Source organism: Paramormyrops kingsleyae, chromosome 1 (genome assembly GCF_048594095.1).
Source record: "Paramormyrops kingsleyae isolate MSU_618 chromosome 1, PKINGS_0.4, whole genome shotgun sequence".
In the NCBI taxonomy this organism is placed as follows: Eukaryota; Metazoa; Chordata; class Actinopteri; order Osteoglossiformes; family Mormyridae; genus Paramormyrops; species Paramormyrops kingsleyae.
Genome location: NC_132797.1, coordinates 20,828,650 through 21,092,195, shown reverse-complemented (window position 1 = coordinate 21,092,195; position 263,546 = coordinate 20,828,650). Strand labels below are relative to the sequence as shown.

General features: G+C 40.8%; 6 protein-coding genes across 11 annotated transcripts in view; 4 read left to right on the top strand and 2 right to left on the bottom strand.

Annotated features, from left to right (window-relative positions):
* Window positions 1–32,815: 32,815 nt before the first annotated feature.
* On the top strand, window positions 32,816–45,660 carry LOC111841556 (uncharacterized). Of its 2 annotated transcripts, none has more exons than XM_023807387.2 (13): window positions 32,816–33,182; window positions 35,907–36,095; window positions 36,803–36,975; window positions 37,815–37,900; window positions 39,468–39,674; window positions 40,000–40,298; window positions 40,892–41,039; window positions 41,125–41,690; window positions 43,197–43,288; window positions 43,430–43,601; window positions 43,729–43,879; window positions 44,509–44,612; window positions 45,394–45,660. In XM_023807387.2, exons 1-13 carry the CDS (start codon window positions 33,068–33,070, stop codon window positions 45,408–45,410), a joined length of 2,319 nt encoding a protein of 772 aa, XP_023663155.2. In that variant the 5' UTR covers window positions 32,816–33,067; the 3' UTR covers window positions 45,411–45,660. The 2 variants fall into 2 exon arrangements, with proteins under 2 accessions (XP_023663155.2, XP_023663154.2); XM_023807386.2 differs by having other exon boundaries at window positions 43,729–43,890.
* Window positions 45,661–52,356: 6,696 nt separating this feature from the next.
* LOC111841593 (V-type proton ATPase 116 kDa subunit a 1) lies at window positions 52,357–107,544 on the bottom strand. Its single transcript, XM_072711721.1, has 21 exons — window positions 107,455–107,544; window positions 106,959–107,038; window positions 81,590–81,686; window positions 80,788–80,866; window positions 79,407–79,504; window positions 77,604–77,732; window positions 76,208–76,323; window positions 75,445–75,571; window positions 70,781–70,863; window positions 70,396–70,489; window positions 69,713–69,925; window positions 68,128–68,278; window positions 67,719–67,852; window positions 66,104–66,264; window positions 65,122–65,215; window positions 63,052–63,170; window positions 60,699–60,909; window positions 59,915–60,022; window positions 57,508–57,625; window positions 54,268–54,439; window positions 52,357–53,001 (listed from the first exon to the last, which is right to left on the bottom strand). Exons 2-21 carry the CDS (start codon window positions 106,988–106,990, stop codon window positions 52,917–52,919), a joined length of 2,421 nt encoding a protein of 806 aa, XP_072567822.1. The 5' UTR covers window positions 106,991–107,038; window positions 107,455–107,544; the 3' UTR covers window positions 52,357–52,916.
* tmeff1b (transmembrane protein with EGF-like and two follistatin-like domains 1b) lies at window positions 84,150–123,936 on the top strand. Its single transcript, XM_023807454.2, has 9 exons — window positions 84,150–84,744; window positions 102,354–102,454; window positions 103,030–103,159; window positions 106,888–106,914; window positions 108,480–108,576; window positions 111,289–111,437; window positions 116,181–116,298; window positions 122,439–122,600; window positions 123,074–123,936. The coding sequence occupies exons 1-9, from the start codon at window positions 84,606–84,608 to the stop codon at window positions 123,156–123,158; spliced, it is 1,008 nt and encodes a 335-aa protein (XP_023663222.1). The 5' UTR covers window positions 84,150–84,605; the 3' UTR covers window positions 123,159–123,936.
* Window positions 123,937–127,097: 3,161 nt separating this feature from the next.
* Window positions 127,098–135,891, top strand: cavin4b (caveolae associated protein 4b). The gene is made up of 2 exons (XM_023807453.2): window positions 127,098–127,766; window positions 133,632–135,891. The coding sequence occupies exons 1-2, from the start codon at window positions 127,359–127,361 to the stop codon at window positions 134,259–134,261; spliced, it is 1,038 nt and encodes a 345-aa protein (XP_023663221.1). The 5' UTR covers window positions 127,098–127,358; the 3' UTR covers window positions 134,262–135,891.
* Window positions 135,892–136,193: 302 nt separating this feature from the next.
* On the bottom strand, window positions 136,194–247,402 carry dnah5l (dynein, axonemal, heavy chain 5 like). Its single transcript, XM_072711707.1, has 77 exons — window positions 247,297–247,402; window positions 246,789–247,005; window positions 246,059–246,162; window positions 245,016–245,204; window positions 244,637–244,711; window positions 244,371–244,457; window positions 243,799–243,870; window positions 243,605–243,706; window positions 242,441–242,627; window positions 242,197–242,362; window positions 241,526–241,619; window positions 241,338–241,436; window positions 240,786–240,967; window positions 240,376–240,495; window positions 239,092–239,293; window positions 238,909–239,004; window positions 237,790–237,963; window positions 237,273–237,362; window positions 236,898–237,053; window positions 236,376–236,506; window positions 235,724–235,875; window positions 234,799–235,003; window positions 234,183–234,270; window positions 233,950–234,073; window positions 233,391–233,560; window positions 232,277–232,369; window positions 231,765–231,968; window positions 231,307–231,387; window positions 229,865–230,269; window positions 228,702–228,820; window positions 227,915–228,051; window positions 226,814–226,976; window positions 226,522–226,633; window positions 226,207–226,335; window positions 224,723–224,922; window positions 223,373–223,526; window positions 222,747–223,013; window positions 222,109–222,237; window positions 221,374–221,589; window positions 220,599–220,745; window positions 220,295–220,467; window positions 216,984–217,162; window positions 214,051–214,238; window positions 211,918–212,112; window positions 208,134–208,268; window positions 204,566–204,755; window positions 203,475–203,692; window positions 199,990–200,301; window positions 198,360–198,449; window positions 195,901–196,140; window positions 194,896–195,063; window positions 194,578–194,784; window positions 191,895–192,224; window positions 190,886–191,092; window positions 190,258–190,500; window positions 187,686–187,840; window positions 186,011–186,675; window positions 185,034–185,314; window positions 182,244–182,459; window positions 172,877–173,044; window positions 171,366–171,584; window positions 169,310–169,486; window positions 168,738–168,932; window positions 168,127–168,282; window positions 165,788–165,970; window positions 163,068–163,238; window positions 161,275–161,653; window positions 156,869–157,140; window positions 151,342–151,506; window positions 150,346–150,613; window positions 147,300–147,421; window positions 146,803–147,150; window positions 144,727–144,915; window positions 144,238–144,370; window positions 142,551–142,759; window positions 138,848–139,069; window positions 136,194–136,885 (listed from the first exon to the last, which is right to left on the bottom strand). The coding sequence occupies exons 2-77, from the start codon at window positions 247,003–247,005 to the stop codon at window positions 136,664–136,666; spliced, it is 14,028 nt and encodes a 4,675-aa protein (XP_072567808.1). The 5' UTR covers window positions 247,297–247,402; the 3' UTR covers window positions 136,194–136,663.
* Window positions 247,403–261,557: 14,155 nt separating this feature from the next.
* LOC111841549 (transmembrane protein 71-like) overlaps window positions 261,558–263,546 on the top strand; it is a 25,024-nt gene continuing 23,035 nt past the window's right edge. For all 5 annotated transcript variants that reach the window (XR_011990265.1, XM_023807372.2, XM_072711694.1 and 2 more), the window contains exon 1: window positions 261,558–261,678. The gene's annotated coding sequence lies outside the window, so the exon portion shown is untranslated. The remainder of the gene's footprint in view (window positions 261,679–263,546) is intronic.

Sequence of the window (263,546 nt, the reverse complement as noted above, 5' to 3'; positions counted from 1 at the left end):
GGCTTTCACTTATGCCTCGTTGACTCCTTGACAACATGTATGTTTGTATGTTTGTAATGTGTGATCTGCCTCAGTTGTACATCACATTGGACAAAGCTGTCTGCTAAATGTAGAAATGTGAATGTAATAAAATAATTATATTGTAATATTATTTACATTGGTAATTAAAGATGTATACTGTAATGGAATGGCATTCCATCCAGGCAGCACGGGGAACAAGGCTGGGGTACATCCTGTAGATACTCTGTGGATACCAGTCCATCTCAAGTCTGGAAGTGTGAGGCTTGACTCTGAAAAGAATTCACTGGCACAACAAAGACATCCAGCAAGAGAAGTAGCCCCTGGATTATAGCCCACTTAAGTGATATACAGCACAGTGAGTCACAAGTCACAACTGTATTTGAGATCTTTAACGTATTTAAGAGAATATGAATACAGTGTTTGGGAATGTTTATAAAACAGTGACACAGTCAAATGAATGCAGAAAAGATGGCTAGGTGAGCACTTGTGTTCTACAGTATGAGGAACTATTTCAAGTCACAGCAGAGATAAATTAGCACTCTTCCCCTTAGTGTAATATGCTTACAATAAAACTATCGGGCAAAGAAAAACAACATTAGCACATAGATGCTGTATTCATCCCTGTGTGGAAATGGTGTTTGCACAGATCCTGTCTTGCTAGCCTGGTGGTCACAAAGAGAGGTGACATCACTCTGCCAACCACAGGATACATTCCCACAATCTTTGGATCATAGGCACTGAGTGCTAACCCAGAGAGCCACATACAACCACAATAGTGAAAGAGATTCTTTTACATAAATCTAAAATATATTTCATCAGGTTCACTCTGAGTCAGCTCACTAAGACTTACGGTTTAAAATAATGAATCTATTGTGCATGCTGTTAAAGCAGCTTGATGCCCAGAGCCAATATAGCTTAAAATATTAAGGCAATTAAACACTATATTTTTAAGCTGAAGTATATTCTTCATTACCAATAATGAATTCAATTCTTCTATCAGTGTCATTGAAATAACTTTGCCTGACAACTGTAGTCAGTGTTATAAATATCATGTTACATATTACCTTTTCCTACCTTTAAGACAGATCAGATCACTAAACTTCTGTTTTCTCGTCCCGTGAAGGGAAATGACAGATAGTTCTGGGACACAACTGTTGTCTTCAGTGCTTTTCAGTATAATATCAATCTTTTTTTCAGTTTGGTGTGTGAGTTACGTGCTGTATTTTGACAGGAGCCATTATGTTTGCCGGTGAGAAAACCAAAATACTTAGGAATCGCTTTGCAACGTTCTCTCACAGAACAGCTTGAACCAAACGCAGAACAAGGCAGACATGAGTGAAAGTAACACTTCAATAAATTAGTGAGCGTGGATTGCTACAAGTAGAAACAGGATTTAAACTGGCATCTCTGGAGATGTGTGGCAACAGTACCACCCTTTTATCAGTCCATCTGTCTGAAAGGTTGTGGGTTTAAATCCTGCAGGTAGCCAAGTAAGCATAATAATGTTATTTTCGGGCCCTTGAGCAAGTCCCTTAACCCCTACTGCTCCAGGGCCCGACTGACCTGCTCTCTGATCCTCACATTGCTTTAGACAAAGTGTCTGGGAGGTAAATAAATATGAAGATATTTAACAATGAGATGATGTAATTAAGATAACATAATATGTTTTTGCTGCCGGACATTTCACCTTTACTATCTCAGTGCTAAGCCATTGTTTCCAGCCAAAATGGCTTCTGATATTTACAGTTGGGTATTTTAATTGAAGAAATTCAAGTTGAGCGTCCTACCCACAGACCTTAAAGTTCAATTCTTCCCAAGACATGAGACGGCAACCTCCTAACTTGGAGCTGACATGCTTACCCAAGATGCCAAATACTGCCTTCGCCAGCTGACAGCTACTTTGGACGAACAAGCAAGCTGAGGTGTTTTGGTAGTGCTACTAATACTGCTTTATGAGGCTGCCGGGGTGAGCGGGGCTGGCACTCTCACACACAAAAAGACACAGACACTCTGAGTCTTGCTGCTTTTTTAATCATACAGTATCTGCATGTCCTTTCTTGTGAGAGGCAAGACCGGCTTCTTCAGTAACTCAGCGAGTGTTTTAGCCGTGATGGTAATGATGTCTTCATTTCAGGAGCCGGTGCCGCCGCTTGCTCTATTTTCGCCTTTTCTGAGTCGCAAATGCGGTTTACTATTCCTGCACTAAATCCTGTCTACAGTAGGGTGACTATACTTTACTTTGCAAAAAAAAAAAAGAGGACAGCAGAGGTATGTTGCAAAGAGAGGCGTCAAAGAAACGCAAATATGCGCACAGAAAGTATTCTGACTGCAGAAAGCAAATGTCACAATGAAATAAAATGAAATACGAGACATTTCAGGCACTATTTAGGACCTAAAAAAGGGGACGAGTCTGGGAAAAAGAGGACCCAAGTCTACAACATTTGTTAGGTGAGAGTGTGAACCAGTAAATAGTAGCAATTACATTTTATTTATTAGATGTTTTTATGTACAGTATATCTTTTGAGGGAGCAAGGTCAGCTCAAGGGCCTAACGGTGAAATCACTGTCAACTTCCGTTCACTGGCACAGCGTCCTAACCAGCTGGGAAACTGTATTCCACATTAAAAAATATACGTCTTTATTCCCAATCAGATTAATCTCTTATTTCTAATTAAAAATGTAACAATGTATTTACCTTCATACGTCAAAAAGTCACAAAATGAGAACAGCTTCATTATGACCGCACTGCATTAACTTACGCTGTGGATCAAGGTATGGCCTGCTTTGTACAGCGGTCACTGTGCATGTGTGTAAAAATGCGTTTCTGCATTTTCAAGTCTGTGTGTGTGTGTGTGTGTCTGTGTGTACATGTGTGTGTGCATGTGGACAGATGCCAGCACAGCAAACCTGCAGAAAAGGCAGAGGGAGGCCAGGAAAAAAAGAGAAAAAAAATAACAGCAAAACTGCTGACAGAACAGAAAGAAGAGTGTAATATAGGACGACAGCAGCGGGGAGCCTCAGCTTTCTCCGCCTTTCATCCACCTTCTCTGCCCGCCTTCCTGGTCTGATGCACAGCTACTGTAGCTGTTACATAGAAAGAGGAAAGCAACAGAAGTTTCTGCAGTCAGGCCCTGACCAACCCACTAAAAGCAGGTCCCAGAAGACTGGACGAAAGAGTATAAACTGGCATAAAATCTTTTTTCTTACTCTTTTTGCCAGCCTATGCCTTGTCTACCTTGTCATTCTTTCTTTCAAAAAACTAGACTGAAATTATCCATTGAAATGCAACAATCCCATAATTAATGGTAGAAACCAGCCATCAAAATTAAAGTGAGCTCCTCACTCATTAGGTCAGGGGTACCCCAATCGGCATAGATCAAAAACCATTTAACACCGCTTTGCTATTTTTGTATCTTCATTTGGTATCAAAATAAATCATTCTTATTAAACCTAACTTCGAAGAATTTTCAATTTTTACCTGCTGGTACATATACTGTACCAACATTTTCAGCCTATTCATTGACAACTGTTTTGCTGTAAGTCTGGCTAGACAATAATACATTTGCCCTTTAATTGAAATGTAATGCCATAAATCCAATTTTACAAACATACAATATCAAAAAACTTAACCTGAACCAGAAGAGTTAATACTCACTTAAATACTCCTGAACGTTTTATTGAAATGTGTGTGACTTCTAACAGGTGCAGGAGTTGTGATTAAACATAGGAACCACCGCATCTGGCACTAACAATCACATCATGTTCAAACGACTTTCTACTACTTGGTCGAGTAGTAACTGACCCTGTCTACAGGCTGTACATATTCAGTTGCAGCCACATAATTCACTAAGAGTTTGCATTAGCTTGCATTGCAACTGAGTATATGTACATGTAATGTTGTGCTTTTCTTCATGGACTTTGCAATATCTGTGGACTATGACATGTGCTGGTGCAGCAAAAGTAATTATATTTCCCTGTGTCATAGCATTCAATTCAATTCAATTCAATTTTATTTACACTCACCTAAAGGATTATTAGGAACACCATACTAATACGGTGTTTGACCCCCTTTCGCCTTCAGAACTGCCTTAATTCTACATGGCATTGATTCAACAAGGTGCTGAAAGCATTCTTTAGAAATGTTGGCCCATATTGATAGGATAGCATCTTGCAGTTGATGGAGATTTGTGGGATGCACATCCAGGGCACGAAGCTCCCGTTCCACCACATCCCAAAGATGCTCTATTGGGTTGAGATCTGGTGACTGTGGGGGCCATTTTAGTACAGTGAACTCATTGTCATGTTCAAGAAACCAATTTGAAATGATTCGAGCTTTGTGACATGGTGCATTATCCTGCTGGAAGTAGGTGTACATGGTGCATGGTGGTCATAAAGGGATGAACATGGTCAGAAACAATGCTCAGGTAGGCCGTGGCATTTAAACGATGCCCAATTGGCACTAAGGGGCCTAAAGTGTGCCAAGAAAACATCCCCCACACCATTACACCACCAGCCTGCACAGTGGTAACAAGGCATGATGGATCCATGTTCTCATTCTGTTTACGCCAAATTCTGACTCTACCATTTGAATGTCTCAACAGAAATCGAGACTCATCAGACCAGGCAACATTTTTCCAGTCTTCAACTCTCCAATTTTGGTGAGCTCGTGCAAATTGTAGCCTCTTTTTCCTATTTGTAGTGGAGATGAGTGGTACCCGGTGGGGTCTTCTGCTGTTGTAGCCCATCCGCCTCAAGGTTATGCGTGTTGTGGCTTCACAAATGCTTTGCTGCATACCTCGGTTGTAACGAGTGGTTATTTCAGTCAAAGTTGCTCTTCTATCAGCTTGAATCAGTCGGCCCATTCTCCTCTGACCTCTAGCATCAACAAGGCATTTTCGCCCACAGGACTGCCGCATACTGGATGTTTTTCCCTTTGCACACCATTCTTTGTAAACCCTAGAAATGGTTGTGCGTGAAAATCCCAGTAACTGAGCAGATTGTGAAATACTCAGACCGGCCCGTCTGGCACCAACAACCATGCCACGCTCAAAATTGCTTAAATCACCTTTCTTTCCCATTCTGACATTCAGTTTGGAGTTCAGGAGATTGTCTTGACCAGGACCACACCCCTAAATGCACTGAAGCAACTGCCATGTGATTGGTTGATTAGATAATTGCATTAATGAGAAATTGAACAGGTGTTCCTAATAATCCTTTAGGTGAGTGTATATAGCGCATTATCACAACATTACATTGTCTCTATGCGCTTTACATTTCTGCCTCGTAAGGACCCCCCATTGAGTAAGCCAAAGGCAACGGTGGCAAGGAAAAACTCCCCAACTTTTCTGGAACAGCTCCCACAGTCCTTTAACCTAACCTCTGAAGTATCATGCGTAAATGAACTTGAACAGGTAACCGTGAACATGGTAGAATCATTTCGTACCATTCTTGATCATGTAGCACCACTCAAGAAAATAAAACATAGAGATAAGAAACCTGCCCCCTGGTACTCTAACCGTACACGTGAACTTAAACAAGCTTCACGAAAGCTAGAACGCAAATGGCGGTCAACAAAATTAGAAGTTTTTAGATTTGCCTGGAAAGAGAGCCTGTCTAAGTATAGACATGCACTAATGACTGCTAGGTCTATGTATCTCTCTAACCTAATAGAAAATAACAAAACCAATCCTAAATTCCTATTTGAATCTGTATCTAGGTTAACAAAGAATCGTTCAATGTTAAACTCACAAGTCCCAGAAGCTCTTGGTAGATATGCCTTTATTGCGTTTTTTTAATAATAAAATAACCACGATTAGACATACCATCACGAGCACGCCCACGGTTGCACACAACCACCAATCCTCTGCTAGCGCTAGTGTTATTAGTACTAATGATAACACCTTTGAATGTTTCACTCCTGTAGTGCAGACAGAACTCCTTCAGTTAATTTCCTCTTGCAAACCCACTACTAGCCTTGTTGACCCAATACCCACCAATCTACTTAAGGAAATTGCACCACTGATTAGCACTACATTGTTAAATTTGTTAAACTCATCTCTTAGTCTTGGATATGTTCCTAAATCTTTTAAAATGGCTGTTATTAGACCTATCTTAAAGAAACCAAATCTTGAACCTAGTGACTTAGGAAACTATAGACCCATCTCAAATCTTCCCTTCATTTCTAAAATTCTACAGAAAGTTGTTGCTCACCAGCTGTCTTCCTTTCTCCAAGATAATAATGCTAACGAGCTATATCAGTCTGGTTTCAGACCCAATCATAGCACAGAAACGGCCTTAGTCAAAGTGATAAATGACTTGCTTATGGCTTCCGACCGTGGCTGTATATAGCTATTATTCTTACTGGATCTAACTGCAGCATTCGATACTGTAGACCATAATATTCTTTTGGACCGGTTGGAAACATTGATTGGCATTAAAGGGACATCACTACTGTGGTTTCGTTCGTATTTAACTGATCGTTACCAGTTTGTCCATGTAAACAATGAGTCATCCATAGCCACTAAAGTAAGATATGGTGTCCCGCAGGGATCAGTGTTGGGCCCACTACTGTTCAATCTATATATGCTACCGCTTGGTAACATAATTAGAAATTACAGTGTTAATTTTCATTGTTATGCTGATGATACACTATTATATCTATCTGTCAAACCTAGTGACGCATCCCAGCTCTCTTCATTTCACACCCTTTGAACAATTATGAGCTTAAACCAAGACTGACAGTGAAGATTCACACGCCCTTGCAGGGCAAAATGGGCCAGCAATAATTACAAAACTCAGGTAACACATTCCTGTTTTGCCCATGTTTAATTAACACTAGCTCGACTATCCAGGCACTCACAGATGACTCAATTACAGCAGTCTGAAACAAAGATAGGCCAGGTCAGGTTGGGGAGCATGCAGTGCTACAAAGCTGGTTTGGGAGCATGCAGTGCTACAAAGCCTCACTGCACCCACCTTCAGGGCCGTGCACAGACCTTTTAAGGGGCATGTGCTGAAACTGAAAAAAGGGCACCCCCCCAACCCCTCCACGAACCCCTTCACCACCAAAAAAATAACACACAATAATATTCTTATATTATATTTAATTAGTATTGATAACTAGCTATATAATATGATGAAATGTTAACAAATTACATCATGTAATTTACATGCATCAGCACATTCAGCAGATAGCCATAAAATCAAAATAGAAATTTCTTATAATATATTTTACCTGGCTGACAAGGATCACTCGGTTGCTTTGTGTCAAACTCAAATGCAGTTACACCGCGGGTTTTTGACCAGCGAATGTGTGCAATTTGTCCATCATTAAAACGACGACATCGCATTACGTCAACATCACACCGGTGTGGTGATGCATTATATGAACCTTTATAGACATACTAGTGTTTATTTCATAAAGACAACGTTGCACTTATTCAAACAACAAGATATTTTACCGTTACGAGACGAAGACGTTCATCTGCTTCTGCTCTATGACTCTGTCTCTGATGCGCTGAAACGTAAGTTCGCGGCGCTCAGGGGGCAGAGTTGTGAAGTTTGACTGACAGTTTGAGCGGTTCTAAGAGATGCGCTTTTTAATGCCTTTAATTGGTTAAATATTTGTTAAAAAGACAAACAGACGTAAAGGGTTACCAATAGCATTGATTTATTTAAAAAAAAAAAACTCCCCAAAAAAAAGGGCACTTCCGAGTGTAATTACAAAAAGGGCATGTGCTCTGCACAGGTTGAGCCCTACCTGTGCACATGCCTGCCCACCTTACAACCAGCCCCCAAGCCAACATGCAGACCAGTATCATATATCTGCCATAGCCAGGTGTTACTTGGTCCAGCCGCTCGGGTCCTGCAAGCCGGATTACCCTCAAGGAAGTGCGCTTTATGGCCATAGTGCCGGAACTGATGCTCCCTCACAATGCAGGTAGTGCGCCTCCTTCAGGACTCCTCTAGCAATCGCTTGTTCGACACGAAATCAAAGCAGTGGTACCCAAGGGTTCTCCGAAGAAACAGTACCAAAGGAGTCCAAGTCTTTGTCTCAGGTCACTGGATAGTGTCCATGTCTCACAGCCATTCAGCAAGACAGTGAGCACCATAACTCTAAAGATGCGGACCTTCGCCCTCTTTCAAAGATATTGGGAGCACCAAACACCCCTGTCCAGCCACATCATGACCCCCCCACGCTCTCCCAATCTGTCTACTGACTTCAAAGGAAGAGTCATCAGAAACATGAATGTCACTGCCAAGGTAAGTGACCTTCCGGTGAGGTCGGCATTATCTCCACAGAGAGGCACACTTCTTATCACTGTGCCTAAGAGGTCTGGATCTTGGTTTTGATCCAGGACACCCACAATCCCTGACATTCAGACTGCTTGCTCAGACTCTCATGAGCCACAATCCACTGGGAAAAATGCAGAGGTTCTGCCTTTACTCTGCACTGCACTCACAGTACCAGTGTACAGGTCAATTATGACATCCAGCAATTTCAAGGAGATCCCTCAAAGTCTCAGGATGTCTACCAGGGCAGGTCTATCAATTGAGTCAAACCATTTATGAAAATCAACAAAGGTTGCAAAGAAACCCTGCCGAGATTCACGTGGTCGATGTGGTCAATGAGAACCTTCACTGCCAGGATGCGGTCAACGGTAGATTTCTTCGGTGTAAAACTAGACTGCTGGAGCAAGTGATTACGGATCCTGTTGAGGGTAACCCTAACAAAGACCGTATCCAGCATTGAAAGCAGTGTTATCCTCCTGTCACTATCCAGGTGATCACCCTTCCCTTTTCAGACAACAAGTCCCATTTGCCTGTCTCCTAAACGAAACCAAAGATTGCTTGCAACACCAGGACGCCAGCCTTACCACCAGCCTGGAGAAGTCACCCCAGATACCACAGATCACTGTGGCCTTCCCTACCCTCAGCTGGTTCACCAGGTATGCAATCACAGTGAGACTGGGTGGTTCACAGCTAAACAGAGGATCAGCCTCAAGAACACCAGTGAACACCAGAGATCACCAATATCCTAGCTGGAGGATCAGCTTTAAACATTTTTTCAAAATAGCCAGCTGAGCGGGTCCCAACTGCCACTAGACCAGTGTGTCACCCAACCATCCTTCTCAGTTCCCAGGACAGACTTGAGTTGCCATCAAGCTGTGCTGCAATGACTCTTGATAATACCCAGGGAGCCCTGTGTGATGAAGCTCCTCCTTCAGGAAACACTGACAACATCAACACAACCTTCAGTAACCTACAGGGTGTTGTCATGGAAGGTCACCCACATTTCATTAGGATCAGCAGTTGCATCAAAGTTTGAAAGTTCCTCACACAAACTGCATGAAACCTCTTTAGAAACAGCCTGATCTTTGAGTCTGACAAAGTCCAGCCTCATTCTCCTAGCAGGTCAAAGCGTACTGGACCTAAGTTGAATCTTCAGAGTGGCAACAACAAATCTGTGGTTACAAACTGGCCACTTCTGAAGATGCTGCTCTTCTCTAGGAGCCTCCAGCATCTGCCCAGAAGAATGTGATTGATCTCCTTCCCCATACTACTAGTATTGGAGTACCAAGTCTAACAATGCACAGACTCTGACCTTTGGCAAAGTGAAGGAACATGGAACCACTTTCACCTCAATCACCTGTGGGGACTGACACCATCCTATAGCCAGCCCTGTCAGTCCCAGTCGTCACATTGAAGTCACCAATGACCAGAGGAGTGTCACCTTGTGGGCACCCATCAACCACTGAGCGAAGTTGCAAATAAAATGTCTTGCACGGTCAGTGCATACACTGAGATAACAGACAAGACATGGAAAGTGTGTCATAATATGAGTCTCATAATGCTTTCATTGAAAAGAGTGACATTGGACACCATTGGGAGGAGCTGTTCAGCCACAACAAAAACTGTTACCTGAATATTGCAGCCACCAGAGCAACCAGACCAATAATAGGTTTACCCACTTACAGAGATCCGCCAGCAGGGGGAGATGGTCATCATACCAGAGGGACAAGACTTTCCATGTGCCTACCCGGATGGGTCGCATCAAATTATGACCCAAGTGCTGCTGTGCAGAGGACGACACCACGGCTCCATACCAGTTTGGATCCCCAACAGGCCTGAACCCCATTGGTTCCCCAATGGTTTTGACTCCTCCGGGGACGGGATTCCCAAGGGCTTTCCCCCATCTGCTTTGTGATGCATGTGTCCTTCCTGGGGACGGCTCCAGCAGGGCTACATCCACAGAGGGCAGCAAAGAGTCCTGTCCACCAAGCTAGGTGAGGTTTTTACGATGGGTCGAGTGTCAATCCCACCACCAACCCCAACATTTTCGTTGCAAGTTGGAGGGCTGCTTGCTGGTCCGGATGCAGTTTAATGTCATACCCAGGACACAAACAAAGCCTGCTTGGAGAATCTCTAACTCTGTATTGTTTCAGATCTAACTGTATTTGACTCTCCCTGCCGGCCCCTGGAGGATGGGCTCCCCCTTTGAGTCTGGTCCCTCCCAAGGTTTCTTCCTTCTGGGGAGTTTTTCCTTGCCACTGTCGCCTATGGCTTACTCACTGGGGGCTTTGGGTGGGGATGCTGTAAAGCGCTTTGGGACAATGTAATGTTGTGATAATGCGCTATACAAAAATAAATTTGTTGTTGTTGTTGTATAACTGGATAACTCTGCATAATCAATGTAATCTCTATAAAAACAATGTAGGCTACTGGTTCTACAATATTTTGGAACATAAAAATTGTTGCCTTCTGTGTTTGTTTATCTTTTCCAAAAGGACCCAAATTGCACTTGCCTGCCTGGTTAAAGGGGGCCAGGTTGGTTTATTGTGGGGAATGGACTTTCTATTTTATTTTTTTAATTATTTGTATCATGTTTCTTATGTAATGTAATGGACTAATGTGGATTGGTAAATTGTTTAATCAGAATCAATTTATGGTCATGTAACTAACACTCATGCAGTGCTTCTGTGGTATGTGCTGACTTAGGTCAGCGGGAGGATTAGATACTATCAAGGTTTATAATTTCTGGTTTGAAAGTGATCTGGGTGAAAGTGTGGTCTGAAGAAGAAAGTTTTTTATATGGTTTTCTTACTATAGTCTTCATATTAGTTTGTGCTTATGGAATTTTTCTTTTTCATTCTTTGAATTTCCCCACTACTTTGCACTGTATGTGTTAATTCAGCCTATCGTCATTTTTAAATACTGTTGTCTACCTCTGGTGACTCACACACCCCCTCTCTCCGCCACCCACATATCCCACACTTAGATATGGCAGTGTGACATCTGGGATGTTTGTTAAATTAATTAGGTGAAACAAATTTTCCTTTAATTGTAAAATATGGAAAACCATTTGTATACCTCTCTACTTATCCTTAGCATTAATTTGCAATTTAATCAGTTAAACACCAATTTACTAAGAAGAATATAGGCCACGGTGTTGGTAATGTGGACATGGATCGTTACATTTATTGATTTCTCCTGAGTCTGTTTTGCCAGGGACCTGTTGTTTACCTATGACTCAGAATTCAAAGTAAAAAGGAGCAAATGCTTTTGAAACCTGTTCGCAGGTAAAGCAAAATTTGGACTTTATTTTTCTGAAAATAATGTGATTCAGTGGGGAGGGAAATGGACACCACTGGGGGTCCCAGGGTGTTCTGGCCCACCTCCTCAAAAATGAAAAGCACGATTACTACAGTTTGCTGAAGCATATGCGGAGAGGTTCAGTCTGAGGACGTCTCAAGATTGGTGAGGCATCTGGCTCTGCGGCTGTCCAGGGGGCGCCGTGTTTTCCGTCTGTTACAAGCCGCTCCCGCTGATTGACTTGATGGCAGATGCTGGACATTGGCGGTGGGGGGAGGTGGTTGGATGGGGCCAGGAAACGGTGCCAAAGGACCGGACTGAGTTTAGACGGCGTGTTTGTTTCACTGTCATGCTTGGGTGCAGCAAATCTGGTAGCTTTGGGAGCTCGGCTCTCGCCAGAGCGAAAGACACTAGCCCTCAGCTCAGATTTAAGGAGGGAAAAGTGAGCAGGTATCTTCTACGTTGGCTTGGAAGTTTTTCCCTAGTGTGGGGTCCTACTAGAGTGTTCTCCTGCATCCGGTGAACTGTGAAATGTCCAGCGTACTGGGTCTGCGGTGTCTGTTGCAGTTTGCCAGTGCGCTCAGACCGTGAAACAAAGAAAGCTTCATAAGCGAGAAGCGACTGGCTGGAGGCTTCAGGCTGAAGGCCAATGGTGTGATGCGATGATGATGTCCGATAATGTATTCTCATTTTAGCCTAGTCTGAGTCCTATCTGCTTAAGGTATGTTCCCCTTTCTTGATTTTAAAGCATATGAGTTCATAACTTTTTATGTTTATGTTTCAGGGTGTTGCTTCATGTCAAAGATGGATTAATATAACTACCAAAGAACAAATCAACAGATCAGACAAAGCTTCTAAGTTCTATGTTCTATGTATTAAAATCAAGGCCAACTTTCTGCACACAGTAAACTGTATTTGCTAGGTGAGACACAAAGAGGTACAGGCCCTGGTCAGCCCATTCAGATCTCTGCCCTATGCATGAAGCCAAGGGGCTTTACATCAGCTTTGTATAACAACATTAGCAGGATTACAAATGAGTGAAGGTCACTGAGCTCAGTGTTTACAGTTTTATACAGTGCTGACTCCGTCATTCTAAAGACCGTGTCTCTACATTAGAAACAGTGTTGGAAGCCTCAGGCATCATTAATATTAAAAGCTACTTTCCCTGCTGTGAAATGGTGCCCAGTTGGTTTGAATGTGTGGTCTTGTTTATTTGTATTAGTGCTACTATTAAAGTAGCCCCAAGAGTCTGTGTTAACTAAGCATTTCTGGGACTTATCTAAGGACTAAGTCAGGAAACATTATTACATAGCGTGCATAGTGTATCAATGATTAATGTAATAGATTTTTTTCCCCTCATGTTACATGGGGAAAAGCTGTACTGTTACTGATAAATTATACCACTTTATGATAATGATGATTATAATAATCATGCTTATATGTGCATCTTGGAAAGAGCAATTTAGATATGATCGTCAAATAACAGAATCTCATTTTATTTCCTTTTTTAATAGCTAGTATGTTCTTTCTTATTCCATTAACGCTTTACTTTATTCAAGTAACCTAAAAATCATAGCGCTATAATAGCGTAATTGGTGAATTCATTTCAGATCGAGGATGAGTCCTAAAGACCTCCAGATGGAGAGCTGATTCCCACTGTGCCTTGCACAGATACACATCTGCTGGACAAATGTCCATGTTCAGGGCAGACAGAGCCCATTAGGTCACTACCAAAGAATTAACTTGATCATTTTTGGAAAAACACAAAACACACTCATTAGTCGATAGCTTCCGTTGTCCCAGAATAGTCAACAGGCATATATGCTATTGTAGCTGTTCGAAAAGATAGGCCTAGGAATCATACTAATGAATAAATCCTATAATTTCTAAAAATAATTTATTCATTTCTTTTTTGCTTAAAAATTTGTAGGAAGCAGGAACGTAAAAAACAATAGCCACTGTAAGAGCAGCTCTACAAAGAAAAAAGAAAAAAACTTGTGAGCACAACTAGCAGTAACAAAATTTCAAATTAGCTGCAATCAGGGGAATTATCTTGAGGCAAGGAGTCATAATGACTTTAATTTGGTGAAGCAAAACAACAAAACAGCAGATGATACATATGCAATTGAATGCAATTGAAGACAAAAAAACCACATAAGTATCCCCTTGACGAGACGGCAGAATTACTTTCATTCATCTGTGGGGGTGGAGGTACCTAAAATGGGAAAATTGGTTTTATGGACCACAAGGCTGGTTCCAGTTTTCCAGGTGAACCAAAGATATCAAGTTACAGACCCAGGGTGCGACATGTTGGCCGAGAGACCCTGGATAGTGCTAGTCAACTGACTCTCCTTCCCCTTGTTTTATATGTTTCCATTTTTACATTATATTTTTATAAATTGTTTAGTTGATTAACTTTATTTCTCAGTTATCTGGATCTCCCATGCAACCCTGCATAGGACAAACAGTATAGAAGAAGAATTAATGAGCAAATTACCTGTCATAATGTAACATAAACATGGTATTGATTAAATTACCATGCCTAATGGTTGTTTACTTAAAAATGATAAAAAAAATTTTTTTGCATTTTTTGAGACTGCCTGAACATGAAGTTATTTCAGCAGCTAAAGTAATAGTGTAAGTTATGAAGTGCAGATGTAAAATTACGGCTGCTTCTCATCCACAGAGACGGAGAAGCCCCTCAGGCGTGAGTGAGAGGCGGATGGTGTAAATCTTACCTGCTTTCACGGAGAATTTTCCTTTCAGTGGGATAATGGGCCAAAGCGCTGCAGTAAAGCTACTCTGTGATGGGTCTGAGAGAAGATAACGGCTGTTTCAGTCCAGCTTACGACTTCAGTTTGGTGTGAGAATCCATAGCGGAGCTTCAGTGCTGCTGTCCGGCTTGCCGTAGCTTAAGCAACTATTTAAGAGGGACATGCAAAAATTGCATCATACCAGTATGCAAACCTAGAACGGGTTTATTAAAAATGTACTTATAAGTACAGAGTGATGTAGGACTAAATTTGATATTTTTAGGTTTATTTGCATGAATTTAAACTATTTTTCTTTGAACAAAGGAAACTAACGAAGATATAAAAATATTTTGAGGGAATATCTAGAACTGGATTTCATATGAACACGTCAAAAGAAGTATATAATGCTCATGTATAACATATGAACTCATGTAGTTTAATTTGCAGTTCTTTCCACATCACCTTAGGGAGGTCGGGTGACTGAGTGGTTAGCTCTGTTCTCCCACACCTTTATGGCTGTGGGTTCCATAATTTCCCCCTGTAATTTTGAAGTATTCTTCCTGTGTTCACGTGGGCTTTCTCCTTCTGCGTTCCTGAAGTCAGGTGAATTGGCGCCTCTAAAATGCCCCTAGGGTGTCCCCTGTGATGGGCTGCAATCCTGAGTGTTGCTTTGCTGCTTTGGGTTGGTGCCAAACTCATCACACATAAGTGGCTACTGGGGACACTTTAATGCATGGATTTACCTGGGAGCCTCTGCTGACAAGGGGCCTCAAATAAGCATGTTTAATAAAAAATTGTAAACTATACCATTGTAAGGCAAGGTGAGGCAAGTTTATTTACAGAACAGCTTTCATATGCTGCAATCATTCAAAGTTGCTTGACCTGTAAGAAAAATACAAAACACAAAGAAAATCAAATTCAGATTAAAAGTATATAAGAGAATAGACATTCAAAGCATGATTAAAACATGAGTAAATCAATAGATTTAAAAGAGAAAAATATTAAATGTGGAAATAAAAAGTTAGACTATGGGGGGGTTGTCTCTGACAGCTGAAATAGTCCAGGGGGCTCTGAGCATGTTGAGATGGATGTCATGCAGAAAAAACTTCATTCTTCCGATTTCAGACAGGAAGCTATAGGAAGGCAGGTTTTGTTCACACCCTGGGAATGTGCTGTAAGGTGTCATTAATAAGAATGGCATGTTTAAGAGAAGCATCAAGCAAACACTGGCCCTCGAGTGTCTATGCCATCTATTACATATGACCTGCAGATGGTTTGGGTCTGGATTTTCATTGTGATAATATGAGAATGGTAGGGCAGGGCTGCATTGCATCTTGGGACAGAGAGTCGGTTTGATTGTCATTGCATGTTCTCATTAATTTGTTCCAAATGTGGACTTTTATTCAGACAGTAACCCCAGACCACACATTATTATTGTTGGACTAGAAACATCTGGTTTGAAAGGTTGGGTTTGTCTTTCAGTTTCTTACTTGCCCCTGACCTGCTTATGTCCACCAGTGGTCCTTGGTCAAAATAGCACAGAGCTAAAACACGCAAACCTGTTTTTCTCAATTTAATAATGTTCCTATACTTCCAATGGGAAATCCAGAGAGGCTATGAGAAACCAAGCAGAAATCTTGAAAAACATGGATTAACGTATGAGAAACAGATAACGTGCACAGTGCTAAGTACTTTAAGGCAAAGAAAAATCATTGATTTCACAACAAACAGTTGAAAACATTTTCAAGGCTGACTGATCTACACAAATTGGCTGTTCTGCTCCAAAGATGAAGCATGCACACCTTGAGGATTATGTTAGACCTGACGATATATTCATGAGTCTGAGAACAACGCATTAAAATCCTTTGCTCCACAAAAATGAAATCCTTGAGAGTGCCTTTCTGTATGCTTTTTATGACTCTGGCACTTTCTAATTTTGCATGCTTAAGGTGTGGATGGGGATCAAATTATTAAGCATCTCCACAAACCATTTCAAATTCTGACTCCCTGTATTGAGGATTAAGCTCTACCTCAGCAAAACCGTTTGGCTCCCAGGATCAATTGATTTAAGCAAGTACAAGCCTTACGTTTACTGCCACATTGAATATATAAACATCATCACCCATGATACTTGCACCAGTGAGTCCAAACATCCCAAAGGTCCAATGTGGTTTAGGGAGCAATTTTATTTGTTATACACATTTTTGTAGCATAATTATTCCAAATATTTGTCCAGAAGATATGCTACAGCCTGTTCATTTAAAATTTCATAAACCTTGACACACTAATGTTAATTAATTGATGATTAAACATCTCAGATATTCTGATGATATACATCATTGCCTAGTGAAATAAAGGCTAGGAAACTATAATGTTCTTGTACGGGTTCTCTGTCCATCATGATTCACTTGAGTTATTCTTCCATTTTATATGACTTTGGATCATTCTGAGACCTTCACTGGGTCACTGATTCTATAGTACTTAACACCGATTACTAAATGTTGGAATATCCATGCAATATCCACCTTGAAGTAGCAGAGAGATTTTTTTTTGGATAAAATTGCTTCCTTTTTATTAAAATGTAGGTTAAATTTTATCACAGCTGAATGTTTCAATAGAGCCCCCTACAGAAATCCTGGAGTAAGAAAGCACTGCATAAAACACTGCAGTAAACACTGGATTTAGAAATACCACTCTTTACGTGGATTACAGCCATGACAGTGGCACAGGAAAGTTTAATTGGACCTTGGCTCCATGACAGTTGCAGTGCCAAAAACAGAACAAATGGCAGGATAGTAGGTGGCCAGTGACTGAGCCTTGATGTACACCCAAGTGAATTTGAAACAGTAGGTCCCTATGAAAGGTTTTCAAGAAGGCATACTTAAGGAGACAAAGGCTTCACTTAAGAACAGAGAAACTCCTACTTTGTATATCCTAATGTTTAGTGCCAAAATTACGCTGATAAAAATCACATGTAGGATTATAACGAATGGGATGTGTGTGTGTGTGTGTGTGTGTGTGTGTGTGTATGTGTGGGGGGGAGGGGGGATCAGTAGGTGAGAGAAAATAAGGCTCAGTGTGAGTAGTGCAGAGGCCATTAATACAAGAAAATAAGTGGTTTTGAGAATGAGATTGAGACATTTTAGGGGCCCATTTGCTAAACAGTCAAATTATGTTGTTTAGAAGTATTAGTAAGCTGCTGTTGGATGGATGGATGGATGTCATTTTTGGAGAAGGATGTAAGGCCTGGTGGATAGTTATGGCTGAGCTGAGCTATGCTGCCTCATAAAGCCAAAACACAATAACTATGCCAATACTGCAACTGAGGAAAAGGGTGTGCCTTGCTTTTATTGTGGATTTTGTATTTACTGTCATTTTCACGCTCTGTTATTCTGATATTCTGAGATATTACGTTACAATTTAAAAGAGAGCTCAAACGATCCAGTTCCAGTCTTAGCAGTGTTTTACTGTACGGCAGTGTGGGTGGAAGCAGATGTGTTTCATTTACTCAATTTTCTTCCTTTTGAGTTATTGGAACAAGATCGAAGCTAATGTGACGTCTTAATCAATTTACAATTAGTACAATCCTGCCATCTAGTGTTGAAAATTTGAAACTGTAATTCGATCCATTACAGGGCACACACAAGCACAATTAAACACTGTGGGCAATTTAGAGATGGCAGGTAAGCTAACTGCAAACTCAACACAGAAACGCAGAGGAGGCAGGATACAGATGGGCGTGGGGTAACAGTGATGGCCGCTAAGCCACCGTGACACCCCATGTTATGTGTACAAGACAGATTCAAAAATGCTTTTTTAAAGATTTTATTTGGCTTTAGCATCTGAAATAATAATAATAATAAGATGAAGAAGAAGAAGAAGAAGAAGAGTTACAGGATGGCATGGTGGTGCAGTGGTTAGCACTGTTGCCTCCCACCTCTGGGACCAGCGTTTGCGTCTTCACTGGGATTCCGTGTGTGGAGTTTGCATGTTCTCCCCCGTGTCGTCGTGGGGTTTCCTCCAAGGACTCCAGTTTCCCCTCACAGTTGCCCATAGGTGTACATGTTTGAGTGAGTGGTGTGTAAGTGTGCCCTACAATGGGTTGGTGCCCCACCCTGGGCTGTTGTCTGCCTTGTGCCCATAGGCTCTGGATCTCCCATGCCCTTGAATAGGGCAAGCAGTTTCAGAAAATGGAATAATAATAATAATAAACAATGTGCTTCAAAAGGTTGGGTACCTTCCAACACTACCTCCTAGCTAGGATTAGCATATAATTAATATTAAGCATAAAAAGCTATATTATTGACAATAACAACAATGATATTGCAGTAATAATCATCTTCATATTTTGAGTGGTGAAGGAATTTCAGTAATATTCTTTAAGAGAATTGAAATTCAGCCACTTTTATTAAACTCGGGAACAGAACACAGATTTGCAGACCAGTAGAGGGCACGGTGCTAGACAACTGAAGGTGTAAATCTGCCTGGAGTCCTGAAATCCCAAGGAGAAATATTACATATTTCTTTGCTGAGATATTGAGGCAGCTGCCAATGAATGGGCTTGCTTGAGCTCTGTTTGTGTTGTCTGAACGTGTTCACTGTGTTTACCTACTGTGGTGACTACCCATAAAACCCCTGCTGTCTCATCTCATCACTGATTAACCCTGTCATTTCAGACCTGTTGCAATATACTTTAAGGTGGTTTTAAAATGTATGTTTGTTTTAACTGTCAAAAGTTTTTTTTCCTGTTTATCTTAAATTGTACTGAAATTGCAATTGTCTTATACCAATTTAAATTTTGTTTGCTAGTGTTAGTTTTTTGTTTGGCTGTATTACATTCCCAGTAACTCACAAGTAAAGTTTTCTTCAGCATGTCATAATAGATTTCTGTTTGTACTGTAATAAAGTGTATGTTGCTTATATATAAATGTATGATGCTTATATATATATATATATATCTCCCAAACAGAGAAGCTATGCAGTCAGGGATCATGTGACCACTGTTATTTACAAGCAGCAACTGTTTGAGGTAATTTCGGAATTCAGGGAAACAGAGGTACACAAAGCACTTATGTTGCATTTTCACAACCATGTCATCACTCACTTTCAAATAGTATGAATCTTGGCATTAAGTAGCAAACTAACATTCATCTAAAACCAAAGAGGTTTAACCAAAAGGGCAAGTAGTTTCTTTTTGCATGTAAAATGTATGGAAATCAACATCCTAGAATAAGAAAATAACAGTTGTAAGAGAAGAGAAGTCTATTCCAAATGGAGGAAGGCGTGGCAGTTACTGTTTTGTTCCACTTAACACTCGTCTCCACTGATTTGTGTAAAATTCACAGGCTTCTGCTTGGGAAGCCAGGATTGGTGCCTGTGTGACTGATGAATTTTTTTCTTCATATCATTGAACTATAACAAAAAGAAGTCACACTTTGCTTCAGTACAATTTTATTAAATATCTTCCTATCATTGGCAGTTTTTTCCAGAATAAAAGACATATACATAAATCCCTGGTCTGCAGTTAAATCCCTACTTCATGCAATTAGATTCATTCAGTTAAATCCCTACTTCATTCAAGGTGAGGTAGACTTGCGAATGCAGGGTTCCTGGAGCAGTTGGATTTGTCTTGGGTCTGTTCATCAAGAAGTTGAGGCCATGCAACATTTCATTACAGTAGTTTGCTAGGATTTGCCTTGTGGTTTAAATATAATAATTGGAACATAATTCATAAAATCCAGATTTTTTTATTTCACAAATTAATCAAATACAGTAGCATTCTTCAATAATAGGTTTTATATTGGTGTAAACCTATACAACAAAAATGAATACTAAGCCATCAGATGTAGATGCCTGTGATGTAATATTATTTAACTTTGTTCACTGATAGGGATGGATGAACAGTTATAGGGATATGTGATAGTCCACTGGTGATCCACTGCTCAACAGTAGGGGGCGATAAGCACTACGTAAGGCAGGGGTGGCCAATTTTATCCGCAAAGGGCCGGTGTGTATGCAGGGTTTTGGGATAACCTGTAGGTCAGCTGTTCAAACCCAGGTGTGAGGACTCTTCAGCCAATCAGTCCTCTAATTAGTAATCTAATTAGGGAGTTGCAGCGAAAACCTGCACACACACCGGCCCTTTGCGGATAAGATTGGCCACCCCTGATGTAAGGCAAAAGTAACTTTGGTTTCCTTACAGCTGGCAACAAGAAGTGGCAACAGAATGTGGCTGGCGGCCATTAATTGCCCCAGACAGGGAGTGAAACTGTCTTCCCCTAAGCTGGAGAGGAGACAAAAGGGTTAGCAAATTGCTTATGAACTCCCTAATGGCAAAAGTAGATGAGCCTGAGGATGACAACAGCCTGTGTGTGTGTGTGTGTGTGTGTGTGGGGGGGGGGTGGTTCTTGCTTCCTGTTGGCGCCATGTCTGCCTGTTTGCGGAAAGAGGTGCTTCCCCTTAAGTGCAGAGCAAATTTCCAAAACTCACTCAGTCCATTTGTTGTTGCTTTTGCTTTCTCCACAACCTGAAGTCAGGCTTTTTCATCTTACGTTACAGTATCAGGAGCCAAAACTCACTCAGTCCTCAGGTAATCCAACAAAGAGCTTTCGTTAAGTTTCCAGAAGTCTTCAGGAATTTTCCCAACAACATTTCCTTGGATGGACATAGTTTGGAAATTTGCTTTTCAGTTGGTGACCCCAGTCCCTTAGTTACCACAATCTATACTGTATGTTCTCCAAATAAATCTAGCCCCGTGTGAAGCATTTGCCCGCACGTCCTGTGCCTCATTGCCACAAAAGCGGGACCTAGAGAATGACCACAGAACTGAATCAGAACATCTATGACTCTGAGCCTGAAAACAAGAATTTATGGTTGGGTTGCCATTTGGAAATTGCTGCTATCCTAGGCCAGTGTCAGCTATGATACATGCTGAGGGATCTGTAATGATATGGGCATTTCTCATGGGAGACATTAGGGATGATGATTGTTCTGCATGGCTGTATAGCATCCAACGAATATGAGGCTATTTTGCAGGACCAAGAGCACCCCAAGGAGTAGTATTCCAAAATAACGTTCTCATGTCGTATACAAACCGGTGAATAAATTCAAAAGTGGTTTCATGAACATCAGAATGAAGTCAAATGACTTCCACGGCCTCCCCAGTGAGCAGATCTAAATAAACTTTATTGTAGTTTCTATTGTGTTCATGTGGAGCTTGTTCTTCTTGAAGAATGGGGCAATATCCCACTATCCACAGGTTCCATAAAGGACTGAAGGTGTTCTGAGGGCAGTGGGTGGCCCTAATCTTTATTGGATAGTTAAAAAAAAAAAGACAGATACCACAAAGCATGTTTTTCCAATTAATTGAAGGAAAACACTTTAGACAAAACTTTAGGAAGTCACCTGTCCAACTGCATTATAAAGAACTGATTTCACCTTTTCATGTAGAAAGCACCATCAACACACGAAACTCTAGCCACTACAGTCAAACATAAAGAGACGGCAGCATGCAGCCTATGTTTTCTTATTTTTGTACAGACCTTACATACATTGTACAGATGCTGTTTAGTACAGTATCATGTACTACGTTGTACAACACACTAAAAACAACACAAACACACACACATATACAGTGTGTATATATATATATATATATATATATATATATATATATATATATATATATATATATATATAGCCATTATTTCAACAACCATATGGTGTCAAAAGACTCTGTCTGTGATAATAAAACCGCATAGTCATTATACAGCTTATATTTCATGCACAATTTGTGGCCTATCTGAGGAGGGACTCCTATAGATTTGGCACACGATATAACATACAGTATCTGCAGGGTGATACATTAATGACCTCTCTCAAATCTTGTCTTAATGGTTCTCGCATCTGCGTCATCTAAAATATCTGCCTTGTAGGGATAAAGACTCAACAAACGGCTGGATAACATATCTGTGACCCAGGAATCCACTGTGTCCTGCTGCTTCACTGGACGAATACCCATAACTCTCTCTCCATGCCTGTGCCTGCACCTGAACAAATACAGGGACTTGGCATGTATCACGTAATAAAACATTTTACCGTAGAGCTACAGAACGTGATGCCGCTTCAGAGGCAATGGAGTGGCTATGATTTGAAAGGCTTACTGAAGAGGAATAGATCTGATAGAGAGAAAAAGGTAGAGTGACATTTTGACTGACAACGCATCTGTCTCCAAAATGAAAAATGATGACCAGTGTATCACTAAATCAGTACTGAGCAGAGATTGTTTGTTCCATTCCTGCATGCTTCACTGAATGTTGATTCAAACAAACAAACAAGCAAACGTTTTCATCGTAAAAATTATTTCTTAAATAATTTATAAAACATGCCTTTAATGTGGTTTTGATATATAGTCACATTATGCCATCACTGTACCTCCAGCCAGCAGTTTTATTGGCCATAATTAAACAGGACCTCCTAGATACTCCTATATACATGCCCCCAAAAACACAGGCAACTTTATTACGTGGTTGCTTCATACCAAATATAGAAACAAGTATGATGTAACAGCCCTCCTACACCTAAACTTTCAACTTTGCTCCTTCCTTCCAGTGTTACTCTGCCCCCTGGTGGGCCCATGACTCTTAACGGCTCTCAGGAAACAAACGCAGTCATATGGAAAAAAAACAACCTCTCACATGCATAAGCCCGTCTAATGTAGGTCTGAAAGGCTCCTACGTGTCCTCCTTTCCTTTTCGTGCAGCCCTGGTAAAGAGTCACCCCCTACCCAGAGAAGGAACCAAAGAAAATCTAGGGCAATTCAGCTAAACACAGTCTTCAACCCCCAACAAACCACCCCCCTCCCAAAAAAAAAAGAATAGAAAAAAGATGTCACAGCTTGGTTCAAATTCCTGCACCTGTGTACTTACGTATTCTTTAAAGATAAATGCAGAAAAACAACAAGTAAAAATATAACATTTTCCCTGGAACCACAATAATCAAAAATTGATATAATAATAAAATAATAAATTAAAAAATAATAATTTTCTTTAGTGTGTTGATCTTTAATGAAATGAATATAGTTTAGGAACCACATACAATCAAGTAATAACATTACAGCATTTCAAAGTCCAGTTCCTATACTGCATACCCCCTCATACAAAATATCAAAAACAACAATTTTTCACTCAAAGTGATGCAGTGTTTCTATGGAAGAGGATTAGGGCCACCATGAAAATATTATTTGAATTCTGACTTTAATCTCAGAATTCTGAATTTAGAAAAATGTCAGAATTCTGAGATTAAAGTCAGAATTCAAATAATATGTTCATGGTGGCCCTAATCCTCTTCCGTAGTGTTGCCCTTGCTTTACTCTATGATTTTTTATTTTGCCTTTGTTTTTTCTTTCCCTTAAATTCTTCTGACTGAATTTGGAGAAACACTCAGGCCTTTATCTTCAATCCACTCCTGACCATTAGGCTACATGTTCCTGTCAGTGTCACATGGGATGTCCTCCCCCCAGGAAATACCTCCTTCTATGGATCATCCATCCATGGACTGCTAGGCAACCAGCATGCAACACCTTCAATACAGACATTCGGGTTGAAGGAGAATAGGCATGGAGGAACTGCACCATCACCATCATATGTAGACAAGGTGGCACTCATGGACAGTGACAACAGCGGTGGACAGTGACATGTCAAGTATTGTTATATGGACATCAGTATTGGCAATAGCTGCACACGTGGCGATGATGGGGTCCCTTTAACCTGGCACTGTAACAGTGACCCTCTGACCAGTGATGCTTCCCATATGTCTCTTTGCTTCAGGCTAGTGGTATTCAAACATTTTTTGACAGGCCCCCCCTAGGGCTGATATATTTGTCCTTATCCCCCCCACACACACACACACACACTTAGTGACCCCAAACAAACTTTACCTCACAGCTCAATGGGAAGGATGTACCTGTTTCGCTGTACATGGCTTATGAAAGTCAAGGGAATTTTTTTACTCCAAATCTCTCTCTTTTTTGTATTTTTGGTTCCGATTTTTAAATAGGTCTGCCCCCCCCCCATTAAATCCCTGACACAGTCCCCTGTTTTTTCCCCTCACCTGCACACCCCCATAAATCCTTCACACACAGTTTGGATTCCTCTGCTTTAGGGAGATAGAAACTTCATCCACATAAAAATCCTTCACCTTCCAAGATCCATAACTCCATAAAGAACAAAGATACTCATGAAGAAAATTATAGGTTGGATGAATGTGTCATATAGCAAGACTAGTAATTACAGTGATACAGAATAATTCTTACCTGCACACAGAGGATTGCCTCTATTTTAACCTCAGGAACTTGAGTGAGCTGCTGATGATTGCAAAACTGCCTCCCCCTCCCCAGTAGGCAAAACTGACCCTAAGCCATGCCTCCCTGTTTGACCACATGCCCCTTGAAAAGCCTGTGTTTGGGGGGGGGGGTGCCAGTCGGCTGTCTGACCCATAATAATTTTGCGTTGGTTCCCAAGCTACTTCTACAAAGAAAAGAGCCCGGGGGGGTGGGGATGGGCAGCCCAGTGACCGTGGGGGGGGGGGCAGCCTTGGCCACAAAAAAGGCTGTTCATCAACGGCGGTGACAGTGTGGATGGCGGCGGCGATGGTGGCAGAGGCAGTGACATTTTAAGGGGACCCCCACGTCACCCCAAAAACACATTTTTATCTTTTCTTTCCCCCACAATTCAAACATTGTTTGTAACTGTGTTTAAGGCCTCAATGGATTGTGACCAGTGACTGTCAGGGTCAGCCCCTGTTGTTTTGTAGTTGGTTGTTTTGTTCCTTGTGCCCCTGCTTGTGCCTTTACCTGTTTAATTCCCTAGTATTGGTTTCTGTTTCCCTGTGTCCTTGGTTAGTCCTTCGTTTCCCTGTGTTGTTCCTTTGAGTTATTAGTTTCACCTGTGCCCTGTTTTCCTGGTCTCTGTTAATTAGTCTCACCTGTCCTGTGTTAGTCTTATTACCCAGTTTGGTTTCTGTATTTAAGTCCCTGCTTCTGTCCTGTTCCCTAGTGGTTCATTGTAGTTGATTGTGTTTGATTTGTATTGAGAAGTTTGTGTGTCGTGTGTATTTTGCTCACCTGCCCAGTTTTTGTTATTTAGTTTTTATTTATCCCCTTTAGTTTTTGACCCCTCGTGGTCCTTTTGGTTTTGTTGTGTTTGTAGTGTTTTCTGTTTTATTTAATAAACCCCAGTGGGTCGTCCACCCTTTTTGTGCACTATGCCACGTTCTCGCACCCGAGCTGCCCGGAACCATGACAAGTGAGGGCATTTTTAAATGGCTCCTGATCTACAATTATTGCTGCCTCTGACATTGCCACAACCGTATCTACAATGACAGCCTCCAGTTCAGCGTCAAAGAGTTTTCACTGCAAAGTCTGCTTTACTTACAGTATTGTACTGTACCTGTCAGCAAATGTATACTTTGTCTAAACAGCAACTACTCTAAATGCATGTTTTTGTAATGACTTTCTATGGTTTCTCTGCAAAATAAAGCAGCTATTCAGAATTAATCGACAATTTTTTACAATATTGTCGTTTGTTATTGTGATTTTGAAGAATGTGGACAATAGATGCCTATGTGTGATGTCTTGGATAGGATTGGATCCTTTACTTGGCTTTGGTCATGGACAGCTTACGATTGATTAAAACGGTCTACTGTTGCCCAAATGTCATTAGGAAGTTCAGTTCTCTTTCAATGTCCTCCCAGGTCCTCTAGTCAGGGTGCCTCTGCCACAGCCTCTTTGTAACTCTCTCACTCTCATACCATAGAGAGATACTTGTCTTTGACGACCTCGATCAATGCTTATTGATAACTATTGAGGTCTGTTATGGATGGATGAGAACTGGTTACTGAGTTAGTTTTTGCATATGTGGTCTCATTCAGACACTGATGGTATCTGTATTTATGAGCATCATTTTTATATGAACCGCCTCCATGCATTTTCAGTGTGTTTTAAACAGTTATCCAATGAGCTTTTAATAGTTTTGAGAAAATTTATGAAATTATTTGTAATGAGTAAAAAACAATGATAAAATGCTAATACATTTAGAAGTGGAGACGATGTTTAAGTGGTTCCTAGTTTCACATATGTTGTAGCAATCGGGATGTAATTCAATCGCAAGAAAACGGTTTTCTCTGGAAATATTTGCAATAGCATTAATAGTGTGCAATGATACTACATACCATGTAAAAAACACAAGCTCAGCAACAAACAGGAACTTGTGAGTTAGCTGAAATGACAACCACTATGGTACCATTTAAAAGAAAGTTGTGCTTCATCAAAATCTAAATCACAGTGGGAAATATTGGAGTATTTTCAAATTATTACAGTCTTAAAACCAGGGGTGGGTTGGATGTTTTTGAGGCTCCAATGAAAAAGTGACTTTGGGGCTCTCCACACATCCGTAACCCCCCCCCCCCCAGTGTAACGGCAGTTTATGGCCAAGTGGGGGCCAAACCTCGGGGGGGCAGAGAAATGCATGGCAGGGGTCGTGGCAAACATCAACGCTGCTTAAATCAAGATATACAGGCCGAGCGTGCAATGGCAGTGTCGTGACAAATCAGCAAATGATAGGAAGTGCTGATAACTGCAATGGAAAAAAGGTCACGAGTAGGGTTCCAGCAGTAGAATGTCTCAATCAACTTAAACTCACACTTAACTTCAGGTTGGAAAATATTGAGCAGTGAAGCAGTGTTTTGCACTGTTAACAATCTGCAGCAGCAACATCGTTTCACCTAGAGTAAGAATGACTCCAGACACAGGTGCCAGACGATCGTTTCATTTAAATCCTTATCTCACAGCCACAGGATGCCCACATCACCCTGCAGGATGTCCCAGCTGCCTCGTGGATTGGTCTCAGTAGCAAAGTGAGAGTAGCCAGCTGTAGCTGTTTTTCACACATTCGCTTGTCACCCACTCCTGACAGACTGTGACGTTTGTCAGTCATAGCAAACACTGAACTCTTTCTGTTCCTGCTGGCAAAGTACATACTGTAAGCAGCCCATTGTTGGTACAGGAGTCTCTTACAAGGTTCAGACTAAGAGGCTTGAGAAAGGAACCATGTCAGATACCTTGCAAATTACGACTGTAAGGATCAACAGGAGATGCTATGGAGGCTGAATGGACATATGCCAATATCATCATTAGAACTATTTTCATTGTACAGCTTAAATGAAGCTAAGATTAAGCTGTGCCTAACTGATATAATCCCTTTGACTGATTAATTTAGGAGCTAAAAGCTTTTTGATATAGTTCTGCCATCTTCCAACTACTTATCCAGTACAGGTTGCTGATCACAGGACACACACACACACACACACACACACACACACACGTCGGGTAAACATATCTTTATGGGGACCGCTCATTCATTTCTATGGGAAAAATGCTAACGCTAACTATGACAACCTTAACCGCTACCCAGCCCTAACCATAACCACAAGTAACCAAGCAAAAAAATTTAATTGACCAGGTTCCTGGTCCCCATAAAGGAAAAAAAAAATGGGCATTTTCACATTGTGGGGACATCTGGTCCCTACAAGGAAGGTATACCTGGACCACAACCAACACACACACACATACACACACAGTGCTGGAAATTCATAGATGCCAGTTTATCTACCAACAGGATTCTGACTATGGGAGGAAACCTACATAACGTAGGAAGAACTTAAAAGTACGCTCACACAGAAGGGGGACTGGTCTCGAACCTGCGTAGGGTCTGACCCGAAGGAGTGAGGCTTCCCAGTGAGGCACAGTGCCAGCCTTTGATTAATTCAGAATCTGTTTTCTATTAGCATCATCTTGCTAGTTTGTATAGCTAGAAAAACAGATACATAATTGATTTCTTAATAACTGTTACATTTACATATACTGTATATTGTTCTATTGTCAACAGAAACTATTGTCATTTTGTCAAACACGACTTAATACCTAGTCTTAGCCATCCCAAAAAATCCAGAGTGTTGTAATCTGTGCCAGTCTTCCTCAAAAGCTCACTAACAACTCTTTAAATTGTGCATTGAACGTCATAGTCTTTATACACTCACTGACCACTTTATTAGGTACACCTTTCTACTACCAGGATGTACCCCATTTTGCCTTCAGAACTGCCTTAATTCTTTATGGAATACATTCAAATAGGTGTTTGAAACATCTTTAGTTCATGAGGACATGATAGCATCACACAGTTACTGCGTGATCTGAAATTCCCATTCCACCACATCCCATAGGTGCTCTATTAGATTGAGTGACTGTGGGGGCCATTTCAATACAGTGAACTCATTGTCTTGTTGAAGAAACCAGTCTGAGATGATATGAGCTTTATGACATGGTGCGTTATCCTGCTGGAAGTAGCCATTAGAAGCTGGGTACACTGTGGTCATACAGGGATGGACATGGTCAGCAGCAACACTCAGGTACACTGTGGTCATAAAGGGATGGAGATGGTCAGCAGCAACACTCAGGTACACTGTGGTCATAAAGGGATGGATATGGTCAGCAGCAACACTCAGGTAGGCTGTGGAATTTAAACGATGCTCATTTGGTACTAAGGGGCCCAAAGTGTGCCAAGAAAACATCCCCCACACCATTACATCACCACCATCAGCCTGAATTGTTGATACAAGGCAGGATGGATCCATGCTTTCATGTTATTTGAGCCAAGTTCTGACCCAACCATCTGAATGTCACAGCAGATATCGAGACTCCATTCTTGTTTGACCTCTGCCATCGACAGGCCATTTTCACCCAGAGAACCACTCCTCGCTGGATGTTTTTTTCTTTTTCGGCCCATTCTCTGTAAACCCAAGGGATTATTGTGCATGAGAATCCCAGTAGATCAGCAGTTTCGGAAACACTCATACCAGCCCGTCTAGCACCGAGGTGGGGGAAGGTGGCGCTTAAAGCCTGTTTCAGTATGTGGGTATGTGCCTGAATTCATTTACTCCCTTTCCTGAAACTTCTGCTGTAAAAAGTCCATTAACGAAAGAAATTCCTGTGCACATCCTTCCCCAGGTCCACCTGTGTCTCTCTGCCTAAGTGCTTGACAGTAACACACCACTGGCACCGGGATCTGTGTCTAAGAATAGGTGCAAACCATTGATAAGATCCCAGCGGGGGTGTCCACCCGGAATGACAAGTAAATGTGTTTTGGGTCCGACATATACATAAAATAAGCATTTTGCCTCCACTATTTAGAAATGAATAAAACAAGTAGGATTGTCGATTTTTTCAGATATTTTTTTGGAACACAATACAGCAGATTATACTTTTAATAGAAATAAAAAAACATTATGCATATTAAAACAGATCTTCACTGTCTGGTCTTTGCATCTGCTACGTTTCTTCAGTATTTTTTCCCACTTGACACTATTACAATGGTGAAGAAGCCCTTGATTCACGTTAAATCCTTTTAATAATATACAATGATTTATGATGTACTGCACAATAACCTCTATTGCCTATATGGCGCTGAACCTTTGCCGGTACTTATGACATAATAACAATATAATATAATATAATATAATATAATTCACTGCTCAAAAAAATTTAAGGAACGCTTTGAAAACACATCAGATCTCAATGGGGGGAAAATCATGCTGTCTATCTATCCTGATATGGACTGGGTAATGTGTTAGGAACGAAAGGATGCCACATCGTTTGATGGAAATGAAAATGATAAACCTACAGAGGGCTGAATTCGAAGACACCCCAAAAATCAAAGTGAAAAAATGATGTGGCAGGCTCGTCCATTTTGCCGAAATTTCATTGCAGCAACTCAAAATCATACTCAGTAGTTTGTATGGCCCCCACGTGCTTGTATGCATGCCTGACCACGTCGGGGCTGCTCCTAATGAGAAGCCGGATGGTGTCCTGGGGGATCTCCTCCCAGATGTGGACCAGGGCATCACTGAGCTCCTGGACAGTCTGAGGTGCAACCTGGTGGCGTCGGATGGACTGAAACATAATGTCCTAGAGGTGTTCCATTGGATTTAGATCAGGCGAGTGTGGAGGCCAGTCAAGGGTATCAATTCCTTCATGTTCCAGGAACTGCCTGCATACTCTCACCACATGAGGCCGGACATCGTCATGCACCAGGAGGAACCCAGGACCCACTGCACCAGCATAGGGTCTGACAGTGGGTCCAAGGATTTCATCCTGATACCTAATGGCAGTCAAGGTGTCGTTGTCTAGCCTGTAGAGGTCTGTGTCCCTCCATGGATATGCCACCCCAGACCATCACTGACCCACCACCAAAATGGTCTTGCTGAACAATGTCACAGGCAGCATAATGTTCTCTGCAGCTTCTCCAGACCCTTTCACTTCTGTCACATGTGCTCAGGGTGAACCTGCTCTCATCTGTGAAAAGCACAGGGCTCCAGTGGTGGACCTGCCAATTCTGGTATTCTATGGCAAATGCCCATCGAGCTCCACGGTCCTGGGCAGTGAACACAGGGCCCACTAGAGGACGTCGGGCCCTCAGACCACCCTCATGAAGTCTGTTTCTGAGTGTTTGCTCAGAGACATGCATACCAGTGGCCTGCTGGAGGTCATTCTGTAGGGCTCTGGCAGTGCTCTTCCTGTTCCTCCTTGCACAAAGAAGCAGATACTGATCCTACTTATGGGTTACGGACCTTCTACGGCCCTGTCCATCTCTCCTAGAGTAACTGCCTGTCTCCTGGAATGTCCTCCATGGCCTTGAGACTGGGCTGGGAGACACAGTAAACCTTCTGGCAATGGCACATATTGATGCACCATCCTGGAGGAATTGGACTACCTGTGCAACCTCTGTAGGGTCCAGGTATCACCTCATATTACCAGTAGTGACACTGACTGTAGCCAAATGCAAAATTAGTGGAAAAAACTGTCAGAAAAGATGAGGAGAGAAAAATGTCAGTGGCCTCCACCTGTTAAACCACTCTTGGTTTGGGGGTCGTCTCATTGTTGCCCCTCTAGTGCACCTGTTGTTAACTTCTTTAACACCAAAGCAGCTGAAACCAATTAACAACCCCCATTGCTATTTAATGGACTAGATCAATATCCCAGAAGTTAAATTGACTCGATGCTATACTCTGATTAAAAAGTGTTCCTTTAATTTTTTTTGAGCAGTGTATAATAATAGCACCTTTCCTTGATATTTGGGGTAGTATTACAGACCATAGAAACTATGGGTGTCTATTTTTACCATGGTATTTCACCAGTACATAAAAGACCCCATCACTCTTGTAGAAAGGAGGGATGTCACAGCACTATAGCTTAGTGCTCCTAAGGCTGAGGCTGGGAATTTTGAGTCCTGCCTCTCAACTGTGAGTGTAGAGTTTACATTTTCTTGCTATTTTGCAAGGACACTTCCAAGACTGAAACGTAAACCACTCTTGCAAACCTAACTGAAGGGAATCCAAATAAGCAGGTTGTGGAGCTCAACTCAACCTGCTAACCCATTCAGCCAACTCTGCTAAAGGTCTATCGAGGTGATGAGTCCTGTCTGATTCAGTTGGGTTTGGTTTCAATGCACAAGATCATGATGCTAGAAATCACTTAACCCGGTGGTGTATCTCTAACCTGTGCTGGCTTACAGTTAATATTGATGTGCAACTCAACGTGATAAGATGGAGGAAACTGCTAAATGTGCCCTTCATGAACCATAAGGTGTAAAGTCTAGGAGTTTGTATAGAAATACATTGGACCCTTCTGCAGCATGACATTCCCCATCGCAGTTTCGATAATTCGCAGAGTCGGCAAAGGAAATTAATTGCGAATGTTTTGGGAGTTCTCTGAAAGCCACAGACAACACGTGAAGGCCAACAGATGACACAATAAAAATTTGTAACTAATTAATATTTAAAATATATGTACAATGCTGGTCTGGAAGACCCCAGGTGTGTTTACGACAGCCTCTCACGCCATACCTTGCAGTAATCTCACAGTGATCTTTGTATCTTGTGTTTCTCATATCTTTTTGTGGCATTTTAGTACCCTAAACTGTACTAAAACCTAAAACACGTCACTCACCAAGGGGCCAAACAAAATTTCAAGTGTTGTGTATGGCACTGATGGACGAACATGATCGTCGGCATCAGATTGGTTTCACACGTCAAGTGCTTTAATATGTGCCTGAATTTGTTGCGTATCTGTTATTGCGAAATGTCATAGGCCTTTTAAAATCGGTCTTAAATTATCAGTTGTTTAAAAATTTCAGGGAAAAAAATCCATGTGAGTGATGTTCATATTGACACGCGGTGATAATAAAATCAAAGGGTATTATTGTAGTTTTGGAGTATTTCCAGTAAAGGGGGTGATATGACCTTTCGACTTGTACTGTAACGTGAGTGTGACATCCGCTGGCGCTTCTGTTCTTGAGTTTCCACATCCTGCTACAAGGCTACTGGCTGTTATCAATCTGAGCATCTCACGCAGTTCAGCAGCCCAGACAGCCGTACAATTAGAAACCCCCTCCCACAACGAGGCGACTCAAACAGAGAACGGCGGAGGAAGTGAGACTTCGGTGCCTGTATTGCATCTGCTGAGTGTGGCATGTATGCACGCGCCTGTGAGTGAGTGCCGTACAGCTTTAACAGTCCTGGAGGTGAGAGCTGCCTACTTCCTCCTAAAAAGCGTCAAGTGAGGAGGTGAGGGACGCAGTCAGCTTGCGCCACATGCAGAGCAGAGAAGCAGCGGGACGAGTACGTACACCGACATCGGCGTCCCACTGTCTGGACACCTTCGGGACCATGAAGCTGAGCAGCACCATGAAACCCAGGACACTCGGGGGTGAGTCAGGAGACACAGGACCGGATTGCTTAAGAGTCCATGCAGTCATGTGACATGTAGGGATACCGCCTGCATTCACCAATGTGCCGTCTGCGTCTATGGGTTTCACAAGACGATTTTAATGATGATGATGATGAATATGATGATGATGAGGAGCAGCATATTAATGCATTACTTCTAAAAATAGTAGCATAAATTGCTAAAGGATTTCTGTTGAGCAAAAATTAAACAACATGAATATTATTTAAATCAAATATGTTCCTTTTGTTTCATCACTTGGGAAACTTTTAACAGTATATTCGTAAATTTATTTTAGTTAGATAATCCCTTTATTTGACTTTATACGCCAAAATATGAGTAACTGTTCATTAAAATTGTTTCATAAATGTATTCATTTTAAAGGGCAGAATAATTACATTTTCAAACATCTATTAATAATGTTCATCACCATTACAATTATGAAACCGAAGTTTTAGCGGTGTGCTCAAGAGGTCAGGGTGGCAAGGAGCTGATCCACACGTTGGGATTTGTATCAGCAGCATTAAAGGGAAGTTTTGCCCAGTGTCAATGTGCACTTGCCTTTAAAAGAAAAAAGGGAGCTGCGTATTTCCCTCACTGCTTATTTGAACTCCGTAATGACCTGCAGGTTTCTCTGCCTTGCGGTGAGAAGCGAAGGAAGCTCTGTGTGGTGCAGATTAGCAAGTAAGATGGTACTGATGCTATCAAAGGGCTCCTCATAGACTGACATGTAAGGAAACCACAAGCTTACAGCAACGGCGAATGAAAGACATGAACAAAAGTGTCATGAGCGTGACTGCAGACACGGCTTTCGTGATTGGCTATGGAAAATCATGCCGTTTGACGTTGGCTAAGAAAGAAGTGTTATTTCTGGGGCAATGTCAGGTGAAATATATTATACGTGCAAAAGAAAATTCCAAGGAAAATGCTTAGAGCCATTTATCTGACTAGTGTATATTTATTTAGAAGAAAAACACACAATTTAGCATTAGAATATACAGTATGCAAATGAACAGAAACATTAAAATAATTATTCTTCTGTTCTTCAAAAAAATGACTTGTATATTGCGAGTTGGCTGGGTGAACACCGCTTCAGTTCCCAAACCTCTCCCCAGACCCACCTCGCCCATTCCGTGAATCCATACAATTTCACCACCAGCTTGCTTAATTAATTAATCTATTAAATGAGTTAACTTGAAGCATTGATTAGCCAACGGGTGTGTTAATGGTTGAGTCAACAGATACATATTTTGTATTGATATTGCTGTTACTGCAAACAATGGGTGACTCTAAAAGAGGTTTTCAAATGGCTAACAAACATTATATCATAGTTTTACATCACGGCTTTTAAATCATGACTTTTGTACACGTCAGTATGTCGTCTAGTATTAATTTGAACATTTTACAGAGATCTGTCTAAGGATTAAATAATAATTTCGCACTACTTCACGCTTACATTAGCGGTCCAGCCTGAGAGCTTCACGTAGGGATGTGATAGCTGTAGTAGGTCTGTCTGGCCCATTTTTTTCCTGAGTGTAGCTTACTATTGGCTATAGTGGAAACTCAACCACTTAGCACTAAATGTAATTTAAAATGGCCCACCACAAGTGTAACAATCAGTTTCTGAGGCTAAGGCAGTACATTATTATTGATATCATGAAAAAAAGTGCTAGCCAGCTTTACTTCTGTTTTTGGTAAGACTCTTTGAGGTAAGTGAGCAGAATATGTGGAACAGCGACAGTTCAGGGTTTCGCAGAAGCGGGTAGAATGTCTGGAGGTGTTGTGGGAAGCTACGCTCATTCTGATTCTGACCTGTTTTAGATGTTGTTTCGTTGGGTGGTGCTTCGCCGACGCTAATATTAGCTTAACGATGCCTGCAAGCATAGTGAAATGGCATGAAATGACATGGTGCATGATGGAACACAAAAAATTAACACCTCATAACAATATTCAATTAAAAATATTAATCCATAGTTATGTCTGCAAGGATATCGGAATTAATTGGAGAGATGTACAAAATGCAGAAGAATGAGAGGCACACAGTGTATCAGTATCTTTACAGTCATGCTTTAGAAATGTATTTTCCCAGTTAATAATTTACAAAATATTACCCATAATAATCAGTGGTGGGGAAAAGCATGTTGGTGCAGTGGTTAGCACTGTTGCCTCCCACCTCTGGAACCAGCTTTCGGGTCTCCGCCAGTTTGTCCCGTGTCATCGTGGAGTTTCCTCTGGGTTCTCCAGTTTCCTCTCACAGTTTGAAAACATACTGAGGTTAACTGGAGTTCCCAGATTGCCCATAGGTGTGAGTGGTGTGTGATTAGTGCCCTGTGATGGATTGGTGTCCCATCCTCGGTTAATTCCTGCCTTGTGCCCATCACCCCCCCGACCCTGAATATGATTGTAGAGAATAGAAGGCTGGATCGATAATTAATATTATGTACTCAGTAGTAACAACTGAATATTCGGAAAGTGCTGTTAATCACTGTAGTATGTGGGCATTAATACTACAACTGAGTACATAACATGATTCATAAATATTCAGGTTCAGGCAAGGATGTAGATTTGTTTTCAGCATTGCTTGCACCAAGTCAGCCCCAAACACCCCCCCCCCCTATGCACGGTATTTCCACCGTATCAGTGGGCAGATGCCATCCATACCCAAATCTAGGAATAAAAAATAAAACCTGAGCCATTTGCTTGCAGAGGTAAGGCAGGAGACACTGGACTTCACTGTGAAGAGCACGGCAACTGTAGGCCACGTCAACCAACGCACCCCAAGGAACATCACATATTGCTGCAGACCACTGGCTTCCCAAAGCTCTGCATCTGCAGACGCTTCCGAAATCCCCGGGGGTCACACAGATGTCGTCAAACTGGCAGGGAATCCCCAAGGTACAGAAATGGGAACATCCTCAACTCACTAACTGTGGCACATTTTCTTATGTTATTTATTCTGTTCTGCTGTCTTTTTAAGCATTATTATGTATAATTATTACATTATTATATGTGATTCTCACAGTGCTACCTCATTTCATTGTGCATGCATACAATGACAATAAGGTTGACTTTAACTTTCCTCCATGAATGTTGACACCTAGCATGATACTGTCAGTCTAAGATTTAGAGGCATTATTTGAAAGCGAGTCACAAATTTTAGCAAACGTATCTCCTGAAAAGAAGCATTTCCTTTTTTAAAGGAGGTTGCTTAATACAAAGTTTCAGTTATGCAATCAATATATAATATGAAATCTGACAATTATGCTGGCCTCATATCCGGACCAGAAGGCTAATGACATTTAAAGATATCAAATCTTCAGTAAAACTTGTTTTTGTACTCTAGAAGGAAAATTAACTTATAAATATATGTGCATCTTTCTCAAGGTGTCTGGATTATTGAGAATCTTCATTTTCAAGCTGTAAATTAGGCAAAACAAGCAAACAAACACATGTTTTTCCACTGATTCCCAGATAACAATGTGTATGTGCCACAATTTTGTAATCTCATTGTAACACCAACTGGACAAACAGTTAGTAATTGTGCTTGTAAGGAGAGACATAGCCATATTTGTAATGCTTCTCCTATGCTGTTGGTGGCTCAGATGTGTCCAGAGGTGTGGGTGACATCTGGACCAAATCAGCACGGCAGAGGAGCCCAGGTTTGGTCCTTAGGAAAAACCTTCCTGCAGCCCAGAAACCAGGTGAATCTGCACCAAAGGTCTACATTCCTCAGTCATCTCAGACTCCAGACTCTTGGAATGGAGAGACCACTCAGGTTAGACCCCCTAAGCAAAAAAAAAAAAATGTTTTTCTGTATCTTAAGGTAGTTCTTAGACATGATGAAATATTTAGGAGCCAAGGTGACTTTTTGGCAGTGCTTAATGCTTAATTTTATCTGAGTCTGTAATAAAATGAGTTATGGGTTAAATGTAATTGCAAAATATCTTAAGTTGTATACAGGTAGGTATATTGTGACCCAATTACTTACTATGTATTCTTTCATTATAATAATTTGAAATCATGCTAGCTCATAGTCACCACCTAGTGGTCGAGAATATTCATAATAACAATCAAAATGCTTGCATAAAAAAACAAGATATGGCAGAGAAATGAATTTTCCCCACCTGTATGATGTGAAGCTATCAGTGGGACTTTTTCAATAGGCCAAGTGAGACCGATTCATTTTTCGTTATAATGAATGTGAAATCACAGTTCAAAAAATGTTGAAAATCTGTGTTGACTTGAATGGATTTGAAAGCACTGCCATGGTGTTAAAGTCCACTGTTTATGAATAACTGCACATGTCATGTTGATTTGTACAATAACTTTGGCAAAGGCCAATTTTTGGTAATGAATTATGGTTATGGTTATTTTTCTGACAAAAAAAACCAAATATATATGTGCAAGAGTTCTGCCTTGGTATAAAAACATTTTTATATGTAAGTAATAGACCAGGAAACTTTAAAATTACATCTCCTAAAATATGTTATCTTCTCATACTAATATTCTCTGAAAAGTCGGAGACTGAGAGTCATCTCAATCATGTATTTTCGTGTAAAAAGACAAAGAAAAAAATTGAATGTACTTTCGCTGGCTTCTTATTTATATTAACAGGAAATCTTACAAAATCCCAGGAAATATATAATGAAGCAAGGAAATGCAGAATATCAGGTCTCAGGCCACTATATCACTCCAGTCCGGTGAGTTTTCAGGTCAGATCAAACCAATACACATGCGATTTCCATCCATATTACTGTCATCTTTGTAGCATGAATATAATTTTTAGCCAATTAAACTAGCCATACTGTGCATATCCGGTCTCTGTTTGGGTATCTTAAAGCAAAATTATACCTATAATGGACCCCATATGACCAAATTAAACACTGAATTCAAATTTTCTTTCACATCATACACTCTCAAGTGAGAAACTATGTCTTCAGAAAAATTAATTACTCATGATGGTTATATGGCTTCTATGAAATATAAAGAACTTTCGTTTTATACTGTATTTGTTATTATGTGTGAATGGTTGCTGTGCTACTCCGTATTGCCCTGTGGAGATAAATAAAGTGATTTGAATTGAAGTGAACTGAATTGAATTTCTCATACGGTCATATTTTAACATACCCTATATGGACAAAAGCATTGGGACACGTGGCCATTACTCCCACAGAAATATTATTAACTTTTAGGGACCCCTGAACTGTGATTTGGGGGTTAAGGGTCATTTTGAGGTTATGGGTCATTCGAGGTGGAGCACCATTCTGGGGGCTTCAGGGTGGCCTTCAGCTAAATGAAGCGAGGATCTTTAGACTGCATGCTCTGCAGAAGTGTATTTCTCTACAATGCCTATATCATGTTTAGCAAGTCCAGTCTTAAGGCTATACTGGAGGTAATACAACATTCAGCAATCCAATTGGCTGAAGGTTTTCATTACCCTTTAATTTTGCACTCATGGTGTGTTTGTTACAAGGCAGAACAATAAAACCAGGCAGCAATGGGGCTAAGGTCACACTGCAAGTATGAGTGAGTGTGTGTTGATTATGTTTATAACACATTGTGGGGATCAAATGTTTCCCACAATGTAATAAAAATCTGTTATTTTTACATTCTGAGGACCATTTTTTTATATTTATAGACTGTTGAAAATAAGTTTTGTCCACCTTTGATGAAAACAAAGTTATTATAGAAAGCTAAATTTATAACATAATAAATAATGCATTAATATGTTTCATACCAAATAATATACAGTACAGGCCAAAAGTTTGAACACACCTTCTCATTCAATGTGTTGTCTTTATTTTCATGACCATTTACATTGGTAGATTCTCACTGAAGGCATCAAAACTATGAATGAACACATGTGGAGTTATGTACCAAAAAAGATGAAATAACTGAAAACATGTTTTATATTCTAGTTTCTTCAAAATAGCCACCCTTTGCTCTGATTACTGCTTTACTTTGCTAAACACCTCTGGGAACTCCTTCAAGACTGTTGGAAAACCATTTCAGGTGACTACCTCTTGAAGCTCATCGAGAGAATGCCAAGAGTGTGCAAAGCAGTAATCAGAGCAAAGGGTGGCTATTAATTACAAAATCATGAAAATAAAGAAAACACATTGAATGAGAAGGTGTGTCCAAACTTTTGGCCTGTACTGTATAAACTCATGTACAGTAAAAGTAGCATATTAGCCAAAGCAGAGCTATAAGAAGATTGTGTAATGCTGATGCTAAGAATGTAATGTAGAACTGTTTGTGCTGCTTCAGTAAACAGAGAGCGGCGCCTGAAATGGAGTCCCCACAATGTCACGTCGCAGATCGGTCCCCCATGGAATTCTACCCGTATGCCTACAGAGATAGCCTGCAGCTGTCCCGCCCCTTCTCAAACGTCCCCAACCCACCTGTGGCCGTCCCATACCCATATCTGTACCCGCACTTTCTGCCTTACCTCCAGCTACAGCCCTTCTTACAAAGGTAAATGTATTGTGTCTATCAATAGAATCACAGGGTCTGAATTAAATTGCATTTCAATCCAGATCCAGGATCCTGGAATCCGCCTGTTGAATACTCCTGCCCTAGACTGTCTGCATCAAACAAGCCAGCCTTATGAGTACATTGCTGGCTGACATCTCAGAAGCTGAGGTCTACGTCACTGAGACAGAGACCTAAACTTGTTTCCTGTTTACACTTTATATTTTGTCATTTTAAAAACATTGCCAGGACTTTTTTCTGATTTTTTATTTAAAGAAGGTTGTATTCTTTATGTTTATAACCTTAAGAGTTACCTGTCCTCAAACAGATGGATGAAAGAAGAATCACTAAGTCCCGTTCTCAGAGGGAGAAAGTATGAGAGCATTTCTCATTCTAATTTGGAAAGAGACGTGTGCTGCGTCAAACCTCAGCCCCGGAAGAGGAACGGTCTAACAGAGTTCAGAAATGAGAAAGGGGGGGCAAATCTGGAGAGTAAACTGCATGGCGTTTGCCAGAAGCCCCATGTGAATGAGGAGAGCAGTGCTGGTCCCCCTCACCCATCAAGGCACAACCTCCACGAAGAACAGGAAATGGACCACAGGCCCTGGTTTGCCAATTCAATGCAAGGCATGGAGTCTTACAGTGAAATATCTTTAAATTAAATATGAAAATGTTTACTTGAGAGCACATAATCTTTGATTGCTTAGGAAATACAGGCATTGCTGTTGCTTAAGAATCTATTGACTCTTTTCATCTGTGAAATCTTAATCTCATTTAATATTATTAACATTCCTTTCTGAAATGGAGAGCAATCTGAGCTGCTTTCCCATTTTTGTACATATAGATGTGTTTTACCACATATAGCTGGGTATATTTTGAGGAGGGGGGGCTTGAGTGGTTAAGTGGGCTAAGCCTCTGTGCCTGTGATTGGGTTAAATCCCCGGCCACAGCAGAACAGTCACATGTCCGTGGGCCCTTGAGCAAGGCCCTTAACTCCCAGTTCCCAGGGTTCCACACGTCGGCTCCCCTCATGCTGTGACTCCCATGCTACGGAGAGCAAGACGGGGCAGGGAGGGAGACGATTTCCAGTGCACCTGTGCAAATGGCAAATGAAGGATTTATCATATATTGCCAGAGTTTTACAGGACAGTGTCTGTTCCAGAGAAAGAAAATCTTTCACCAATTTTTGCCACCTCTTTTTTCTCTGTGTGTTTTAAAAGGAGACCCAGGGCAGCCACCTGCTCACCCCTGGGCTACGGAGATCAGTAGTTTTTCTAATACGATAAGACAGCAGCATCCAATACGGAGTCACATTTTGCCAAGGAAAAAGCGAAGTGCAGGCTTTCCAAATGACCACAGTGGCAGCAGGTATGTATGTCTTTTCTGAGGTATAGAATAACTTATGATCTGTTTCCTGGTTTGCCATAATTTTGAATATATTCAACTTTATTAGCTCACAAAAGAAGACAAGAAAACATTTTTCATTACAAAATGAAGCAGTTGTATTAGAGAAAGAAGGAGAGAAAATCAGGTGGAAAAGAACAGAGCCACATTGCTTGGATTACAGTCAGAAAGGGAAAAATGAGATTCAGTGCGATAGAAAAAAAGCAGCGTCTTCCAAAATTCACGAGTCTCCCCAAATGCCTACATCTACACCGGAAAACGATGGGTCAGCTGCAACACCAAACCACTGGCGGCCCCCTCTAAAGCGAGAACGACCACCAACAAGATCCCTGCCCAATGAGCTGCTCCATGCTGGTCATTTTGATATAGTTGATCCTGAAACATCTCCTCCGACAGAAATATGCAGCAATAAAGAGGTACAAAGAGCTCAAAAGTATGTTCTGCAGCCTGAAGCACCTGGATGTGCCACTAGGGGAATAGGAGGTACAAGCCGTCACTGTCATGGTCCAGATTCTAAAGGAAGCTTGGTAACACCTCAAGATTCCAAGCATGGTGGAATAAGACATGCTGAAGAATGTAATCAGACAAAAACTTGGGTTCCACAAAGAAATAGGGGTAAGCATAGCCCTTCTGCTATTTGAAGGGGCGTCTATACTTCCAGGGGTCAAATCTTACCCTGCGCTGCCTGTGTTGTGTGGGGTTCCTTTGGGTGCTCTGGCTTACTTTTGGAATCCAGAGAAATGGGCAAATTGGCAGTTATCCTCTGACTTGTCTTACAGACGCAATGGAATAGTGATACTTTACACATCCCTGTCGAGAACCTGGGCATATCTAAGCTTGCTCTCCATGAGACACAGGCATACACCGAAAAGTAAAAACATTATGAGCACCCCAACATGAAGCGAATAAAGTTAACTAGCTTGTAAAAGAGGTGTGGGTGAAGCTCTGAGATATATTAGACGTTATGCTAACTTTCGATACTTGTAGTGGACAAGTTGAGTGCAGGAGAAATAGACAGGGATAAAGATCTGAGCGATTTTGACTAAGGTCACATCATTAAGGTTAGATCCTGTCTGGTACAAACCAAGGGCAGGGTTACTGTGGCACAAATGGCAGATAATTTTAATGATGGCCGCAGGAGTACTGTGGCCATCGAGTCTTGCTGCGTATCGGTGTGTAGCCAGAGGCCAGTCAGAGTGCATATGTGCATATGTTCAAAAGTGTCTACAGTGGTCATGCAAGCATCAGAACTGGACCTTTGAGTGACAGAAGAAAGTTGCCTAGTTTGGTGAATCCTGCTGTATCATGTGAATGGCCAGGTGAGAAGCCTCGGTGGAATGCATTGCAGAAGCTTGAGCAGCGGTTACACACTCTAATATGCAGCAGGGCTCAATGGCCTGTGTGTCATCCCAAAACCGGCATTCAAATTACCTTCCATTTATACCACAGTAGCCCTTCTGTTTGGTCATACCACACAGGACAGCCTTTGCTCTCGTTTCGCATCAACAAGTCTTGGCCGCCCAACACCCTGTTGGTAGGTTGGAGTTGTTTCCTTTTCTGACCACTCAGCAGATACTCACTGTGAGCGCCCGACAATCCGTGCTGTGTCTGAGATTCTCTGAGCCAGTTGTCTGGCCATATTGATTTGGCCCTTGTTAGAGTCACTCTGCTCTTTATCGCTGCCCATTTCTTCTGCAATCAATATGTCGACTACGAGCACCACAGGTCAGCTTACCATCTAACATATCCCAGACCGTGACATGTACCATTTTTAGGAGATAGTCAACATTATTCATTTCATGTGGGGGTGGTCATAATATTTTGACTTATTGGTCTGTATACAGGTGTGAACAAGTTTGGGGGGGTCACAGCACAGAGTCAGCCAGCATCCAGCACCCATGAAGCAGTTGGGATTAAGGCCCTTGCTCAGGGGGGCAGCAGTAACCTTACTCTGCCAACCACAGGATTTGAGTCCATAACCTTCAAACCACAATCAGTCCTAACCCCAGAGCCCCACATACCACCAATAATTTGCTTGTTTTTTTTAAATAATTCTGCTTCGGATAAGCCACATGACCTTATGCTGGATAAGCTTTTAGAAGTTGCATACTTTTCTCCCAGGTCTGTGTGAGCAATCTTCAGCTCCAAACCTATCTAAGGAAATTAACCCAAGAAGAGAAAGACTTATTATAAAACCATGGGCCCCTGCTTTGGTAAGACATTGTTAAAGGCAATTGTGAATGATATGGATTAATTATGGAATACCAGTAAGCATTTTCGAATTCGACACAGAAACGTTATGACATGGCAGAGTATTACTGATTTATTTTTTGGCTCTGATTTTACAAAACTAGGTCAATAGACAGAAATCAGATATTATAAATCTCTCTCACTGGAAGGACGGAGAATTACCAGGGGAAATTTCTGGGTCTCAAACTCAAAACAAAAGCATATGGCAGGATATCCATAAAAAGGACAGAATTTCTACCCTCTTCGATATCAGCCAAATCTGTTCTGAGAAAGAAGGTAAAAATACTCTACTTTGTCCTCTTATATGGAATTAAGGGTAAAACCTTTGAAAATGAATTCTATACCCAGGATCATCAGATGAGATTTTAAGAATGTTCAGAATATATTTTCAATTCTCTCATAGACAGTGGTGAAATCTCTGGTTCAAGCTCTCAGGCAGTAAGTGATCCCAGCTTTCATGGTGAGGATGGACCTAAATACCTGACCTTGGATCGTGGAGCTATATTCCGGCCAAAATGGCATGGTATTGAGGCTGTTCTGGAGACCTACATAAAGTACGTGGAAGGTAACTTAACACACTGATCTCATATTTTCGTATTTATATAAAATAATAGACATCGGAAAATCATATCGAAAATCATTGACGAAATGTCTTCGTTTTCCTGCAATGGAATATTACAATATTATTTTCTCAACATTGCAATGTATTTAAAGTACCTCAGCAAAAATATCGAATAACAGATACTGTAAGAATTTGGTAGCTATAGAGGCAACATAATTCAATTCAGGCATAATTATAAAGACATATTGTGTTACCTTTGATAATCAGTGACGACTACATTTTTTGGACATCCTTATATAGTGAATGTATGTATGCTTTATATAACCTGTGATCCCTTAAAAGCTACATAAATATAAGGATAATGACTGATGACATTAACTACATATGATGAACAGCATGTTTATATTTTTCATAACTGAGAATATGAGCTGATTCACATTCCTCACTAGAGCTGTCAGCTACAAGGTCCTGTTCTGTATCCAGTACTTATTCTTAATGATTTAATTTTGGCTCATAACAGTATACCGAAGGTTTTATATGTTTCATGTATATTTTATATGTTTGATATATCATAATTGTGCAGCAATGATGTGAGAAATGATGTTTTCTATATTTTAAAAGAAAAGAAAATAGAAGAAATGGCTCTTCAGGAACAACTCAAACAATCAAAAGCAATAAACAAGCAATTGAATCAGACAGTACGACGTTTGAGAATTCAGCTGCAGGTGACAATTCGCTTAATTCTGTTGGTCGATATCCAAAAACATGAATGGGCCTCGATGACATGATTGGCTGATTTTTATCTTAGTTGATTCAGCATATGTTTTAGACGTAAATTAAAATAAAGTGTAAATATTATTTGTTGATGTGTAATAGTTTGTCATTTAAGCAGTTTCCACTGATTACATTTATGAAAACATTTTAACTGTAAGAGTCTGAATGTAACTTTTTTTCATAATATATTTTTTCATAAATAGTTCTCTATTACTCTGGGTTCATAAAAGAGTAAAACAATGGGTAACACTAATGAGGGGACACAAATACTTAGAAATAACTTAGCTACTACTAAAGTACAAATCATGAACAGATCATGAACAAATATAGTCACGATGAAAGATGTGTCGATTCATGAATGATGAATAAACACAAGATCAGTTATGTTATTCATTACTTGTTTGTTCAGTAATTCCTTCAGTGTTTCCTTCAGTAGCTCTTAATGGTTTACGTAACATAGTATTTGGTTGAGGTAAAAGATGTGACAATTCATTAATGATGAATAAACATGAGATCAATTGGTAACTAACATTTAGTTTGTGGTTAATTAATAAATAAGTAATAGTATAATACTACATTATTTGTGTCCCCTCAAGTAGTGTTACTAAAATGCATTGTCAGTTAGCTCTAATAAGCAAAAGGAAGGTGTGTGCAGCTGAAGCTTTCTGATAGAATGGAGAATGAGGCAAAGCCTTGCCAACATCACCTAACAAAGACTTCTGTGTTTTATAGGAACTGGAAGCAAGTAAAGCGCAACTGGTGAGAGATCAAATGCTCCAAGAAGCTGCTCTCAGCTGTCTGCAGAAGTGCCTCGTCTTTGTGGTCTAGCTGCCAGAAATCATTGGAGGGGGGAGGAGATGCAGCCCAGATGGGAGAGTTTCTCCATTTCACTGCATTTACACGAGAAAATTAAGCTTCATAGTATAAGATTATTATCAATTGTAAAAGGAGCTGTTTTTTTTTTTAAATGTTTATGACATTAAATTCACAGTTAATGAATGACTTTTATTGGTTTGTAACAAAGTGGTCTATAAAATGCCATCTTTAAAAACAGTTACAAGTTAGAGGTGTCAGTGGTATGCTTGTACAGTATGTGCTATGGCTTTATACATGCACCAGTACTGGCTGATAGTAGCTTAAGACCCCCGGTGTTGGCTGGTGTGTTCAAGTCTGATTGTTTGATGAAAAATACAAGAACTGGATGAGAAGCATATAAACTATTGATCATGCCTGTCCTGCCAGTCAATAACGGTGGTGCAGCCATCAGATGGGAGATTGTAGTGAAACAGGCTGTACAGAATAAATAATGCATGTTTATCAAGGCAGACCATGTTATATATGACATCTGATGAATCGTCAAGGTAACTCTGATTGTAATACACTTATGAGGAAGTACGTCTGCAAAAATGAAAACTATGAGAGAAAAAAATGCTCTTGGTGCAGAGCATTAACCAAAAAGGAGCCTAGATTTTGGTTTTAGGTTAAATTAACATTTAGGTTAAATTGACGTTAAATTATGGCAACCTAAATAAATACATAAATGTGTCTGAAATTAATGTAATGCAACAGGGTAGAATGTTTTTTTTCTAGTCAAAAGGTAACCTGGGACTAAATTACTGAAATGTAAATTATGGGTCCTTTATCACGATTAGGTTGCCATGACTTTAACTAAATCTAACTTGCTATTTTTACTGTAACAATTCAGGTTAAGTACACCTTGCCTAAGGCTAGGCAAAGACTCCCCAAAGACTTGAACCAGCAACCTTTTGGTTTTAAATCTATGTTCTCAGCTGCTGTAAAGGGTTAGTTGTTGTTAAATTGTCCTTAACACCAGGCTTGGGTGCCCCCTCCACAAAAGTCCCACACATGACCCCAGAGCTGTTCATACAAACCAGCTTTTGCTTTCTGTTTATGCCTAAAGCATTACATTTGAGTTGTTGGTCAGTAAATCCTCTATACAAAACAGGAAAATAATTACGTCTATTATACTATTATGCCAAACAACAGCAAATTCAAACACAGATGGATCAAATCTGGATGGATCAAGATTATTTCCTCTTTTTTGTTGATGGATGTGGAAATAGAATCAAATAGAATATCTGTATCGTTATTGTGCATCCACAACAAAACTGCGCTTCCCAGAAAGCCATAAAATAGAATAAAATAAAAACAAATGAAAATAAAATAGGAAATATTACATACATATATAATATAGACCTACATTAATACGATATTAAAAAGGTGTATTAAGAATTAGTGATGCACTAAAAACACTCATTGAAAGACCCTAAAAAATAAAATTTACCATCCCAGCCAGATTTAATTTTTACATTGTACATTTATCCTGTTCCCTGGGTTTCTCTCAAATTACTTTAAACGTATAAATTATGCATACAACCTTTGGCCTCACCCAACCTTGTCTTCCATATTTCCATGTACTTGAGTATTTCAGTGCCAAGTGTAAAGTGTGTGTGTGTGTGGGGGGGGGGGGGATTCAACACCCAATCAAAAAAGATCATAGAGGTCTCTCAGAAATGGATGGTTTGCTCCTTCCAGGTAAAGAGCCGGGGTGCCTTGATTAAGTGCCTTGGGAAGTGATGAGGTAAGAGGGAATGTGAGTTTGACAGGATGGTCGGATTGGTTTCAAGTTTCAAATTGAACTGTCACATGCATTGGGAGGCGTACAGTGAAATTCTGATGCTAAAGTTGCAGGGGAAGGGACAGGTTCATGGGGACATTGGACAGACAGCAGTGCAATGCAGGACAAGACAGGGCAAGACAAACAGTCCAATATAAGAATGAGCAAACAATAAATAAATATGCCCAACAATGAAAAAGAAGCAAATATACAAGAATGTAGTAAAACTAATACTGGTAAAATGCAGAAGTGGTGATGTAACAGTGTGTGATACAGTGCATTGGGGGTATAGATGCAGGCCACCTGTTGTTAAGCAACCTGACTGATGTGGCACATAGTGATGCACCTGTAGCTGTAGTTTTGTGGCCAGATGTAGCCGTCAGAAACGGCTCATAGTTTACTGAAGATTCATATCTGCACTTATAGTCCTCAGCTGGGGTGACTGAAGAGCAAATTTCCAAAATTCACTCAGTCCATTTGTTGTTGCCAATGACCTAGTCAGGCTTCCTCATCATATGGGAACCTAAACCCGCTCAGTCCTCATACAACTTTTGTTACATTCCCAAAACACAGAGATTTTCTCAAAAACATATCCTGTGGGCTGAGTGTGAGCCGGTATCCACAGGGTTGCTGGGTTCAGTCACACTATCGGACAGGGTGAGGGGTTTGAGGCTCCGGGGCAACCTCGAAATGGAGATTCTGCCCCTTAAAATGAAGATGAGTTAGCTCTCAAGGCACATCCCTCTGAGCGGATGCCGAGGAACATTCTGGAAGGATTACATTTCCCTGCTGGCCTGGAAATCTTTGGTATTGCTTTCTAGAATCATCCTAACATTCCTGTTGCCTGAGTGCTATCAGCTCAGTGTTTGAACAAGCAAAGCCTCCTGTACAACAATGAGAGGCTCCCGAAAATTACATTATACCAGCATCAAATGACCGATGTAACTTCATTTAAGCGTGATTATTTGTAATTTCCAGCTCAGCTCTCAGTGTGATACTTAAAAAGTAATCACACTGCATTGTGTCTTAGAAGTAGGTTACATTATTGAAATCAATCCATTAACAATAATGCAATAATCCTTTGACCTGCTTACCATTAGTCTCACTCAGGATGAGAAATGCTGTCATCCAAAGGCATAATATCTTCCAGCTAAACTACCTCCACAGGTCAATGTGAAAAAGGCAAAGTTAATTTGTGTTTCAATCAAGTGAACTGAGATAACCTCTGTGCGATTTGTTTTTATACCCCTGTCTGTTACATTTGGAGGTTATTCGTCCTGGAGACTGACCGAAACACCCTCCTCTGCCAGCACTGAGTTGTCTTTGAGCATCCAATGTGACATGTCAAGCATAGTCACTCTTCACTTCCTCTTGGGCACATTCCACTTTAGAGTGCGTATAAATGATTCTCTTTTCCTCATTTGCTTCTGTTTATTCTGTCCTGAATCAATCACAGATGAAACAATATTATTCTACTTCTGATGAAATTTGCACTTGATTCTCAGAATGAGATGGTCTCTCTTTTATTCTCCAGTGCTCGCCCGTGGTCAGTGTTGATGAGTTAATGACCACTCGTGTCTGTTAGTGTGCTGTGTGCAGCCTTGCTTCACTGATTATTTCTTTTACAATGTTGGGAGGTCTGTGTGTACTGTTTCACTGGCTCTTCAAAGGCAGCTCTGAAGTATAATAAGAATGTCATGTTTGTCTTTGTAGGTTATTTCACGTATGACTATGTTCATGCCGAGGACCATAAATGTTTTTTTTTGTGTCTGCTATTTGACTGTCTGCAAACATCTATATTATTTTCAGTGTTCTGCTGAGGATGCAGTTAACCAGGAACTCCATTATACCATTTAAAATGTAGTTACCCCACACTCATGCTCAGGTAATGTTGTAGACTTGACTTTAATTTTCTATAGAATCACAATGCTGAAGCAGTTTTAAACATTCTAGTACCTAAACATCAAGCTGGTAATGCCCTACATGGGACACCTTTAAAAAGCAGGACATAGACTGTTAAATAACTCTGACTGAAAACCTCAGGTGTTCTCTCCCTTGTAATTTTATCCCTTCATCTCTTTGGATAGTAAGCTGAAGGCACCACCTTAATCCTGCCCATTTTACCTTGTACCACTTGCAGTATATGTTTTTAGAGAATCAGGACCCTAACAGCGTACTGACCATCTGCATGTCCGCTAATGTCTCCTTCCACTTTCTGCTGTGAGAGTATACAATATGTCACTCCTAATTGCTCTGGCAGTGGCTGGATTTTGGATGTTTACTCCAATTTTCACAAGCCATATCGAGAAAGATATGCTTTGTGAGTGTGTTTGCTGTGTTGAATGCTGAACTTCGGCAGTTAGGATCACAGACCATTGAAGCCATCTGGATCATATTCCAGAACCATTCATCCAATGCAGGGTTACAGCAATATAATTTATACCGGGTCACTAAAGTGGTTTGTTTTTTTACCTCGAAGTTCAATTGCCTGGGTAAAAAAATTTTAAAATAATCCATGTTGGTCAGTGCACTTGATGCGCAGATTCTGTTTTGAAAAATTTCATCCTCCAAATCAAACCAATGCCATTAAGATGAATTGGTGATTAAAATTACCCTTTGTGTGATAATGTGTTTGCATGGGTATCCTGCAATAGAAAAAAATCTTTGTATTGTAAAGTAGACAATGCATGTCTAATCCAAATTTGAAAACAAGTAGGCTACCTAAAAAGTGCAAGCGAATAAGTGGATGCATTCTGGAAATTACAGAATCCCACTTACTACAAAACAATAACCGATAAATGGTCTGAAAAAAGGCATACAAGTGTATTCACACTGCTAATAGCTAGGCTACTGCTGAATGGTTGAATTTTTTGCATATCAGTAGAAAACTGCTGTATAAGTCTTTACAAGAACAAAAGAACAGATATATCCATGTTTTTTTTTTGATAGAGCACATTCAAGATGGAAAGTGAGAACAATAACCAAAATAAATCATTTTGAGTAAATAAGAGCACAATCTATGTTAATGCAAACATCAGTTTTTCATAATCGCTTTTGCAGTTCGGTGTCACAATTGGACTGGAGCTGATCCCAGGCTAACACATGGCACCAGGCAGGGGGGCCCTGGGTGCATGCAAGTGCATTATGGGAAACCTGTTTGCCAGACTGCATGTTCTCCTACTACTAGGATAAACCTCTGCAGACACAGGGAAAGCTCCACATGCACATGAAGCCACAACCCAGGAGGAGTGATTTTACTGTCCCACCGATATATTTAAAAGATTCATAAATATTAATAGGATTATTATGAAATGGAATCAGTGGAAGTGAGTTAGATATGAGAAAGTCTTCATTACATCCAGAATTTCTGGTTTCCCTCTTTTTACACTTGCTGTCTGGTTGCTGACCATTAGCTAGGTGGGTTGTCTTCCCAGTTCAGGCTGACTGCTTTTTCCCCTCATTTCTAGGTCATCCTTGAAATGTGGAGCATGATCACTAATGAAGATCCAAAATACTAAGGTTCACAACATTATTGTGAACCGGAATCTGCTGATGGGTTCTAGAGGGAAGTATATTATAGATGAAGGTAAAATCAGCTTAGTCGGGTTTTGTGCATGTGTCCAGTTTGCTTCTGTGTTAGAGTACCAGTGATGAAATAGGATAATGTTCTAAGCTAATTTATCAAAACCAATTTGTATAGTCATAATAAAAAAGACGGTCCTCCTTACAATGTATGTCAAACTCATAATTAATAGCAGAAATGAAGTGGTTCTCAAAGAATACACCCTTAAGGGACATAAGTTCTCAGAGGAATCACAATATAAGAAAGAATAAAAGAGTTTAATTATTGACTTAAACACTGATTGGCCAATAAGATTTGTAAACTTTTTTAGGTAATGAGATAATCATAAAAAATGTTTATTTTAAAATTATTCTCTCTAAATTTATTCCCTCTAAAGTAGTAAGGACCAGGCAACCGTTGTTTGTAAGTAACCAGAATGATATTTATTTTTTGTTGTTTATTTAATAATTTTATCCTCATCATCATCTTCACTGAGTAAATGGGGAATATCAAATTTGAGATAAAATCCATGATCCAAGAAGATGAATATATCTTCGTCATTTCAGTTTAATTCACCTCAAAATATAATTTTAGCATAGATTTTACTGTTTATTGTATGTAGAGACTGGGGATTTAAATATGTGCTGTCATGTTTCCGGGTGGCTCGGGTGTGGGAACGAGGCATGGTGCACGAAAAGAAGGGTGGACGACCCACTGGCGGCTCCAGGAACAGAAAGGGGTTTATTAAACAAAACAGAAAACACAACTAAACCAAAAAGACCACAAGGGGTCAAAAACAGAAAGGGGATTAAACAAGACTAAATAACAAAAACTGAATGCACGCAGAACACTAAAAAAAAAACCCATCAACCTACAACTACCATAGACATACTGTAGACAATGAACCACTGGGGAACTGAACACAGGCAGGAACTAAAATACTAATGGGTAACGGGACTAACACAGGGCAGGTGAGGCTGATTAACAAAGACTAGGGAAACAGGACACAGGTGAAACCAATTAACTCAAAGACACTGAAAACAGGGGAACTAAAGAACTAACCAAGGAAACAAACTAACACTGGGGAATTACAGAACAGGTAAAGACACAAGCAAGGGCACCAGGAACAAAACCAATAACCAAATACAAAATCAGACACAAGAAACTCAAATGAAACACTAGGGAGCAAAATACAAAAACAGGAGGTGGGATTCAAACATAGGACAGAAGGGTACTCAGGACAGAAGGGTACACAGACAACCACATGCTCAACACATAGAGCCACAAGACCAGACAGGCAACAAGGGAGAACAAAGACTAACATGAGAACGGGATGACCAGCAACACCTGCTGGTCAAACGGGGAAGGGACACGGAAGGACCACAGCAGGGGCTGACCCTGACAATGTGCATTATTACTGTATATATAATCATTTAAAATTCATACTGTCAAAATACATAAACTACCTTATATAGAAAAATCTCACTAGATAAATGCACAACACATACATAAATAGCATTCCTTTGCCAATCTTCTAAACTGAAATGGATGAATTGAAAATGGTAAAATATGGACACGGAAAAAAAAATCACAGTAGAATAGAGTCTCCTGTTCAAATACACCTATGCTCCACATACGAAGAATGGGTCAGTCTTCACTAAGCAAATTGGTGAAGAATGGGTCAGTCTTCACTAAGCAGTTTGGTGAAGGATGGGTCAGTCTTCAGTAAGCAGTTGGGTGAAAGATGGGTCAGTCTTCACTAAGCAAATTGGTTAAGGATGGATCAGTCTTCACTAAGCAGTTTGGTGAAAGATGGGTCAGTCTTCACTAAGCAAATTGGTGAAGGATGGGTCAGTCTTCACTAAGCAGTTTGGTGAAAGATGGGTCAGTCTTCACTAAGCAAATTGGTTAAGGATGGGTCAGTCTTCAGTAAGCAGTTTGGTGAAAGATGGATCAGTCTTCAGTAAGCAGTTTGGTGAAGGATGGATCAGTCTTCAGTAAGCAGTTTGGTGAAAGATGGGTCAGTCTTCAATAAGCAGTTTGGTGAAAGATGGGTCAGTCTTCACTAAGCAGTTTGGTGAAGGAAAGGGGTGAGAATTCATATCCTGATCCTTTGTAGAATTTGTTCTGAAACTCAACCCTGGTAAAACAAAGAGGAAAAAGGTGGGAAAACATCAGATGGAACTGCATGTACCCTCTATGTGTAAGAAACATTTATTTAAGAAGATCAGGCTATTTTACAGGAAAGGGTGCTGTTTTTCATTCAATAGCTACTAAAGGAGCATATTAAAGGCATGTTTACATTTATCATCTTTTTAACTTTTCCATGACACTTATGTTTCAAAAACAAAATCTGAATATACTGATGGATAAGATAATTTCAAATAGCCAAAATCCTCCTAATGACAAGATAGTATTTTTCCATAGTCAGTACATCTGTTGGTCTATTGTTCAGTTTTAATATGGCTATATCTGTCTGTGACGTTCTAGAGCCTGCTCCTTTAGGCACTGCTCTACAAAAAAATCAATTTCAGGCAAATTTCCAAAGGGCAATCTGCAGTCACCCATTCACTTGATCTGCATGTAGCAGGAAATTGGAGTACAACATGAGCAGAACAAGCAAAGTGGCCTCAGTGAGCTCAGCCCAGATTCAGAGGGGCCGCCCCGGAGGCGTGAGGTGACCGTGCTGACCCACCAAGCCACCAAGCTGGAATCACAGCACATTACAGCGTGGAGCTTAACGGCAAGCGACTGCAAACCCAAAATGAACTTCCGACTACCCAGTGTAATACAAAATGATCAATTTATTCATTAAAAGAAAGGGATATTAGGAATGCCATTCACCGGAATTCTGCATAAACAATATCAAGGGCAAGACTATTCAACTCTAAATAAATAAATTAAATTAAATTAAATGTATTAAATGTAGCTTTTCGGGGTCCATTTACATCACCAGAACTTCAGTAAGTAAGCTATTTAAGTTCATTGCAAATAATGTAAAAAATTATTAATATTATTCACGTAAATAATAGGCCTAATTAAATGCTACTGAGAATTAGGCTGAATCACTGTCTAGGACTGTAGGAGCATTTAATGTCTGTATACTTATTCAGACTTTTTCCTGCTAGCTAAATGCTATTTTCGTAACCTCCAGAGCATTAGCTATACTCAGCAATCTTGGTAGCTATTTATCACAGTGCTTTGCATTGCACTGACCTCATTTGAACCAGAAAAAATTAATCTATTAACGACCAAAAGTACACAGTATACTCCACAGAAAGCATGCATTATTTTTTCAAAATGGATCATATTTTATATGTTTAAATAATTCCCTGTTTCCACATTTGTGATTGCGTATGCCACACCCCCCCCCCCCCCCCTGCATTGGATGGATCCAGGTGCATACCAGTGCAAGCGAAGGGCATGGAGGAAAGCTGAGAGACCTTCCATGATCAGTAAGATGGCGACAGTGAGGATGGCGAACCCAGCAAAGAGGACTACCACCAAGACTGACCCTAGTTCAGAGGTGATGGTTAAAGCCGAACGTAGAACCATCTTCCACAGCACTTCCGAGAGCTCTGTGTGTAGAACCATGCGATAACATTGAAATTACATGTACATGTATGGGTTTAAATTTATTAACAAAGGCTTCGTAATCTTACTTATAGTACACAACAACTATAGTATTCCAATATGGAGGGCTAAGAGTGCCAAAATTAAATAAATAAATACACCAATAATTAATTAATTAAATGTGCCATGAATTGTTTAAAATGGGAAATGTAAAGATAAATTATTACTTAAATGTGTCATGAATTATTTAAAATGGGAAATAAAAATATCGTTAATTAAATGTGCCATGAATTATATCTACCATTAGAAATAAAATCATTATTAATTAATTACATGTGTCATTTATAATTATTTCACTATTTATTTAATTTTGGCACTTTCAGCACATCATGAATTAATTTTATCTGTCAGTGTGACCCATCAAAGTCAGTAGGCGGGACAAACAATGATCTATCTGGATCTTGTGCAGCCGATTGTTTTGGTCTGAAGCTGTGTCATTTCCAACATGGCGCTACCAATCATGGACCAGGCCCAATACTGCGCATGTATTCACATTTTGCGGCAGACTGTGATTCAGGGCATGGATGTCGTGTATCATCATTCATTGGTCACGTATTGTGAGATGGGTCATTGATGTTTATATTTATAGTTCAGCCGTCACTTTATTGTGGTATTTAAACCATATTGCTTTGCAGATTGTAATATTTGCATCTGTGTGCGCGTTGCTTTTAGTGCCGGTGTTCTGACAAAACATCCTACCTATCGAGACGTGCTATCGAGCCTTTCTGCGCATGTGCAGTTCCACCGTTTTGGGATTAGGGTTAGGTTGTAGGGGTTAGGGTTAGGGTAAGAGTTTTAGGGGGTTTTGGGGGGTTATGGTTAGGGTAAGAGTTAGGGTTAGGGCTATCGATTAGCACTACGGTAGGATGTTTTGATAAAGTAGGACGTTTTGTCAGAACACCGGACAGTAATCTTACACTTTCCCAATTGATATTGCTGAACAGATGCCTTTTCTTTAGAAATCGTAATAAAATTGGGGTGTATATCAATCTTGTGTACCCATATTGTTTATCAAGGGGCTGTGATATATGTACAGCATTTTCTAAAAAAAAAAAAGTCACTCCAAAATAATAGTTAAGAACTTTTATTTGCACAACATAAACAATGTTTATGTTGTGCGGTTTGGCCCAAGATAAAACAATCGGTCGTCTGTCAGAAACAAATATAATTTGCTTCATTTAGCACCACAAAACACAGCTGCCATAACTGACAGGAGTGTGTGGTAATTACACTGATACAATTAAGAAAAGAAATGACTAAGGAGAAAAAAGCAGGCTTAGTTTAAGTAACTTCACAGCACATCGAACTGGGAGTAGTACATAATGGTAACATTAAAGTAATGTCACCTTTGACTAAAATTGATGGCCATACCCTGTATTTTACGTCGCTCCTTCTGAAGCACATTAGGCATTAAAGGCCTATGCGAAATAAAATCTTTTAAAGTCGAAGGACTCGATCATTATCCGGTTAATTCTCTTTCCTCTCGCTGTCGACATTATCATAAAAAATCAACAGACGATGAAATGTGACGCGATGCCATAAAAATAGCACGCCTTCTTCCAGAAGTCGCAAGCGTGCGCATGCGTAGTAGCGGAAGTTACATTTTCGGTAGTGACAGACACCCCTACCTATATATCGCTCAATTAAGGCCGTTGCGAAATTCTTCTTCTTCTTGATTATTATAGGTAGCAATGTAAAAACAAATACTGCCATCTATTGTCTCGGAGTATGTTGACGGGTCCCGTACCGATCCATTATCTGGGATCTATTTGTTTTGACTTGCTGTACAGGGTAACCAATCAGATGTTACTCTCGGTTGACGACCCGCAGTGACCCGCCTACTGACTTTGATGGGTCACACTGACAGATAAAATTAATTCATGATGTGGTGAAAGTGCCAAAATTAAATAAATAGTGAAATAATTATAAATGACACATGTAATTAATTAATAATGATTTTATTTCTAATGGTAGATATAATTCATGGCACATTTAATTAACGATATTTTTATTTCCCATTTTAAATAATTCATGACACATTTAAGTAATAATTTATCTTTATATTTCCCATTTTAAACAATTCATGACACATTTAATTAATTAATTATTGGTGTATTTATTTATTTAATTTTGGCACTCTTAGCCCTCCATATTCCAAAAGATGACCATGAATTAATTAAAAAGCCCTTTAGGTTAAATATGGGCCTAAGTACAAATAAGGGTCTTGGTGGAAATTGCAAGACCTTATTATACAGTTAACATATGATATGTATCCAGAGCAGCAGTATGGAAGCCCTGTGACTGCAAGGAAGTTCTGTCAAAGCGCTAAGACTCTAACTAGCAGAAATCCATCAGGTGCTCCAGACGAGAACCCGTTCCACGTATTGAGGTCATTCCTTTGTTCTCATTTGGCCGTATCATTTGGTGGTATCTTCAGCTGATAGCTATCCTCTATCTTCTTTGTTTGGTCATTTTTCTGAAGGACAGGTGGGTCATTACAGTGTCCTTATTTGTCGAAGATACTTTTAGGGACCATTTAGAGCTACCCACTACTGCAGAACTTCATTGTATTTTTTTTTTATATAGCTGGAGAGGTTACAGGAATAATAAAACAAGGAACTAGTATATGAACTATGACTCAGTCAGAAATGTTAATACTGCGTTTATTAAAAGCCCTCCTGGGGGAGGAGGCGGCTGGCAGCGGAGGCAGGGTGCTAATTCTGAGTCAGTGCCTCGATGGAGTCCACGATAATCACTCGCTATCTCCAAGGTCAGGATGACATTGACAGCTCGGACGAATGTGCCTCATGCTTCTTCTTATTAGAGACCAAATTAAACCAAAAGTTAATTGTAAGTTAAATTTAAACTCTTGATTAATGATCAAATTATCTTTTTACATGTTTTTTTGAATAATGCGACTACTAATTTGCAATTTAAAAAGGTATATAAAGAGTGAATTTCCTAAACTTCTTTAAATGGGCTGTTAGGAGCTACACGGTAGAGTTAGACTTACCAGCATGGGCCAGACTGAGAGCCCACAGACGCAAGTAGGACGCAGTGTTGGAGATACAGCCCAGGCAGAACTCAATGGTGTGGATGGCCTGGTACACAAGGACGTCTCCCATGCTGACCTGCAAAACCACACTGCTCAGGCTTCTGCAGCCATGCCTTCACCGCACAGAACAACATTCTTAAGGGTCTATATTATATGCATTAACACCATCCCTATTCATATTTACATAATCCAAGGACGTTTCTGCTTCCAGCCGCTCCACTTTGTGTCAATTTTAATAGATATCCTCACCCACAGGAGTCAAAGGATAAACATTTTCTGAAGTCATCAAGGCTGTAACCTTATCACACCTATTCATAACTGCGCATAATGTTCATGTTTTAGCTAAAAGTTAATATTAATGTTTACAGTTAAGGTTTGTTTTAATTGTAATAGTCTCACATGAGGGTGTGACATTAGGTTATTGTGTTGGTGTGACATTAAAAAATATTTTTAAGCATCTCATTGTCATGACCTGCTCGTCCGATCCTCCTGTGTGCCACGCCCCCCACGTTACCTCGTGTTAATTCCCGATTGTAGTCACCTGTTGCCTGTTATTCTCTGCTTGTCTTGTGTATATTAGTCCGCGTTCAAGTCTGTTTCCCTAGGTCTGTCATTAACGTGGTTTTGGTGTCTGCTGTCTGCCTTGATTAAACCCCGTTTTCGTCCTATTCACGGCTCTCTCGCCTGCTTGTTCACCTGTCGACACCCGGACATCACACTCATATGGATGGAATATAGACTCACTGCTTCTTTCATTGTAAGAGAAATTATGGAAGCATTTACCTTTTTCCTACCAAATTTCTTTACAATTTGTAGGCAGAAATATTTTACTTTTATAGGTACTAACAACGAAAACTCATAGCTGTCATTCTACACTCCGTGTCACGAAACTTACAAGTTAAATTTGTGTTTAAGACAAATCCAGAATTTAAAGAGCATTTCAATAGTCAGCTGATGCCCCTGAGGGAATGTCTCAACAGTAGTTGACATAAAATCCAGGTGTAAAATATGAATAGGACAGTTTTAGTTTTCAGGTGATGACAGGTAGACCATTCAGAACTGAAAATCACATCAATGACGTGTGGCTCAGTGCAGTTACTAAATATTCCACAGCATTTGTTAAAAGAGCAGGGGGACAAAGTCCTTTCCAGGAAACCATGGCTAATTAAACACTCTATTACACTGGCATGTACTGTAGCTGCCCTTCTATTTTCCAACCACTTACACAGCTCTGGGCCACTGGGGCGTTGGGGGGGTTTGGGGTCATTGTTTTGAATAAGTATGTGTCTATTGTGCACTACTATCAGCTACACTTTTTAAGTCCAAGAAATATGCACACATGAATCTTTTTGGTATTGTTAATAAGACTATATACTATGCACAATACATATAATACATATAATGATATGTTTCCTACCTGGGGTATTAAATGGCATATTCCGGACCAAAACACAATGCAATCCAGACCTCACTATCACCCTGTCTCGCACCCCAGGTCAGCAAAATACAGCAAGGGGAACCCCCTATGGTCAAACAAATTGACCCCCCAACAAAATAAATAAATAAATAAATAGAAGTAAACTGAGTACCCCTATTTATAGTATATACTATACATATGTACTATATTATTGTATCATCCCATAAAAAAAATGTCTTGTCATTATTAGCCAATTTTATCATTTTTATTTATATTATTTTTAAAAGGCATAACGCTAAAAACTTAATGTAGTAGAAAGGGATGAAAAGGGGAGAGAACACTGATTGATCCACAGGACTTGTAACGGGAATGACTCACAGGAGTACATACAAGAAAGGAAGAGTTTTAATGTCTCCGAACCTATAAAGCTAATGGACAAGTTTATTCTGTACAATGACTAGGAATGGATATAACAAGCTAGTGTGATCATTTAAAGCAAAAATTTGGACTGGAGAAAATATCCTACCTTCTCCAGGTGGTTATTATTGGATGTGCAGACATTAGCTTCAGCAGCACACTGGTCATTCCGGGAATCGGAATATCCAGAATTCCGGAATACCTCCAGAGGGACCTTGTTTGTTAAAACCTTTAGCTGAAAATCAAAACTAGTAGCATTAACATTTAGAATACAGAGGAGGTGCAAGACTTGCCTAATCAAGGAATAATTTACAAATATAAAGTATCTTGTAACATATCTGCATGATGTTACTCAATAAACCATAAATGTTTATTTTTGTTTTGTCTACAATTGAACCAACTAGCCAGGTAGACAAGTCTATAAACATTCAGGTGCATTTTTGATTTGTTTAATATATTTGTCGCATGACTATTTCACTGATTAGTTGATTGATGCTTCTGTCGCAACACTGGACTAGAGGCAATATTGACCTGTTGTTTTGCAGTCTTGTGCTCTCTGTAGATGACGAGGGGCTTGACCAGGAGCAGCCAGGGCACCATGAGAAAAGCCAAGACCACCAGAAAGATCTGAACAGCTTTCTGTAGGATAAAAGTCTTAAAGTGAAGGATCAGGGAGCAACTTCCAGTATAGGACTTCAATCTGAACAATATACTTACTGCCCCCAAGGATCAGCTGCCCATGCGCTGACATAATGATATTCACATAGCCCACTAAAAACTACTGGTGTTTTAATGTAGAGAATCTAAATGTGCATTATATAATTAAGGATTGATATAACTGGTACCAAAGTACACATTTGTCATACAAAGCGACACGTGGCAATGTGCTTAAATACATATTTGAGTTGGTACAAGAAACTGCACACGTATCACTTTATACGGTGAATGCATAATACGTCAATCCCTGAGATCTGAATGCAAAATATACAATCTCTCAGATTTAAATGAATAAAATAATTCAAAGTAATTTGTCAACTTATTCCTGAAAATATCTTCCCAGCCATTAGGTCAGTACTATAATATTCTGGTATCACTACCCTGGTGAGGTAATGTAGGATAACATACACAATAATAAATTAAATAATACAAGTAAGTAGTTTTATTTGCCTGAACTTGTTCCCATAAATATAATCACTGCCATTAGGTCAGTATATCACCTGCACAAGACAGAGGGCAGATGACGAAGACTGATTGTTCTGCTTATGCTGGGATAAAGTATTAAGCAGAAACAAACACGTTCTCATGCACAACGTGCCTGGCCATGGAAAAGCATGGAGTCGCCTGGCCCGTCATAGGCAAAGAGCATCATGTTGATGAAGAGGATCAGGATGCTGGGCGCCGTGTCTGGTTGGAGCTCCACACACCACTTAAAGAAGATGAGGACCACCAGATAGCCAAAGAGAGAGAGCATGAAGACCAGCTCGGGAATGAACTGCAGGAGGATTCCCTTTGCATTCTTGAAATATCTGCAATTAAGAACCTTCATATCAAATATTGAATGGTTAAACGAGAAATAATACTATTTCAATATACAAATATATACAAATATAAATAAATAAATAATATATTTATATATATATATATATATATATATAAAGAATAAAATATGTCAGAGTTCATCATACAATGATTATGAATATGCTTTTATGTTCAAATAGCATGGGACGAAACAACAAAGACTGTCAGGCATAAATGCAGGACAGGGAGGAGGAAGATATGCCAAAATGAATATTTAAAAGGGCATAGCTTGAGTTGATTGCTCTCAAATGACAGCATTACCGACATACGGTATCCATTCAGAAACAGGACATGGGACACATAAAACTTACCTGCCAGTGTGAAAAACAAACAGGGAAAATACCCCGAGCTAAATGCCAAGGCCACTGGGGTGGCAAGTTATTTGGATTTATTGAAGACCATTAAAGTTAATGGTCAATCATTTGTAAATTTTAAATGGCACAGGTGTCAGCTACTGTGTTACTAATACAATTAATATAATCACCTCAATGTTTGCAATTTTAGGTATTAGAACTACCTACCAATATAATGTGTCTCTCACTGAAAAAACCCTTCATTAACCCTTCTTTGGGATTAGGGATTCTCACCCTATAGACTATAGGTCTATAGACTGTAGTTTGCATACTAGCCCATCCCACGACACAGAATCGCACTCCATGGAAAATTTAGAGTGACCAATCCTTCAAAACTGCACATCTATGGTTTGTGAGAGGAAATCTGAGAACATATCAGGACACGGGGTTATGAAAGATAAACACACGTCAACCCCGTAGTGTGAGTCAATAATATAGCGTGTCATTTACTGCTTTAGCCTACAACAGCACACCACATTGACACACTCCTCCACCCTCTCCCTATCTCCTCCTCTCCTCCTCCACTTCCCCCTTTCCCACTTCACTCCTCAACAGCACAGCCAGTGCTTATGAGCAAACAGTGTACAGTGTACAGTGTGCACACAGTGCAATGGACATCAGACAACATTTCACAAGGATCGCTAACTATCCTAAAGAAACCACAGATAGAGACTGAAAATAGTAAACAGACTGAGTGGTCCTTCATTTTTCAGTTAATAAGCTAGATTGATGCTGTTTGAAATAAAGTTAGCTGTATAATACAACATTAAACAGGCCAGCTATCTGCATCAGTGCAAATACACCTCCATGTGTGCTAGCTGGAGATAAACTTATCCATTTCCACACTGATGATAAGGATGATTTGGTTTCAGTGGCAGTGCAGGGTGGATGTTTGGTACTTTATCTACCTGTTTTCAGTGGCGCATAAAGGTGTGTCCATGAACATATATACCCACCTTTTTTTAACACTATGCAGGACACAGGAAATCAGGCAAACACAATAAAGAACCATAGGAGAGCATGACCACAATCCTACCCCCACCATATACACTATACTGTACGTGCATTTTTCATGAGCATCTGTCCAGTAGAGGGTCATTGTGAAGCTGAATCGTAACCCAAGAAGCATAAGGTATGAGGCAGCCATGTCTGATCACTCCACAAGTCATTATCAAGCCCTTTACTTACTTATTCATGAACTCAGTTAAAAATGTCTATATATTTGATAATACAGCATCAAAATAAATGCTATAATATCATTAAATAATAATTATTTATAAGATAAAACAAACAACAAATATAATGTACAGGGACTTATTGATCCCTGTGGGGAAATTGTCTTTATGCCTCCTTCAACTTGCTCTTTGTAGAGTAAGCTGGGGGGGGGGGGCTATTTATGATGATATTGAACATTAAATTGTTACCAAATTTTATCAAAGTTGCCAGGAGTTTTTTTTTCCTATTAATATTATTCCATCCATCCATCCATCATCCATCCATCTACTCACCATTTCATTGGGAGTCTGGAGCCTATCCTAGTTCACCCAGGGCTGGGGTACACTCTGCATACAGACACATCCTCCCACACTACAGAAAATGTACTGATGCCAACTAGCCTAAATGCTTATCATTGTTCAACTGGAGGAAACTCCACACACAAAGAGGGATGTAATGATTTGATCCTCTACATTCATAAAGTGTGGCAACAACATTCTGCTCTGTAACCAGTATACTTACATGTAATTCAGAAGACTGAGTGTGACCCCAAAGAGCATATGAACCACACCTAGTATGACTGACATCTTCATCTTGTATGAATTCAGAAATGATAGCTTGTTTGTTGCTATGCTCCAAATCTGGAACAACATTAATTCATGTCAAAGACAAAAAATATATACTTTGTCATAAAAACTAAGAGTGTTAGGGTTAGGGTTAGGGTTAGGGTTAGGGACAAACATGAACAAACCTGAACTTGAAGCTGAGTGCAAGGCTACTGTTGATTCTACCACTAAACTTATGTAAGGATAATAAACTTAGATCTCAATAGAAGACAACACAGAAACAACATGCAGATCTACAGCTATCCTTTAAATTAGGTCCACTTTATCATTCACTGGAATTCTATTTCACAGACCACAAAACTGAAAAGACAGAGAACATTAATAGCTGCAGGCTGCACTCTCAAATGGAGTTTCATTCCAGTTTATCTCACTAGACAAATCTTTGCTTGTGTACTTAAGATTATCATTTAATTTATACAGAATTTATGCATAACTGCAGTTGTGAAGAGCATAATGAAAAACATGCTTCTCTAAGGGTCCAGAACCAGTAACAACACAGCTGTAGAAAGGCCTGTAATGGCACTGTGCTTAATACATGTAGTCTTACTAAAAAATAATTGGCCAGACCAACTGAAATTGTTCTGCGAGCAGTTCTCATCACAGTTAGAATTGCAGAAATCTAATTAGCATCTGTAGACTGTGAAGTCAATGTGTTACCTACAGTTCAAATGAATCAAACCATTTCTTAGAATGCCTGCCTGCAAGAGAACACTCTCTTCTAACCAACCTTTTCAATTCAATTTATTTTTTGATTGCATTCCTTCTCAGCATAGTTGCCTCAGACTACTAATCTCTCCGCTGTCTTGGGACTAAGGCAATGCCTCTATATTCGTGTTTATTAATAGGCAATTGACTCATAGCTAGTGTAACACAGCAGGGAACATCTGACAGATTTGGTTATGGAGGGCAGCCTAGGGTAATCAAATGATGGAAAAACTCAATTCTGGGTCAATTTGATAAAAAAAAAAATAATATGGTGCACTTTCTATTTATTTATTTACTTATTTGCCATTTAGCTCACAAATAGCCAGTTACATACATATATACATACACACATAAACAGAGCCCTGGAAAAAATTTAGAGGCCACGGCAAAATATTTGGTTTCACTCATTTCTCAATTTATGGGTGTGTGTCTGTGAATAACATATATATATTGTGAATAACATATATATATATTTCCTTTGCAAACTGCGGCCTGGTTCTTCCCTGTTTCTCATTAATGAAGGACTTATTCCTTGCTTTATGGGTCCAGCTTCTAGGAAGTTGATATGAACTGTCCTAGCAGTGCACTTCACAGACTTAATGCTTCCCATTCCTTTTGAAGGTCACTTAATGTCATCCTACGATTCATGAGAAGCTGTCGGATAAGTTGACGGTCATCTCTGACATTAGAAAGTCGCTTCTGCCCTTTACCTGGCTGGTTTCTTGTCGTTCCCAGTGTCTCCTCCTTCACCTGTGTCTTGTGTACTGCTGTCCTAGAAATTGCTTTTTATTTCTGTACTTGGAAGCGTAGCCTTATGCCAGCAAAACCACAATTAAACCAGGATTTAAAAATGGAGATTTGTTTAAAAATGGTGGTCTCTTAATTTATTCCACAGCTCTGTGTGTGTGAATACACACACACGCACAGAAACGTACATATGTATGTGTATTTATATACACACATACATGCATATATACTTTAGTCTCTCTCTGCTTTCATACTATTGCAATTGCTGCTATATAATTATCATTATATATTGCTGTAATGTTTGGGCAAAACAGCCTTGTATCTTTGACATTACAATAAATGTGTTTTTCCAGTCCTGGCTAAAAATGCAAGCAAATTAAATTATTTGTGGTGTGAAGACCCATCTTCCAGGTAAAACCAAAGCAATGACAACTCAGAAAAGGAAACAGAAACCCTTATTTTTCATATCCAAGGAAGAAGGAGGGGTAAGGAAAATGAGACTCCTCCCACAGACCGGGTCTATGCCGAAGGGATAGGGCGTCCCAGAGTAAACCCCAGGGACCAGGGGGTCCAGCTGGAGATCTTCACAATGAAGCAGCGTCTTGTTCCTGAGTGAGCAATGACAAAAAACAAAATGCAAGTGTGTGTTTCTGCAGTTTAATGAATGACATGACATCCCAATTTATTCATCATTATTTGCAAGGCTAAAATTTCATTAGGGCAGCCTACAGAAGCAAGTTTCTCTAAATTTAAATAATTGGCTAAACAAATTTAGTCTCTAGATACTTTCCTAATGCGTACTTTTCCCCAAGTATAAAACTTATGTTTAAATTATTTATTAGCTTATTTAAATAGCTCTTTATGTAATCCATACTAGGTCAAGATAATATTACGGTTCAATATTCAGTTAATTAACAAAACTAAAAGTTCCACGGCACTGTGTTTTTGGATATACACTATGTGGCCAAAAGATTGTATCCACCCAAATTAATACAAAATAATTGCAGAATTAAGCCACACCCATTGCTAACACAAATGTGCACACAGTATCACATTCTCCCGCAACAAAGGTTAGCAGCAGAATGGCTGGTTGTACAAAAGAGGTCAGTGACTTCCCACTTGGCACCATCATAGGTCACCATCTTTCCAACAAGTAGGTTTGAGAACTGACTGTGAATGTAAAAATGTATGGGAGCGAGTTCAGTTACAACGCGGTCAGCCACAAGCTCACAGGCAGGGACCTGATAAGTCAGTATCAACAGCCAACCTGAATGGCTGAAATCACACCAGCGACGGTCCAGCATCTAATGGAAAGTCTTCTCAGAAGAGTAATGGCTATGATAGCAACAAAGGGCTGACCAACTTCAAACTAATACCCTTGGATTCAGAAGGAGGTGCTAGATAAGCTGGTGTCCATATACTTTTGGCCATATAGTGTACATACACAGGCCAAGTTACTCCAATGGACGCATGATCATAAATAGCACGCAACTCACGTCCATGGTCCAGAGGGTTCAAACATAGCATTGACCCTCCAGGCTGAGCCGAAGATGTTCAGGGACTTTGAAAAGCAGTCATTGTAGATGAGACCAGTATAGATGGAGAAGAGGCCCATGAGCAAAACAATGTACCGGCCATTGACAAGGACATTGATTAGCTGAAAGGAAGATGGGGTATGAAAAAAAAGCATTATACATATTCACCCGTTACAATGATGGTCATTTGGCACGTTGTATTGTGGAGCCAATTAAGTGTTTAAGTTTTTCCCCTCCTCCCCAGTGAATAATTAAGGTAACACAAGAAGGTTGTGAGGTAGTGAGTTCACCCTAAATATATATTTCTGCACAAAGAAAACTGAAATGTTCATTTGTGCTTTCTTTGAAAATTGAATGACTAAATTAGACAAAGTACCCAAAGATTGTACAGTCAACCCTTCACATTTGCAAGGGTTAGGCAACGGAGGATCCCTATGAATGTGAAAATTTGCGAATAATTCTTGGATCCATTATTGAAAATACACAAATTGAAAACAAATGTGAGATTCCACAGTCATAAAGACAGCTAACATGTTAGTGAGGCTGGTAGCTAAAACAAAGACATGTAGCGTTACCCAAGGCAACATCCATAGATCTCATCCATCCATCTATTAACCGATTCAGGGTCACTTGTTGTGTCACCCTAAGTGCTGAAATTAGCATTAACAAAGGCTACATTTACAGATAGAAAGATTATGATATTAACAGAGATCTACAAGCATTTTTAAGGTAGTTCTGTGCTCCTGTATCCAGGAAAGACACAATGCTAGGTCACGTGTGGCCTGAAGCTTGAGGGCACGAGGCAGGGAACCACCCAGGATGTGGTGCCAACCCACCAATGGGCACGCTCACCCGCCATTCACAATTTGGTATCTCCAATTCACCTTAGCATGTTTTTAGACTGTGGGGGAAAACCAGAGCATCCAGAAGAAACCCCACAACGGCCCGGGGAGAACATGCAAATTCCACACGCATGGAACCCTGGCAGAGACTCAAACCCGGGTTCCAGAGGTGTGAGGCAGCAGTGCTAACATTCTTTTTTTAACCAAAATAACTTAGATATGATGTGACATACAAGCCATTGTTGGTTTTTTATCCAAGGGGCCCAATGTCTGCAATTAAGACGCATCCATAACATCAAACTACCACCACCAGCCCGCAATTTTGGCACAAGGCACAATGGAAGCATGTACCCGTGTCGTTTGCACTGCACCTCCCAAACCTTCCACCAGCAGAGGCGGGTAGTTCAGGTTCGTTTCAACCAACCAGTTGACTGTAAAGAGTCAAAGTCACAGGGTTGAAAGAAAATCATGGTCTGGACTTGTACTCTCTGGACCTGAACTACCCACCTCTGCCCATTGACAGTTTTTCTCCCAATCTATGTCCAGTGTTTTCATTCTGTAGTTCAGTATTCTGTATGATTTCTTGCTTATTTTTCTAGCTTAAATAAAAGGGGGGGGGGGGGGGGTCAGGAGATGATCAGCTACCACACCCCATTCATACAAAACAATCTTGTTGGACTTATTACCCACACAACACAGAGGGAACGTGCAAACTACAGCTTTTGATACGTTACCTCATTGTTCAGTTCTTTAAACTTCTCCTCTTGGAAGATTATCCACACGGCCAAGACAGCCATGAGGAGGCCGTGGCCACAGTCCCCGAACATGACAGCAAACAGGAAGGGGAACGTCACTATGGTGTATGGAGCTTCAGAAGAGAGCGAGAGAGTCATTAACACTCCCCCGCAGTAACTAATTCAAAAGAAAACAAAGGCCATTGCAACAGGCAAATTAACGATGAAATACTGAAGCTGATAGCTGTTTTATGAATTTTAACACAATTTTTGAAATTCTTTAAATTTCATTATGTTTAATATTTATAAATGAATATAGATACAGATACAAAACTCAACACAACCCAAAAACAGCAATCTCACAATAGATACATTAATGATCTGTACTTATAGGATGAAGAATGGTCACCTGGGTTGATCTCTTGGTAATCTCCCACGCCGTAGGCATTGATGATGCTCTGAAAACCTGCAGTGAAAGTGTTCACCCTGTTAAATGTTGGTGGGGTTTGCTGGGTGTGTATTCTGTTCAAGACTGGATGCAAACTGGATCCACTCTGCTTCTGTGTGAGCAGAAAATATGAACATGAATACAAACACACTCAATACAGTACAGTGGGGAAATACAAAAGACTGGAACTGACAATTTCATAGTAGCACAAAGAAGCTATTAATATGTATTTATATTTTAATCGGAGTTCTTTATAGAAAATAATAAAGGTAAATTTCTTTGATTTTCGTAATCTAATAAAAATGTGCTATAAAAACAATATAAACAGAATGTAGAATTAAATTCTGTTTTGTTTGTATGTTTATGTGACCAAGATTAGCATAAAATCACAAAATTTCAGTTTCGGCATAACAATATGCACATAGAGCTACAATAATAAAAATACTTTTTTTTGCACATTCCAACGGCTAGTGATTTTTAATTCACTGGTCAAGTTCAAATTTAACTAATTTAAAATAAAACAATTAAATTAATTTTAAACAAATAAATCATATTCACAAAAACAACAGTTAAATTTTATATGTTATTGTTCATAAGGGAGAGTGATTCAAAAATCAAATCGGTGAGAGAAATTGATGGGAATTTTGTAGTCATAAATTCAGGTAATTTCTGAAAAAAAAGGAAAAAAGAAAGAAAAGAAAAGAAAAAAAGAGGAAAAAGTAGGAAAAAAGAGGAAAGAAAGGAGAAAAAAGAAGAAAAAGAAAGAAAAAAGGAAAAAGAAAAATAAATAAATAAATAAATAATTAAATTCAAATTACCTAAGAAAAGTATACAGTATTGTTGTACGTTTGCACAGATGAATGTTATGTATGTACGCGTTTTCCAGTGTTGCACATATTTATACACTGATTAAGTGTCAAAATGTTTCCATACAACATACAACACACTTATTTACAGCATATTTACTTTAATTAATGCTTAAATGTAAATGATTACATTTATCGTGAAGATTCAAGCCAATATTTTCTTACAAATTGAACTAAAACATTTTTGTTTCTTATAACATCATTATAACGACATTATTTACTCAATACTTTCTTCAACAAGAAAAACATTTGATCATGGAATATAAACTTACTCTTATTCTATTGGTTAAGTTAATATTTTTCAGGTTTTATACCTTTTTAAATATCACATTGATCTCTTTAACTTGACAATAACAAATGTGGATTAACTAGCACATTTAAGAAAAAGAGGTAACTGATAATTATTACATTAAAAAACACTTGCATTAACATAACCCTCTCTGTTGAACAATAAAATGGTTCATCAAAAAATGTTCATGAAATATATTCCTACTGCTCATATTCAGAATTATTAGTTCAGTTTCATAAACTGAGATAAAATTGGGAAAATTTATATGGAATTAACTTGTTCATCAATCAGTAAACCACTCATCAGACTAAGCGTGCTTTAATTAATCTCTTGGTCCAGCTAGTATATACAGCTACAGACATATTTATGTGCTTAATACCTCATAACTTACCGACGCTTCGATTAATGCAGCTTGCACTTTGTTGAGGTCAGACACTGCACACCAGATCTCAGCCACAATTAACTTCTGAGTGATATCTGTGTTGCAGAGGTTCAGCGTGTAATAAATGGCCTTCATCTTCTTGACCTTGGTCCTCCATTCCTCTAGATGTGCTGCCGCCGCAGTCAGGACGCTCTCCTTGTACTCTTCTGTCCTCTTTACGACCTTCAGCAGCAAAGGGGATACAAACACACAAACAAAAAGGATAAAAGCATTTTTTGCTGGTAGCATTTAGTTTATCAAGGGTGTTCTGGAATTACCTAGCTATGAATGATTAAAAACATGTATATCATCAGTCCTAGAACTTTTCAAAAGGGCAATGAAGAAAGCATTTCCATTTCTAAGCAATACCTTCACATGAAAGGCAAGAGTCCTGAGATGATATGAAGGATTGGGATAATGAAAACATGAAATGGTGGACACAAGTAATACTTAATATTCACTTGCAGTCAAAGATTGATTTGTTTAAGTAGAATTTGCCTGATGAAACTGTTGAAGCTTGATACCTTGTTACATCTATGGACTGTGGTTTGGCCATTCTTATATACTCTTGACCACGATGGAAACAAAACAAAACAGTGGCTCTGTGAGCACCCCTTGAGTTAGCATTTAGCCCACGCACTATGGAAACTTGCCATTTGAAGATCTTCTATGCGTGTGTTGACAGTGTTCCTCATGTCCTTTCGAGCATTTGCTGTGTCTGGACATGGATACATACTGGCATGAAACCTGCTCAAAAATGAAGGTTTAGAAGGCAGAAAATACACCATGTTACCAAAGTGTTATAATTTCATGACTTCCACATCATCCCTACTGTTCAACTCCCCATCACCACCCAGCTTGGATTATCCACATTATTTCTGTCAAAGGTTCCTAAGAACTTAAGGACAATGACAGATGACCAGTTAACCATATTTGACCTCACATCGCAGTTGTTCCTGATCATTTAGCTGCATCTGGATGATCAGAGCACATCTGACAAGTGTTTGTCGGTTTTCTTGTGACTCACGATTTACTTACCCATCACATATCTTTTTAATTTTTCCTTTAGCCTGGTCTCCCTGCACAAACACGATAAAGACGTCTTTCTTGACAAAATCCTCCTTGAAATGGAAAGTAAAATAAAAATATAAATATAATAACTTGAATAAAATGCAATAAAAAAATTTCTGACAATAATCAGGTAATATTTAACTTTTAATTTGTTTTCATGTTTCAGCTGATACCTTTGAGACTAAGAGCACAGTTAAATTAAAATCTGTATTGTTTAAATCCCGCTTTTTGGATCCCTGTGGTCCTGTTTGGAGTGGAGCCGGATTTTGGATCCCTGTGACTTAGGTCTCTAAAAAATTAGGGTTAGGGTTAGGGTTAGGGTTAAAAACGTGAGCGCTTTTGAAAGAGAACACAAATTACACTGTCAGGAACTGGCGTAATGATAATGTGCCTTCAACCAAGTTTAGCTTACAGGAAACGATAAGGATCATTGATTCTGACATAGTTAGTTTTGTGCGCTTGTTGGCGGCGTTTTTTTAATTGTTAAAAATCATTTTAATTGTTAAAATTTTAATTATTGCCATATCAGCCCAATGTTATCAGTTCTGTTCTTTTTTCTTGTGTCGGAGCATATATTGGCAGCATGTACCGGCCATCGGCTGACCCTGACTCCTAAATATCGGCATCGGCATCAGCTATTGAAAAACCCATATCGGTCAACCTCTATTTCACATAACTGATTTTTACTAATTGCTATATTCTTCACAGACATAATTTCAGTTAAATGCTATCAATTTTCCTGAGAGCTCAAATAAACAAAAGATTATGGAAAACTAGAAACATCTCCTGGGATTGGGATACTGGGGATACTGGGGTCCCATCCTGGAGCTGGGCCTGGGTGGGATCTCATCAGTGAGCACCTGGTGGTCGGGCTTTCACCCATGGGCCAGGTGACACATGGCCCAAACGAGCCACGTGTGTCTGTAATTTTGTGGGCCCCCCCCTACAGGAGGAGCCATAAAGGTCTGGTGCATTGTGGAGGCCTAGGCAGACTGATCCCTGGCTAAGGTAAGGTCACCTCTGTCCTGGGAAAGGAGCTTGAGAGAATGCTTGGGCTCACCTCAACACACAAGCTATGGAACAAATCTCCTGGAGAGGGGCAGGACTCCATTCCACTCTGGAGTTGCCCTTGCGGTGTAAGAGATGTCTTGTGAGTGGAATTTTTGGTGCTTGTACACCAGCGTAATGCAAGAGGGTTGCCTCCCTTTGACTTCGAGTTTGGGGACAGGCTCTGACTCTATGGACATCAATTCAGAGTATCCGACCTTTCTTAGAGACCTTGGTGGGGTGCTAGAAGGTGCCCCCTTTGGGGACTCCATAGTTCTCCTGGGGGATCTGAACTCTCACTTGGGTAACGACAGTGAAACCTGGAAGGTGTAATTGGAAGGAATGGCCTGCCCAATCTCTGTGGTGCTCTGTTATTGTATTTCTGTGCTAGCTTGTCCATAACAAAGACCATGATCAAGCATAAGGGTGTTTAGAACACCATAGCTGGGTAAGCAATTTCGTAGTTGTATCATCAGATCTGCGACCATAAGACTTGGACACTTGGGTAAAATCAGGAGCTGAGCTGTCAACTGGTCACCGTCTAGTGGTGAGTTGGATCAGAGGCTGGGGGAAGACCCAAACATATAGTAAGGGTATGCAGGGGGTATTCGCAAGAGGCCCCTGTCTGAAAGATTTTCAATTCACACCTCCAACAAAACTTCCATTCCACGGGAGGCTGGAGACATTGAGCCTGAATAGACAGTGTTTTGGCTTCCGTAGCTGTGCAGAGCTACAGTATGGCTGAAAGGTTTTCAGGGCCTGCTGCAGTGGCAACCCCCCAAACCCGGTGGCACAGGTTCTTCAGACTGAAGAAGAAGGCCTTCTGAGCTTGGTTGGCTTGTAGGGTTTCCAGAAGCAGTGGACAGGTACAGACAGGCCAAGCAGGGTGCAGCTTTGACAGTTGCAGAAGTAAAAACTCAGGTGTGGGACAAGTTTGATGAATCCATGGACTGTCACACTCTTTATAACAGTAATGGTGGAAAGAGTACTTTGTGGACCTCGTGAATCCCACTGGTACACCTTATTTGGAGGAAGTAGAGTGGGACGCCTTGCCCTTTCGGTGGAAAGAATATTTTGAGGATCTCCTATATCCCACTGATATGCCTTCCTCGGAGGAGGTGGAGTTGGAATAATAATAATAATCATTGATACCTCTGAGGAAATTGTCTTTACACCTCCCTCAACTTGCTCTTTTTTTTCCCTTTCTTTTTTTTGTAGAGTAAGTTGTCTGCGAAGGGCAGCCACCTGTAGCGGCACCCAGGGAGCTGGGGGTTAAGGGCCTTGCTCAAGGACCAGCGACCTTTTGATTACAGGCACACAGGCTTAGCCCACTGAGCCAGACTGAAGTAGTGAAACAATTACTGAGGGTAAGTCAGACTCGTTCCCAGTGGGTGTTGGACTGTACCAGGGCTGCCCTTTATTGCCGACTGTTTATGGACAGAATTTATAGGCGTAGCCAAGGGGTGGAGTGGAGCCGGATTTGGGGCCTCAGGATCGCATCTTTGCTTTTTGCAGATGATGTGGTCCTGTTTGGTGTCATCGTCCAGTGACCTGCAGCAGACACTGGGGTGATTTGCAGATGATGTGGTTCTGTTTGGTGTCATCGTCCAGTGACCTGCAGCAGGCACTCGGGGTGATTTGTAGATGATGTGGTTCTGTTTGGTGTCATCGTCCACTGACCTGCAGCAGACACTGGGGTGATTTGCAGATGATGTGGTCCTGTTTGGTGTCATCGTCCAGTGACCTGCAGCAGACACTGGGGTGATTTGCAGATGATGTGATTCTGTTTGGTGTTATCGCCCAGTGACCTGCAGCAGGCACTCGGGGTGATTTGCAGATGATGTGGTCCTGTTTGGTGTCATCGTCCAGTGACCTGCAGCAGACACTGGGGTGATTTGCAGATGATGTGGTCCTGTTTGGTGTCATCGTCCAGTGACCTGCAGCAGACACTGGGGTGATTTGCAGATGATGTGATTCTGTTTGGTGTCATCGTCCAGTGACCTGCAACAGGCACTCGGGGTGATTTGCAGATGATGTGGTTCTGTTTGGTGTCATCGTCCAGTGACCTGCAGCAGACACTGGGGTGATTTGCAGATGATGTGGTCCTGTTTGGTGTCATCGTCCAGTGACCTGCAGCAGACACTGGGGTGATTTGCAGATGATGTGGTCCTGTTTGGTGTCATCGTCCAGTGACCTGCAGCAGACACTGGGGTGATTTGCAGATGATGTGGTCCTGTTTGGTGCCATCGTTCAGTGACCTGCAGCAGACACTGGGGTGATTTGCAGAAGCAGCCAGGATGAGGACCAATGTCTCCCAAATGTCTCAGATTCATAATTTAAAAACACATAAAACCAAACTGTCAAAAACTCCAACGGTAAGCAGACACATACAAACTCTCCCCCAACCCACGACACAGACAGCATCTCTCACAACCTCCTGAGGCTGCGTCTGCTCTGAGCACTTCCCGGCACCACTTCCTTCTTGCCATGACGTTTGCCCGTAGTTCTTGATCGGACAAGGGTGGATTTGCTGCCTCAAGCGGAGGAGTTTAGGTATCTCAGGGTCTTGTTCATGAGTGAGGGAAGAAGGGAGCCGGAGATTGACAGATGGATTGGTGCAGCCTTGGCAGTAATGCGGACGCTGTTCTGTTGCAGTAAAGAGGGAGCTGAGCCGGAAGGCAAAGTTCTCAATTTACTAGTCAATTTATGTTCCTACCCTAAGCTATGGTCATGAGCTCCGGGTGGTGACTGAAAGAATGAGACTGCAGATATAAGCAGATATAATGAGTTTCCTCCACAGGGTGTCTGGGCTCAGCCTTAGAAATAGGGTGAGGAACTCAGACATTCAGGAGGGCCTCAAAGCAGAGCCGCTGCTCCTCCGCATCATAGGGGCCAGTTGACGTGGTTCGGGCATCTATCTCGGATGCCTCCTGGACGGCTCCCTGGGGAGGTTCTTCGGGCATGTCCAACAGGGAGTAGCCCACGGGGCAGATCCAGGAGATGCTGGAGAGATTATATCTCCCACAAGTGGAGCTGGAGGAGGTGGCTGGTGTGAGTGAGGTCTGGGCATCCCTGCTTAGGCTGCTGACCCCGGATAAATGGCAGAAAATGGATGGATAGATGGATGTATGGTTAAGGCTCTAGTAAAGTTGTGGGGTTGAATCCCCCTTCCCAGATTTCATTGTTACTGATCTGGAACATAGCCAGGTAGTAAAAGTACAAGTTCAAAATTTTAATCAGCTGCCTGATCAGTGAAATCTACCAAGATTGTTTACACATAGCACTTAGTCATAATCTGTTAAATACTAAAGTAGTCTGGATTCTGCCTGTATGAAAACATTTTTTGAACTTTGCATTGGTTTCTGTATTACAAACCACTAGAGGACAATTACTGTAACAAATGTGGTGGCCGGAAGTAATGACTGTTTATCATCAAAAAATCCAAACGACTCTGACCTTTAAATTTAATAGGAAACATCGAAACACTATGACTTTATTAAGAGATTTCTCCTTAATAAACCCACAGTATCATGAGCTCTAAAACATAAAAGCGGTGCCAAAGACAGCAATTAAATCCTTCTTACTATCATGGGGGATTCTCCAGGGGGCTGGATCTCAGCATGTCGCAGGACGAAATTCCCATGAAACACTCGCCACAAGACCTTCTCAAAGGCAGGAATGCGCTCCTGCCTGATGACTCCAGCCACAAACCTTGCAGGGAAGATAAAAGGAAAGATTATCTTTGCTATAGAGACTGATATAACCCAATGAAATCTTTCCTCGGCATATAGTTTGACACAACCAACACATGTGGGGGCTTTTATACTAAGGATATGCTTTAAAAGACACTACTGGGCCAATAAATTGCTGACGTTTAGCCTTTCTGTCGGTTTTTGCACTGAATTTGGTCCAAACTCTTTTGGAGCTTTCAGTAGTATGAACAGCACCAGTCAAAGCCTGCATGCTGCCTAAGGCAAGCCCCCCCATCTAAGACAAAGTGAAGATGGCTCACTAAGCTGGTCCCCTGTCAGAAGATGGCACCCTAGACAGCCACCTATGTCACGTAAAGGGTGGACTGGCGCTAAGTATAAAAGCAGTTTGACGGAGAATGCAGTATATACAATTACTATAGTAATTAGGGAACATGACACCCCAAATAAAGTGAGTTTTATAGTTCAGCTGTCTTTATGCTTTCCAGCAGCCGCCATCGCTGTCTAATATGACTTCATTTTGGCATTTCAATCACGGCATTGTACCATAAGCAAACATGTCAAGAAGAACTCTGGAAGACCCTGTTAGCTGTCAAGACCACATTATTGCCCAAATGGCAAGATTTGCATTATTTACCTAAGGTTCAGGGGACCGCTGGCACTGCAGCTGCTGGTACGACGGCTGGCCACCCTGGGGTAGGCAGCTATAGAGTCCTCTGATGGGAGCTCAGAACAGGAGAGCCGGGACTCAGCCTGAAGTACAGCAGGAAGTGAGGAAGCAGGGAATGACATAATCCAGGCAAAAATGTTCAGTTTCTTTTTATCCTAAGAGATCTTTAGATAGATCAATAGATGGATAGATAGTGCGGGGTTCGTGTTGCACATGGATACAACATGTGCAACAAAAGGAGTTGGAACAATGTCATAGTAAGGGCATCATTTGGAAGATCCTTTCTTGTATTGCAACTACCTAACACTGAAAAATTGTCCCTAAAAAGGCCCTCGAACATTAACAATCCATACACTGAGAATGGATCTCAGGGATAATTATTGCATATCTTTCATCAAAACAGAACTTGTACTTGCGTTTGTGAATTGCGTTTAATGTGTGATCGTGTGTCTGATTGTATGCACACTGATGTGTGTGTGCATTTCATGTGTGCGTGCACTGACGTGTGTGTGCATTTCATGTGTGCGTGCACTGCGTGCACTGACGTGTGTGCATTTCATGTGTGCGTGCACTGACGTGTGTGTGTATTTCATGTGTGCGTGCACTGACGTGTGTGTGTATTTCATGTGTGCGTGCACTGATGTGTGTGTGTATTTCATGTGTGCATGCACTGATGTGTGTGTGCATTTCATGTGTCTGCAAAATGCTACCCTGCAGTTCACTGGCATTTCCCCTAAAATATCACTTGCCTGATGCCTTGATTGAAAAACTGGGATTTTGTTCATTTAATCCAGGAAATAAGCAAAGTTTTGGCAGGGGCTAAGACATGGGCTAAGACATAGCAGCATTTCACCATGAATCACTGGAAAAAAGTCCAATTTACTGATGAGACCAAGTTTGAGATTTTGGGCAGTAAAATGTAATGATTTTTATGGGGGGAACTGAAGACTGAGAAAGTCAAGCATTCAGTAACAACACAGATTATCTTTGGAACAGCCTCAAATCATGCTGGGTCCCATGGATCGTCAGGTTTTGCACAGCTCGAATGCACTCTGTCATGCAAAAGGGAGCATATCAAATAATAAGAAATTCTGAAATTCATTTACATTTTTTCAACTATTCAACTAATCAAATTGTTAGGCTGATGATATAATTTGTAATTAACAATTTCATATTTAATTAGAATATTAATTCATATTTAATTATAAAAGAATGCAGTGAAAATCTTTCACTAGTGGTCTGAGACCCCACTGCGCCTAATTGGATAACCATATTTCAAATAGATGGAATATGGGGTAAATTCTCCCTGCAGTACTGCAAAACATTCAAGCTATTGAAAGTGATTGCTAATCAGCTGGTTTACCTCGTCAAAGAATTCCTCAGTCATGTGCAGGAGATAGCTCATTTCCATGAGGTCCATGACGTTGTTTCGGAGAACCTCACGGTTTGAATTGATCTCTTTTAGCTCCTTTTCTAGTTTGGTAAAGGTTGTCTACATAAAAAAATACATAATCAGCATTATTTTGAAGACAACTTTTATATAAATAGTGAGGTTATTGGAAGGTTTAATGCAGGATTAAATCAGACTGTGATGGGTGAACTGAACAATCGCAGAATCTGTCCTCAGTTTGCCCATCATAGTCTGGTTCAAGTCAAACATCAAAAATGACAAGCACAGGCTACAACAAACAGTCAGGTTGGCTGAAAGGATCATTGATGTTCACCTCTCCTTTGTATATACTCTTTCTACTACAACATTCTATGCAGTGACATGCACTTCTGCACTTTTTATGCATTATCATTTACACATACATATTGTAATGTGTAAATCAAACTATATGTGACTATTGTCTTGTCTTAACTGTGTACGTACAGTATATACTGTAAGAATGATCGTCACTGACAATCGTCTGTGTGTGTCCACAAACTTGGCCAATGATCCTGATTCTGATCATGGGCAACCTGTGCAATTTCACTCTATTGGGGATCTGGAAGGTCCCCAACTATCCCTCATCGAATCGCATATCTTGTTCATAGCCCTGTAATGACCCTGAACTCATTACTAAAAGCAACCAAGATCGGAGATGGATCTTTGGAATACAGAGAATGGGGTTCTCACCAGGTAGAGATGGCCTTCAAGAGGTGTTTTAGTAACTAGGATAAATATATCCGGCTCATTTTAGACATCATCCTTGTAACTTAGTATCTTTTATATTGTAGTTTATATTGATATACTGATATTTTCTTCTAAAATGTGTATTTCCTTATGAGAATATCTCATTTGAAATGAGCAACAGCAAGTTAAAAGCAGGATCTCGCAGTGGATTGATGTTCACTGTATTGATGTACCTCCGTAGAGAGATACACCAGAGAAAGGGCTCGTTCTTAAATCATGACCAAGGGGGGAGAGTCCCACCAGAGAAGCTATGATTAATATGATGGCTTCATAATGCAAGACGTACATTATCCACACTCTGGAAGACACTTTAAGCGCAATTCCTATTTTAAGATGAAGTCCTTATTCTTAAAGTACTCCAAAGACAAACCTTGAATACATTGGTTTAGAATTAAAACCAAAAACAGCTTCTTCATTAGCAAATGAGATAACATTATGGATTACTTTGGAAAAAAGCAAATGCAGAAATACAAATTAAATCTTGCTGAACTGATTTTCTGTGTTCTTTATTCTACAAATATTAGCATGACGAAAGATTCTCATGCTTTAAGGGCTGTTGTTTGGAAATTGACGTAATTTTGGAGAATATAGAAACCCTCTGATCTCCCATCAAATGCCAACCATGAATTTGGTGTACGTCGTCTTCCAGGAAAGCCTGCCCACATTTCGTCCTGGATAGTGTGATTCCACTTAAATGAGTCCATCTGCTTCACATTTGCAGTTCCATTATAGAAAATCCTTTCCACATTTCAGTCTGCATTGCACGCTTCCACCTAAATGGATACATCTCTCGTGATTTGACTGAGTTACAGTGGCAGCAGATTAGCTACACTCAATTACCTGGGATGCAGCAGGGCAATTGGAGAGACACCTTGGACAGAGCTGCTCTTCATTAGTGGGAAGTTCGAGAGCCTGTGCGAGTCATCGTGGAAGTAGGACAGAGTTGGCAAGTCATCTACGGCAATCAAACCTTTAAGTCAGAACTCTTACCTCCAGCTCTACTATGTCCCTTGGGCCAGGACCTCTATCACTCTGCAACGCTTCAGCAACAAAAATGTTGGTCTTTTTCATTTCCTTTCTTAGAATCCCTATGCAATGTTTTTTTACAAAAAAAAAATAATAATAAAAAATTCATTTAAAAATACCATGATTTTAAAGACAACCAAATGACCCTGACCCCATTAAACGGTCCCTTAATTTGGTGAATTACTACAAAGTGATAGCTGTACAGTAACTCAGTAGAGAGCTCATGGAGAGAGGTCCTCGTTTTGAAAAATCTGCTGCATCTTACTCTCAATGTGAACCAGTTCTTGTATCCAGAAATGTTACACATTAGTGCGAAATAACCAAGTTTAATTAATGTTCAAAAATACACTAAAAAGAATAGCCAAACAGCAACTTAGAGATATACATCCATCTTACAACAATTTCTCCTGGTCTGGGTTAGGTGGTGGGGGTGGTGTTGGGGGTGGAGGGGGCTATATCATGGGCAGCATGGGTGGGGGTGCACCATTGACTTGATGCGAGTCCCTCAAGGTCATACATGCATATTATGGGCAATGTGGAGACACTGCTTAGCCAAACTGCATGTTTTTAGGCTGGAGGAAACCAAAGGATAAACCAAAATAGAGTCACAAGGAGACTCCAGACAAACAGGACTCAATACCTCAAATGTGGAGGAATGAGACAGGAGCACTCTCCATTGACCTCCTAATACACATTATTACAGCCAAACAACGCAGTGTAAGCATGTTATCTGTCTCGGTCCCAGAGAAATCAGCGTCAGAAAGAGGGCATGCATTAGAGCAAAGGCTGATCAGCTCGCTTTTTATGCTTTATAGCTTTTGAGAGAAAATGCTGGGAAACAATCATTTTAGAGCTACAATTGCTACTACTGCAGATAAAAGACAAAATGCCTTCAGCTGTTTGATTCCATGAGCTGTCGTGACTTTTGATCTTCTTCTAGCTTACAGCAGTACACACAATTACTCCCAAGTTCAATAATGGGACTACTGGGTGTTTGTGTAATGTTGTGACTGTGGTTCATTAAGATACACAGAATCTGCATTATTGTTTCTTGGTGGTAGCTTGGTTTTAGAGCCTGATTAACTGGAAAGTGCAAAGCAACACATTATACTACTATGTTAGGGATCTTGACTAGAGAGAATGAATTAAAAATAAAAATATATAATTGTAGAAATACATATTGTCCAGTGTTCTTATGAATGATCTCCATTGAAAATTACAAAAATAGGTGTTTAATGCATACTCATGTTCTACACCTGCGACTCTCACCGGAATAAGCATTTGGAAGATGGATGGATGGATGGATGGATGGATGCATGGAAATTCTATGCAAAAAATTACTCACTGATTATTCTTTCCATATCCTCACATTTTTTAACTTCATTTACAAATCGTCTCTGATAAGAGGTTGTATCAGGGTTTAACTGCAAAAAAGGAAAAATACTCATAATCCATCTCATAACAACATATTATTTTAAGGCTGAATATAAATTGACATTTATAGTTGTTTTCTTTGCCAGAGAGAGTACAGAGAGATTTGCATTCTGTATTCTGTAAAGGAATCATAACACTAAAGTGATACCACAGAGAAATTCTTTTGATGGTGTGTCGACTTTTTCCAGTGGGCACCATGATGCAACATGATTACAACAAATGTGAACCACCCCCCCCCCCAAAAAAAAAATAGTAGTTTAATAAATAACTGTAGAAAAAAATGTTGGGATTTCACTTACAAGTGACAGCTAGAAGTACCATACAGTAATTACATTTATCACTGTATTTACATGAATAAATGAGCATATTGTCATAGTATTGCATTATAGGATATGTGACCATTTTAATTTTAAGTATAAATAAAACATAACAAATCATTATGATTTAAATTATTTAAAATATCTAGTGCAATAAAATTAAACTTTCTACCAAAATGTCCATATTAGCAAGTATGTATGGATCATATAGATGCATTTGTTGCTCATATGTAGTTCATATCTAAACAAAAACAGGATCATGCAATTGTACAATAGATAACAACAATGGCCATGATGATGATGACGGTGATGATAATAATAATAATAATAATAATAATAATAATAATAATAAAAGTTTAATCATTATCGTGACTTTTGGACAACAGGCCTACTCACGTCTTTAAATTGCACAAGTCCCAGATGTCCAAGCTCATTGATGCAGTTGTGGGCTGACTCCGTTTGGAAGAATAATTGCACCAGACACATCTCTTCACTGCGGAAACAGGAACTCATTCTGGTGCTGTTCACACCAAACACGGCAGGCTCTTCTTTTAACAACTTAACAACAGATTAGCAGAGACTCAGCACTGGTGCACCATCAAAGCAACGACCTCATGAATAAAAAAATAGCTATGCGATGTCTGGCATATTTATATCAGATCAGATACTTGAATATGATTCATTGGCTTCCTGTGAGATGCCCGTTAATTAACTGTGTCGGAGGGCTCATCACTCAGGAAATCAATTAACAGTTTGTGACAATGGATCAATATGCCTTTGGTGCTTTCTATTTTACACAGGTCACCCAGCACTTAAAAAGGGCACACAACCCTGAATTTGATGAATGGCATACATTTTTCAAATCATATTCAAAAATGTTATATGAAATTTTATATTATACAATCAGGTAATTTATTTTATTTACAATTAATTTTATGGACTAACATATTGTAAGCGTCAATTGCTTTTTATTTTACTTTATTAATAATAATACTTTCTTTCCCTGTAAATTTAGTTCCCTGCAGCACTTATGATTTGGACATAACACGGAAAAATATGAATATCAGTAATTAATAAAATTTTGGTTTATGACATAATATACATATACTAGTAGTGCCCTCTAGTGGTGGAAATAATCCATATCATTTTCAAATTATTAAAAAGTATTATTTTATTTATTTCGAAGCATGGAGTACGGGAAACATAACGAGGCCATTATTTCTGGCTACTTATTTTTATTTCTGTTTTATTCATTTTTTGACACATATACATGACTTTGATGTCCATCATAGCAAGATTCATATTCACATTTTGTAATCCTGTAGTAAAAAATTAAACTTATTGCAATACATTTAAAAGTGGTACATTAACAACAATGGACTTAAATTAGGCCTATTTAATCAAGTGCATTTTTATTTTAAGTGTGTCATTTAAGTATGTGATTTGTGCATTTTTCCCGATTACAGCAGAAAATGTTACTCTAGGTTAACATTTTAAGACGTACGTTCTTGTTCTAACAAATAATGCAATGAGTCTTAGCCTCAGTTTTCATTAAATCTACTCAACACTTTCAATGTTTTTGCTTTGTTGATAAGAAGCTCGAACAAAAGTAAGAATTGCCTCACTCTCCCAGCCGATGTGTTTTGAATGAAGTCACCCGATTATGCAGGAATTTCATGGAATTGCTTCAGTTCCATCATGCCTCCCGCCCCCTTAACATTTTTTTTTTGTGTGTGTCAGCAAACATAACAAGGTACCTGAGGCCAGGAATGCTGCTAGAGATTTTGAGTTCTATGACAATGTATCATATTGGGCCCCCTACCCAGACCAAACCAAATACATTTCTAAATTTTTAGGGGCCCTGACTGACAGGGGCACACTTCTCTTTCTCTCTATTGGAGCCTGAAAAAATATATAATTTGCTGGAAATTTCTTTTGAAGGTTTCTCTCCTGAAGCAAGTACCGTCGTCCCTTCATGTTAGCAGTGTAGTAATGCTATTAGCCTAGCTAAAGACCAAGTATATATCGCTGCATCCGTGAGACCAGTGCTGAGTGGGAGGGTCAATGTCGAGCAGGAGGGGTGTATAACGAGGGGTAGGGGGGGTTATTACGGGGGTTATCAGATGATAACAGGCTTCTCGTTATAAACCCCTCCCACATTACCCCTCCCACTTGACATTGCCCCTCCCACTCGATACTCGGCTCCTGGCTGCGGCAATGTGCCTCTCCTGAGATACGATACTTGATCATTTGAGAATATAACACTGTAAAGCAACTGATCCTATGCGTGATTAATTATCAATTTCAGTTAATAAAAACAGTTAATTACCTATGCTAGTATTAAAACTTTGAAATTGTGGGTATTTTTATTGAAACGTAAAAAAAAAAACCTTTTGTTACAGCAAATCCAATTGGCAGGGCGCCTGATACTATAATGCTGCCAGGTGAACGGTAATCTCTGTCACTCTCTGTCTCTCTCTCCCTCTTTCTGTCTCTCTCTCTCTCCCTCCCTCTCTCTGTCTCTGGTACTTACATGGCGGTTTAATAGTTTAAGTAAGGTAGACTTACGAAGGTCTATCAGCTAATGACATATATTCCAAAGTTTTCACTACTACTACTACTCCTCACAATAATAATGATAATAATAATCATCATCGAGTTGTCGTTATTGTATAAATAATAAGCTACTAGAAGAAATATTGTATAATTATATGATTACTATAGTACACATGCAGTATAGTGTAATGTACGTTTAGGAAACTCTACAGTAATCTCAAGATTATTTTAAATTACTATTCTGCTTTAATAGAGTCGTATGCAACGGCGGTGACATGACGTGTAAAGTTGTGCTAAGGTAACCAAACTTTGCATTGTCGCTGTTCAGATGGCCCCCAGGGGCTTGCCCCCCTCCCCCCTCCCCGGTTACTGAGTACTCCGTGTTGTGGTTTATTCTGGAGCACCGAACGCCGGGTCCTTCCTCGCCCCCTATTCTATGTTTTTTTTCTTTTTTTCAAAGAAACAAGAAAGGAAGAACCGAAGAAAATTCCATTGTGTTTCCAGGCAGGAGGAGACATGGAGAGGGCAGGGTGGGGGAGCGAGATCGGGGACGTCGCTGGCAGGGTGATTTTAAGATCCCGGGAAGCGTAGCGAGCACAGCAGTCTGCAGCTGCGGTCTGGTGGCCGGGGTTAAAGCAGGGAGGTGCCTGTACGGTCCAAACGTCTCCTCTCCGCACCTGCACTGATGCATCTCTCCGCTCCGGAGCCTCCAGGAGCCAGCGGTGTCCAGCGCTGCTCCTTCTCCGCATTTCTCTTTCTATAGTCCTACATTTATTTTGCGTCACATTGTGATTTCAGCCGAAGAAGTTGGTAAACAGTTGCCTTGACTGTTTTATTTGTTTTTTTTCCTTGCATCATGTTGAGGAGCTTGGTTCCAGCGAGGAGCGCTGCTCTTTTGACTGGCTGCCGTCACGTTGGGCTCACGGTCTTCATGGTCATTGCGCTGCTACCGGAGCTCAGAGCATCGCATACTCGGGACAGGGGGAACTACACAGGTGTGTGGGCTGTTATTGTTTCTTTACCATGTGTTTAACATCGATGCTATTCATTATTCAGCTTAGTCCTTAGTTATTTTGCGAGATTTCGTTGGCAGACGTTTTTATATAGTCGCACTCCGATTTCTCCCATACTTCTGAAGAACTAAGCAAAGCGTAAGAGAGAAGATCATGAATCGAGTTGATCAGCATTATTGTTTCAATTAACTCATTATTTACCGGAAGTGGAGTGTTTACCGTTATATAGGCTAGCGGTGCAGGTTGGTGGTTTTTTTGTAACCTGTGTAAATGAAATAGTGCGCCGAGTAGCTGCTGTATTCCTATACGAGCCTATAGTTCTTATCCATCGTGTTTCTAACTAATCTGTTACTTGGTCACGATGCCCATGGAGGCTGGCTGTTTTAAAACAGGGAATTCCGCACGAACAGGCAACATTTCACTTTTGGGAAACATTGTAATAAGCCGTTAACAATTACCACGTATTGTAGGAAATGCAGGCTACTACACATCTTTATCTCTCCATGAAAGGCTGCTGTTTCATTTCTAGTGTGGCCATACCGGACAATAGCATGAAATAACTTAAAATGTTAATTTCTCATTCAAAAAGCGTAGCATTTCTTAATTCTTATTTAGAAATATGTAATATTCCCAAAGACCTTGCTCCCGGCTAGGACAGTCTTAATAAACATTTCTTAAGTTCACGGTATTTCCCCCCTCATTCTGGTTCATTGCTCGCGTTGAGTTTCATAAATTGTATTTGCTTTTGTATAGGTCACTAAATTAAGTGGAACCCGGAATTGTTTATCTCCGGTGCATTGCAGTTATTTATTAGGCTACAGACGATCATATTGAACTAAGACGTCACATTACCGTTCAAATATCATAATAACGTAATAATATAAATTTTACAGCAATTTCATTTAACGGTTCTCTTGCGTTAAACACAATGCCACTCAAGTTCATTATTACTGCACAGCATTTATTTGTTCACTTTTTAAATTCTTTTAATTTCACAATCTTTCTTTGCCTGTATATTTAGTGTATTGCAGACTAACAAGTGTAGAAATGGAATACGATATTGGTAGTTTAAGTTCTCAAATAGTTTGCATGGCCGTAGTTCTTTGAAATGTGTTGATGCGTGTATGTATTTGCTTAAAATATAACGACATTCCAGTGCAAAGATCACGAAAACCTGTACTCTGTGTACTATGTAAATTCATATACAGTCATGTCAAGAGAGTAGTTTGGTTTTATGTATTACTTCAAAAGGTCAAAAACAAGTATAGGCCTCCTGCTGGAACATGATATTGTCTTTCCATTTTCATTATTCATATACATCATGTTTCAATAGTAATTGCTCCATACCTTTAAATAGTAAGATGTCAAAAATCAAAGTATAAAATTTGAGTGGCTGCACCCTTCCTAGTAAACAGTGTATCTCTGCTTCTGCTGATGAGGATGATTTTTTTGTGAATATTATAAAATATGTTATGATTTATACTGTAGAAGTGCATTGCTCAATGAATTAAAAGCTTTGCATACAATAGATTGGTTAATGTTGCTTGTGTGTTGCTTATATATTGTTTTCTTTATATAGGTAATCCAAGGACTGTTGTAAACTATCCTAAATGTCCATTTCTCGGGTGTAGCTTATGAATTAAAGCCTCATATTTCAATGTTCCTCCAATGAATCACATTGTCTATTTTTGCTTAATTTATTGCCATGCTGAATAAGATATTCCTTCTCAAACATTTTGTAATAAGGACTGTTTGAAAGACTTTTTAGCGCTGACATTACCTCATTTTCTCATTTTTCGATTTGCGACTTCCTTAATCAGCTGCATGACTCATTCCATGCATTGCCATTGTTGTCTGTGTGTTAAGGTCTTATGGTCAGAGATAATTAACTGCCTTTGCAGGTAGTCAGTCATCTTTACATGGCTGTGGTTAGCAAAGGTGTATGCTTCCCAAAGAGCTGTTAGTAATTTGAAACCCCGTGCACAACAAGTGTGAACGGTGTAGAAATCAGAATTTTTAAAAATGTTTTAATTATTTATTTAGCAGATGTTTTGATCCCAAGAGGAAGCAGGGCCAATTAGTCCCTGGAGCAATTGAGGGATAAGGGCCTTGTTTAACAGAGGAATCACCAGGGTTTTGAGCCGGACACCTGCGGATCACACGCCCAGCATCTTACTCCACTCACAGTGTCCCCTTTCAGGTTCCGGTGGCTCCGCATGTAACATATGGGGACGTTTTTCCTCATCACATAAAGTTGTTTGGGGAATCACAACTTATTTTTTTTCCTGTTGTCATAAATGATAAACTGCATACTAATTAGTTATGTTTAGCTAAACGTAATTGTGCGAAATGCAAGAAACACATGTTCCATATGCCCAGATCAGGTATTTTAGTCAAGGAATGCAGTCAAGGAATCTCGTCCATCAGATACTGCTACAGATGGATGTCCACGGAAGTAGAAATGCTTAAAAAAACTGCCTTAATATAAACACAGGCCATTTTGCAGCTACTCAACTCAGATGAAGGCATTTCAGTTATACCTGTAAAGAAAAGTATTCATTTAATTCTTTTTGGTGCATTATTCCACATCTGCCATTGTTCCATGCATTTCATGCAATAAAAACCAGTTAAAATGACATGCAAAATGATGAGATATAATAAAAGTTTTACTCAAGCGTGTATTGCAAATATGACTCACCATATGTCTGAATGGGTCCCCAGTACAAGCCCTTGACAGGGAGCAATAATCTTTCCATGCATATTTAGCCCTGTCACCCAAGAGCACACTTCTGCTCTTTGAGTAATTTTTAATGGCCAGTATCCAAATTTTTTCATCGTTACAATGCAGTTCCCCCATATTATGTATTACCTTCCAACCAAGTTACACAGAAGTGTTATGGTAAGATCCCTTGTAATGCAAATGTGTATAAGATATGTGGTAAGATCATCTTTAACTGTCACCCTGAGGAGCAGATAATACAGAAGTGTAATATTCATAGAGGATCAGTCTTGAAATCTACAGCTATAAAAATCAAACTTAACTACTACTTAGAGAAAATTATGTGCTGCCAATATATTAGACTACGTACTTATAAGCAATTCAAAACCTCTCCTAAAATTACCCCAGTATTTGCAGTCTTCACCCAATATTCCAATTTATAGCACACAATGTCTAACTAATCAATACCTCATCAAGTTATTTGACTAATGAGGTTAATTAAGTGAGCCGGTTGCAGAGCTTGAACAGATTTTTAAATGGAGCTCGTCTAGCTATCCAGTAAGATTTCAGTAGCTTTTGGGAGAACAGAAGAAATTCCTGTTAGCTTTCTGTTACTCTTAATTTGCATATGTCCTCATGTGAAATTGTTTTTTTTTTTATAAGCAAATAAACACATACTATCCAGACAATTAGGTTTAAATTTTCTTTGACTCCCTGTAAATTTTGCACAATGCTGTCCATAATTTTATAATAATTATATATATATGTGTGTGTGTGTATTTGACTATGTTGAGGCTGTCCTTAGAGTGACAAGGACTGCATGTATATTTTGCCTATAAGACTGTTATGTGGCAGGTTTTTAAAATTTTATTTTATAATTTTTTTTAATGTTTTTTTTATTTTTATTATTTTTCATTATTTTTTTTTATTTTTTTTTTTATTGGCAGGTTTTTATCCTCCTTCTCGGTCTCAGACCGCTTTTTACGGTGGCTGATGTCAGAACCTTTGGTGAGGACCTGGTGCTCGGTCAGGTTGGCCAGGGACCCGCTCCGACCGCTACATCCTTTTTTCATCAGTGAGCTACAGCTGGACCTACTGTTCGGGCCGAAATGGCGCCGTGGGGAAAGCGAGTGGGAATGAGGTTTTGGAATATGAGAGACGGTCTTAAACGCTGCCTGCTGTCCGTCATCGCGGGCAATGTAAGGTCCCCGGCGTAGAAAACAGATGAGCTCTCTGCGATTGCCAGGAGCCGCGTTCAGGCGTTGGCCTCGTGTGTTTTATGAAACCTTGGCTGGAAGCTGATGTTCTCATTTCCGTGGCAGCATTAGACGATTTTCATATTGTGCTGACAGAAATGCAAGAAGTAACAGATGGTGTCGACTGGGAGATATTATTGTAAAGGCCCAGGTATGTGATCAAAATATTGAGGTATTAACTGTGGGATTGTGGCCACATTCCCTGCAGCTATTGGTTTCACATGCCATTGTTCTTCATAAATACACTGGTTATGTTCCACTAGCCCATATTAGCCAATAATTATTTAATGCACTGGAGGGGGACCATCATGAAAGGTCAGGAAAGGTGACCGAACAAATATCTTAGGGGGTTGGCTCAGATACATGGTTGACTCTGTACACCCTGGTCACACGTACAGTAGGAGGATGGCAGTATTGGACATCCTGGCCATTATTGCCCTTCCCCATTGTGATGCTATATCCATGACGCACCTTTAACCACTGACTCGTCTAGGGCCAGATGATCTTTTCAGGGCCCCTAGGATCATTTTTACTTGGAAGTCCCCTCTGCAAAGAAAACTGATTATCATTTCACTACATCAGCAATGCAGGTAAATTGGGAGGCCTGGGTAGCTGCCTATTCTGTTTATAGTTGGAGCCGTCAACCATGTACAATGGTACCTTGGTTCTCGAACTTAATCCGTTCCGGACTCCGGATCGAATCCTAAAAAGTTTGAGTTCTGATCGAATTTTTCCCATAAGAAATAATGGAAAACCAATTAATTGGTTCCCGGCCCCCCAATATTACACCTAAACATGTTTTTTTTTTTTTTAGCATTTAAACACAAAATGAACAGAATAAAACAAGAAGAGCATTTTTTTCTTAATGGCTTCCAAAACGATAAAGATCTTATCCCAACATTATCCCTGTCCTGCCCTGATCGTCCGCTCCTTCCATGTGTCACACCCCCTCGTTAACCTCGTGTGGGATCCCCATGTGATCAGCTGTTTCTGGTTGTTGTCATTAGTCCTCTGTATTAAGTCCACGTTTCAGTTTGTTTCCCCAGTCCGGTCATTGGGTGCGTTCGACTTGCTTACAGCACTGGCTTAAAGCAACGCATTCTGATCCTGACGCAATGCATTACGGTTAGATGCATTGCGACCTCTCACCTGGCTGCACAAACTGGAACCGCCTCCGTGACGACACACCTTTGCCCTTATTGCCTGAACAGTTTAGTTACACGCATGAAGTTTGTATCCCAGGCAGTTCCGATGCGTAATCTGCTGTTTCTCCTGAATATCACGTAAAGCAGTGAGAACTGGTTTTCAGTTAAATCTGGTTTTCTGGTAAAATAAAGTTTAAATAAATGACATAAATGCTCTAATAGTACACGTAAGTTAGTGGTTTATTTATTGTTAATTACTGTAATGTTGCGCTGCTTTATTTGGTTAATCGTCCAGCCGGTGAAGAAGGCATTCAAGTAAGAATTGCATTGTAGTATGACTCATTTCCTGGCACGTACAATTTATATTAGGTCAGCATTAACGGTTCGACTTCTGATATTCAGATCGAGTTCTAGGTCAAACTGGTTTGACTTTCAAGAAATTCGAGTTCTAGTGAGTTCGAGAACCAAGGTACCACTGTATATGAAATATATATTGGGCCCTACACAGCAGCCTAGTTTGCCAATAGGTCCACATTCATTCCTGCAGACTGTAATTGGACAGTGTTCTGAGTTACTGCCAACTTTATCAAGGACCAGCCTATGAGAAACTATGCATGCAACAATCAGCAACCCAACATGTCCATTCATACCTCCATCCAACTCTAGCAATGCCTGTTTTTTCATGTTGCTAGTATTGCCCTTATCCTTTCACCATATGGTCTTTCTATAAATGCCAATATGTACTTGAAGCAACCAACTAGCATCTCAGTTGCACACAAAGGAAGAGAAATACCAACAGGAATGGTAGGACCTAGAGCCAATTGCAGAACAGGCCATCTATCTACCCTCAAACCACTTATGACAGTCGGTATTGAGGGAACCTTTACAAGATGGCAAGACTGGACCAGATGCGCACATTTATACTTAATGGGAAGTTTAGAGACACCAGTTCACCTAACTGCATGTCTTTGGGAGGAAACCAGAGGATATGTGATACAGGGACATGCAGACTCCACACCCATCAAGCAGAGGCGGGATTCCAGCTCCCTACTCTGATGCAGCAGTGCTACCCACTGAGCCTTGGAAGACATCATGAATTTCTCATATGTGATATCTGTGGTCGAAGCTGATTCATAACAAGACAACTTTTTGACTCAAAATTGGAGGAAGTCACATCAGCAACTTTGAATATTGTGATAGAACTAACAGTTGAAAATGAAGAGGATCTGAAGAAACATAAGGAAGGTTGAAGAACAGAGCAAAGAGATGGGACTGAATGTGAGGAAAAGGCTATGACCGCAGGAACTGTGACATTTAGTGTGGATGGTGAAGGTTATAGAAAAATTTTGTTTCCTTGGAACAATCAACAACAACAAAGGATCCAGCAGACAAGAAAAATTATGCAGGCTGCAATGTAGGACTTAGAAAGCTTTAAAAGTGATAAATCTCCATTAAATATACCAGAATTGTTTAGGATATGGTATTTCTGTAGCTGCAGGGGTGACAACTGGGCAATGAAAAAAAGACAGAAAGAATATTGATACTTTTGAACTTTGATGCTGGTGATTTTAAGAAAACCTTTGGCCTCAAGGAATACTAACAAGTGCATTTTTAAGATAACGTGCAAATGAGCAGATCTGGGGATTTTATAAGAGCCAGCACTGGAAAAAGCTTTGCAAACATAAAAGCAGAAGAGGACGACCAGCAACACAATGGATGGACTGAACCATCACAACACTGTTCACTATCTGTATATACACCAAGTTGATTGCATTTAAGATTTTTTTTTTTTCTATATTGGTGCCAGAATGTCAGCAAACAGCCGTATTAAATCTTGAGATATATCATTGGTATATTTTTGGTATTGGAATTGTTTAAAGTAGTAATTAGTCAAAGCAGAGTAAATACTATACTGTGGTGAGAGTAATGGTCATTAGTCACCAATCCTGGATAGAGGAAGTGGAGAAACACCAAGTAATGAGAGGAACAGATTAATGGATGAAATGAACTGATGTAGGAAAAATCTTTTATTTCACTACTGTTTATTTTAGTAAAAAGTAATAAATTAAATAAACAATGGCAATATTTAGTTCTACAATCAGTAGCTAGATCTTGAATAATTCTTCAACTATATATAATCCTGCCAAGTTTAACTCCAATATGGATTCTGTCCCTGGTAATTTGTACAATAATCTAAGACTAAAAATATTTCACTATAATTAAGGGCTCCATTCTGTGGGGACTATCCATCCATTAACCGCTTATCCAGTACAGGCACACAAGGAGCCTGAAGCTTATCCCGGGAAGCGGAATCCAGAACGCTCCCTGGACTGGCTGTTAACCCATCGCAGGGGACTCAGTCCAGTTTGCATAATTGCATGACTTTGGAATGCAGGGGAAAAAAGCCCAAATGTAGGAGAACATTCAAACTCAAGGCACACATTTGCTGGCTCCCATAATACAGTAATTATAGTAATTAAAAAAACTGCTTCCCAAAGAAATGGTTGGTAACTGGTTTGTAAAACCACTAGGGGTACATTATATGTAAACAATTCGGATGCTTCTTTGTGGATTTTGGTTGTGAACTACCCCTCTCTGCATTAGTGGTTGATAACAATGTAGAAGTGATTTATGAAGAGCTATCGGTTATTTTATGTATGATAGAAATATTCCTTGTAATATTAGGTCAATTCCAAGGATGATTCCTTGTAAATGACTGTCATCTTTGAGTGCGTTGTTGACCTTTGTAAGACATTTCATATGGTGGCTCAGGATTATTGTGTTTTCATGCTCTTAATGATTTGTGTCAAATATTAATTTGACTGTTATAAGCTAGTACATCAAAAATAGTACATGAATCAGAAGTGCCACTAGAGATTTTGGGCCATATGAAAGAATATCATACTGGCCCCCAACCTAGACCAATCAAATTATACTCCAAATTTTTAGGACCCCTGTCTTTCAGGGACACTTGAGATGAGATGAGATGCCAGTAGATTTCAGGGCAATTCAGAACTGAAAATTACAGCCTTATATTGATTTATTATAAAATTTGATTCCTATGGTGAAAACAGGATTTTGATGGACTTTATTAAAGTCTGTGTAACCCCTTAGTGAGGCACTGTCTCCTTCTCTTGTTAGACCCTTACAAAGGTCTTATTTTAAAATACTTTTCGCCTTGATTTGTGAGATAGTTGACATTTGAAACTGGACCCAGTAATAATAAGCAAGGAAAGCCAGGTCTTATTTTACCACAGTACTGCATGGCCATTCCATGTATCTGTATATCCAAACCTTTTTGTTTGTCTTGTCATAATGGCAGGAAGAGGGGATCACAATAGTTGGACCAATCATAACCAGTAAACATATTACTGCAATATGTTATTTCTTTTGTATGATGTTGTGTTTAGTTTTGTTCCTTAAGCAATGCACAGGATAATGAAGAATTATTGTCGAAATATGTGTGTGTTTTGTATGCAATAGAATGTTCAGGTTACAGGTGTCAGAGAAGCAGAGACAGTATTGCCATTTTTCAGACGGCGTTTCAAAGTGAATATCCCACCGATACAGCAGGCGCTTGAGCTGCCTTTTTTTTGCCTCATTTTCTTGTTTTTCCCTATTGTCCCTGGGTAGTCTGTGCTGGAGTTCAGCATGCACTATCTCTGCCATTCCGGAAGGTGCTCCGTGAGTCTGCCTCATTATCAAACCAGCCCCCCAGGGGAATGAACATCCGTGGCTTCATAATGAACTGTGTGATAAAGCTAACAAATCTAACTGATTGCTGTTTTCTGCAGGAATATTGCACAATATAAAACCATATTGCAAAACATGTCTACTACACTTCCATACATATCCTTGTATATAATAATAATAATAATAATAATTATTATTATTATTATTATTTCTTTTTTTGCAAGCACCTGAATACCTGCTCATATATATCTATTCCGTCAATCAGGTGGCAGCAGCTCAACATAATCATGCAGGTATAGATCAAGAACTTCAGATAATGGTCAGATCAAGCATCAAAATGGAGAAAACATCTAAGTGACTTATAACTGTGACATGGTTGCTCATGCCAGACGGGCTGTATGAATATTTCTGAAATCGCTGATCTCCTGGGATTTTCACACACAGCACTCTCTAGTTTACATTGAATGGTGTGAAAAACAAACAACTTCCCGCGAGCGGCCGTTCTGTGGGTGGAAACACCTTGTTGATGAGAGAGGTCGTCATGACCACACTAGTTTGAGCTGACAGGAAGGACACAGTAACTCAAAAAAACACTCTTTACAACAGCAGTGAGCAGAAAAGCATCTCTTATTGCACAACCTGTCAAACCTTGAGTTGTATGAGCTACAACAGCAGAAGACTACATTGGATTCCACTCCTGTCAGCTAAGAACAGGAAGCTGAGGCTTTGGAACTGTTGGCACTGGGCAGCCTAATATTGGAAAAATGTTGCCTTATTTGATGAATCTCGATGACCATTCTGCATCCCTTTACAGTCACAAATTACCCATTTCCAGTGGCCAGTATTTGAATAGTGTTCCTAATAAAGTGGCCGTTCAGTGTATCTATACAGTATGGTGCAAATGTCTTCAGCAGTCAATGAAAATATTTAAGGCTATTCATCTTGGCAGCAAGTGTATATTCGATCAGAAGAAAAATAAAACTAACAATAACCATTTGCAAATGAAGAGTAACATAATGAAAAATAAACTAGAATTTCTTCTGTCTCTCATAAGTTACTTATTTCTTGTTGGATGGGTAGAGGAACATCACTTTGGGCACTCCAGACAATCCATGTGTTTGTAAATTTCACCACCAGCTCAATTAATTAATTAACTTTATTTGTTAAACAACTCAATGAGGTATTGATTGGCCAAACAAGATAGATGCCAGAGGTTCCAGGAAAAAATACATGGATGTTTTGGATGGTTGCTGAAAATACTGGGGTGACTTTAGGAGAGGTTTTCAAATGGCTAAGCTGATCTAGACATGGCCTCGTAGTTTTACACCAACATGAAGATCGTTTAAATATCATTTTCTTTTCCTAAGACTTTGGTACATTATTATATATACTGTACTGTGTCTTATGCTGCCAAAGAAACATGTTTAAATTATCTTCATGTTGGTATAAATCTTTGATAATACAGTATTTGGACAAAAGTATTGGGGCACACCTCTTAATAATTGAATTCATCAGGAGTTTCATTTCCACAGGCTTATAAAATGCAGCAGCTTGCCACGCTGTCAGGTTTACAAACATTTGTGAAAGGATGGATCATTCTGAAGAGCTCAGTGAATTCAAGCGCTATTCGATGCCACCATTGCAATAGATCAGTTTGTTAAATTTCTTCCCTGCTAGTTAATCCACAGTCAAATGTAAGGTATTATTGCAAAGTGGAAACATTTAGGAATAACAGAAACTCAGCCATGAAGTGGCAGACCACGTAAAGTAATAGAACGGGGTCACTGACTGCAGAGGTGCATAGTGCGTAAAAGTCGTTAATGATCTGTTGACTCAATAACTACACACTTTCTCTGGCATTAACCCCAGCATAAAAACTGTGCCGCAAACTTCATAGAGTGGGCTTCTATGGCCAAGCAGCCATATGCAAGCCTCACATCACCAAGTGTAGCACCAAGAGTTAGATGCAGTGATGTACAGCACACTGCCACTGGACTCTGGAGCAGTGGAATCAGGTTCTGTGGAGTGACGAATCACGTTTCTCTGTCTGGCATTCTGATGGACGACTCTGGGTTTGTAGGATGCCAGGAAACATTACCGGCCTGACTGCAGGGATTGCTAGAGGAGGGATAATGTTATAGGGTTGTTTCTCAGGGGTTTGGCTAGGCCCCTAGTCCCAGTGAAGGGAGCACTTAATGCTTCAGAATACCAATATATATTTGGAGAATTCTATGCTTCTAACCTTTTAGGAACAGTTTGGGGAAGAACCTCTTCTGTTCCAGCATGATTGTGTCCCAGCGCACAAATCAAGGTTCATCAAGACATGGTTGGGTGAGTTTGGTGTGGAAGAACTTGTCTAGCCTGTATTGATCTCTGATCTCAACCCCATTGGGCACCTTTGGGATGAACTAGAACAGAGATTGTAAACCAGGCCTTTACATCGAACATCAGTGGCTGACCTCACAAATGCTCATCTGGGTGAATCGGCAAAAATTCCCAGACACTGTGGAAAGCCTCCCCATAAGAGTGTCAGCTGGGGGGACTGACTCCATATTGATGCCTATGGATTTAGAATGAGATGTCATAAAAGTTCCTGTAGGTATACTGGCCAGGTGTCCAATAATTTTGTCCATATACTGTAGTGTATGTCTCTCAAAGTATGTTAACCCCTCCTACTATCACCCCAGTATTTCCAGTAACCATCCAGTATACGCATATGTTTGATGACCACAAGCATACCATGTATGGCTAATCAATACTTCATCAAGTAATTTGACTAATTTAGTCAATTAACTTAGCTGGTGGTGATATTTGGCTGGGGTGCCCCTGAGGAGAGGTTTGGGAACTGAAGCAGTGTTCATCTAGCCATCCAACAAGCTGTCAGTGATTTTTTGGAGAAGAAATTCTCTATATTTTGTTACTGCTCATTTACATATATTCTAATTTTAAATGCTGCTCTTCTCTATACAATGATATACTTAATAGGCAGATAAATAGCTTGAAATACATTCTATTACTACTTAAGACAAATCTAGGTTTGGACACGGTTTCATATTACTTGCTTTGCTATTGCTTTATTTTTGCGATATGAGTTTCCTAAGTTTTCCGTTAGATTGTGGCAGTGTGCTGCGGAATACCCGATACCTTTCGCAGTTTATAAAGAAAATGGCTTGCCTGATGCTTGAAAAGACAGTATTACCAGGTGAAGCATTTTGTATTGTAATAATCTTTGACAAAAAAATTCCACCTTGCACCTTCAAGTTGAGCAATGAATTAAACTCATATCTTTGGTGTGTCTGTGTTATGCATTGGATCTAAGCCTCTTTATCGCTCCTTAAGATAAAGTTGCTATCGGTTTGAAGGAATAAATCGAATCACGTCTGAGCACGGTGCCCTTTGTGTCTCAAATAAATGATGGAATTTTAGCTTCATGTTTCAAAGGAGCAAAGGAGCATTCCAATACCTCACCTGATGCCGGGGCCTCACCTTCCTTTTTAAAACGTTTATAACATGCTTTTAAAGGAGAACAGGATTTTTTTCTATTTTCATTCTAATTTTAATTCTCAATTCTGTTCTAATGCTGTAGAATTTTTGGAAGCTCAAAATCTACAGAGACACAATTATTTACTCTTAATAGTCCTGGTAGGTGTGAATTGCCCAAATATTTGATATTTTGCCTTGATATAGAGTTTGGGACCAAAGCCTTACATCCAGCATGGTTTCTGGAAGAGACTTTATATGTTATATATACAAATACCAAATAGGAGTTATAGAAAATTACAAAGTATATACATTTCTTATTCAGTAGAAGCAGACATTTTTTCAGTGCAGTAAATGCAACCCACGTACTGTCTCCATTTTATGTGCTTAAGGCAGCATTTAAATATATTCTTTTCTTTTCTCTTCCATCTCTCTCATATTGAGCAGCACATTTTGCAGGAATAATCTGTACTGATCTAAATGTAAAAAGTAAAAAGTAAATTGCACTGTCACCAAACAGGATTCTTTTCATGTGCATTTTGTTTTCATTAAGTTGGATTGCTGCAGTACTGGGTCACTCAAACTAAGAACCACAAATCTCATTACTGCACCAGTCATACAGTAATGCGTTAAAATTTAAAAAGCACGAAATTACATTTCAAACTGCAAGGTGATTCGTCCAGCAGGTTTAGACGGGGAGTGCAAGTGAATTTTTGAGGACTGCATATGTGCTTTGATGTTTTTGCAGTTACATTTTTTTTATTTAGTAGGCAACTTCATTCAGAGCTGCACACATTTCATAAAGCAGGGTTGTTTGGTTCCTGGAGCAATTGGGGTTAAGGGTCTTGCCCAAGGGCCCGATGGTGACATCACTCTGCCAAACATGGGATTTGAGTGGGTGACCTTCTGATTACAGGTTAGATGCCAGAGATGAGTTGGTATGTTGTTTGGAATGCTTGCCTATTTATTCTACTATCGACTGGTAAATTACAATTTTAAAATATTTCAAGGGAAATGCAAGGCTTTCATAACGGTAGCTGAAAAAAAAGTTGTCTGTGGAGACCAAGGGTACCCTTGTGTTATTATAACTTTAATACTCGCTGAATAACATTGTGGCCTCATACCTTCCGGCATGAGGGTTTGAATTCTGCCACTGAATCCTGCCTTTGAGGGCACAGAATTTGCATTCAAAGTCAGAAAACATGTAGTTTAAGTGCATTTCTGCCTATAAAATTTTCTTTAGTGTGATGGTGTGGCATCTTGTTTAGATTTTCAACTGCCTTATGCCTAGTGCATGATGGGATAGGCTGGATGCAACCTTGCACTGAAGAATTCGTTACGGAAAGTGGATAGAAATATTTTAACATTATCATAATGAAGTTACTTAGCAGGCACTTCTGTTTGAAATGAATCACGCTTCCAGTTATGCAGTGAAGTTTTATTTTCATATTACTCAGATGCAATAGCAATTACCATCCATTACATGTAAACTTTTGATCCATTTAACCTATTTACGCATTAGATCAAATTGAAAATTATATTGAAAGAATAAATAACATTTTGGATCATCAATATACAACATGCATAATCGATGGCAGAAAACATCCATGCAGATTTTTTAATTATTTATATACAAGCAGCAGTTTAATCACCTCGTTTAGTGCAATGTCATACTATCATAGTAATAAAATTTTACTGTTATGGACGATGGACGCACTTACTTGTCTGGACAGGACAAAAGAAGTTTGTAGAGAGTATCTATGATATGATAAGCTATGATATGAAATTTACTAGTAACCATCCATCAATGCATCTATCCATCTATCCATCCATCTTCCAACCACTTATCTAGAGTACAGTTACTGGGGGGGCTTGGATCTAATCCCAGGCAGCAGAGGGCACCTTGTAGATGCAGTTAGTTAACCCCCACAGTAAATATTTGGCCCTTGGCAGATATGCCCCTGCTTAATGCATGGGGGAGGGGTTGGGTATTATGGTCTCGGCGAGGATGGGAAGAGCTGCAGCACTTGAAAGGAAACATTTATTCCTGATTCATCTCGGTCTGCAAAGAGCCGGGGCTCAGAGTCTCCCTGGCCGTGGCACATTCTGCGTTCTGTCATGGTGACCATCTCGCTTTGAGTCTCAGGGCCTCGTCCACGGCTGCATGGCAGATGCTTCACTTCCAGCACGTTCCTTGGATCTGTCTCTATCTGTGATTAGAAACAGCTCAGAGCATCAGGGAAGGGAATATTTTCTATTGATTATGGGATGGTAAAGCAGGGCTTTAACAGGGTAACTAACTCCAGTTCCATCGTCCGTTCTAGAAATTCCAAAGTGCCGTGCCTTGTTTTCCAGTTCTCAGCCTCACCTTAATTTTCAAAGCTAGGTCCAATGTGTGTGTGTGTGTGTGTGTGTGTGTGTGTGTGTATAAGCCCCATCCTGGGTTGTTCCCTGCCTTATATCCTCATTGACCTGTTTCTCTCTCTTCACTATGTGTGTGGGGGTGGCATGGTTTTGCTGTGGTTAGTCTCACACCTCTGGGATCAGGGTTCAAGTTTCTGCCCTGGCCCTGTGTGTGGAGTTTGGACTGTGGGGGGAAACCGGAGTACCCAGAGGAAACCTCATGATGATACAGGAAGAACATGCAAACTCCACACATATGGAACCATGGCAGAAACTCACACCGTGGTCCCAGTGGTCACCATACCATCCTAGTTACAAATGGCCCATTTGTGTGAGTGTTTACCCTGTGATGGGTCGGTGCCGTATCCTGGGCTATTCCCTGCCTTGCACCTGTAGCTTCTCCGGAACCCTGGAACCCTGAATCAGACAAGTGGGTGCAGACAATGGCTGGGTGTATTATGCCTGTGATTTTCCCTGATACTCTGACTTCCTGTCTCAGATCCTTCTTCCTGGGTTTTCACTGTTTTTGGATTGTGGTCTGTGTCTTTCTGTTAAACCCCTGTGTACTCTGCATTTGGATCCTGTGTCTGTTTGTGACAGATTGTGTGTATTCTAGATATCAATTATGCATATTTTTCCTGTATAAACTGAGATGGCTGAACAACAAATCTGTTTTGTAGGCTTTTTACAATTTTCTTAACAGAATCCTCTGTCGGATTCTGCCTAGTGTCCCGGTTTGGGTCACTTTACAGTATGAAGAAAAACACCTTTGGAACGTACCATCATACAGTAGGGAAGAAAAGAGTAAGACTTTTAGGAAATAATGCTCAGTCAGGCAGGACAGGATAGACCATGATTGCTTATTTCACTCTCTCTAACAAACTAGTGCATGTTGCAACTAGTGAATGTTCCATCTGGCTGGAAAAACAATTTTTTGCGTGAAACATGATATATTTTGTGTCAATATATTTGAGGGTTCAAAATTATTGTTAATAACATCCAAAATATATAAAGGTATTCTGTGCTAATGGATAATATTTTTGTTTAATATTGTTGTATGATGATGATGATGATGATGATGATGTGTATTTTCATCAGTGAATTACAGTTGTATTGTGTGGGAGGAAAATGGAGATTGGAGAATTTTATTTTATGTCATATTTTATTAATATAAAGAATGATCATACAAGCACTTATAACTAAAAGTGCACATTAATCAGACATAATATTTTCAAACAATATAAAGCTTGAAAGCCTGCAGTGAAAAGCTCCCCAGCCCTGCAAGACACCTCCTACTGTATATTAGTGTTGTAGTCAAGACCGCCTAAACCGAGACCAAGACATTGCCGAGACCGGAGGGTATCAAGACCAAGACACTGCCGAGACTTGAGGGTACCAAGACCAAGACCAAGTCCAAGACCAAGACCAAGACACACTAAGGCGAGACCAAGACCAAGACTGGTCGAGACCAAGACCAAGACCGAAAACAGACTAGGGCTAGAATCGACATCACATTACCCAGATCAACTGTAGAGAAAAAAGGTATTGTTGTAAAGTGTCATTACTCGTTAAATCAAATTCATGTTATCTTTTCAATTATATTGTCCATATGTCCATATGTCTCTCATTTAAAATCTCCCAGATTTGTCATAGTTACGAGACCTGATGGAAAATAATATTCTCAGCAATCCTCTCCTATAACCATTTTATCAGACCTCGTCAAGGGAAAGAGATGGGATGTACCAGAAAGATGTTCATATTAAGTCTCTTATACCAGGGACAGAGGCCTCGGGTAAGCAATGAATACAGCTATGTAATGATCCTTTGCTTTGAATTGAAGAGAATGGAGAGAATGAGCCTCCAGATTGACTTGCAACTCCAAGACTTGCTTGCTTTGTAATCAATGTAAAATACCTAATTTATTTGGATTATAACTATGCTATAGACTTCGCGGACATTTTCGGACATTTCTTTGCCGATGTATGATACGATGTGTATGATGTGTGTGAACTGTGAAGCACTGGCAGTGTCCGTGAAGAAAATTTATAAAATGAAACATTTTTTAAATGGATGCATCTGACTGGTTGCATTTGAATTGAGGCGCGTAATAAATAATGATACTGTTCTGTGAGGATGTGCAGTTTTCTCTTTTTTTCCCAATCCCATCGAGACCGCTATGTCCGAGACCAAGACAAGACCGAGACCAAATAGAGTCGAGACCAAGACAAGACCGAGACCAAATAGAGTCGAGACCAAGACAAGACCGAGACCACAAAAAATTGGTCTCGAGACCGGTCTCGAGACCAAGACCGGTCTCGAGAACTACAACACTACTGTATATAACATATAAGACTGTCTCTGAAAATAAAGCAAAGATCAAATGTAAATATAAGGTAACAGGGTTTTCTTTGCAGGTTGATATTTACGCTCCTTTTAAGTTATAGACGCACAAGCAAAGTCAAAGTTATTGATACTTCTAAATGATAGCAGGTGTACGAAGCAGCAAGTCAGCCTTTATGAATAACAAATTCATGTTTCATTTTGAAATAATAATTTGTATGAGTCCACTGAATTCTAACTTTTTATATTGCTGTGTATTATTACAGCAATTTAAAACAAATTTTTTTAATTATATGTAAATTGTGGAAACACTTCCAATTTTTTTATGATTTTACAGAACTTTTTTTCCAGTTGTTACAGTTACTTATTTAGTCATCCAATGTATGATATTTGTAAAGATTCTTTGATTGTTTATAAACATTACCTCCAATATTCATGTAGTAAGTTTTATAGTGTAATAGCAAAAATGCTAGGTGTTTTCACAATTTTGGCTACTAGTTTACACACACACACACACCCATCCATCCACCCATCCATCTTTTACGTTTCTTGTAGACTTCTCAGAGAAGAAGAGTGATCTCCGAGTTTGTGACGATTCCACATGTCGATATGGTGGAACCTGCAGCGATGATTTGAGGTGTATCTGCTCGTTTCAGGTAAGAAGCTTTTTTCACTTTTGTTCAAGTCAGATCCTTTTATTGGTTCTTTTGTGTTTACTTTGTGAAGGTTTTGTTTGTTCTGTATTGAATTCCTTAACGTTCCCTTTAGCCTACAAATCAGATTGGTACACTAAGAAAGTCTCATTTATATACAGTACATAAAATAAGTATGTACTGTATTTACAATGTTACAAAAAGAAACGCAGTGCATTTTGCTTTATACATTACACCAGTTATGTCAATCGCTGTATAGATGGATTGTATGCTTTGAAACATGTTAAATGGCATTCAATGTGACAGCTGAGCATGTATATGGATGCCAGGAGGCCACTGGCATTATAGAAGCAAATCTTCCTTAGTAGATCTCAAGGGGACCATATTATCTTCTTCACATTGTCTTGCCAACCAAGGAGTCAATGACTGTTGATATGAAAAAATGATGATGACCATTTAAAGAACTGTACGGATCTTCAGACAGATGACAGAAAAACTTGAATGCTCTTGTGATGGGTGAAATAGCCATCCTCATAAGTTACAATTTATATGCCTTTATTTTATGTCTTGTTTTTTAGTGCCTCAAACGCTATAGACCAGTGTGTGGGTCTGATGGAGATACCTACCGGAATGAGTGTTATTTAAGACAAGCGACCTGTAAGCAACAGAAACATATCACCCAAGTTTCAAAGGGGTCGTGTTACCATGGTGAGTATGACAATTAGGCACCATCAGGTATTCTGGTTTTGCTATTTGTGTTATCTGTGTCAAATAAGACATATTTCTGTGACATCTAAGGGAGGTGGACAAGGGAACACAAGCATTTAACAATATATTAATAACAAGGATCTAATGCATTGCCTTCACTACAACTGTAAATCTTTCTTGGAATGCTGATATTAATAAGAAAGGTTCTAAACTGTGTGTAACAGGGTATTGGACCATTCTTCAAGAAGAAAAGTCTGTTCCTTTGAGGGATGAAGGTGTTGGAAATCTACTTTGAACTCTCTGTGCTGCAGAACTTCCCATAAAGGCTCAGTAATGATCAGTAATTTAGCAGTGTGTATAGGGGCATTACAATCTTGGAATACGATGACATTACGAGGGAATGGTGCACATACCTTTAGGGCCACCTGGTCCAGTAAAATGGCCTAATATTTCTTGGCCGTTATACATCCTTGCAGCACAATCATAGTCCCTAACGACTCCCTCAAGATGGCCGCCCATACTATTATAATGCCCAAATCATGTTTACAAGCTGACAACAGACATGGCTTGAAACTATCCGTTGACTTTCGCCAAACATAAACCCTTCTGGATGTAGGAAAAAGGGTGAAATATGACTCATCAAACTCAATTACTTTCTCCCATTTGTTAGCGGTCCAGCTTTGGTGCTCATTACACCAGGTTTTGTATCTATTCATCAATCCGGGATGTAAGTCTTCTCTGGCCCTGCCATAAGTTCCAGCTTTGCAAAGCTCACAAAATATTTTTTTTCTCCCTCTGAGACTGGATCAAAGATATTCTGATTACGTTCTGTGGCAATTTTTGAGGCAATTGCTTTTGTGGCCGATATCCTGTTAAATGCCTGTCTATCCCTGTCTGTAAGAATCGAATTGCGATCATTGTTCCCCTTTGAGGATAGAGTGTGTCCACATTTGGCACATGCCGCCATGCTCTTAGAAACTGTTCTTTTTGACACACTAACTACGTTTACATGGATACTAAGAAAAATTTATTATTGTGTTAATTACTAAAACCGGACTTTTAAAGTACATGTAAACATTTAGCCCGACTGAAATTGTACTGAATTGAATTTCTCTTAGTCAGATTAAGAAGCACAGAGCATACCAGAGGATGTACAGCACGTACAAAATATACAACACTGTAAAGCTGTCCAATTTACTAAAGGGCACACAGTACCAGGTTCTGTACTTCTGGTGCTTCAAGAAGGTACCAAAAGTACAGTACTTCAAGGTGTTGGTTTTCCACTGGTGTAAAAACTGTTACTGGTGCCGAATGACATTACACCGCGTGCCGGGGTATTTTGTACTGAATTCGAAAAATGTCTGTAGTAGGACTGGACAATGTGCGACATTAATACCAACATCGCAAGTTATGCTCATCCAGTTCTTACATCACTACTCAGCTAGATTAAGATCAGGCTTCTTCTTACCTTCAGTTTGGTTCGAATATTATACCACAGGGAGTTTAAGTCTCACTAAAACATTTTTACTCTGTCATAGGGGGAAAAAAAACCTAGCAAGTTTTGCAATTTTAATGATTATTTGTTTACCTTCGCTGCTTTTGCATGAACGCTGCATTTGTTCTGTTAAACAATCATAATCATTTTCATCTTTAATTGCTGTTTAAATCACTTGTACATGGGAACGTGAGAAATTTATGTTGAACTCCTTTTTTGTTTCATAAATACCCCAATATTTATTACAACAAAATCGCATTACAATATTTGAAATTTTTTCCAATACTGTGCTATCATAGTATATTGTACTAAATACTTTATTTCTTGTTATGCTATCTTGATCTTCTTGTATCTGTTCTTCCTACCAGATCACAATTAAAGCTTGTGTCACTTCATTTGTCCATGTACCCATTATTATTAATTTTATAATTTTTTTTTACGTCTGTGGCATAATAGGTCAACCGGACAAAGCCCAATACTAACAAGCTGAAAGGAGCCATAGCGCCACCTACTGTAGCGAGTCAGACATGCTTCGATCAATTAATCGATTCCCTTCCCGTGCATGTATACTGGGACAAGGACATTAGTCCGATTAAATGGGGTATTCAAACTATAACCGTAGCTCGACTTAGCTGTGCATGTAAATGTACTGACTGAATAATTTATCAGTTTCTCTGGCCTATGAACCTGCAATTCTGGCACCAAGTCTCTCGTTTCTTTGGACTCTGTTGTCCCAGGTTACTCTGAAATCTCACTAATCAAACCATGGAGTGTCAGACCTCTTTTACAGCACATTCTCATAAATAAACCTAATTTGACTCACTTTTGTAGCTGTATTTGTGATTTAGTTTCTTAAAATATGAAGTCCTTTTTCTTAGCTCATGGGAGTTTTACTTACACAAAAATGTTCTGAGGGTAGAACAAAAAATGATTGTCTTACAGAGATAACCAATCAGATTCTGGAAGAAGTCAGTCCAAGCAACTAGAGGAGGCAGGACCAAGTCATCTGATTGGTTGGTCCCACCTCCTCTAGTTGCTTGGACTCACCTCCTCTACAATCTGATTGGCTGTCTCTCTGAACCAATCATTTTTCATTTGATCCTCGGAACATATTTGTGTAAGTAAAACTTCCACAAGCTTTTTTTTTCTTGGGGCACCCTCCCAGTAAATTAACATGGTTACAGGGAGTCTAATCTTTTTTGGTGTTGCAAAATATTAGTAACTCTCACAAAACTCTGAGGCAGGATAGCATTTTAAAACATCTTTGGCTTAACAGGTTAAGCAGGTCAACAATGGCCAGGGTTTATTGGAGCACTGAGACTTTAGATTCTGTGCAGTTCTTAAATTCTGTCCATCTGTACTGTTTCAGGAATGTTCCTCATTCCATCTCCTCCCTAACACAGAGTTCATGTTCACTGCAGTGATTCAGTGAGCAGTTTTTTTTTTCCGTCACACTGCCAGGGTAGTTAGTTTGACTCTCAACTCTACAAAAGACATGCTGTTTAATGTGAACTTAAGTCTCCAAATTGCCCTTTTCATGTGAATGTCCTGTGGTGGACTGGCACACCATGAATGGGATTCTCTCGGCTGTATGCTAGAAGCCATTTAACATGAACACTGACTTTGTAAAGCTCTTATTTAAGCTAGAAAGGTCTTTATGTTTAGCAGTTGAAGATGAGGTTGTAAAATCTTAAGCCTGGCTTTGAGTACAAGACGAGTACATAAAAGAACATTTCCAATTTGTGTTTCATTTAAACTATGCTTGTAGTTTTCATATGATGCATAAATATAAAATACTGGTTTTCGCTCCAGTCCTGCATAGGAATTAATAACATTTATAATATGTTTGGATACAGAATGTGCTATTCTATACTATTGTCTATACTATTCATAATATGTTAGGTACAGGGCATTCATAGTAAAATCTTTATTTTATTTATAAAATGTCGGTGTGCAGGCCATGCACTAGAATGAATTTAGTTTATTTATAATGTATCAGTATAAATGGCATTCCACCCCTCTTGTTATACATGAGAAACCTTGTGGAGTGAGTCTGTAACCTGAAATGAAAACGCCCCGAGCTGCTGATCATTAGTGCTGACCCCAGATATTTATATCTGGCCCGTGGAGCATTAGGGGTCTCAGAAGTGTGATATTTCCAACGAAGTAGAACAGAAGCAATTCAGTTTGTATTGCGAGGCTGATCATTATGTGCTTCTTTTTTCATATGCAGATAATGGCTCTGGATCGGGAGACAGAGGTACGTTCTGCTTCGTATGTTTGGATGTAATGATTAAGGCTGACCTGAAGCAGCATGAAACGTGAAGTCCTTGCATCTTTGCTTTTAAGCTTTGTTAATTCACACTGGCAATTCATGTTGTGATCTGAGAAGTCAAATATAGAGAGGGTGATTACAGGCCTACATAATTCTCTGATACACTGGCAGGTTTAAAAATCAATAGTATCAGTCTTAAGGTTGTTTTTCAGTTTGAATATGACATTGATGAAAAAGACAAAGCTTGCAAAATTGTTAACAAAGCTGCTTGTAGAAAACTGATAGTTGAAAACTCAAAAAGATTCAGATAAACCCACAATAAGTAATGAATTTGATGATGGTTTCTTTGTGATGCAAGTAATTTCTTTAACTGCCGTTAAGATCTTTAAAAACAATTGGTTGCAAAGCCTTCGTCTTCCAGTTAATCTCTTGGAATTTGCCATAGCAGCACTTGTGAGGAGTAAGGGAACCCGAGATTATTGAACAGGTCTCAGAGGCTGAAAGCTGGTGAATTTCGCTCCCTACCTGAGCGCTGAGAGCCACGGGAGCGCCGTCATTAAGCTGCGCGGTTTGCATTAGCACTGTGAGGTTGGCCGCTGGTCAGGGGAGAGCCGGGGTACACGGGTGTGTTTGGACAGAGCTGGTAATGAGACAAGCTGTCACGCTAGCCAATACTATTATTACAATCTGAGGCACAGCCGGGGAGTGGCACACTGCTTTCAGCATGTTTATTCATAGAGAGAACTGCGATCCTACAGGGGTCGGCATGTTCTGTGCGTATCCTTAGCGTCTAATCAACAGGAACCTTTGCCAAATCAATGCAGATGTATTGTTTATTCATTTCAGTTATAATATTATATGAAGTTATATGAAGAGCTTTATACATTATATTAAGAGTTATGTAAAATAATGTATGCTATATTAATACCAAGTGGTGTGCTGTGGTGGAGGTTTTATAATTGTTTTGTCCATGAGTTTTGACATGGACTGGTTGTTGGGTGGGGGGTCTCTGGGAAGGGGGGTCTGGGGGTTGGAATTGTCAGGCAGAAGCGAACAATAGGACTGTATTATTCCTAAAAGAAAAACCAAAATTGAGATATTACCCTTTTAAACAAAGCAGACTCAATCAGCAAAACCACTTAAAACGCAGCTCATATCTGTGACTCGGCCTATCAGAGGCGCCTCTTACCGCCTTTTAAATCAGCCCAGCTGACTGCTTGCGGAACCCAGCGAGGGTGGCTGCCTAGTCGGGTCACCTGGCTTTCATTACCTGAAGTGCTGCTTGACCTCGGTCTGGTTTTTAATTGCAGTTTGTTCCATGTTCTGGAAAGTTCCTACTGTTCTGTTTCCCAGCAACGTGTTCAAATTTCGACTTAAATTTCCCTATAAGTTCTTACACCCAAGGATTGTTAAAACTGAATTTGTTGTCACAAATGTGGTATTACATGTCTTCAGCAGGTTTTTTTTTTTGTTGCTATGCACTTCAGTTGAAAGAATAGGATCATATGTATCTATGAGATATAATTTAAACAACTACTGCTGTCTTACAGGGTATGATGGATCAGGGGCAGATACAAGCAAGAAATTTACTAAGTGTGGAGAGTGCAGTTATGGGGCTGAATGTGATGAGGATGCTGAAGATGTCTGGTAAGTAATATGCCTTAATAGGAAGTCTATATTCAGTGCTGTCAGCCAGTCTGGAAGCCTAGCAAGCACTGTCCTCCTTGTAACAGCCCCTTAAAGTGCCTGGTATGGCTGAATCTTGAGATTGGAGTACTTAGAGTTGGGAGGGGGGATGCAACTCTCTTGCAGGTATTTCCTGAATCAGTAGCCTTTTTTTCAAGACTGAAAACCTAAAATATTCTGGAGAAACCAAATGCATCACCATCCAGTTTAGTTATCTAAGAAATCAATGTATATTTTAGAACTGGAACCACCTTTGAGAGTACAATTATTCCATACATACAGGGGTTAGACAAGGAAGAGAATAATTTATTAGTATATTGTAGGGACTCTGCTTGCAGCCAATACAGCATCAGCTCGTCTTGGGAATGACAGATACATATCCTGCACAGGGGCCAGAGGGATTTTGAACCATTTCTCTTGCAAAACAGTGGCCAGGTTACTACATGATGCTGCTTGAGGAAAATGTTTCCTGACTCGCTCCTCCAAAACATCCCAAATTGGCTCCACAATTTTTAGATCTGGTGACTGTGCAGGCCGTGGGAGATGGTAAACTTCACTTTCATGCTCATCAGATCACTCTGTCACCAGTCTTGCTGTGTGTATTGGTGCATTATCATCCAGATACACTACACCACCTCCAGGGTATAATATTTGAACCACTGGGTGAGCATAGTCCTCCAGAATGGTTTGGAAGTACTTGGTTGTGACGTTCCTAACTAGATCAAGTACTGAGCCTGGGGGATGCCATTATGTTGGAGCCCAAACCATCACTGATCCACCCCTGTGCTGCACTCTGGGTTCACAACAGTGTCAGGGTCAGCCCCTGTGGTCCTTCCGTGTCCCTTCCCCGTTTGACCAGCAGGTGGTGCTGGTCATCCCGTTCTTCATGTTAGTCTTTGTTCTCCTCTGTTACCTGTCTGGTCATGTGGCTCAATGTGTTGAGCATGTGGTTGTCTGTGTACCCTTCTGTCCTGGGTACCCTTCTGTCCTGTGTTTGAATCCTGCCTCCTGTTTTTGTATGTTGCTCCTTAGTGTTTCTAGTTATTGTATCTGGTGGTTTTTGTGTTTGGTTTTTGGTTTTGTTCCTTGTGCCCCTGCTTGTCTTTACCTGTTTAATTCCCTAGTGTTGGTTTATGTTTCCTTGGTTAGTTCTTAGTTTCCCTGTTTTTAGTTCCTTTGAGTTTATTAGTTTCACTTGTGCCCCGTTTCCCTGGTCTTTGTTAATTAGTCTCACCTGTCCTGTGTTAGTCTCGTTACCCCTTTAGTATTTTAGTTCCTGCTTCTGTTCAGTTCCCCAGTGGTTCATTGTCTATGAGTGTATTGTTACTTGTCTTGGTTATTTCGGTTAGATCTGCATCCTGTTTTCCTTCCTAGTTTTTGTTTTGTAATATTAAGTCTTTAATTATCCCCTTTAGTTTTGACCCCTCGTGGTCCTTTTGTGTTTGTAGTGTTTTCTGTTTTATTTAATAAACCCCTTTTGTTCTTGGAGCTGCCAGTGGGTCGTCCACCCTTTTTGTGCCTGATGCCTCGCTCCCTCGCTCCCTCGCTCCTGTGCCCGAGCCGCCCGCATACATGGCAGAATGAACCACTCAGAAGGACGATCCCCAGGCCCTCGATGCACCACTAAGACTTGCTGTCCTGGTCACAGATGCGCCAGCGAGACGCGCACCAACAATCTGTCCTCTTTTGAACTCTCATACGTCTCCCATTATGTTGTGTGGATTGCAGTATTTCATGTACAGCTGTGCTATTGCCCTGCTAATTCAGGCTTCACACTCTGCTCTTACTGATAGAATGTGCATTCAGCGAAGACTGGCCACCAGGCCATTGATATATGGGTGTGAAACTTCAAGTACTATTTTGGCCTGAGTTTCAGTTTCATCGTCCAGTTTCTGCTATTATTTCCACACGTGTGAGGTTCTGCAGTATTAATGTACGTAACACAAAGTAACTGCAAGCTCCAGTCAGCAAGTAATGAAATGTCACTCATATTTCAAAGGGTCACACAGGAACACTGTTGTGACCACACTATATGGCTTTTTTCTTTTCTCCTTTTTCATGCTCTACCACTCCACCGACACCACCAATCCAATCGGCATTACATAATGATTGCAGCACATTCTCTAACACAATGCATCACCACAGAACAACACTAAGACCCCGGTGTGCAGACATAACAGTTACATTTGGAGCAGTTGGTTTTTCTTTCATTTGTTAGTGCAAGACAGAGACAAAATAGACTGGTTTCAAGAGCCCAAGAACTATGCAGTGGACACCTCCAGCTGATTGTTCTCTGACAGAAACACACACTCATACTGGTGTCTCTGTAGCTCAACGAGAGCGGCCTCGTGTTAATGGCTATGTATAAAACATAACCCTTTGCTCTGCTGAATTCGCATTTCCTTGCTTAGCATTTTCATGGGCAGTGTGTGGCTGAGGATTAGTTGCCTGTGGTTGGAAGGTCTCCCAAGTTCAAACCCCAAAGTGGGCAGAATACAGTTACCAATGGGCCCTTAAGCAAGGCCCTTAATCTCAGCTGTCCCAGGGATGGTCTAACCCCATTTTCAATTGTATATCACTTTGAATAAAAGCATCATCTAAATAGCTTTCCTATAGGTGACTTAACACTGTGTCCCTTTTTTTACAAGTTGGACACTTCTCTTGTTGCCTCAGGTGCATTTGCAACATCGACTGCAGTGGTCACAATGAGAACCCTGTGTGCGGGACCGATGGGAATTCGTACGACAATCCCTGCTTGGTGCGAGAGGCATCCTGCTTGAAGCAGGAGCGGATTGACGTTCAAACCCTCGGCAGATGCCCAGGTAAGTTTAAGATCGAAAAATGGAAGCTCTGTTTCCTGGTTTCCCAGGATTGGTAGAAGACTAAGTAATATAGAAATAATATTATTAAGATTTTAAGCCTACGAGCTTTCCGACATATTTTTTTCCAAGTGCTAAAAATACAATTTTATTATTTAAATAAATGTGAAACCACTGCTTAAGTTGTGTATGGAAACTTCCAGAAGTGGAGTACAGAATATGTAGTTTCTCATAGTTCTCAAAAAAATAAAATCTGTTGATACATTTTTGAGGGTGTAAGTTTTAATGCAGATTATGCACAATACTTCATGTATGTAGCAAATGATATGTTTTGTTGACTAACAAGTTCTGTACAAAAAATAATTTTTATTTTGGAACTTTTGGAAGATTTCACATGACTGAAATATCAAATAAGCTGCATGAATCTTATGGCATGATACTATTTCAGATTTTTCAGAAAAATTGAGCAGAAAAAAACCTTTTAATTGAATTGAATACAACAAATACATGGAACAGCTGGGTGCCCCTGAGGAGAGTTTTGGGTACTTAAGTGGTGTTTAGCCATCCAACAAGATATCAGTAACTTTTTGGAGAAGAGAAGAAAATCCTGCTAGATTTTATTGTGTTACTCTTAATTTGACCATGTAATACTGTTAAAATGTGTTTTTTTTCCTGAGCAAACATATTGCATATATACAGACGCTTCTCTTCTTATGAACTTTCAACTTACGAACTTTCAGACATACGAACGAAGAGGACTGTAAGTCCAAGTTGTGTTAATTGGGCTCCCGTTTCCTGTCCGCAACATCATTTTTTTTTTCTGCGTGCCAGTTCTGCCTAGTATGACTTCTGGCCGCTACTCCCGCCGCGCAGCAGCGTAGCGTGTGGACTCCCCGCATCCTAGTTCTTTGTACTTGCGTATATCCTTAAAATGATGCTGAATAATGACTTAGAACATTTACAGTTGCGAACGGACATTCTGAATTTATCTCGTTCGTAAGTAGAGGAGTGTCTGTATGTTACATATATTATACAGAACTTTGCAGTGGGTGTTTTGGTCAATTCAGGCTGTTCTTGCTGCCCAGTCAATCTCCTGTAAAGTTCTGTGGATAATTGAATGCCTGAATATGAAGTGTTGGCAGGATTGTTTGTCCTGAATATATTTTTGCTGTATTAGCCAAAGGGCTTGCCAGACAGAAGAATATTTAATATTCTGCATTTTATTCCTCCAGTGATATGTTAGGCATGCTGTAATTTAGCCCTTAGAAAAATGGGCCCTATTGAAGAGAAAAAAATCCATCAATCACTTATGAGATAATAATTTGCTGAATATCGGGTGTGTTTATTTTGCGAGAGTGTACTGATTTAAAATAAAGGCCCCTTAAAAATGTATCACTGGTAATCTGGGGGCTCTGCACTTTCTGTTTTATAAATCAAGCAATGAATAAAACCGTGGCAGTGATTAGCATTACTCTTGAGATTTTTCAGACTGCACATTTAGTTGTGTTTTTCTTTGATGTGAGCTTTTATTTATTTATTACAAGGGAAGTGGTAGAGTGATGTTTTGCTGCTTATATAGCGTCTCTGTCCCTGCAGAGCAAAGTCTGCTCATATTATAGCAGCCAGTGAAGAGATATCAGGTTAAGACATTGAAGTTTTGCTTGGGATCTTATGAAATTTTGCATTAGATGGGGGGGGGGGGGGGGCACAGTGGTGCAGTGGGCAGCTCTGCAGCCTTTAATCTGCAGGACTGGGGAGTTTGAACTTTAACCTGCCGTGTGTGTGTGTGTGGAGGGTGCATGTCCCCCTGCGTTGTGTGGGCTCCTTTGGGTCCTCTGGTTTCCTTCCACAGTCCAAAGACATGCAATTAGGCTAACTGCTGTCTCTGAATTGCCAAGTATGAAATTGAAAAAGGCAAGTTATGCAAGCAGAAAGTTATGTCTTAAATAAGATTTTTTTTTGTGTTTCTAATCATGTGACTATTTTCACGTTTTTACTGCATACACAGTTTCTTTACCTGTAAAAACAAGCTACATTAAAAGTCTGTCTGCCAAAAATTGGTTAGTCTTTGTTCTGGAAAATAAATGGAGCCATTAGTAAAAGTTCTCCTCATGTTGTCAGAATTGTGAAGATAGTTGTAGCTATGTTAAACAGGGAGCATGTTGCAACTAAATGTCAAAGCTAGTCTTTCTTGAACATGCAGTGTGCCAATGTTTGATCAGACTTGATAGAAAACCTTTATTTGCCTCTATTGAGAGATGTATTGATTACACAATAAAGCAGTTCTCAAAGTTTGGGATGACATTTACGTTAGAAAAATAATAATATTAATAATTTGAGAAGCATTTTCACTGACTTCCACTAGGGGTGCCTGTTGAGCCCACCCTTAATACAGATTTCACATTGTAAACCATTATTTTTAATAGTGGATTGTAATAGGGCTTGTGGTGGTGATCTTCTGATCGGCAAATGTGACATTTTCACTACTCTGCGTTCTTTTCAGTGTTTTAACGCTGCCATTTCCACTTAAACATTAGTTCATGGAAATAGAAGAGCATTTCAATGTCCTTTATAGATCATTAGCTGCTATGGTTAAGAGATTTTATTGCTTAAATTACCCGGCAACATTTAGACTGAAATGTAATGTGTATATTCAAATAAGTATCTGTCCACTGTCTCTCCAGCTTCCAAGTGCTTATCCAGTTCAGGGTTATCAGAGGCCTGTGGCTTTTCCCAGAAAGCACTGGGGCAGGGGGATACCCAGGACAGGATGGCAGATCATTATGGGCACACAGATATACACATGAACACATTCTATGGGTAATTTATAGAGACCAGTTCACCCAACTGCAGTTTGTTGTTCTATGGGGGGATACCCATGAAACACAAGGAGAACTTGCCCACAAACAGGATTCAAACCCCCAACCCTGAATGTTTTAGGCCACAGCAGTTCCCTCTGGAAAAACACTCATGTTCGTTATAAGACAACACCACACTCCTTGTGGGTACCGGTTCCGAGTTAGAAGCTATAGCAGTACCTGTTTAAGTAGATGCCAATTTAAATGTTGATGTAATTTGAGCTTCATGCAGATTATAGGAAATTAAGCAAGCTACTAGAATGCATGTCAGTGTCTGAAAGTTAGACATTCAACCTCGTCCACAAATAGAGTCAATGCCATGTGATCCATCAGCAGCTGAACTGGAAATGTGAATAATGTGCTGCATGATCAGTATTTCTAAGAGATCAAAATATTAAACTATAACTAAAGAGGCCAGATTTGTTTTGGTATTGGAAAAGAGGGTGAGTACGAGTTCCTTCGAGTCTGAGATGGACAGTGAGTCGTGTGGAGTTGGGTGGTCTTTGGTGTCAGCCAGCCCACAGCTGCTGTCGTCTGTCCCAGGCAGGGGGGTCAGATGGGCTGCCTGACCTCTAGAGGTGACTGTAGGCCTCTGTGATAGTGCAGTGCTGAGTCCCTTCATCAGCTGGGTGGACACTGCAGACAATGCCAGTAGGGACTCCAGCTGGATTCCAGATATAAGGAATATCGCAGGCTTCATACATTTTTTTTTATTGATTTTGATTATTTTCATCTTCTTACCCTCTCTTGATTCATTGATATCTTGAGAAAGTCATTATTGGGTTGCTCATTATGTACATGATTAAACAACGGGCTACTAAGTATGCGGTGATCACAATCAGCAGCTACGATAGCAAATGGAATAGTAATCGTCAGTAGTGGATTTATCCGGGGGCATCGAGCGCACATGAAAATGGCTGCAAGGTCAATACTTACACCCCCACCTTCGTCTTTCTTATTGTAATCAGCTCAGAACACATGCTTATAATTCCACTAGCAGTGCTTCCCCATGGGTGTGACATTTGAACAAGAAATGGCAGAAAAACATGAAAATAACACGCCACAAAGTATATAAGAATAAAAAAGCTACTTTAGTTGGACTACGTTTCACAAAATGTTCTTTTTCTTTTTTGAATAAAAAATTTTCAAGAAATGACACTTTGCTTTTTATTAGATACATGGTAATGTGTTGCATTAATTTGATACTTTTAAAAATAAAATAAGTACCATATGTTAATGATTAAAATTTAAAAATGCATTATCCATAATAAAAATTAAGCCACTACAGCGTATGGATCTGTTAGTATGAATGACCAAGGTTAGCGCTAATCTCAGTACTAACAAAGTCAGAGAAGCAATCAGTGAAACTGTCACAATGGACATATGCTGCTGTGTTGTATTTTGGTAACATTTTAGATTAACAATTAGATTTTAAGATTCATTTTAGGTCACTAGAAATAGATGATGCTTGTTTTCAGCCAATGCATAGAGGATTTATTCCACAAAAGTGTACTATTGAAAAATTCACATACTAAACTTAATTAAATTAGCTACAGTAAACTTGCAGTTGCAAAGGCAACAGATTTTCCTCTTTATCTTGTCATTCTTTGATCACTCTATCACCCATGTGTCTGACACTTCCTCCTCCACGCTTGGCAGTTTACTGTAGCGATTCCCTTTCTACACCAACTGAAAAGCAGTTTTCAATAATTCACAAAATGCCTCAATGATACTTCCATGTACAATTATTTACCAGAATTAAACCATTATAATATATTGAGCTTTACTGATTCCATTAGTTGTTTTTTTCTGTTTTTTGCTTTGTAAATTGTCTGAATTGTTTGAAAAACTGTTTCATTAATACTTCAATTACGATTTAAACATTCAGGTTCTGGTGATGAAGAGGATAGGGTGGATACAGTGATTCCCAATCCTTGTTCGGAAAGCTATGGAAGTTTCTGCGTTCACGGTGAATGCGAAATGAAACACAATGTGGTCTCCTGCCGGTAAGATTCTCGAAATGTTTTACCTTTCTTTACTTTAAATGACGTTTTGATTATCTCCTGAAATTATGTCATTTTTTTTTTGTTCCTTCACTATTTTCTTTTAACATATTTTTTTTTTCTTTCAACCTTCTTTTAGTCTTATGCGTGTCTCCAGCCTCTCTGTAGAATGGTGTGATGAAATTGCCAAAAAGTTTGAGTAGGGGGATTAAAATTTGTTGGCAAAAGTTAAAATACTGTAGAAGGAAATGTTGTTCAGTACTATTAGAAGGTGTTCAGTATTATTAGAAAGTGTTCTTGTCTATCAAAGTCAAATGTTGGAATGTACAGGGGTTAAACAATAGCATGTTTGAGGTCTCGTGCCCATATTTGCTACTGTATACAGTATATTCACTAATTGCACAATCCATCAGTAAGAGCAGAGTGGGAAGGTTGAATTAACAGAGCAATAGCACAGCTGAACATAAAATATTGCAATTGATGCAACATAATGGGAGACATATGAGAGTTCAAAAGAGGACAAATTGTTGGTGCGCGTCTCGCTGGTGCATCTGTGACCAGGACAGCAAGTCTTAGTGGTGCATCGAGAGCCACGGTATCCAGGGTAATGGCGCCGTACCACCATGAAGGACGGGCCACATCCAACAGGAGTAACTGTGGATGCAAGAGGAAGCTGTCTGAAGGAGATGTCTGGGTACTAATCTAGATTGTGTCCGGAAAACATAAAACCACAGTTGCCCAGCTCACTGCAGAATTAAATGCGAACATCAACTATCCTGTTTCCACCAGAACTGTTTGTTGGGAGCTCTAAAGGGTCGGTATTCATGATCGGGCTGCTGTAGCCACACCATTGGCCACTGGTGCCAGTTACAAGCATCAGTTTCAATGGTGTCAGCAGCGCAAGTCTTGGGCTGTAGATAATGTGAAATATGTATTGTTCCCTGATTAGACCATTTTCACTGTCTTTCCCACATCTGGGAGATTTACGGTGTGGAGAAGCCCCAAAGAGGCTTACCACCTGGACTGTTGTATACCCAGAATGCAATATGGGGGTGGATCAGTGATGGCTTGGGTCGCAATGGGTGTGGCCTGCACAGTCACCAGATCTGAATATTATTGAGCCACTTTGGGGTATTTTGGAGGACAGTGTCAGGAAACATTTCCCTTCACCAGCATCACATAGTGACCTGGCCACTGTTCTGCAGGAGGAATGGCTCATAATCTGGCCACTGTGCAGGACTTGTATCTGTCATTGCCAAAACGAATTGATGCTGTATTGGCTGCAAAAGGGGGCCCTACACCAGCGGTGGCCAATCTTATCCACAAAGGGCTGGTGTGTATGCAGGTTTTTGGGATAACCTGTAGGTCAGCTGTTCAAACCCAGGAGGACTCCTCAGCCAATCAGTCCTCTAATTAGTAATATAATTAGGGAGCTGCAGCGAAAACCCACACACACAGCGGGCCTTTGCGGATGAGATTGGCCACCCCTGCCCTACACCATGCTAAGTAATGTTTGTGGTGTAAAAGCAGGTGTTTCAGTTTCATTCATATCCAGCCCATTTTTCATATATCAATTAGAAAGCTGCTTCTAATTTGTTAAGCATCATTATCCTTTTTAGTTATTTATACTTTTTTGACATGCATTGGTCAGTATCTTCAAGGCTAACACTATCAATTTTCACCATGACTTTTCTGAGTGGATGAGCCATACTGGAAATTATTAATTAAAAATGAGCATGCGATTATCGTTGTTCTTTTTCAGTTTGTCAATCAGACAACATGAAGCAAAGTGTTTCATTTTTAATTGTATTGTGACATGGCCAGTGAGTCCTACTCATATGCATTTTACAAAAAAATTATAGACCAACTGTTAAACACATATTTTATTTCCATAAGCGCTGTTTAATTTTTCAAGCAAGCAATAAATTGTGTCTCTATGCCAGTTCATCACAGAAAAAGTATATATTCATCAAGGAGCTAGCTCACATCCTGCTGTGCTTTTGCAATTTCTAAAGCACACTGCACAACATAATGATTATTAGCTGGTATACTTATTTTTGTATTGCAAGATTTTTCTGTGTTTAGCAGACACTGTTATCCGAAGCAATGTACAATTGAGAATGCTGGTTCAGTCACTCAGTCAGTCTCTGGAACAATTGCGGGTGAAGGGCACTAGCTCAAGGGCCAGATAGGGGTTCCACTCTGTCAGCGATGTCTACTGTTCAAGAGGGACTAACAAATAGAAGAGTCTAAGTATTTGAAGTATGATAAAATGGTTATTATGTAAGATGAATGAAGCACTATGCTCAGTTTTTGATGTGCTTCCCATGATCGATGTTTATTTTATGTGTCTATAAGACGAAACAGCCATGTTGAAGCGCATGTGTCCGTGTATATGTGATTTTTTCATAGTATAATCATCATAATACAGCATGACTTTCTCTGTCTGACATATTTGTCTTCACGGTTAACACATCTACATTTCAGTAAATGAACGGGTGGTGTGGCTCTGCAGTTAGGATGCTGTGTCTGTCATCAGAAGACCCCCAAGGTTGTCAGTGTGATGCCACCATTGGCCACTCCAACCATCTCCATATCCCCAATCTCTCCAGGAACTAGCTGACCCTGCTTTCTCCATTGTACATCGCTTTGGATAAAAGCACCTGCTGAGTTATGTAACAACATAAAATTACTATAAGTAGGTAGGTACTATAACTATCTGTTTAAGAGAAAGAAAAGAAAAACAAACTGCAATAATGGGGAAGCAGCGCGTGGGGGGGGGGGGAGGGGGGGTTACACTGTAGCTAGAGGTTATGTTGCATTGACAGTGACAGAGAAACACGTCTACATTTTTGACCACTTGTAAAAGAAGTTGAACAATAATTACAGTTAATACAGAATATTAGAGAGACTGTACAAGGATTTTAAACAATATACATAGATTTTAGATTAAAAAAAAATGTGAATGTAGGCTGAACAGCGGCATGTAACAAGGCCTACTTTTGTTTTTTAATCTACTTATGAACGCCTTTGAAGACTCCAGTGTGAGTTTTATGTTTCTAATATGGGTTGTAATGAATGAAAAAAGAACAAAAGGGTTCATTTTGTCATTAAAAGATCTTCATCATTTTCTTGTATAACTTCATCAAGTGCCATAAATCAATGGCACAAAACAAGTGTTCATGTGTGTCCAAATTAGGATTCCGGTCCGAAAAATATGGAATTGACTGTGCTAATCGCAAAAACCCAAAAACCATAACGGCACCTGATACTGTGGTGCAGAAAACTCAATAAATGTGCTGCCCTGACCCCAAACTGGGCTGTATGGTAGACTTGTGCATTAACACAATTTAAAAATAGTGAGGCATTTTTAAAAAAAAATTCTCACACATTGTCTTGCCAGCCATAATATCCACAAACCCCATTTCCAGAAAAGTTGGGGTATTTTCTTAAAAGCAATAAAAACAAAAAACTGCAATATGTTAATTCATGTCAACCTTTATTTAACTGACAAAAGTACAAAGAAAAGATATTCAACAGCTCTGACCAACTTAACTGTATCTTGGCAATATACCCAACGTTAGAATTTGATGGCTGCAACACACTCAACAGAAGATGGGACAGAGTTAAAATAAGATTGAAAAGTGTGCAGAATATTCCATTAACCCCAGTTTGGTAGACTGTACTTGAAGCAGCCTAATTGGTAGCAGGTGTGGTATTATGATGGGTGTAAAAATAGCCCCCATCAAAGGCATAGTCTTTGCAAGCAAGGAAGGGTCATTGCTCTTCCTGTTGTGCCAAAAAGAGAGAATTGTTAGCCAACTCAAAAGGAGCATCACTCAGTGCAAGATTGAAGATAATGTTGGTTTTTCAACATCTACAGTACATAATATTGTGAAAAGATTTGAGAATGCAGAGACATCTCAGTACGTAAAGGGTAAGATTGGAAACCACTGTTGAATGTCCGTGATCTTTGAGGCCTCAAGTGGCACTGTATAAGAAACTGTCATGCTACTGTGACAAATATAGCCACCTGGGCTCGGGAGTACTTCAGAAAACCATGGTCACCTAACACAGTCAGTCACTGCATCCAGAGATGCAACTTGAAACTGTGTCATGCAAAGGGGAAGCCATACATCAACTCTATGCAGAAAAGCCAGTGAGTTCTCTGGGCCTGAGCTCATTTCAAATGGACCAAAAGACTGTGGAACTGTGCGCTCTGGTCAGATGAGTCTACAGTACATTTCAGCCTATTTTCGGATAAAGACAGGCGTTGAGTTCTCTGTAACAAATATGAAACTGACCATCCAGATTGCTGTCAGAGAAAGGTGTGAAAGCCAGTGCCTGGTGTGGGGTGCGTGTGTGCCCAGGGCAGGGGTGAGCTGCATGTATGTGAAGGTACTATTGACTTTGAGGCGTATGTTAGGATCTTAGAGAGACATATGTTGCCATTAAGGTGATGTCTCTCCCTGGGACGTCCATGTTTATTTCAGCAGGATAATGCCAGACCACATTCTGCACAGGCTACAACCATGTGGCTTCGTAGACAAAGAGTGCATGACCCTGACTGGCCTGCTGGCAGTTCACATCTATCTCCTATTGAAAATGTATGGGGCAACATGAATAGGAGAATCAGACAACGGCGACCACAGACTGTTCAGCTGCTGAAGTCTTACATCATGCAAGAATGGACAAAGTTTCCGATTGCAAAATTACTATAATTTGCGTCTTCAGTTCACGATTAAAAAGTCTTATTAAAGGGAATGGTAATGTAAGACAATGGTAAATATACCTGTGCCCCAGCTTCTCTTTGAGTGTGTTGCAGCCATCAAATTCAAACCTTGCATATACAGTATTTACAAAATACAATTAAGTTAGTCAGTGAAATTTGTGAAAATCTTTTCTTTGCACTTTTGTCAGTTAAATAAAGGTTCACATGAATTAACAAATCACATTTTTGTTTTTTGTTTTTTTGCATTATAGAAAATATCCCATCTTGCATGGTCTGTCATCCACTAATCACCCATGGAACATTTTAAAGGCCTTAAAGTCAACTGAGATGTAGGTACTCTACCAAGGATAGGATTCGAACCAGTGGCCTTCTGATCACAGGCAGACAGGCCAACGCTGCTGAACCACATACCCCCAAAGAGTGCAGTGTGGCACGTATAGGGAACAAGCCCCCACCTTGGCGTCATCAACACTGCACTCCAACCACACTGAACTAACCAGCCAAGCAGCACTCGCATCCCAGGATGTGCCCTCGGGTGGCATTGTTTTATAAAGAACGCTGTAGCCCTGACACTGTAATTATACTGTAATAATAGAACTGGTGCGGCTGCTTTTGTGTTTTTGTGTATATGGCACAATGCCTTCTAACAAACCCCAGATTCCACTCTCTAGACAGTCCTCTCTGAGAATGAAAATCAATGAAAATTTCTTTCTTGCTGAATCTGAATGAAATTCAATGCTCTTCGTTTCTGTCTAGACGTGAATGGATTCCAAGGATCTCTTTAAAGGTTTCTATGGCGGTTATGGAAGAAAGATTAATACTAAGCCAAAAAGACCCTGGAAGTGTACGGGCTATTTTAAAATTCTCATTCACAGCAGCTTACATTGTTTGCTAGGAGGTAGACAGGCAATCTAAAAAAAACATTTATTTAAGAATATAACAGTGGAAGACTTTGGCTAAAAGGAAAATCATGTAATATTTTCACTATCTAGAGCAGGTGATGATTCATCTGTCTGTTTTCCATTTATGTATCAGTTCAGGGTTGCAGTGAGAACAGATTTAAATTTATTTAGCAGATGCTTTTACTAAAAGTGACATATAAGTGAGAAAAACTTGGGATCTCTGAGTTGGAGCAGTTGGCATGTCTCAAGGGATGAAAAAATTAGTCTGTAAGCCATGAGAGTTGAACCCACAACCTTCTGGACACAGACAAGAATCCCCAACCTGCTGAATTACACACTGCTCTTGATGATCACATCATGCTAAAGTAAATAAGCATTTCACTTCCTCAGAACAGAACTAAGGTTTAAGGCATGGGTGTCGTTTTGCACTTTTCAGAAGCAAAATTAAATTGAGAAAACACAGATGTAGCTTTGAACTGCATGTTAAATGTCTTTCTTTGAACCTACAGGTGTGATTCAGGGTACAAGGGTCTACAGTGCGATGAGGCCAAGGATTTCAGCATCCTCTATGTGGTCCCCAGTGGCCAGAAGTTTCAATATGTCCTCATTGCTGCCATCGTTGGGGCCGTGCAGATTGTTGTCATCGTTGCCATAGTGACTTGCATCACCAGGTAAGTTCCTGCAAGCTATGTCTTGGCAATGTGTATCAGGTTTGCCTGTGAATAAACATATGATTTAAACTGTTTTTCCGCTACACATTCAGATAATACTGTTCATATTGAAAAAATGATTATATTATTGCTAAGAAATAATTTAACAAAAAGACAATTATCATTCATGTTAAAATTTAAGGAATTTCTACAACTGTTCTATGAACAGATGTGGAGTAGATGATTTATGTCTGTAATAAGGAAAATGGTATATTTTTCCCTTCTAATAAATTCTACTGAGCAAGTCAGAGGTTTGTCAGAGGTTCATTGTCCGTAGAGATGAGTCATAAAAATTGCAATAAAATTTGAATGAATGATTAGGGGTGAGTTTCCTAAAGCCTTCTTAACGCTACATTATTCGCAAATTCTATCTTTTAACACAGAACTTATGAAACCCTCGGGAAACTCACCCTAGGTTTCTTGTCATTTTCTAGGAAATGCCCCAAAAATAACAGGCGGCGTCGGCAAAAGAAAAACATGGGACCCTTCACATCAGACAATACGTCCAGGATGGTATAAGCTGTGCTTTCATGTAACAAAGAATGACGTTGTTTTATCTTGTTTTTATGTAAGAATTTACGTGTTTTCTGTTTTTTTCAACAATTCAAAAAAGTAAACACTTCAATTCAGCGATAAATGAATTGCTATGAATTTTTAATTATGAATTTATTAACAACATCATTTATTTCCTTTATGCCGTTTATTTCAGAGGCCTTGTTTTCCTTCATATTTTGGAATATGCTGCAGTGTCAAGCATTTTTAGTGTCAGAAACTGTCCCACCTTATTTGTTTATATTTTGTTATGTGATTCCTTTCTAGTTCATTTTAAAAGAAATGCATTTCAACCTTGAATTACAAACAAACATCTACCAGTATCCCAGAATCCCCTAGTTTTCTTTTTTCTCCTATTTTTCTATTCTTGTTGTTTCTTATTTATCAGTTTTCACTCATCCTTTTGTCCGGAGTACCAATTTTTTTAAAACAACTAAAATGTGAAGACCTTTAAAGGTTATTGTTAACAAATAATGTATTTCGAAGATATTTGGAAATATTTGTATTTGGAAAAATATACTTGGGGAAAAGTAAATGTTTTGTAAAATTTTGATGGTACATCATGTAATTCTCAACACATATCGCATGGCTTGTAAACTGTTCTGTGGAGTTGTTTTAAGAGAATTAAATGCTCTTTTTGAGAGAATTCTGTACCTTCCATCTCAGTACTTCTTAGATATTTAAATAGATTTTCCATAATCCCTGGTAAATATGAGAACTTTTTAAAGTGGATGTTATTTGAAAAAGCTAGTAGGTATAACAATTGATTAAATTCTGCCGAAAACCACTGCATTTGTTGTAAGTTCTGTTTTAATGTGGCATGAATTAGATACCTGGATTTAAATATAATCTAAGATATCATTCTGTCATTTACCAATTTCTGGAACAATTTTGTGTTTAAGTGTTTCTGGGTTCATGCCTTAGGCAAGACTATTTGATAGTCAAGGTCATATTTGACACTGTACAAAGCTGTTCTGTGTTGAAAGCACAATGAAAGAATTTCAGATAAATTTCTGATCAGACTCACAGCTAATATTTCTCAGATTTCACCAATCTTGTAATACATTGGTCTACTTCCAGTAAATGAAATGTAAGGACTAGTCAGTCGTGTTTATTATTTTAATTTATTTTACAGTAACGGCTGCTAAATTAGCATAGGATCAACATGGTTATTTTTGGTGGCGGTTTAATTTTAAATCACAAAATGATTTCTTCAGTCAGTTGGCTTATTGATTTATTAGCTTAATTGTTTGATTAAGCAGTGGGCTTTTCATTTTTTTGTCATTGTGCAAGTGGGTCACAAGTACAATGCAATTAAGTAGCTGCCTCTATAATGACGTAACATACTGAACTACACTATACTGTATTATACTATAGAAGCACAGGACATTAACTATACTATAAAATACAGATAGCACTATACTATACAAACAGAGAACACAGGAATATATCTGTGGGAATTCACTTAGAAATATTTCATAATAAGTGTTTTTGTTCTTGTATGCTGCGGTTGCAAAAAAATATTTGTCAGTTTACTGAGCATTCATGGTAATTTCTTAGCAATATGGTCACCTAAAAAAATCCATAACTACTGCAGTCATACAAGTCATAAATAGAACTCTGTTTTTTCGAGAACATTGAAGAATGATGAATGCAATATCTCTTTGTCCGCGATATCAAAGAATAGAATGAAAGGGATCTACTGGTCATATTACATTGAAAGTGTTTGGTTCTTTGTGTAGCCTGCGTCTCTTTGTAACAAACAAATCTTCTGGAGCTCAGGCACTCCAAATTGAAGTCTGAGCAGCAAAATCATAAATACTTTTTGCACACTGTAGGAGTTTTTATTGATCACACAGCAAAATGTCACAAGTGAGTTGCAGGCAGAGATAAGAACACATTAATATAACAAGTTCCTGTACATTCTCACATTTAATGATGATTATATTGGGTAAATATTTCTGTGGGGTATTCAGATTAGGATCTAAGATACTTACAGTATGAGAAACTCATGAACCCAATGCAAAATCTTGACTTCTGAAGGCAGTTTGGGCAGATGTCTGAGTAAAAGGAAAAATCAGAGGCTAATGTGAATGAGAAATGGTTGCCTGTGGCTATGGAATTATAGATACAGAGCTGGGAGTTTCAGCAGCTGCTGGCTTCTATTTTCAGAATCTGGCAGCTCCCTTTGGGGGGGGGTGACTGCCACTCCGTCAAGCAGAATCATCTTGCTGGTGTTTTTTGGGCGTCAGAGGCCAGCTCGTAGTATCTCTAATATTATGAAAAGCAGTAGCGCCGAGAGCTGAACGAAAATCACAGCAACAATCTTCAATCCCGGAGCCACTTGTTCTCTGGACACCTTTCCTCACTTTTACTTACTTTACTGAGTGGAATCACGAGTTCCTTACGCCAAAACACTGGTAGAAGGGCAGCTTCAGTTTATGGAAATTGTAATTTTACAAGATAAAATGGACCTGCACTGTGCATACCAACAATTTATAAATTATTTGGAAATCAAACTTTTACTAAATGCTACATTTTTGTTTCGTACATATGATGCATTTGTTTTTCTGATTTTTCCCAGTGGATTATGGGGTAGTTCTCCAGATTAAAAATGAGAATGTAAAACCTTGAGTATTGAAGCTAAATAAGACTGAATAGGACTGAATTACTGCCTGATTAACCATGAAAGAGGCGCATGTGTATATTTCTCACCCTGTGCAACATCTTTTCGTTACAATAACACGCTAATCATGCTGATCAGTCACTACCTAAATATTCGCAAAATGTTTATCATTTACAGATATGAACATATTAGGATTTTCTTGATACAGCAAATGTTATCATGATTACACTTGATGATGATGATGATAATGATGAGGATAACCTTCAAATAATTAATGAATAAGCTTTTGTAGTGCTTTAAATAAATGCCAAGCACAACAAGTTGAAATTTACCTAAAATTCATTGAAAGGTCATTAATACAGGAGAACAGTCGGTAGAACCGGCTGTGTGTATAACAGCTGAATATATTACTTATTGTCTTGCAATGACCTTTGTGATAAATAGCAATGAGTTTTTTCATATGTTTAATTTACATCATATTACTGTATCTAGGATATAGAAACTTCAGCTACTTTAAATGACTAATTTCATCCTGTGACATATTTAACCAGACATATTTTAGAAATGAATTGTGCACTGTCCATTTCCAAAATGACAAATGGCAACATTAAATTTAGTGAATCACACACAGCGGGGAGGTTATGACCAGACAGGTGCGTCAACACTGCAGTGACCTCACAGGTCGGGCTCGTAAGACCAGCTGCTTCTGACTTTTAATAGACAATCATCATATCAACAATATAATTCAAGAAACATTATGGTACTGAGATACGCTTGCATCAAAAATCTACAAAATATGCAATTTACCCTTAAAATCAGCACATTCTGACTAGCTTAGAAAATTGTGGTATACTGTATTGGTCTGCTAATCACAAATACTGTCATTGTATTATTCAACATTTGTAATTTGTTCTCAACAAACTAAATCCATTTTTTGTTTGTAAACTTACTATTTAGTAATGGTTATATAACTTAGAAAAACAAAAAAACAAGAAAAAACCTAACCTATGTACCCTATACCATACACTATAAACACATAAGCTAGTTTTTAAAATGTATTTGTTAGTTTTATATAGCTACATTGAGTGGAAAAGGAATATATAAAGCTTGCATGCAACTCAAAGGGAATGGATTGGGGATTTCCATTATGTGAGCAATGCTTCTACCAAAAAAGTTTGACGTGTCACCTTACAAAAGTATTTATAGCTATGAAGTGTGTATCGCTTCAATGATGCTGCCTTCCTCAGCTCCCTGTTCACTGAGCAGTACTACTCCCATCTTGGACGCAAGAAGACCAAGCGACCATACTTGGGGTAGGTGGAGTCTCTGCTTTTCCCGAAACAGATTCAGCGCTGAGTGACAACGAGACTCTCTTTGGAGGTGGCTTGTTTTGCTTGCAAGCTAGAGTCTCCCACAGATCAGGCTCAAAATTCTAGATAGAAGTTTGAAGAAGACAAGGCAAGTGACTCACATCCTTGATCAGACCTTTACACGGCCCAGGAAGAAGACGGCTTATCAAAGCGTCTTGCGTTGCTCTTCACATGGATCCTCAGCAGTACCGCATGGCCAAAATGGCAGACAGACTCCAAGTGTCAGCTGCTGAGGAGGAAACGGGTAACCCCAACAGTTCCCTCACCATCCTATCCCTGCTGGAGAGAGTTGCAGGTATCATTGACAATGTGCAGGCCTGCCAACAGCGCATGGAAGACCGTCAACTGGAGCTGGAGAACACCGTCAAGATCATCCAGACTGATGTGCTCAAGCTGACCAAAGATCATGCCACTACCAGCAGCACAGTGGAGAAGTTGCTTGAAAAGACCCGAAAAGTCAGCACCCACATCAAGGATGTCCGGGTCAGGGTCGAGAAGCAGAACCTAAGAGTAAAAAAGGTAGAAGAAACGCAGGGGGAGCTGCTGATGAAGAACAAGTTCCGGGTTGTTATCTACCAGGTAAGTCAGCTTAGTAAATCTGATTTAATTCATGAATGCATAAATCAAGGGGGGAAATGTGCTACATGTATTGTGCACATTGGAAATAGTTTGCCTTTGAGATTTCCCACTAGGCTTCAGTCACCTGTTACTTAGCATGTAACATGAGAATACCCTGGATCTGACAAATTGATTGATTAGCCTTCCATGTCTTAAAATAACTCTCCAGAAAATGTCAGCATTCGCCCTCTGCGCACAGGGTTTAGTTTTAAAAAACAAATAGGCATGAATCATTGCAATGTGTTGCCTTATTTATTTATTTGTTTGTTTATTAAGCTGCATAAGCTTAAGTATGTTGGTTTATATTCATATTGTTGTACTTGTAAATTATGGTATTCAGGAAATTTATCAGGTGAGCTTCTAATAAATGATCGAGCACGACTGACCTGTAACCAGGAATACAAAGTCTTGAAAGTCCATTGGAATGAAAAAACAAAATGTTTTTGAGAACGTGGTACTGTTTTGAGAATATGGTAGTACGTGGCACTTGATGTTTAATGTTGAAATAGCTAATGTCTTTTAAGAAAAACAGGACATAAAATTTACAAACCTGTCAATTCCATTAAGGGATGATTTACGCATGAGCTTGTTTTGTGGTAGGAGGTGGCGTGGAGTTTAATGAAAGTAGGATTTGCCTAGAGTGTGATAGCTCTCTGCTCCAGAAAGTAAAGAGCTGATTGGCGGCAGTTTCAGCCTTTAAAGCCAACAGCTGCCATCCCTCATCACGGCCTGATTATTCTTAGCATATGACTGGAGCTGATGGAAGTAAGGATATGAGATGAACTGCCGCCCATTAAAATGTTATGCATCGCACCTATGAAAAGCAATACGCAGCTCGCAGCCAGCAGCTATTCCACAGTAGGGGCCTGCCAATCAGCCCGGCGCTGCTTTTCACCTGGCAGCTCGCGGGACGACAGAAGCTCGGGTTTCACACTGAAAAAGCACAGCGCTCTGGATGGGCAGTCAGCACTAAGAGAGGGAACTACTGTAGTTTTTAACAAAGCGATTAACGATATAACCCGCAACACAATTAACTATGAATGAGAGTAAAATATATGTAAATATTGATAATTATGCTAAATGTGCAAATGGAAATGTAACTTTCAGTTTAGGGATTTTCCCAGACGATGTCTGGAATTTCCAGGGTACTATTTTAAAATGGTCTATATATTGTCTAAGATATTCCTAGAAATTAATTATGTGTTTAGTTGTATTTAGGTGTGCATATTAATGAATATACATTATATGTTCACTATACATCTGTAACATCTATAACTTCTCATGTGTTTTCAGTTTGTTTATACAGTTTCTTTTTTACAATCAAAGAGACAAAGGATTTAAAAAATAAAATTGTAGAAGCATCAATTTTGACTTCTGATTAGACCATGCTTAACACACTTTACTTATCAGAGGCTTTTAAACAAACCTATATATATATATATATATTATGTGAAAGCAGAGTCAAGCAGTCTCTGAAGTAATTAGGGGTTAAAGGTCTTGGGGAACGACTCAGTGTTGAAATCACTCACTGCTCACGCCAAGAGTTGAACCAGCACCCTCTTGCTTACAACGATAAGTGAGTTTATGCAACGACAGTGCATGGACCCACTGAGACACACACCACAACACTTAGCAACTGAGAGAAAACCCACACAGTCAAATGAAGTAAACACGATACATAGTGCATTTACACATACTATCAACTGCAGTGAGACAATCCTGACATTCATAGCCTAGCACTGTGAGGCAAACCCCTGAACGTCGGCACGGTTTAACAAAACAAACTTTACACCATGATTTTCACTTTGCTTAAGCTCTAATTTGTGCAGAGAATTTTATTATGAGGTTTTGTTGTTGGTATGACTCACTTAATATTATGTCCTGCTGTCCTGCACCAATGCCAGAAAGTCTATATGCCTGATTATTATAACCTGATTAATATAGCTGATTATCATTGTTTTTAAAGCATATATAACTATATATATAAAGCATATATAATCGTTTGATCTGATCCATCACAAAAACAAACATTTATTAGATGCCATACAAGTAAAGAAACGATGTGGTATAATAATCTCTAATGCTGGTCATTGATGAGTTGATTGCATTTATAATGTAGGGCTTCTTGTATGTACAGAGAATAAATGATCCATTAATGTATGATTCGACTGCTTATCAGTGACAGTCAGCATGTTGGATTACAATGAAAGGAAAGAGCAAAAATTAGCTAAAAGAAATCCAACGAAATGTATTATGTAAAATGCATATAATGCTCATTAAGAAGTAATTTTATGATGACAGTAATCCATGCTCATTAAAATGTGTACTTACTGAGTAAATGGTCATTACTGCAATCTCAAACCATTTGGAACCAATCTGACATGTCCTACTGCTTTGGTGAATCATTTTATAATTAGTGTACAGTGTTGCTAATTACCTGGTTCTTTTACACCCTCGGCTTTTGGCTCTGCAGGAAAATCATATTTAAAAAAACGGTCAAGGTTTACGGAAACATTATATTAAATTAAAATGAAATCTAACTAATGAATCAATCCTAAAAATAGAATTTTATAAAAGTGACAGAAAAGTTTATGGCGAGGTTCATGCAATCATTATAATTTAGCAGTGATGCAGTGAAAATAACTAACCCAAATCCAAAAGTCCGCTTTTCATTGGCCTGTTCACTGCCGATTTGACACATTTTGGTCCATTGAAAGTAATCTGACCTCATATATAAAATGGTTGGACAATTTTGTTTCCAAGTCTGGAGGAAAGCCTACAATGGAGCAATGGAAATGTGTAATGGACCAAAAAAAATCTATGCACTGTGAAAGCAACTTTTACATTGGAAAATTTCATTTAATTCTACCCCCATTAAAACCTGGAAAGTTCCGCTGCATTGAGCATTAAACACCATGCAAATTTTTCAGATATGTGGTTAAGGGAGGTACCACTGTCATCATATACACTACCAGTCAAACGTTGTTGCACAAACTGTGATTTTCTACATTTGCATGTTACTCACTCAACATTTACTAAAAATAAAGTTTAATAAGTATTGCTTGCTAACAAATATATTTACAGTATGTTCACGGTTTGAATACCTTTATTAGGAAGAAGATGTTATATCTTTGATTCATCATAGTAACTTCCTCCAGCAGTAATAACAGCAGAGAAAATCCAAGGCATTCTTTCTACAAGGGACATTAAATACTGCTCTCTTTCATGGGATGAAACAGCTAAAGTTAATGGACATTTAAAGTTAGGACAGTCCAGAATTTGACAATGATATCACCACAAAACCAGTTAATAGGATGTCAGACGTGCACTGTTACATACTCTTTCCATATTATAAAGGAAACTTGTATTATTTAGTTAAGTTTTCATTTATAGTTGCTCACTCAACTTTCCTGTGCTTAACAAGAATAAAAAATCTGCAGCTAAAAAAAATGGAAAAGTGGTAAAAACCTGAGGTGTGCAAAAACCTTTTACTGGTAGTGGCGGGTTCGAATCCTGTGCAAACCCATGGCCTTTGGGCTTGGGGTTTGCATGTTCTCCCTGTGTTGGGCATGTTTTCTCCTGCATTAGTCGGGCGTGCCCTGATTTTAACCAGTATGCTCGCTGCACTACGCTCCTGCCTTACAATGATAACGTATCACGTGAGCCATCGGAAGGCGAATGGACTCCAAATTAAGATACAATGTTGAAAAAGTACAAAACAGAGTGGTGACATAAATGTGGCACAACAGGTGCAGAATTAAAATGGAAGAGGCAGAAGTCGATGTATAATCAGGGTGGGATCTACCTTTTTAGGGCCCCTAGCTCAGGCCCCCTTACCAAGAAAACCGATTAACATTTCACTTTGTCTGCAATGCAGGTAATTCAGGACCCCTAAGTAACTGTCTATTCTGGTTATAAATAGAATTGGCCCTGTGTATAACTGTCTATAATAACTGCTAAAGATACAGAATGACAATAGTTGTCAAAATTACCATACATAAGAATTTTTTTTTTTAAATGCTTTGTTACCGTACACTCCAGATGGTAAATATATCAAATTTAAACAGCCACCTAATTGCCTTTGACTAGACTCCATGGGTTCGTAATGACTGCCACTGCACACACAGTAGTAGCTGTCGATTTGTTCTCATTTAACATTCAGCGACCAGCGGACATACTTCTGGTTCTGGTTTATTGCGTATTTAAGAAGAATCCCAGTGCTGAGCTTCATGTCACTGAGACGGTCTTTTCTTTGTGAAAATCTCTTGAAAGGTGCGAGCTGAGAGTGCTGAAGAGAGCAATCTGGGAACAATTCCAGTGCTGCCAAAAGGAGAGTGAACACAAGGCGTAGAAACACACACATACACACACACACACACACACACACACACACACACACACATAATTTATATACTCTTATATCATCAAAGTCATAAAAATGTCCATTTTACAGTATGGTACATTATTTGTGAATATTTCTGAATGAAGTATGTGTCATGTAAATATAATGTCTCACATATATGTAACAGTAATGAAGCATTCAGTTCTCGTTAGATTTATTTAAAGGAGGCCTGGGAAGATTGATATGATCTATGATAAGAAGCTGCCAACTAGCCCTGAGACTGAAGCACGATAAGCAAGAGCTACACAGACTTATGAAGCAGTAAAGAGTGACATTGTTTGTTTGTGAAATCCATGCTGGTCACTCAATGGTGCCTGATTACCCTTTTAAAACAAATCATATTACTGTATATCATAAACATTATAATTCAGATAGTGAAGGTGGAAGGTTCAAAAAATATCTTCCCAGTTTCATTTTTTCGAAGAGCTTTTTATTGATATAATAAATTTAGTTTTAACTAACTATCCTGTCTCCTGTGTGTTTATCCAATATTTTTTCAAAATAATTTGTAAATCTCTGATACACTTACTGTTTACATACAGTATGGTGCAAGATATCTGAGACTACTGCTTACCTGCATCAAAGGCTGCAATATCTAGCGCTGGTTGTAGTTGCATATTAGCAAGGTTTTAAGACTGGGGCAAGTTAAAACTTGCGCAAATTAATTATCTTTGCAGTTGCAGTTTTCCTAAAGACTGGGCTTTGACAGGGTATCATAATAAATTAAAAAATGTTAGAAAAAATGTTTTATTAAAAAAACAATAGGCAGTGAACATAATTACCAAGGATTTCTGATTTGTAGTAGTGCAACTCTAATAGCTAATGTAGATATAATAATAATAATAATAATAATATCATCATCATCATTGTCCCACATGAATGTTTCATGCTTCACTAACAGATTTCTAGATGCATTTTCAGTGCTGCACCATAATGACCCACAAATAGTTGCACGCAGTAGTGCTTAAACCACAATCCACTGAAGCAGTGCTGAACAGGCCTGGATAACAGTAGCTGCCGCCTTAAATCATAATTATGTCATTATGTTATTCCTGAGTGTAAAACATGCAATAAAATCATGAACAATTATGTGAAATTACTATTTATTGTGGTCAAGGACAAATAACACAAGGTAAGCAGTGATCCATCTATCATGATGTCATCTATCATTTATCAGAATACAGTAAAATGTCATTTTTAGAGAGCAAAACTTTCACAATATTCTGAAGCAGCAGTCCAGGAGGTCCCTTATCCATTGTGTATTTCAGCTTTATTCTCTTTAATTCTTTTCTCTGTCTGCTCTGGACCTTAGGCACGGGGAATGGATTGATAGTTAGCTTGAAAGAACAGCAAGTGGGTAAAAGAAAGGAAAAGTGAGAAACCCGTGTACAGCCTGTTCTTTGTGGTTCTGCTCTTTGCTATAGGGAGACAAGGAGGTGCCCGCAGTGGACGCTTCCAAGGCGCCGAAAGAGGCGGGATCATCAGGGGGCGCCGTGGAGCCGGACACCTTCGAGGTCCCACCAGACTCCGACGAGGAGTATATGGTGGTGGAAGAAGCAGACTCCTCCGCTGCCGCCCGCATCAAGAAGACAGGCCTGAAGCGCATCGAGAGTCTGAAGGCCACGTTTTCCCGGGAGAACCTCTCCAAAACCAAGGAAAACCTGGGCACCAAGGTCAGCCGGCTTGGGGAGCGCATCGTACCTCCGGAGCGGCGGGAGAGGATACGGCAATCGGGAGAGCGCTTCAAGGAGACCATCACCAAGACCGTGCCGGCCAAACTGAACCTGAAGAAGGAAAGGACTGTCGCTGAAGGCCAGGAGGGGGCCGAGGGCGCCACTGAGGCCACGGCCCCCATTCCTCCCCCAAAGGGTCGCAAGGCCAACCCGGATGTCACCTACACGGAGGTGGTGACGGAGGCCAAAGGAGTCTCCATCTCAGAGTTTGGGGCAAGGAGGAGAGAGGGAGCGAGGATGGAGTCTGGTGTAGCCTCGTCGGAGACAGGCAGGGCGGATGAGGTCGAGGTTCCTGTGTACGACATGAAGCAACTTTCTTAAGCTGCAGGCACAGCCGGTGGTGAAGGAAGATAAACAATTGTTTGAAGTTCAGATTTACACAGGTTTTCATACTTTTTCTGTCTTTTTTTGTAATGCACACCGAATACAGGATCAAAGGATTTGTTTAGAGGTCTTCTCTGGGTGATTTATTGGAGGAGAGTATAGAAGAACCAAGTAATTAACAATACTATACAATTATTATGAAATTAAATGTTCAAAGGGGATTTGTTATCAAATATTTGCTTCTAATCTCATTACAAAGAGGGATGAAATAACTGATGTTTTCTCTCCTCTACGATATGTAACAAATCATGTTAAGATAAGTGTAAGGAATTTCATTCAAATATTATAGCTGCTCAAACACTGACGGACTTCAGATTTTATCTTGAATTTTTGGTGTAACTTGAACTGCCAATTAATTGTGTGAATAATGAAAGTAAAGAAACTGATACATGTATGTTTATTCTGGTACTGCAATGTGGTTTTGTCTGGCTATGGTGGAAAAACTCATTTTGAAGAAGAAAGGGATGCATGAAAATGGTAAAGTAAAACATCTGAATGACATGTTAATCTAAAGTAAGCCTCATATTGTAAAAAACCAAAATAAGTATATGAAGCCAAGGCAGAGGTTGATAAAAGAACTCAGTCAGCTGGTCTCTGAAGAGTATCTTTAAATTATTTGAATGAATGCAGAGTAAAGTAGGTGAACAGTTGAAGCAGTGAATATGTAGATCTCCACAAAGTTATTAAGAAGCAGGTTACACGAAAAATCGTGCACAAGGCGTGAGTTTACACGTTTATCCAGTGATTTAGTAATGCGATATGTTCTATTATTTAATTTGCAGTCATATTCAGATTTCAGTTAAATATTTAATAGTGCAAAGCCTATCATAGTGTTCATTATTGCAAATTGATGGTGGTAATTTGCACAATATGTAAATGTTTATACATCTTGCTAAAGCTGCATGATATATTTATATAATTTAGATTTATTAAAAATGTGTTGCAAACTAAATGCCATCATAAACTCCATAATACTGTACAGCTTAAGTTTATAAAAGTTCATTAAAAAACAAAAACGAGAATTTGTTTCATGTGATTAATAGCTAAATCCGTTGTCTGATCTGAGTAGTTTATTGTTGATGTGATACTGAACGGAATACTTTATCACTGATTTTAAAAATCAGGCATGGAAAATGAAATATTCCTACTCTGGGATGTTAAATTTATCAAACAATTTTCTGTTCCTTAGCTTGGTGTAACATACTTGATATTCTACATTTAAAATGGCAGTAATTACAGTATAACCATAGTAGACTTCAGATTGACATTGGTATTTATCATCCTTCATTCCAGAAGAACACAGAAATCTGTGCATACTCATTTGTATTTTTCACTTTCATGTTTGGAAATCTAAATTAAATAAAAGAATACATTATATTCTGATATCTGATACTCTAATAGAATATTCTTGTGTCAACACCGTAGATTAGTGATAGATGATATGTTATTTTTTTTAAATTCTTGTTTCTATACACAATGCATGACATTTTTTCGATTTGTTTGTACAAATTAGAGTTAATGCATGAATAATATCTTCTGGTATAACAATAAAAATATTTTTCATAAATATATCACTGCTGTATTATGTGGAAGATGAGAGAATAAATGTACATATATGTATGTATACCGTATTTATATATGTATATACACACATATATGTATATAAATGTAAATATATGTAGATGTATATAATATAAATACACATACAAAATACAAAACCACTGCTTCACAGTACAGAAGATTATTAGTCTAAGTAATGTTCAGTTTTCCCTTTTTATACTGAAATATACCCCAAAAACATCAGGATCATTGAAATATTTGGAAATGAGAAATATTTAGAAATAAGAAACATGATTTTCAGGCATTCAGAATCAATATATTTTGTTTCTTGAAGTTCCAAAGAGAGCAAATTACATGGTATGTTTTTCCTTCTTCACACAGTACTTCGTCAAAATGTTCGAGAAGAATCAAATTACGCTATTTTAAGTGCACTTACAAAACTGGATCAATCACTGATTTAAATGACAGTATCATTAAAAAACACATAACAATAAAGTTTAGTAATCTAGCCATTCACCCATGTCCAGTTACCCATCTGGAGACAGAACACGTTAATCCATGCATTTCCTAATTGCAGGAGAAAATGAATGCTAAAGTGTCAGATGCTCTCATTCCACATACATGTTACTATATTGTTGATGAAGGTTTGATTGCTGGATTGACTAATTTCACGAGACCTCTCTTAAAGACACAACAGGTCCTATCCTTACAGATGTGACCTGGCTGAACCCTGATGTCTCCCCCTAGGGTCCAGAGGTGGCGTTGCAGGAGACCGCCTCTTATTTAGAGTCGCACAGAAGCGCCACACCGCGGAGCGTCCAGTGGTCCGGCGCCTTCGATGTGCGTAAGAACAGGGAGAAGATGTAAGTGAGGTCAGTACGTCGAGGTTTCTTGTAGACAGGGCAGGAGTAGAGAGTCGCCACCTGCTGCTGTTTTGGATCTTGAGATGAAGCGGTACTGATAGCATAGACATGGACCACTGGGAGGGGGGTGAAGAGAACCTGTGGGGAAGCAACCAGACATTTACTTAGCAGAACTTTTTAACCAACGGCAACATACATTTTTAAGAAAGCAGGGTCAGAATCCCCGAAGCAACTGGGGATTAAGAGCCTTGCTCAACCTTAGAGGTCACTCTGCCAACCCTATGATTTGAACCGGCAACCTTCTGATCACAGGCACCGCACCCTAACATGCTCAGCTACACACCGCTCCCACATGCACTTCCACATGCAGTACGATAACAACTGAGCCAACTAGCAAGAAAAGACTAGCAAAAAATGAGACGCGTAGGAAAACTGCTAGCTGTTCAACCCAACGAGAGCCCACAAAGTAACCAAAGGGAAGTGGGTTAAACTAACGAATCAAAGTCCATTTTCTCCCATTACTACAGTACTCTTCACACTTCAATGATAACATTGGACTTTGACTCTGAACTGCCACAGCTGGGATCAGTCTATTCATCTGGCAAGCAGACGCTGAATAAAAAATGTTCATATTCATTCTGATCTCAGTCTAGGCACAAGAGCAGTATAATCACTAAAATGGCATTAATTAGGAATTACACAAGGGTTCTAAGTTTCTAAGAGAAAATTAGCTGAGATAATTATTTTTGCATAAATTATTTTTCAGCAATTTATGGGCTGTACTCTGCATTTAAAATGATTATGTCATAAGTAGGGCTACTGCGATTAGTCAACGTAGTCGATGACGATGACGCTGAAAATGTGTCAAAATCAATATTTTAAATAAACACGTTTTTTTTTATTATTATTTTAATGAAATTACCTTTATGATTCCTAAAATGCTTCCATTCATTTTAAGAAATGTTTTTCTTCCATATCACTATGTAATTATGGGAGTAGTTCAAATTATCACAAACCAAAAATGTGGTTTGTACACTGTGAAAAGTTCAATGGCACACCAAGGTGGCACGAGCGCTATACACGAGAGAAAACACACAGGCGATATTCTGGTTGATGGGCTGCCAGGAAAGGCAGAATCACCGTAAGTGTTGTCTATTCATGTTTGTTAAATTTCCATTAGTATGGAAAGCTTTTTAATATCTTTTGTCCTTGTAGCTACTAAATACACTCATTATTAAAGCCAAAAAGTTGTCTGCCTGCTACCTTAGAAATTCCATTGAATAAGTGTTTGAGAAAACGTTTAGGCTAAAATCTGGGCATATTTTCTACGTTGATAGACGGTGCTGCTGTTTGTGCGTATTTGGCTTGTTGGAACTGGTGTTGTTATTGTAAACTAAAACTGAAAGGAAAAAGGACAGCACATAAAAAAAAATTGTGAACTGAAATAAAAATGAAAACTATATTTACCACAAAAAAGTGTCGGATTTTAATCAGCAAAAAGCACCGCCACACCACGAACATTTTTATGTAATTTTACCAAAATATCTCCTCTTTTTAAAGATGTTGTGGCTGGTGAACTGTCCCTTCCTTCACTGCAACTTCAGAGCTTGTTGCTTCCAAAACAGTCACATGTGGCATGTTCCGCTAACCAAATTTAATAAGCATAAGGATATCCTGAATTTATACAAATTACTAATTTTTGGGCATCACAAAATGCATCTCATTAATGTTTTACACATACTGTACTACTATTCTGCTTATTGAATTGTGGGTGAAACTAATGTCAGTATAGTGTTGAAAAGACAGGGTCAGTTTTCCAAAGCCCAGCAATGATATACAGTTTGTAGTTGTTAAAATAAAATTAATTAACATTAAATGGTCAATGTAATTTTCTGGAGGAAAATAAATCATTCAGATTAATCGACTAATTGGTAAAATAGTTGATAAATCAATCAAAAGAAGAGTAGTCGTTAGTGGCAACCCTAGTCATAAGGCTAGCAGTGTGACCCCTCTGACTCTTTCAGGATTTAAAAACAGACCCCTGCTATTAAAGGAACCAATGGCGATCTTCATGCTTTCCCAAAGGCAGCTCAAACTAACCTTGGGGGGTGACTCTGCGAGCTTTGCGTTCCTCCTGTCCCACCCAGCTCCATCCAGGAAGAGACTGTGGATGTAGACCCCGCCCACGTCTGCTGGCGGGGGGCCTGTGATGTCCTCCCTCATCACCTTGGTAACGTCGTTGTGCAGGATGACGGTGTCCAAGGCCCAGCCCTTGGCTGCGTTCATGCGTGTGGTCTCCTGGCGAACGGCTGTCAGGAAACCCTGCAAAGCAAAAGAGGTTTCCTGTGAATATCCATCCATCCATCCATCCATGATTTGCATTCACTGCCAAAGAAAAACAAGCAATAGGTCCATATAATGGAAAAATTACAGTATTAAATGTTGTTCAAGACAATGGCTACAAACGCTTTAAAAAAAGGGACAGAATGTCATAATCACAGTTTGTTTTTTTGGTTGTAATATAACTAATGAGTATTAGTATAACCACTACAGTCACGTGAAAAAATTAGGACACCCATTAAATATTAAATACTTTATTAAGAAATATATCAATATTAAATCTTGCTTTCAAATAATATTTACAGATAAAGGTGATGCAATTGCACCTATGCAAAAACAAGAAACAAATTCACTTATTTAACAAAAAAAATTAACTAATTCCTACTGAGGAAAAAGTTAGCTAGCTACGGCTAGTAGCCATACCAGTGGTAGTTCAGACTAGGTAATCCACTTGAAGCTAGCAGGTTTAGGCCTGGCCAGTCCTTGTGACTGGAGACTACAAGGAAAGCTGGGTTGCTGCTGGAAGAGATGTTGGTACAGCTGACAGGTTAACTCCATCCTGTGGTCTGTGTGGATCCCAATGCCCCAGTGCAGTGAAGCCGAAAACTGTGCTTTAACAATGGTGCCTCCTAATCAACTTCAACTACGCTCATGTGTGCTGCTACTTGCTACCTCGCTATTCCTATCCGTAGCTTGAGGACAAAAGTTAGAATAAAAGCCCTTTAAAAAGTACTTTCGGACTACCCAAGTACGTGCACTCAGACCAGGGTATGAACTTCACTTCAAAACTGTTAGCCTAGGTCATGCTGTGTCAAGCGCTTATCACATGGACAGTCAAGGAGCCCTGCTTCAAAGCTGGGAAAAAGTGTGATGAAAGTGTTCCCCTCCTACTCTTTGCGATTAGAGACGTGGTGCAAGAGTTGATAGATTTCAGTCCGGCAGAGTTGGCTTTCGGACACACTGTATGAGGATCTTTTAAAAAATGGCAAGAGCAATGGTTGTCTCCATCCAGGCCTCCTCAGAAATTAAACTATTTGGGCTCACTGCGAGAGCAACTGAGCACAGCTTAGGAACTCGCTAAACGCTTGTTAAGTGCCTCCCAAGCCACGATGAAGAAACACTTTGATAAGAAGACAAAAGAATGGGATTTTCAGTCTGCCGATTGGGTACTTGTTCTTCTGCCTTAGTCTGCTTCCACCCTTAATGCCCAATTCTCTGGACCATATGTCGCGCAAGAGAAACTGAGCCCTACAACTTATGTATTACAAACCCTGAATCGACAGAGGAAGACGTCGTGTCATATAAATATCTTGAAGATCTATGTCTATTGTTCAGCCCCTAATAAACAGTTTTTCATACCTTACCCCCCTCTCAGCTGCTTTAGTTTGCCAACCCAGTCTCCAGAAAGTGATGCACTATATCTCGCATGGAAGTGCTTGCCCTGTGCCTGGTTATCGAATACCGAAGCCCTAAGGTAACTTTTGGATAAACTCACCCACCTGCCACTGGCTGCTCAGAGGAATATTACATTCAAAATCACTCAGTTTCCAACATTATTTGCTGATGTTCCTTTGTGAATCCACGTCCGAGCATGACATCGATGTTAATAATCACCACCCCATTGAGCAATATCCCTATCGGGTTAGTCCACACAAACGTGCATTATTCTAAAATGAAACTGTGTATTTACTTGAGCATGGACTGGCTGTTCTGAATTGTAACCCATGTAGTTCGTCGTGTTCGCTTGTGCCAAAGCCAGATGGCACTGTTTGATTCTGCACCAGTTGTAAAAAGGTAAACGCTATGACTATACCAGACAGTTTTCCTCTTCTTAGGACTGAGGACTGCATTAATTGCATCGGATCCGCTGCATTTGTTAGTAAACTGGACCTTTTGAAAGGTTACTGGCAAGTGCCCATGACGCCACATGCGGCCGTGGTATCTGCATTTGTCACACCCGACACATTTTCCCATAATACCATGATGCCCTTCGGGTTGTGTAACGTGCCAGCTACCTTTCAGCGCCTAGTGCACAGGGGGGTGTACAGAACTGTGAGCTGTACCTTGATGATTTGGTACTTTACTCCAGTACATGGGAAGAACTGAGGACTGCGTTGATTGCGTTGGATCAGCTGCATTTGCTACTAAACTGGACTTTTTGAAAGGTTATTGGCAAGTACCCATAATGCCCTGTGAGACCAAGGTATCCACCTTTGTCACACCCGACACCTTCCTCCAGTATACCGTGATGCCTTTCGGGTTGTGTAACGTGCCAGCTACCTTTCAGCGCTTAATGCACAGGGGGGTGTACAGAACTGTGAGGCATACCTCGACGATGTGGTGCTCTACATGGGAAGAGCACATAGAGACACTGGAGCAGGTGTTACTACACCTACAACAGGCTTCCCTAGTGCTTAACCTGGAGAAATGTGATTTTGCTCAGGGTACTATTACATACCTTATTAGTAGGAAAATTAGCAGGTCAGGGAACGGTCAGACCCCTAAACGCTGAAGTGCAGGTTATTGAGTATTTTCCAGTGGCCACGACAAAAAGGGAGCTGAGAAGTTTTTTGGGAATTTGCTCATAAAAAATACCTTGTTTGTGGGGTCTCCCTCTTGCCCAGTCTGCTTTTACCTCTGTTAAAGTGTTTCTCAGCAGTTTATTGGTGTTACCCACACCTCGGTTTGACAAACCATTTAAATTAGAGGTGGATGCCAGCGACTCTGGGATGGGGGCTGTTCTCCTCCAAGAAAAACAATCGTGGGCTCAGTTATCTGGTGTGTTGTTTTCCCTGGAAGTTTGCTTAGAGTTACCATTGAAAAGGAAGCCCTTGTAATGCTGCTAGCATTACAACATTACATGGGTGATAGCACCTACCCTGTAGGTGATTTTACTAACCGAAACCCCCTAGTGTTCCTCAATCAAATGTGCAACACCAACCAGCATTTAATAATAATAACAATTGATACTTTATTGATCTGCAGGCAGTTCAGACAATGATGTTACATCTTTCCTGCCCACTTCGCAGCAAGGCAGTGCAGGTTGCTTCTGCCTTTGTTTGCAAAGTCAGTTTGTTCATGGTTTGGTAATTATCTTTCAATGCTTTTTCTCTTAAAGGAGTATCCTTCCACTGTATTACATGTTTGCTCTTGTGTTCTTGTATAGCAGTTCATGAGTTTGAGCTCCAAATTTGACATTAATATACCAGTAGATAAGCTTATGTTTATGTTAACCCTTATTATTATTATTATTATTAATTTCCCTTTCCTAATTAGAGAGATAACCATGAGAGCATAATGTAGAGTTCAGAAAATGCCCATGTGCCCCCCCCCCCCCCCATTTCTCTGGACACAAGCTGCTACTGCACTGTAGTATAGTCCATTGTGTGAATTACTGCCCACCCAAATCTTCTAATCCCCCCCCCAACATGGGTAGTCTAGATCGGGGCCTGCCAGACTCTACCTGTGGGTTAAAGAAGCCTGTGAGCCAGAACTGATTGGGTCGGCCACTGAAGAGCCACGTGTGGAACTGCTGGTTCCTCTCCAGCAGCTCTGTGAACCAGAAGCCCAGGGTAGCTGACTCCCAGGAGATCTTGTACCACAGCTTGGGGATGCGGGCATCATACATATTATCCAGAGCATCTCTCAAGTCCTCTGACATTATGATAGTACCTGATAAAAAGAAAACAGTAGGGTTACTCTGGCTATAGTTGTGTGTCTGTGGTGTATTACTCTGTGGGTTAGGATGCTGTGATCCAAAGGTTGCCAGTTCAAATCCCAAGGTAGGTAGAGAGACTTCATTATCGGCCCCTTTAGCAAGGCCCATAGCACCCAATTGCTTCTGGTTTCTCAATGGAACATCACTGTGGATAAAACTGTCTGCTGAATAAGTAAATTGTTGTTAGTTGCAAATTAAATTACTTACTCAGAATAAATAAACCAGTTCTAAATGGTTATTCTGGTTAACACGCCAGCCTCGGATACGAGTCCATGCCAGATAAAAACCCAATGGCCACTTCAGAAACAACTGAACACATGTCTTCAGAAAAAACACAGTATTAACATAGTAAAAAATAATGAGAAACCTGCCATTTTTGTTATGTATGGTCTGCCCCAAATGAAGGAGCATATAATAATCATCATTATTATGATAATCTGATTTATATTACCTCTTTAATACTATGCTGACAAACATGAATGTCTCCCTCTTTCCATATTCCTACACCAATCTGAACCCCCCCCCCCCACTTTGAAAGTTTGAAATTGATGCGATCCAGGACACTAACTGACACCTCATTAGAGAATTACTCAGTTCTGATGAAAGACCCAATTGACCTAGCCGGATCCGAGAAAGAATGGCTGTATGATCTCAGAAGCCATAGAAGGTCCCTACAGTCCTGTTCTATTCACTGCACTGATGAGGTCAGTTTCCTCCCTTCTGAAACTGACAGGCTTGACTTGAAGATGACTTTAGAGCTAAAGAGGGCTGTGCTGATTGGATGTTTCTAACATATTCATTTGTACATAAGCGGATGAAGAAAAATCACACAGACAATCAGACACTATGGCCAATTTAGTGATGCCAATTAGCCTAAATGCAGGTCTCTGGAGAGCAGCAGAAAACAAGAGTACCTGGATGAGACTGGAACTCTGGAACTATACAGGGGGAACATGCAAACTCCGCACACACACACACACACGCACACACATGCAAACACACACACACACACACACAGCAGATGATGCATAAACCCTGGAAGTGTGAAGCAACGTTACCCACCGAGACACCATAACACCCATGGACGGAATAAGCTGACATTAAATATAATCTGTATAATCTCTACTTAAAATATGTAAAAAATTAGTACAATTTTAATGATAAAAAGGTGCCTAGAAACAAATGTGGCAAAGACTGCAATAGTATTAAAAAAAAGATTATAAAAGTTAAATTAAACTCAGTGGAACAACGCAATTATAATTACTAAATAATTTTTAAAAATTCAGTATATTAAAATGTACTTTTCCATTTTACGCTTGAAATATCACCTTGTCTCTAAAGCATTCAATAATTAAACAAATGAATTGAATAGGTACACCGCACGTTTTAAAGACTGTCTGACAGTACAGGGAAGCATCTTGCAGGAACTTACCATCGATAGCTAGTTTGAGGTCGCTGAGGGTGCTCCGGACGCGCGCGATGATGCGCTGCATGCGGTCAATCTCCTGCCGCAAGAAGATGTTCATGGGCTGGAAGAGGCCCATCTTCTGAAGTCTGCCTCTGACCTGCCAATGGAGCAAAGCGTCTTGAGTTTCACATTGCACTGGAATTCTTACTTCCGTCAGTTTAGTCAGTAAGTGCAAAATATTTTATAATCATATACTAAAATCATACATTTATTATATGGAAGGAATTACATGGGGAAAAAAGTTTTAATGGTTTTTTATGTGTTCTTTTCATGTTCTCCTTTCATGTCTCCTATTGCCTGGGCCAAGGTGGCGGGGGGGGGGGGAGGCAAAAGAAGTGCCATGATGCATGGAGGGGGCGGGCAAGTTTTGAATCGCTGGAAGGGGCACTACGGTGACCAATCAGCTTTCACCCCAGCCTGTTGTACACTTCGACACCCTGAGGGAGTCGCTACCTCATGCGGAACATAATCAGCTGGCAGCTTCTCCAGCATCTCATTGGCGAGCCTCAGCACGGCTGCCTCCCGCGTCTCACCCCCCCCACCCCCGCTGTCCTTCGGCTGGATGTTGACAATGGTGCTCAGTGTCTGATTGGCCATGTTCGTCTGATAGGTTATGTCAGCATTCGGATGGAGACCAAACACCTGTTGGCAAGAGGCATCAAAAAGAAGCATCCAGTCAGTTAATTCTTGGCTGTATCCATTCAGATAAGTGTAAGGAAATGAAGGTTGAAGAGATAATGGTATTTAAATTTTCATAGCCGACAGACCCTGAAATAATGAATACTTACTGTTTGAGAAAAAGAAAAGTGTTTATCATGCATTAGTACTTCAAATAAAATTGATTTTAACATTTAAGCCTTCTTAATGGAAACCAAATTGTGTGAAAATGCTATTTATGAGCAAGGGACTGTTGATTAAAAGAAGGAATTGAAGGAATTGAATGATTGAAGTTATATATTAAGTGACCTCCAGTACTGAAAACGAGGAAAGCATGATGGCTATGAAGACCTTCTTTGTATGTGGGAAAATGTAGAAAATACTTGAGACGGCCAATATTGAAACGTAGGCGGAATCAAAGGCTACTGTGAATGGTGCAACCAGGAAATGAACCGAGAGCAAAGCCATTAGGACAAGCTGTAGGTCTGTATACCAGCAAAGAAAGACAAGGGCAAAAGCTCAATTAAACATCTGCGAGGAATTTAGGAAATGCGAAAAGGCAGAAAATTAATTAAGGGAGATCATCTGCCCAGGACGACAATGAAAATGATTACAGACCATGTAAATGGTAAATGGAGAAAAGTTTGAGAAAAGACTTTGCATGATATAGCAGAAGTAGCATCGGCAGGTGAAATGGGAATTAAAAGAACAGGCTGTCTGGCACACTTCCTTTCATCAAAATGGATGTAGAATAATGGGTTTAAAAACTAGGAATGACGAGGTAAAGGCAGAGCTAACCCAGTCCAGCTGCAGTGACGGCTACGGCTTTCTTAGGCAAGGTAACATCTGCGTCACAATATCCTGCTGATTCCTCCACACTGGCTACCATCCAAAACATAAGTAACTGGACTTGATTAAAATTTGATTAAATACTGTCTATAATCCTGTGTAACAAAGCAGGATGGATGATGCAAAAGGCAGTAAACAAACGAGATGGCCAACTCAAAAAGGCAATTTTGTAAATTAAATGATTTATGCTATTAGACATAATAATAGAATCGTTAAAACACTAAAGGCACAGACTGAAAGTGAAAGCAGAGGCAAAAAGCTGGAGAATAAAAACAAAAATTAAAATAAAGTTAATGAAAAGTACTGTGCAGTCATACCTGCTGAAATTAGACTTTAAAACATAAGTGAGGACAACATGAGGGAGTTCTTGGTGCAAATCCCAGGAGGAACTGATACAGAACTGATGCAGAACCTGAAACTCTCAAGCTGTATAATCAGCCACTTTAATATTATCCTCCAAATCCATGTTTAGTCTCCAGCAAAGTTCACTTCATTCTAATTCTATTAATGTCACCTAACCAAATTAACCCTAAAGTGGATGTATTATTTATTTAAAAAACTGAAATGTATTGTCATATAGGTCAAGGCCAGGCAAATATAGTGAAAAAGGATATAACATGTGTTGGTTATTTTTAAATAAATTGTTTAATTAAAGCCATTTTTAAAATGTTAGTTCATTCTGTGTGAATTGGAAGCAACTTGGAATTTAAGACGCTAACCCAGCACATCAGTGATCCTGTCCTGGGATTAGCTACCCCTGCTGACATAACGATTACATTTTATTTACTGAGCAGATGCTTCTCTCCAAAGCAACATACAATGTAGAGGGCAGAGCCAGGCAGTCTCAGAGCCAGGCAGTCCCAGAGACAGACAGTCCCAGAGACAGACAGTCCCAGGAGTGGTTGGAGGTTGAGGGTCTTGCTGAGAGGCCCAGCAGTAAAATCCCCATAACATACTGCACCGTAAATTTACATTCATTCCCTTCTAACACATTTCCATCATTCAGTTCATACACATACAAACCTCTGGTGTATCCACGAGTGGCAGCGTGTCAATGTACTGCAGGTAATCCTGGATACTTTTTCCTTTAGGGATCATGTAGCCCTTGTAGAAGCAGAACTTCTCAGTGAACATATTTTCGCTGAACCAGACCCGGGCAAAGGTGTTCAGGAGGTGCTTGTCCAGGTCATCCGTGACCCTGCCTCCGTACTGGACTTCCCCGAGCATGTAGCGCAGGCAGATCCAATTCACCCCACGCTTGGCGTCCATCTCGTCCAAGTGGTTTTGCACAAACTGCACGCTGGATGTAAAGTCCGCTTGGTTAAACTCATATGGGATGTTCCAACCCAGGGGTCCAAATTTACGCCTCTCCTGTAGAGGAAGGCAGAAGGAAACATTCAGGACACATCCAACAGCAGGAAAGGTTCAGTTTGGTCATGAAAGCTTTAGGTTCTTTAAAATGGTATTTAACACTTGATTGACACTGGAGCTGGTCAGCACTGCCCCAAGCTTAGCCTGACCTGGACCGTCGTGTGGAGAAAGGCCACAGCGTACAGGAGAGGTTTCCACTGGGGCAAGTTGCTGAGGTCCAGCTGCTCCTGGGTCACGGTGCTGTAGGTCCGCTTTAGTCCAGCTTTCACACCTGTAAATACCCACAAGTGCGGAAAGAACCTATATGAGGATATATGCGCATATATGAAACCTATATGCAGTATATATGCATATATATGATAATATATATGCTGCATATATGGTATATATGCCACATATAGGCAAAATTGAGGTGCATATATGTGCATATACAGGCCATATAGGTCTCCTGTATTGCTTCTTTATATCCACATATAAACCCTATATGTACATACAAGATATGTCTCCTATATACTGTAGCTCATGGCAGGATCTGGTCATTTTAGCTCATATCTCACTTTGGCAACTGTCATACATGATGCCTAGCTCATATTTTCTATTATCAAGGCAATAACTAAGAACTAACTAAAAAAAAAAAAAATGCAAAAAACTTATGTGCGAACACGTGAAATGGGTATCACATGTAATTGGCATGTTATGGAATTTAACTATGGCAAATAAGTGAGAGGAGATGGAAAGCTATGATGTCTACACGTTTTCCTGAAATATTTACTATGCAGTCCCATGAAACATTTACTATGCAGTTGTATTTAGAAGAACATTTCTTTTTCACGCCAACCTTCGGAGGGAGAGGGAGAAATAAAGGAAAAAGAAAAAGCAATTTAATGGCAACAGTGGCACCGATGGGAGAGCGGGTCGTCCCATGATTAGAAGGTCGGGGGTTTGAATCCTGGCTCCTGCAGGTGCAGACTGCCGTTGTGTGACAAAACACTTGCTAAATGTAAATAAAAAATTTAAATTTCTACATTTTGGGCTTTTATTTATGTTGTCTAGCAGCTATGGATTTTAATAATTTTAGTAATAATAATTTAATAATAATTTAATAATAGGTGAACATATAGGTAAACATGTACAGTATGTGCATATATGTACATATAATATAGGAAAACGGCCAATTTTATATATGTCACATATATTAAAAACCTATATCAAAACCTATATTAAAACATATATGTTTATATAGGTTATTTCCGTGTGGGAGGACAGTGCCAGACCTTAACCACTAAGCCCAGTAACCAAAATTCAGGTAAAAACCGCTAGCAAAATCAAACAAACATATACCTGGACATCGAAGTTATGAAACACTGATGCTGGAGCCAAGCCTCAGGATTAATTCCCATAAATGGTTAACCCAGTACAAGATCATGCACCTGAAGGCTCAGAGAATGAGGCAGGGGACACCCTGTGAAAGGCCCACTGTCTCGGGGGGGCAGCAGAGGGCCCAGGGGGGAGGGATTGTGCGTCGTTGGAGCCCGGTTTAGATAATTTGGTCCCAGACCCGAGAATTCCACGTGGTGAGCCTTCCCTGGTTAGGAAACTCACTAATCACCATTTCATACACCAATTTACGAAACAGAGAGGGGAGAACTCACAAGCAAACTAAAGAAACTGGAGCCACAGCCTAGCAGGCGTGAGCACAACTGACCGACCGCACCGCCGTCAGTACTCATCCACGACGGATAAAATGTCACTTTTGCAGCTTATAAATGTAACCTGAAGCAGCTTGAACGCCTGGGTCTTTGTCGGCATGCTCAAGTAAATTCAGCCAGAAATGGACAGCTGCCAGTTTCAGAGACCTTATTTAAACAGAACAACATCTCTTTTCCTAATTGTAATTATAAATGACTTGGCATTTCCTGCACTCATTTTAATAAAAGCAATAGAACAGGAATTGTATGATTGATATTCTGTGCTAGTAAGTCTCACATGCAACCTGTTGTCACCCTCTCATCTATAATACATATCCATCCTTTTTTCCTGCCTTGAAGTGAAGCACAGTCAGGAGCCCCAGGGCATTTCTGCGATAACAGCAATGCTGCATATGAAATACCCAAGGGCTTGGAAAACATAGTATGTGTTCATATTTTTAAAAATCTGCGAAATATGGGCACAAATAAATACCATCCAGCCATTTTCAGAAACATTATCCTGTGCAAGGGTGAGGGAGGAAATATACTTATTACAGGCTGTTTTTATGGAACCAGATTCTCATTTAGTAGTCAAAAAGAAAACTAAAAGCCAAAAATCCACAGGATCTAATTCTAACTTATATAACCATATACATAAATCATCTATTCCTCAGTGAAAACTGGAGCCATTCATCAGTTGCATTTCCCAGTCATTTTCAATAAAATTCTGTTTAACAAGAAACATATTTATTTCAAACAACACTGGTTACCTGTAATTACAAAAAATGAAACTTCCTCTTCATTGAAATAAGACACACAATTGACTTCTCAATAAAATGCCAATGGAAAACAAACATCAACAGCTATTCAGAAAGAATTATTGAAATGAATCCTTCCTGACTGAATTATACAGAATGTTTTCACTCCTTGTAACAACAGGTGATTAAAAATATATCCCAAAATGTTACCTTTCTATGAAAAGAAACATCTGCCTGAATTTTACATTATGCCACAGAGGCAAATCCTCCGTACTGACACATGGGAAGAGCATGTTGCGCATATAAATAAAGCCTACAAATTGCGGAATTCATTTCATTCTTTATTTATAAATATAATGTATTTACGATAAATTCTTCGGCAGGATTTGTGATGCTGGCAGACAGGCTTATAAATCGCCTGCAAGGTTATATTTAAAATTTACATTCATTTATTTTATTAAAAAGCAATGAGGTCAGACAGGCCTGGAGTTAAGGGCCTTGCTGAAGGGCCCAACGGTGAAACCACACCACCAACTGTGGGATTTGAACCGGTGACCTTCTGGCCACAGGTTCAGCATCCAAACCCACTGACACACCCAACTCTCACAGCTAAATAGAGAAAGTCATGAGAAATGGATGAGCTGAAGGAGAATGACTGATGCACCACTTGTGCTGACGACGTTCCATGTGCTGCACAGTTTGGAGACGCCAGTGGTGTAAACGCTCCGGTGATGTTTGCTGAGACCTACCTTGCGGCGGCTCATTGGTGAACTTGATGGACGACTGCAGCAGGTTGATGGGGAACCTGGGGTGCATCTCCGTGGTGATCCATACCCTGAAGCCGTCGTGGATGCCATCGGCTGTCGTCACTGTCTCCAGCAGCTCGTCCAGAAAGTCGAGGCCCAGGTGACAGTTCTGCAGTAGCAGCCAGCCGCCTTCCACCATGCTCTGGGTCAGCAAGCGGCGAGCATGCACTTCCTGGCCCTGGCCCATGGATATGGCACGGCACTGCACATTCTGAAGGGTGGCCATGATGGGGGGAGGCGGAGTCGTAATTATAATACCGACCAATCGGAAACATCCCTTAATGTGTATGATAACTGCTTTTAAATCAGTATCATAGTGTAAAAATCTGTCATCTAATCTTAGCATGGCTCTGAAAAAGTTCAATTTAAAACTAAGAACTTGCCAAAGGAAATGCATTTATAAAATAAAAGAATGAATGAAAAGCATTTTAAAAATCCATTAATATAAAAGCATATATGATTATATGACCGTTATTCAAACTCAATATCATCGTCTTTTCTGAGCACAGCTATGGTTTAATTCGAAACAAGGAACTCACCCAAAAAAAAACAATTGGATTGTTTTAATAGAAATAGTAAAATAGAATAGAATAGTCTAATAGAAATTGAAGGAATGAAAGGCTTTTTAAAACTGTTTAACAAAGATCATCAGTTCATCAGCCGTTCATCAGTTGATACCAGTCTGATACTTGTGCTGTTAAATCACAATCATACTGTAATAAACGTCTTTTCTTAGTAGAGCTCTGAAAAAAGTAGAATTTAATTCAAAACTAGGAATTCACCAAAGGAAACAATTAAATTGTCTTATTAAATAGATACAATTGTTTTTGACTGAATTAAACCCCTTAAAAAACCCATTAGAAAGATGTGCATATGAAACATTTAAATTGTCTTGATTGTTACATAATAGCAATTGAATGAATGGCTGTGGGTGTGCACCTTTGTTTTGGCTAGCCGCTCTATATTCTCTGTGGGATCTGAACCCATCGACAACAGGCAGACCATGGGAGTCCTTATGTCGCTCTCAGCCCACAAGGCCTCCATATCCAGGACGACGCCCTCGGCGTACCTGCTTCCCAGAGAGTCGCCGATGTAATGCCGGGCCTGCAAACCAAGACAGCCTGTGACTTCAGCGTTTAAAACAGGCCGCACAAGAGCAGAAACGGCCCCCTGTGCTGCCGTCACGCCTGGACTACACTGTCTGCAGAATTATTAGGCAAGTGTGTATCTTCTCATCCGACCAATACTTTCCGTCCAGATGAATCTCTAATTAAGAATCAACTGTTTAAAAACAGCAAAATGTTCAGTATTTGGTCTGAGTACTTTCTGTTTTGATAAAAACAGGAAAACAGATACTTTCCTGTGCAGAATTACTAAGCAAATTGTTATTACTATTAAAATGGGCCAAAGAGGACCTTACAGAGAGCAGGGAAAAAAACAAAGCAGTAAAGTTCCACTCAGAGGGATGCAAAACGATCAAAACTGCCACTGATCACTGTGCAATCAAGTGTTTTGTTGCCAACAGCCAAAGAGGACTGAAGAAGCATGCAGAGATAAGATGACGCATATAAACTGCCAAAGTTATGAGTCAAATTATGGGGAGACTCCCAGAAACTCTTAAGCATCAAATGCCATCATTTTTCAAAACTGCAATCTGAACAGAATCTCCAGACGTTCTAGGTGCAGTGTGCTGCGTGACATTCCTAAGGTCATAAACGCTGAAACATGACCTCCACTCAATAAGGCATGCAAGGTATAACATTAAGAATGGGCATGGACATGTCTCAGGACTGAGGGTACAAAGGTTTTGGGGACAGATGAGATGAAAGTGACTCTTCATGGAGCATATGTATGGACCAGTGGATGGAGGTCCTCTCCAAGCACCAACAAGGTGGTGGAGGAAAGATGACGTGGGCTGCAATTATCAGTGATGAACTTGTCAGACCTTTCTGACTTGCAGATGGTGTAAAAATTAACCACAAGGTCTACTGCCAATTTCTAGAAGATACCGTACTTTCTTCAAACGCTGGCACAGGAAGAAGTCGGCAGCTTTCTAAAAGGTTATGATATTCCTGCAGGACAATGCCCCTCCCTATACATCAAAGTATTTCATAGATTGGCCTAGAAAGGCTTGAAATGTGATTGAATTATGGCCTGTCCCCCCTTCATTGCCTGAATCAACCCCATTGAGAACTACTGGGTCTTACCAAAGTGTGAGATTTACCAAGGTAGCAAGCTGTACCCTTCTCAGAGCAGCATCTGGGAGGTGGTCCTAGCTGGCTCAGCTAATATAGGACAGGATCAAATCAAAAACCTGACTGGTTAAGTGGGCAACAGGCTCATGATGGTCATTGAGAAGAAAGTTGGCTATACTGGGCAATAAACTGGGTGAAGTGGGCTGTACAGAATGACTGATAGCTTGTTATTCCTTATACTGAATAACAAAAATTGTTTCTTATTATTATTTCTGTTGATGGTGAAGAGAGAAGAGAGTCTCTGATTGCCTAATAATTCTGCACACTGATAATCAAGCATTGTTCTTTTATTTTCATTTGTGAAAGTCAAATGTAACATTGTCTCTCAAAATAAATTTACTTGGTGCACAAGAATACTTCCGAATTCATTTTTATAAGTCTGCCCAACTTTTGCTAAAAAATATCTTCAGGAACAGTACAGTACCTGCCTAGTAATTCTGCACACAGTGTATAAGAATGATGCACTCAGTCACTCCTAACAGAAAACACAACCACTAGCAATAAAGCTTATGTTTTGTTGCTTGAATTTGCCCGACAGAATGTGTTCTGCTTAGATAGGCACTTCTGCAACACCAACTATCTTTATCAGTGAAAGCTGGCTCCTCTCTTACATACTTGAGTATTTTTTCTTCTATTCTATTTCCTTTATTATACTGTATGTTTGTGATTGAGAACTTTGAGACAGTTGGCCTTTTCTATTTCAATGTTAATAAATATCATTCAGACATAAATCTATTTGCATCAAGAGATTATTCACATCACAACAATATTCAGTTTCTATAACTTCTAATTCTCTTATAGGTTCAAGCTGAGGTAAAGTACAGTGCTGCTGCCAAAACATATCAGCCTGCACTGCCTTGATGACTCATTGCTATTCAGCTGCTACTCTGTGAATCAGTGTTCTCTCCTCTGCTATTTTAGTGGCTGTAACGCCAATGGGTTTCCAGAAAGGCCTGTCATGGCAGCTAAACTCTGCCTTTAAAGCTCAGTCTGACTATTGCTTGGATGATAACTTCTTTACTCCTCAGCTTATTTGCTTCTCTGAATTCTGCCCAGGTGTCTTTTTCTGTCCCTTTCTATTATCGTATTATCCTTGTATTATCCTGTCTGTGGAGAATTTAGTTGTTGCCTAAAGACAACAGAATGTGTGGTTCAGTGGGCTGGCATGCCACAGGTCCTGTGGTTGGTCGAGTCTTATTATCGATGTTCTTAATGCACTATCAATCAGCTAAAAATGAACCGTAAACCTTTAGGCAGCAGGTTTTCAATGGATTGACAACCTGACGTGCATTTTAGCAAAAACAATCAAATGTATTTTTAGCATTTGTTACCTGTGTTTCTCTTGTTTTCTTACTTAACAACTACATATTCAGGATAAAATCTTAATGATTGAGTTTATATACAGATGATCCTCGCTTTACAATGTTTCAATATAACCAGTGTTGGGCAAGTTACTCAGGAATTCTAATAAGTAACTTTTTACTTATTAGTTCTTTAAAAAGTAATAATACTAGATTAATATTACTTCAGAATAAGTTAAGTTACTCATTACATTACTATATTACTTTCGCCCCCCCCTTCCTTAGTAATGAAAAATGTACAACATGATTAGCAAACTCCATTTAGAACTGAATCCACTTTATTGGAACAAATAGCCAATGTAAGTCAAACTCTCCAACTGTCAAACCTAATGGGATACATTCTGATATATATATATATCAGATATATATATATATATATATATATATATATATATATATATATATATATATATACGCATTCACCTTTAAAAGCGATACGTGCAGCAATCAATCGTGCATTTTAACCTCTATACCGCAAATGAAGTAGGAATTAGCATAAAAAGGTTAAAATGCACGATAATTTCTTGTCATATCGGCGCAAATGCGTACTTGCGTACCAGTTATGTCAATCCCTGCGCATATCATACTCAAACTTATGATATATTCAAATTATGACAGGTTCATCGGAACGTAACCCCATTGTAAGACAAGGAGCATCTGTATATGCTGGCAGAAGATGAACAAAACAATGGAAACACCACAGGAAAAAAAGAACTTTGAATCTGAGTTATCCAAACTACTACTACAAACACAGCTACAAAGGTGAGTCATATTAAATGTCAGTTTGGTGTGGGTTTCAGCTATAAATAGAGTCTGACAATCAGTACCTTGACATGTGAGTTTGACATGAAGAAGACTGTAGACAGCATATTAGAAAAATGGTAACTGCCTTACCAAAGAGGAACAGAGGTCAAAGGTCAAATCCAGAGGAATACATTGGCACTTGTGGAACTCCACAGATGCATATAGCCTCAAACATTTCCACAAAACCCCTGTAACCCAGTCTGACAAATAAATAAATAAACAAATTAATTAATCCCACTCGTTTGCAAGGGCAACGAACAAAGAAGGACAATCGGCTATAAGGAGCACAACATCTGGGAAGCATCCTGGTACCCAAGCAGTGCTGTTGTCTCACACTTCAAGGAGGTTCAAATCCCATGTCCCGTCCAGGGCGGACCGCAGCCCTGGGATAGGTTCCAACATGTCATACCCCCCTCCCCCAACGTGATCCTGTACAGGTTAATTAGATGGAAGGAGATAGATATCTAACTGATTCAGCAGACTCATAACACAGCACATACATTTTCCAGAAATTCTGCTCGAGGCCTTAAAAATCTCATGAATTCTCAGAAATGCGATGAATTAGAGGTATAAGTGTAAACAGCACAAGAAAATTTGGTCAAGATAAGACTGAGCTCCAATTCTCGACCTTCAGCTTTGTTTATTGGGCTGAAGTTGCTATAAGTAGAAAAGTTTGTAATTAAATGAAGATGCCAGCCAAGTAAAAAAGCAATAATACAAACGGAAACCTTAGCAAGCAAAGGGGAAGGACATACTGTACTGAAATATACAGTCAATTGTCGTCTTGCTTAAGCGGCGATCCTACGATTTATTCCCTGTAACAGTACGGAATCTTTGACATAGGCTGTCAAAGGAGAAATAAAAGATCTCGGTCACTTGCAGAGCTCCTCACACCTTATGTAATTCCAGAAAAAACTCTGGGAAAACCACAAAATCACTGTACATATAAAGAACAGGCTTGTCTGGCGAAGTTAAATCATTTTCAAATAACTTTGATTTGGATTTGCTTTGGTGCTTATTAATTACTATCAGTTATACATTTTCAGCAAAATCTCACAGGAAACTTCCCCACTGTTTTTATCTTATCATTTTGTAATCTTGACATTTTATCCCCTCATATAATTTCTAACATTATTTAGATTGTATATTTTCTATAAAGCATAAGCTTTTTGTAGTATCAGCTCACATGTACCCATCATGCAACACTGAGTTGTACACATTGCAGGTTACATTTTACATTAAACAACCTTTATATATCACTGTACCATGGCAGCAGTACACTGTCCATATTAAAAGTGTAGTTTACATAATCTAAGCATCATTGTCCAAAAACCAGTTTTATATAATAGAATTATGTCAAATTACCCTGAGAATGTTTAATTATATAGTATGCATATGTGCATAGGTTGTATGTTACATACATGTCCATAGGTTGAATGCTACATAAACTGCCAGTCAAAAATTTTTGAACACCCAATGCTTTACCTCACAGCAATACAGCCATTGTAAATATCAAATAAAGACACAAATGGCCTTATATGGGATTAAATGGATAAAAAATATTTAAAGAAGAACATGGTCTGCATGATCATCTGACCTTTGCCCCATTGATCTGGAGTGAAATCAGTGGTTGAGCTCTCTAGCAGAGAGCTTTTTATTTCGCCCGGTGATGTTTGCCATTTATTTAATATTCTAGCTTAATTAACATCCTGTAATGTTTTTTTCTATGTGGCAATGATTGCGCTTGAACCGCACAATAACATAGGAAACTGTTCGAAAGTGTTCAAAATCTTATGAGTGAACGAAGGATGTTTTTGTTTACGTTTTCCACACTTCGCAAACATTTTTATCCAAGGTGACATATGACCGAGAAAGCAGGGTCAGCCAGTCCCTGGAGCGATGGGGGTGAATGATGGTGCTCAGCGGCCCAATGGTGAAAGCACTTCACCACCTAAGGGATGTGAACTGGTCACCTCTTAATCACAGACAGCCTCCCAGCCAGTAGAGTCACACGTCGCCCCTGCTGGCAGCTAAGACACAGCTTACCTGTGCAATGGTGCGATCTGGACACCAGCACCGAATGAGCAGTAACTTCCGGAAGGTGTCCATGATGTTGTCATATCCGTCAGGGACAGCGGCGTCCTCGGGGGCTTCGGAGTCATACCAGGCCTTCCAGGCCCGGTCATTGTGGGACACCTGGACCAGGAGCTGTGTGAAGGGCTGCAGGCCGGACAGCTGCACCAAGTTCAGCCAGGTCATGTCCAGAATCCAGCGCTTGGGCTTGGGCTCAACAGAGTTGAGGTCCAAAGAAGCCCCGCCTGAAATCCAAAAAACCAAGAGATGTATTAAAGTTAATATAGTTATAAATATATAACATTAATACATTAGCAATATCTATGGACAATAAACAATACTTTCTTAGATTGGATATAATCTATCATTTCTTGAAAGTCGAACAAACCAGTTTGACCTAGAACTCGATCTGAATATCAGAAGTCGAACCGTGAACGCTGACCTAATATAAATTGTACGCGCCAGGAAATGAGTCATACTACAATGCAATTCTTACTTGAATGCCTTCTTCACAGACTGGACGATTAACCAAATAAAGCAGCGCAACATTACAGTAACTAACAATAAATAAACCACTAACTTACGTGTAATATTAGAGCATTTATGTCATTTATTTAAACTTTATTTTTCCAGGTAAATTAACTGAAAACCAGTTCTCACTGTTTTACGTGATATTCGGGAGAAATAGCAGATTACGATCGGAACTGCCTGGGATACAAACGTCATGCGTGTAACTAAACTCTTCAGCCAATAAGGGCAAAGGTGTGTCGTCACGGAGGCGGTTCCTGTTTGTGCAGCCAGGTGAGAGGTCGCAATGCATCTAACCATAATGCATTGCGTCAGGATCAGAATGCGTTGCTTTAAGCCAGCACTGTAAGCAAGTCGAACGCACCCAATGACCGGACTGGGGAAACAAACTGAAATGCGGACTTAATACAGAAGACTAATGGCAACAACCAGAAACAGCTGATCACATGGGGATCCCACACAAGGTTAACGAGGAGGCGTGGCACACTAAAGGAGCGGACGATCGGGGCAGGACAGGGTTAATGTTGGGATAAGATCTTTATCGTTTTGGAAGCCATTAAGAAAAAAACTTCTCTTCTTGTTTTATCCTGTTCATTTTGTGTTTAAATGCTTAAAAAAAAGCACACATATTTAGGTGTAATTTTGGGGGGCCGGGAACCAATTAATTGGTTTTCCATTATTTCTTATGGGAAAAATTTGATCAGAACTCGAACTTTTTAGGATTCAATCCGGAGTCCGGAACGGATTAAGTTCGAGAACCGAGGTACCACTGTATATATATCCTTTAGTTTGAAATGGCCACATAGTTCAACATAGAGAAACATCAGAGGAGCTTAACCCACCAGGATGGAGAGAGTGGAGAACCAATCTGAGCTAGGTACTGAACACAACTTAGCAAGGTATTGAACACCACTGAGCTAGGTGTTGAACAAAACTGAACTTTGTATTGAACAAAACTGAACTTTGCATTGAACAAAATTGAATTAGGCACTGAACAAAACTGAATTAGGAACTGAACAAAACTGAATTAGGTACTGAACCAATATGAGCTAGGCACTAAACCAATATGAGCTAGGCACTGAACCAATCTAAGCTAGGCACTGAGCAAAACTGAGATAGGTGCTTAAAAACTGTAAAAGGGTGAAAAGTTTAAGTTGCTTTGCATAAAAAGCACCAACTAAGCACCTTACAGGAAAATGAACTGTAAATATGTTTGACCTAGATAGATGTATTGAGGAAAGCAACGGGACTGGCTTCACCATTATGTATTTGATCACAGAAGATTCTGGAAAGCAAAGGTTTTGCATTATCGACTTGAATTAAGCTGACGTGTGAAATCTAAAACCACCACAGGGAAGTTGATGTGCTGGGAATTGGGAATTTCTCTTTGCGTAAGATAGAAGAGGCATGACAAAAATGAAGATAGCACTCTGGGAAACGTCAAACGGTTTCTCTTGTGGTGTCTAAGACCTTGCGGGCTGTCATTATTATATCACGTTCAGTGGAGTATTAAAAGTAGACTTTATTCCTGGTTATACACAGGGTAGGGAGGTATTAACTCCATTAAATAACAGGCAGCATTCCTCATGCACTGTCGCACGGTTATGCTTTTCAAGATAGGACAGAGATTTACAGTACAACGAAGGTAGGGAGTGTAAAACCCAGCCTAGCTTAACCTGCCTGATTATAATCTAGATACTGTAGGTTAACCTAAAAGGAACCAGGTTTTATAATGCTGACAACAGAGAAAAAAATCCATCAACCACATAACTAATAGGTGTAGCCACTTATTCTTGTTGCTAAATGGTCATAAAAATATGTAATATCTACAGCCTTGTGTCGACTTTCATTTGCATTTGCAACTGGGACCACAGGACTCAAGTCAGTTGGGATGTATCTCGATATTGTAGCTGTCCATCGCATATACATATATAGCACCTATATGCATACTGTGCTACAAGTTACAGCGGGGAAAATAAGTATTGAACGCGTCAATATTTTTCACAGTAAATATATTTCTAATGGGGCTATTGACGCGAAATTTACGCCACATGTCGGCAACAATCCAAGTAATAGACAATTACAAAGAAATCAACACAAGTAAGTCTAATATTGACAGATTCCAGTTTCTTGGCTTTCCATGCCTTTTTGCACCACCTTTTCTTCCTGTTTTCAATACAGTACTTATTCCCTGTATCATTTCACTTTATTACACATAACTTAATTTATGGGCTTATTTCATTTCCTTGTATGTGTGGAATACTTGGGTTGTTACCGACATCTGGTGTAAATTTCATGTCAATGGCCCCATTACAAATATATTTACTAAGAAAAAATGTCCTGCTGCATCCACTTTCAGGCATCTCTCCATCAGTGCATATTATTAACTATGGGCGATCACACGTGACTTGACAAAAGACCGTATATACAGTGGTACCTCGGTTCTCGAACTCACTAGAACTCGAATTTCTTGAAAGTCGAACAAACCAGTTTGACCTAGAACTCGATCTGAATATCAGAAGTCGAACCATGAACGCTGATAAATTGTAAGTCATGAGTCATACTACAATGCAATTCTTACTTGAATGCCTTCTTCACAGACTGGACGATTAACCAAATAAAGCAGCACAACATTACAGTAACTAACAATAAATATACCTCTAACTTACGTGTACTATTAGAGCATTTATGTCATTTATTTAAACTTCATTTTACCAGGTAAATTAACTGAAAACCAGTTCTCACTACTTTACGTGATATTCGGGAGAAATAGCAGATTACGCATCGCAACTGCTTGGGATACAAACGTCAGGCGGTTCCAGTTTGTGCAGCCAGGTGAGAGGTCGCAATGCATCTAACCGTAATGCATTGCGTCAGGATCAGAATGCGTTGCTTTAAGCCAGCACTGTAAGCAAGTCGAACGCACCCAATGACCGGACTGGGGAAACAAACTGAAATGCGGACTTAATACAGAGGACTAATGACAACAACCAGAAACAGCTGATCACATGGGGATCCCACACGAGGTTAACGAGGGGGCGTGGCACACGGAAGGAGCAGACGATCAGGGCAGGACAGGGGTAATGTTGGGATAAGATCTTTATTGTTTTGGAAGCCATTAAGAAAAAAATGCTCGTCTTGTTTTATCCTGTTCATTTTGTGTTTAAATGCTTAAAAAAAAAAAAAAAAAAACCCACATATTTAGGTGTCATTTTTTGGGGCCGGGAACCAATTAATTGGTTTTCCATTATTTCTTATGGGAAAAATTTGTTCAGAACTCGAACTTTTTAGGATTCGATCCGGAGTCCGGAACGGATTAAGTTCGAGAACCGAGGTACGACTGTATATGCATTCAGTGGGCATTTTATTAGGTAGATCTAACTACTACAGAATAGGACCCACTTTTGCTTCCAGAAACACTTCAAGGGCCACTGTTGGACTGAGTTGTAATTTTTACTCTTGTGGCCTTTTTGTTAGCTTTCATTCTCTGACCTCCCTCATTAACTGCGCTGAAAGGATATTTTTCAATTATGAAACCATTCCCTATAAACTCTAGAAACTGTACTGTTTGAAAATCCCAGAAAGAAACAGTATGTGAAATCCTTGACCCTGTCTGCATGCTGTATGCATTCAGCTGCAACCACATGAGTTACAGCATGTAGGAGCAGGCTGTTTACATCAGAAGGCAGGTGTAGCTAATAAATTAGCCACTGTGATATATCAATATTTGTATACATATTAGTTAATCTTATATGTAAAAACTAGATGTAACTAGTACTGCAAACTGTACTGGCATTTGTCTTTTTTTAATGAACTGGAGCTGAAGACCATTCCAGTGCGCCATTACTAACCTTTGATAAGTGTCTGGAACTCATTGTGTGATATTTTTTTCGCCTGCAAGTCTATCTTTAAGGCCAACAGCAAGGTAAAGAGGAACTTGTGATCTTCATAAAGACCCCGGACTGTGTACAGGAAAACTTGATAGGTGAGAAACTCGATGATGTTGGCGATCCTCTTGGAGGTGATCTGCGTCTTTGCGGAGCCTTCCATGGAAGTGTCGAAAAGCCCGAGGAATTGCCGGAGGGAAGTCTGATACATGATATTGACAAGGCTCATTTCCACGATCAGGAAGTAGAGAATGCTGCCCCTTGTGGCCACTGGTCGGTACTCCTCCCTGGCCAAGTTTATTTTGATCTCGGTCTCAGCAGCAACTGTCAGCTTTTCGCTCACCTGGAAAATGAAAGACAAGGGCAAAGGAGGCATACATAATGAAGACCTTCAGCTCAACAGCTAGCTTAAAGTCATCTTGTAAAATATTAAACTATGAAATTAAATTTTAATAGCAAAGTCCTGGCCTGAATGGTTTCTTTCTGAAGTGCACAGTGAATACCACTAATGAGTATCTAACAAAAGCTGAATGCATGTGGAACCTTGTATCTGTTTCTCCAAAAAATGTTAATGGACTCATCTTGACGTACTTGAATTGACTGACATTGAATGCATCGCATGTTTCGGAGTGGATCGTACTGACATTCAGTGCGGGCCCGTGGAATAGGCAGTATATGCAAATGCTAGGGGTGCCGTCCATTCAAAGGGGGTACTCCATTATTATGAAGTAATAAAAAGCTTATTACATATGCAAATCTTATTAAATAAGCGATATTTTTTGGTTTGCCCGGTGCCCCTTCCCCTCCATATCATGCATTGACAGCTTCTTTAAGTGCATGATTGTGGAGGGTGTTTTGTGACAATATTCAATAAATAAATGTCATATAAATGGTTATTCAAATGATTATGTAAACCATCATTTTTGCCTGAAATAGGGGGTTCTGGCGGTGATGCTCGCCTAGGAACGCCATATCCGCTAAGACCAGTACTGCTACCATTCACACCACGTCTATCGGTTAGGTGTAGGCATTTCTACTTGTTTACAGAAATGTTCTGAATGAAAAGGGGAAAAGTTGAAGTATAAGGATTCATTCTTAAGCATAATGTGGGTCATTTGCACAAACTCATTACCGCAACATATACATTTTCGCTAGTTTTGTAGTTTGACAACAGACTCACATTATATTATTGTCTGAAATGTCGATTTTGCCCCTGTTGCACTGAATTGTTGATTTCAATTAGGTTCACAATGTAAACGAAACAGTCCATGTTCCACGTTTTACTTGTTGTCAATATCATTGAGGGCGTAACCCCCATTTTCTTGCTCAATGAATTAATCATACTTCTTATACGGCCATGTTGTTTAGGTTAAGTGTTGTGGGCGTGTCCACATTGCAGAGGGGAGAATATCTCAAAAGCATGTAACTTTATAAGCTCTGTTCGGACTTAAGTGCTTGATGGGGAGAATCAAACCCCTATACATGTTTTAAAATGGGCAATAAAGTTGAAAAGTCGGCTATGGTGACCCACATTGTCTGGAAATATGCCCAAAGAAGGCATTTCTGCATGGCGAAAAGATGCAGAAGAACAAAATGAATGTTAGATGTTTTGTATGAAACCCCTTTGTAATCAGGCATGCTAACATTATACTGTAGGACGCAGAGGGCCTGCTTTAATAAAAGCACGGTATAAACTGTGGCCATCAGTGATGGATAAGTAACGTTTCTGCACTGGGGCTCCCTGCCGGCCGACTGACCTCCTGTGCTGTGGTTTTGGTGACCCTCAGCACTTCGATGAGGGACTCATCCTCGACAAGAGAGCCCTGCGTGCTGGTCAGTCGGTACAGCAGGTTGTCCTCCAGCTCCTGCATCTTCCTCTTGTTCAAGGTTACCTCCTCCAACAGCTTCACGCGCTCCGATTCCAGCTCCTGCGAGGGGCATGGAGAAAAACTCTGTGTCTAATCGCTCTCTCATCTTAACTTGATAATTATAAAACTTGATTTATCGATCTGAACTTTGTATTATTACATCTAATTCTGCCGTCCACTGGTTGAAATTATTATTTATTAGAGGATATTCTATGTCAAACTTTACTGATGTTATAAAACACTCTAAAAGTAATCAGAATGACACTAGAACAAATTCTTTGGAGGTGACAGAAATTCAGGTGTCACAGAATGAAGTCCAGTCCTAGAAGTTAATGAGACAAGGCCTAAGTACTCAGGAATCCAAATTAAAATGGATCATGCTTGGTGAAATAAATGATTACAGTACTGCAAGGTTAATTAACAGTCAGGCGCCAATGACCTACAACAGCAGCTGGAAAGATTAGAAAAGCAGTTAAAATATTCCACAGTTAATACCCATCCCACACAGTTCATAAGCGAAATAGCCTTTTTTTTGTTGCCGGACTTACTTATATACCTTTATTATGGAATGTAAGAAAAGAAAAGAGCACACAGCACAAAGGAGGCAGATAGTTTCTTGTGTGAAACAAGAATTACAATTATGCTTTGCTCAGTCATGCTGTCATGTGTGAACATTGAGTGTAAATGATGACTGCAAGGGTATGTAAATCAGAGGATTGATATTTTTTGATGATATTCCAGGTAGCCATGGGGGCTCCCGGCCAGAAATGGATCTAGTTATAGCGGCCAGGATGGTAAATACGCAGCAAGATCCACTGTGGGTGACTTATTAATTCGTTTAAAGTGGCTTATTTGATAGCATTGTTGTTTCCGATCTCCAGGGCTGATAGCCTGAATCTCGCGTCTCTATTCATATTTTCATCGTGATTATGTATGAGTTTCCTTCTAAAGCCTATTCCAATCACTCTCAGCCCCGTGGTGGACTGGCATCTCATACACCTGTGCTTCCAGGTTCCACTTCATCTCTGCCTGAACCGTCCAAGTGCATTTGAAACTGGGACGATGGGAAAATGCAGAATAGACGCATGTTAAATATTGCAGAAAATTATTCTTTCCATTCAGCTCCAGAAATTCCTTAAATACTTGCTTGACACAGATCGGCGAGAGGCATCAGCTAAATTTGCCGTCCAAAAGCAACGGCAAGACTTTCCCGCGGATCCCATGCACATGAGAGGAAAAGCAGGGCATTCGGCATCGTAAGACTAATTATAGGATGTCTGCTAAAGATTTAAAATGTCATTGGCTGCTAGTAGACTACCACCCCCCCCCTGCACACAGTTGAACAGTTCATTGAGCAGCTCTTTATTTGCAGTTACGTACAGTTTACTACTAAGTAAGCTGGCTGATGTCAAACATGTGTTACACTGTCAGGCGCATTTTGACCTGCTGTGCTTTAAACTGAGCACACTATAACTTAGAACTCGAGTTCCACGAAGCCAACACTCAGAAAAGTATTTTTTTTCTAATACATTTTACCATCGGAGGGGGAAGGGTGGCTGTGTATGCATGAATTTACGATACAGTGGTGCCTTTAAACCAGTCAAGGTTCAAGAATAGAACAAAGGTTATACTGTCTGCAAGGAAGTCACTTTTATTATTTCTTGTTTTCTTTGGACACTTAAAGAGAAGTGGGGCAATCTTTATGACCATATTATTTATAAACAAAAATATAAGCATTTATGAATGTAATTCTGGGGTTTCTGATCCATCTACAGTCATTATTCTTGTTTTCATTAGGCTAGTCATGCATTCACATTTTTACTTGTTTAGTAACATGGACTTTGTAAAAGGAGGTTCAGTTAATCAATGGTGCAAGTGAGGGTTAAGGGTCTTGCTCAAGCACAACAGCAGAATTACTCTGGGATGTGAACCAGCGGCCTTCTGATCACAAGCACAGTGTCTGAATCCACTGACCACACAATGCCTGCCAAAAAGGGAGGTGGGCATCAACCAAATGGCAAACATTCAGGCTGCGTGGAGCACAGCATGATGTAGATGCTGGGGACCGAACCCAGGAGTTCCTACATACAAAGCACTGAGCCAAAACCACCATACCTAACCACATCATATTTCATAGTTAGCATTGAAAAGTATTTTTTGTACTACAAAAAATATTAAAGATATTAAAGGGATAACAATTGCTCTGATCATAGGCCACTGATAACGTACCGAGGAATCATTTTGTTGCCCTATAATCGTTACCCTGATAATCTACTGAGGAGTAATTCAGTTACACTGGTAACATTTGCCTTGATAATAAATTAGCCCATGAATGAATTAGTAATTTTGTTGCCCTGATAATGAACTGAAGAGTAATGTTGTTGCCCTGATAACAAACTGAGGAATATTTCAGTTGCCCTGATGACAGCTACCCTGGTAACAGTTGCCCGGATAATGAACTAAAGAGTAATTCTGTAGCCCAGATAGTAGTTACCATGGTAACAGCTGCCCTGATTACAGTCTCCTTGATAATGAACTGAGCAGTTGCCCGGATAACAGTTACCCCTGGTAGCCCTTGTAATAAACTGAGAAGCAGCATAAACACAAACCTGCTTCTCCAGTAGAATGACGCGGCCCAGCAGCTGGTCCTCGAGCCCCTTGACGGTAACAGTGAAGTCGATGACAGCGGTCCTGGCACTGATCTCCGGGGTGTAGACTGGGTTGGCCAGCTTGGTGGTGATGTACAGGGTGAACCCCTTCATCACATCCACCTCTTTGTCCCCCACCTTGACCTGGGGGAGGGAGCAGTAGCTGAAATAATGACAGAACACTGCACAAAAAATAAGCTAAAATAAAACTATAGAACGCATTCAATCCAAGATGCATATATTATTACTTCGTTAAAAAAAACCAAACATTTTTACATATTTAACTGTACAGCATATAATGCTACTTCAAATGTACAGACTAATTATAAATAATATCAATTCCTAATGGGCAGATGTTTTGAAGCACATAATTTGAATGGGAGGCTAAACTCTGCGTCCATATTTTCCTATTTCACATGAATATACACTGCTCACAAAAATTAAAGGAACACTTTGAAAACACATGAGATCTCAATGGGAAAAAAAAATCATGCAGGATATCTATAGTGATATGGACTGGGTAATGTGTTAGGAACGAAAGGATGCCACATTGTTCAATGAATATGAAAATGATCAACCTACTGAGGGCTGAATTCAAAGACACCCTGAAAATCAAAGTGAAAAAATAATGTGGCCATTTGGCCAAAAATTCATTGCAGCAACTCAAAATCATACTCAGTAGTTCGTATGGCCCCCACGTGCTTGTATGCATGCCTGATAATGTCGGGGCTGCTCCTAATGAGAAGACGGATGGTGTCCTGGGGGATCTCCTCCCAGATGTGGACCAGGGCATCACTGAGCTCCTGGACAGTCTGAAGTGCAACCTAGAGGCTTTGGATGGATGAAACATAATGTCCCAATAGTGTTCTATTGGATTTAGATCAGGCGAGTGTGGAGGCCAGTCAAGGGTATCAATTCCTTCATGTTCCAGGAACTGCCTGCATACTCTCACCACATGAGGCCGGGCAATGCCGTGCACCAGGAGGAACCCAGGACCCACTGCACCAGCGTAGGGTCTGACAATGGGTCCAAGGATTTCATCCTGATACCTAATGGCAGTCAAGGTGCCGTTATCTAGCCTGTAGGGGTCTGTGCATCCCTCCATGGATATGCCAACCCAGACCATCACTGACCCACCATCAAACCGGTCATGCTGAACAATGTTACAGGCAGCATAACGTTCTCCACGGCTTCGACAAACCTTTTCACGTCTGTCATGTGCTCAGGATGAACCTGCTCTCATCTGTGAAAAGCAGAGGGCACCAGTGGCGGACCTGCCAATTCTGGAATTCTACGGCAAATGTCAATCGAGCTCCACGGTGCCGGGCAGTGAGCACAGGGCCCACTAGAGGATGTTGGGCCCTCAGGCCACCCTCATGAAGTCTGTTTCTGATTGTCTGGTCAGACACATTCACACCAGTGTCCTGCTGGAGGTCATCTTGTAGGGCTCATTCTGTTCCTCCTTGCACAAAGGAGCAGATACCAGTCCTGCTGATGGGTTAAGGAACTTCTATGGCCCTGTCCAGCTCTCCTAGAGTAACTGCCTGTTTCCTGGAATCTCCTCCATGCCCTTGAGACTGTGCTGGGAGACACAGCAAACCTTCTGGCAATGGCATGTATTGATGCGCCATCCTGGAGGAGTTGGACTACCTGTGCGCCCTCTGTAGGGTCCAGGTATCACCTCATGCTACCAGTACTGACACTGACCTGAGCCAAATGCAAAACTAGTGATAAAACAATCAGAAAAGATGAGGAGGGAAAAATGTCAGTGGCCTCCCCCTGTTAAACCATTCCTGTTTTGGGGGTCGTCTCATTGTTGCCCCTCTAGTGCACCTGTGTTAATTTCATTAACACCAAAGCAGCTGAAACTTATTAATAACCCCCTCTGCTACTTAACTGATCAGATCAATAGCCCAGAAGTTTAACTGACTTGATGAGACAGTCTGAATAAAAAGTGTTCCGTTAATTTTTTTGAGCATTGTACATTTTTCATTGAAAATTCGAGTGTACGACTTAAAAAAAGTGCTCTGTTGTTCTACAGCTCAACAAATATGCTTGACTTGAGAATAGACTGACAAAAGCAGCAACTCAGAGCCCCCTAAGTACCGCAGAAAGATATGCATGCACACGGTAAATTTAAATGAACAGCCTTGAATTTCAGACACTCAAGACGCATAGGGGAGACTTATTTTTTCACTTCAGACTTGAGTGGCACTTTGTAATGCAGAGAAACAAGCTAGACCACATCAAGAACCAAAGGTTACACTCAGGTAGACTTACTCAGACTATTAAACGCTTACTTTATATGTCGAGCCCGATTTGATGAAATTCTTCTCCAGAATATTATCCAGTGCAGGATCAAGCTCCTCCCCAACATCCTCAATCAGTAGGGGGCGCCCAAGAGATAAGGAATCCTCAAGATGAGTTCTGAAGTACTTATGGTTTAAAGATGTCACCTGAAACGATAGATAGATAGATAGATAGATAGATAGATAGATAGATAGATAGATAGATAGAATCTAACGTTTTTGGTCAACAAATGATATACATATGAATTTGTATGAGACTAGACAAAATAATATTTTACCCAATACGAGGGAAAATGCAAGAAATCATTTAAAATCATCCATCCTCACACCGTGTCTACTGGTAAGAGTTGTGGGGGCAGCAGCGACCCCCCTCATCTCAGCCACTTGTACTTGCCACCTTGTTCTTTTTCTTTCATTATCCCTCAAAATCATTCATGAATTTATTCAGAAACCTGGAACTCTCAGCTAAACATCTTGAGAGTACATATTAATCAGCTCATACACAACCACATACATTTCAGTCTGAAAAACATCCATCCATCTAAAAACATATACAATGAACATTTTGACTTGTGTAGTGATAATAAGTAATAACCATCAACCTGTAGTTCCTTTGTTTTCTCCCTGTTCTTGATCCAGATTTTCCCTTGGCCTTGAGGGTCAATCAATAGAGGGTAGCGTGAGGCCTTGGTGACAATAATGCCATTCTGGATGGACAGATCATCACTAGGCAGGCCCTGAAGGTTCCACTCCCCGATGGTGGCATTGTCAACCAGCATGCTGATCACATTTAGATCCTATAATGGCATGAATGTGTCACTGATATTACAGTTATTACTGCTGTATTCTATGGAGAATACGTCCACTAAGAAAGAAAAAAAACCTTAGCTAGTAATATAATACAGTATAATGGTATTTTTGATCCTTCATTTATGCAGAGGTCACTGTACTAGTGATATCTTCCCATGTTTTTTATTTGTGTTAAATGTCATACTTCAGCCTCTGAAAGCAAGGCAGACATTCTGTATATGGACAAGGCAGAACAAGTACAAGGAAAAGACATGGACAAGATAAAGGACTAAGATCAAAGATCATGAGAAGAGAATACTGATGAAGCAGCGTAGCAAAAATAAAGTGCAGCAAAGACACATTGAAGAAGTGAGAGGGGTCATACTTCACTGTATGGGATGTGCTGCACACTCATCTCCTTCCTCCACCCCTGCAGAAGCAGGTTCCGGAACTCCTGGTTGAATGGGCCAGAATAAGACAGGAAGCCAGTGGCTAGGAGCACGTCCCCAACAAGGCACTTGATCTGATTCTGGAACTGGGCACTGCTCTCTGTCCAGCGGACCTAGTGCAGACATGCAGGGAGAATGCATGATGAATAATGGCTAAGCCACTGGGACTATGATCAGAAGATTGCCAGTTCAAGCCCTAGACTTGGCAGAACAGGCACATGTCCATGGGCCCTTGAGCAAGGCCCTTAACCCCCAGCTCCAGGGGCGCTGCAAGCTGGCTGACCCTGTGCTGTGACCCCCAAGCTTGCCCTCACCTGCATATGTGTCTGTGTGTCTCATGGACGGTGGGATGGGCGACTAGACACCACTAACACACTGAGTTGCCTAAATGCAGAATTCAGTCTGTAAAAGTGCATATTATCGGACTCACCTATGCAGGAGGAGAACTCGCATTTGCATCGTGGTTTTACTTCTGAGAGCTGTAGCTATCATTCCTGTGAAAACTTAGCTACTTAGTTAGGTAGCAATATGTGCTGAAAATGACTGGAGAAAACCTTAGGGCAGACCAAAGAGATACCGGATGAATAATGGATGGATGGATGGATGGATGGATGAGAAGTGCATACAAATGCTCAGTAATTTAATTAGGTTTTGGACTGTATAGACATCAAAATATCCAAGAACATTCTATTAGTCATTAATTCATATATGTTCTGTTTTTATCAAATATACAGACATGGGTTTATATGTTCAAAACATTTGAGGTTCAATGCAGCAATATGCTCCTGATAATTATTTTGTCACCATAAAATTTGCCCCAGACTATGTACTAAAATTGCATTTCCATTTCATTAAATTAAGCGTCACAAATTCTCATGCTATACTTTAAACTTCTAAAGCTCTGAACAGGCAGCATTCCAGGCTGTGCTGAAAAGTTAAATTCTATTTGAACAAGTACATTAAAAGTAAACCTGCTGGTATTACAATTTGCATTTTAAAAAGGCACATGCAAAACACCTTGAAAAAATGTTCAGTAAAAAAGGTATCGAGGCAGGGTAGTGGCATCATAACTAAATGAAATACTCTACTGTATATTGTAATTCTTATGTTGCATTGTACATTTTACTTTACATTTGCATTACATTGCATTCTGCTTTAACATTTTTGCACTTGTGTTATGCTGACACAAACACTCTGCTCAAACACTTTGGTTCTGCTTAATAACAGAAAACTTCTGTATTCCGTATTGTACTCCACTGTCTAATCTGCCATGTAGCATAAAGCGTGTGGTTTGTTTTAGTTTTTGTGGTTTTAGGGATGTATATTAAGCAATTAAACATTTTAAATTAAGTGGACTGTTGAGGAAATGTAACAAATACGTGGAATGGCTGGGGTGTCCCCGAGGAGAGGTTTGGGAACTGAAGCAGTGTTCTCTACCAATCTAGCAAAATATCAATAACTTTCTGGAGATCTCCATCGCAGCCTCACCTTCTCCCCTCCCAGTCACCGCCTACCATGCAGCCCCTGCTGAGATCTCCATCGCAGCCTCACCTTCTCCCCTCCCAGTCACCGTCTACCATGCAGCCCCTGCTGAGATCTCCATCGCCGCCTCACCTTCTCCCCTCCCAGTCACCGTCTACCATGCAGCCCCTGCTGAGATCTCCATCGCAGCCTCACCTTCTCCCCTCCCAGTCACCGTCTACCATGCAGCCCCTGCTGAGATCTCCATCGCAGCCTCACCTTCTCCCCTCCCAATCACCGCCTACCATGCAGCCCCTGCTGAGATCTCCATCGCAGCCTCACCTTCTCCCCTCCCAGTCACCGTCTACCATCCAGCCCCTGCTGAGATCTCCATCGCGGCCTCACCTTCTCCCCTCCCAGTCACCGTCTACCATCCAGCCCCTGCTGAGATCTCCATCGCGGCCTCACCTTCTCCCCACCCAGTCACCGTCTACCATGCAGCCTCTGCTGAGATCTCCATCGCAGCCTCACCTTCTCCCCACCCAGCCCCTCAATAAGTGCTGTCGCGTTGGCCATCTTGCGACGGCAGGCTTGTGCGTCGTCCAGCAGCGCCTGCTTCTCCGTCATGGCAGCATCATACAGTGCTTGCACCGCGTCCAGCTCCCGCTGCTTGGCGTCCAGCTGCTCCTGAGCCTGGGCCAGCTCCCCCTGGGCCACTGCCAGCCGCGCCTCCTGCAGAGCCAGGTTGGCCTGCCATGCGTGCAGCAAAGGGTCATCAAGTGGGGCATCACAAATAGCTAGCGGACCACGGGGGGTTCACCATAGCTGCTTATAAATTCGTTACATTTGCATTTATGCAGCAGATGCTTTTGTCCAAAGCGACACACAGCCGAGGAAAACTTGGGGTCAGAGGTCAGAGTCGGCCAGTATCCAGCCCCCCCCAGCAGTCGGGGTTAAGGGCCTTGCTCAAGGGCTCAGCAGTGCCATGATTTGTATGATGCATTTTCTATGCAGAAGGATTTTTATTGTACATTTGCCTTTATTTTATTTAGCTTTTGTCCAAAGAGATGTGCAAATGAATTTTCATTATAAGACAATATATAAATCTATACATACAATATACGCCAAAAATATCCATCTGATTATTTTAGACAATTTAAAGCCAATTTAGTTTTAAATCTGATGACTGCATTTTATTTTTTACTTGCCTGACTATAGGTACAAATTGTCAATGCCATAGGATTAATAATTTTGCAGAGGTTTACATGCAGAGGTTTACATGCATGCTTGATTTCTCGTACTGGGCCTTGAGTAATAGTAGACGTCTTAATTCCTACTGAGGTTCTATAATAAAAACCTAAATTATGACTGCCTCCTAGATTCAGGCATTTCTGGAAATAGGTTTTGTTCATCTGTCTGACAGACTCTTTAATATATTTATAGTGACTTTTTTCATCTAATGTGTCACATATATCTTTAGCTGCACTTTCTATGTCAAAGTGATGAAGCAATTATTGCTAGTTATTTCTTTTTTGTGATGATACTGACAATGGATTTTTGGATTGCCCAATAAACAGAAGACACCTTCATTTGTGGATTACGACTCGTGTGCCCATGATTGGAAGGTTGCCAGTTTGTGGCCAGAAGAGTGATTTCAGCACTGGACCCGTGAGAAGACCGTTACCCCCAGTCAGCCCAGGGATACTGTCTGATGCTGGCGTCTCATAAACTGTACAGCACTTTCGATAAAAGTATCTGCAAATTAGATAAAATGTAAGTGATACATTAACAACCTGGTGGCATAAAGTCAATTTGAATATGAAAATGGACGTCTGTGTTGCATTGTTCTGCCTGCTGATCCTACAAAGCTCAGCGAGAGAATCATGTGCTAAAACTCACTAGTTTAATTAGGGTTTGAACCGTATATATAAAAACATTTGACGGCATTCTAGCAGTAATCAATAGAAATGTGTGTCACAGCCTGCAGGTTTCAGGCCTATTGCTAAGCTTGCATGGTAGCACAGGGACGTATGGAAACATACCTTCAGAGGCAGAACTTCTTTGTTGATGCCAAAAAAATCGACCATAGCTTCGGTCCACGAGCAAAGGCCAGCCACGTTGCCACAGATCCTCTTGGCAGCCTCCAGGTTGTAATCATCCATCTCCAGGTAGGGTGTGAGAAGCTCCACCACCTCTTCTGTGATGGTGTCCTAGCAGTTTGTAAAAGGCATTTTGAGATGCATTAGAAAAGGTGAACTTTTAAATGAGATCCCATACGAGTCTTATGGTGAGAATATTACTGGTCAGGACACCATTATCCCTACTGAATCAAAGTAAATGTACTGGATATATTTGTAAAAACCATGTTTGTAAAATACTTTGTCTTGGCAGAAAATGCATTAAATATTACAACAAAGCATTGCTATCATTATTATATTTTATCTAGAGCTGTCAAGTGTACTCAATTAAACTTGATTACTCGATTATCAAAAAGCAACGAGTATAATTTTCCTTCTCGATTACTCGGCCATACGGCAGGAGGAGTATGGTGCAGGAAGGACGTGGGTCTACTGTAAATAAATAGCAAAAACATCAGCTGTGTGGAAGCACTTCACATTGAAAGTGAATGAAAATGCAGCTGTCTTACAAACCACAACTTAAATATCACAACAGCAGGATTGCAATGCAGATACATCTCAAAAGACGACATTCAGGTTTGACAGACTTACCCAATAATGTGAGCTTAAATAACTTTGCTCAATTTACTTTCTATGATTCCTGTATGTCAGAATAATTGCTGCTAAACCAAAGGTTAGCCCCATCGTTTAGCCACATCATCTTACATAATACGGAAAATATTACCCACATCATATAAATGATTTTTTGTAAACATATTGGTGTTGTAGGACTGATCGATACCAGGAAAAGTTCACATTGCCGTACTTGATGTTTCTGCGATATTTGGAAGTTGAAAATCATCTATACTGCCAAATATAATTTATCTACCAACATAGTTTGTCAAACAAGTTGGTGGTGCCTTGAGTTGTGTCAGCAGACACAAAACCTTATTTTTTCATTTTATTGTTTAATAGGCTGTTGACTAAGTGATTATGTCATTGACTGATCTCCTTAAACTAAACAGATCAGATTACCACTAAATACATTCACTGCATTATGTTGATTTTAGTGTTCGGTGACTACTCATTCAAAAAGGTTCATGTTATACGTAATACGTAAGTCTGGCTACACACTTATTCTGTGTCTTGTTGGTAAAATTTTGATGATACACAATTAGGCTTTGCACACACAATATGTTGTTTTTACCTTTTAATATAATGCTGGGAAACAATGCTCATCTTAAGCATTATTCTAAAATTTATACAAACGTATGTCAGGGTCATTCACTGCATTTTTCCATCGTTTTACTGGAGTTTTTCAGAGCAGATGTGCTTCAATGCTAACACATGTATTGGTAAACTGTTAAAACAGGTTAAAACCGAAATTTTTGTTAAAATATGCAAATAAGCTTGAAATGTATTCAAACTGTCAAAAGAATGAATTAAGAGACCCTCTGCTGCGTAATTCATGGTTGGCAAATTAATCTGCTGTTATTTCATCCTCTCTATGTACATTAATGCAATGATGTGAAAAAAATAAAACAATCTTCAAAGGTGTATATTTACCAGTGTCACAGTGGGAACTCTACAGATCAGCTTCCCATTTCAATGTAGGGGAAAAAATGGATGAATTTGAATGTTACATATCAGGTGAAGAGGAAATAATGTCTTCTCTATTGGAGCCCTCATATTCCGGAAAATGTCCTTCCCTCAATTCTGCCTGTCTAGTTAAGGACTGCAATTCCTACATTTCTGCTAAAACATAATATCATTCATTGCCTGACTGCTTATTAATTACTGGAGGGCTCTAAGCTCTGTAACAGCACATGACACAAGAGGAGGACATGATTATTCTGTTTCGCTAGATGAAATATACTACCATCATATTATCTTTATTCTATGTACTCTGAACCCGGAGCACGTTCTTCTAATCCAGGCCCAAATCTCTGTGTTTCTCCACAGATTCGTACTTTCAATATATTGAATTTCCCAATATAACATCTGTCAGTCTGTCTAATTGCCCTAAACTCCCCTAAACCACCCCCCTGCCCCCCCCTCCAAAATCACTGGTACTCTCACCAAAACGTCTCCATTTTTTTTTTTTAATTGAATATTAAATGTTTTTATATGTTCTTACACAAATTACACAAGAGTTATTATCGACCAACAAACCTGATTGGATAGAAGGCGTTCTGTGAGTACGGTTATCATAGTATAACCGCACTCGGACATTTCACAAAAGCTGTATCACTCAGCTTTACAGGTGTATATAAAAACCGGTACAAATGCCTCATTTCCACCAACACTCTCGCTTGGTGCTTTTTGAGAACCTGCTTGCGTTTCCACTGGTTTTGAAAATGAACGTAGTCGGAAGTGAGATTAAAGTAAAGGTTCATATATATTCCGTTCTGTTGGATTTATTTTGATGTTTTGGATTTTAAGTTTTTATAAGATGCCGAACTGAAAAAATGTTTACAGAGTAAGACTCTTTGAGCTCTGTCTCTACCGCCTGTATCCACTTTTATTTCCTTAAAGGCTGTGTGTGTGTAAGTGACTTTATTCCTTATTCTCTCTCATTGTTTTACCGCTGTCCTTTTAAGGATCGCACAATAAAAGTCTGCTAATAACTGAACTTTGTTGTCCACTTTATGATCTCTTCACCACTCGAGCCCCACAATATTTTATTTTTTAGACCTGGTTTAAATTTACAATGCAAAGTTATTCCTCTAATAAGCTGCCTAATTGTTTCACTGCGGGCACCAGTGATGTTAGACAAAACTATATCGGTTATATACTGAATTTTCTGAGTATGAATAATCAATACTTTATTGATCCCAGTGGGGAGATTCTCACCATGCCTCTACCCATTGGCTCTCTATAGGGAAGAGTAAACTGGCTGTGAAGGGCAGTTACCTACAGCAGTGCCCAGGGAGCTGGGGGTTAAGGGCCTTGCTCAAGGACCCACAGATATGCTGAGGCTGGGCTCAAACCAGCAACCTTCTGAGTGCAGGTGCAGAAGCTTAGCCCACAGAGCCACACGCCACCCCTGTATGGAAGGTTTACACGCCAGCAGCCATGATACACTGGAGTACAACTGCACTCCTTCTCATATGTTATTGCTTAATTATCATTTCCTCAGTACAAAATACTTAAAAAACTGAGATGTTTTAGGTTCTTATTCTTAAAGACCAGCATGCATCCTGCTACTCTGTATATATAGACAGCATCTCAAATATCCTTAATCCTCTGAGAAATTCCAGAAGGAATATTAATAGATATAAAGATGGTAACAATTATTTACATTTTTTTAATTCTTTATGGCAGGGGTCACCAACTCCGGTCCTGGAGGGCTAGTATCCAGTAAGTTTTCTATCCTACCTGGTTTCTGATGAGCCACATCTGTCCTCAGGTAAATACCAGGAGCATGTGTGGCTCATCAGAAGCCAAGTGGGACAGAAAACCTACTGGATAGTAGCCCTCCAGGACCAGAGTTGGTGACCCCTGCTTTATGGACATTTCTCTATTGTGTGAATATGTCACACAGGTTTGACAAACTTAAGGTGGAAAAAGTAACAGCAAACCTTCTGTGCAGATCATTGGGGCAGTTTATCAATCAAAGCTTCTCACCTCATACATATAGCATGTGTCATAAAGGTAGATTACAAACAACATCCCAAACAGCCAAAACAACTGAATACCACAGCAGTCCTGTCATATCGCAGTAGCATTACTTTTCACTCTTGTGCTGTCATTTGAAAGCTACATCACTCGAATGGACATGAGCGAGATCCAACCAGAAAACTGCAAATCAGAGCACAACGTACCAGACTCCCATAGACACTCCTACGCCAGTCCCTGAGCCGTTAGTGTTTGTCACTTTTCATTTCTTTGCCTTTCATTGCTTCTCAGTCTGACACACGATGACATTATATTTATCAGTCGTCAGTAATTCTGTAATAGACACACTACACTACCTGCTTCCAAAAATAGGCATTGACATAAAAAGAAAGTCCAGGAAAAAGGAAACAGCACATCTACTGAAAACGATTAAAGCAGAAAATTTTAAATGTATTCCATTCTAAAAATATCCCTTCCCTAAGGACACTGAACAGACCCATCTGACACAGGTGTTAAATGTAAAAAAAAATCCATTTTGCACTTATACAAGACTTCCATTTTCTATTTTTTTTTTATATCTTAACATAAATCTCCATTTAAATAAGCTTGACTTCATCACAATAAAAAAAAATCATCTGACTTCAGAAGATTCTTTCAACGCAGCTGAACAAACGTTAACCGAAAGGGAAAAAAAATGTTTACACAAGGCAAACTGGAGTAACACAGAATGAAAAATACCAGATGAAATATATGTGCAGCTCTCCATAACTTTATTTTTTAAATGTATATTTTATTATCTCCTTTAACATTTATTTTAGACTCTAGCCTGCTGTCATCAAAGGTTGTTTATTTAAAATATTAAAGCTGGAAATTTAGTACAGAAGACTAAAAGAAGACAGATTCGGAAGTCAGGCGAGGTCCTCATGATGATGCCACCTGGGAATGTACCTGCTGATCATGAAACATGCTCTCAAGAAAATGCGGAATTTATCATAATTACATCCATTCTCATCCTGTCATTTCTTGTCATTTACAGGACGGTCAGCGGTTTTCTTATGCTCTTACGTCTATCATCCTCTTATGGGATTACCTACTCCGGGAGCCCTCTGGACCCCTGAGTGTCCGACTGTAACTGTACTTACAGACATCACAGCTTGCCTGCAGCCAAACAGCAAAAATCTGGAAAGAGTCACAACCCAGGCACCACCTACTGAAGGGTGGATTATCTGATGATTGCTTTATCTGAAACGAACACTTCTGAAAACTTCTAGTTTCTGTGATTTAGGCCGTTGATCTCAACGCTCAGCGATCATCCATAAAAAAAGGAGAACAGGCTTACAAAGTCTGTGTTCTTAGCAGCACTCAAATGAGGGTCTGTGGATGGCATGCAAAGCAGATAATGTCTGGTGACTGAAACGTGGATCAGCAGGCAACATTACGCAGGTCTAGGTTAGTTTCAGGACTGTCTTTCAGCCCTGGAGTGTCATAATACAGACCAGCCTGGGGGGAGAGGAGTCCTCCATAGAGCCAGCACAAGAAAAGACACTCCTAAATAAATCATAGTTTCAGAAAATCAAAGGCAAAATATGAAATCAGACCAAAGATTCCTATTGGTAGCAAACTTAACGCACACTTTCAACAAGAGTATCAAAGTATGTGCAATTGCTAAATCAACCAAATATTTACGCTACATATTAAAATAATAATCAGAAGTGGTTTTGTGCTGTCTGAAAGCTGAAGAATATCTGACAAAGATTATACCTACTTAAAACAAGTGTAGCCTCCTTAGCAAGTCACTGGTCTCTGCTACCTTATTTAAGACCCCATCAGTGCCCAAAGACATAAGAATGTTTCTCTGTAGACATAACGATGATATATCAGTATCAACTTTGAATGAGGTGTGTATGTAGTGCTAACACATTTCCATTTGCGGTATCTTACGCCCTTAACCAGAGCGACTTACATGCTTAGAAGTCTCATCAGTGAATACAGTCTAATACTGGTTCAACAGAACCCGGCTAAGAATATTATCACACTAAAAAACACTGTTGGCGAGTAAAACATTTTTTTTTAAAAATAAGTATAATCCTGGAAGTGCTAATCCAAATACTTCTGAAAGAGATTGGTTTTTAGTCATTGTTTGAAGGCACCCAATGACTCAGCTGTTTGGACATCTTGGGGAAGTTCATTCCACCACATAGGTGCCAAAACAGAGAAGGGTCTCGATGCCTTAGTAGATGGTGGGACCAGCCGAGTGGAGCTGGAGGATCGGAGAGAGCATGGGGCAGCAAGGAGAGAGATAAGTTCTTTTAGGTACAGTAGGAGGGCGCTGGTGCATTTTTGGATTTGTAAGTGAGCATCAGTGTTTTGAATCTGATGCAGGCAGCTACAGGAAACCAGTGAAGGGAGCGTAGCAATGCTGTGGTACCGGAGAAGCTGGGGAGGTTGAAAATGAGATGGGCAGCTGCATTGTGGGTCAGTTTCAGAGGCAGACCTGCTAGGAGTGAGTTACAGTCTAGTCTGGAGATGACAAGAGATTGAACCAGAATCTGAGTAGCCAGTCAGGAATGAAATGGACGAACCCTTCTGATGTTGCAGAGGAGAAATCGGCATGAGTGGGAAAGATTAGCAAGGTGAGAAGAAAAGGACAGGTGATTGTCCATGGTGACCCCAAGGTTACGGACGGTGACCGAAGGACAGGAGAGTTGTCCAGGGAGATCGCAAGATCCTGGTGTGGGGATGGATCAGCTGGGATGAATAGCAGCTCAGTTTTGCTGGGCTTGAGTTTCAGCTGATGAGCTGTCATCCATGATGAGATGTCTGCCGGACCGGCCAGACATGCATGCTAATCCAATATCTTTTTATTTTTTTCAGTTAGGAACAGCATGGTAGAAACCCAGTGCATTTTAGGCCATATGACTGCAGGGCCAATCACATGTCTTAGCTACAGTAGCTGGCAATTTCTGCTGTCACCTACTGCTACTGCATCTTACTCCAGCACTTTTCTTTTTCGCTTCATCCTTGGTTTCTCAGCACCAGCTTTCATTCCTCTTTTCTGTTTGCTGCCCATTGCAAAGTGGGTTTGTGCCGTTTCAGGAGGGGCGCCCCCCCTTTGTCTCTGAGTCGGACACATGTGCGCGAAGCAGGGTCATATGCTTGGGGAGAGACCATCTATCTATATTACATATATGTGAATTCATTTACCATAATTGGAAAGGATGTGACCTAGAATTGTGCAATATGACAATATTATCAGTAACTGACGATATCAGACAAGTACCCTGGAGTTGATATCTGACAGTGACTTACCGGCCATTATTGCCTTAGCTGGGGAAATAGACTCAGGCCACACAAAGCAAGATAACAAGATTTATGATTTGGCTTTTAGTTCAACCTTCTAGTCTGTGTTTGCAAAGCAGTTTTTAAAGAAAACACATTCACAATATATTTCCATACCATCCATATACATGTGGGTGGTGAACAAGTTGATATTATCATTATTTTTACATTAATCTTGCTATCGTGTTTGGGTCGGCACCGACCCGTTTGTAAGTTTAAAATGCATAAAAGCACAATATAAATTTGTGTACTGCATCAAGGCTTTTTGACTTTGTCAGGAATCTCTATTTAAACAAAATTAATTAAAACAAAATCAAGGCAAGGCATGCCCATACATGTAAGACAAGATAAGACCAATTCAGTTTATTTATATAATTCTGAGGTTGAGGTTTATTTTACCATAATTTTTTTTCTTGAAAACGAGAGGCATGCTGTCAAAAGAAAGGTCCAAAAACAAGGTAACCAAGAGGTAAGAAACAAATTGGATGATAAAAATTGTTTTGAGGGTATTTTATGGCTGATTTAAGACATGGGTTGGCACCGATCCGTTTAACATAACAGATAGGAACAGAAAGCTAACATGGGACAAAGCTTAATTATCTCAGATTATTTTTAGTACACACCGGCTTAACCAGTACAGAAAGTCTCCTTCTGCTTCCAACGGCCCCGCAGCAACCTGCACACACTTCAGATTACTCCGGTAGGACAGCACTTTACATGGTGGGTGATGGATTTCACAATGCAAAAAATGTTTAAGAATTATGCAATAGATCCTGGCAAAATATTACTGTTAATGAAATGTGATAAGATATTGGCAATATTCTGTAATTAACATATTAGATCGGAAGTACTAGGGGTAACCTTTTTGAAAACGTTTAGGGTGAAGAATGATATGGTATTTCTTGTAAAGCCTTAGTCACAAAGCAGTGTATTGCTAATAAACACATGTGTTCACACCTCTTACCCACAGTGTAAGATGAAAAATAAAATCATGAGAATCCAATAAGGGATCGAACAAGTAATATGTAGATTGTGCATATTGTGAATATGTTTATTTACTTAAAATAAATAATCTCACTACATAATTTGGCCTGGAACAATTACTACTACTGTACTATTATTATTATTATTATTAATAATAATAATAATAATAATGTTATTTATCTCCTTGCACTGTTTATATTCACCTAGCTAGATTAATATTCATTTTTTTCTTCTTGTACTCTCTAGAACCACATCTCCAGCTTAAGTGCTGTTGCCCCAAAGGAAGGGAGATTAAAAGCAGAAAGTTTTCTTCTTTGCATAAACAATTTGTGTTTTGCATAAACCTTGCCAACCCTCACACTGTGTGAATAAAACCTTGTTGTCATACCATTAAGGGCTGTTTCCATTGTTTAATTGTAGTACACAACAAAAAAGGCAGAGTGTCTGTAAATAGAGCTGGCTGTCACAGCCTACAGCTACGTAAATACTGTAAATCCTGACTGTCAACACTTTTTAAAGGACTGTTATTGACCACCACAGATGGATCAAAATATCTCATTCATTCTATGCATTTACCTAATGATGTCATTGGTATGTTATGTAATCAGATTCCTTGGTCATAAGACATACAATCATAGGGTCAGCTTACAAATAACATGGTGAGAATGCAAAGAAATGCAAAGAAACTGCAACACAAACATATGAACGGCATTACAGTGTGAGTTATGCCCTAGAAGTGGTAGCTAAAGTCTGATAGTACTTCACAGGAAGTCTCTAATTTTCTTTACAGCATTTACTGAATTTTTCTACTTTGACAGTTTTGGTTACGTAAATACACAGGTGCATCTTACAGTACAAATCCGAATCTCAGCACCCTCCCCTTCCAGCATAACGTTACATAAGTCATCCAGCACACTGCCAGTGCTTCATAATGCATGAACCTTGCACTGGCTCTCCAGGTTGGTTATCAATAAGCAAAACAAATGTAAATGACTGCCTTACTGAAAAGGGTCATTTTGATTATTTGGGGGAAAATCTTGGTGTCCTGCCCCCTTCCACCTAGCACAGTGACCTCCCCCAAGCTGTCAGTGTCAATGTCAGCTGTGTGTCACACCCTGGTCCTGGGGGAACGTCATTTCATGTCCCTGTATACCAGTGGCCTGTACTACGAAGCGGGGTAACTGCCGAACTTGTCAGATTTAAGGTAGTCTGGGCAAAAAGTGAACGAATATGAAGTACATTGGTAACTGTTGTACCTTAAATCTGACAAGTCACACCGATAAGCCAGTAACCCTGCTTTGTAGTACAGGCCACTGTATACAGATGGTATGTTAAAGTCCACCTGACTTACCTTCTGGAAGGACAGCAGCATGCTGAGGAAGCCAGAGTTGTTCATGAGCTTGAGGGCCTCAGCCCAAGATGGCCGCACGCTGGGCCGCTCAGAGTCCACGGTGACGAGGTCCACCCTCCGCTGGAAGAGCAGCAGCACGCAGTCCATGATGCGCATGATCAGGTGGGGCGGCTTGCCCAGCTTCCGCACCGTGGCGATGTCAGCCGGCTTGATAGTCTGGGGGGGGGAGCCAGACGATATCCTCTGCAGCATTTATCGACATGCGTTGCTATTGAAAAGTTCAGCGTTTGAACATGTCACTTATTCTGATAATACAATCATGCGATTGAATGTTTTTTTTTTTATTTTTTAAATTGATGTAAATCTATTTCATTGCAATAATTGCCTAAAGTAGTGGTTTTCAAACTAGAGAACACAGGCCTGGCATGGTGGCGCAGTGATTATCACTGCTGCCTCATTTCTGGCACCAGGGTTTGAGAATCCAACCTCGCTCTAAGTGAGCGAAGTTTGCATGTTCTCCCCATGTCGTCGATGAGTTTCCTCCAGATACTCTTACCCTCGCAGTTTAAAACCATGCTAAGATGACTTGGAGTTGTCGAATTGCCCATACATGTAAATGTGCATGAGCCCTGCCATGGGTTGGCACCCCATTCTGGGTTATTCCCTCCCTTGAACCCATAGCTTCTAGAACAGGCTGCAGACCCCCGCAACCCTGAATAGGACAGCAGGTACAGAAAATGGATGGATGGGGTATGTAGCAGCCCCCTCTAGTGGTATGCGAAAGTATCAGTGAATTTAAATGTGGACCATAATAGTGGCTCATGCCTGCAGGTGGGTCTGACTGGTACCACTGTGAAGTACCGTGTTACCCTTGTTTGTTTTTCCCCAATCGTACTTATTCTATACCAGAGGTCACATACAGACCGAACAGCAACTGAATCTGAACTAAAACTGAATATCATCAAGATGTCAAGATGACCAAATGTAAATATAAAATGAAAATAAGATGTCTCCAATAAATGCAAGTATGTATTGATGCTTGGGTCCCACTTACAAATTAATTTTCCACTGTGATTGGCTAAATTAATTCGTCTTTGCTAGTTACAACTATGAAAAAAAATCACTCTGGAAAGCACACTTAATGAGATGGATTGATATCAACTCTTTTAATTGGATTTGTGTAGCATTAATTTAATTTATGTAGGCTCTGGTGTCTGGGAAATCATTTTGTTTCAATTACATCATCGGGAGTAACACATTTCTATCAATTATATTGTTTTTAGGTAATTAAACTCAGATTTCTACCACTGATTAGAATGGCTTATTAGGGTTTCCACCTGTTATAATGAATGTGTATAAAATTCATCACGGCATCTTTAATCAGTTTTTTTTCTTCAATGCGTGTGTGCGTGTGTGTGTGTGTGTGTGTGCGCGTGTGGATTATGTTTATATTACATGGTGGGAACCAGATATACCCCACAATGTAATAAAAAACTGTTATTTTGACATTGTGGGGAACATATTTTTTTTATGCAATCAAAAACCTTAAGTGGCGAAAGACATATTTTGTTTGCTTACTTGTGGTTATGGTTAGGGCTGGGTAGGGGTTAAGGTCGTCATAGTTAGCGTTAGCATTTTTCCCATAGAAGTGAATAAGCGGGCCCCATAAGGATAGGTATACCCGACATGTGCGCGCGTGTGTGTGTGTGTGTGTACCCCATATACTGAATTCTAATCGCCCTGGTTCTTTATCTGGCTCTTGGCCAGCCACCTCCATGGCAGACATCACTGTGGGATTCATTCGTCGTATTTCACAGGTTATCATGAGTGAGACAGAGACCATTTGGTCCCGAAAGGCTGCCGTGATATTCACCCAAAGGTCAGTCGCCACAGCCGGCTGCTGCGCTGCACAAACCGAACGGCTGCATATTGGACAGGCTGAGATGTGGGACCTTTTTCACCTTTTTTATTTTCTTATTTTGCCAGAGCTACTTTCGTGGCTGAATGAGTGTATTTTCTTCTAGATGGGCTGGCATTAATAAATAATGAGCATACGGTACCCCCACCCTGCCAGGGCTATGAGCCCCCCCCCCCCCCACCAATAACCCCCCAGGCTCAGTGTGACCCCAAGCTGCATTACCAAACCTTGCAAATCCTTCTTAAAGAAATCACCAGTTTGTGCCTTCCATGCATAGATTACGTGTATAGAGGCTCAGCTTAATGGCCTCATTTTAGCCACACATGCCATAAAGTATACATGATAAAAAAAGAAAGTTAATAACTAAAACATAGTTAAATAAAAATGTACACTAGATGTAGTTTAGATAACTTTGGATATTTGGATGACATTTGTAAAAAATGAAGTGTTTCATTTATAAGTTATCATATAAATAAATTATGGTAGCCTGTCTATCTATCTTCCTAAGACATTTCCAGTACAGAGCCTGGGTGGAATATAAGTCAGTAATTATTGTGTGCAGTACCGCCTCAGCCCCCCCACCTCCGAGTGGTCAGAGCTCGCCAACCTTAGCCCGCCCACATCTAAAGGGCCATTGCTCACCAGCCTTGGCCTGCCCACCTCCAAAGGGCCAATGTTCATCAGTCTCGACCCGCCCATCTCTGAAGGGCCAATGCTCACCAGCCTGGCCAGCCCACCTCCGAGCAGCCAATGATCACCATCCTCGGCCCACCCACATCTTAAGGGCCATTGCTAACCAGCGACGGCCTGCCCACCTCTGAATGGCCAATCCCCACCAATCTCGGCCCATCCTCCGACCAGCCAATGCTCACCTGTAGTGCCGCCTCGGCTGCAGCCAGCGCTGGTTTAGCCGCTTCCAGTTTGGATTCTGCTACCACTTTGTCGGCTTCAATTTCGTCCACAATGGCCTGGGCCTTGTCTTTCACCTTCTGCACCTGTGCCTTGACTTTCTCAGCTGCTTGGGCCTTTACGGTCACCTCCTGTAGGACGCCATCTGCCTTCTTGGATGCCACCTCGAGGTCTTTCTCCTTCAGGGCCAGCTCTTTGGACAACTGGCTGACAGACACCTCAGCTTCCATCAGCTTGGCCAGACCTTGAAAATAAAATGTACATTTATAGAAGGTCTTCATTATGTTTACATTCAACCTACTTATCTTCATACTGTGCAGTTGTTATTTTATCATGTAATTTTTTGACTTTACATTTACATATATTTAGAAAATATTTTTATCCTGAGCAAAGTACTATACAACTTGGAAAACAGGGTCAGACAGTCCCTGGACCTTTTGGGTTTAAGGGCCGTGCTCAAGGGCCCAAGGACAGAATCAATTGGCTGATCATGGGATTTGAACCGGCAACCTTCTGATCATGGGTACAGAACCACACATCTCCCACAAACTTGGCTTACAGTTGTAGTAAGAGGACACAAGACGGCATTGTGCTGTAACTTTCTTACACCAAAGCCCATTGTCATGAAGGGGCATAAGGCAATAACTGAAAGCTACAACTATGAAGAACATCTGGTGTCACAATGTTATAATGGAAGACCTGGTGAATTTAGATGGAGGTAAAGTTATCAGGAAAAGTAGGATGGTGATACTAATGTGAAATAACATGAAATATTCTTCACAAGTAAAATATTTATACATCATATTTATAATACATCTGTTGTGGGTCTTTTTGCCACAGTTAAATAATACATGTATCTTTTTAAGATTAAATAAACTTCCGTAAATCACTATGCACATTTCATTCAAGGTTATTTCCATCCATAACTGTTTCTATTTACCTGTTTTCATACGTTCTGCAAGCATTCCAACATGGGCTATTTTCTCAGAGTAAATGATCTTGTAGCCTTCGATAAAGGACAGGTAGGATTTGGGAGTGACATACATCTGGCGTCGGAAGCGGTCGAAGTACTCAACGCATTTCTCAGCTACCAGGTCATGGAAGGTGCCCATGGTTCCCACCGTGCTACGCTTCACTTCATCGGAGCACTCGACCCGGTACTGGGCCAGGAAGTGGTGGGCCACGGCCACCAGGGCGTCCCGGGGCCAGCGCTGGAACCAGTCCATGGTGCAGCCCGAGATCAGGCCTGGGAATTTCAGCGCCCGGGTTCGGAACTTGTCCCCCACCGGCGAGAAGCAGAGAACCACGTGCAGGTTGCTCCGTACCCGCGACAGGAAGTAGTCATAGAGGTTCTCGGGGGTGGGCTGGCGACGGGGCTGCTCGCGCTTCATCACGGGGATGAGCTCCTGTGCGATCTCGTCCACTTCGTCCCGGGCAAACAGGTTGGATACTTCTCCGGATGCCAGCACGTTGTTCAGGTACTCCAAGAAGGACTCATCCTTTATCTCATTGTCTGTGAAGATGAAGGTGACGCCCTTCCCCTTCTGACCGGCGGTGCGGTAGAGGAACTTCAGGTCATCCATTAAATTACTGATGTTGTACGTCCTGCCGGTAGACATTGGAGTGTCAATCAAGAAATGTAAAGTAAATTTATATTACTCTCTGATAGATGTATTTACAGTACATAATGGAGTATACTACATTGAGTGGGGTTGTATTTGATCAAATTATTAATAGTATTTGATTTAGAATGAGATGTCATAAAACTTCCTGTATGTGTAATGGCCAATTGTCTCAATACATTTGTACAAATAGTGTATGTATTTCCCTATTTTCCAGTTAGGTTATGGTGTGGTGTTTCTAGGAAATAATATATAAAACAACCTGTCGTTTACTTTTCATGATTTTTTTAGACAAATGCATTTGCCAAATAAGTATAAATCCACAGGCATCAATGTGGAGTTGGTCCCCCTTTGCAGCTATAACAGCTGGCACTCTTCTGGGAAGACTTTCCACAAGATTATGGAGTGTGTCTGTGGGAAGTTTTGCCCATTCATCCAGAAGAGCATTAGTGAGGTCAGGCACTGATGTTAGATGGGAAGGCCTGGCTCACAATCTCTGTTCTGGTTCAACCCAATGGTGTTCAATGGGGTTGAGGCCAGTCAAGTTCTTCCACAGCAAACTCACCCAACCATGAGAGATGTGTCCCAAAACCTTTGTCCATATAGCATAATTTAAGTGACAGAGATTATGAATGACCATTTTCACATATTTTGAGTATATAATTTAAATCTTCATGTATATTAAAAGCTTCTGTTAAATCTGTTAATTTTGATTTTATAATTGAAGAGCCAACTTTAAAATTTTCTCACTCCACGGGACACTTTGACAAAATTTCCCTGGACTTAGTGACTTTTGGAAATTTAACAAATGTTCTTCTTGAATTACATGAGGTCTGAGTGAGTTTTGGTTCCCTGTACCGTAACATACGATGAGGAAGCCTGACTTCAGATCATCGGCGGCCTCATCCCAAAAACGACAACAAACGGACTGAGTGAGCTGTGGGAATTTATCCTGCTGAGTAGCGGGGGGGGGGGGGGGGGATCACGCTGCACCTGGTGAGTGTGATCTGATAGCTCTGGTATCCGGCGATGAAGGAGGCCAGCCGGGTGAGGCTCTGCTTGCCGGAGCCGCCCACCCCCACCAGCAGCGCGTTTCCCTGAGACGTACTAATGATGCGGGAGATTTTCACCAGGTGGATCATGGCATCCTGTCGATGGGAGAGAAAGCAGCAGCGGTCAGCGGATACGTGCTGACCCTGCATCCGCACGGCCTGCTTCTCCGGGAGTCCTGTTAGCAGGAGCGTGCAGGCAGCCATTCTCAACCGTTACAGCAGTATCACAGCAGGAAAACAAATTCATTTATAAAACTCTGATAAATAACTTTAAATATCTCTTATTAGTGCTTTTTTTTTTCCCATGGCAGCACAAGCACGGGTTTTATAATTGTCATTTATTGTCATGTTACCAACCAGTATTTATACCAGTTCATACAATTTTGCGTTTTTCACTTTGTTAAACTAATTAAATCAACTTAATCAATGCTAATTTCACAGAAAAGGAAGACATTCATGTTTCACATCCTCATTCACTGGTCACTATTCGGATGTAATCATCTTAAATGCCTATTTTAAAACTAAATTACATAACGGGATCCCTCCAATACAAGGTCAGAATCATAACCGGAGGCCGGTAGCCATTTGTGTCGGCACAGCTTGCTACTGGTGGAGGCTCCATGACAACCGTCAAGTAACAATCGGGGCACAACTCAGATAGATAGTAAATGCAAGAGATTAGATACACAACAGAGAGGGGCAAATGCAAGGTAGAAAAATGTGGCAGAACACCTGAAGCCCCTACTGAGAAGGTATGAGGCTGAATGGAGCCCGAGTCCATCGCACACCACACACACTCACATTATGAGACGCAGAATGGGGGTGGAATTAAACCCTCCAGCCTGGGGTGTGTCCCCCACTGAGCCTCTGCACCACACTGCACAAAGGTCGCTCATCCTAACCGGCAGGTCTGATCGCTTCAGGCAAAACACAGCCCTCTGAAAGTATACAGGGCCTGTATTTGCCCGCAAATATGCCGATTTACATTTTTATAGCACTGCTGGAGTCAGACTGTCACTACAGCAGTGAAGTCCATTTTTTCCATTCTCATTCCATGATCAAGCTGCGAGTGCCCACAGGTGGGAAGAAGCTCAGTTACTCTCATCCAGTTTTTGGTATTCAGGTTAGTAAAACAATATTCTGATTAAAATTTATATGCCATTATCTCTCTTGTTACCTTACAATATTTCATAATTGCTTCTGGAAATTACATATAATTATTCTCCACTGAGTTCCAGTTCAAACTAAATGCATTGTGCAGGAATATCTGTAATGGTACAAATATTGATCACCATTTCAGGCAGTAAAATGCACTCTGCACTGCTAGTTTATTTCTGGCTGAATTTCTGCACAGTACAATACTGTACAGGCTGTGCATTCTAAGGCCTCCCACATAAAAAAAAACTTTTCATAAACAGCCGGTCCTGTTACAACCTGGAAGATATTTTATTAACGAAGAATGTTATCATTTTAAATTTCATGGTAATGCATTCTTCTGAGCAGTGTTGCAGAATGTTACCCAGACAAACTGCCTGTGAACATCATTAAGGCAAACACCTTTTCCAGTTTGCCTTAGTATTCTACAGCACAAAGTAACTCAGATGTTCCCATTATATAAGGTGGTGCTCCTGACATTAAACCATTCTGGCCTCCCCCCAATTCCCACACCTGAAACCCCAATTAGACGCCTTATTTTAGAATCCCATTTTGAGCACATCGGGCAGAAAATAACCTGACGGCAACTCAATAAAAACAAAGCCCATTTCGCGAGTATTTAAAGAGATGCCAAACAGCTTACGAATTAATCAGCCCAAACTGAATATGGATTCATATGTATAATGTGTCCCTGCCAGCATTTAAAGCCAATGTTCTGGCCCCAATCAAGTAGCTATTAACACCTGCAGGGTTGTCCCACTCGAGACGTAATTGGGGGGGGGGGGGGGGGGGGGCTATAATGTATAATCCCTCCCTCCAGGCATCTGCGTCATACACAACCGTCGTCACCGGCCTGTTGTTGTGGAAAACGAGGCGAGAGAAACTGTCCTCTCGCTCAGGCAGAGACCGGGGTTTTGTTCGCGTGGTAAGAGGAGGATGACTCATAAAACAAACAATATTAAACGTTGATGTTTTAAGAAATACATGATCACTTCACAGAGAATTAGCCGTTCTATTGTACTTTTTATGCTTTGACCTTGCGCTACCCATAGAAATACTTCACATAACAATATGTTAACATGTTCCACATGATTAATCATTTAGCTTTGACTGCATAACTTTTAAATTACTGACAGTTTTACTTTGTCTTCTTTTGTTTACTCTCTAGTTACTGAAATAAAATATTCTTTGTTGCAGGCTATTTATCATCTTATAAAGCTGAGTCCACAGTATACACATTTATTTAACGAATAAATCTGACACTTGGAATTGTTAGTACAACATTCCACATGTTGAACAACAGGAGCCTCCTGCACCTCAGAGGGCGACTCGAAAACCTGAAAGAGGTGGAGTCTCACCCGGAAGAACACCAGGTCCATGTTGCTGCCTCGCACCGCTTCGTTGTACTGCTGCAGGAACAGGCCCAGGCGGCCCGACAGGACGTCGAGCGACGGGACGGGTTCGTAGACCTTGGGCGCCTCCAGCTCAGCCTCCTCGGGTTCGTCCCCCGTGGCCTCCGGGGCGTCTCTGAGGAAATCGACAAAGTAAGAGTCCCTGGGGGAGTCTGCGGCCAGCGAGGCACCGTGGTCCCCTCTCGCTATCTGTAGAAACAAAGGGTGAAACAAAAACGACATATCAGAGCTGGAGGAATGCCGTGGGAGTCAACGCCAATCAAGTAATATTAAACCAGATACGGGGCATTACTTTCGTTTTGCGTAAAACTCAATTTGCTTTTCAAAACAGGTAAAAGATATGAAGGTTTTTTTTTCAGTCCCCACAAAGGCAAACTGAATTTTACAAAAATCTGCGACTGAAATCAAAAAATAAAATTGTCAACTTGTATATAACCAAAGCAAATAATGTGTCACTGCCTACATCTTAAATAATGTGCATTTTTTTATGCTAAAAAGACACTCTTGGGCTATTTTCTCACCCTCTTGCCTTGGGTGACCCTTAACACATCACTGGCGCTTGATTTTCACTCACCTTCTCCGCGGTCGTATCAAACCACTCCTTGTCCTGCTGATTGGTGAAGCGGTCGGCGATGACCCGCGAGCACTCGTGGTGGAAGAGGGCGAAGAGCACGTCCGGGCTCTGGCACACCTCCGCGGTCACTTTCAGGACCCCCTGCCAGATGCGACTAAGGTCCCGCAGGTTGAAGATGTAATGGAACTTCGCAGGAGTCGGCAGCATCTGTAAGACAGATAGCTAGACAGTCATTAGATATTCAAGTGATCATCCCAATGCCAGTGGGCCGGAAAAACTCTACAAATGAATTTCACTCTGAGCACATCTTGTACCGGTTTATGTTGGGGAACCGTGCTATTCTTCACCGATTAGCTCAGATTTTACTAAGCATTGCCTGCCTGAGGCTGTACCGTCTTCCAGTCATGTTAATGTCTTACAGTTCACTGCACAGCAAGTAGGACGTTACGCTAATTAAGCTGCACTTGATTGTACTGTGGAATATTTGTGCATGTGCAGTCAGTTCATTTCAGTCTTCCCGGGACGAAACGAGTTTGCATGCCACTTCACTAGGCGGTGGGCTGTGACTCAGTGGGTTATCATACTGTGCCCATGATCAGGAGGGCATTGGTTTAAATCCCAGGGTCAGCAGCATGTTGTGTCTGTAAGCAAGGCCCACAAGCCCCAATTACTCCAGGGACCTGATCTGATCTGATCCTGCTTTCTCCTTTTCGTTTTGTATGAAAGCATCTGCTAAATGTATAAAAATGTTAAGGGTTGCATGGAGCCTATCCCAGGGACCACGAAGTCAGATTTCTTGCTGAGTTGGATACCGTGCATTTGCATGTAAGGTTCCCTAGTTTAAATAATGTTGATCTTAATCTTTCTTTGTTTGAGGTTTTTCCTTTTTCAGGTGGAAAAAGCATTTCACTCCACACATGTACAGTGCATTTTAGTGTATATAACAAATGAAACTCAAATCTTGATCTCGACACTGAGGTCTCACGATCAATCTCTTCCACAATGTTACCTTGCTTTTGACGGCCTGCCACACCTTCCTCGTGGTGGGCACTAGCGCCCCCGCCAGGGTGCACACGTCAGGTGGGAAGCCTCGCTCGGGGCAGAAGTAGCCCTGAGCGACCGTGTGGAAGATCTTGTCTATGGAAGAGTTGGAGGGCAGGGTGCAGTTAAAGATGCTGAATTGCCGTTTGAGGCGCTGAGGGATGTCGTTACGACCCCCGCCCGGGTGGATCATGGCCGCCACGAACTGGATGTCCACCAGACTGGTGAACTCCCCCGGCCGGTCGAGGTTGTAGAAGCCCCCCTGCTCCATCAGCTGGCGGACGATCTCATTAGTGATCTGTCAGGGGGGCAGGGAGCAGAGAGAGCCAATGAAGAACAACAGGTCAATTCCCAAAACCATCCCTAACCATTTCACCAACAGCTCAATTAATTAAGAAACTTAATTAGTTATATAACTCAATGAGGTATTGATTAGCCAAACAGGGTGTGCTAGTGGTCGGAAAAAAAACAATGGTGTATTGAATGAGATCCTTCACTGGGTGCCTGGACCAGGCTTAGAGACAGGCGGCGGAGCTTGGACATCCAGCAGGGGCAAAAACGTAAGGCAGCCGCGGTGGTTCGGGCTGAGGTGCCTCCTGGGTGCCTCCCTAGGGAGGGAGACCCCGGGGCAGACTCAGGACATGCAGGAGAGGTTATATTTCTCAGCTGGCTTGGAAGCACCTGGGTATCCTACTGGGGAAACTGGGGAGAGGGAGGTCTGGGATCTCTGCCTGGACTACTGCCCCAGCGACCTGCTCCCAGGTAAGCAGAGGAAAATGGATGGATGGATTGACTGATTGATGGATGGATGCATGGATGATAGAATGGTATAGGAACAAATGGTACAGCAATAAATACTGGGTTGACTTAAGGAGAGGCTTTGAAATGGCTAAGCTAACACACTTTGAAAGACATAATATTGTAGTTTTACACTTAGATGAAAATAATTTCAATGCCATTTAAACCCATTTTCTCTGACCGCTTTAGACTGCTCTGTACTGTATAAAACGTTCTAACACCATTCCGGTGTCAGTATAGGGATAAAACTGGCCAAGTTTAAATGTAACCTGCGTATTATATAATTCCTATAAATGTATAGTGCAGAGATGTGTCGTATAAGTATTGTTTTTCGTTTCAGTAAGTAAGAAAGTAAATAAATCAATATATAAATGAATCAATTTTTTATCCACTTTCACATCAATCTCGGTAGCACAAATTCCACACAAGTGTTTCCCCAAACCCTAAAGCAGACAGATTTGCTGGATTTGCACTGCAAACAGACTGATATAATGTGGATTTAGAGCATGTAGCTTGGCTGAAAAATGCATACCTCGTCATCCATTTCTGTCTAGGAACATGTACATTTGTCGTGGTAAATTTTAAATATAATAATTTTAAGGTAAATATTCCACTTGGTTGAATTCATCCACTAGCCTTCAGCGAACAAAACTGTGGCTTTTCCCCTTAATTTACATTATTTTTTCTGAAAATAAGTCCTATAATTTGCTCATAAAATAGCAAACAGTTCCAATTTGCAGGTTTTCACCACATTTCAACTTCGCATTCTCAAAATACGGTGCCACAGCACAGGGTGAGTATATTTTTATGGATGTTGACAATATATTTTGTGCAAAATTGTTTTAAATTTATTGGGATGATGGCAGTATTTTACTTATTAAACCCATCCATCCTCTTCCTCTTCCTATACTTACTTGGCTACACGGGGTCACTGGGGTCCAAGGCTTAGAGCATACCTGTCAAGTTTTGGATTTGAAAATAAGGGAAATTTTCCGGCACCCGCCGTGAGCCATCCCACCACCCCACCCAAGCTCCAGTATCCCTTACATTTTAAGACAGGTGTACAAGAAATCTAAAATAACCACTTGTCATTTACATTTTATTTTCATTACACATTTTCTTCTCATGTTCACTCATGTGGCTCTCTGGCATTCACTAATGACTTATTATACAGATTTGTTGCAGACTTTGTATCCTTGTTGAAGTCGTCACAGAAGGTGAAAGTAACGTTGTTTTTGGCACACAGTATTGCCATTTTAACCTCCGCATTTATGACCTGGTTAATGTTGTAAATGACCTGCAGATTACTGCAGGTGGCAGTTCTCGCGAGGCTACTGACCCTTCAGTTTGGAGAGGCAGAGGATTAAAAAAAAAATGATACTATAATACGGGAGATTTACGGGAAAATACTAATACGGGAGGACGGCGGGAAAGAGGGGTAAAATACGGTAGTTTCCCGGCCAAAACGGGAGACTTGACAGCTATGGCTTAGAGGCACAAGGTGGAGAATAACCCAAGACGGGGCACCAGCCCTGTGCAGGACACACACACCATTCACAGCTACAGGCAATCAGGCAACACCAATTTACCATAGCATGTTTATGCACTGTGCGGGGAAACCAGCAAACCCAGAGGAAACCCCACAACAACACGGGGAGAACATGCAAACTCCACACACATGGAACCCTGGGGGGGGCGGAAACCCGAGCCACAGTCCCAGAGATGTGAGGTTACAGTGCTAAACACTCCATCACCACACCACCTGTTATTCATCCAAAACAGTATAATTAGCCTGTTATCCACAAAGCATAAACCTCATGTTACCTTGTAAATTACTGTACATTTCTGCTCACCTGGTCACCCCATTCGTTGATCACTGGCATGTTGATGTCATCGATGAAGACAGTCATCCTCTTACCAGCAGGGGGCCCATATGTGGCACCCATGCGCTTGTCAACGTAGCTTTCGATGCTCTTCTGGAACATGTTGGGTAGGGTGGCCGAGGAGAAGCTCAGGCTCTTGGTCAGGTGAGCCTCAGGGTCGTATTTACTCATATAACCCTAAACAGGCAAAAAAAATAATAAAAAAACCAGCTCAGGCACATTTTTAAATATTACAGTAGGGTGTGGAGCATTTTATGGTCCAAGGGAGTGAGGTGATGGGAGAAGCACCTTGATCATGACTGTCTTGGCCGTGCCCTGCTCTCCAATCAACAGGACGGCCTTTCCCTGCTTCATTATCGTCTGCATGAGGAAGTCTGTCCGCACATTGTCCACATTGGGCACCAGGATGGAGGCGTAGTCTGGGACTGAGTCTTTGGGGTATATATATTCAGGGACCTGCACATGAGGAGGTACAGACATGCTTTAACTCTCTGCAGCTGGGCCAAATATACCCGTAAAAGAGTGATTCTGCTGTAGAGTGACAAGTATTGAAGACTGTTCATTAAGAGCCGCAGTAAGGGATTAAAACACATTCTCCCACTGCATTACCACATATATCGTTTTTTTTCTGGAGCTTGTGAAATAAATGAGGCTGTAAAGTCACACAGTGACTCCCTCTGCTTCCCTGGCTACGTTATGGGGGCTCATGTCCCGATGATGAATTAACAAGTTATACATTTAAACTGTGCCATGCAGAGAGTTTTCGAGGGACAGGTGCTCGACCGGGGAAGCGAATCAGGGGGGAATGTGCTCACTTTTCTGGCTGGGGGAGGGGAGAGATCGAAAAGTGGCACTCAGAACCTGAAAAAAGGGACACCCCCGTCCTACCCCACCCCCCTTGCCTGCATTTAAAGTCTGTATGTAACTCAGTTTCACCACCCTCTACAATCTCAAAAAAAAAACTCCTAACATGACCTTCATATATCTTCATATACAGGGCCAGCTCAAACCTTCTCAGGGCCTTCACCAAAATTTGATTAACCTAGCTGTCATTTGTCATCTTCCTTCCCATTCTGACAGGCTGGTCATACAGAGATCCCCTTTTGGCCACTGGGCCTTAAGCAGCTGCTTAGATTTCTTATGCCTTGCAGCCCTGCACATCTAATCCAGTCATTCACATTTGTACGTAATAACAAAGACTTCAGGTTAGCCAGAGAAAAGCATTATCATGAGTGCATTTAATTTCTTTATATTAACAGAGAGCCTATGTATGTAAGTTCTGACCAGTCATACCTTTCTGGACCAGTGTTCCCATTCTCCGTGTTCATTCACCACAAACTCAAAGATGGTCTCGTCTCCTTGGGTTTTCGGGAGTTCTGGGAAGGAGGAGTGGGACTTCAGGAAGTCCTCCATCCTGGCCCGGTCCTCCAGCTCCAAGAGGGCCCCCACGGACCACATGATGGCGAACACGAAGAGTCGTGTCACATGTAGACGGGCCACGTCGCCCTCCTCCGTCAGTGGGGGCAGTAGACCCTGCAAGCGCGCAATCATGTCTGCCTTTCATAAACTGTGCTCTCATTTCCATAAGTACCATATCTTAAAGGTGCCACAGAATGAAAATCTGACTGTATTTTGGCATAGTTGAAAAAGGAGAGTTCGATACATGGAAATAACATACCGTGAATCTCAAACACTGTTTTTCCCTCATTCAAATATAACCCTGAATATGTGAAATAAGGAAGTGAAATGGGCTGTTTTGAAATTCCTAGACTGTTACGTAACAGCCTTAACCACGCCCGTAAACATAACAAATGCCAGCCCACTTTCAAGCTGATTGGACATGCACATTCGGACTTCGGAGTTCTGCAGGTATTGGGAAGTACAAAGCGGAGGACAGCAGCGAAAATGGCAGCTTATATGCGTAAGTCTGCCATTGGAGGCTGTGACGGGGATGTCGGCCCTTCCCAAGAAACCCAGCCGTCAGCAGGCATGGCTGGCGTTCATCTTTAAAAAATAAGTCAGGGGTACATTACTGTAAAGCTCCTGTTAGCAACTTACGATGGAAGCGTTCAGTTGCGTGGTTCTAACTGCGTAAGTTGCTAATTATGTTGCTAGCAACTATGCTTTGGAAAAAACGTACCCCAGTTTAGCAGGGGAGTAGTAAACAACATCATGAAGTCTGCGATACTGACATTGACAAGAGGCTTCTATACTTCCTGCTACGTACTTTTGGTTAGCTAAGCAAATATATAATTAATGCTGCAGAAAAAAAGTAGAACTCCAAATGAATTACAAACAACACATTTACAAGCTGTAAATGTAAAACTTGCATGATGAAACTAGCATCGTAAAATTATTTGTGCCCTGAGATGAAAAATAATTTCAATGCTTTTGTTACAATGCTGAAAACAAAGTTACGATGCTAACGTTGTGCCTAAGCTGAACTGGGACTGGTACAGTTATGTGCTGCAAATTGGTTCTGTGTGAGGCATCACAGTACCTCATTGTAAACTAGCCAATCAGAGCAGAGCTCACTATCATAATAATAAGCCCACCAAAAAAGGGAAAACAGCCTGTTTCATTCTAGTGCCAAATAATCGGGTTGTAAATGGGCCTGAAAAACAACTTTTGGACATGTTTCAACAAAACCATATCCACATACCTTCCATGTAGACATCAGAGAACTATTTGACAATAAATGAATCAATGCATTCTATGGTACCTTTAATTCAGTTTCATATCTTAAATTAGATCTAGGCTCAGTAGTTTGAGGTAGTTTATTTTAAGACAATATGGAAGAAAAAACCTATTAAAAAAGGATTCTGCTTTCAGATTCATGAATTTTCACAATTCTCCAATCCGCCACCTCTTGCCCCCCGCTGTGAAAGCCCGACGGCAAGCATCGCTGCTGCACTCACAGTGCTTTCATAACAAAGTGTATATTTCACTTTTAATATCACACACTGGCACATTTTGTTATATTTCTGATATTGCTGTGGCAAAAATTTGATTTTGTATTATTACCTGCCTTTTCCACTCATTTTTCTGACTTGAGGTGAGTTACGTGAACTTAATAAACTAGGTTCAGAGTCACACATATACACTGTCTAACTAGTGTTGTTTATATAATCCCCTATGGCAGTGTTTCTCAATCCGGTCCTCGGGGACCCATAGTCGGTCCGCGTTTTTGCTCCCTCCCAGCTCCAGGGCTTTGTGGACTGTCTGCTAAGGAGCTCGGAGGGAGCAAAAACATGGACCGACTGTAAGTCCCCAAGGACTGGACTGGGAAACAATGTGCTATGGTAAGCAGCCATTACAGAAAGCTCACAACATTAAATTGCATGAAAAACTGTTTGCCTTCAAAATTCATACTTTTATACTTTCTAAATCTATTGATTCTATTGAAGAATATCTGATTCGTAACAGCAGTTGATAAATCCCCCCCTTAGGAAACATTGGCAGGTTTGAAGGTAAAATAAAGATATATTTAATAACGCAGCATACAATCATACCAGCAACGTTCTCCTAAATAATAATGGCTTGTGCGGTCAACATGCGTTTACAGGATTAACAGTTTCGTCTTTTAGAAAATGAGGCATCCGTCCCTGCTCAGGAATTTGCTGCCAGTGATGCAATGATGAAACATCTCCCTAGCAACCGTCTCCACAAGAGCAGGTGCCGTCTTTCTAAATGGATCAGTCAAATACAAAGTGCCCTCCAGCCAAAGGGGAAATGCCAGTCTGTTCACTTACTTGCAAAAGGTCAATGGCCTGCTTGATGTACATACACTCCAGGATGTGCATTTTCGGAGACACGGCAGTGGAAACAAAGTTGATTAAATCCTGTGTAGACAAATTAGAGGGGTTTGGCTCCGATACCAATTTCCTGCTTTACTACAATGCTGGTGTGTGGTAATAGTGTCCAAGGAGGAGGTCGATTGTGGCTAATGATGCTGCAGAGTCAGACAGGCACCTTCTATGGAGAAAACAAGTCAGCTGCCGGACAAGCTAAAGTCACTCTGTCCTGAAATAATTAGACTACGAATTACATATCCATGTACGAAGTGACACTTTATTTGCCATTTGTACAAGTACTTTGGAAACTTTCTGTTTCACATCTTGCTCTCCTTTGAGAGATACGCAAACATATAGAGGTCAGCGAAAAGTGCGGGGTCCGAATGCAGGGTCAGGTCATTTACAGTACCCAGCACCCCCTGGCCTTATTCAAGGGCCCAACAGTGATGAGACTATTCTCCCAAGCATGGGATTCAAACCGGTGACCTTCTGATCACAGAAACAGAGACATAACTCAGGAGGACTTTCCACGCTCAAGTCATCAGACTACTTAATACTTAATTCGACAGCTATAATTTAACATTCATCCCTTATTTATGTACCACACACTGGATTTGAACTCTGTTGCACATTTCGGGTCTTTTTTTCTCCCGAAATTCTTTTCCTTTGTCATTAATGGTGGCATGGTGGTGCAGTGGTTAGCACTATTGTCTCACACCTCTGGGACTGGGGTTTGAGTCTCCACCATAGCTCCATGTGTGTGGAGTTTGCATGTTCTCTCCATGTTGTTGTGGGGTCTCCCCTGGGTAATCCAGTTTCCCCCCCACAGTCCAAAAAAATGCTGAGGTTAATTGGAGCTGTCAAATTGCATGTATGGCTGTTCCCTGTGGTGGGTTGGTGCCCCATCCTGGGTTGTTCCCTGCTTGGTGCCCATAGGCTCTGACCCCCCTGTGACCCTGAAGAGGACAGGTGGTCTCAGAAGATGGACGGATAATTATTAATGCTATCCTTAGTGCTGGATAGAAGAATGACACATTTAATCCAATTACAGGTTTGGATAGATAGATACAGATATCATTAATATGAATTATATTGATTCTTTTGGCAAAGGATTTGCACACACTGCACAAAAAAAAGAATTGAAACCTTTTAAGTTCTGCTATTGTGTCAGGTCATGTATTTGCATTTACATACATTTTTTTTTCTATCATTATTAGCTAATGTCCTCAAAAATCTTGGCTTCACATTTAGACCTAAAATAATCGAACATGAAGGATAAACGTTTTAAGGAGCTGGTGGGAAAAATTAGGTGAACATAAATGTATTTATAATTAAACAAAGAAAATATAAAGACCCACAAAGCTGAGTTGATCACCAAAGAAACTAGTTATTGTAGCTATTTTCACATATTTCCACACCAAGGCCACAAAGTAAGAAGACCTCCTAAAATAAGAGATGATTGTTAAAATGGTTCTTATAGGGACTATAAGCATTTAAAAGCAAGATATAATAGTCAGACTTATATATGTATTTATGAGAAAAACCATAAACAGTTTGACAGGGAGAGGACAGCTGGAGAGGTTCTAACCTGGAAGCTCCTGTTGAAACAGCCAGATAAAGTTTCAGCCTGCAGGGCAGGTAGCTTCAGCAACCAGGCCTGCAAGATGGGCTGCCAGTTCAGCACCGAGGAGCTCATGAACACCATGCCATTCCGAGAGACTGTGGCTGGGGAGGCATTGTCGATGTTATGGGGCTCAAAGACGATCTTGCAGTTGGGTGCCATGGGGATGCGGTCACCGTTTGCCAGAGTCAGGGTCTTATTGTCGTCCAGGACGGAGTTCAGGTTCTCGATCCAGATGGCATCCACCGGACCATCCAGCACTATCCAAACATGATCCCCCTGGAAAAAGGCATAGTTCACTCACTAGAGATCTATCTATTTCCCATAAACATGTATCCCTTCCAGTGCTGGAGCCACTTTGGACTCAGTATCAGGCACTGAACACCCTACAGGAGCTGCCCGTCCATCACGGGGCACAGAACCCTACAGGAGCTGCCCGTCCATCACGGGGCACAGAACCCTACAGGAGCTGCCAGTCCATCACGGGGCACAGAACCCTACAGGAGCTGCCCGTCCATCACGGGGCACAGAACCCTGCAGGAGCTGCCCGTCCATCACGGGGCACAGAACCCTGCAGGAGCTGCCCGTCCATCACGGGGCACAGAACCCTACAGGAGCTGCCAGTCCATCACGGGGCACAGAACCCTACAGGAGCTGCCAGTCCATCACGGGGCACAGAACCCTACAGGAGCTGCCAGTCCATCACGGGGCACAGAACCCTACAGGAGCTGCCAGTTCATCACGGGGCACAGAACCCTACAGGAGCTGCCCGTCCATCACGGGGCACAGAACCCTACAGGAGCTGCCAGTTCATCACGGGGCACAGAACCCTACAGGAGCTGCCCGTCCATCACGGGGCACAGAACCCTACAGGAGCTGCCCGTCCATCACGGGGCACAGAACCCTACAGGAGCTGCCCGTCCATCACGGGGCACAGAACCCTACAGGAGCTGCCCGTCCATCACGGGGCATAGAACCCTACAGGAGCTGCCCGTCCATCACGGGGCACAGAACCCTACAGGAGCTGCCAGTCCATCACGGGGCTGTTACGTCCTGCATGTTTTGGGACAAGTTGGGTGCCATGGGCTCTTTGCCTGTGTTTTTTTTCTTCTTTCCCTTCTAACAGGCAGACGCGTCGGGACCGGATTGGGGGATTAATAGCCCCGCCTGTCGTCCCGGGTGTTCCGGTTGGCCGTCCAGCCAGCGCGGCGTTTTTAAAAGCGAGCCCAGCTTACTGAAGAGAAGAAGAGTCTTGGAGCCCAGCAGCCTTTGTTGCCTGTAGTTGTCGGTTGTCTGGTCGTTGCTATGACCCGTGATGCTGATCACTTTGTTAACCGAGTCCTTCGGTTGAATAAAATCATTAGAAGCTTAAACAGACCGGAGATTGGGCATGTTTTGTTCGGTTGGTTGTTGGCGTGACACGACCCTTTTGTCACTTGCCCTTACCCTAGACAGGGACGTGACAAAATTGGGGGCTCGTCCGGGATCTGCATTGGCAGATACTTTGTACTAGGGATCGTGTATAAGGCTGAACTCCAGTTAGGCAGACTGTTCCAGCTGGGTTTCGCTTCGGCGCAACTCATCCATCGGAACACTGTTTTCTTATTTTCTCTTTGTTTTGTTTGGGGGTAATCCTGGGTGGGGGTACGCATTCGGACAAGGGGTTACTTGTCACGAGTTTTGCGTTTAAAGTTGCCTCGAGCCCGGTAAGCCCTTGAAGACTAGTCAGGGTGAAATAGTTCATGGGGGTAGGTCAGGATCTGGAGTTCATCCTAGACAGGGCCCGTATGCTGTGTGTGTCCTTCCTTAACGGGTTAAGGTTGGGACGGTAGTCGCGTTAGGGTGGTGTATTGTGGTGTGAAAATGGTTTCTGTTCAGGATGAGTTTATGCTTGATCCCTCAGAGGACTTTTTGTACTAAAGATCAGCTATTACAGATCGCTGAGAGCCATGAGGTCCCCGTGTCCACTCAGGCAAGAAAGCTTAAGGAGACTTTGTTGCAGAGCGTTGTCTCTGGGTTAGTGGAGAAGGGAGTTTTGTTATCTGGTCCGGCCATGTCGGGTCTTTCTGAGGTTTCAGGGGTGACAGCTGAAGTAATGAAGAAAGAGATAACGCTGCCAGAACGGCAGATACAGCTGGAGGTGAACACCCTACAGGAGCTGCCAGTCCATCACGGGGCACAGAACCCTACAGGAGCTGCCAGTCCATCACGGGGCACAGAACCCTACAGGAGCTGCCCGTCCATCACGGGGCACAGAACCCTGCAGGAGCTGCCAGTCCATCACGGGGCACAGAACCCTACAGGAGCTGCCAGTCCATCACAGGACACAGAACCCTACAGGAGCCATAATGAGGCACACACACACACACACACACACACACAGTAGTACTGCGCGAAGCCCAGCTGGCATCCTAGGCAGGTTTCAGCGCTGCTCCGTCCCCCCAGCAGCCGTTGCTGTGGGCAGGGGGTGTAACGGCGTAAGTTTTAGGCCAGAAGAGTTTGCTATGTCGATTCCCCCTTAGAAGATGCCACCCTGGAGATTTCCCATCTTTCCCATGCCAGGATCTGCCCCTGACACACACTATGGGCGAGTCAGACATGCCAGGTCCAACTTGGCAGCAAAACTAACCTGATAGCAATTCTGATATTATTACGATTATAATTACGGTATGATGAGAAACAGTGATGGGAAAATGAAATGGAGAGTGTTACATCTTTTTCATAAATTTACCATAAAAACTAAAGGAGTCTATTTTGAATAGCCAATGAAAGGCAAACACAGATTTGTTGATAAGCAAACCTTTCATACAATGACACACTTTAAAATGATTTAAGCTGGCTGTTACTGCATATGTCCAGAAGAAAATACATAAAAAGAGCAGATCATCTATAGATGTATAAATGTGTCAGTTCTGAGCAGAAGAGTTTTAAAGGGGGAACTTAAACAGCCATCAAACAGTAACATCAACTATATTGCTGAAACACTAGTTATAATCTGTAGCTGACAGTGCAGCTCACAGTCAAACGAACTTCCCAATTGGAATGACCTACTGACACCCCCGAAATAGATCGACAATGGCTGATAAAAAGAAAATCTCCCACAACAATTTCGGCCATTCAGCTGGATGTAAAATTCAGAATCTGTATTGCTGGATTGCATCCAAGTGCATAAAATATCAATCAGCAAAGTGGACCAGATGGCCAACCTCCAACAGCAGTATGTTTTTAACCGTAATTACATGCTTTGCTATTAACAGAAAATGCCAAACTGGTGCAGAGTAACTGCTAAGCTCATGGGCTCTATAACGCTTTGATTTGCAGCTATAGGCAACCATGAATTTGTGTGATATCCAGGACCTCCTGGATGACCCACAAATCAGAATTCATTGCCGTCAGCCTCTGATCAGCTCTACAAGAATAATGAGAGCCATCATTCCAGCGTTCATCCCAACCTTCTTGGTTTTCAGCGTCTTCCTCCACAGGGTGGAAAACACGCCATCTGTCCAGTCATTGGTGGCCACGTCCAGTGTGCCAAACATCTGCGAGGCGGTGATGGCTTTGGGATTCATCCGCATTTCTCTGTGCGGTGCCCCACAATCCGTCATGGCCTTCATGAGCGTGTGGATGCAGCTGGTCTTTCCTGCTCCACTAGGTCCAAGGGTCATCATACCTGAACAAAGGGCACAAGACATCTGAGGCTATAGAGATCCTCAGGCACATGGAGGAAGGGAGTCTGGGCAGCTGCCCTTTCGTCTGGATGACTGAAAGTGTCCCCCTTTCATGCTCTAAGTGTCCATTTTTTCGATAACCCATGATGATGTAGTATGAAAATCTACTTATGAAGAACGACCAAGAGGCGCCCCCTTCATGCCCCCTGTCCTATGCCAAAAAAAAGTCGCAACCAAAATTGTTTGCAGAATTAAACAGAAACAACGAAAAACTAACCTGCTTCAAAAGTTATACGTATTTGCAGTAGTAAACTTAACATACCACCTGTAATGGTTCTCGGGCCATTCTGCCAAAAGTTATATATTGATTTCGTACTTTATTCTTGTGCATTTTTTCAAAAACACAATTTTACCAAAGAGTTCACTTTATGCTTCTCAAGGTAATCACACTGCAAGGACAAAAAGTAGTTCTAAAAAATCCACAAAAATGTTTTGTTTTGTCTTTTTGGCTGAGCTATAAAAGGCAGATATAAACTGCCAATAACAAGTTTTCTGACATTATTTTGTTTGCTTTTTTTGTTTATTACTTGTACATATTAGAATGTAAATTAAATACATTTTAAATTTTTGTTTTTAATTTCATTTTATTTCTACTTTAAGTATACCATTAATATTTCTGTACCCTTTTGTCTTTGTATTTGTTGCTGTAATACCCAAATTTACCCCTAGCTGTCTGTCTGTCTACCAATCACTGTTCAGCACCTGGTCTTATTAAAAACTTCTGGTATTAACCATTCAGTGATTTATATAGTAACTATCATGACCTTTGACCTTTTGGCCACGCCGGTGAGGCTGCATCACCCATGGATACTGACCATGCCGGACCCGCTGGGTCTCATAGAGTTGCACCATCTTCAGCACCCAGGGCGGGTGAGCGATGAGACCAGCTCGTTCCGTCTGCTTGCAGATGGCCTCCTCGAGCTCGGGGTAGCCGGCCTTGTCCAGGGTGATCCCCGGAAACAGGTCGTCGATCAAGCTCATGAAGAGAGGCTCATCCTCATCCACCTGAGAAGGGCACAGGGCAGCAGCCCATCAGGAGAAGCTCTTTCATATCATACTGACTTTTGTGGATAACCTACCCACCCAAATAACTGAAAACAAAAAGCATGGTGTGATTTTATGTTCTGTCCAGGGATTATCAACTGGTCCATACAGAGACTCGTTTATGTTAGCGGTAAAATATTTTCAATGAGAAAAAAAAAACTATGTAGTTATGTTTTTAAATACCACATCCATCAGGATTCACCACGGCAATGACTCCCTGGTTCCTTCAATACAATGTAACCACCAAACAATTATCCCTTGGGCAAACAGGTACCAGGTGATTTTATTTCTGCCCAAAAAATCCTTCTAAAACTAAATAAATCATTTCAGTAATGTAATTTGTTATATCTAGATTTCAGCAAGTCAACTGAAAATATGCATAAGAATCTAGTTGTGAAAAATGCACAATATAATTCAATTTCCACAGAAAACAGAACACTCTCCCAACACATTCCAATTCAGTGAAATAATGGTCTGTATCACAAACCAAACTGGAGGCTACAAGAAAAAAACCTGTGTGGAATCTCTGCCATGCAAAGGAAACGATTCTGTCCGTTTTCATGGGCTTTTCATTGTTAGCTATCAAAACTTCTAGAGGCAATATGATTTTAAATCCCCATGACAACGACATTGCATTATCAATAGAACCTCCGACACCAAACAGGGCCAAGCAGTGTATACATTCAGTGGCCACCTTGTTACATCCATCTGCCTAGTTCCAGACAGGACCCCTTTTTAACTACAGAACAGCCTGAATTCCTATAAGGCATGGATTCAACAAGTGTGGCAAATGTTCCATTTCTGCACCTGAAGAATTCCATTTTATGCTGACCTTTTCCATTACCAATGGACTTTCGGCCACTGAAATATAGCTGAATGGATGGTTTTATTTTGTTTGTTTTGTTTGCTTGTTTTGTTTTTGTTTTTTTTTTTTATCACACCAATACGTGTAAAACCGTAATACATAAAACTCCCTGGAAGATGGCTCTTTGAGACTCTGGAGCCCCCACATACGGCACAACATCCTGAAGCTCTGTTGAACCTTGAGCCTCTTGAGCCTGTCTGCATGCTCTATGAGTCATGATCACAAGATTGTCTGACTGTTGGACCAGGCTGTTGGCAGATATACCTACTAAAGTGGCCCCTAAGAAGTACATATGCCAACTACATTTTCCACACACACAGTGAAACGTGTACTTGGCATTCTTTCATTGTTTTTTTTTCCTTGTCCTTTCCCTATGGGCAGTATCACAGAAAAGTTCACCTCAGGAGTGGGTGAAGTGTCCAATGATGCGTACCCCAATAGACATGTACCCCAATAGACATGTACCCCAATAGACATGTTTCACAGCACATGAGGAAAACGGTGAGAAAATCATTTGTTAGTTTAGATTAATAGTTTCTCACTATTATTTGTTAGAATGAATTATGTGATCATTATATTTTAGTATAAAAGAGGAGAAGAATGACGAAATAGACATATCTGCCTTTTGTTTAGCTTTTGTTTTGTATTCATTATAAAAATAAAAGTCTGCATATTCATATTTTGAAAAGGCACATGAGATACGCCTAATGTAAGCCTTAAACAACTCAACTCAGAAATGAATCTTTGTACAAAGTCTCCCTCAACCTGACAAAAAGGCCTTCTTTCGGCTAAAGCTGAAACAGGCTTAAAAGTCTTACACGATGCCTGTTGACAAAGTTTTATTATGTAATAACAATAAATCCGCTCCAGCTGATTAATCGAGTGCTGTGTAACTGAAGATTACACCACGTGCTAAACAACTTCATCTGTATTCAAGATACAAACACAGTCTACCTCTGACACATTACTTCGTTTCAGAAATGCAATGATTGCTAAGTAACCTCTAATGCACTGCAAGCCAAAACAAACACAGCAGGCCGGCTATAGTTATATCTAATATATGTGTGTCAATTATTGTAGTATGCATTGCGCATTTCGCTGCTGTTATTATAAATAAATTTTTAGCGTTGATTTTTATTTAAGATTTAATTCACTGTCAGACAAAAACGAAAATAAAAATATATTGATATCTATTAAAACAATCATAAAATTATTACCAATTTATCAATTAATTGGCAACCCGCTCCCCCCCAAGGCAGATGCACGGTCCAGTCCCACCCTCCAGAAGTGACCATCCATCTGCCACAGCCAGGTGTTACTTGGGCGTTTTCCTTGGCCTGATCCAGCCACTCGGGTCCTCAGCAATGAGGGTCCTGTGAGCCGGATCACCCTCAGGGAAACGCGCCACACAGCCGTAGTGCCGTAACTGACACTCCCTCACAGTGCAGGCGATGTGCCTCATTCGGGACTCCTCTAGCAACCGCTCGTTCAACACAAAGTCAATCCAGCGGTACCCAAGGATTCTCTGAAGAGACACAGTACCAAAGAAGTCCAGTCTTTGTTTCAGCTGACAAGGTTGACATTCTCCCCGCAGACTGACACACTACTGATGGCTGTGCCTAAGAAGTCATTAAATGCCTGGATCTTGCTCTTTAACCAGGACACCCGCAATCCCAGACACTCAGACTCCTCGCTCAGTCTCTCGAGAGCCCTGATCAGAGCCTCCATTGACTCCGCTAAGATCACAGCATCGTCGGCAAAGTCAAGATCAGTAAATCTTTCGTCACCAACAAACGCCCCACAGCTACTGAACCCCACCACCCTGCCCAACACCCAGTTCATACAAGCATTGAACAGAGTAGGAAGAAGAACACACCCCTGGGGAACCACAGAATCAACTGGGAAGAATGCGGAGGTTCTCCCTCCACTCTGCACAGCACTCACAGTACCAGTATACAGACCAGCCATGATGTCCAGCAACTTCGGGGGGATCCCGCAAAGTCTCAGGATGTCCCACAGGGCAACTCGATCAACTGAGTGAAACGCTTTATGGAAATCGACAAAGGCTGCAAAGAACCTCTGATGATATTCGCACTTGCGCTCGATGAGAACCTTCAGTGCCAAAATGTGGTCAATGATAGACTTCTTAGGTGACAAAGCAGACTGCTCCAGTCGCTGATAGGTGAGCAAGTGATCACGGATCCTGTTAAGGATGACCCTAGCAAGGACCTTACCCAGCACTGAAAGCAGTGTTATCCCCCTGTAGGTGCCGCAATCCAGGCGATCACCCTTCCCTTCCCTCAGAAAAGAAACTGACCATTATTTAAAATACAGAAGCCAAGCAAAACTAACCTTATACATTTTAATAAGCAAATTAGGCAGATGTGACTCAGCAGTCAAAGCAAAATACAAACCTAAAGCCCACAGGACAGTTATCTAAGCAAAACTAAACAGTAAATTGAATTTGATTGTACCAGTTTAGAGAGGTTCATATCCCGCAACACCCTCATCACCACAGTCTTCTCCGGTTCCTCGGGGTTGGACCTCTTCACTGCTCCCAGCGTCCTCAACACAGACAGGATGTTTCGTAGACCAAAGTCATAGTGAACCTAGAGGTGAGCAAGGCGGGGCTTAGACTACTCACACTTGGCCCGTGCCCGGGCACTCTTGCCCCCCCCCCCCCCCCACCCCAGCTCCAGCCTGCGCTTACATTACATTTAATCCTGGTCCGAGCACGCTTTCGTCATCACCGTGAGACCTTTTGCGTTGAAGAAAACATAGGAAGGAAAGCGCTATTGCACAGCAGAATGGAATGCATGATTAATGTCCTTATTCTGCAGCTTATTTGGAGTCGTTTTAGGCATGATGATAGACACAGGTTTATCAAATATGCAACGCAGTGATTTACATTTATTCATGCTGCACCAATAAGATTTTTTACTTTACCAAATGTCTCAGAGTTTGTGCAGAATAGTGTTGCACAGGATACTGAAACTGAAAAGGTACCGTGGTACTGGATTTTTGAAAGCTGTTGGGTATTGTATTTCTTTAGTACCAGTACTAACTACACTATTACAGACATTGCTTATATTATATATTGCTAAACATTAATTTAGAACCTTGGACTCAATATGTCGGAACCACTGCCAAAACTATAACCTATGTCAGAATTGCACGCATCATATTATAGCCTATAGAATGCTAAAATGTCAGCTTGTTAAATATGATATCCCTAGCTTCAAATCAGTGATTTACATTAAAGATCGTATAATATAGCAAACAGGCTATGTTATCTGTACCTACAGGTTATTATGCTATACTGTATTAAATAGGGATTTTCCAATCTACATTTTTTCAGTTCCGATCCAATTCCGATACACAACTGCTGAAACCAATACAGATTTTGATACGAGCTCTTTTTACTTTAGTATCTTATGTGTGTATACATCTTATTAATATTTTTAAATTAATAAGTACAAATGAAAAAATCTAAGCCAAAAAATATTTAATTAGGCTACTAGAAATATATATATATATATATATATATATATATATATATATATATATATATATATATATATATAATGTACTGTTGCACCTCATTTGTACATCTTGTTTTAAGCATTTTTGAGGCAATTTACAGTTCAATTTGAATATCTTCCAAGAGAGTATACGCCAGTGGCGAATGCTTACAATGCCTCACAGTGTTTCTCCCACTGGCAAAAGCGTGCCTTACATTTTGTTACATAGCAGCCCCTCAAGCTGCAGCAAGTGCGGAAAACAGCCCAACTATCGACTCCCAAATCATGCATTGCTTTTTTATATTACTTGCGTTGTCTCGCACAATCGTGTGCACTTTGTTTAATGAGATTTTCCACTGAAACGCTACTCCCTCCTCTCAAAGTGTTGTTTTCAAAAAGATTGCAAATTGTTAAAAGTGTAAAATATTTCCAGATCGTCACTCTCTTATCTGATGTTCTTATGCTCCACGTACTGCAAAGGGTATTGTCATGACGTCATAGCAGGCGGAAGTCACTCAGCTCCACCCACTGAGTGGAAAAACTGAGAGGCAGCGTTAGCGTTCAGCGTGAATGCCGCAAAAAAACTATGGGGCGCCGGATGTCAAGTACTCGTTTTCGCGTACAATATGCATTCTATGCCTCAGAAAGCATTATTTAATGACAAAATCAGGAAATGTTTTGCTGCCTTCTGTCCAAAAAAGCAAAAAGACTTTCTTTCATGCACAGAAATCAAAAGGGATGTTTCATTTTGTGCACAGAATTGATGCTGTAAAATCCCGTTATAACGGACTTCAAGGGACCTGGTTATATCCAAAATCCGTTATATCCAGAGTTGCTGTATGCCCAGAACACAACTACAGGACACCATTTACTCATGCCACACCCCAGCAAACACACTTGTGGCATAGATTATTGTATTGTACATGTAGTAATCCAACTTTACCTGACCAGATGTGTGACTATTAATAATCCCGACTACGTATCTGCGCTGGATATCACCGGCACGCCACGCGCCTTGTAGGCGGAGCTGCACGTCCATGATAGCCGGAAAAAAACTACAGCTGAAAGCGGCCGTGGGGACCAAATTGTTTGTCCATTATAAGCGAAATTCCGTTATATGCGAGTCCGCTATATCCGATGCTTTTTCTGCATGTTCGTGCAGGCGCCAGCGGACCTAGTCCGTTATAGACGCGTTATTCCGTTATAAGCGAGTCCACTATAACGGGATTTTACTGTATCAGGACTTTGCATTTCGTGGACAGAAGGAAGTCATTTTGTAGACAAAATGCATTTAGTAAATCACACACAATCATTATGTGGGCGAAACGCATTTCGTGAATTAAAGAGAGTCATTTCATGGACAAAATGCATTTTGTGAATTAAAGAAAGTCATTTCGCGGATGAAATTGATTTGTGGAATTACGAAATGCATTGAGTCAGCATGAGTCAGGAGAGAGGTACTTAGTCAGCGCAATCCAAGGGGGGAAGGGGGTAGTACCTAGTGATGACCAAAAGGTGGAGCACATGGCTTTGATTTTGCAAAAATATGAAATTACGTTTAACTTGCATTTAAATAAAAAAATACAAATAACTCCTGAGCTCATAGTTTTACTGTTGTATGTACTCATTAATCACTAACACTAATGAGTCGCTTGCACTTTTTATGTTTTTAAGCCAACTGCTGATGGAGCTACAGTTACTGGTTCTGGTCCGCAAGAGTGTTCAGGGGAACAACCAGGACAGGACAATCACTGACAGGCTGCCTATTTTAAGAAGGGTCCTGGTTATGCTTCTAATTAGCTAGTGATTACTCTTTTTGACATTTAAATAGGGTTGTTAACTTTGGTCAGCTGGAAAGCGTGAGATTTTCAGTTCGAGACATGTGCACATATACATGCATATGCATTTACATGTATGTAACAGTTCTATTAACTTGTAAATAGTCTGAATGGTTTGTAAAGTACCTCATAGCTTTTCATGCAGTTAATTTTAGGTTTATAACGAAATAATATAGATAACTACCACTTAGAGCATGAGGTACCGCTTAGAGCACAATTACAGTACTTAGACTCTAAGTAGTAGTGCTCTAAGCGGTACTTCATGCTCTAAGTCTTAGAGCATGAAGTACCACTTACAGCACTAACTACTACTTAAATACTACATACATCTATTTCTAGTGCATTCTGCACTATGTGTAGTAGTTTTGTGGGATCAAAGGCCAAGTGAAACATTTTGTACAAATTATCACAAAGAATATATATTAAGAAAAACACACTGCTTTCTGATCACTGTATTAACGAATCAATGAACCATCCTCTTAATTGATTAATCAAATAACTGTTGTACAGAAGACTTAATTCCATCCACAGTTTTTCATATTTATTGATGCAGACAGATGGATGAACATTAACCTGAGCACTAACTTGCTACATATTTTTGTAAACAGACCACTTCCCCAGTTTTTTGTAATTTGTCACTACACTGTTTTATTTGACTGATCAATGCAGGTCTTCTTTAGCACAAAATTGACTTGTGTACCTCCTCCGTACTCAGAGGCAGGTTTGTTGTTTCTGTGGTTCCATTCAAAAACTCAATTCCATCTAGAGTAGTGATTGTTTGTGGCCATCAGGGGGCCCCATATACTTTGGAGACCGGTTGCAAATGCGAGGTGTGAATGGTGGTAAACATTGCTTCTGTCTGTACCCCTTTTGGCTGTTACACTGCAGGGTAAAGTTACCTGCTTCGAGAGTTGCTCTTCGCATAGCTTGTAAAGTGTATAGAACTTCCGGCTGAGGACCTGGTTCTCCCGAAAGCCGGCACTGGCAAGTTTCACCCTCATGATGATAGCTCGGTCCGGAACCATCATGGCTACCGTACGGAACTGAATCTTCAGGTTTTCTGGAAGCTCCTGGCGGCCTGCATAGCCCGGGTTCTACCAAGAGAAGGATAACCATCAACCCTCGAAAATACAAACTAGAGATCAACACAAATTATCATGTAGCTATGCAGTTAGATGTTTACAAAAGATTTACCATAGGAGATATCAATATGAGATGTCACTATTGATTATATCAATAACTGAGTAATGTACCGTGTAATATGACATCATAATGATAAAAGACAGTCCAACGAAAAATTCAAATGGCGACTTTTATTGGCTGGGCAGTGTATGTACCATATTATGTAAGATGACACGGTTATGTGACAGAGCTAACTTTTGTTTTAGCACTGAGGAAGTAGAAAGTAAATTAAGCGTCAAAGTGATGACAAAGACAGGCTAGGCTAATCCAGAAGGCTAAGTAGCACATGTCTATGGCTAACCTCGCTCCAGTTGTCTCAGTCCATCAAACCTGAAAGTCTTAAGATCCATGCTGTGATGATATTTAAGTTATGCTTTGTAATACTGACAGACAACTGCAACTATTGCCAAATAATCTAGAAGGAAAATTTTAATCAATGCTTTTTAATAATTGAAGATTCGAGTAATCATGACAGCGCTAATCGATATATACAATAAAGCAGCAAACAGTGTAATTCATCAACACCCAATAACATACAATATGTATAGCATTCAAAGCAGTGAAGGCAATATTCATATTAACGAGTGTAAAACCAGTGCAGGAAGAATGCTGGTGCCGTCCAGTTATTTAGGCTTTCAGGCCCTTGTGAGGCTGAACCTATTTTTCTTGTCCCTCTTATTAAGGTTTCTATCATTTTGGGTGCTGCAGGGCTCTGCAGCTTATCAGAAGGTAGCCGGTTCAAATCCCACGACTGGCAGTTACATCACTGCTGGGCCCCTGCGAGGCCCCTAACTGCAACTGCTCCAGTGACTGGCTGACCCTGCTGCCTGATCCTCACTTTTACGCTGCTTTGGACGAAAACATCTGACAAATAACAAAAATGTAACTTTAATTGTTCTGCATTATAATTTATTGCATAATTATTGCTTATTGCTTGGAGCTGTTTGAATCTGGTTTTACATACGGCATTGAGCTGTCTTTTAGCTGTTAATGAAATTAGATTAGGTGATAAAAATGGCTGGATGTAACAGAGTGCTGTAACTGCATCACGGTTTGAGGGTTTAAATACACGAACAGGGAAGCTGACATTCTTTCATAAAACCTCCAAAACAATGCAGCCTCTGGGCATCTGGGAAACACTATCACATCACCGAGCATCTCCGTGCGATTATTACTGCTGATGCTAAATCATACTGATTGAACACATGGGAAACAGAAAGGCAACACAATAGTGTGGAAATTCAGAATAAAATGGTGAAAAGCGGTGTGTCTGTAAAAGTACGGGGACCCAAAGATCCAGCCTCAATGGCTGCCCAGTGTTATACTTCAATCAGGCCTTACTTGTGAATGTCTGAGCCTCCTGAATATAATGCTGGTCTGATTAGACTGTAAGGAGGCACCGGAGGGAGATAGAGACGTGGTTAAGGAGTCAGCTGACTGCATGACACAGCACAAAAAAAATGCATGCTGACAGCTTCCAGTAAGGGAAGGAGACGACCACGGGATGTGTACAAGAACCACCTGGAAGGTAATGAGCTGCCTGATAAATATGTATGAATTTCATGTGGAATTCAACAAACGGCAGCGCTGCACTGGAGGAACGGTTAGGAGATTGGAGGATGGATTTGTGAACTGTGTGACTGGAAAAGAGAATGACAGAACAAAAGGAAGACGCAATCGATACGTAATAAAGTGAAAACCTAGACACCAACACATAAAATCAATCGAGTTGAGGGACGCTAGCCTTTTCACATAGATTAAATGCTCATTGGCTAACACAGAGCACTGACAAGAGTGGCTTTCGAAATGATGGCTGAAAACAACGAGTATTAAACATGGTCTCTTCTCACCATGGTTAGGAAGATGCCGAACTCGCTGTCCATGTCGACGACGTCGCCGTCCGTGAACACGAACGTGGTCTTCTTGTTCTTCTTGGCCTGGAGCACTATGTAGATCTGCTGGGCCGCCACCGACAGCACGGGCAGCTCGATCCGATTGAACTCGTCGAAGCAGCCCCACGCCCCAGCCTGCGCCAAGCCTGTCAGACAGGCCCAACGCCAGCGTCACAGCAGGCTCTACACCATGCATCGTCTGGCCACTCATTCTGGGTACCATAATAATTACTGTATGTCCACTTCCCCGTTTGCTTTTGAGAAACACATGTAACCTTCTGCCTCTTCATTTTTTTCTAAGTTGCCGAAGCCTGCTCACATGACGATAAAGTTTGCGTGTTTGAGGCATGTTGAGATTCATACATGTGACACTGAATATACAGATTGTTCCGGACTTACAACCTATGCGACTTATGTCACTTAATGCTTAGTATTAAGTTACTTTTACTTTCATTCTAATAACTCTTTAACTTTTGTTTTAATTGCCCTCTTACTTTTTCTGCTGCTTATTGTTTTACATTTCCTTAATTTTAATTATTATTTTCATTTTGTTTGTTTATTTATTTTATTATTTCTTGTAAGCACTTTTTCTTGATATTTTATTATTTCATATTATTATATTTGATATTTCACTGTTCCTCGTGTTATCTTATTTCTATATTTTACTGTGTATGCAGTATTTGTTCAATTGTTTTTAAACTGGAAAGCACTTTGGGTTATCATTCTCGCACCTAAAAGTCATTATAATTATCCTATATATGTGCATTTCGACATGACCTGTCTGCCAGAACGGAATCATCCAGTCTGTACAGTCTAAAAAGCTGATTGGTAGATATCAAATCACAGCACTCGGGGAGTAACAAGTATCCCTTGCCTCACCTAAAAAAAAATCACAGTATTGTTTAAAAAAAGCCCAGATATACTTCCAGCTTTTATTAATAAAGTATTATTGGTTTGTGTTACATTTTTTGTTGGTGATTTTTTTCGTGACTGTTCGTCACTGCATTCTTAATGATGCTCCTAAAGTTACCCCCGTCTCCCATGAGTCAGACTGCACCTGCTGTGTAATGTAGCTGCTGACCAGGAGAAAGGAGGCTTATGCTGTAGCAAAGGGTCTGTATGGCCTATCATTATACAGGACAAAGTGTCACTGTGGTTGGCTCTCAGTAGAGTGACGGCGATCTGCTGATTCCACCTTGGTACTTTTATAATAAGCAGGATTTCTAAGACGATGCAGGAAAGACGACAGCCTGCAGGTCGGCAGAGTTCTGCACAATATAGGCCAAAATGGGCAGCAAAATGAATCCTTGGAGACTGTAAACACACACGCTTCAGTGCTAGAGGTGTGTAACTGATAGTCTTGGCACGGTGGGGCCCACAGTTTCTGTGAAGATGAACTCATATAATGGAGCAGCTTTCCATAATGGGCCAGGGATTTCATACTTAAATCAGGAATGTATTATAAACTGGAATGAATTGTTTGCATGTAACTTGAGTTGATACTACATTGAATTTCTTGTTTCCCCACAATATTTTCTGATTTCTGCCTGGATAAGTAAATGAGAGCTATGAAAGCACCATGCGACTTCGAATTGTCAAAACCCCCAAGCAGCAAAATGATAAAGTGATCAGGAATGCCACGGACATTTTAACAGATCTCTTTTTAATAGTCCACTTTAGCTGCTCTCATTCTGGGTGACACATATCATGCTTCATAAATATTCACCCGGTTGTGCTGTATTCCACCAGTCTATCCGTCATACAGAACATTATGGCAGCAGCTTGGTACAAGACATTCTTCTTCTATATAGGATTCTCATTATATGTAGCGCTCCAAATCTAACGCGGATAGGCAGCCGCACCTTGAGCAGGCCCATGAATCACTGATTGTGCACCAAATGACACAGCGGGACTTTTACACTATCCATCTTCCTCTTTCTGCCTCGCAGTTTTAACGGCACAAATCTCCTTCGGACCTCTTTATGTCTCCATTCAGGCCACATATCAAAAAGCAGAAGATGATTTTTCTCTTTTTCCCCGACAGCCAATATTTTTCTGAGCTCTGTTCCTCCCCACATTGTGCGAAATATCATTTGTTTGATCTGACTTCAGAGGCTCATCGAGCAACAACCAGACCAAAACTGAGGCTAAATTGATGTGACTACATGCACTTTGGCGATGTAATGACCCCTGCTGGCTGCTGAACTCTGTCTGTATCTCCACCACGCGATAGACGACATCAAAAAAAGTCCAGTAACGACTTCGAGCGTATTATTAGAACCAATCCAATTATGACTCAGTCATTGGGGTGGTTAAAAAGGGTAGATAATACTCAATCAGTCCTAATTAAAGGTAAACAATAAGAGGGGCTGGTGTGTGTCTCAGCAGGTCAGAATGCCATCCATGGGATAAGGTTGTCGGTTTGAAGCCCATGATTGATCGAGTGGTGCCGCCGTCGGCCCCTTAACCCTAATTGCACCAAGGACTGGCGGACACAGCTTCCTCAGCTGTATGTCACTTTGGATAAAGGTGTGTACTAAATTAACGTAAGGCAGAATAGCACTCAGTCCTATAATTTGGGACAGAGCTCACGCCTGTACTTTCACCTCATTAGCAGAGCCCCTGATGTGTGTATTCTGAAACAGACTTTGTATGCTGGCAAAAACTTGTGAATTACCATTTCCTTTTTTTCTGGGAATAAAATTGCCATTTCAAATGTCTTAACTGGATACCAGATCTATACAACAGGCATAATATAACTTGAAATGATTCCAGGAATGTATCTTAACTGAAAATTCCTTATTTCAAAATGAGTAAATCTCTTTCTGCAGAAAGGCGATGGCAAAGGGAGTCATTTCACACAAGGCGACTTATCCGACTGGTAGAGGCACCTTTGTAAATGCGACCCAGCCCCCTGTAGTCCATCTGGTCGGAGCAGTTGAAGACCACCACGTACTTCCCCAGGCAGCGGCCCATGTCTTTGGTGGTCTCCGTCTTCCCAGTACCGGCAGGGCCGGCTGGAGCTCCGCCCATGCTCATACCCAGGGCCTGAGATAGGGTGATGTAGCACCTGCACACAGAAGGACAGCAGTTTAAGTCCCAGACTTCTTAGCAGGATCATGCTATGGTAACACAAGAGCTGCTAGCGAATACTATAACAACCTCTGTTTAGATTTAGACAAAGATATACCTGTTAACGTTTAGGTTTCAAAAGGCAGGATTTTTTAATTGGTTAGAGGTGGATAAGTAAATAGATAGATAAGAATCCCTCTATTTTCAGTAGCCGGCCTGCACTGAAAATAGCCGCACACGCCCTTTGAATTGGGTTGTGGGTTGCCAGGTTGTGGTGACAGATGGGCTGAAATTGGAAGTAGTGTGTGAATTGTGTGAATTGCGCGTTTCATATACAACCTGGCAACTTGGGTAGTGTCAGCCAAACATACAAATCCATGTATGATGATTATTTATAATACAGTTTGAGGGCCATGGGAATTATGGGAGTTTCCTGGGAGAATCAGGTGGGTGCCAGGACATGGCCTCAAAATACGGGAGAAAAACGGGAAAAACGGGAGTTTTAAAAATAAAAATGGGTCTGCTGTTCAGACACAGGTGATCTATCAAAAAATGGCAGCAGGACAGGTAAACATGCTTTCATACAACAAACCCTTTTAAACAGAATCATTTTCGTTTTAAGGCCAAAGGCTACTTGACCCCACTCCCCAAGTCCTCTTCTGTGTTTTATTTATTTATTTTTCCTTCAGTGTGAACTGTTCTTCAGCTGGAGATGGATAGAGAATGACTCAGCGAGAGGTGCCTGTAATTGCCGGTTTAGATTTTCACAAACAACATAATTGGAAAGTCATATTCAGGCAATTCAGAAAGCGTGCCGTTACTTTTGTGAAACACTCAGAAAGCCATCATCGAGGACAAGAAGAGGAAAATGATAATGCCTGTATTTTTTCCCCGCATTTCTACGAGTGCCCATGCTAAGCTATGCTGCTCGGCACCTGTTTTCTGTAATGACGCGTCTTTTGAGCAGGAAAAGCTTTTGTCAATCACCCTTTTTATAATCCTCATGCTTGAGGTGTGAAGGTACAGCGTCAGAGGAAGATCGATGTGCTGTGAAAGGACATGCTGCAAACCCACACAATCTTCCCCTTCATGCTTTTCAGGTCTGCTTGCTTATAGTCCCAGTTTCTGAGATGCTTTTTAAACCCATCTGGAATGTTTACAATTTAATACTTGGATGGCATATAAATGTTTGCCATTTTCCCATATTATATGGGCAAAGCTAACTGTCTGATGAACATGTTTTTTAATTAAAACTACAAAGAGCAGGGAAGTGACATCACTCCACCGACCCCAGGATTTGGGCCGGCAACCTTCTGATTACGAGCACATCATCCTGAGCCACTGAGCCATACACCATTGCACCTTCTTCCCCTTCAACATGATGGATGCACATTTATCCTCTACCATCTTTACCAGCTATCAACAGAACAGGAATCGGCACATTCATCTTGTATTGACTGTCCCCAACAATGACTCACATATACCAAGTTTTTATCTTCATTTTCTTAAAATTAAATAAATTAATGTATAAATAAATATCAGGCAGCTATCGTACGGCCGCATTAAACATTATACAATAGTTGCTGCAGGAAAGTACTATATTGTATGGCAACGTGTCCATCTCAATCTCATGCGCATCTCCCAGTCTCAGTCTCACACGTATAAGTCAGTGCGATTATCCTATTCTGACATATGTCCATTTCGATGTATGGCCTGACATTCAGAATGGACCCCAGCTGTAAGTCGGCAATAGTCTGTATTTTCACAGATTTCCTCTGCATAGTCTGGTTTCCTCCCTGAATCTGTAAATATGCAGTAAGCCAAACCAGCATCTCTAAACTGCCAATGGACTGGTACACAAACCAGGTTGTTATCCCGTCTTGTGCTTTGTGCTTACTGGGATAGGCTCCTGGCCCACTGTGACCCTGTACTGATAGAGTGGTTGGGAAGACGGAAGAATATGAGAAATCAATATGAGAAATCTGCAAGATTGCTGTATTCAAAGGCAGAATCTTTGGTAATACCGTGAAGAGGCAGTCAGTAGTCTGGTGGTGAGTAATTCTATACACTTTCAAATCCACTCTAAAACCAGTAGAAAGAGAATGTCTGTCTTTTCAGCAGGCGGGGCACCACCTGGGTGCAGCGGTTAACACTGCAGCCTCACCCTCCAGGCCCACTGGTGTGTGTGCAGCTTGTTCGTTCTCCCCGTCTTTGTGTGACTTCCCGATGGGGATTCTGGTTTCTTCCCCCAGCCCAAAAACAAGTGGTCAAAGTGAATCGATGTCCCTGAATTGCCCTTAGCGATTGTGTGTGTTTGAGTGTGGCCCCCCCGAGATGGTGCCCCCGGCCATGTTCCCTGTGCCTCCATAAACTAGTTTGATGTTTGCTCTTGGGGGGGAGAAAACTGCATCTTGCTTACCTAACGTGTTAATGTACAAATCTGATGCACACATAACCTATAGCAGTGGTGGGCAATCTTATCCGCAAAGGGCCGGTGTGTATGCGGGTTTTCGCTGCAATTCCCTAATTAGATTACTAATTAGAGGACTGATTGCCTGAAGAGTCCTCACACCTGGGTTTGAACCGCTGACCTACAGGTTATCCCATAAACCTGCATACACACCGGCCCTTTGCGGATAAAACTGCCCACCCCTGACCTACTGTATAGTGTACCAATAGACTGCTTATGCAAAAGTGCAAACCCCCCCCCCACACCCCCCGAAACCCTACCAATGTGTGCCTCTTGGGACAAGCTCCAGGCTCACTGTGACCCTAAACAGCAGCGTTTCTCCACTCGGTCCTCAGGGACCCCCGGAAAGTCCATGTTTTTGCTCCTTCCCAGCAAAATGTGGTGTGTCTGATATGGAGCTGGAAAGGACCAATAACGTGGACCGACTGTGGGTCCCCGTTGGCCAACATGGGAAACTGCTATACAGGATAAGTGCTATAAATGATGGATGGGTTTCATCAACCTACCTTACCTGTTGCATTATCAGATATATGGAATCTAGGGTCCTGGCTTCATATTGCCTGCACTGAGGTGCTATAAACTTTTATGAATGACTCATGTTATCAATATAGTTATGGAGGTATGAGGGGAAAACTTGATTTTGATGAGTGAGTAAGGTACCTGTCAGTCAGAGGAGTGATGACCAAGCGGTCCGTGCAGCCAAGATACTCGTTGCAGTAACCAAACTCCACGTCGGTGATTTGGATGATACACCTATCCGTGTCCTCGATGAAGTAAAAGCGTGACTGCTTCTGCCATTCAAAGTCACTGGTGGAGCGGATGTTCATGCGTACCTGGAGAAAGAAGGGAGATGTGTCCTATGTGCCACAAACTGTCAACCGCAAGAGACACTGCTTTAGTGTAACAATTGTTTTTGACTGTTTTTTGCACTCGTGTGGTAATAGAGGAGCGTGGACAAGCTCACCAGGTCGTCGAAAATGTCCTTCTGGTGCACATGGATGGTGATCAGTGTTTCATACTTTGTTCGCTCCATCTTGGTCAAGTCCTTGGTTGTCATGTCAATTAGCTCATTCAAGATATCTAAGAACTTCTGATTGGTGGTCTGCATGATCTGGATTTGATAAAGAAATATACATATATATTGAGATTGATACCAATCTAAACAGACCTACTATCTAAACAGACATTTTAGAACAATGAACATCATGCATACCTAACATTTCTTTAGTGTGAGTCCATCAAGGACTATAAATTTATATAGAATAAGTATAAGAAGTGTATTTGTAATTGAACTTCAAATTCGATTTGCAGTATTATATTAAAGACAGCACCAAGAAACTCCAGGAAAATTCAGTGTTTTGAAATAACTATGTGTACATGTACAACTGAAACAATGTTGCCAATTCTAGGTCTTGGGTCTATGCTATATGCAGGTTCTTGATTAGGCTGGATTGGACTTAATCATTATAAACTTGTTCTTTGTTTCCCAAGTCAACAATTTCAAACAGACTAATGTGTTTTCATATCTGATTGGGCAAAAACAGTTAAGCAATTATTTAGCAGCTACCTGGGGTGGAGAAATTTAACACTAATTAGTATTCTGCAGCAAGGAAGCCAAGCCTAATTATTATTATTTTAGTTTGAATAATAGTGTAGACGTATTGTCCCCAAGACAATGCTTAAAAACAATGAGTTACAGCTGTGGTTGTAGTGGTTTGGGAGGAGGGGGGGGGCTGCACCTTTTTGTCCACTTTGGCAACACTGAGGGCCTCCTCCGAATCCTTTGTCCAGATCATCTGGATGCCAAGCAGGCCGACCTGTGCTGGGAACACAGACTCGAACTCCACCAGCTTCAGCCCAGGGTCACTAATGGCCAAGTGGGCCTGGCGGATGATGCTGTGGATGGTCTTCCTCACGCCATCGAGTAAGAGCCCAAGCCAAGACTCCACATTGCCCTACGACAAGAACACAGATCACGGCTCCCTCCTGACCGGTAACCTCCACTTAAAGTGCCCATTTCCAATTCCACACTTTGAAAAATGACAACAATTGTTTTTCTGTATTGTGTTTCAGCAGCTTATAAAAGCACACCTTCACAAAGATACTAAATATAGTATTAGCTTATGCTGAGGATGAGTCTTCTGTTTTCTGTAAACAGTTGAGTTTTTGCATATAATTTCATTTGAAAGCAAAATTTAGGAATCTCAGCAGACAGATCCATATAGATGACATTAAGTATCACAGTCCTTTAAAGATGTTACACCCTAATATTCTTTATATATTTACCGTCAAACATAGTTACGCTGAAGAATCTCAGGGGTAACATTTTAAACTACAAAAACTTTTGGAAACCATTCATTGTCTGTGGTGTTCCAGGTACATTATATATTTCTGAAAGTGGAATCCATTAGGTTTTCAACAGCAGGAGAAAAGCCTGCATACCACAGCACTGCCCTTTCAGGGATGTACAGTACCTGTGCCAGGACCGGCTGTATGAGATCCACTGACTCTCCTTCCTGGGACTGGAAACTAAGGATCTGGTCATAATTCTTCTCATGAAAACTGACTTGACTGACATTGTCAAAAAGACTCAGCAAATGGGGCTGTGCATCAAAAGGAAATTTAAACAGGGAGGGAAAAAAGACAGAGATAGACATGCCTCTGATTAGCAATAGTCAGCACAAATACAGTAGTGAAAAAGCAAGCTTATAACGCAGTCTATTTTGCATTATTAGTAAAGTTGTATAATAATCACCATGACCAACTGCATAATATAAATCTAAGTATAGCAATATATTAAATACAGGCAGTTCTCATCTCTCAGAAGTAATACCCCATACCATTCAAAACAGAGCAGGGCAGGGATATCACAGTGTGTGTGTGGGGGGGGGGTGTTTGGATTATTGCCAATTTTGCATGAGCGTCTGTTATGAAAAGGGTAATTCACCGGGGGGTGGGGGGTTAAGGTTCCCTGCTTCACCACCTCCTCCACTACTGGTCTTGGATATTTCTTGCATAAGTCTGGATTTATGGTTTTGCGTACAGTCTGACATGGATGTGAAGGTACAAGTTCTTTGCACTCTGAGGGCATCATATGGATGGCGGATCTCACCTGGATGGTGTGGGAGTCGGACGCCTGGCCAAGAATCTCCAGCAGGGCCGGATCCGAAACGAAGAAGAAGCGTGGAAAGAGCAGCCGCTTCTTCTCCAGGTAGCCGGTGAGGGACTTCTGGCAGAGCTCCAGCTGCTCTAGCAGGTGGGGCAGCAGCTGGCCCAGGGTCTCGTCCCCCACGCAGCACTGCACCATGTTGGGCATCTCATGCGCTCGCTGTATGATCTTCTGCCATGACTTGTCAATGTTCTGGAACCTTTTTGCCTCCTACAAATTTAGGCCCATAATAACAAATGGATGTAAGAATAAATCTCAGGGGGCCACATGCCCAGCAGTGCTGTGCCATCCAGTGTGCACTGCATGCCGTACAATGGTTGCTGTGGGGAAGAACTGTACTGCATTGCAGTGTGACCATCCCAGTCTCACACCCATCTTTCAGTTTCATTCTTACACCAATACGTCGATTATCCTATTCTGACATATGTCCATCTGAACTTTAATATCCTAGATCTACACATTATTATCACTCTTCCCCCTGGCACCATACATACAAAACCCAAAATGGTTTCGGGTCTGGGTTAATCATCAGATACACAGCTTAATGACATCTCCATTTGGGCTCCAACCTGAGGCAGCTGTTTAGCAATATCTCCTCCCACAAACACGGCCTCCAGGTAGATCCACAGGTTCTGCACGGTCAGCCACTTCTCGATGATCTCGGTGGTATTGGATAGCTTCTGCACCCACTGCTGGATGGAGGCTTTGAAGGGAGCATTGTACCTAAACAACAGATGGCAATCACCACAGAAGATCACAATACAGCAACATCTGGAACAACAGAAAAGCATGCTGATACGGACTCCATTCAGGTGTGGTCAGTGGGGAAAAATATCTTAAGATATTTCAGCACTATTTAGCATCTAATCTTAAGAGAATAAGAATATAATCAAATCAAATGGAAGTCAGAAGCACGTGCAGAGGGAGCCCACAGACACTTTGTTTAAGCTGGTAGCCAGATGTTGCAGCTGTAAAGTGTCGTTTAACCCGCATACGTTATGCTGTATACCACAAGGCTTTAAGAGGAAGGCATGGAAAAACTGATACAATATTACAATACTGACACCCAGCATAACTACATGAGTATGTGCATCACAAACACTATATACTCCTTGTTAATGTATATTTCTGGATGTCTATCTATACTTGTAATCAATTACTTGAATGCAAAACATATAAGCAACCAGGTCAGCCTACTGAGATAAAACACATCAGCAAATACAATCCCTACATGTGATATATTTAATGTACATATGTTGACATGTTCATGTACTCCTAGAGTTGCAGTAAGAAAACAGCATAAATATTGCTGGCATATGAAACTTAATCCTACCAGATGATTCCCTGGTACCCCTTTACAATAAGGCTCCATTTTCCACTTATAAATGGTAGTGACTCAATAATAATAATAAAAAACTGTTAAACTGTCCATTAATGAGTCACAAAGTGTTACAACCTAATAAATAATTTGATTAAAAGCCATTCATAAACCCTTTATAAGAGTAGTCTTATTGTAAAATGTCACTGATTCCTTACACTAAAATAACCCTGTTGTCTTGTTTTTTGTATTATTATTTTTACAAAATCTCAGAGCTATTTTTGTAGAAATAAACTAGTGCAAACACTGATGCCCCCCTAAGGACGAAAGGTGACCTTTTTCGAGCAAGCAAACATCCATCCATTCATTAGTTATCTAATGAGGGTTGTGACAATCTAAAGCGCAGGTCCTAGGGCAAGCTAAACCCTGCGGAGCTGACACATTCATAACTGCTCATAAATCTAAAATTTGTCTTGAGATCGATGTAAACTGGAACATAGACAATGGCACTAGTAGGTGTATGTGATATAATACCCAAAGACTGTCCTCTGCTGCCCCCTAGGGTAGACAATGCAAACTGCACATACTGTATGTCGCCCACCTGTTGCTCATGAGCGACGCCAGGACCATGAGGCTGTCCTCCATGAGGGAAACCTTCTCCGCCGTGTCCGAACCTTTCAGCAGCAGCTCCCCACGGCCCTTGAAAGAGGCGAAGACAAACAGATGGCTGCTCCACTCCGCCACCACGGCCCGGAGCTTGCCTTCAATATCTTGCTCCTTCACAGCACTGATGCAGATGTCCTGTCCAGGGTGAAACAATACACCGACATTAAACAGGGTGACCCACAAAGCTACACCCAGCAAGCAAGAACCTCTGGGAACCTTCTCACAACAAAAGTAATCCCACAATAGATTATCATGTAATTTGATAACTTAATTGCTTTGGCACATTTCACCAAATGACAATTAGCATTTGCAAAACAGCTAATCTAATCCCCGCACCATGAAACATCATTTCTCATTGTTTCACACAAATTTCCAATTGTTTTAGTACATGAATGCAGATGCTACTGTACAACTGTGTTATCCGGTGCTGTGTGACTTTTGTTTGCTGTTGTACTGTGTCTTGAGATCTGAAGAAGTTACATGACAGTTACATGGAACATACATGGCAGTATTTCCTCTCGCCAGCAAACTTTACATACTGTAATGTAGAGCCTCGCAATGGTGAAACTGCTGGTGTCTTTGACGTGCATAAGTATCCGATTGCTAAGAATAATGATCAGGATATGACCGTAAGAAAGAGGGAAATGAGTCATCCAAAATTGTGGAGCTCTGGAGCAAACTGCCACTTTGGCAATATATCTAAGCATTTTGGTTCTCATGGTTAATACGATGCTGAGGGCACATTTCATTTTAGTAGCACTGACTAATTCATTGATAGAATTATTAGTTATGAGACATGAGTTAATTGTTTAGGTGAGTTACAGTCTTTTGCAGCTAAACCATAGTGTTGTGCTATATGCATAAACTGATCGGAGAAATGTGCCAAAGCAATCGAGAAAAACTGTAGAACGTAATCAATAACAATAAAGGAATTTAATAGTATACTGAATTACTTGTGTAGCGTAATCAATTAAATTTAAAAATAAAAAGCAAGTATATGGATGATGGATGGATAAATGATTCATTATTCATTCATGAGGAATAGTTAGACAGGAATACAAGTTTGTACAAGGAATGTTGTATGTGTTAAGTAAATAGTTACATACATACAGTACATGCAATAAAAATTTCATACGAATGACTACATTTCATATTTGTCAGTGAATTTCCAGTGATCATTTAATTAACTCTTAGCGTGTTGCTTTGGTGAATCACAATTTTCAGAATAAAACCAAAATTTCAACAAAAGAGGTTATAACTGGTGTAATGACAGACAACATTGATGTGCAATAAGTAGTTACAGGTATATATTTTATTGAATACAACATTAAACGGTGAAAATGTGCGACAGTGATTTATGTGCTACGCTGCGGCTCTTCGGGAAACAGGACACAGTGCCTAGAGCACGCAATACCGTACCTCAATGTCCTCTTTATTCTTCAGGAGAGGAGCCTGCATGATGTTCCTGAGGGCGAAGTTCTCTGACTCCACCTCAAATGTGTGTCCCGTGACTTCTGAGAGCCGCTGCCAATGCCTGGGCAGCATTGCCTGTAAGAGGGATGCACCAGCCGGGTCACTACCCAGTACCACCAGCAAGTCCAGCAAGTCCAGCAAGTGTGCAAATTGTGCGCAAATATAAAATTGCAAGAAAATAACATCAGTCATTTTTAGATTGTAGCTCATCTAAATAAGGCTTTCAGTTCACTCTGGCAGATTATAGACCGTGTTACTGACCTTGTTGGCCATCATGTCCAGTAGAGGACAAGTCTCACTGAAGTCATCGATTTTCTTCTTGAGGTCGTTAAATGCCTGCCACTCCTTTAGGGCTTTGGGAAGCTTTCGAATTCTTGCAAAACAATGGAAAACATAAAGCACCCATCTCCACCAGTCATGAACTGAAACATTGTGATCATTTACACTAAGTGCATTTTAACCACTATTTGTTTTTGAGTTTCTGCTGTTAAATATAATTATACACTATAAGCATACAACATAAATGAGGGGGAAATGCATGCTGGATGCATACCGGTTCTGAAAATCTAGCAATTCGCTGTTGATCTTCTCTGTATCAAGGTCACTCCACTGTATATCATAGTAGCCATTGATGCTGTCAATGACTGAGTTATAAAGGCTGTAAAGTTTGGAGAGCAGAGCCAGCTCACGTTTTATTCTCTGAAGTTCAGGATACTCTGTGTGAGATAAACAGGCAAAATACATAAGAAATTATATTTGTTAACAGACTAGTTTCACTCACTCATACCATATTATCTATACAAATTATATTAATTCTAGAAGACGGACATTTTTTGTTAGCTGTGACAGTATACAGGGAACACAAGTACTTGACGTGACATGGTGTTCAATCATCTGGATGTCACCGTAAAATTATGACAGAATATTTAAAAATGCATTATGGCTGAATATGAGATAGATGTCTGATGTTTTTTTTTTATTATTGGGGGGGGGGGGGGCATGAAGTGCCAAGGCCCTCAGCCATGCGTTAGATGAGCGATTAGGAGTGAAGGTCCAGCTTCCAGGCCTTTGCAGGGCTGCTTATTAAAAAAATGACCCCTTTTCTCCCTTCGGTTGCCCCCCCCCCATGTCGCTATCCAAGGAGGCAGGTTTACCAGAAGATTCCACTCAGGATCAAGCGCACACATTCTTTCCTTACCACGTACTTTATTAAAATAAGAGAGAAAATGATGAAAATGACTGTTTTGTGCACCATGGTCCAGGCTGGATTTCGGCTTGTGCTGCATGATTACTGGGGTTCATGGTTACAGAGCTCTGGTGACCCTCAGTCAGCACAGCTCTGCAGGCCTGCCTGACCTCAGCACAGCTCTGCAGGCCTGCCTGACCTCAGCACAGCTCTGCAGGCCTGCCTGACCTCAGCACAGCTCTGCAGGCCTGCCTGACCTAAGCACAGCTCTGCAGGCCTGCCTGACCTCAGCACAGCTCTGCAGGCCTGCCTGACAGATGCGGTGTGTAATGTGCAGTGGCACGTGGGCCTGCCTGTGATTGGAAGGTTGTTGGACGTCAGAAGATTGCTGCCCCCACCACCCCACCACAGTCGCCCACTCTGACAGGTCTCAGCCCCCGAATCCCACCCACTTCTCCGAGACCCTACCTTTCACGGTGAGTCCGAACAGCTCCTCGCCACCAGAGTAAGTCACGTATTTCCTCCAGAGCTCGTCAAACTGGATCTGAAAGGCCTGCAGCCGGTCGCTAGCTTCACGGGGGGCCAGACCCTCCACCCCAGGGCCACTAGAGGAGATCGGGGTGAGTCTCATTAGGGTCACAACATAACATTGAGGTACAGCTGGAAACGCAAGCTGATGGCAGTTAATACTCGGCTATGACTGCATTTTGTGGCTATACAGTACTTTTCACAGGCTGAGACTGGCAAACACTTATTTCAGTCACAGAGAGATCACTGACAGTAGTAAATGCAGAATGTTTCCATGAGAGATCTGCCAGAAAAATGAATCTAGCACAAAAACCTCAAACTTGTGAATCTGTTTTTTTTGTTTGTTTTACAAGAAAATAACTACTATCCTCTAAGCTAATATTAAGTTCCCATCCTAATAGCTATGACCGAAAAATGCATAATATTTTGTAATGAATTTTAATTAATGACTTAAAGATTCATATCAAGATTCATTTTAGAGTAAGGTTTTTATAGACGTAACAATTATTCTGTACGTTTAAATGGCATCCCCTCCAGGGTTTACCACAGCCTTGTGCCCTATTCTGCCAGAGATGTGCTCCAGCCCCTCCCCCCACTTCAATTAAATTGGTAAAAGCCCCCTACTCCCAACCAGTCATTCACCCTGACAAATAGCTTCCTACAGCTCCGTCAGTATACTTGGTGTTTCTCACAAGGACAGTGCCCTGAAGAGAGACGCAGGCCATACCTTGTATCATAACTTGAGTAGAAAGTCTGCACAGAGGTCTGGAAAGCTTCCACACAAGTCAACAAGTCAGCCTTCATCGTGGGCTGAATCCTCACCAGAATGTTCTGGGTTTGCCTGACCTGAAAATATGCATATCATGTTTCTGAGAAGGCAGTTTCATCCGTGCCACCTTACCTTAGACATAGCCATGTGTCACCTTACCAGAGGTGGACATTAAAAATGCCAACTGCACATTTTTCCATAAGATGTCACTACTCGAGCTGTCGCTAACTATGTTTCCATTAAAATTTACGCACATTACAAGTGAATTTCTAACAAGTTGACAAAGTTAAATTGCCAATATGATGTTTCTGTTAATGGATGCCATGCGAATAATACTTCCCACATATCATCCTGCGAGATTAAGATTTGTACTTCGACACGGATTGGTCTTTCAATGAGTTAGTACCTATAGATGAGCTAATTGTCATGTCTTACATATCTACTAATTAGCACATTCTGATTCTATTGCAGTTTCCTCAACTGAACGTCAAAACTTTTTTTGCGATATCTGATGGTTTATTTTCCACATGTTAGTGTTTCCATCACTGGTTTTTCAGTCTACATCTTCAAAATGCACAGACCTCAGGTCAATGGAATTGCCACTAGAGACTGCACCCCACAGTTTAACACACCTATGTTTGTTTTAACCTAGTTAATTCCCCTGTCACAGAAGCAGCAGATGTACAAGGCTTTATAAATACACTCCGACAGCCCTGCACAAGGAAAGACAGCCTTAGGTAACAGTGCTGGATCAGACCTGCTATGTATCATTGGATTCCCTCTCCATCTTCAAGAATTGCCTCAAGACCCATCTGTTTCATGAACACCACCAGCATCCCCCCTCCATGTTCCCAGAATGTTCTTAGTGTTTAGTTTCTGCTGATTGTATATTACATTAGATTCTTTCTATGTTTGAAAGGTGCTATATAAGATGCAGTGCTTGCTCCAGTACTGCTTACACTTCATTTCATTCACTGGAAGCTGAGCCAAACTGCACTTACGCCTGGTCAACTCCTTGACAGCCATATGTTTGCAGTGTGCAGTGTCACTTGCACGTCGCTTTGGACAAAAGCGTTTCCTAAACAAATACACATAAATGTGCCCATCTTGCATATGCCCACCAGTGCGTTGAGGTTCCTCCATGCGTATGCCAAGCCGTCCACTTTCTCCGCATTCCCGTCACTGAAGGAGAGCTCGTGGCGGTTGAGGAGGGCGAAGGACTCCTCCACCGGGCCGATCATCATGTCCATGCGGATCTCCGCCTCCCGCACCTCCCTGAGGACAGCCATGGCTCCCCTGACGTCCTCCAGATCTTCGATTGGGCGTTGGAGCCGTTTACTCATGCTGTCCACGAAAGTGTAGATCTCAGCCATGTCGGCCGAGGCTCGGCGATTCAACGATGCCCCAAACGCCCTCTTCCAGGCTCGGCACTCCTGAGTTAGGGACAGTTTGAGCTGCTCTGTGTCAAACAGGACGGAGCCCACGGTGCAGTTCGCTGGCAGATCTTCAATCTGGGCCTCCAGTTTCTTCATGGAGAAAAAAGACAGACTGAAGTTAGCAATTCAGCAATATCTGGGGCTATTGTTACAATCTAAGATTAATTTTTTTTAGCGCCCCTCAGCAGGAATGCTCCTGTAGCTCAACAACAAGAGCATTACGCTAGCAACGCAAAGGTTGAAGGTTCAAATCCCAAGCAGCACACATAAATTATAATCATTTCCTTGAGTGTAAGATTCCCAACATCTTCAGGCGAGAGGCAGGGTTCACCCTGGGCAGGTCGCCAGTCCACCACAGACAAACAGCCACACACACTCACATTCACACCTATGGGCAATTTAGAGTAGCCAGGTGACCTAATCTGCATGTCTTTGGACTGTGGGAGGAAACCCACGCATGCATGGGAGAACATGGCATGCTTGTTCATATAGTGGAAGACATGTCCTATGATTGCTTACACATACCACCATACTGCCACAAAGCGCAAATGAATGTATGTCCATCATTCAACCCACTTCGCCACACTCTAGTCCAGGCGTCAACCCCATAAACCTTTCAACACCCACCAACCGTTTGACACCCCCCCCTTTCAACCAGCCCAGAAATATTTCGACATGCCCAGTACTCCACCCTGTAGAGCAGGGGTCTCCAACTCTGGTCCTGGAGAGCTACCATCCAGTAGGTTTTCTGTCCCACTTGGCTTCTGATGAGCCACACCTGCTCCTGGCATTTACCCGAGAACAGGTGTGGCTCATCAGAAGCCAGGTAGGATAGAAAACCTACTGGACGGTAGCTCTCCAGGACCGGAGTTGGAGACCCCTGCTGTAGAGACTGGTACTTGTAACTGCCTGCCTTTGAACTGGGGAAGAAACCCGCGACATGAGGGAAATGTGCAAACTCCACACAAACAGAGCTGATGGAGATTCATAACCTCAACCCAGGAGACATGAGGCAGCAGTGCTGCCCATTCGCTGTACTTAATATTAGCTTTAGCATTACACAGAGTAACTGAAAACAAGCATCTTCCAACAGCTTCTCTTTGAAAAGGTTCACGGATAATACTCACCGAGTAGAAAGTAATCTGAGCATTAAATTCTGATAGAGAAGGCTGGCTCTCCAAAAATATTTTCAACTGTTCTTCTGGATCCTATAAGGAAAGAATGATACAAATCAATTTACACGTTGAAAAAATGAAGACGTAAATCTACCCTTTAATCCATCTCACTTATCCAATACAAGGCCCAGATACCGCAGGGTACAAGGCAGGGGAGCAACTCAGACAAGACCCCAGTCCATCAAATAGCATAAATACATATACAGCCAAAATGACATATATAGAGACAATTTACAGATGGCAATTCATCTAATTGCATGTCTCTGAACCTGCAGGATGAAACCAAAGAACCTGGAGAAACCCAGAGAGAACGTGCAAACCGCAAACACAGAGTGAAAGGAAACCCAGGAAGTGTGAGGCTGTTGCTTGCTAGAGTTAAGAGGTTACATCATCAACCAGCGACAGCACACCTGATTCCACAGTGCCGAGAAGTGAGCGAACTCCTCCAGCACGTCGACGGCATCCGTCTTGAGCGACGACACGATGGAGGCCAGCTGGACCACCACCTTGGAGATGTCCTTGTGCTCGCTCAGCTGCCGGTCCAGAGGCTTCAGCTGGATCTGCTTTGTCGGCAGGCTGTCGTCCCCAGCATCTCTGATGGCGTTTTGCTCAGCCTGGGACAAATTGGGGACGGCAGTGAATTCCCAAGCTGGATCACTCTGTGCTGAGACTGTGATCGATCGTATTTAATCAGTATTCCAACAATGCCGGATTGGTACATAATATGCAGCAAGGAAAATAGGTGAGAAGACCTAAACATCAAAATATGGTCATCAACAAAGCAATTAGACTAAATTCTGGAAATGTATCAACTTTGGTTTAAGGTCAAGTAATGTGCCCATTGTTAATGCCCGATCTGAACTATATGAAGAAATACGATGAACAGAAACTATTGTTTAATCTGGTATGTTGGTGAATTTACCTGCAACTGCTTGTGATGGAGATGAGAAAATGTCCACAGTGGAATATCCCTCCCCAAGGACAGCACAATGTTCACAGTTTTATTAAGCATACTCTGAAATGTATGAAAAAGAACAATATAAATGATCACAAGCTAACAAACTCTCGCATACGACACTATTTCAAGACACTATTATTCAAGCTTATTGCTTGATTGTTGGACTGATGCCAGCTTGCACAGTACACAGCTCTCAGTAATCATCATTATAAATGTCATGTATAATTGTTAATGTTTATTGTTGTACGTAACGTGCGTGTATGTGTGCGTGCGCCCACCGTGTGTATGAGGAGTAAACGGGGCAGTGCGAGTGTGTGGGTTGTAGTAGTATGGGTGTAATAAACTCCATCTGGTGATTAAACCCCGAACTATCTCTACTGTTTAATTATTGTGAATTCAATACTTTACTGTAAATATTACACTCTGTGTGTGTGTGTGTGTGTGTGTGTGTGTGCGCGCGTGTAAGTCTTGTTTGCCTGCCTGGCGCCGCTGAGTCACGTGACAGCCGGGAGTGGCAATCGAGAGCAGCAGCGCTTACACAGACAGCCGCAGTGCATTCAGGACAGAAACTGAAACTGCAGTATCGATCTCATGACGCTGCCATACACATGCGTGTTTCGATAGACAGGCAGTAGAAGCAGAGTAGAAGGTTGCGCATGAACATGCTTTATTTCTGTCTGTTGCGTTTCAAAATCATACTGCAGAGGAAACCTCTGCTTTTCTCAGACATGTCCTGGAAATTGTAGCTTTTGTGGACGCTACGTCGCTACTTTATAAAAAAAATAACGTAACTACAGGAAAGTTATTTGATTCAGAAATCAGCGACTCTACAGGCAAGCTACTAGAAAATGTAGCTAAACTAATAGCTTCGCTACATGTAGCGGCGCTACCGCCCATCACTGAGTTTGAATTGGTGAATGACTGGGGAGAGGACACTCTGGGGGCCAATAAGCTTTCAGCTGGGGCTAGTGGCCCTGTGGCCCTGCCCCTGAACCCCCCCCCCCCACCCCCAACAGTCATGACTTCAAATTCTCTAAACTTTTTATCCCTTAAGCAAAGTGAACACCAGAACGATTACCTGGATTTCCTCCAGACTGGGCCTCATGACGATGTTCGGAATTGCCAGCTGGATGGAAGCCCTGAAGAGAGGGGCTTGGGTGGTGGACCTGCTCAGCCGGGAGGACATCTGATACTTAGAACTGCTAACATGGAGTCTTCTCTTTAGTGCGTCCAGTGACAATTTCGTAGCTAAAATAAAAACGGAGATATCAGAAAAATTAAAAAAACCCACAACTGAATGTCCCCAAACCTTATGTAATAAAATTTTAATCCTGGAGTTGCCATCCTATATTCCAAAATAAAATGCAGCATCTTGTTTAAACCAATACATTTTTTACGTATATACACGAGTCCGGACTGAAATACTATTAAATCCAGACAGTGTGACCGATCCCCCTAACATTTTTACAACCATATTGTTGGGAACCCCCCCCCGCCCCGAAAATTATTGTGATCAGGGATCAACCACTGCACTATAATAGAAAATAGTAGGGGGCATTCTGACCATGTGAATGCACCCCTGCCAATAATCAAAGCAACAATCATTTCATTATCAATGCAGCAATTCTGTTGCTGACCTTTGACTAAAGCATCCGTGTTCCTTTGGCAAACTTGGCCCATCATGTTGTAGAACTTGCAGGGCAGACAAGACAGGCATCGCACCTTCGTTTTGGCGTCGGGGTGCAGACAGTGGAAGGATTCCTGACAAAGACAAGTCAGTCACAGGCTGACCAAGTGAGTGCAAGTCAAATGCATAAGTCCTGTTAGTTAAGGATGGTAAATCATGTTAATTAACGGCGCGATAACCCACCTCCAGGTTGACCTTCTCCTCGGGTTTCATTTTGCTCTTGATGCTCTCGATTAGCAGGTACATGGATCTCTCCACCTGTTGGCTTTGCCTTGGAAAAAACCAACACAGAAATAGTCTTAGTGAAGAGTCAGTGACATGACATATTGTCTATGATGTCTGACTGAAAATAAACAGCCAGCTGTTTGTCAGGACATTAGTCCTGACAAACAGCACTTTGTGAAAAGACATGCGCAAAATAATATTCCATAATTATATAATATACTGTACTCAAGTCAGACTAATAAAGGAACTAAAATACACATAAAAATCAAATAAGATTCGTCACTCATAATACATAGATACAAATATTTCAAAATTAAGTTATTTGCTGAAATTGCAGATTGTTTTGGAGACCATTCTGCCATCCACTTCCTGTAAGCATTAGAGAATATATATATATTGAGAATGCAGGGTCGGTCAGTCGCAGGAGCCGTCTTGGGTTTAGGGCCATGCTCAAGGCCCCAATGATAAAGCCACTTAGTCGACCCTGGGATTTGAACCAATGACCTTCCGATAATGGACACAGCACCCTAAGCCACTGAGCCATACATAATGGTGGCATTAGGGTAATACTCACGATCTGAGCCTCAGCGCCGCAGCTGTCACGGTGCCCTCAGCCAGCCCCTGAAAAGCAGAAGGTGCCAGGGGCTCCTCTAGCAACACCAGCAGGGAGCTGGAGCACATGGCCTGCAGGACTCGCTCGATACGACACTCCAGGATGTCCGTGGCCGTCTTCCCGATGTGCCCCAGCTCATGCAGCACACTGTACACGTTCTTCACAACTATGTGAGCAAAAGGGTAGCTTTCCAGTTAGTCCTACTTGTGGCTCATCAAAGAGCCCTTTAAACCTCTTGCACGCCTCGCCAAGCAAAACATACATAACAGTTTAAATTTTCTGAAAACGGTAACATCTTAATTATTTTTGAAATCATTTTGCGATTTCTTAAACAAAATAATATTTTCATAGTAAGGGTCTTGTGAAACCTCTCCAAAAATAACTAAACATTTTAAAAAAGGACCACTTGATGCTTTTTTAATTATCCCACCCACTGTCGTTTTTAATTCTGCTTATGGTGGTTAATCCATCAACAAACAAAACAAAATTGAAGAAATATAAATTTTATGTAGGCAACATGTTTTTAGTAAAGTGATCTTTGCTGCACTAATACTTTATTTCACTGGTTACTACCAATAAGTATGTAAAAGGCGCATTTCCAGTAAGGAACAATGGATTCGAAATTAAGCAAGCTACAACTTCTGTAGCTTGGGCACAAAAAAAAAACAACACAAAGCAAAAGTGCGTGAGCCAAGACCCATATTTCCCCAATGCCAGAGGCAGTGCCAAGATAAAAGCCTATAATGTATTTGCTTTAAAGCACTTTAAGTACAGGACCCAAAACTATGCGCTTTGCATAAGCAAAAAATTCTTCCTTTTCCTAACGCAATACTACTTACAAAATAAGGGGATATGATGAAAGTGTTATTGGTACAGCATGACTTACATTTCTCCGTGTTGGTAGAGCTCCAGGAGAGCATGGTGAGCCCAGGAGAAATGCCCTCATCAATATGACTGTGAAACGGCTGCATGAGCGGCTGCAGGATAGTGGGGATCCGCTTCTTAGCTTCCTCCATATCGTTCAGCATCTCATGCAACCTGGGAAGTCAGTGAGCAAACATATCCAGTCTGGCATGGGTTCCAAGCATGGTGGTGACAAATTATCATGACCTGCAGAGTTCCACACTACAAAGACACACACATAACTTCATTAAGCAGACACTTTCATCCAAAGTGACGTACGATTGAGTGAGCAGGGTCAGTCCCTGGAGCGATTACAGATTAAGGGCTTTGCTCAGGGGAACATCAATCACATCACCCTGGCAACCCTGGAATTTGAACTGGCAACCTTCTGATCACAGGTACAGATGTTAATGCTGAAATGTTAATGTTACAGAGGTAACATTAACGCCAAGGCCATAATGTTAGTGTGAATTCAAATACACATGGTCGCTAAAAGAGAACTGCAAGGATTCACAAAAGAAAGAAAATATAAATCAAAATTAAACCAAATTGGCAATAGACATTTTTCAACAGAAAAATGTATGAAATAGAATAAGCCATGCAATGTTTCTTGTGTCATTGTTACTTTCGCTCACATGATTTGCTTGGATTTCAGTTCAGCCTCATTGACCTTGAGGACCACTTCTGGAACCTCAAAACCCATCCTGTGCATGTGCTTGGCTTCTTGCAGCACTTCGGAGATCATCGGGTCTAGATTGACATACAGCTCATACAGTGGAGAAAGAATAAGACAGACTTGACTATTTATTTAGGAATTAGTTTTATGAATAGCAACTTACATTTTTATTTTTTGAAAAAGCAGGGTCATATAATCCTTGGAACAATAGAGAGTTAAGGGCCCAACAACAGAACCACCTCACCAACCCTAGGATTTGAACCAACATCCTTTCAATTAGAAGACCAGCATCCTAACCGGCTAGGCCACAGGGTCCCAAAGAAGAACTGATCTGATGAAGTTAAGGCTTGACCCTAGTTTTACCAACATCACAAAACAATCTCTAACCCTTTCAGTCATTGAGCTCCCTGGCTCATCCACTCTGCAAGCCACTATGCAATAAGCCTTTTGTGTGACTTTTGCTATTTCTGTATGGCAGTACCTTGGTTTCAGGGGATCTAACAAGCAAGGATGCACTGAGGCAACGCAGTCCGACTTCCGTGGTGCGGGACCAGCCCCGGTGGTGTAGCAGCTCATACTTGATCAGGTCGGCAGCCATCTTGTTGTAGTTCCTGATTGCCCTCTTCATCAGTGGCACCTGTGTCGAGGCAGTTACCGTGGCAACCAGTTTACTGCCTAAAGAATATCAGGAAAGCCGTGTACTATAAAAACAATTAAAAAATATACAAATAATGTACATTTATTTATTTTTTTATATCGCCGAGGATGATTTCATTTAAGTGAAGTTGCAATTTCTTTAAAAGGTATGATAATTCAATTTTAGTACCATTTTTTATTTTTAAAATTTTGCAAATACCTGCAGGACATCTATTTTGTTCTTCAAAACTTTCATGGGTAATTCGATTTTTCTGTAGAGCTGACGAGACCACATTATTTTTCCAGCAATCTGTTCAAAAAAATAAAGCATAAAGAAAACAAGATCAACAGCAACAACAACAATGATAAGATTAACAAATGAATGAATGAATGAATGAATAAGTAGCACCAAAAAGGCAGATTAAAAACACCAATGGGTAGATGTCTAACTAAAATTTAATCTTAATTACCATCTAGAAACCATATATTTCAAACAAAGTTCTGTTTGATAATTTATTGATATTTCAAAATACTGTAATTGCCATGTGTATTTCCTTGTTATCTATACACAAGAAATTACACAAATAATATATCTAAAACTATAGATCAGCTCTTATGATGATGATATAAAACTCGGAAACATCTCCATCTTTGCCATGTAGCACAACTGCGGAAGCAAAGACATACTCCTACATAAGAGGCCCACTCTCCGACATACATTGGGCGTAGTAACTCACTGGGGGCACATTGCGTTGGATGGGGGGATCAGCCCCCTGCTTCTGGAACAGCTTACGCATCAGCTCCAGATCTCTGCCATAAAGTTGCAACACTGCCAGATACTTCTCTGCTAGGTCAAGCTGGTCCCCAATAACATTCTCGAATTTGGCCAGTAGATCTAGCTTTTGCTCAATCTAAGGGAAAACAAACAGAAAAATGTTCCTTATCACAATATTTGATATCTTTTACTTGCCTCAAGGCCTTTTATTATAAGGTGAATAACACAGTGAAAATAAAGAAAATTGCATTAAAAGCAGGTTGTCAGGGTCAGCGCCCGTCCATCCCTGCCCTTCCCCGCTTGACCAGCAGGTGTTGCTAGCCATCCTGTTGCCTCCTCTGTCTTTGTACGAGTCCCTAATGTATCTTCCCTGTTCCTCTGCCTGCTGCAAAGCTCAGTAGGTGCAGTGCGTGGATTAGGCAGTTAACTCTACAGTCAAGGCTGGGCAGGTCTTATCTTTTTTGTATTTATTGGTTTTTCTGTTTCCCAAGTGTTTATTAATTTCTATTTTCTGTCATCAGTTTGCCCAACTTGTGTTCTGTTCTGGTTTTTGTTTTGTACCTTTTTGTTCCGCATCGATTAGCTTTGCATTATAGTACCAGTGTCTGGTTTGTCTCCCAGTTTTAATGTCTGATAAGCTTTCTAGTTCTGTTAATTAGCCCCAACTGTTGCTTATTGCCTGTGCTTTCATTGATTGGTTATTTGGGTATTGTTCTCACCTGTCCTGTGACGTGCCTTGTGTGTATTTAAGTACCTACTCCTGCTCGGTTCTCCAGTCAGCCATTGTATGTTGTGCTCTACAATTGCGCCCTAATTGTGTTATTCTGTGGTGTCTTTAAATCACATCTTGTTGTCCCCATTTGCCTTTTGTCCCCTCGTGGTCCCTTTTATGTTGTGTCTTCCCCAGTGTGTCCAGCTTGTTTAATAAACCCCTTTGTCTGGAGCCGTAAGTGGATCCTCACCTCATTTCTGCCTGCATCATGCCCTGTCACCGTAACACAGGTGTGTCCAGGCTTTTTGATGGGTACTATATGCCACATTGAGCAAACTATTGTAAATATGAAATAAAACGTAGACTCACCGATGGTAACTGTTCAAACCAGGACTCAAGCAGCATCTGGAGTGATTGAAAGAGTCCATCAGCCTGGTACCTGAACTCCTTGTAGTCATTCTCAAACTGTGAGAGAAGCAAAGACATATTTCAGTCATTGATACTTCCCATTTTATTATAAATAATTAGGGATTATTACATTGATATTAGAACCTCAGGCTTTCGGTGGTCAAGCACGTTGTAGGCCTTGGACTTGGTGCTGGTCACTATGGTCTGATAGCGGACGTGAATCTTCTCAATGCCTTCAATCTTTATGTGATGTAGATCCGAGAGACGTTCCATCGTGTCGGCCATGTCCGCAATCTTTTCCAAGCGTTTGCAGAAAGCATCAAACTTCCCAAAGATGTAGTTCTCACTATCGTAAGAAGATGAGTCAGACTGTGATCACAGGCAACGTTACTGGGGGGTGCAGGGGGCCTGACGTGCAGTTGGGTCTTGCACTCATCAGATGAAAATATTATTTGAAAAGTTCAAAGAAATTCAATTGAATTGTAAGTTTGCATTTGATAATTTGGCTTGTTAGTCCTATCAATTTCTAACCACAATTTACTGTAATTGTATTAACTGTATTAATGTATTAATTACTGTAAGTGTGTCTAAAAGTGTGTCCCTGTCTGAGTGTGTCCCTGGCTGAGTGTGTCCCTGTCTGAGTGTGTCCCTGGCTGATTGTGCCCCTGTCTGAGTGTGTCCCTGTCTGAGTGTGCCCCTGTCTGAGTGTGTCCCTGGCTGATTGTGCCCCTGTCTGAGTGTGTCCCTGGCTGATTGTGTCCCTGTCTGAGTGTGCCCCTGTCTGAGTGTGTCCCTGGCTGATTGTGCCCCTGTCTGAGTGTGTCCCTGGCTGAGTGTGCCCCTGTCTGAGTGTGTCCCTGTCTGAGTGTGCCCCTGGCTGAGTGTGTCCCTGTCTGAGTGTGTCCCTGTCTGAGTGTGCCCCTGTCTGAGTGTGTCCCTGGCTGAGTGTGCCCCTGTCTGAGTGTGCCCCTGTCTGAGTGTGTCCCTGTCTGAGTGTCTCCCTGTCTGAGTGTGTCCCTGGCTGAGTGTGTCCCTGGCTGATTTTGTCCCTGGCTGATTGTGCCCCTGGCTGAGTGTGCCCCTGTCTGAGTGTGTCTCTGGCTGAGTGTGCCCCTGGCTGAGTGTGTCCCTGACTGAGTCTGTCCCTGTCTGAGTGTGTCCCTGACTGAGTGTGTCCCTGTCTGTGTGTGCCCCTGGCTGAGTGTGCCCATGTCTGAGTGTGCCCCTGTCTCTACACGCCGCTGATCTGGGTGACTGCTTGGCCTCTCTCACCCTGTTCACTCTCTCCTAGAAACCTAGAGTCACCTGTGATGTTGTATGAGTTAGTATCAAAGCGTCTTATTTATCTCTCTTTCTTAAAAATAAACAGTTTACTATGGGATATATCACATGGATCCTTCCTCATTGTGTTTACCGATGTTTAGATACCTGAACTCAAATTGCCGGTGTTCTGGGTTTTCCCGGATCTTTTCTCGAACTCGTTGAAAGCACTGCTGGTACTCTTGGTTGAGCTGAGAACATTCCTTGATCCTCTTCAGCAGCTCGGTTCTGAAAATGAGTGTGTGTTGTAATCAAAATATTTATATTAAATACCATTTAAGCCATTTTATGCATTGCATTGCAGCCATTGTTTCCCCTTCCGAGGCTGGGAGCTCATTCCCCACACCAGCTCTGCATATTTACGTGGGTTATTGTTCGCATGTACAGCCGGTGCTACCTGATATAGACTCCCGGATTAGTGTGTACTGAAGTTCATGATAATCCACATAGGACATAAACACAAAGCACTGAGCGTACATCTGATATCAGCCAGGTGACCTAGGGTGTGGACGGTGTACCTGCTGTGCTCCCACACTTTGGACACACCCTGGCAGAGGTGCGCTTTGCAGGTGCTGATCATCTGGTTGGTGATCTTAATGAAGAGGGACGTCATGCGTTCTGATGTGTTGTAGTACTGCGACACGTTGTGGATCAAGCAGATGCAGTTCATCAGTTTGGGGATGTGCTCTAGCAAGTTCATCTAAAAGAAGAAAAACTTCCCTGTTATGCTTGTGTTTACTCACCGGCAGCTGAAACTGACAAGAAGCAAAATCTAAACAGAGTGGAAAGTGTAATGCAAGTAGCACTCTTGCATTAAATCTTTCCTATTAAAGGATAAAGTAATATTTATTGCAAATATTTCAAAACTACTATTCAGAATGTGGGCTTTTGATAAAATATTTAACACACATGCATGAGAAACATGAATCACTTCATATAAACATTTATAAATATAAAAGTTAATTAAAAAAATATACTTATTACTTATGCTTATTGAGGGCATATTTCATTGTTGCTTATGATAGAGGTGGGCAAGAATATTGTTCTTCGCGTGATTCATAATCGCTTACCGGAGTGCATTTTCCAAGCGGCCCGAAGAACTTCTCCAGTGTGTACAGGTATTTGACGTTGTCTTTAGCCTCATTAGCAGCATCCGTGATGTTCCCGTCCTTTGACCAATATCATTTTCATTAGAAATGCACCCAGCCCATACCTGGCATTTGTAAGCTGTTTTTGAAAGGTCTGATTTGAAACACACCAGTTGTTTCCACCTCCTCAGCGTCTTGGACTTGGCCACCTGCAACACCCCCACGACCTTCTTCACAGGGGGGCTTTTAATCTCATCTAGGATGCTGACAAAATTAATCCAGAAATGCTCCGTTTATAAACTGCATTTTGCATATGCCAGAGTACATATTTAAAATATTACAATACAATTTAAGAAATGCATCCATCTTGCTTTGAGGGTCTTTATGAGGGTCAGAGTTATGGAGCAATTAGTTTATGTTCCAGGATATTTTATAGGATGGATTTTCTAAGATGGGGGCAGACGAGGGCCATGATTCATATGGAGAGGCCAACCTTATTATCAGCCAATTTTTTTTTATAAATCAATTACAGTAATGTTAGGTGTATTCTCCTTACTTGGGAGTTTTTGTTTCACAACACATCCATGTAAAGCACCTTGAGACGACCCTGTTGTGTAAGGCGCTATATAAAAATAAATAGAATTTAATTTTGAATCAGTGAGTGACAGGGAAGGGAACCCCGATGGCCCCCACCCCCGTATGCACCTCTGTTTGACAGACACCACATTACGCAATAATAAGTTTGTATTTATGTGAATGGCAGACAGATATTTTGACTTCTACCATCAGTGAAAGAGCCTCGTCTTCCTCACTGGGGTAAATCCCTGCAGACCCTGAGTACCTGTTGAAAGTGGCTGTCCGGCTCTTCCAGTGCTCCAGCTCGGCCGAGGGTCCGATGTCGTCGGCCTCCTTCCTCATCTGCTCGCTTTGCGTCAGCACCTGCTCGATCTGCTGGGCCCAGGTCAGGAGAACTCCTTCCAGCATCTCCACCAGCTCTGTGTTACTGGCTGGGAGACAGACAGGCCCAGTTACAGTGTGGAAGCTCTAGCTAGTTGGGACTGGTGATGCAGACGGTGGTCTCGTACCTGCCGCAGTGTAATCTGAAGGCTCGTGCAGGTTTTCCAGGTTGTACTGATTTCCCGTGGTATGTAGCTGAAACTTTCCCTCCAAGTTCCGCCTTGCCGACAAAAGACTAGACACAAATCTGTCCAGCGACGCAAGGAAGTCCTGCACCTGAGCATTCCTCAGCCCCTCCTTCACAGTGCCCCAGTTCTATGGAATAACACAATATGTCTTAATATTTCTTAAGAACTGCACTTCAGAAGTGGCCATCTCTTCACTTACAAAGTCTGAGTGATTATGGCTTCATTTTACCTTCGGTGTAAATTATATATACTGCATTTTCAAAAACAAAACTTAAGCTGTAATTATACCAATATATTCCTAGTCTAGGAAGAGGAGAACCTTTTTTATTTTATTGTATTTGCTTAATTGTTTTGTGGGCACAGGTTTTTTCACCTTTTCTTAACGTTTTTGCATTTCCTTCAGATATTACAATTTCTTCATGGAGGGCAGCGTAAGTCTGTAAATTCCGATTGTGTAGGCTTGAGTTTTTATCGAGATCAGAACAAATAATCATTACAGTAACTTTAATTATATGGGCGGCCTTCTCGATGAATATAAGGGTATAATACGACCCTACCTGTGAGTCACGAGGTGTGGAGGGGTTCATTGAAGCTCGTTAGCATATCAAACGAGGGAGAAAACTTCCTGCCAGCTGCTTCATGGGATTTTAATTTGCAGTCTATCCATGGGTAAAATGGATTTAGACTATGGTATGGGCATGAAACTCACCCACGTGACCACACAATCATTAGTTATACAGCAGTCTTTCATGTGTCATGACTAATTTCTATGGTAGCAACAAATGAATAAAATTGCTCCTGAAAACCAACTAAACCCCTGAACTATCCCAGTGTACACTGCTGCCAGTGACCCAGAGTAGGCTACTTCCAGTTAGAAAAGTTCAGTCCTCTCCTCACCAAGTGCCAAATGTAACGCATTTCGGAAACACAAAAACTAAATGCAATATATTTTTTAGAATGTTAAAACTACAACACACAAAAAAAAGAACTTGGGTTTTTGGATTTTGTCAATGTTTCGTGTTCTTATTTTGTTATTTGTTTTTTTTGGGGGGGTATATATTAGAAAAATCCATATACAGAGTTTAGTTTCTTGATATCAGATACCTCTTGAGACTTCAGTGCAGGCAGCATGACTAAGGAGAGAAACGTTTCCACACTGTGGAGAATGTTTCCGCTGGAGCAATCGAGCATTCCAAAATTCACCTCCTGTAATGAATAAAAGGCACAATCTCTGCTGGCACTCTGCCTCTGAAAGGAGTCTGTATGCATCCAATTCCAGTCCTTGAAATTAAACTGACCTGAGACACATTGGAGGTTGTTATGGCCTTGTCTGTGATTCTTAGAAAAAACAAGCATGTTCCAGCCAAACCCTTCAAGAATAGGAGAAGACATTCAAATATTAATTGACTCTCAACATCCCTGAAGACTTATATTTCCTTCACTTTTTGTGCTCTATAGGAAGACGGTGATTTTCCATGTATAAATACAAAAACAAAAAAAGAACATACTTTGTCTTGTATATCTTTATTTTAGATCAGAGGTGCCCAACTCCAGTCCTGGAGAACCAGAGCCCTGCACATTTTTGGGTTTGCCCTCATTTAACACACCTGATTCAACTCCTTGTGCTAATTACTGTACCAGTAAATCAGCTCTTGAGCTGGATCATTTGTGGTGGAACAGGGAAAGAGCTAAGCTACACAGGGCTCCGGCCCTCCAGGACTGTAGTTTGGCATCCCTGCTTTAGATGATAACTGTTATATTAAATTAAAAAATCTTAAAAAATGATTTAAATTCTTGGATTTTCTATTAACCCAAAACCTTCAGAGATGTATGAACTGAGACATTCCCTGAATAATAATTTTAAAATTACCTCTGCTGATCCAGTGGTGATGAAAAGCTTCTTCTGACACTGGGAAGGACTCGCCATGTCGGACCAAGACAGGTGGTTGTTCTGTCTCTGAGGATGGTATTGGGCACAATCAACTTGTGCTGCCAATCATTCTACAGTATATCTACCCATTCAGTGCTTGGTAATGTATGTAACATGTGATTGGCGTGTGAGGCCCCCTGTAGTTGTATGTAACACTGATTAATTCTAATTTGTTAAATACATATTTTATATTTAAGATGGATTACCAATTTCACATCTTGATAGAAGAAAATCAGCTTTTTTGATCCATTTGCTGCAAAAAAATCTTCTATTAAGCTGAACTATGATATGAAAAAAGAAATTAAAAAGATTGTCATTCAAGGTTCTTTATTGTCATTTCTTTCATACAGGTGTAAAAAGCAAAACGACGTTCCCCTAGGTTAATGTGCTTGTACAAGGTGACATACATTAAATATACACAGTAGATTACTACAAGAAAATGTATAAAATATCAGAGATGAGCTACTTAAAGAATATATCTAAAAATGTGTAAGATACATTTATGTATGACATCAAGCAGTCTGTGAAAGGCTTGTGAATGTACGACTGAGATGTACCAAAAATTGCAGGACAGATGGCACCTACCTTGTCGTCAGAGATGAGTGTCTCCTCCACCTCCCCTTCCACTAGGCCTGCACCGTCAGCCAGCTTGGAAATCAGGTACTTGTGCCGCACGTCCAGCAGGGCGCGCCGCTCATCTCTGGCAGCCCTGGCCTGCTTCACCATCTCCTTCCTGGCCTCATTCGACAGCACTGCCGTGCGTTTCCCTGAGGCCTGTAATATTGTCAAAATCACAAAATCGCATTGCTGACTGTTGTCTTGTAAACCAATGCAGTGACTTAGCAACACGGATTAAAACTATTTGTTTCCTTGGAGAACTCTTGCCTTGTATTTAATAGGTGCCCCCAAATTATTTAATTAACCAACATAATTCTGTGAAATCGGATACAATTGAAGAGCATGGGATGAAATAGTAAATTGAAACATTTTAACATTTATTGAGGAGCCAGTTAAATTGACCTGAACAGCTTTCACAGCAAATGCAAAATCTACCAGAATTGAGTCTAATTTCAAACCCAGAACACTGAAACTGTGTAGACAAATCTGTTGGACACTGTACTGCATTTCCTTGCTGTTGTAATTTACATTAAATAACTAATATTTTCTCTCCATTTTGCCATCACAGCAATAATTTCTGCCTATACCCTGTTTTATTTGAAGTTATTTACAAAAGATCATATGTGGGTTAAAACTCCATGAGTATAGCTTGAATTATAATTGGTTGTATTGGGCATGTGCAATGCAACCTAACTTAATATCAGTCTTGCCTATGTCTCCATGAGTTGACTTCATGTTCAACTGCCATTGCTTTTGTCAAGGGGCATTGGAGGGGGGTCCAGCACTTAATAGGGGCCGCAATATCTATCGAGGGGGACTCACCCTCACCCCACCCAGTCGACAAAATCACACAGAATTTCTGGCTTCCAGCTCGAAAGTAGCTTCTATCTACACACCTGATTACACCCAGTTCTACGTCGCTATTCTGATACGTATATAAACCCAACTATACTGGGAGCTGCCATGGGTTCATATGTTGACATTTAGTTTTGGTGTCCTTAGGTACTCACAGCCGTGGTGGCAGAGGGGGACGATACAGCGGAGTGGGCTGTAGGGCTGGTGACTTTTGGCTTGTTGGCACCTATGCGTCTGTGTACCCTGACGCCGGACTCAGCTGATTGGGACAAAATGCATGGCCATTATGTCAGTATCACACTCCTAGCAGCTCACATTCAGAATTAGGTGATCAGTGGTCATTGTTGACACACCACAATGAAATGTGTCCTCTGCATTTAACCCATATGTGACATAGCAGGGGGCAGCTAATTCAGCACCTGGGGAGCAGTGCTTGGGGGCGGTGCCTTGGTCAGGGTACCTCAATGGTGCCTTGCTGGTCAGGGATTCGAACCAGCAACCTTTCGATTATGAGTGGGCTTCTCTAACCATTGAGCCACCACTGCCCACATGGGACTGTTTACTCAAATCTTCAAATCTCCAGAATTTCAAAACCCAAAAGCATGTTAATTATGACAACTTGCGTTTGAATTCTGCAGATTGCAGGGATGATTCTAGAATGTTTTTTTAAGGTGGGGGCATAAGAGGGGCCATAATTCATACTGAAGGGCCCACCTTTTGATTAGCCAATGATATGATATCAGTGAGTGACAGGGAGGCTGGCATTCTGGGGGCCAATCAGATTTCAGTTGGGGCCATTGCCTTTGTGGCCCAGCCCCGGTATACGCCCCTGGAATATGGGCATAGTGAATAAGCTTTAATGTGACATAGATAGCAGTAGTATACCATTGTGTACGCTGATAAACGGAAGCTCCAGCTCTTCACCGGCATGTAGCGCTTCATTGTCTTTATTGTCCTTCCTTTTCTCACCCTCAGCTTCACTCTTCTTCTTTTCTGCCTCGTCTCCTCCGCTTTTCTCTGGCTGACCCCCAGAATCAGGGCTCCCCTCCTGGGGGCTGCTACGCCCCCCCTCTCCTGAGTCAGGTCTCTCAGGGTCACTCATCTGCACCAGCACAAAGATGCCACACCTTATCAGTCTAGGTTTTTTAATAAAGTAATTCAAATACACCGTGTCATACACAGTAACTTACCCATGTACAACAAACGCAAGAATATAGTGCAGGATATAGTTCACTCAGCCAAAATGTAAAAATCATAAGATAAGCTTTTTTTTAGTAAACAGTCTGCATAGGTCACAAAAATGTGCCAAGGAAGACAGTCATTTAAACACATTTCAACAGAAATAAACCTTTTCTAATTATTCTAGATTTATTATTATTATTATTATTATTACCGTAAATCTTTCCGTAACAGAGCTTCTGCCTTCCGACTAAGAGCAGCTTCTGTAGTTGCCTAGTTGGTCCTGCCTTCTCTAACACTTTGTCAAAGTTTGTGTGCTGCCATGGAAACTGCATGGTCTGCTTGGGACCGTACCAGAGCAATTTTCCAACCTGTGAACAATGCTCAGCTTATGTTTCTGTACACAAACCCAACATGCTGCTTGGTGACAAAAGAAAGTGTGAGATATCATGTTCGACCACCTTCTTCTGCGTACAAATACCTTCTCATTCGAATAAGCTTCCCTCTTTCAAACTAAAAAGGTACAGCAAAAATATTCCCAAGAGGGGTAAGATTAATATGGTTTTGTTTATATGCACATACATAAAATTGACTTATATGTACATTTATTTGTACCTTACAAACAATGCACACATGAGTAGGACTGTAGGAGTTTACAAGGCAGCTCCTAATCCTAATGCTAATTTTGTGAAGACAAAATTTGAAATATTCAAATGTCACTCAGTTTCAATTATATTGTACTGCTTCCTAGCAAAAGACTTAATTTCTTCATCAAAGAATGAATTCAGTAAAAATGACAAAACAACTGACATTATCAGAACATAAGCCTGCATTATGGTATTTTGTTGGAATGTTGACTTTTTCTATTATTTATTATAATTAAAAATGAAGTCACAAAACTTGATATTTGACAGTACAGTAAATATTTGGCGCTAAGCACACTCAAGCGTCACTAGTGGATCAACAAACATGCATCCACTGTGTATTTATACCAGAAAAAAATCCAGAGAGGAGACTGTGAGTGACAGTAGCTAATAAACAGGCCCCAGGTCACATTTTGGATGTGTTCTTTTGTGGCATACAAACTGAGCGCTAACGCTACCACTTAGTGTTCCTGCCACTCTGGGTGTGAGCGCAGTAACTTCTGCCTTCATGCGCACACTGTTATGACCTCCAGACTAGTTTTGGAGTGTAACAGTATTAAAGGGAAAGGGGAATTGGATAAAGGGACAAACAGCATAAGGGGAACAATGGAACACCAGTGGGCAAAGGGATTCTCTTTTTGTATTTTTATATTTTATTCACACACAATATTAACACTGGACAAGCAACCTAGTGCAAAAGACTTTGAGAGTGACCATGGCCAAAATAACAACCAAAAATCCCCAACTACCAAGCGACCCACACCTAATTTTACCTAAGTGCAAAAGAAAAGGAAACTGAAAGACAAACACCCCACCTGATTCCCTAACTGTCATGCCCCGCTCGTCCGATCCTCCCGTGTGCCACGCCCCCTCATCTACCCAGTGTGGAATCCCCGTGTTTACCAGCTGTTTCTTGTTGCTGTTAATTGGTCCTATGTATTTAAGTCTGTGTTAGGTATGTTTTTCCCAGTCCGGTCATTGACGTTGCATGTCTCCAGTGTCTTATGTGGGATTGATTCCCAATAAACCCCGTATTCCCTGATTCTCCATCTCCCCGCTCCTGCTTCCCCGGTCCACGTTGTGACACTAACCAAATAAACAGAATGAAACACACACTCACAAAACAAAATAGCAATCACTTCCTACACACCAATACCATCACACACGCAGAACATACACACAAGCCGAAGTGACAGTGTCTGAGGGGGTTGAGCAAAGACGTAAACCAAAGAAAAATCAAACAGGGAGATCGAAAGCCAAGGAGCAAATCGAACACTGCAAAGGTACAAAAAGGGCGAAGTGAGAATCAAAAACCAGAAAACAATCCAAAGTCAATACTTAAACAATATACAGGTCAGAAAAGCACAAAACAGCAGAATCAATGAGCAAAGCTGTGGGGATGGCTGAACGGCACCTTTTCAACTCTGGCACCCGGAAGTGAGGAATGGCTTGGAAGGGATTCCGGAGGCAGAGCGAAGGGCAGGCTGAGGAGTCGGATGACGAGCAGTGGACTGTAGGCGGAGCTGAAGCAAAAACACGAGTACAGCCCTGGGAAACTTATGGCACGCAACACCCCATCACACAAGTGTGAACCACACGGATGTTCACAATCACGCACACAATCACTCAGAAAAAAAAACCTGCTAAAGCACATACTAGGTCCGTGAGAGAGCATCCGCCACAACGTTACTGGCTCCTTTTTACGCACAATTTGCAAGTCGAACGTTAGTACAATAAGTGCCTAGCGTATAAGACACTGGTTGGTATTACACATTCGATTAAGAAAAATGAGAGGGCTGTGGTCAGCATAGATAACTACAGGGTGAGTGCTACAGTATCTCCCACGGAAACTCTGAAGTGCTGTAAGGGAAGCAGAAGTGTGAGGGCCTCTTTTTAAGTGATGCTATAATCTAGCTGATGTTTCACAAACTTTCTGGAAAAAAAAAACTAATGGGCCGTGGTCATCCTCCTGTAGGAAGATGGCGCCCGCAGCCAAACCACAGGCATCCACTTCTAATTTAAAAGGCTTAGTAAAATCTGGTGTGGCCAACGTAGGCGAGCTACGGAGTAAAGAATTGATGGGATCAAAGGCAGATTGACAAGTGAGGGACCAAACAAAAGGGGTGTTCTTACAGAGTAGATGGGTAAGGGGTGAAACAATGTCAGAAAAGTTCCTACGGAAACATTGGTAATAGCCTGCCATCCCGAGGAATCTCTTTGGTGTCCAGTGGTCTGACCATCCCATGATCCACCAGTTTCCCAGGTAGCTGACTATTCAAATTTTCTGTGGATGAGCACTAGCAAAGCATTCTGTAACTGCCTAAAAAGGACAAAACGTGCTGCCCCCAAGATTCCAAATATATGACTATGTTGTCAAGGTATGTTTCGTAATTTTTCAAATATCGTAACACTTGATTCATTGAACACTGGAAGGTGGCAGGAGCGTTATGTAAGCTGAAAGGCATGACCGTATACTGTAGAAGGTATCAGGTGTAGCAAACGGAGATATCTCTGATTGTCAATATCCTTTTAGGAGATTTGGTTATGGAATGGGTTGACCCAATACGGTCCACACAATCCTCCATTCTGGAAGGGGAAAACCATCAGGTTTGGTTACCGCATTTACCTTCCTATAGTCCGTACAGAACCTCAGGCTTTAGAGCGAGCAAGCAATAAGAGCTCCAGGGACTGCAACTGAGAAAAGCAAGACCTGTTTCTTTTTTCAACAAAGCTCATTTGTACGGGCTAGCATGATAGGGGTACTGGTTGATAGGGAAATAATCTCCTGGAATGGGGTTCTGGAAGAGGTGTCTGCGAATAGGGATGGAAATCTATCCACCAGGGACTTAATATCTGACTGAGTAGCGAGGGGTAAGTGAGCATCTCTTTTTTTTTACATTACATTCAAGAGCAAAGAGTGTGGCCGCTTCGAACTCACCCGTCCCGTGGGAAAAGGAAAAAAATAAAAGAAAAACAGGGGGGGGGATACAGAAACAACAAGCGTAACAATAACAGACATCAATCACCATGGGGAGAGAGAGAAAAAAAAAAAAAGGTATACAGAAATAATAGCACTAATAATGTCGGTGGGATGGAAAAAGTTAAGTATTGGGGAATACAGAATACAAACAACCATAAGAAACATAACACTCATTACTTAAGGACATCAAACAACAAGAATTATAACAACATCAGTGATAATAATAATAATTAATAATGTGACAAATCGGTATTATATATATGTACTGTAGCATACACACACGTGATCGTACCCTTATACATGTATATTTCAATTCCTAAATCTATAATATACCGTATAACATATCGATCGCTCAACAATTCTTGTATGTATGTGCAAGTGTAGGTGTGAACTGAATTGTCATTGGATGTGCTGGGGAGGCGACAGCACCCCCCCCCCCCAGGCCCAAGGCGAAGGCAGGAGAACCAGGCAACCGACGCCACCCTGCCGCCCCCCCGGCAGAAGGGCCCACGGCCAGGCATCTCTGCCCGAGAGGGCCTGGAGCGCTTCCGCAGGGAACGGGAAAGAAGCGGGTGACATGAGATCCCTCAAGAATGTGTCAGACAGATCGATGCCTGCAAACTTACAGGCTTGAGCTCAGATAAGGACACAGGTGGGGGACACAGTGGGGTAATTACTGTCTAAGTCATCGGAACAGTTTTGCGGATCGGCCGTAACTTTGGGTAAGGGAGCCACTTTCCCTCCCCCAATGTCATTCCTCAAAATAAACATAATCCCTGAAACGGGAAGTAACGGTTGAATGAAACGAAGTTTGCATTGCAGCAAGAGTGATCGAAGGTGCTTAGGCTAATTCAAGGTCATCGAGATGCACTTGAAAATGGGGAGATCTCATTTTCTCGAAACTTGGGCACTTTACCCTTTGCAGTTGGAGGAGCTTAAGAACATCAGGTTACAGGGAGACAAAAAGGTAAAATACTTCGAGATCAACAACAACTTGCAGTACAGCGATTTGCAATTGCAAGTTTTAAGAGGTGGATGCAACGTTTAGTGGAAAATCCCACTAAACAAATCACACAGAATTGTGCAAGACAACGTGAGTAACATGAAAAAAGCATATTACTGCTTTCGCAGTGAAGTGTAAGTGACGCGTTGCCAGTGAATATCTTCCACTGTCATGGAAGATATTCAAATTGAACTACAAATGCCTCAAAAACGCTTAAAACAAGATGCACAAACGAGGTGGAACAGTGCATTATGTAGGTTTCAAGTAGCCAAATTAATTTTTATTTATTTTTTTGGCATTCGTTTTTTTTCATTTGTATTTAGTAGTTTTTCAATATATTAATATTCAAAAGTATACATATTTATATTATACATTTATTATATTAAAATATTAAAGAAAATGAGCTCTTGTATCTGAATCTGTATTGTTATCAGCAGTTGCGTATTGGAATTGAATCAGAACTGAAAACGTGTGGATTAGTCCATCTCTAGATGATATGGACTTCCCCCACCATCAAGATCAGTATGGAAAAGTGCTATCTGACCTTCTTGTAGTTCCCTCTTGTATCAGGTAACATTATGAGAGAGGAGAATAGTGTCTTTTTCTGCAATCTCTTGCTCGCTTTCAGTTACCAAAAGTGATTTCCATGGTGCATATGTCTCCTCATGATGAGGGACTTTGAGTGCTGGGTGGTGCAATTACATCTTTGCTTTCATTGTCATCTTTGGCAGCCGGTGAAGGTAACTTTGCTGTGAGGACACTTCACCAGTGGAGTACTTCAACAGCTCATACATCATGCACCCCTTTAGGGGCTGTGTCCTCGAGAGTGATGTAGACAACAGATTCATCCCAGTCGGGGTGGGGTGCACCTATGATGGGCAAGGCTTTGAATGGCACGTGCCCCCCTATCTAGGCCAGAGGCGCATAATTGACAGAGTGAGGTATTTCATTTCCCTCCTTGTGCAGGCAAGGGAAGAAAACCTTCTAGAATGAGCCGTCAAGAAAGTCGACCTCAGTATTAAGGACAGGGCCATAGTCTGGTCTTAGGCCGACCTGTCCGTCACAGACAGACGTGCTGTTACTGGAGCTTCCGTAGCAGGTCATGCCCAAAACAATTCCCAAAGTGAAACACCTGACTCTGTTATCAAAGAACCAAGGATTATGTCAAGCAACTGAAAGTTACATTTCGTTAAACACGGTAGCCTCAGCATTTAGGACCAAAAGCTTATCAAACAGAAAAAGAGTGTCAAACAAAACAACAGTAACACATATTTCAGGACAATGATAACAAGGACAACATTATGGATGCATTTTAATGCAATGTTAAATTGAAACTCATTCACCTTGAATTCTTTGGATAGGTTTGGATGCCTGTCTTTCAGGTGCTTCGCTAAATTGGAAGCGTTTCCTCCTTTGGTCTGAAATGTACAATGGCACCGTTTGCTTTTGCAAATCTATTATTACTTCTCCGTGATCAAACGCACAAAGGGACTGTACAAAGTACTTCCATATGCCACATCTTCTTTTCAATGTGCAGAGGCACTGCAGCTACACTTTTTTCCTTGCCGGTCAGTGTTGCCAACTTAGTGACTTTGTCGCTAGATTTATTGACTTTTCAAAATCCTTTAGCAACTTTTTTTTTTTCAAAAAAGCGACTGCCAACAAATCTAATGACGTTTTGGACAAACCTTAGCTACTTTCCATAGAAAACTGTTGCCAATACTGCCACAGGAGCGTAAGGGACATCTCTCTCTGCATTTACTCTGTTCAGTGAGTGACAGGAGCAGTACTTTCAATTCACACATGAAAACAGTGTTGTCACCAGTCTGTATTGTTTGCTACTCCTTTGGCTTATTTTAAATTTGATCATTTTGACCATCACCATTATATCCTGTGTTTTGTTACCTAAATGGAGGTGGTGCACTGTGGGAGAGAAAAAATAAGAGCTATTCTGGCACTTCAAACTTTCCCTTTGAGTGATCATTTGACATGTAAATTACAGCATAGCCATTGTCTTTAAATTATGTGTGTGGTGATTTTGTCAAACGACGTCGTGAATCAGAATTATAGCAGTGCCAAACAACAGCTTGAAAATCTGTAGTCTTAACGGGCTGTGTTTCAATCACATTTTCATACTTGTTCTGGATGTATTTCAATGCAATGTTAAACTGAAACTCACCTTGAATTCAGCTACCTGTTATGTCACCCAGGGAGCTGGGGGTTAAGGGCCACGCTCAAGGACCTGCAGACATGCCGAGGCTGCAGGGTTTGAACCGGCGCCCTTCTGATCACAGGCACACCCCTTAATTTTCCAGATCTTTATCACAAGCAAATTATAATTAAAATTTTGCATATGCACTTCATGTACAATAGCTGTCACTATATCTATAATTATCATAACATAATTTAAAGCCATTATTTCCTTACTCCAAGGATCCATTTTGTTGCTTAAAATTCCCTTAAGATTACCCTCAAACAAATTTAGAATTAAAAAAGGCGACTAATTGGATGGACTGAAAACTGACATTTAATTTAAATAATGAAATCATACAAAAATAATCTTTTTGCCATAGGGTGTAACAATAGACAACGCTGATAGAATGGTTTGTCTTTGTACTTGGATTGGTCCTCGTCTTGCCTCATTCAGTCACTCATCTCCCCTTTTGGCCAGTAGGTGTTGCTGGCAATCCCATCTCCCATTGTTTCCCAGGTAAATTCAAATTTATATTTTATTTGTCACATACACAGTCATATACAATACGATATGCAGTGGAATGCTTGGACGACTGCCTGCGACCTTAAGGTAAGAGGTTAGTAGTAAAAGAATAATAATAAAAAAAGAAAGAGAGATTAGTAATAGGAAATAAATATGAAAAGAAAATGGAAAGTAAGATTGACTGAGAGAATAGGATATCTGTACAAATACAAAATGTACAATATAAGAAAAATATATAAAAATATATATATAAAAAAATCTTTGTGTGGGAATGAGGTGAATATAAATAGAACATAGAAATGTCTAGGGGGTGTGCAAATATGCCTGAAAGAGTGCAAGAAGCATAAGTGTGGATGTGCAAAATGGATCAGTGCTGTGCGTTGTACTGGTTTAGAGTCCATTAAGTAGTGTTTAGAGTCCGTTAGGTAGTGTTCTGTCCCTAGGACGTTCCCCCACTCCCCAGGCCCCTGTGTGGCTGAATGAACTAAGTGGGCGGCTGAGAATCGAGCTTCCCAACCATCAATCAACTTTGTTGGTTATTTTAGTTTTGGTTTTTCCCCTTGTTAGTTCTTGCATTGATGTTATTTTTTTCTTGGTCCTGGTTTTTGTATTTCATTTCTAGTTATCCTTTTGTGTACCTAGTTATCTATTTCACCTATGTTCCCTGTCTCTTGTTACATGCATTATCATGTGCATTTAGTTCCTGCCCTTACACTGTGCCCCAGTCAGTCATTGCGCTTGTTCCTGTGTTGCTCCCTAATTTACTTCTTGGTTTCTACCTGCCTGTGTTTAGACCCCTCATGGATCCTTATGTTTCTTCCTGTAAAATAAAATATGAGCCAAGACATGCCTGCGGTGGAAAAACTGACCACTTCAACCTGTGCTGTTTTCCATTTGTGTAAATCAGAAACGTTATATCTTACTAGAATGTTTTTGTGGCTTACAATAGTATTCATTTGATGAGATATTTTAGTGCAGTAAGTTAAGGTTAGCCCTAGAGCACTGATGGGTCAAGTAAGTTTTAAGCAATTCATTACCATAAATGCACTTGATGCTGAAGCCACCTGTTTTGCATGCTTTCACTGGGGTCCAGTGCCGCTGCATGTCTCTTTTAGCAGGGGAAGCCAAATATCCTACATTTCAAGATGTTACCCCCACATATTTGGGCAACGAAGTATGTGAGATGGTTGGAAGTCATATGGGAAGCGGTTTTAGCTTTAACTCATTCTTAGAGGAGATCAGAAATTCAGTTCTAACTAGTTAGAATGCAAATTCCTAACATCAGAAATTCAGCCGTAACGAGTTTTAATGCCAGTGCTTGATATCGACTTCAGGAGATCGCACACCGAACACCCCCCACTGACCATAAATGGTACTACCATGAAAGTGAGAGCAGCACCAAGTTCTTGGGTCTCACATGAGACCTCTCCAGGTCAAAGAACACTGCATCACTGACGTAGAAAGCCCAAGAACTCCTCCATTTCCTCTGCAAATTAAATAGAGCTAGTGCCCCGGTACCAATCGTGACCTACTTCTGTCGAGGCACCATAGAAAGTATCCTGGGTACTTCACGAGAACACAACATACTTACATCTACGGACATTACCACATATCACGGACATTATATTTACCAAACAATTTACACTATGTACAGTGATTAAACTGATGTGAAATGGTTAAACATCATGGCGTCACAGTATAATGGTTATTGATCAAATTTTCTGATGCAGAAATTTGGAGACGCAAGCAAAAAGGTATTCATTAATGCATTAAACATAACAGATACAAAAATTATTTTATCTGCTCAGTTTTTCTTCCACTACTTCCATCTGTTTCCTCCGCACTTCCGCGTAACTGCCAAGTTAGCCAGTGCTTGTGATCAACCAATTAATGCCATTTTCTTGCCTAGATTCCATCGCCTTCTCCTTATCACAGAAATGATAGGGCACTATGAACCTTTACTTTGAATATTCATATTATTAAGACAGCTTTTACTGCAATACTGATACTGACATCTAGTGGGGATCAAAGTGCCACAGCAAGCTTTCATTGTATATGTTTAAGCTTATATAAACATGTCACTTTCTCTAATTTTTACTGTGAGAAATAAAATAGCCCTTTCTGAGATGTTACTTCTCTAAAACCACTCCCAACTGTTATTTCATAAATTTTATATGATATATGGCATAGTGTAACGTGGAAGTACCGGTGGACAGTGCAGCAAGAGGGACTGATGGCAACCCTGTAAATAGTTCTCCGTAGTCTCTTGTGTTGTAATGTAAACGTGCTGTCGGTGTGTGTGTGTGTGTGTTTCTGTGTGTGTGTGTGTGTGTGTGTGCGCGCCCGTGCGTTCTGGGTTTAACCACTTGGTGGCGTTTATTGCACCCGTACTGTTCATACTCACGATACACTCACACTGCCCACCATGTGTATTAGGAGTGAGCACAGTGGTGCAATAAACGCCACCAAGTGGTTAAACCCGGAACCGTCTTGGCCTGACTACTGCATGCAACATGGGTCTGCAACCCACTCTTACAATATTATTTGTAGCAAGTGATTGGTGATGCACAAAGTTCTGTGAACAAATCTGGATATTCACTGTGTGATGATTTGATGATGAGTAAGTGGTTACTGTACATAGTGTCAAAAATTTACAGGTATTAGGGATGTGCATCTCCATTACTGAGGCCAATGCGATACACATCTAGATACATTGCTAACAATCTGATACATTACAGATACATATGAAGAAATTAAGTCTACTGTGATACGATATAATTCACCACTATTGTAATGCAGTGCAATTTCACGGGATTTGATTCAACACAATGCGATTCGACGATATGATGCAATGTAAAAGATTATGATGCTATACAATTATACTGTATATGGAAAGCTACACAAAGGAGGTGAGAGACCGTTCAGATGGAATCAATCTAAATATGTGTGTGTGTGTGTGTATCCAGTGATGGACAGGCATCCCATCCTAGGTGTACCCCAGCAGTAACTGCCATTCAAACCATGTATTTGCATGGGGTCCCTGGGATCTGGGGGCACCCTGTTGGGGGGCACACTCAGCACACTCGATATTAAATGAACGTGTTCCTTATTTAGGAGGCACCGAAGCAGCACGTTCTGCTAACCAGCTACTGTATCATATTCTGATTCTACTCAATATCCAGACCAGTCATTTTTGCAAAAATGTTTCATTCTTCTGTGCATAAGCTTATGTTTAAATAAAAGATCCTGAGACTCTGTACCTATCTACCAATTAACATCAGCAGCAAACACCCAATCAGTGCAGAGACCTGTGAAATCTGATATTTTTATGGGACCCACAATTGGCAAGTCTGCTTATTCTAAGTGACTTTGGGTTTGTTTTTCTGTAAAGTCAATTACAAATATCGTTAGTAGGTGGTTGTGGGGTTTTGGGCTTGTTTCTGAAGTCTAGCTGCTGATTTGGGCTTGTTTCTGACGTCTACTTCCTTATTTGGGCTTGTTTCTGACGTCTACCTGCTTATTTGGGCTTCATTCCCAGGTCTCCTCGTATCATGGCAGTTCAGCCATTGCCTAGCAACGAGAACATTGCAAAATGGTATTATGTAATTCCCTGCAAAGTCATGACTTTCAAAGTCTGATCGAATTTGAAGTATTTTTGCAGTTATGTACTATGTTTCACTCTACTCTTACATCCCACTCTGCCCTTTCCAAATTTGCTGCCCTTTCCTAAATGGCCTGGTGACACTCCTGAAGTCACAAGCAGCCCTGAATAAATCCCTAAAATACTGGGGCTTTGCCTCAAATCACAAATGTGATAGATGGATGATTCGGTTGCATGTCAGGGTGGTACGTGCACAAATGCATTTTGGAGACAACTCCAACAGTGAAAATCTGATAAGACGCTGACGAAAACTCGTCTGTTTTGTCTTCTAAAAATGGTATCTGTGGTTTTCTCACCACAGGAGCTATGATCATATCCACTGTCTGTCTTGGGTAGAGGTGGTGGTACCAGTTCCTGCTAGGAGTGACAATAATACCCAAACAGAAACTGTAAGGGCACAACACAGACCCCCCCCCCGCATTTCTCTGTCTGATTTAAGTGTATAGTTTGTATGTGAAATCAAATGGAAAAAAAATGTCTTTCCTCTACAAGCCTCATTTCTTTGTTTCGTTTAGCACTTCTACACTGGTACATTGTCAAACCAAATTAGGTAACATTAGAAATGTATTAACCTAATTAAATTCATTTAAGCATTCACTTTTATCCATGTTCCTTACCTGGGTTACACAAACACTTATGGGAGCAGGTGAAACTCGACCCAGTTTTTGTGATGTTACCACAAGGCAATCCTTATAAATATCAACATCTGCACCTTTGATCTGTTGTTGGATGAGTCTGATAGAGATTCTGTTATGATGGGGCATGATGCAGAGAAGGCCCTGCTATGGCATGACATGGTACAGGCAGGAAAAAGGTGACGACCCACTGAGGGTGTCATGACCTGCTCGTACAATCCTCGTGTGTGCTACGCCCCCTCCTTAAACACCTGTGCTGCCCCGTTTGTAATCAGCTGTTTCCAGTGATCTCTGATTAGTCCTGTATATTAAAGTCCGTGTCTGAGTCCGTTTCCCTGGGGCTGTCATTGAAGTCTCATTGTGTAGTGTTGCCGTCCGTTGCCTGTTCCATGTCCCTAGTCCCTTTGTCGATTAAATCCCGTATCCCCCAATCTTACGTCTCCTCCTGCTTCCCCGTCTCGCACACCGCTACTGATTGTGACAGAGGGCTCCAAGAAAAAAAGGGGTTTATTAAGGAATCTAACAACACTGGATTAGGCACAAAATAAAGGACTGCAATGGGGTCAGACAAAACAAGAATTAACTACAAGAGCCATAAGGTAACAGGATTAGGCAATGGAATAGAGTGGCAATGGAATAGAGTAACAAAGACGCAGTAACTTGACATAATGACTGACTAACAAATGGAGTGAGGGCAGGCACTTAAATACACACAGAGAATCAGGGCAAACAAGGAACAGGTGTAAATCATAATCAAATTAACAAATCAAAAGGACTCAAGAAACAAGAAACAGGTGAATTGGATTACAATTAACAAGCACTGGAACTGGGATACATTAACAAACACTAAACAGTCCAGAAGGGGCCGCCGTCCAGGCAGAGTCCCGAGTCCCCAGCCCAAATGCTGCTGCTGCCTCGCCAGAGTCCAAAGTCCCTGGGTCAGAATGGGCTATTCTGCCTGTTCTCAGTCCTAAGAAGGACAGGGGGTTTCTTCACCCCCGGCAAGGCCACATTTGGCCCCTGTTCCAAGAAGAGAAACTAGAAGAAGCTAGCCGCACCCACTTCACCCAAGCCTTTAAAGCCTGGCCCAGATGGAGCCACACAGTCTGAGTCATCGGTCACCAACTCAGATGGGGCCCCTCGGCAGCAGCCTCCAGAGTCCAGCCCACGGGGGCCCACTTTTCCCGAGCCTTACCCAGAAGCGGGCGCTGCTCTGCCCAAGCCAACCACCAGCTTAGCCCATTAAACCACACACTGCAGCCTGGTGAACAGAAGACCACACAAGGAACTAAGAACATGATGGCCAAATGGGGAACTGACATAAAGAAGGGAAAGGACTGGGACCAATCCTAATACACTCAGGTTTAATGTCACATCACAGTTTACATACTGTAGCATAAAAAGTGAGTGAAATTCTCGTGTTTTGAGCAGCAAGCAGCAATGAGGTAACAGTAGCCATTTAACCATATCTTATTTAGCAAAAACGTTTGTCCAAAGCAAAACATGTGGAAAAGTGATACATATTAATGGTGGTAACTAGGTATAAATATAAATAGATAATAAATATACATGAGAAGTAGAAGAGGTAACAAATTATTATTATTCTGGGGTGAATAGATGTTGTATGAAGTTTCCTTAGTAAGATGACAAAGAATCATAAGGGTTTTTTTGTATGATATCAAGGAGACTCTTCCAGGGAATGTTCCAGAAAAGTTACTTATAATTGATGATCCATCCATCCATTTTTTACACCTGCTTGTCATGGGGGTCGAAAGCCTATCCCAGAAGCTACGGGCAGAGAATAACTCAGGACGGGGCGCCAACCCTTCACATGGCCCACACGCTATTAACACAGCATTCACACCTATGGACAATTTGGCAACTCCACTTAACCTCGGCATGCTTCTGGGCTGCGGCAGGAAACCCCATATCAACATGCAAACTCCACATATTAACTGACATACTTGTTGTTTTCTTTCCCCAGAATTTTTTAGTTAGTAATGTAGAACAAACTTATTCTTGCCCATTCATACCCATGACAATTTTCACAGAGGAGCTGATAATTATACTACAGATACAATTATTATAGTGTTTTGTTAGCTTGTTTTGGCTTCTCCACTTCATACTGAGAAGTGTTTAGGTTTTGCAAAGTGATGAGAGAGAGGAATGTTTTTGAGGTTTTATATGAAGAAAATGACAACGGTTTAGCAGTAAATAAGAAGCAAACAGGACGATTGCTATGCGACCTTAAGACATCCGGGGCTTCGTCACACAGACCAAATCTGCCTGCGGGTTCTCTTGCTTATAGTTACTCATTAGGCGCTCGTTCGGGTGAAGCCTCGAACGCCCCAGAATCGTCTGCATACAAACATTAAACTTTTTAATTTCCATCCATCCATTTTCTATACTCGCATACAAATTTATATGTTATATGGTACGCTGGCACTGTTTCTGTTTGTATGAATGAAAATGACAACATTTTCAATATTGCATGTATTTGTTGTTATTTCTTGTTCCAGTATTTAATGGAAGGTGCCACAATAACAGGATTAATTATGTAAACTTCAAGGGATTAAAAAGCAGTGAATTTAGATATACTGTTAACATTAAAAGGCTGTGGAACTGCAAACGGGAATGTCTGTAACCTAATTATTCAAAGCCGCCACAGCCAGTGATTTAAACTATTAGTTAAGATGAAATAAACCTGTGATGTATATTATTTGGCGATGTTACTGTATTATAACTTACCTATACAGTTATTAAATTGTGTTGCCATGGGAACTGCACGTGTTGCTTTAATGTCGCGGCTTCCGTGACAGTGTTTTAATGGGTGTGGCACTATATGACAAGTGTCAGCTTAACCACATGTCTGCCAGAAACGCCATTGCTAGACCTATGATGGTAACACTCAAAACGCTATGAAGTTAGGATGAATGAAGTAATCTGACTTAAAGCGAGTAAGTATCAGCTGCATTTTTAAATGTAGTTAAAACAGGACAACTTACGTATTACACAATTAGAGTTCATTATTAATATTAATATTATTGTCGTTGTTATTACACTACACACACTACAGCATAAGACTGTTTTTGCACGCATAATTTATTTGCTCTAAATATGTCATAAGATATTTCAAGACTATTTGAAGATTAATCCTCTTAGTTGCTGGAGTTCTTCAGCAACCCTTATCACGTTTAAACGGTTTACTATAAACGCGAGTTGCCAACTTTGTCAACTTTGATCAGCCGGCTGGAGTGAGGTTTTCAATTCGAGACAAACTCTGCACACGCATTCTTGTGTAGGCTATGTGACAGTTTTATTACCTGCCCTGCATTTTCGATGTAGCTCATTTCAGGTTTATAATGGGATTTTACAGATTTGCGGTAAGATTTCTCGCGTGAGAGTCGCGCCAGATGCGTGAGAGCAGGCAGCCCCGTAACGGAAAGCGACAATAATAAAAACAGGAAAGTACGGTACTTTTTTAAGTAGCCTTAAACGTGGTTAGCGTTGTAGAACTTTTGTCAGGGGAATAATAATAGAAATATATATGGGAAATAATAATTCCCTTGCCGTCACTGTGTGACATTTTATCATAGTAAATATTAATGTAGGCCTATGAGAAAGTGTGTGATGAGTGAGTGATGAGCGGCGGCGGTATTGCATGCTGCATCATGGCGCTTCCTGAAACAAACCGCATTGGTCTCTAAACACGGAACATCTGCGCCGTTTGTTTCTTTTCCTTAGAAACGAACAGAAAACAAACCGTTTGCTAAGACACGGCTGCTGTAGTGCTGCGAAGGACCGTCTGATATGCAAGATCAGAGATTCACAGGCGGGCATGGTCACAGTGATAGGGAAGCCAGGCTCCTGCCTGCCCATGCTTGACTTATTTAGCCCTGAAATATTCCGCTTTTCATCCTTCCGAGAAGCATTTCAAAACATTTCCGGGCTGATTGTCTTCTGTTTTGTTTTTGATGGTAAATTTTAGTTTCACAAGGTACAGGAATACAATGTCATTATTGTTAAATGTAATGTAGTTGTATAAATTTAGTAGGCACACTTGCTTAGATTGCTCTCTTCACATTGTTAATTTTGTTTCTGTAACAACTCACCTATATCTTGGCTAATTCCAGCAAAAAAAGTTGTGAACAATTGCAGAAGGTGCTGTACTCAAGGTATTACTCAGGGTTAGTAGTTGCAGTGTGTATTAGGAAGCAACTTCACGTGGCCTCAAGCTTCTTGTCAAAGTCATTTATATATTACCCAGGGACTGAGTTTTAGTAGTTTATTGATTCAGAGTAATGAATGGAACCTGCATAGATTTTCAATTGACTATAGCCACATAGATATCATAGTATTAAGACCATATGTATTGAGAAAGTTAATGTTATATTACCTGGGTGACATGGTGGTTTAGTGTTTAGCATTGTAGCCCACTGGTAAACTCAGGGGGGAGCGGGGGGGACAAGTGCCTTGTGACTGAAGAAATGCTGCTTAGGTGCCCTTTTGGGTGGAAAAACGCCGCTTTTGGGTGCCCTTCACATGATTTTGCCCTCTTCATGTGAGGAGATGTGTCCTATAGAGCAAGAAAATAATTATGAAGTGTATTAATGAGTGCCCTTCTAATGGAAAGGGTGCAGTTATGAAGTGCCCTTCTAGTGGAGAGAATGTGATACAGTGCCCTATAAGGTGCCCTTACAATGGTCTTAGTAGCCCCTTCCAATGGCAGAAAATGGGATACGGTGTCCCACTATGAGATGCAGTTTCCTGTACATGCGATAAAAGTAAATGAATAATATACCGTCTAGGAGTTCCTCTTTATACC

Coding starts and splice junctions, on each gene's coding strand:
- LOC111841593 (XM_072711721.1), bottom strand. CDS start 106,990: ATGCAAGGACTTCACGTTTCATGCTGCTTCAG. Junction 68,279..69,712: donor CTGCATTAATCGAAGCGTCG/GTAAGTTATGAG, acceptor CTGCTCACACAG/AAGCAGAGTGGATCCAGTTT. Junction 53,002..54,267: donor CATGCCCTTCGCTTGCACTG/GTATGCACCTGG, acceptor TTGTTTTACCAG/GGTTGAGTTTCAGAACAAAT.
- tmeff1b (XM_023807454.2), top strand. CDS start 84,606: ATGTTGAGGAGCTTGGTTCCAGCGAGGAGCGCTGCTCTTTTGACTGGC. Junction 108,577..111,288: donor GAGGATGCTGAAGATGTCTG/GTAAGTAATATG, acceptor TTGTTGCCTCAG/GTGCATTTGCAACATCGACT. Junction 111,438..116,180: donor AACCCTCGGCAGATGCCCAG/GTAAGTTTAAGA, acceptor TTAAACATTCAG/GTTCTGGTGATGAAGAGGAT.
- LOC111841556 (XM_023807386.2), top strand. CDS start 33,068: ATGCAGAGCAGAGAAGCAGCGGGACGAGTACGTACACCGACATCGGCG. Junction 36,096..36,802: donor ACTGGCAGGGAATCCCCAAG/GTACAGAAATGG, acceptor TTGGTGGCTCAG/ATGTGTCCAGAGGTGTGGGT. Junction 43,602..43,728: donor AATCTGTTCTGAGAAAGAAG/GTAAAAATACTC, acceptor ATTCTCTCATAG/ACAGTGGTGAAATCTCTGGT.
- cavin4b (XM_023807453.2), top strand. CDS start 127,359: ATGGATCCTCAGCAGTACCGCATGGCCAAAATGGCAGACAGACTCCAA. Junction 127,767..133,631: donor TCCGGGTTGTTATCTACCAG/GTAAGTCAGCTT, acceptor TCTTTGCTATAG/GGAGACAAGGAGGTGCCCGC.
- dnah5l (XM_072711707.1), bottom strand. CDS start 247,005: ATGAGTGACCCTGAGAGACCTGACTCAGGAGAGGGGGGGCGTAGCAGC. Junction 223,527..224,722: donor GCGTCGCTCATGAGCAACAG/GTGGGCGACATA, acceptor TCTGTTGTTTAG/GTACAATGCTCCCTTCAAAG. Junction 151,507..156,868: donor CAGATCGCACCATTGCACAG/GTAAGCTGTGTC, acceptor CTTGGTTTGCAG/GCCCGGCATTACATCGGCGA.